At 45.6% G+C, this 288358-nt stretch overlaps 1 protein-coding gene across 1 annotated transcript; it reads right to left on the bottom strand.

The window, feature by feature from the left end:
- Window positions 1-107680: 107680 nt before the first annotated feature.
- Window positions 107681-251945, bottom strand: LOC144767654 (free fatty acid receptor 2-like). The gene is made up of 3 exons (XM_078651051.1): window positions 251826-251945; window positions 250728-251770; window positions 107681-110654 (listed from the first exon to the last, which is right to left on the bottom strand). Exon 3 carries the CDS (start codon window positions 110644-110646, stop codon window positions 109681-109683), a length of 966 nt encoding a protein of 321 aa, XP_078507177.1. The 5' UTR covers window positions 110647-110654; window positions 250728-251770; window positions 251826-251945; the 3' UTR covers window positions 107681-109680.
- Window positions 251946-288358: the final 36413 nt, after the last annotated feature.

Below are 288358 nucleotides of genomic sequence, written 5' to 3'. Positions count from 1 at the left end.
ACAAGCATTGTTAAAATCATATTAGTAGTGCGCAGCTAAGTCTTAGCTAGCATTTTCACCAGCTGGGCACATGTTTACTATTATGGACTCAGGCACGGATGTATGACTTTACAACGCATACTTTTACAACGCCTACCTTTACATCGCAAGTTTTACAACGCATATAATTACAACGCAAAATGCTTTTGGGCGCTGGATAGTGAATAGTTTAATTTACTATTCCAACTCCAGTCCCCGTGGATAGCAGGGAAGGTGTTGGATAGTACATTAAACCTATTCCTTATCCTAGAGCGCCCCCCAGCGCTATGCGTTGTAATGGTTTGCGTTGTAAAAGTTGCGTTGTAATGGTAGTTCGTTGTAAAAGTTTCGTTGTAAAGGCTGTATACCCTCAGGCACAGATGCAAAGAGACCATCAAGAGGCTCAGTGATTGCACCCCCTAAGTGCAATCCCTGTAAGCTGGCAAAGGGGTTGCATTGACCTCCCCAAGACATCAGCCTGCAGTCGGGATCCCCCACTGTACCTGTCTTCAGGTGGCTCCCTGTCCTCTCTTTGATGTAAAGGGTTGTGCCGCCTGCACACGGAAAGATAGAGTTGCTGATTCAAACAGCTGCTCTGTATTCCACTAATGCGGTGCCCTGGGAGAACCACGAGTTTGCAGCTGGCCTGTGGGTAGAGAATTACTTGTAATAGGGCACACTGTCCCTCTTTGCGCCCGCACAGCTGTTTAATGGTGCACCGTGGTGCAAACAGGGACAGTACACCAGTTATGCAATACGAAGCTTGGTTCCTGCCACCTGGATGTCACACTTTCCTACATCCTTATTCAGCTGTTAGCATACTGGTGGAAATTTGACCCCAAAATTCGAGGGGCAATCTAAAAGGCATGCTAAGGGCCGTGGATGGGCATTGTGGGTGTCCACAAGTCATTGTGGGACCTTAGCGTACTCCAGGGTTGCGCGCATTGCAATTATTACCTCGGCCGAGGAGGGTGAGTTTAAACCTCACTGAAAGGTTCAAACAAGTTTTTTTATATTTGTTTAATTAGAAGATTTATATAGCGTCGGGCCATGATAGATATTTAAGCGCTATACATAAATCAAAATGTTTAGAGTTGAAATCTGTTATATCCAATTCTGAATGACCATGACCTGTGTTCGGGCCTGATGAATATATAAATTAGACATTTGTAAAGGTAGTCAAGCGATTATAGGGTATTTATATGGGTTAGTGTGCGGTTCTTGAGGTAGGGGTCTGTTGACAATCTACGTCACTGCTCCTTGAGGACAAATGTCGCACCAGTTGAGGAATGAATAGTTTATTGAAAGCTCTTCTTTGAACACTCTTTTATGTTTGTGGCAGAGATTGCGGATGACAGAATTTGTACTACATAAACTTTTGAGGAAAGACGCTTTAAAAAAAGATATGATCATCTTAGCCTTAACAAGCAATGTATCGTCGAGTCCCCGTCTGATCCTGAAGGGTCAATGCCTGTTATTTGACAGAGCGTTGACAAAACACAGCCCGGCTCTGGCAGCTGGTAGCAGCAGGAAGTAATAACATGTGCAGGCCAGGGAGAGACTTATCTGTCCAAAAACCCGGCCCATGCATTACAGCAGTTTACACAGAGATGGCACCGATACTGTGATTAATACACACAATGGAGTGTTTGTACAACTGAGCTGCAAATGAAATGGAGATGCAAATCACAAATAAAATGGCTGCTGGACACCATTTTGTATATCACTAGAAAAGCAGCAGGCTTTTCATGATGAACCCCAGATCTTTAGAGCAAAGCGATGTTTATCCTAATTTTCAAATGAAAAATGATTCCCATATGTTCATATTAATAGTGTTTTGTGATGCGCCAAAAAAATGGACCTTTTAAAGTTTGAAGGATTTCCCTGTTTTAAGGTCGAGCATTCGAGGCCTCTTGTATATACTTTAGTATATACTTATATGTGTATCTCCTTTGTGGGCTCTGGAGATTAGCCCTAGGACTTGTCTGCTTCCGCTTAGGGACTTTTTTTGTGTTCAACTGCCTGTATTTACCTGTCTTGATAGAAAAAGACCAGCAGAGGTCGGTAAAATACCAGAATTGCTTTTTCCAGAGACTTTCTTTTTTTAATTTTTCTGACAACTGCCTCTATTTAACTTTCCTGATAGAAAACCACCAGCAGAGGTAAGTATAATACCAGAATCGCTTTAGCATTCTCTAGATTCCAGTCCATAGAAACTGTCTCCATGAGCACCCGTAGACAGTAATATTTTTGTCAAATCTTGTATTTTCAGTGACATGACCACTGAAGGCCAAGATTTTATATTAGAAACAGAGTTTTGGACTATACAATTTCCAGCTGAAAGGCAATATTTCTCTCCATGTGTTCCCATATCTGGTGTGTCACTCAATTTGGTGCTTACTTTCCCTCCATGTTAAAGAACAGTAGATGTTCAGCACCCAGGCTAATGTGCTGCATAGCTAAATACATACAAGGTCCTAAAGGCGAGACCGATTGCATTGCAAATTCTTGTTATAGATAAGGTGGGACTTCTGATCCGCTAGTCCTTCTGTGATATCTGGTAGAGCAATGTGCAAGCACAAGACATGGAAAAGGGACGCCTGGTTTCCTCCCATGCTCGAAACATCCTGCTGCACCAACAGGAAGCTGCTTTAGGTGAGGCTGAGCTGTCGTCAGGTCTTCGTGCCTGCCTCCATGACAGCAGTCACCGATCCCATCAGTATTATGAGCTCCACCAGCACACTGCTGATCTTTATACTTTTAGCAGCCAAACTCTCCATGTGAAATTGTGTGGGGGAAATGAGAAACTATGAGGAATTACCAGTGGACTGTACCCAGAATTACCAAATCCCCTAGTAATCCCTAATTTCTTTATGAAGCCTCATGACCCAACTCAGAATTGGCGAGCTTCCTCCCTCCCACACCTATGGATGTACTAGTAACTCTGGTATCAGGGTCTTCGGTGCTGGAAAAATGTTGGCTCATCTTAAGACTGTTCATGATGAGGACCTCAGTAATGAAGAATATGACTGCTGCGAGAAGTAGGCCAGAACCAACGTATTTCTGTGTTTAATTATAACACTTGCGACTTGCGTTAGGGAGCATCTACCGTCTTCTCCCCTTCTGGTTCCCCACACATAAATGCCATACACTATATGTAATAACCTTGAGGCAGTACTGAAGGAAAAGTACTGTACAGTTCTCAAACCTTACCATGCTTCCTGTAGTTCCCTCTGTGGGTGTACCCTCTAGCAGCTGAGGAAGAGTGTTCCCCTGGTCAATGTTTCCTGGATGCTGGCATTTAGAGGATAATCTTTTGTGTCAGCAGCATATCCATTCTGAGGCACTGTTTCTCCTTGGTCCGTCATTGCATGGCTCCACAGTTTGGGCCACCTTCGGCAAGGAGGTGGAAGAGGCAGTTGATCTCTTCTGATACGCCCTCGTCAACAGCTTCCTGGCTGAACAACGGTGCTAGAAGCCTTGGTGCCTGGCCATGTCACTGATGGGTGCAGTAGTAGCTCTTCTGGCCAGTTCTTCTTCAGTTTCCCAGCTCTGTGGGGGCTCTACGTAGCTGTGTCTGCGGAGGGTGGTCCTGGCCCTCCTGTGGAGTGAGCGCCTATTGCTAAGGCTGTCCACGACAGATCTGCACCTGTGGTAGGCGGTCTGTGCCCCAGTACTGTTTTGAGATTGCCGATCGCTAGGTGTGGTCTCAGCAGATGGGAGTCATCTTGCTTGTTCCTGCTGCATCACTGCTGTCTTTTCTCTGTGTATGCACTTTTCTCCTCAGAAATTACCTCACGTCAGAGGTGAGTCTATTGGAGTTGTGGCAATACTAATGCGCTAGCAATTTCCTCGCAGTGAAGGACACACCTTGTAAAACCTACGATGCATCCTGTCTGGGAAGGTGAAGTTACAATTAACTCCTTTGAATCACACACACTTATCTTTCTCATTAACAATATTGAGATTTTCCGCTCTACAGTTGTAGTCATAATTGGGGATTTGTTTTAAAAAAGTTCCTTGGTTTATCTGCTTTCACTCTGACAGTCTCAACTCAATTTTGCTCGTCTGCTAATATTAAGTATCTTGTATTATCATTAGGTCTATTCTTCTCACCCTCTGTGTATTGCCTCTTGTTTCTACCAATTTCTGAAAAGCTTTAGATTCTCTGGGATTAAGGAAGTTAATTTTCTTTCATCTGCCTGTGCATTTGTTTTCCTTTTGCTTTTTTTCTTTGTTTTTGATTAGTACCTCAGTGGACTTTTGCTTAGTGGGGTGTAATAGTACTTCCATTATGGCAGCTGCAAGAATTGCCCTAGCCTATTCCGTTTTTTAATGAGGTAGGGGAACCTAATGTTCCATAGAATGAATTGGATTAATGTCTTTGAATCTTATTTGATTGCAATTGGGGAAGGTAAAATTCAGTCCCATAAGAAAGCAACACATACTACTTCATAACTCAGGCATGCATGGCAGAAAAATTTATGAATCTCTTCCTGAGCCAGATAGGGATGAAGATGAAGAAGGCGATTAACCCGATGTTTATAAAGCCAGTTTTTAAAAATTTGAAAAACAATTTGGAGACTAAATCAATACTGTTCTTGAGCGTCATAGGTTTTTCTGCTGCACTCAAGGTAAACAAGAAAGTATAACGAATTACATAGCTTCTCTCAGGGGTTGAGTAGTTTGTGCAGTTTTGGTTAGTTGAATTATTCCCTCATCTGGGATCAAATTGTACACCGTACCAACAATATCAGAATCCAAGATAAACTTCTACAAAGCAACCTGATTTACAAGAAGCTTTAAAGATAGCTAAGCCTATTGAACATACAGCGATTTGTTTAAAAGAAATCCATTCCACCACTTCTTCTAAAAAAGTGTTGGAGGTTTGTGGGGAAGCTTCTGATAATAAGGTGTACAAAACTAAGCAGTCTGGTAATCCCAGACCCAAGACTGATGGAGAGAATAACAGGTTGAGGTGCTACTGTTGCGGTAGTAGCAATCATTTAGCAAATTCTGCTACCTGCCAGGCCAGGACAGCTACCTGTAGGAAGTGGAATAAGAAAGGTTATTTTGCAAGGGTATACAGGGACATAGAGAGGAATGGATGACAAAAAGTCTGAAGACAGAACACAAGCCGTTAGGAAAATAATTTTACATGTGGAGGAGGGAGAAGTAATTAATTCTGTCAATTATCCTGAATGTGATATTTTCCTTGACGGTAGTCCTGTGAAAGATTTTGCAGATTCATGCTCTCTGTTTACTTTAAAAATTTTACAGAATTTAATAAGCTCATGGATGCTAAAGAGGTGAAGTTACTGGTTCCAGACATTGCCCCTAGTGGTTACAATAAGGACCCCATACCCCATGAGGGGATACCCAAATCCCGCAGAACCTTTATGGACCGATCCACTGTGGGTAAAGTGTATGTGGTTAAGCAAGAACCTAATTTGTTGAGTTGGCAGCACCAGAAAGAGCTTGGAATCGTATTGGATCCTAATAACCCTGAACATATTTTGGCGGTGAACCTTTCTGTCAATGGTGAGTGGGTTGTGAGGAATTTCCAGAAATTTTCAGCGAAAAGTAGGGTTCTTAAAAGATTTCCAATATAAAATAAAATTGAAACCAGGGTCCACACCTTCTGTACATAAAACCAGACCTATATCGCATCGTATGTAGGGACCCTTAGAAAAGGTGCTCAACAGACTGGAAGCTCTGGGTATTATCCAACCAATAGAAAGCTCAGATTGGTTGCTCCCATTGCCATAGCCAAGAAGAGATATTAGTGTGTGCGTGGACTTACGTGACCTTAAAAGGAGCATCTGGGTGAAAACATACCCACTTCCCTGCATTTATGTGATGCTAAGTGCAATGAGAGCGGCTGTATGCTTTTCTGTCTTGCATCTGTCTAATGCTTACCATCAGGTGGAGTGACATCCTGAATCCCGATGGCTGATGGTATTTACTACTCCCATGAGCTCTTACATGTTTTGCAGGATGCCATTAGGTTTTGTGGCAGGTGCTATGGTCTTCCAAAAAATCATAAAGTGCTTTTTAGAGGGAATTCCTGAAACCCTATGCTTTCAGGATGATGTACTTGTGTATGGAGCCACTGTGGGTGAGCATGATAGACATCTAAGGGTTATTCTTAGCAAGCTCAGGGAGACTGGGCTCACGTTACAGAAGGAAAAGTGCCAGAGAGGGGTGGATGCTGTTGAAATCTTGGGACACACTATTTCAAAGGATAGTTTTAAGCCCAAATTGTGTCTGCTGGAGGCTGTTAAGAAAGCGAGTGCTCCAAGTAACAAGGCAAACTATGATCCTTCTTAGGTCCAGCGGGTTTTATTGCAAAGTATGTGAATAATTCTCAGACCCGACTTACAGCCTAAGAGAATTGATGAAGAACCATATTCACTTCAAGTTGTTGAATGACCATTGGTTATGTTTGAGATATTAAAAGAGGCAATTTTGTCAGCTCGATACCACAAATAGGCACTGGAATGACCCAGGTACCCGGAGGGTAAGAGAGGTAGTAACCGGAGTATATCCTCCCAGAAAAGTATAACACGAAAAAATACTCCAGTGGACCACGTGGTGGTCAGTTGAGTAATATTTAAAAAACTGTACCTGTGGTCTAGAGAACAGAGAGGTAGGAGCGACATGGATAGTGATACTATAAGGTTAAGTCTAGCGCAACCATGTATGTGGGAGAAAAACGAGCTTGTTTATATTACCCTCACACACCCTAGTGGTGTCATGCTTCATCATTGGGTCACCCCGACCCCTACAAGTCGGGGTGGGCTCGACCACAGTGTTGGCAAGCTCTTCTGATATATTCAAGGAGGGGGCTTTACATAAGATAAAATCACCCAGATAGATCCCCGTTGTCCCTTTATTTTGGGGTCTATCTGAGAAGTTAAAATACTGTATAGAAATTATTTATACAATTGGGTCATGTCAGGGTATTATGGTCCTATGACCCTAGTGCCAACATGTTTCAGTCCACAGTGGCCATGAAGGTCCGGGACTTTCTTCAGGGCAATGGCGGCCCCCTATGTGAGGAAAGAAAGGATGGGATTCCCTATCCTAACAATGTAGAGAGGGCAGAGTAGCTGCTCCTCAAAGTATAGAATGTGCTGTGTGTGTCAACTGCCAGGCTGCGTCTGGGAAGAGAAACAAGAACAAACAACATAATATACTTATATGCAGAAAACTGTTCTCTGTGATGATATAAGTGGATGTGAACGTGTGCCACTTTTGTGAGCATGCACCATAACTGTAGTGCCTGCCTGTGTAGAGGTATCAGCCCCTACCTGTGCCATTTAAGTACATGCCTCCGTGACATGTCAGGGATTACGTGACGGAATGCGTGTCTCAGAGGCCACAAAATCGCATATTGATATTATGCATCCATTAGCGACTAGTGTATATAAAAATATCAACATAACACATGCACCCAAATGGTTAGTCTCAATCCTATCCACTCAATTAGTAAATGCTCAAATGTTCTGATACCATTCGTTTTATCACCCATTATGTCATGCACATATGCGTGGTTAAATACTGTACCCAATTAGGGAAGTCGGCTTGCTGCACACAGGACCAGGAAACATGTGGGTGGTCCTAGTGATATGGAATGGTGACGGGATTACCTTGTAGCGATCGCAATCAAGAACTGTCAGGATCGCGGGAAGTATCTCGCCAAATGCACTGCGTGCAGTGACACTTACTTCAATTGAAGGTCTCGCCCTGCAATACTCCTATCGGTTCCGGTCCTCGGCTTTTGTTTTGGGCAGCCGAAGTGCTCGGAGCATTTGTTATTAAAGACAGCTAGCGGCATCGGAAGGTGCCGTTGGTCACGCCCCTACGCGTGCGTCAATGTCGTAATGCGTCTTTGCGTATGCGTGTTGTGTGGGGCGGAAACGGTTGGGAATTGTAGTTTTTAGAGTCCGTGTGTAGTTCCTCATTATTTCAATGCAACAAATGCGTGTGTATAGCGTTTAGGGCACAACAGGTTGGGAATTCTAGTTTTTTTATTTTCGTTTGTAATTCTTCATAGAACTGGAAATTAGTGGGTGATGTTTCTTTGTACAGGGGGGATTTAAACCAATCGCTATAATTTTATTAAGACTAGATGGCCAAGACTGTGGAAATTATAAAAAATGATTAGACCTCATTACAGATAAATCAAGATAGATATGCCAAATCCAGACAAATGGTGTTGGTCATCGGGTAGTGATTCAGGAGAACATAAGGAATGCTCTAGTTTACTTGTTGAGTTGGCTCCAGGGTATGCCATCGTTAAGACCATTAATATGGGGTTTTAAACGGTAAACCCAACGTTGTTCCCTTTGTAGATGTCTCTTTTGAAAATTGCCTGCGCCTTTCACCTGTTCAATTATCGTCCATTGTAGGTCTGTGTCTTTGTGTTGTTTTTCCACATAGTGGACGGTTAATATACAAACTTGAAGGTAAAATCTACATTCAGTCCCCCATCATCCCTGATGCCCCCAGAGGTACTCGCCTTTGAGGAGGCAGTAATTAACGAAGTGGAAGAACTCCAACCACGCATAAAGAGTATCAACAATTTGAGCAACAAAGAACGTGGAGCTTTAACCAAACTGAAGAATCGAACTGATGTGGTTATAAAACCAGCGGACAAGGGTGGCGCGACAGTACTCCAGAGCACCAGCGCCTATAGAACAGCATGCCTGACCTTACTATCTGATAACAATTTCTACAGGAAAATCAACCGCGACCCAACACAACGACTCAAAAAAACCATCATGAGTATAACTTCAGATGCACTTGAGAGAGAATGGATCTCAAAAAAGGAGCACAGATTCCTAAATCAAGAGGACCCAAGAACACCAATGTTTTACACAATTCCAAAAATCCACAAAGGGAAAATACCACCCCTAGGCAGACCAATCGTCTCCGGCATCGGATCAATTCTCGAGCCCCTCTCACAATATACAGACTGGTTTCTGAGACCTTTAGTGAGACGTATAATGTCTTATGTACAGGATACCAAACATCTGCTTAACCTATTAACAGACGTGGAGTACAACCCAGAAGAGTGCTACTTGGTCTGCTTAGATGTGGAGGCACTGTATACCAGTATACCCCAAACAGAAAGTATTGGGGTAATTGAAGAACTCCTCAGGAAGGAGTAATGGCCGTGGGGAGCCCCTATTGAGTGGATAACCTCTCTCATGCGACTAGCACTAAGTGAGAATTTCTTCAGATTCGAAGACCAATTATATTTGCAAGTCCATGGAACCTCGATGGGCAGTACCTTTGCTCCAAGCATAGCCTGTCTCTATATGAGTCACTTTGAGGACCAACATATATGGTCTCAAAACCCTTACACTAACAACATATGTAAGTGGTACCGCTACATCGACCATATTCTTGTCATATGGAGAGGCGATGATAATAGCATTGACAATTTCGCAACCTGGATCAATGGATTGAACCCATATCTACACTTCACCCTGAACAGGAACAAAAAAAACATTCCTTTTCTAGATGTTAATATAACAACACACAATGGATCCCTGGAGAGCTCCTTATACACAAAACCGACTGATAAAAACAGTCTACTGAGATTCAACAGCGCACATCCACGGTCCCTGAGAGAAAATCTACCTGTGGGACAGTTTTTAAGAATCCGTAGAAACTGTTCCAAAATTGAAGACTATAAAAAAGAGGCAGAGATACTCACATCTAAATTGAAAGAAAAAGACTACCCTGATAACATCATTGAAAAAGCAAAAAAGAGAGCGCGTAACACCCCATGAGAAGCTCTACTAGAAGACAAGGAGAAAACACAACCCCAACAAATCATCTGTGTCACCACATACAACTCATCATCTAATGACATCAAAAAAATCATAAATAAAAAATGGCCGATCCTAACATCAAATGAATTGACAAATGAGAAACCTATGTTCTCATTCAAAAGAAATCAAAGCCTGAGAGATGTCTTGGTCCACACAGATTCATACAAACCCAAAATTGACAATCAAATAACACTATGGAACACCATACCAGTTACAGGACACTATCCATGTGGCTCATGTGTGGCCTGTGAGTTCACTGAACAAACAAAAACTATAGATCTGGGGCTACGCACTGTCTGGGAACAGAGATCCCACACTAACTGTAACTCGGAATCAGTGGTCTACCTCATTAAGTGCCCTTGTGGCCTTATGTGGAGGAGTGTGGCTCACTGATTAGAGCGGCAGACCCTGATGCAGAGGTCTGGCCCGGGACCAGGGTTCAATTCCCGTTGCGGCAGGGTCTTGAGCTCAAATGTCCGCTGACCCGATAATTCTCGGCACGGTGCCTACTCTAATCATGGGGTCCCACACTGCAACTCTGGGCAATAGCTTGCTTAGTCTCCACACCGGCCCTAATCGCTAAGGATGCCTGGCTTCACCAGGGGGGTGCCCAGGAGTTGGGCGCCTCACAGGACGGGTTCCTCAGCTGTTTATTCAGCGCGGGGACACACTGGTAAGTGTAACCATGCGCTTTATAAGCTTCAGAATTATTATAATTATTATGTATATAGGTAACTGTTAGACCTGACAACCTTGGCGTGGTTTTCCCCCATCTTTTTGCCTCTGTCTCCTGTATTTTTGATGCTGTGCTGGATTTCGTTTTTGTTGGTTTAGATGCTTTGGACACTCTGCCACTGCTGATCAGTGCCAGAGTGTAAGTGCTCCCTATGTAAATTGTCATATTGATTGGGAATACCTGATTGGCATATTTGTATCACCATGAAGTCCCTAGTAAAGTGCTCTGTGTGTGCCAGGGCTGGTGATGACAGATGCTACTAGTGGGTCTGCAGCGCAGATTGCGCCACCCACATGAGTAGCCCTAAAATGGTGTCTCAGGCCTGCCAGCGCAGTGCCTGTGTGCAGTCTGTGACTGCCATGTCCGCCTGGCCAGTGTCCCCAATGGCTGGGCCTAACCCTTCCCTGTCTGTGCACATCAGTCGCCCCTATGGAAGGATCAAGGTACCCCCCCTGGGCAGGGTGCAGTGTATTGGTAAGGTAGAGCATGTACTAGTGCAGGTCACATGCTCTGGTAGTGAGCAGCAGCCATTTTGTGTGCTCACTGCTGTAAGGTTATCTTGCTCCACAGAATAACATGGGGGAGGCTGGTCCCAATGGATACCAGCCTATCTTCTCATAGGAACAAGATGGGACATAAGTGATTGAAATCCCTGAACTCAGAATTTAATAACACATCTTTTAGGAAGGGTTGTTTTTAAATTCTGTGTTTGAGAATAGTACTTTTAGAAAGTGGCTGTTCTCTTGTCTAACCTTTCTGTGTGCCAGGGCCTGTTTGTGGATTGACTGTCTGGCCTGAGTGTGACAGGGGCTGCAGAGCCCCCAGGAGGTTGTCTGAGTCAGCCCGTGGATGGAAGGCAGCATCTGCTGCCAGGGAAGTGGGAGGAGATCGCACCTGATAGTGGTAGGGCTGTGCGTGCCTGACCACAATGCTGGCTCCACCCCCCTGCTGGGCGACTGTCACCTCTGTCCCTGATACTGAGAGGAAGAAGGAAGCCAGGAAACCCCCAGTGCCTCAGCAACACCCAGAACTGGTTTAGACTGGGCTCAGGGCCCACTTGCACAAAGACTTAAAAGACTTTTAGGGGTATAAGAGAAGGACCCCTGACAACAGAAAATTTAGATTCTACAATCAAGAGGAACCTCTGCTGGAAGAAGGACTGCTGGGGAACTGAAGGAAGATTGCCTTGCTGTGTGCTCTAAGGGCTGACCTGTTCTGCTGTTTCAACTGAAAGCTGAGGAGAAGAAAGGGACTTTGCTGTGTGCTGTGACCCTGCCTGCTTGAACTAAAAAGACTTTGCTGTGTGCTGTGTCTCCCAACTGAATCTCCAAGGGCCTGAGAAGAGCTGGCCTCCTGTCTGGGAACCCAGGGTCAAAAGGTTCCCCTGTAACTGAACTGCGCCCAGAAGATCGTGCTTTAACTCTGCTGAAAGCGTGACTGGTAGCTGTGGCCAAGGAGGAAGATCGTCGTGCTCATCGGCACGTTGTGGCAGAGAACCGGAGGTTGGTTGTGCCCCCTCCGTGAGCTATCCCCCCAGTAAGAGTGGGGGCTTCACAAACACTCTGCCCGCTCCTGGCCGCGTAAAGTCTGCTTGCCGCCTGTGTATCGCCGCTGCCCGTGGCCGGAATTATCCCAGCAAAATTCCGCGTCTGGCCCGGGCCGCCGAGGGCGAGAACCGAAGGAGCAGAGCCCTGATTGGCTCGGAGTGTCGAGCCCCCTCACCGATGCCGCGACGGGATTGGCCCGTGCGCCGTAGCGTCCTCGCCGAAGCTGTGCAGGGATTGGTCGCCCAGGATTCGTCATCGTAGGCTTGTCCCGGGAGCCGCACTGCCGTTGGCTGACTCTCGGGTGGTTGCGAGGGCTCGCCTTCAGAGCCGCAACCTGATTGGCCCATCAGAAGAGAGGAGCTGCGTTCGAAGACGCCGGGGGCCGCGTTGCGAAGAAGAGCCTTCTCGGAGAAGACCCGTCCTCGCCGAGGGAACCGCGAGTGCCTATGTGACCCCCGGCCTGCAGTCCCAACTGCCGAGCGCCTGCATACCTCCCCCGCCGCTCGTGGCATTGCCGAGAGCGGGCGGGAGAGCAACCGCGACCGGCCGGGGCAAGGAGCGAGTGTGCTCTGTAGGTGCGGTGCGCCAGAAGCCATCAGAAGTGCGAGAATGTGCCGGTCAGAGGAAAAGAGTCCGAGGAGTACTCGGTGAGGCGCGCTTGCAGCGCTTGGGCATATTTCCTCCCAGGGCTGATTTTAAAGTTATTCCCCTACTGGCATTGCTTAGTTTGCTCGTTTTTAGGGCCAATTGGAGATAAGTCAGGGGCATTAGTTTTAATCCTGACTTAAGAGACTTGAGACAGATTTAATAAGAACTTCCTAATGAGCTGAGTAACCATCAAGATTAAGTGCAACATTTTTCTACAGAAGTGATGATCGTGCAACTGTTTTATTGTTCTTGCTGAAACTAGATAAAGATATATTTTTATAAATATACTTACCGGTGTGGTCTCAGTTTGTGGTGGATTGGGGATTACTGTTGTGTTAAGTGCATTTATTACACACATTGCCTTGGGGATAAGCCTGCCTGCTCGCGCCAAGCTACCTTGAGGGGGAGCAGGGGTTATCTACTGTGTGTATTCCTTCACCCTGACTAGAAGCAAGTGTCCCTACGGTACTTACCTCTGCCAACTAGAGACCACCAGATCTAACATTGTTGGACAGCGGTGCGGATTTTGAAGTAATAATTGCGCTTGACCTGCACTGATTTCTTGTACATCACTAGTCTAGTTTAGCAGCACAGGTTGCGCAAGATTTTTTTCTTTTTGGTGAAACCTTTTTTTTTAAAAGGTTAGGAAGCATCATGTCTCAGAAAGCAGCAAGCGTGAGGGTAGAATTCGAATTTGAAATTCAGGAGTTGTTCAACTATAAAAAGGAGCAGCTGAAGCAATTCTGCAAACAGCTTGGATGCCCAGTGAAGGGCAGCGCAAACAAGGAAGAGCTACAGAAAGCTCTGAGGGCCTGGTGGGAGGCCAAACATGATGATCCAGAAGAGGTTATTGGAGAGGGAGGCACACAGGAGAATGCTTTTGAAGCCGGTGATTTGCCCGTGAGAAGGCCAGCGTCTAGGGTTGGCAGCAACCACTCCAGTAGGATCATTTCTCCAGAGGAGCTGGAGGATAATCAGAGATCTAGGGCCCATGAGATTGAGCTTTTTAAACTCAAAGCCCAAGCAGAAGAAAGGAGACTGCGCCTTGAAACTGAGAAGAAGGCGGAGGAGGGGAGGAATGCTCTCGCTTTTGAGGAGAGGAAACTCCAGTTGGCTCATGAGTTGAGCATGAGGGAGCTGGACATTAAAGCTAAACAGGCGGAGTCCAGTTCTAATGGTGGCAGCGCACAACCAGTACAGGCGGGTAAAGTATACATACCAAAAGATATAGTACAGAATTATTAGAGGGATGAGGATATTTATGCGTGGTTTAGATCGTATGAACTTGCCTTGAAGATAAATGAAGTGCCTGAGAAGAATTGGGGGGCAGGTTTGTGGAAGCATTTTGAGGCCTCTGGGAGGGATGTCTTGGCACCCTTAGAAGCAGCAGGTACTTTATCCTACCCCGCTATGAAGGAGGCTTTGTGCCTCAGGTATGGGCTCACTCCAGAACAGTACCGCCAGAAGTTTAGGAACTTCAAGAAGCTTGATTCTAGTACTTGGGTGGAGTGTGTGAGTATGTACACGCGTGCACTGGAAGGTTGGATAAAGGGCAGCAAAGTTACTGATTATGTGGGGTTGTGCCACTTGATTAGTTGGGAGCACTTGAGTAGTTTATGTGTTCCAGAGCTGCGCCAGCATCTTTTAGACAGCAAGTTAACTGATCCCAGTGAGCTTGCTAAAGAGGCGGACCACTGGACTAGCACCAGGGTCCACAAGGGGGTGGTAAGTACCCCAGCCAAGGGTGGACAGGGTCCCCAGCAGAAGAGTGGGGGGGACACGGGTAATCAAAAGGAGTCTTCTAAAGGGCCCCAAAATAGTTCCCAGGAGAAGGAGTCTCCACCCCCCAAGTCTAAGAAGTCCCGGCCCCCTAAGGGCAAGCAGGACAACAGGTCCCTGCCTACTTGCTATGCATGTAGGGAGGTGGGGCACATTGCCCCCAAATGTCCAAAGAAAACCTCAGCGCCCACTGGTGCTCCAACCCCAGGGTTAGCCAGTGTAGCTTTGGGAGGGGATTTGGTGGAGGAGGAGGGGTTAGCAGTGATGACCCTTGTCTCTTTAGGAGACCAAGAGATGGCCCAGGAAACCTTGCTGCCCCAAAACACTAAGAAATATGGGCAGAAGGTGACCATCAATGGACAGGAAATAGAGGCTCTGAGAGACACAGGGGCCAGCGTGACATCTGTCAGGTGTCAGTGGGTGTCTGAAGAGCAAATCATTCCCAAGGTACTCCGGCCTGTGGTGGCGTCTGACAGTTCAGTGCGCCTCTGCAAGTTGGCAAATGTTTCATTTGAATGGGGAGGAGTCTCCGGTATTTTGGAAGTTGTTGTAAGTGATGCCTTGCCTGTAGATTGTCTATTAGGTAATGACCTGGAGAGCTCTCCATGGAAAGAGGTGGAGCACAGAACTCATTTGGAAATGTTGGGTTTGCCTGCGTGGATCTGTGTGACCACCCGTGCAATGGCAGCCAGTGAGGGTGGACTAGCAGAACTGGAGCCTGGGTCAAGGGCCCAGGGACCTGCCAAGAGAGGAAGGGGTAGAGGGCGCGGAAAACCAGCCCCCACCGTTCCCACGGTCCAGGAGGAAGCAGAACCTGAGGGGGATGCCCTGGAACCTACAGGGGAGCAGGTGGCCGAACTGGGGGAATTGCTTGAGCTGTCCTAGTGGCAGCAAGATGGTGGTCCCTCCAGGGAGGAATTCTGCCAGGCTCAGAAGGAGTGCCCTTCTCTCATTGGTGTGCGGCAGCAGGCTGCAGACCAGGCAGCAGGCCTGCGGTCCAAGGAACATTTGATTTACTGGGAGGATGACTTACTTTATAGTGAGCCTAAGTTCGCTGAGCCCGGTGCAGCCCGTGTGCTGGTGGTACCCGAGTGCTTCAGGAACTTCCTACTGGGTCTGGCTCATGACGTGCCTCTCGCAGGACATCTGGGGCAAGACAAGACCTATCACAGGCTTGTCACCCATTTCTACTGGCCCCAGATGAAGAAGCACGTCTCTGCCTTTTGTAAGTCTTGCCAAACTTGTCAGGCCAGTGGCAAGAGCGGAGGGAAGTGCGTGGCACCCCTCCAACCCTTTCCTGTGGTGAGCACCCCTTTTGAGCGGCTGGGCATTGACATTGTGGGGCCCCTGGACCCCAAGACAGTCTTAGGCAACAGGTTTATCCTGGTCTTGGTGGACCATGCCACCCGGTACCCGGAAGCAATCCCGCTCAGGACAGTCACAGCCCCTGTGGTGGGCCGTGCCTTGATGGGAATATTTTCCTGTGTCGGGTTCCCCAGAGAGGTGGTCTCCGACAGGGGAACAAACTTCATCTCTAGGTACATGAAGTCCCTGTGGGAGGGGTGTGGACATATAAGTTCACCACTCCTAACCATCCTCAAGGAAAAGGGTTGGTTGAAAGATTCAACCGCACCCTCAAGGGCATGATTATGGGCCTGGAAGAGCCCATGAGGTGGAAATGGGACGTCTTGTTACCATGCCTGTTGTTTGCCTACAGGGAGGTGCCTCAGAAATCCTTAGGGTTCAGTCCCTTTGAGTTGCTGTATGGCCACCCTGTCAGAGAACCTCTCACTCTGGTGAAGGAGGGGTGGGAGAAATCCCGTGGGAAAACCCCTCAGGATGTGTTCAGATATGTGCTGGCCATTCGCAACCAGACCAAGCGCTTCAGGAAGCTCGCTCAAGAGAACCTGGAGGCTAGCCAGGAGGAAATGAAGAGATGGTATGACCAGAACACTTCTCTGGTTGAGTTCCACCCTGGTCAGAAAGTGTGGGTGATGGCGCCGGTGGAGCCTTTTGCGCTCCGTGACAAGTGGACCGGGCCATATGAGGTGGTGGAGCGCAAGAGTGAGGTTACCTACTTGGTTAACCTGAGAACTCCCAGGCAGCCCCTGACAGTGTTGCACGTGAACCGCCTCAAACCCCACTTTGAGAGGTCTGAAGTGACTATGCTCATGGCTACAGATGCTGGAGGGTAGGAGGATAGTGATCCTCTCCCTGACCTCCTGGCAGCCAAGGAGCAAGATGGGTCAGTGGATGGTGTGGTCCTCTCACCCACCCTGACCCCAGAGCAGCAGAAGGACTGTCGCCAAGTCTTGGGTCAGTTCTCCCCCCTGTTCTCCCTGACCCCAGGTGTCACCAAATGGTGCGTTCACGATGTGGACACTGGAGATAGTCTGCCTGTGAAACAGAAGTTTTACAGGGTGGCTGACAAGGTCAGAGCTAGCATCAAGAAAGAAGTTTCCAAGATGTTGGCCCTAGGGGTAATTGAGCCCTCCAGCAGCCCCTGGGCTAGCCCAGTGGTCTTAGTGCCTAAGAAAGCTGCTACACCTGGTGGCCCCCCAGAACTCCGGTTCTGCGTGGACTACCGTGGGCTCAATGCGGTTACCAAGACTGACGCACACCCTATCCCCAGAGCTGATGAGCTTGTGGATCGGTTGGGAGCTGCCCAGTACCTGAGCACATTTGATTTGACTTCAGGGTACTGGCAGATTGCCTTAACTGAGGGGGCCAAGGAAAGGTCAGCATTTTCAACGCCAGAGGGGCACTTCCAGTTTCGTGTCATGCCCTTTGGGTTGAAAAATGCCACTGCCACATTCCAGAGACTGGTCAACCAGGTATTAGCAGGGCTGGAGGAATTCAGCGCAGCATACCTGGATGACATTGCGGTGTTCAGCTCCACTTGGGAGGAACACCTGCAACACCTCTGCGCAGTGTTGAAGGCTCTGCAGAAGGCGGGCCTCACTATCAAGGCCAGTAAATGCCAGATAGGGCAGGGATCAGTGGTGTACTTGGGACACCAGGTGGGGAGCGGCCAGGTGGTGCCCCTACAGGCAAAGATTGATACCATTCTGGCTTGGGAGCCCCCCAAGACTCAGACTGATGTGAGAGCCTAGGTCTCACCAGGTATTACAGACGGTTTGTCAAAGGTTATGGCACCATTGTGGCCCCTTTGACAGAGCTGACATCTAGAAATCAGCCTAGGAAAGTGAATTGGACTGAGGCCTGTCAAACTGCTTTTGACACCTGTTGGACCTGGGAGGTTCCAGATCACCTAGGATAGCCTAGCACAGAGTAGGAAGGTCTAACATAGAGGCATCACTGTTAAGCTTGCGTCACACCCTTACCATAACTCAGCGTCCATCCACTCAAAAATGACACTACACCGTAATTTTATAAAAGTAGAAAAGTTTATCTTTTCCTTTTCGAGTGTGCGTTCAATTACGTTTATCTTAGTAGTACTTCAATTCACATTTAATACCCTTCAGTTCACAAATCAGCAATAAATCATGAAATACAAGGAAATGCTACTTAGTCAAAACTTAGTCACAAGTTTCGATATAGTTCAGGCTACATTTCAGTGATAAACTTTCTTTTGACCACATGTACATACTGACTTTAGATTAGCCTTGTGAATATCCAGTACAAATTAGAAAAGCAATAATTAGGCGGTGCTTAAGCTGACAACTAGCTATTGTCTAGATTGCAAAAGGAAGTGGTTTATCTCTTTGAACCAATCACTCTCATTTGTAGATGTAATTAGTCTCCTTCTCAGGTCACTTGAACATATAACGCATGAAGCATAAAGGTCAGGCTTTACTTCATGTACTTTAAACAGAGGAGTTACATTACTGCCCTCATGAATAAACTGATCCTTATTGGTTTCTCACAGTAAACCTGGTTGAGTTTGAAAAGAATAACAGCTGTCTTTTAGTGCTCTCTGGTAGGGGGATTCTATGACTATTCCTTCTCCTTAGAGAAGCAAAATATTTGTATTTCCCAAACCTGGCCTGCTATGTGTGTAGGGAGAGTTCACAGAGAGGTTTCCATACCCTCCGTTTTCCAGCCTGCCTCCCAGCTTACTTCTTTCTAGGATCACCTGGGTAAACAGAGGGGTAGACTGCCAGCAGTCTAGAGGCTCACCAAGCCAATCCAGGGAAGGTAGGGGTTAACTTCGGCCTGTTACACTAAAGCAGCCGCTTCTGTGTGTCAAGACTCTGAGGGACTGGAGCGCTGCAGCGTTTGTGCTTTCATTCCTCCACACACCCCTCAGAGGCTCGGGCTCCTCCCTTCCCGGCTTCCCTCACTCTTGCCTCTCCCTTTCCGGCCTCAACCCTTCAGCGACGGATCATCCCCAAAAGTCGGGACCGCCTACAAGCTCCAAAGCTTCTCCCCGTCGCGGTCGAATCCCGCTTGGATCCCGTCTCCCTGAAAGACGCTGGTTCCACTCTTCTTCCTCACAGCGCTCCCTTCCCGCCTCCTCACAAGAGCCTTCGCAGATCTGACGTTCAACCTCCCACAGGCTCAGGGAAGCGGCGGCCACCGAGAGTTCAAGTCGGCCTCGGAAAGACTTCAGCTATGTAGTGAGTGGGGGGGGGCAACTTCACACAGGGCTCTCAGTCACTATGTGGGATTTCTTTGTCTGACGCTATAAAGCATCAAGTGTATGATGACTCCACGGAGGTGAGGGGTTCTTATTTTCGTAATCCCCGCTATAACTCAGTCCCAGCCACGCTTACTTGTGAGTTCTCCGTGGATCTTTTCTAATGAATCTCACTAGGGGTAAGGTGGTCACTCTCCTCCGTTACCTCTAGAATCTTGTGAGGAGACTGCTCCGCCGGGTCAGATCTGTGGATGAGTGGGGGTAACAGTCAGTGGAGAGGAAGCAGCCCCCCAGAGGCTGTCAGGCCCTCTACTGCGCGTCCTCCTCCTCGCTCCTCAGCCTGGACTCCAGCTCGCCCTTGACCTCCAGACCACTTTCCTCAGCTCACTCTTCGCACAAAATGGCCGCACAACATTCCAGTATTTATAGCCCAGGACTAGTGGGTCTAGAGTGGACCAGAAAGTTCTGGAACCCCTCTGTTTACCCAATCGCCCAAGCCCTGAGGTAGCACTTGGCAGTTGGCGGACACCATCTTGTGACTCTGTTTTTCACCATTTAATGGGGGCAGTTTGACTTAGGAAAGTTAGAGGGGCGGAGAAGCACCCATCCCCAGGACAATGTCAAAAATCCTCAGTGGACATAAAAATAAAAAGAATGACGGGGCAAAAAGGGGACAAAAAAAATAAATAAACAGGAGGGACCACCCAAAGGGCTTTCAGGTCTAACAACACCCTCAAAGCTGCCATGTGCACAGCACCGGTGCTTAAGGCACCTGACTTTTCCAGTGAGTTCATTGTGCAAACTGACGCTTCAGAGCAAGGCGTGGGAGCAGTACTCTCACAAATCAACGATGAGGGCGGAGACCAACCAGTGGCTTTCATTAGCAGGAGGCTGCTCCCCAGGGAACAGAGATGGAGTGTCATTGAAAGAGAAGCTTTCGCTGTGGTCTGGGCAATGAAGAAGCTGAGGCCCTACCTGTTTGGGACTTACTTCCGTGTTCAGACCGACCACAGGCCCCTCAGATGGTTAATGCAGATGAGGGGTGAGAATCAAAACTGTTTAGGTGGTCCATTTCCCTACAGGGGATAGACTTTACGGTGGAGCACCGCCCTGGTACAGAACACGCCAATGCTGATAGTTGTCCAGATTCTTCCGCCTTAGTGATGAGGACTCCCAAGAGGTTGGGTAGTTCTCCCCACTTTCAGCTGGAGGGGACACATGTTAGACCTGACACCCTTGGCGTGGTTTTCCCCCATCTTTTTGCCTCTGCCTCCTGTATTTTTGATGCTGTGCTGGATTTCGTTTTTGCTGGTTTAGATGCTTTGGACACTCTGCCACTGCTGATCAGTGCCAGAGTGTAAGTGCTCCCTATGTAAATTGTCATATTGATTGGGAATACCTGATTGGCATATTTGTATCACCATGAAGTCCCTAGTAAAGTGCGCTGTGTGTGCCTGGGCTGGTGATGACAGATGCTACTAGTGGGCCTGCAGCGCAGATTGCGCCACCCACATGAGTAGCCCTAAAATGGAGTCTCAGGCCAGCCAGCGCAGTGCCTGTGTGCAGTCAGTGACTGCCATGTCCGCCTGGCCAGTGTCCCCACTGGCTGGGCCTAACCCTTCCCTGTCTGTGCACATGAGTCGCCCCTATGGAAGCCTCAAGGTACCCCCCTGGGCAGGGTGCAGTGTATGGGTAAGGTAGAGCATGTACTAGTGCAGGTCACATGCTCTGGTAGTGAGCAGCAGCCATTTTGTGTGCTCACTGCTGTAAGGTTATCTTGCTCCATAGAATAACATGGGGGAGGCTGGTCCCAATGGATACCAGCCTATTTTCTCATAGGAATAAGATGGGACATAAGTGATTGATATCCCTGAACTCAGAATTTAATAACACATCTTTTAGGAAGGGTTGTTTTTAAATTCTGTGTTTGAGAATAGTACTTTTAGAAAGTGGCTGTTCTCTTGTCTAACCTTTCGGTGTGCCTGGGCCTGTTTGTGGATTGACTGTCTGGCCTGAGTGTGACAGGGGCTTCAGAGCCCCCAGGAGGTTGTCTGAGCCAGCCCGTGGATGAAAGGCAGCATCTGCTGCCAGGGAAGTGGGAGGAGATCGCAAATGATAGTGATAGGGCTGTGCCTGCCTGACCACAATGCTGGCTCCACCCCCCTGCTGGGCGACTGTCACCTCTGTCCCTGATACTGAAAGGAAGAAGGAAGCCAGGAAACACCCAGTGCCTCAGCAACACCCAGAACTGGTTTAGACCGGGCTCAGGGCCCACTTGCACAAAGACTTCAAAGGAAATCAAAGACTTTTAGGGGTATAGGAGAAGGACCCCTGACAACAGAAAATTTAGATTCTACAATCAAGAGGAACCTCTGCTGGAAGAAGGACTGCTGGGGAACTGAAGGAAGATTGCCTTGCTGTGTGCTCTAAGGGCTGACCTGTTCTGCTGTTTCAACTAAAAGCTGAGGAGAAGAAAGGGACTTTGCTGTGTGCTGTGACCCTGCCTGCTTGAACTAAAAAGACTTTGCTGTGTGCTGTGTCTCCCAACTGAATCTCCAAGGGCCTGAGAAGAGCTGGCCTCCTGTCTGGGAACCCAGGGTCAAAAGGTTCCCCTGTAACTGAACTGCGCCCAGAAGATCGTGCTTTAACTCTGCTGACAGTGTGACTGGTAGCTGTGGCCAAGGAGGAAGATCATCGTGCTCATCGGCACGTTGTGGCAGAGAACCGGAGGTTGGTTGTGCCCCCTCCGCAAGCTATCCCCCCAGTAAGAGTGGGGGCTTCACAAACACTCTGCCCGCTCCTGGCCGCGTAAAGTCTGCTTGCCCCCTGTGTTTCGCCGCTGCCCGTGGCCGGAATTATCCCAGCAAAATTCCGCGTCTGACCCGGGCCGCCGAGGGCGAGAACCGAAGGAGCAGAGCCCTGATTGGCTCGGAGTGTCGAGCCCCCTCACCGATGCTGCGACGGGATTGGCCCATGCGCCGTAGCGTCATCGCCGAAGCTGTGCAGGGATTGGTCGCCCAGGATTCGTCATCGTAGGCTTGTCCCGGGAGCCGCACTGCCGTTGGCTGACTCCCGGGTGGTTGCGAGGGCTCGCCTTCAGAGCCGCAACCTGATTGGCCCATCAGAAGAGAGGAGCTGCGTTTGAAGACGCCGGGGGCCGCGTTGCGAAGAAGAGCCTTCTCGGAGAAGACCCGTCCTCGCCGAGGGAACCGTGAGTGCCTGCAGTCCCAACTGCCGAGCGCCTGCATACCTCCTCCGCCGCTCGTGGGATTGCCGAGAGCGGGCGGGAGAGCAACCGGGACCAGCCGGGGCAAGGAGCGAGTGTGCTCTGTAGGCGCGGTGCGCCAGAAGCCATCAGAAGTGCGAGGCTGTGCCGGTCAGAGGAAAAGAGTCCGAGGAGTACTCGGTGAGGCGCGCTTGCAGCGCTTGGGCATATTTCCGCCCAGGGCTGATTTTAAAGTTATTCCCCTACTGGCATTGCTTAGTTTGCGCGTTTTTAGGGCCAATTGGAGATAAGTCAGGGGCATTAGTTTTAATCCTGACTTAAGAGACTTGAGACTGATTTAATAAGAACTTCTGAATGAGCTGAGTAACCATCAAGATTAAGTGCAACATTTTTCTACAGAAGTGATGATCGTGCAACTGTTTAATTTTTCTTGCTGAAACTAGATAAAGATATATTTTTGTAAATATACTTACCGGTGTGGTCTCAGTTTGTTGTGGATTGGGGATTACTGTTGTCTTAAGTGCATTTATTACACACATTGCCTTGGGGATAAGCCTGCCTCCTCGCGCCAAGCTACCTTGAGGGGGAGCAGGGGTTATCTACTGTGTGTATTCCTTCACCCTGACTAGAAGCAAGGGTCCCTACTTGGTCTACGGTACTTACCTCTGCCAACTAGAGACCACCAGATCTAACATTGTTGGACAGCGGTGCGGATTTTGAACTAATAATTGCACTTGTCCTGCACTGATTTCTTGTACATCACTAGTCTAGTTTAGCAGCACAGGTTGCGCAAGATTTTTTTCTTTTTGGTGAAACCTTTTTTTTAAAAGGTTAGGAAGCATCATGTCTCAGAAAGCAGCAAGCGTGAGAGTAGAATTGGAATTTGAAATTCAGGAGTTGTTCAACTATAAAAAGGAGCAGCTGAGGCAATTATGCAAACAGCTTGGATGCCCAGTGAAGGGCAGCGCAAACAAGGAAGAGCTACAGAAAGCTCTGAGGGCCTGGTGGGAGGCCAAACATGGTGATCCAGAAGAGGTTATTGGAGAGGGAGGCACAAAGGAGAATGCTTTAAAAGCCGGTGATTTGCCCGTGAGAAGGCCAGCGTCTAGGGTTGGCAGCAACCACTCCAGTAGGATCATTTCTCCAGAGGAGCCGGAGGATAATCAGAGAGCTAGGGCCCATGAGATTGAGCTTTTTAAACTCAAAGCCCAAGCAGAAGAAAGGAGACAGCGCCTTGAAACTGAGAATAAGGCGGAGGAGGGGAGGAATGCTCTCGCTTTTGAGGAGAGGAAACTCCAGTTGGCTCATGAGTTGAGCATGAGGGAGCTGGACATTAAAGCTAAACAGGCGGAATCCAGTTCTAATGGTGGCAGCGCACAACCAGTACAGGCGGGTAAAGTATACATACCAAAAGATCTGGTAGAGAATTATTAGAGGGATGAGGATATTTATGCATGGTTTAGATCGTATGAACTTGCCTTGAAGATGAATGAAGTGCCTGAGAAGAATTGGGGGGCAGGTTTGTGGAAGCATTTTGAGGCCTCTGGGAGGGATGTCTTGGCACCCTTAGAAGCAGCAGGTACTTTATCCTACCCCGCTATGAAGGAGGCTTTGTGCCTCGGGTATGGGCTCACTCCAGAACAGTACCGCCAGAAGTTTAGGAACTTCAAGAAGCTTGATTCTAGTACTTGGGTAGAGTGTGTGAGTATGTACACGCGTGCACTGGAAGGTTGGATAAAGGGCAGCAAAGTTACTGATTATGTGGGGTTGTGTCACTTGATTGGTTGGGAGCACTTGAGTAGTTTATGTGTTCCAGAGCTGCGCCAGCATCTTTTAGTCAGCAAGTTAACTGATCCCAGTGAGCTTGCTAAAGAGGCGGACCACTGGACTAGCACCAGGGTCCACAAGGGGGTGGTAAGTACCCCAGCCAAGGGTGGACAGGGTGCCCAGCAGAAGAGTGGGGGGGACACGGGTAATCAAAAGGAGTCTTCTAAAGGGCCCCAAAATAGTTCCCAGGAGAAGGAGTCTCCACCCCCCAAGTCTAAGAAGTCCCGGCCCCCTAAGGGCAAGCAGGACAACAGGTCCCTGCCTACTTGCTATGCATGTAGGGAGGTGGGGCACATTGCCCCCAAATGTCCAAAGAAAACCTCAGAGCCCACTGGTGCTCCAACCCCAGGGTTAGCCAGTGTAGCTTTGGGAGGGGATTTGGTTTCCAGTGGGGAGGAGGGGTTAGCAGTGATGACCCTTGTCTCTTCAGGAGACCCAGAGATGGCCTAGGAAACCCTGCTGCCCCAAAACACTAAGAAATATGGGCAGAAGGTGACCATCAATGGACAGGAAATAGAGACTCTGAGAGACACAGGGGCCAGCGTGACATCTGTCAGGTGTCAGTGGGTGTCTGAAGAGCAAATCATTCCCAAGGTACTCCGGCCTGTGGTGGCGTCTGACAGTTCAGTGCGCCTCTGCAAGTTGGCAAATGTTTCATTTGAATGGGGAGGAGTCTCCGGTATTTTGGAAGTTGTTGTAAGTGATGCCTTGCCTGTAGATTGTCTATTAGGTAATGACCTGGAGAGCTCTCAATGGAAAGAGGTGGAGCACAGAACTCATTTGGAAATGTTGGGTTTGCCTGCGTGGATCTGTGTGACCACCCGTGTAATGGCAGCCAGTGAGGGTGGACTAGCAGAACTGGAGCCTGGAACAAGGGCCCAGGGACCTGCCAAGAGAGGAATGGGTAGAGGGCGCAGAAAACCAGCCCCCACCGTTCCCACGGTCCAGGAGGAAGCAGAACCTGAGGGGGATGCCCATGAACCTACAGGGGAGCAGGTGGCCGAACTGGGGGAATTGCCTGAGCTGTCCCAGTGGCAGCAAGATGGTGGTCCCTCCAGGGAGGAATTCTGCCAGGCTCCGAAGGAGTGCCCTTCTCTCATTGGTGTGCGGCAGCAGGCTGCAGACCAGGCAGCAGGCCTTAGGTCCAAGGAACATTTGATTTACTGGGAGGATGACTTACTTTATAGTGAGCCTCAGTTCGCTGAGCCCGGTGCAGGCCGTGTGCTGGTGGTACCCGAGTGCTTCAGGAACTTCCTACTGGGTCTGGCTCATGACGTGCCTCTCACAGGACATCTGGGGCAAGACAAGACCTATCACAGGCTTGTCACCCATTTCTACTGGCCCCAGATGAAGAAGCACGTCTCTGCCTTTTGTAAGGCTTGCCAAACTTGTCAGGCCAGTGGCAAGAGCGGAGGGAAGTGCGTGGCACCCCTCCAACCCTTTCCTGTGGTGACCACCCCTTTTGAGCGGGTGGGCATTGACATTGTGGGGCCCCTGGACCCCAAGACAGCCTTAGGCAACAGGTTTATCCTGGTCTTGGTGGACCATGCCACCCGGTACCCGGAAGCAATCCCGCTCAGGACAGTCACAGCCCCCGTGGTGGGCCGTGCCTTGATGGGAATATTTTCCTGTGTCGGGTTCCCCAGAGAGGTGGTCTCCGACAGGGGAACAAACTTCATCTCTAGGTACATGAAGTCCCTGTGGGAGGGGTGTGGAGTGACATATAAGTTCACCACTCCTAACCATCCTCAAGGAAATGGGTTGGTTGAAAGATTCAACCGCACCCTCAAGGGCATGATTATGGGCCTGGAAGAGCCCATGAGGCGGAAATGGGACGTCTTGTTACCATGCCTGTTGTTTGCCTACAGGGAGGTGCCTCAGAAATCCTTAGGGTTCAGTCCCTTTGAGTTGCTGTATGGCCACCCTGTCAGAGAACCTCTCACTCTGATGAAGGAGGGGTGGGAGAAATGCCGTGGGAAAACCCCTCAGGATGTGTTCAGCTATGTGCTGGCCATTCGCAGCCAGACCAAGCGCTTCAGGAAGCTCGCTCAAGAGAACCTGGAGGCTAGCCAGGAGGAAATGAAGAGATGGTATGACCAGAACACTTCTCTGGTTGAGTTCCACCCTGGTCAGAAAGTGTGGGTGATGGCGCCGGTGGAGCCTTGTGCGCTCCGTGACAAGTGGACCGGGCCATATGAGGTGGTGGAGCGCAAGAGTGAGGTTACCTACTTGGTTAACCTGAGAACTCCCAGGCAGCCCCTGAGACAGTTGCACGTGAACCGCCTCAAACCCCACTTTGAGAGGTCTGAAGTGACTATGCTCATGGCTACAGATGCTGGAGGGTAGGAGGATAGTGATCCTCTCCCTGACCTCCTGGCAGCCAAGGAGCAAGATGGGTCAGTGGATGGTGTGGTCCTCTCACCCACCCTGACCCCAGAGCAGCAGAAGGACTGTCGCCAATCTTGGGTCAGTTCTCCCCCCTGTTCTCCCTGACCCCAGGTGTCACCAAATGGTGCGTCCACGATGTGGACACTGGAGATAGTCTGCCTGTGAAACAGAAGTTTTACAGGGTGGCTGATAAGGTCAGAGCTAGCATCAAGGAAGAAGTTTCCAAGATGTTGGCCCTAGGGGTAATTGAGCCCTCCAGCAGCCCCTGGGCTAGCCCAGTGGTCTTAGTGCCTAAGAAAGCTGCTACACCTGGTGGCCCCCCAGAACTCCGGTTCTGCGTGGACTACCGTGGGCTCAATGCGGTTACCAAGACTGACGCACACCCTATCCCCAGAGCTGATGAGCTTGTGGATCGGTTGGGAGCTGCCCAGTACCTGAGCACCTTTGATTTGACTTCAGGGTACTGACAGATTGCCTTAACTGAGGGGGCCAAGAAAAGGTCAGCATTTTCTACGCCAGAGGGGCACTTCCAGTTTCGTGTCATGCCCTTTGGGTTGAAAAATGCCACTGCCACATTCCAGAGACTGGTCAACCAGGTATTAGCAGGGCTGGAGGAATTCAGTGCAGCATACCTGGATGACATTGCGGTGTTCAGCTCCACTTGGGAGGAACACCTGCAACACCTCTGCGCAGTGTTGAAGGCTCTGCAGAAGGCGGGCCTCACTATCAAGGCCAGTAAATGCCAGATAGGGCAGGGATCAGTGGTGTACTTGGGACACCAGGTGGGGAGCGGCCAGGTGGCGCCCCTACAGGCAAAGATTGATACCATTCTGGCTTGGGAGCCCCCCAAGACTCAGACTGAGGTGAGAGCCTTTCTAGGTCTCACCGGGTATTACAGACGGTTTGTCAAAGGTTATGGCACCATTGTGGCCCCTTTGACAGAGCTGACATCTAGAAATCAGCCCAGGAAAGTGAATTGGACTGAGGCCTGTCAAACTGCTTTTGACACCTGTTGGACCTGGGGGGTTCCAGATCACCTAGGATAGCCTGGCACAGAGTAGGAAGGTCTAACTTAGAGGCATCACTGTTAAGCTTGCGTCGCACCCTTACCATAACTCAGCGTCCATCCACTCAAAAATGACACTACACCGTAATTTTATAAAAGTAGAAAAGTTTATCTTTTCCTTTTCGAGTGTGCTTTCAATTACGTTTATATTAGTAGTACTTCAATTCACATTTAATACCCTTCAGTTCACAAATCAGCAATAAATCATGAAATACAAGGAAATGCTACTTAGTCATAACTTAGTCACAAGTTTCGATATAGTTCAGGCTACATTTCAGTGCTAAACTTTCTTTTGACCACATGTACATACTGACTTTAGATTAGCCTTGTGAATATCCAGTACAAATTAGAAAAGCAATAATTAGGCGGTGCTTAAGCTGACAACTAGCTATTGTCTAGATTGCAAAAGGAAGTGGTTTATCTCTTTGAACCAATCACTCTCATTTGTAGATGTAATTAGTCTCCTTCTCAGGTCACTTGAACATATAACGCATAAAGCATAAAGGTCAGGCTTTACTTCATGTACTTTAAACAGAGGAGTTACATTACTGCCCTCATGAATAAACTGCTCCTTATTGGTTTCTCACAGTAAACCTGATTGAGTTTGAAAAGAATAACAGCTGTCTTTTAGTGCTCTCTGGTAGGGGGATTCTATGACTATTCCTTCTCCTTAGACAAGCACAATATTTGTATTTCCCAAACCTGGCCTGCTATGTATGTAGGGAGAGTTCACAGAGAGGTTTCCATACCCTCCGTTTTCCAGCCTGCCTCCCAGCTTACTTCTTTCTAGGATCACCTGGGTAAACAGAGGGGTAGACTGCCAGCAGTCTAGAGGCTCACCAAGCCAATCCAGGGAAGGTAGGGGTTAACTTCGGCCAGTTACACTAAAGCAGCCGCTTCTGTGTGTGAAGACTCTTAGGGACTGGAGCGCTGCAGCGTTTGCGCTTTCCTTCCTCCACACGCCCCTCAGAGGCTCGGGCTCCTCCCTTCCCGGCTTCCCTCACTCTTGCCTCTCCCTTTCCGGCCTCAACCCTTCAGCGCCGGATCAGCCCCCAAAGTCGGGACCGCCTACAAGCTCCAAGGCTTCTCCCCGTCGCGGTCGAATCCCGCTTGGATCCCGTCTCCCTGAAAGACGCTGCTTCCACTCTTCTTCCTCACAGCGTCCCCTTCCCGCCTCCTCACATGAGCCTTCGCAGATCTGACGTTCAACCTCCCACAGGCTCAGGGAAGCGGCAGCCACCGAGAGTTCAAGTCGGCCTCGGAAAGACTTCAGCTATGTAGTGAGTGGGGGGGGGGCAACTTCACACAGGGCTCGCAGTCACTATGTGGGATTTCTTTGTCTGACGCTATAAAGCATCAAGTGTATGATGACTCCACGGAGGTGAGGGGTTCTTATTTTCGTAATCCCCACTATAACTCGGTCCCAGCCACGCTTACTTGTGATTTCTCCGTGGATCTTTTCTAATGAATCTTACTAGGGGTAAGGTGGTCACTCTCCTCCGGTACCTCTAGAGTCTCGTGAGGAGACAGCTCCGCCGGGTCAGATCTGTGGATGAGTGGGGGTAACAGTCAGTGGAGAGGAAGCAGCCCCCCAGAGGCTGTCAGGCCCTCTACTGCGTGCCCTCCTCCTCGCTCCTCAGCCTGGACTCCAGCTCGCCCTTGACCTCCAGACCACGTTCCTCAGCTCACTCTTCGCACAAAATCGCCGCGCAACATTCCAGTATTTATAGCCCAGGACTAGAGGGTCTAGAGTGGACCAGAAAGTTCTGGAACCCCTCTGTTTACCCAATGGCCCAAGCCCTGAGGTAGCACTTGGCAGTTGGCGGACACCATTTTGTGACTCTGTTTTTCACCATTTTAAGGGGGCAGTTTGACTTAGGAAAGTTAGAGGGCGGAGAAGCACCCATCCCCAGGACAATGTCAAAAATCCCCAGTGGACATAAAAATTAAAAGAATGACGGGGCAAAAAGGGGACAAAAAAAATAAATAAACAGGAGGGACCACCCAAAGGGCTTTCAGGTCTAACAACACCCTCAAAGCTGCCATGTGCACAGCACCGGTGCTTAAGGCACCTGACTTTTCCAGTGAGTTCATTGTGCAAACTGACGCTTCAGAGCAAGGCGTGGGAGCAGTACTCTCACAAATCAACGATGAGGGCGGAGACCAACCAGTGGCTTTCATTAGCAGGAGGCTACTCCCCAGGGAACAGAGATGGAGTGTCATTCAAAGAGAAGCTTTCGCTGTGGTCTGGGCTCTGAAGAAGCTGAGGCCCTACCTGTTTGGGAATCACTTCCGTGTTTAGACCGACCACAGGCCCCTCAGATGGTTAATGCAGATGAGGGATGAGAATCAAAACTGTTGAGGTGGTCCATTTCCCTACAGGGGATGGACTTTACGGTGGAGCACCGCCCTGGTACAGAACACGCCAATGCTGATGGTCTGTCCAGATTCTTCCGCCTTAGTGATGAGGACTCCCAAGAGGTTGGGTAGTTCTCCCCACTTTCAGCTGGAGGGGACACATGTTAGACCTGACACCCTTGGCGTGGTTTTCCCCCATCTTTTTGCCTCTGTCTCCTGTATTTTTGATGCTGTGCTGGATTTCGTTTTTGCTGGTTTAGATGCTTTGGACACTCTGCCACTGCTGATCAGTGCCAGAGTGTAAGTGCTCCCTATGTAAATTGTCATATTGATTGGGAATACCTGATTGGCATATTTGTATCACCATGAAGTCCCTAGTAAAGTGCGCTGTGTGTGCCTGGGCTGGTGATGACAGATGCTACTAGTGGGCCTGCAGAGCAGATTGCGCCACCCACATGAGTAGCCCTAAAATGGTGTCTCAGGCCTGCCAGCGCAGTGCCTGTGTGCAGTCAGGGACTGCCATGTCCGCCTGGCCAGTGTCCCCACTGGCTGGGCCTAACCCTTCCCTGTCTGTGCACATGAGTCGCCCCTATGGAAGCCTCAAGGTACCCCCCTGGGCAGGGTGCAGTGTATGGGTAAGGTAGAGCATGTACTAGTGCAGGTCACATGCTCTGGTAGTGAGCAGCAGCCATTTTGTGTGCTCACTGCTGTAAGAATATCTTGCTCCATAGAATAACATGGGGGAGGCTGGTCCCAATGGATACCAGCCTATCTTCTCATAGGAACAAGATGGGACATAAGTGATTGATATCCCTGAACTCAGAATTTAATAACACATCTTTTAGGAAGGGTTGTTTTTAAATTCTGTGTTTGAGAATAGTACTTTTAGAAAGTGGCTGTTATCTTGTCTAACCTTTCTGTGTGCCTGTGCCTGTTTGTGGATTGACTGTCTGGCCTGAGTGTGACAGGGGCTGCAGAGCCCCCAGGAGGTTGTCTGAGTCAGCCCGTGGATGAAAGGCAACATCTGCTGCCAGGGAAGTGGGAGGAGATCGCACCTGATAGTGATAGGGCTGTGCCTGCCTGACCACAATGCTGGCTCCACCCCCCTGCTGGGCGACTGTCACCTCTGTCCCTGATACTGAGAGGAAGAAGGAAGCCAGGAAACCCCCAGTGCCTCAGCAACACCCAGAACTGGTTTAGACCGGGCTCAGGGCCCACTTGCACAAAGACTTCAAAGGACTTCAAAGAATTTTAGGAGTATGTAATGTAATGTAATGTATGTATACTTGTAAAGCGCACTGTTACCTCGTTACGTGGTGTCCTGGCGCTGTATACCGCTGGGGAACCCGTCCTGGCTTTCCCTGTGAGAGGGAACCCCAAGGTGAAGCCAGGCATCCCCGGCGTTGCTGGGGCCGTTGTGGAGATTAAGCAAGCTATTGCCCAGAGTTGCAGAGTGGGACCCATGGTTAGCGTAGGCACCTAAGCGAGAAATTATCGAGTCCGCGGACATTGACCCAAGACCCTGCCGCGTCGGGAATTGAACCCTGGTCCCGGGCCGACCTCTGCTTCAGGGTCTGCCGCTTCTAACCGGTGAGCCACACTTCTCCACTCCACTTCTCTATAAGAGAAGGACCCCTGACAACAGAAAATTTAGATTCTACAATCAAGAGGAACCTCTGCTGGAAGAAGGACTGCTGGGGAACTGAAGGAAGATTGCCTTGCTGTGTGCTCTAAGGGCTGACCTGTTCTGCTGTTTCAACTGAAAGCTGAGGAGAAGAAAGGGACTTTGCTGTGTGCTGTGACCCTGCCTGCTTTAACTAAAAAGACTTTGCTGTGTGCTGTGTCTCCCAACTGAATCTCCAAGGGCCTGAGAAGAGCTGGCCTCCTGTCTGGGAACCCAGGGTCAAAAGGTTCCCCTGTAACTGAACTGCGCCCAGAAGATCGTGCTTTAACTCTGCTGAAAGCGTGACTGGTAGCTGTGGCCAAGGAGGAAGATCGTCGTGCTCATCGGCACGTTGTGGCAGAGAACCAGAGGTTGGTTGTGCCCCCTCCGCGAGCTATCCCCCCAGTAAGAGTGGGGGCTTCACAAACACTCTGCCCGCTCCTGGCCACGTAAAGTCTGCCTGCCGCCTGTGTATCGCCGCTGCCCGTGGCCGGAATTATCCCAGCAAAATTCCGCGTCTGGCCCGGGCCGCCGAGGGCGAGAACCGAAGGAGCAGAGCCCTGATTGGCTCGGAGTGTCGAGCCCCCTCACCGACGCCGCGACGGGATTGGCCCATGCGCCGTAGCGTCATCGCCGAAGCTGTGCAGGGATTGGCCGCCCAGGATTCGTCATCGTAGGCTTGTCCCGGGAGCCGCACTGCCGTTGGCTGACTCCCGGGTGGTTGCGAGGGCTCGCCTTCAGAGCCGCGACCTGATTGGCCCATCAGAAGAGAGGAGCTGCGTTCGAAGACGCCGGGGGCCGCGCCGTGAAGAAGAGCCTTCTCGGATAAGACCCGTCCTCGCCGAGGGAACCGCGAGTGCCTTTGTGACCCCCGGCCTGCCGTCCCAACTGCCGAGCGCCTGCATACCTCCCCCGCCGCTCGTGGGATTGCAGAGAGCGGGCGGGAGAGCAACCGGGACCGGCCGGGGAAAGGAGCGAGTGTGCTCTGTAGGCGCGGTGCGCCTGAAGCCATCAGAAGTGCGAGGCTGTGACGGTCAGAGGAAAAGAGTCCGAGGAGTACTCGGTGAGGCGCGCTTGCAGCACTTGGGCATATTTCCTCCCAGGGCTGATTTTAAAGTTATTCCCCTACTGGCATTGCTTAGTTTGCTCGTTTTTAGGGCCAATTGGAGATAAGTCAGGGGCATTAGTTTTAATCCTGACTTAAGAACTTGAGACTGATGTAATAAGAACTTCCTAATGAGCTGAGTAACCATCAAGATTAAGTGCAACATTTTTCTACAGAAGTGATGATCGTGCAACTGTTTTATTTTTCTTGCTGAAACTAGATAAAGATATATTTTTATAAATATACTTACCGGTGTGGTCTCAGTTTGTGGTGGATTGGGGATTACTGTTGTGTTAAGTGCATTTATTACACACATTGCCTTGGGGATAAGCCTGCCTGCTCGCGCCAAGCTACCTAGAGGGGGAGCAGGGGTTATCTACTGTGTGTATTCCTTCACCCTGACTAGAAGCAAGGGTCCCTACTTGGTCAACGGTACTTACCTCTGCCAACTAGAGACCCCCAGATCTAACAGTATGACTAGCCGAAATATAAAAATACGTGTCAGTGAACATAGGAGCACAATCAGGAGAGCCATTACAGCCACCCGATTAACCGCCCACTATGTTGAAAAACAACACAAAGAAACAGACCTACAATGGACGATAATTGAACAGGTGAAAGGCGCGGGCAATCTTCAAAAGAGACTCCTACAAAGGGAACAACGTTGGGTTTACCCTTTAAAAACCCATATTAATGGTCTTAACGATGGCATACCCTGGAGCCAACTCAACAAGTAAACTAGAGCATTCCTTATGTTCTCATGAATCACTACCCGATGACCAACACCATTTGTCTGGATTGGGCATATCTGCCTTGATTTATCTGTAATGAGGTCTAATAATTTTTTATAATTTCCACAGTCTTGGCCATCTAGTCTTAATAAAGTTATAACCATTGGTTTAAATCCCCCCCTGTACAAAGAAACATCACCCACTAATTTCCAGTTCTATGAAGAATTACAAACAAAAATAAAAAAACGAGAATTCCCAACCTGTTGTGCCCTAAACGCTATACACACGCATTTGTTGCATTGAAATAATGAGGAACTACACACGGACTCTAAAAACTACAATTCCCAACCGTTTCCACCCCACACAACACGCATACGCAAAGACGCATTACAACATTGACTCACGCGTAGGGGCGTGACTGACGGCACCTTCCGATGCCTCTAGCTGTCTTTATTAACAAATGCTCCGAGCACTTCGGCTGCCCAAAACAAAAGCCGAGGACCAGAACCGATAGGAGTATTGCAGGGTGAGACCTTCAATTGAAGTAAGTGTCACTGCACGCAGTGCATTTGGCGAGATACTGCCCGCGATCCTGACAGTTCTTGATTGCGATCGCTACAAGGTAATCCCGTCACAATTCCATATCACTAGGACCACCCACATGTTTCCTGGTCCTGTGTGCAGCAAGCCGACTTCCCTAATTGGGTACAGTATTTAACCACGCATATGTGCATGACATAATGGGTGATGAAACGAATGGTATCAGAACATTTGAGCGTTTACTAATTGAGTGGATACGATTGAGACTAACCATTTGGGTGCATGTGTTATGTTGATATTTTTATATACGTTAGTCGCTAATGGATGCATAATATCAGTATGCGATTTTGTGGCCTCTGAGACACGCATTCTGTCACGTAATCCCTGATATGTCACGGAGGCATGTACTTAAATGGCACAGGTAGGGGCTGATACCTCTACACAAGCAGGCACTACAGTTATGGTGCATGCTCACAAAAGTGGCACACGTTCACATCCACTCATATCATTACAGAGAACAGTTTTCTGCATATAAGTATATTATGTTGTTTGTTCTTGTTTCTCTTCCCAGACGCAGCCTGGCAGTTGACACACACAGCACATTCTATACTTTGAGGAGCAGCTACTCTGCCCTCTCTACATTGTTAGGATACAGAATCCCATACTTTCTTTCCTCACATAGGGGGCTGCCATTGCCCTGAAAAAAGTCCCGGACCTTCATGGCCACTGTGGACAGAAACATGTTGGCACTAGGGTCATAGGACCATAATACCCTGACATGACCCAATTATATAAATAATTTCTATACAGTATTTTAACTTCTCAGATAGACCCTAAAATAAAGGGACACCGGGGATCTATCTGGGTGATTTTATCTTACGTAAAGCCCCCTCCTTGAATATATCAGAAGAGCTTCCCAACACTGTGGTCGAGCCCACCCCGACTTGTAGGGGTCGGGGTGACCCGATGATGAAGCATGACACCACTAGGGTGTGTGAGGGTAATATAAACAAGCTAGTTTTTCCCCCACATACATGGTTGCGCTAGACACAACCTTATAGTATCACTATCCGTGTCGCTCCTACCTCTCTGTTCTCTAGACCACAGGTACAATTTTTTACATATTATTCAACTGACCACCACGTGGTCCACTGGAGTATTTTTTCGTGTTATAATTTTGTCAGCTCCCCATTTATGTAACTATGAACACAATAGAATAACGATACTTACGACTGATACCAGCAACAAAGGCCTTGGTGCTAAACTGTCTTAATTCATTGATGGCAAAGAAAGGATTGTGGCATTTGCTTCCAGGGCCCTGAACAACTCAGAAGCCAACTATTTTGTTGTGCAAAAGAGGCTCTGGCATGTTTTTGGGTATACATGTTCTCATCTAAAGGATCATACAACAGTACTCCCCAGATTGCCAAATGGGTCTTGGGTTTGGAAAGTTTATGCTACAAACTTAAATGCGTTTCGGACAATCAGAATAAGACTGACTTTTTATCCAGAGTCTCATTAGACGCAGTTGAAGAATTTGATATCTCTGAGTATCCTGTTCTGGTAGTCAGTTCTTTTTCTATTCTAATGATGAATAGATGGTAGCCAACTCAGAGGATCAGGCTTTGAACAAAATTGCATGCTTGTCTGGGTTGGCAAAGTAATAAGAGTGAGGTGGAAGTCACCATCAAAGGTTTTTGGGAGTTTTGGTCCGAAATGAATGCGAATAACGGTTTTTGTTCTCAGGAAGGACAAAGTCATACCTCCTATGAATATGAGAGACATGATTATTGACCTGCCCCATGAAGGCCACCCGTGTAGAAGCATTACCAAATCTCATGTGAGGGAGTGTTATTGGTTCTCCAACTTGAATTTGATGGCTGAAGTCAGAGTCAAAGATTGCACCATTTGATCTAACAGTGACAAGTTCAAATTGGTCCACAAAGCTGTGTTATCCCATCAAGTTATTCCAGATAAACCTTGGGAAAAATTAGCTCTTGATATAATTGGTCCCATTATTCTCTGTAGAGTGTTAAAACGTTTTGCATGTGTTCCTGTCGATTACCATTCTTATTGGGTAGTCACCAGAAAGGTTCATCAGGTGACCACTAAATCCCTAATTGCATTTTTTAAGGACACATTTTCAACTGAAGGTATACCCGCTATCCTTGTTACAGATAATGGGGTGCAATTGACTTCACAATCAATGGCAGAGTTCCTCTTGCACCTAAACATTCTGCATCTCAGAACAGCCTTATATTGTCCATGTGCCAATTTCTTGTAGAGAGGGTCAATCATCTGGTTAAGAAGTGCATCCGATTGTCTAGCATTAATCAATTAAAGGTGGACGAGGCCATTCAGGATATGCTTTGTGCGTATCATACCACTCCCAATTCTGTCACTAAAGTCTTACCCTTTTCCTCTTTGAATTGCAGAAAGCCCAGCACTAAACTGTTTCCCTGATGCTTGGGAGGAAATGTCAGAATGGAGCACAACTCTACTCTGGTTGTTGATAAAATTGCTTTACACCAAGCTAAGTATAAGAGTTATTATGATATAAAACATGATACCAAACATCCACCCTGGAAAGCTGGTGACTGGGTACTTGTTAAAAGCGTTGGGTACAGGTTGGAAGGACTCTAAGTATTTTTAACCAATGTGTATTGCTATTGCCAAACAGAAGGTTGCGATAATGGAAAATGACCAGAGCTGGAGCATGGACAGACTGGTGAAACATAATGCTACAGCTATGCCCTCTTGTGTCAGCTCATCAAGTCAATATATGGGTGACACCCCCACAAGAATGACTTCAAAGAGGCAAATCAGAGCACCAGCTTGGCAGAAAGATTATGCAATATGCCAGTCATCTAAATGAAAGCTTATATTTTATTTTCATCAAGTTGTTGTGTCCCCCCCTCTTTCCCTCCAACATTTTTCCAGGTCTCTTTGTTTTTTCCTTCTCTATCTTTTTCTAGGATTATAAAAGAGCTTAGGTTCTGAAAAATATTTCGTGGGTAAGATGTGTTGTGTTAGAGTTGTCTATTTTAGTATGCTCCTCTTACCCTCATCCCCTTAGAACCTTGGACCATTCTATCAATGTGACAGTTGCCTGTGAGCTTACCTTGGAATGTTGACAAGGCTCAACTGAGGCAAGACTGCAGAGATGTTGTTTAGTAGTGGAGACCCTGAATAAAGACTACTTATTGAAGGGATGCTTTTCTGTGCTCAATCACAACAGGTTTAAAAATAAAACTCCTCTTGTACTTGCCAGGACTTGTCAGGCATGGCTTATGGGCACACCTGGACTCCAAAGGAATGTCAGAGAAGAGCTACCCCTTCCCGCTGGTGGTGGCTGGGAGCGGTTAGGAGGTTGTCCATCGATCCCAAAGGTGTCCTGGAGGTTGCTGAGGTGAATCTTGCTTTCAAAATGCCTTGGTATTTATTCCACAAACCCCTCAATGTGACTACCAAGATTTGCACTGCATGTGATCTTGTGAATTCACTAGTTTCTTGTGAACTTGCAAGCTACCATGATGGTCCGGTTGCCATGGCTCTAGTCCTGAAGCTTGTCTATGGGGTGGGGCCAATAATCTTTGTAGCAAGCTTTGGCGCCCAAAGTAGATTTAGGTGTTTTGTTGAAATATAAACATTTTGTCGGGCATACTGTGGTACCGAAGAGAATTTGTCATCAGCATTGGAGGGGGGGTCCTATTGCTGCATGGTGTAGTTCGTTCCCATGTCTCGTGCCACCGCCAAATATTTAAATAAAAGCCTCATGGGAGAAAGACCTGTTTCTGATTCGAGCCACCCATTTGCTTCGCTCAATTCATTTGTATACATGGCTTTTAGTCACAGCACAAACCTCAATCATGCAACATGAAGACCATTTTCACAACCGAACCACAATACCGCCAGAACCACCTCCCCCGGGGCTTAGCTTGGTCAGTAAGATTGGGGAGGGTGAGCTTCAGATGTTCAAAACACATATAATATTTAAATAACTTTTGCGAAAAGTAGGACACATGAGAGGGGCTTAAGGGGCAGTGGAAAGAGAGAGAGAAATGTGGATTGGTTGAGGTCCACCCTGAGAGAAACCACAGTATTTTGTAAAATACATTTTTTGTAGAATTTCAAAACAGAAAGCGGGAGAGAGCGTGTGTGTGTTTTTGTCTGTGTACCCGACCGAAAGCATCAGTACCAACTATTGCTAGAAAATAAATTGATTAGGGTGATGTGACACCCTAAAAGAAGCCACGCCCCTGCACCTCCCAGAAGTGCATTATAGCAACAAGGGGTGGCCGAACTGTTGCTACATAGCCTCCTCCCACAATCCTGTGCGGAGGAAGCACATGCGAGAGGAGGGGATCTTGTTGACAAAGGAGGTCGATTTATTAAGAATGAAATCTTCTGTTTGGGTGAAAAATAATACAGAAGTTAAAGGTTTTTCTACATTTCTTCGCTAACAGAGCTTCAGACAGCTGAGGGTAATCCGGCAGATTCAGGAGAGGCTGAGGGCAGCTGTTTTTCTTTCACCCAGACATTCAGGAGAGCAGCAGCACCTGCAGTGCTGCCTGTTTTGGGTTGGGGGGTTAGGGGGTTGGGGGTTAGGGAGGGCGGGAGTGGAGACGATGTTACAAATCTTTACTTAGTTTTTCTTGCAGGACATTAATGGTTACTCATGGCCTCCCCTTGTCATGCTTTCTCGCCTGTGGCACGGGCCTATAATTCAGGCAAGATAATTTACAGCCGTTATTGCCCGCAGGTGTGGTGGGCAATAATGCCTGATTATGGACCCATTCTATGACTGTAGAATCGGTGTCACCCAAAGCATTATCCATCAGTCTAAAGAAGTAAAGTCTTAGTCACGAGATCAGTGTGACGTTTACTTTTCTTTTCTAAATAGTTTCTCAAGTATATAATTGATAATCTGTTTAGAATGGGAAACGTGAATAGAAGTAAAAAAGAAACGTGAATATATTTTGAAAACCTGAGAACGGCGTGTCGTACTGAATAATTAAATTACTTGAGGTTCCTATAAAAGATTACTTTTTAGCCAATTTATAAAATAAATGTTTTGTTACTTTGTTTTCCTAATTGTCTCGGGGTTAGTGGACCTCCAGTAAGCTAAAGGCTCAGGAGCTACACCTTTAGAACTGCCCTTAAAAAACAAATATGCCTAGCAAATAATCCTTCATTGTCTTTGAATGCTATTTTTATCATTCTCATATCAGGAATTATTAGTTAATATATTCTTGCCATGTTGACCTATGTGGCAGGGAATTTGCAATGAGAGAAATGACTTGAGCCATTTTTCCAGCCCCAGGGCTTATAAAAACATTTTTAAAAGTACTCTGCCTTTATCTACAGAACCCCCACCCCTTGAACACCTAGGGGAGTCTCTGGGCATTCAGAATATGTAAAAATATTGCAGATTCTCCCTCCACAGTGCTCGTAGCACCAACGTCGATTTTGTGCAGCACTTTATCACAATGGGGAGTAAAATGTGCAATTTCACTTAACTCAGGGCATATAAAACTCATTTAATAAGGGTCATCCTTACAAATACCTGATCTCCCACCCCTGGGACACCTAGGGGAGACCTAGGCGGTACCTAATATGCCAAAACATTGCAGGTTATCCATTGTTACGTGCCCCAAACACCAAAGTCGAGTTTGGGCACAATTTACTTTTTAAAAGCAGCCCTGCAACACAGAGGAACTTTTAAACTGACCTCATGCTTCAGCAGTGCACACATTCAAGTGCAGAAAGGGCTGCTGGCCTCTAAACTACCATGCTCTATTATTTACTTGGGACTAAGAGTTAGTTTCAATCCCCCTGCCCTATTATGTACTAGGGCCTATAAGGTAGGTCATGCCAATCAGAAGCGTACCCCAACCAATAGTGTACCCTAGTGTATGTAGTATGTAGTGTATTCTCAGTCTCTTCAGCATAGTACTGGCCCTGGGCCTGGTTAGGCAGAGCCCTGGGTCAGTCAGAGTCAGATACCACCAGTACCAGTCGGCAAAACGTTGGGGGGTGCCCAGGGCACAGGAGGACTTTGCAACAATCAGCAATTTTGCAGGGTTATTATCTCCAAACTTTTTGCTTCTTCCTTCTATTTTTTCCTGAACTGTTGTTGTTGCCTATAGGACTCTAGGCACTTTACCACTGCTAATCAGTGCAAAGGTACATTTTTCTCTGTGTACATTGTTGTTACAATTAGTTCTCCCTGACTGCCATATGTGATTTACTGGTAAGTTCCTAGTAAAGTGCACAAAAGTGTGCCGGGACCGTTCTACAGGTGGGCCTACAGCACTGATTGTGCCCCTCCTCACGAATAGCCCCAAAAGGGTATCTCAGACCTGCTACGGCAGTGTTTGTGGGCAGTTGTTAACTGCCATGCAAACTTGGCAAGTACACACACTTGCCAGGCCCTTACCTTCCCTTTTCTTATATGTAAGCACCCCTATGGCAGGCCCAATGTACCCCCCTAGGCAGGGCGCAGTGTATGTGAAAGGTACGACATGTACTGGTGTGTGTGACATGTCCTGATAGTGAAATACTACCAATTTAATTTTCCACTATTGAAAGGCTATCTTGCCCCATAGGATAGAATGGGAAATGCTTTGTAACATCTTATAAGTATAACTTCCCAATGGGACAAGATGGAAAATTAAAGGTTAGGCTTTCTTAACCTCAGAATTTAATAACACATATTTTAGTAAAGGTGGTTTTTAGATTGTGTGTTTGAAAATGCTACTTTTAGAAAGTAGGTATCACATTTAGGGGGATGATTTCATTAAGGTGGACAGAGGCCAGAATCAAAAGATCAAGACATTTTAACAGCAGTTTTACCTCTGACACCATAAATCATACAAAATGTTTTCAAACACAGATGTCCCTTTTATTAACTCTGTGATTGTGCTTATTGCTTATTCTTCTTTGACAAAACTTAAGTATCCCTACATCTATTACATAATGATCTCAACAAAATTTCATGTCACAATTATGCACAACACATATACACAACATAAACATTACTGGGCAACAAAAGACAAATATTTACAAATTTGTACACATGTTATGTTCAAATTCACTTCTGGCAATTACTGTGCTCATTATCGGGGGAGTCACCTGATTCTATATGAGTTCCCCGAATATCTATAAAGTTCTACTATTTTCTGCCTGAACCAAACTATTTATTTCCAGCCACTTCCTCTGTTTGAGGTCCTATTAGGAGTCAGAGGTTATTTCTAGGCATTGTTGGATTGAGCTAGAAGACTCTAGCTCTACTCGCTGATTTGAACAGTTCCCTTAAAGTTTTTTGCTCAGATCCGCTAAGGGTGATGCCAACGCGTTTCGACCTTGCGAATTCTGGACCGTTACTTTATATGAGGTCTTCTTCAGGGCGCGATGTATTTGAGGTAGGACATTAGTCAATCGACTTATGTGGCAAAGCACTCTTGATGGAAATTTGCTGTCGATAATGATCGTGAAATCTCGCTGTGGATCGTCTGTTTTGTTCTATTGGTGATCTGTCTTCCTGTATTTAGAAATTCGTATTGCTGATTGAAGCAGCTCTTTACGGTATCTTGAAGCAGTGCCCCACTTCTGGAAAGCTCACCTCTCTCTATCTCCCAGCGTTTGTGTCAGTGCTCGTGGATGTGGATGTATTTAATAGCGTAAAAAATATATTGAACTGAGCATGTCCACCCATATTTTAATGACAGTAGTAAGTGGCTATAAGATATTATGGGAATCATCCAACAACGTTTAAACGCTGCATTTGTGTAAATAAATGGGAGGAAATAAAATTTGAGAAAATCAGCAAATGCATACATAAAATGTATATGTGCCCCCATGAACATGCGCGTGACAAAGAAAAATAGAATTGCAACCTGCAATGTTTGGGGCACACAGGATGTGTTGTCAATTACATTACAGTGCGACTTGCTTCATATGAGACCGGTAAACGGCAGTGAGGATGATGGCGCGTGGGCTGCCGGGAGAGAGAGATGTAGCAAATGGAAGTATGGGTGCGAATGATTTTTGCCAGCTCCGTGGAGGGAACTCAAACAAATAATAACGCAACCCTCTATCTAGGATGTAAATGTATGTAAATGTAAATGTAAATGTAAATGTAAATGTATTTCGATTTATATAGCGCACGCTTTTCTGTGCTCAATCACAACAGGTTTAAAAATAAAACTCCTCTTGTACTTGCCAGGACTTGTCAGGCATGGCTTATGGGCACACCTGGACTCCAAAGGAATGTCAGAGAAGAGCTACCCCTTCCCGCTGGTGGTGGCTGGGAGCGGTTAGGAGGTTGTCCATCGATCCCAAAGGTGTCCTGGAGGTTGCTGAGGTGAATCTTGCTTTCAAAATGCCTTGGTATTTATTCCACAAACCCCTCAATGTGACTACCAAGATTTGCACTGCATGTGATCTTGTGAATTCACTAGTTTCTTGTGAACTTGCAAGCTACCATGATGGTCCGGTTGCCATGGCTCTAGTCCTGAAGCTTGTCTATGGGGTGGGGCCAATAATCTTTGTAGCAAGCTAAAGGCTCAGGAGCTACACCTTTAGAACTGCCCTTAAAAAACAAATATGCCTAGCAAATAATCCTTCATTGTCTTTGAATGCTATTTTTATCATTCTCATATCAGGAATTATTAGTTAATATATTCTTGCCATGTTGACCTATGTGGCAGGGAATTTGCAATGAGAGAAATGACTTGAGCCATTTTTCCAGCCCCAGGGCTTATAAAAACATTTTTAAAAGTACTCTGCCTTTATCTACAGAACCCCCACCCCTTGAACACCTAGGGGAGTCTCTGGGCATTCAGAATATGTAAAAATATTGCAGATTCTCCCTCCACAGTGCTCGTAGCACCAACGTCGATTTTGTGCAGCACTTTATCACAATGGGGAGTAAAATGTGCAATTTCACTTAACTCAGGGCATATAAAACTCATTTAATAAGGGTCATCCTTACAAATACCTGATCTCCCACCCCTGGGACACCTAGGGGAGACCTAGGCGGTACCTAATATGCCAAAACATTGCAGGTTATCCATTGTTACGTGCCCCAAACACCAAAGTCGAGTTTGGGCACAATTTACTTTTTAAAAGCAGCCCTGCAACACAGAGGAACTTTTAAACTGACCTCATGCTTCAGCAGTGCACACATTCAAGTGCAGAAAGGGCTGCTGGCCTCTAAACTACCATGCTCTATTATTTACTTGGGACTAAGAGTTAGTTTCAATCCCCCTGCCCTATTATGTACTAGGGCCTATAGGGTAGGTCATGCCAATCAGAAGCGTACCCCAACCAATAGTGTACCCTAGTGTATGTAGTATGTAGTGTATTCTCAGTCTCTTCAGCATAGTACTGGCCCTGGGCCTGGTTAGGCAGAGCCCTGGGTCAGTCAGAGTCAGATACCACCAGTACCAGTCGGCAAAACGTTGGGGGGTGCCCAGGGCACAGGAGGACTTTGCAACAATCAGCAATTTTGCAGGGTTATTATCTCCAAACTTTTTGCTTCTTCCTTCTATTTTTTCCTGAACTGTTGTTGTTGCCTATAGGACTCTAGGCACTTTACCACTGCTAATCAGTGCAAAGGTACATTTTTCTCTGTGTACATTGTTGTTACAATTAGTTCTCCCTGACTGCCATATGTGATTTACTGGTAAGTTCCTAGTAAAGTGCACAAAAGTGTGCCGGGACCGTTCTACAGGTGGGCCTACAGCACTGATTGTGCCCCTCCTCACGAATAGCCCCAAAAAGGTATCTCAGACCTGCTACGGCAGTGTTTGTGGGCAGTTGTTAACTGCCATGCAAACTTGGCAAGTACACACACTTGCCAGGCCCTTACCTTCCCTTTTCTTATATGTAAGCACCCCTATGGCAGGCCCAATGTACCCCCCTAGGCAGGGCGCAGTGTATGTGAAAGGTACGACATGTACTGGTGTGTGTGACATGTCCTGATAGTGAAATACTACCAATTTAATTTTCCACTATTGAAAGGCTATCTTGCCCCATAGGATAGAATGGGAAATGCTTTGTAACATCTTATAAGTATAACTTCCCATTGGGACAAGATGGAAAATTAAAGGTTAGGCTTTCTTAACCTCAGAATTTAATAACACATATTTTAGTAAAGGTGGTTTTTAGATTGTGTGTTTGAAAATGCTACTTTTAGAAAGTAGGTATCACATTTAGGGGGATGATTTCATTAAGGTGGACAGAGGCCAGAATCAAAAGATCAAGACATTTTAACAGCAGTTTTACCTCTGACACCATAAATCATACAAAATGTTTTCAAACACAGATGTCCCTTTTATTAACTCTGTGATTGTGCTTATTGCTTATTCTTCTTTGACAAAACTTAAGTATCCCTACATCTATTACATAATGATCTCAACAAAATTTCATGTCACAATTATGGACAACACATATACACAACATAAACATTACTGGGCAACAAAAGACAAATATTTACAAATTTGTACACATGTTATGTTCAAATTCACTTCTGGCAATTACTGTGCTCATTATCGGGGGAGTCACCTGATTCTATATGAGTTCCCCGAATATCTATAAAGTTCTACTATTTTCTGCCTGAACCAAACTATTTATTTCCAGCCACTTCCTCTGTTTGAGGTCCTATTAGGAGTCAGAGGTTATTTCTAGGCATTGTTGGATTGAGCTAGAAGACTCTAGCTCTACTCGCTGATTTGAACAGTTCCCTTAAAGTTTTTTGCTCAGATCCGCTAAGGGTGATGCCAACGCGTTTCGACCTTGCGAATTCTGGACCGTTACTTTATATGAGGTCTTCTTCAGGGCGCGATGTATTTGAGGTAGGACATTAGTCAATCGACTTATGTGGCAAAGCACTCTTGATGGAAATTTGCTGTCGATAATGATCGTGAAATCTCGCTGTGGATCGTCTGTTTTGTTCTATTGGTGATCTGTCTTCCTGTATTTAGAAATTCGTATTGCTGATTGAAGCAGCTCTTTACGGTATCTTGAAGCAGTGCCCCACTTCTGGAAAGCTCACCTCTCTCTATCTCCCAGCGTTTGTGTCAGTGCTCGTGGATGTGGATGTATTTAATAGCGTAAAAAATATATTGAACTGAGCATGTCCACCCATATTTTAATGACAGTAGTAAGTGGCTATAAGATATTATGGGAATCATCCAACAACGTTTAAACGCTGCATTTGTGTAAATAAATGGGAGGAAATAAAATTTGAGAAAATCAGCAAATGCATACATAAAATGTATATGTGCCCCCATGAACATGCGCGTGACAAAGAAAAATAGAATTGCAACCTGCAATGTTTGGGGCACACAGGATGTGTTGTCAATTACATTACAGTGCGACTTGCTTCATATGAGACCGGTAAACGGCAGTGAGGATGATGGCGCGTGGGCTGCCGGGAGAGAGAGATGTAGCAAATGGAAGTATGGGTGCGAATGATTTTTGCCAGCTCCGTGGAGGGAACTCAAACAAATAATAACGCAACCCTCTATCTAGGATGTAAATGTATGTAAATGTAAATGTAAATGTAAATGTAAATGTATTTCGATTTATATAGCGCACGATTCACCCAGGGGTCTCAAGGCGCTTGCTTAGGGAACCCGTCCTGGTATTCCCCTGTGAGAGATACCCCGGCAGGGTATTCACAAGGTGAAAGCCAGGCATCCCGCCGCGAGGGGCCGTAGTGGAGATTAAGCAAGCTATTGCCCAGAGTCGCAGAGTGTGACCCCGTGAGTCGAGTAGGCACCGGAACGAGAATTGTCGAGTCCGTGGAATTTTTGAGCCCGAGACCCGCCGAGGCGGGGAATCGAACCCTGGTCCACGGCTGATCTCAGCTTCCGGGTCTGCCGCCTCTAACCACCGAGCCACACTTCTCCAGGATGCAATCAGAAGGCAGGCAGCAGCAAGGGGATGCCCCTCTAGACCCAGCAACATATTTGAATGCTCCAGGGTGATACATTTACATGCACGGTAGCCCACCTGGTGAGCGGGTCTTCATTTTCTGCACACTCTTTGTACTATATACCAAAGCAAGGCGAGTGCTGCCTTTATAACAGTGAATGCGTGGTATGGCACGAGAAACACCCACAATAATAAGGCACCACCTCCCATCTAGGAGGGCAGGCAGCAGTTCAGGAACGCCCCTTTATACCCAGTAAGCAGCCTATTAGAATACTCCAGGGGCGGGAACAATAGGAAGACTACACAACCATTATTGTTCTACATTCTGTCCATCAACTGTGTTTTTTGCAATTTTCAACCCGAGTGGGCTGGGTATGCTGAGACGTGAGTCCCAGGCTCTCCACACCACTGGAGTCAAGCTATCCAGACTGATGAAGGCTGATAGCCAGAAACCGGTCCTTGGATGCTTGATTCCGGTCTGGTAAAGACATGGCTTGGTAGTTCGGGCTGGACTGTTCCCATGAGGCACAGGGTCAGAGCTGATTTGCATATAGCCAGTGTCTAACCCAGGGTGGTGTGGAGTGCAAAAAAACGATGGATTTAGGCCCAGATCTTTGTACTGGGGTGAATGTATGACATTGTTCTACATTCTGTCCATCAACTGTGTTTTTTGCAATTTTCACCCCGAGTGGGCTGGGTATGCTCAGACGTGAGTCCCAGGCTCTCCACACCACTGGAGTCAAGCTATCCAGGCTGATGAAGGCTGATAGCCAGAAACCGGTCCTTGGATGCTTGATTCCGGTCTGGTAAAGACATGGCTTGGTAGTTCGGACTGGACTGTTCCCATGAGGCACAGGGTCAGAGCTGATTTGCATATAGCCAGTGTCTAACCCAGGGTGGTGTGGAGTGCAAAAAACGATGGATTTAGGCCCAGATCTTTGTACTGGGGTGAATGTATGACATTGTTCTACATTCTGTCCATCAACTGTGTTTTTTGCAATTTTCACCCCGAGTGGGCTGGGTATGCTCAGACGTGAGTCCCAGGCTCTCCACACCACTGGAGTCAAGCTATCCAGGCTGATGAAGGCTGATAGCCAGAAACCGGTCCTTGGATGCTTGATTCCGGTCTGGGAAAGATATGGCTTGGTAGTTCGGACTGGACTGTTCCCATGAGGCACTGGGTCAGAGCTGATTTGCATATAGCCAGTGTCTAACCCAGGGTGGTGTGGAGTGCAAAAAAACGATGGATTAAGGCCCAGATCTCTGTACTGGGGTGAATGTATGACATTGTTCTACATTCTGTCCATCAACTGTGTTTTTTGCAATTTTCACCCCGAGTGTGCTGGGTATGCTCAGACGTGAGTCCCGGGCTCTCCACACCACTGGAGTCAAGCTATCCAGGCTGATGAAGGCTGATAGCCAGAAACCGGTCCTTGGATGCTTGATTCCGGTCTGGGAAAGACATGGCTTGGTAGTTCGGACTGGACTGTTCCCATGAGGCACAGGGTCAGAGCTGATTTGCATATAGCCAGTGTCTAACCCAGGGTGGTGTGGAGTGCAAAAAAGCGATGGATTTAGGCCCAGATCTTTGTACTGGGGTGAATGTATGACATTGTTCTACATTCTGTCCATCAACTGTGTTTTTTGCAATTTATAAATGTTGAAGCGCGGCATGGCAATTAAAGGATATTGGATGAGTTTTGAAAAGCGTTGGGGGTGGGGGTGGACACGGCAGGGTCCCCTGCAGCGTTGCTGTCAGACACTGCAAAAAAAGGAAGTTATAGACAACCTGCATCTTCTGGCGGCGCTATGTTTGGAAGCTTCTGCTTTCTCGATGTAGTCCCTGAAGGAACAATTAAAGTGCTACTGCGCAAGAGAACAGTAAGTGGCCGGTGCTCCCTAGTACAAAACGGAAGTGATGAATCGGGAGTCACAACAGTGAGGAGTCACCAAAGAAGATTGACACAGTAGTCTACCAATGATAAGCAGCAGGTAGAATTTCCCTCAGTATAGTAATGACAGCAGGTCTTGCAGAAAGTGCATGCACGCTGCCAAGGCTAGACCTAAAAATGCTTGCAAAGGCTGGGAGCAGACTTGTGTTCTGTCTGATGCAGGCAGAGAAACAGAGCATAAATAGCTGCTTCCTCTGGGCAGGAGCAATGCTACCTCCTGCACCATGTGAGAAGCCAGCTGGGGTTGGGGGCCCTATGTCTAGCCCAGCAGTCCCCAACCTGAACTTAGTGGGTGCAGTGGGTAATCATGGGGCGCCAAACCTATTTATAATTGAGGCACCAGTGGATGGGGGTCCCCTGGGACTATTAAGGCTTGGGTAGGGGGCCATGCGCCTCCTCTGCTTTTTTTATATTTAACCCCAGTGGGATAGCGCCCTGGCCTTTTAAGGCCAATGCTACGCTGCTCATGCCAAAGGCTGTGCACAGAGTGGGATTGGCAGTCTGCAGGGGGTTTGGCAACAGTTCCTGGTGGCATGCCAAGCTGTGTAGCCAATCCGACGATCCCCAGCTTCCTGTGGGAAGTTAAAGGCAGTCAACTTCACGCCATGCATGACCAAACGCTGTGTGTGGCATGGGTTGGCTGGCTGCGGGGGAGATTAGGCTGCCTCTGGGTTGATTGGCGATAGGGCCTGGCCCTGTTTCCAACTAGCTGCTTTATCCCGCTAAAGGCTATGTGCAGCATGATGTTGGCTGCCTGTGGGGTTGGCTTTAAATTTGGTAATAAAATATTACTTTATGTTAAAAGCACCTTCAAAATTTACAGAAGAAAACCAAAGGTTAAAGTAACGTTAGAGTTAGGTAAATACATAGACCTAACTAAAAAAGCATTAAAAACGGCCGGCCCCGGGAGATGGGGCCCCAGGGCCTAAAAAGGAGGCTGGGTACATTAGGCATGGCTGATGCCCACTGTAGGACAGGTGATACATCTATAGGTTAGGCAACAAGTGTGCCCCCTGATATCCCCCTTGATTATTTAATTGGATATCAGTTGTTCATGGGCCTTCTTCATAGCCATGGCATCCATCCAGCGTTTGTGTCTGTGGGGGATATAGTTTCTGCTGTAGAAGATGGCAGATTTTCACTGTCACCAGAGCTCAGTTGAGCCATCTTTTCCTATTGTTATTTAAGCCAGAAATTGTGCTTGTGTCATGAAGAATCAGCAGCACCTGTAATAGGTGGGAGTAAAGTCACTCCTATCTTTGAGGGTTTGGCAGATATGGGACAAGTATGTCTGGATATATGGGAAAGACCATAGGACATGCATAATGTCTTTGCCAGGTGCTCGGCAATGCCAGCACTCGTCTGTGGTGCACATTTGGGCTCTATTGAGCTTGTAAAGAGTCAAATGCAGGTTGTGCAAAATTATAAAGAAATTAAACCTGATACGTGCTTCGGTATAGAGTCAAAATATCGAGTTTTTAATATCGACTAGACATAATATCGAGTAAAAAATATAGAATGGACATAATATCGACTAGACATAATATAGACTACCAAAATATTGACTAGAAAATTTTAATATCGAATAAAATGGACATAATATCGAATCAAAAATATAGAATGGACATAATATCGACTAGACATGATATAGACAACAAAACTATCGAAATTTAGGTAAGTTAATATTAATTTTTCTTTTTGTGTAATGTAAATCTGTAGCGGGTTGTGGGTTTATAGGGGAATAGGGTGGGAAGTAATTTAATTATAATTAATTAAATATGTTAATTTATTTTTTGTTATTTATTTAGAATTAATTGTTAATTAATTATTAATTGGTAATTAATTAAAATATAATTGGTAATTAATTTTAATTGATTAATTGATAATTATTTTAATTTTAGTAATTTATTTTCTGTAGCGGGTTGTGGGTTTATAGGGGAATAGGGTGGGAAGTAATTTAATTATAATTAATTAAATATGTTAATTAATTAATTGGTTTTTATTTTGAATTAATTGTTAATTAATTTTTAATTGATAAATAATTAATTCTTAATTGATAATTCATTTTAATTAATTTTTTCATTAATAATTATGTGAATAATATTATTTTATTTGTAGTAGCGGGTTGTGGGTTTATAGGGGAATAGGGTGGGAAGTAATTTAATATAATTAATTAAACATGATAATTAATTAATTGGTATTTATTTTAAATAAATTGTTAATTAATGTTTAATTGGTAATTAATTAATTCTTAATTGGTAATTAAAATGTATTAATTGATTAATTTATAATTATGTGACTTAGATTAATTTATTTTCACTAGAGTGGGGATATTAAAATTTACCCCTATGCTATCCAACGCTTTCCTTACTGTTGCACTCTCTGGAGTGGGAATAGTAATTTTTACCCCTACGCTATCCAACGTCTTCCCTACTGTTGCACTCTCTGGAGTGGGAATAGTAATTTTTATCCCTACGCTATCCAACGCTTTCCCTACTGTTGCACTCTCCGGAGTGGGAATAGTAATTTTTACCCCTACGCTATCCAACGCTTTCCCTACTGTTGCACTCGCTGGAGTTGGAATAGTTATTTTTACCCCTACACCATCCAACGCTTTCTCTACTGTTGTACTCTCTGGAGTGGGGATAGTAATTTTTACCCCTATGCTATCCAACGCTTTCCTTACTGTTGCACACGCTGGCGTGTGAATAGTAATTTTTACCCCTTCGCTATCCAACGCTTTCCCTACTGTTGCACTCTCTGGAGTTGGAATAGTAATTTTTACCCCTACGCTATCCAACGATTTCCCTACTGTTGCACTCTATGGAGTGGCAATTGTAATTTTTAACCCTACTCTATCCAACGCTTTCCCTACTGTTGCACTCGCTGGAGTTGGAATAGTAATTTGTATCCCTACGCTATCCAACGCTTTCCCTACTGTTGCACTCTTTGGAGAGGGAATAGTAATTTTTACTCCTACGCTATCCAACGCTTTCCCTACTGTTGCACTTGCTGGAGTTGGAATAGTAATTTTTTCCCGTACGCCATCCAACGCTTTCCCTACTGTTGCACTCTCTGGAGTGGGAATAGTAATTTTTACCCCTACGCTATCCAACACTTTCCCTACTGTTGCACTCTCTGGAGTGGGAATAGTAATATTTACCCCTACACTATCCAACGCTTTCTCTACTGTTGCACTCTCTGGAGTGGGAATAGTAATTTTTACCCCTACGCTATCCAACGCTTTCCCTACTGTTGCACTCTCTGGAGTGGGAATAGTAATTTTTACCCCTACGCTATCCTACGCTTTCCCTACTGTTGCACTTGCTGGAGTTGGAATAGTTATTTTTACCCCTACGCCATCCAATGCTTTCCTTACTGTTGCGCTCTCTGGAGTGGGAATAGTAAGTTTTGCCCCTACGCTATCCAACGCTTTCCCTACTGTTGCACTCGCTGGAGTGGGAATAGTAATTTTTACCCCTACGCTATCCAACGCTTTCTCTACTGTTGCACTCGCTGGAGTTGGAATAGTAATTTTTACCCCTACGCTATCCAACGCTTTCCCTACTGTTGCACTCTTTGGAGTGGGAATAGTAATTTTCACCCCTCCGCTATCCAACGCTTTCCCTACTGTTGCACTCTTTGGAGTGGGAATAGTAATTTTTACCCCTACACTATCCAACGCTTTCCCTACTGTTGCACTCACTGGAGTTTAAATAGTAAATTTAAAACTCTCGCTATCTTACGGAAAAAATATTGTATATGTTTTGTTAATAATATATATATATATATATATATATATATATATATATATATATATATATATATATATATATATATATGTTTTAAAAAAAAAAAATTTTAAGTTATAATAATTATTTATTAATTTTAAGTTTATTTAAGTATTTTAAGTATGTTTAAAATAGTTATATTTATTATTATAGTATTTTAAAATTACTTTTAAGATATTTTAAAAAATCGATATTTTGACTGTATTTTTTCCTATCGATATTTTGGAGTCGATATTTTTGTACTTACCTGTTTGTAGATAGGAGGTCGATATTCTGGCATTCTATATTTTTACCTCGATATTTTGACTGTCGATATTTTGACAGTCGATATTCTGTCAGTGATCCATGTGCTTCACAAAGTACTTAATCTGGAAACAGCTTGAACAACGTAGGCAGAGCCACATGTGCCATTCCACCGCAAGCACAACCATGCTTGCCTTTCCAATGCAAGTGCAACTACCCTTGTCTTAACCATGCATATGAGTGGTTAAGGCAAAACACGGTCTAGATGCTGAGATGGGCGTGCCCAGGAACAGGAAGGATCGGGAGAGGACATGGTGAGGTAAGTGAAGCTAGGGCCGGGTTTTAGGGATTCACTTTTAAAGGTTGGGGTACTTTTTAGGGCTCAGGTTTAGGGCTGGGTGTGGGGTTGTATTTAGGGCTGGGGGTTGGGGTTCCAGGGTTGGGGTTGATAGGATATTGGGTAGGTTTTAGGGCTCATGGAGGGTTGTGGTAGTTTTTAGGGATTGGGACGCTCAAGGTAGGTTTTAGGGATCGGGTAGTTTGTAGGGCTCGGCAGGGGGTTTTGGTAGTTTTTAGGGCTCATGCAGGGGCCGGGGTAGTTTTTAGGATTCAAGGATGGTGGGGTAGTTGTTAGGGCTTAGGGTCTTTTTTAGGGCTCAAGGGGGGTCGGGGAAGTTTTTAGAGGCATGGGGGTTCGTTTTAAGGGGCCAGGGTGAGGTCAGGGTACTTTTTTAGGGCTGCGGGGTAGGGGTAATTGTTTGGGCTTCGAGCAGGTGGCATAGGGTGTAATCCTTTCCACACATCCCTATACCAGTCATGCCTTTACCATGAAATTACTTAGTAAAGGCATGCATGGTAAAGGCATATGTGGTAAAAGAATATGTTGTTCAAACACATTTGTGGTATAGTAGAGACATGCTTGGTTTAGCCATGCATGCTTCTTTCATACAACCTACTTTATCATGTGTTAGGGTAAGCTGGAATCATTGCTCATCAGAATATGTGATTTGCAGCAGTCTTGCCTTCTGAGTTGTAGTGATCTTTCTGTATGGGCAGAGAAGCGTCTCGTAATGAAGAGGTTGTCCAAGCCAGAGATTCGATTTTATAGTTTCACCATTTTACTAGGTAGTCATGGCTTGAAGAGGTGATTTGCGTCCAGGATTGGGTTCTCATCTGGGCATGTAGACTGTGTCTCAGTTGAAGATATTTCCAAAACGGGTGACGTGGCAAGTGGATTTCATACATTAGATCATTGAACGGTTTGAGAGTACCATCATTCAGTAGTAGGCCTATATCGCTCAGGGCTTTGGGCTCCCAATGATGCTGTTTAAAGGAGGAGTTTTCATTGGTAAACGTCATCTTATACCATAAGGGTGGTTTGAAGTGTAGAAAGCCATGTTCCTCTAGGAGCTTGTGCTTTGATAGACAGATATGGTGCATTTCACTATTAGGTAAGAGGACATTTTGTGGCCATTGTAGATCATTGTTAATAATGAAGGACAGGCATTATAAGCTCGACAATTTCAACACGACTACACGTTCCGAGATTGAAGGGAAAGTGATGGAAGGCTATGAGACCTCCATTATTAGTGTAAGGAACTCAGTCTTCATGGGGATACTGCTAATTGCAGCTTGTCTACAAGTAAGATTTTGTCCCTTAACTTAGTGATATCTGCTAGTGTGGCCAAGTGGAGATCTACTGGGCAAAGGACCCATAAGCTACAGCGCTACTGCTATGGACCAGTTATGGGCCTGTTACGGAATATCCCTGAGAGCTTGAGTATTAGACTCCACATCAAGGAGATGTTTAATTACTATCTGGAACCAGTGAGGGAGATAGTACCATTATTTAATTAGAGCTGGTGGTTGCATTTGGGGTCCATCAGCACTTGTTTTTGGGGGACCAGGACTTGGTTTTCATTTTCAGACCCAGAGGATAAGCAAGAGAATGGTGGAAAACAGAGAAAAAAGAAGGAAGAAAAGTATTGAAACACAGTGATAAAGGGAGAAATTGGGGATTTGTGTCTGATAGCCCTGACATATGGTAGCCCTAGCGGTAGCTTCTTAAAAAACTATTGGGTTCAAACATTTATTCTTTTACAAACTAAGCACTATATATTGCTCAGGTGACAACAATGGGACTATATTTTTTCAAAAATATAAAAATGTAATAACAGATGTAAAGAGCCTTCTGCATGTTTTATCTCTTGTATTGATTAATGTAGCCATTTTCTAACACGAGATAACGGAACATCATGGAAAATCCATGCCTTTTGTGAGATATAATTTGCCATGGCTTACGTCATCATTTGGAGAACTGCACATCTCTATTACCTTGAAACCTGTCCTTGGTGACACCCCCCACATTCATTGATGAAGCTTCTCTGCCATTGTTCTCCATTGACGGTAGTCTCGGAAATTTAGCAGGGGAAATTACTCCATAATGGTGTGCCCCCTGAATATCAAAACCACAACATCAATGAAGCACAATAGCTAGGACAGAATATTTCAAATAAAATATCAAACAGGTAAATCAGTCTAGCTTTCCCATACCTAACTCTATATTTATACCTAGGCAGTACATGTATCTTAAATGCACATAAATGTGGAGTTCAGAATGGTAAATCTATACTTGTCTTCATGCACTGAGCTTTCAATATTTGTCTTTCTAAATTCTTTCCTTATTATTCTTGTATCACCATTTTGTTGGTACCAATATTCAGTAATTTAATCTCCCTTGAAGCCCCTTTTGAGTTTTCCTTTGGTATCCTATTGAATTAGATTACACATTTTTCCTTGCGTTCAATGTATGTTGGATCTATATAAGTTTCTCTTATTGATTCCACTGATCCCTCATCTTTAGGCATTCGCAGACGAAAATTAAGTTGAATCCCTGTAAGTAATCCTCCTTTCCTCCGTCATCAAGAGTAAAATTTCATTATGTTTTATAGTTAAAGTAATGTATTGTACTAATGAATTAATCTATCCTAAGAAGTCATAAATACATTTGTATAAATCAATTTTATTTCTTATTGTGGAGCAGTAGATTATGTGGAAACGAAGAAATAAAAGACAGTTTAGTTCACATTGTTGTCATGGTCACTAGGATACCAGTGACAGGACAATCAAATTGCATCTCCATTGACTCATGTTGTGCTTCTCTGAAGAGTAATAAAACTAAAGGTAATACACACGATCAATAGGATTTTGCCTGAAAACAAAGCAGCAGCAAATGAGATGATTATCCAGCATTTGCACCCGCAGGTGAGTCAGTGTACCTATGCCAAAATAAAAGGCTCTGAATCTTTGCGCCCAGTATCTAACTGGTACCAATTCACCTCCATCTGAAGTGGGTGCTCTCATGTTTACTCATATATGCATCAGTGCTATAAATGTAACATTAGTTCTCTGCAAGCACAGATCAATGATGCCCTTAACACTGAGCATCTGTGAGTCAATAGCAAGGATAGTCATGTCAATGTTACTACTATTCAGTGTAAAGGTCATTGTTTCGTTGCAGTAGAGAGAGATTCATAATATAAGAGAGTATGGCTTATTTTGTATGAAGGAGGTCTTAAAGCACACAGATGATCCAAAAATTGATTTGTCAAATGCCTGTTTGAAATACTGCCCCTTCACAAAAGCAGCCCTTTGACCTGAGTCTACAATGGTTAGAAAGTTGATGTAACATTAGTGCAGGCCCATCTACCGAGCTGCCCAGTGATTTTAAGTTCTATCGATGAAGGATCCCCAGTTAGAATTGCCCTGTGACTAATGTAACCAACATAGGAGGCTGAGGATGAAATTGCTATGATGGTGGTTGCCAAATGCAGTGACTACCAGGCTTGTATGAGGACTTTAGAACATCTTAGAGAACCTCTCTATGGAGTGGGCACAACCAATGAAAGTGACAGTCCTTGTAATTCTTTCTTACCCAAGCTGCCCTTCTCAGCTGTGATGGCTGGCGGTTTTTGAAAGCATTGCAGTGTAATACTTGCCCCTAATTACAGCACGTGTGCAAATCTTTCCTTCCTGTTTTAAAAATCGTGTCAAAGCACAATTTTCACATACCTTTTCTCAAAGCCTTTAGTATGTTGTGGTGTTCCAAGCCAATGAAGCTTTATGTTCTCCAGGAGTTGACCCATTTTTTTTTTAAATGCACAAGTGTTGCCCACTTTTTATTTATTCATTTATTCATTTATTTATAGAGTTTTGTATAGCGCGGACAAGACCCGTGGGTATCAGAGCGCTTAACAGGTAAAGAATGACATATAACATTATCATAACAGTAAAAACAAACAATATATATGAGGTAGAGGCAGTATAGTGTATGGACGTAATTAGCTATATAAATTCCTAATGTCAAAACATATATCCATTATAATAGCATTAATAACAACAAAAAATCGATATGAGGTAGAAGGCAATAAAATGTGTGGGCGTGATTAGATATATAAATTCCTGATGTATGTGCAATTGGCCTTAGATGGTTAGTAAGGCTTGGCTAGTGTCCTGGTATCAAACCAAGCTCGGTGAGGTAGGGTTATATGGCATTCCAGTGCATATAAAGAATAATGAGGATGAATACATAGAGTGAGGTAGAGGTTATATAGTTTTGTCAGAGAGATATAGTAATAAGTTTACAGGTATATGAGGTAGCAGTAATGTGTCAAGCCTCTGCTTGAGCATGGCAACAGTCAATTGTCAGGTATTGATCTTCCAGTTTTCATAAAGAGGACAATCCTCTGTTAGCGTAAATGGTCATCTCAGTAGTCCGTAGGTTTCTCTAAGTCGGGTATTTACTCATCAAGTGGTTCTTAAGTTCTCGTTTGAATGTTAATGTATTTTGGATCTTCCTGATGTTTGGCGGGATTGAGTTCCAGACTCTGGGGGCAGCTCCAGAGAATGCTCGGTTGTAGGTCTTTTTCTTGTGGAAAAAGGCTGGTCGCAATAGCAGCTCTCTTGCGCTTCTAGTTGTTCTGTTACCTCCTGATAACTTCAGTTTCTTGGCTAGGTATCTAGGGGTGTTGTAGTGAACCGCTTTATGTGTAATACAGGCCATCTTCATTTGAATTCTGGCCTCGTAAGGTAGCCAGTTTAGTGCTTTCAGGTGAGGAGATATATGATCGAATTTCTTCGTTCCCGTAATGAGTCTTGCCGCTGCGTTGAGGCAGGCTTTTAATGGTGCTGTGGATGTTTTCGGTAGGCCAGCTAGTGTGGTGCAGCCGTATTCGATCCTCGAGATAACTAGTGATTGGGTAGCCAGTTTTAGATCCGTCTCTGAGATAAAGGGTTTCAGTTTTCTTAAGTAATTCAAGTGGAAGCGGGCGCTCTTGGCCATTGAATTAATATGGTCTTTCATGTCAAGGTTTTCATCTAGCGTAATTCCTAGTGATTTGGCTGAGTTCACTAGGGTCGGGGCGCAATTTAGCGCCGTCACCATTTTAGTCCATTCCTTAACTTCAGCTTGGCTCCTTGTCGGTGAAATTAGCAGGAATTCTGTTTTCTGGGCGTTTAATTTCAGATGGTTCATTGTTAACCATCGCAAAGCTTCCTTTAGTGTCTTGTTCATTAGGTCAATGTCCTCAAGGGAGGCGATCTTTATGTATAATTGCGTGTCGTCTGCATACATATGATAGGATATCTGTGATTTTTGAAGAATCTCCGTGAGAGGTTCTACATACAAGTTGAATAGATCTGGGGATAACGTTGAGCCTTGTGGGACCCCGATTGCATTGGGGCTCGGGGAAGAGATTGCTTGATTAACCAGGAATCGCTGAGTCCTATTCTGTAGGAAGGAGTTGAACCATTTCAGTACGTTTCCGGACAGACCCATCCTGTCTTGTAGCCTGGTCATTAGTACTTCGTGCTTTACCGTGTCAAATGCTGATGACAAGTCTAGGAGGATCAGTAGGCATGTTTGGTTACGGTCTAGGGCTTGTAAGGCGTCATCGACAATGTGCAGGATCGCAGTTTCAGTACTGTGTCCTGTTCTGAATCCTGATTGGCAATCGTCAAGTAGCGAGAATTTCGCTATATGTTGGCTTAGTTGGCCCTGCACGCATTTCTCAATGAGTTTGGCCAGTAGAGGGATGTTGGTCACTGGACGATAGTTGTTCGGGTCTGTTGCATCAGCTGTCGGTTTTTTGATGATGGGCACTACCTGCCCTGTTTTTAGGCAGTCAGGGAGAGTCCCTTGTGCAAGTGAGGCATTTATTATCTCGGTCCAGATTGGAACTAGAGTATGGCTGATTTCTCTTATACACTTTCCCGGTGGAGGGTCTTGATAGTGGTTGTTTGGTCTGAGTTCCGCCAGCGTTTTGGCGATCTTTCCCTGGTCGTATAGTTCGAATGTATCCCATATTGCCTTGTTTTTTGTTTGGAGACCCTCTGTTAAGACATTGGCCTCAGTTTTAGGTGGAGGAAGGGTCATCAGGTTAGTTGCTGCATTTGTGAGTTCAACTTCTAGCAGCTTGGATTTTTCCGAGAAAAATGAGGAGAATTCCTCGCAGCTTATGGGAGTTTTAGTATTCTCTTGAACCGTTTTGGCGAGTTTGTTTGACTGTTGTTTTAAAATCTCGAAGAGTTTTCGTGGTCTGTTTATGGCACTGTCCAATTCAGCTCTGATAAATTCTTTTTTGGAGTTGATTATCTTTTTGTTATATTCGTTTCTTGTTTTCCTGAGGGCTATCAGCTCCGGGGAGGAGGGATGTTGTCTCCATTTCCTTTCGGCCATTCTCAGTTGCGCCTGTCCTCGTTCAATGACTCATTAAACCAGGGATTTTTTGGTTTCTCTGCGACTTTTTTCAGTTTTTGGGGCATGGTGTCATTGACGATATTACCGATCGAGGTTACGTAGTGATCCGTCAGCTCATTGACATTTTGCTTATTGTTGGGTGGCTTCAGATCTTTTTCGCACCTTTCAACCAGTAGTTCAATATTGGCCTCTTTTGTGTCTTGGATCAGTTTCTTGAGCTTGCGAGGTTGCACGGTCCTGCCCTTTTTCATTGTAGGTATCGCGAATGTTATGGCGTTATGGTCAGACCAATCACATGGGTCTATAGCGAGGATTGATGCCTCATCATTTCTTGAGATAATCCAGTCTAAGGTCGCTCCTTGTGAGTGAGTGGGTTGGTTGCATGCTTGTATAAGTTTTAGCTCACTGAGGAAGTCCTTAAGCGAGTTGATCAGTTTGTCATTGCCGTCCTCCCAATGTAGGTTAAAGTCGCCTAGGTATATGTTATTGGCATCCGAGTTGGAGTTGGTCGTTATGATCTCCATCAGTTGCTCTGTGAACTTAGCATTCTCTCCTGGTGGGTGGTAGAATGCATGCAAGTTGCAGCTTTGATTATTTGGTGTTCTTACATTAATACCAAGGTATTCACATGATTCTAGGGGGTCAGATTGGAATTGGCAGACCTTGATCTCTGAGCGATGAATGCAAGCTATGCCTCCTCCCACATTCCTTGGTCTGTCTAACCTGACGATGTTATAATGTGGTGGTATTAAGAGATCCATGGTGGGGGAAGATGATTCGTTGAGCCATGTTTCCGTGAGGATGGCCAGGTCAATTTCCTTATTCATGATGAGGGCAGCTATGTCTGATGCATGTTTAGTTGCTGAACGACAGTTAAGTAGTAGACAATTTAGGGGTTTCTGTGACTTAATGCGTTTTCCATTATCAGATTCAGATGCGATTAGCTGAATATGTTGTAAATTTTGGTGCATTGCTTTCCTGTCATTCTTTCTGGACGTTCTATTAGAGTCAGTGGGTACTACTTTGATATTCTCCTCCCTATTCCAGTCAGGTTGTTCATAGGATCGGAGTAATGCCAGAGCTTCTTCATTTGCCAAGGGCTTAGTCCTGTTAGGTCTGTTGTGTCTGAGTATCAGATTCTGGATGTGTGAGACCTTGGAATGCGTACTTATCGCCATCTCCCAGATTTTTCCAATTGTCTGTGAGACGTTCATCGAATTTTGTGCCAGGTTACCTACGAGTTTCTGGAGCTCCTTGACTTCTTTCTGTGTTCGGGATGATTTTTTATGTGAGATAGACCTGGCTAGATGGGTGTTGCATTTTGCTCTTCTCCGTGAATAATCCGTTCTCATTGCCATAAATCTTTTCTCAGAATCCTTAGTTTGGTTGTGATTTCTGGCTCTATAAGAGGTGTCCCCGTTACTTCTTATGTTATGGGATGTAAGGGGTGTTTTTGTGGATAGTGAACTAAGAGACTCAGGCTTCATCTCCGAGGGAGGATGGAGAGGGTCGATATCATCTACCTTGTTCATTTCGTTAATTTCATAGAGGGACTTGCTTGGAGCTGGGGTACACTCTTGAAGTGCGGTGGAGTTATGCGTTAGCTGCAACGGCTCTTTCCTTGGGGCCTGGTTCTTCTCTTTGATTCCGGGGTTAGTGGACAACGCTGTCCTTTCTATCTCATTCTCTGTTATTACCAACACGTTTTTGGTTGAATCTTCGGTGTTAGCGATATGGTTGTTCTGGTCGTCCTTTTGATTAGTGTCTCTAGTATTGGAGTCTTTGTTTTCAAGTGTGTCATCTGGAAGTGTCCAGTTTTGTTGGTAGCTTAGTCCATCTATGTATTCCTTTAGGTTTTGGAAAGTTATCTCAAATTTCTCGAGTTCTCTGTTGGTTGCTTGTATCAGCACTATTCCCGTTTTATATATAGTAATGCATAATTCTGTCTTACTTCTTTTAGTTAATGCGGTCGTTATTTTTGTGCCATATGGTATGTTTTTTATAGTTTTAGTGAACAGCATTTCAGTCAGGGCGTTACGCCATTTGGCTGTTTTGTTTGTATAGAATATAAGGTCGTTCATCTTGATGCCTTTGACTATATCAAAATATGGGTCAGAGAACAGCGTGTCCGGGTATTTTCTCAATGTGTTGTGTTTGAATTTTTTGGCAGCGTTTTTGGATAGCATTGAGGGGTAGACTATGCTCTTTGCATTAAAGCCAGTCGATCCTTGGTTTCTTCCCTCCATTTTCGCTTCACGTTGAGGGTCTGCGGAGGCCTATTGACTGTTTTGAACTGAGTAGTTCCCAGCTAGTGTAGCCAGGAGGATCTAGAGATCTAGAAATCCCCCTGGGGGTGGTGGTAACTCAGTACCTAGAAATCCCCTGGGGGTGGTGGTCACTCGGTACCCTGGTTTTGAGGTGTAAGGTATAGTTTCTTTGTTCTATAGTTTGCTCATTGTTATAATACCTTTGTAGGTGTGGAAGATATAGGAGGTGGCAGTGACTTCCAAGCTACTGTTTTGTATTAGATCTTCTAGTTGATTGGTCCTTATTAGTTCTGTTGCTTATTCACATCAAATCCGTTCTTTGTAGATATTATGATGCCATCAATAGTAATTGATTAAATTAATTTAACAATTAATTAACTATCCCTAATTGTGAGAGCTGGTTGTCTGTGACTGCACTTTATATCAATAAATATATTCAATGTACCAGGGCCAACATTTATCATGGCTGCCGCTCATACATATGCTATGGGTGTCCCCTTATAGCAAGTGTTACATACAATATGCCAATACCAGCATTTTAACATTAGTGCTATCCATATATCTGGTTGTCCCTTATGTCAACAATTACCTTTGGGTGCCTTCCTCCGAACCCATATATGCCATATTTGCCTTCTCCAATTCCAAGAGATACCGTCTGTGATACAGAACCTGCATTATGTCATAGGTGTCTCTTTTGCCAAGAATTACGTCTATTAAGCCAGTGCCAGCATTTTGGCATAGGTACTCCTTAAGATAAGAATTACCTCCAGTGCCTGAGTTGTGCCATGGGTGATTTACATGCCAAGAATTGCTCCAAAATGCCAGTGCCAACATTTTACCGTGAGTGCCCCTTATCCCAAAAATTACCTCTTTTGTGACAGCGCCATCATGTTGCCGTGGGTGACCCTTATGACAATAATTACCTACAGTATGCCAACATTTTGTCATTGGTGCTCCATGCGCCAAGAATGATCGCTAGTGGGCCAAAACAGCATTTTGCTACTGCTGCAGTGCCCTATATGCCAAGAATTACCATTGGACCAAGAATTACATCAAGTGTATAAGTGTTAGCATTTTGACGCGGGGAACCTCCTATGCTAACACATATGTCCAATATGTCAATATTTTACCATGGGTGTCAACTATGTGAAGAATTAACTATAGTGTGCCAGCACCAGCACTTTACCAAAGATCTCCCATTATGCCATTAATTATATCCAGTGTTCCTGAGGAGCATTTTGCCATGAGCAACTCTTATGCCAAGAATTACCCCCAATCCATTGCCAGCAACAATCTTGCAGGCATAAGGCACTCGTGGACTTTCACTCACTCACATTCTCACACATAGTATTTCCCATTCCCTTTCACTGTCACTCCTTTGAAATCACTCATTCTCATAGTCTTAATCTCTCATTCTCTTTCATTTACACGTCTTGTCACTCACTGTCGCTTATTCTCAATGATTTCCCCGGTCACTCAGTCTCCCTTGCTCACATTCACTGACTCATACATGTTTGCACCTCTCTTCATCTGTATCAGTCATCAGGCATATTCACTGCCTGAGGCTGCAGCTTCTTGCTAGGATAGGCATTTTTTATCACAATAATATTGAATAATACTCTATAATGAGCTATTTGTATCATTAAATAAAGAGCAGAAGACAAGGAGGGCGAAGCACCAACGCCCAGAAGGATGAGCCACTACTGCAAGTTTGTTGACTCATGCATGCAACAGTTCAAAAGAGTATCTGTAGCACCACTAGGGTGTTTTTGGTCAGGGCAAATTGAACAGTAGGTGTCTAGAGAGTCACCCATTCACTACTCTTTACATTGAACATCAGCTCTGTTGTACTGGTTACTTGGTTACATTGGATTTAGAGGGTGCCGGCAGAGGGGTAAATTCAACGATAAAAGGACATAGTTCACCTTTTCCTATAAATATGATAAAGGCCACCATGCCAGGTCCACATTCTAGAAGGGAGCCTCCTGGTGAATGGTGACGGGCCCGATTACAGGAGAAAATTTCAAAATAGTTGTTGTAAATTTTACACCTGTTTCCGATTTTGCAATGTGACCTATCTACTAATAGGATGCATTTCAAATTCTCCAGTCATAGCGATTCAGGGAAAGACATACCTAATAAATATTAATTAGATAAGTGTCTGTTTCCGATTGGCTCCAAACATGGGGATTGTGACTGGCAACGAACAGAAGACCACCATCACTGTGACTGCATTCTCAAATGGAGAACCGGTGCTGTTTTGAAAAAACAAATGTTTCCCATTTGGGAACCCTCACTGGAGAGCAGGCAGCTGTCCGACGGACCACTGCCTCCTTCCCCGTGGTCTCCCGAAAGAATTTCCAAAAAGGTTGGTGTCCAAAAAGGAGAGATTTACCTTGGTGAACGGGTTACCACCAACTTAGAAGAGTCTGTAACTTATCAATGGTTTTCCAGTGCAGTTTAGATGATCTACCATTCAATCATCTCTTATCCACTGAAATTAGGAGGGAATGCCAATTTTAGGTCCCTACCTGATTGCAATTTGGAATGCATAGGTAACCTCATTTTGCAATTTTAAAAGGTTTCACTGAATCTCAAATTGGATTTAGTAGGTAGCAAACAGCTGTTCTGATGGATACTTCTAACAGCAGGTTTTAACCTTTGAAATGAAATGAAACAAACATTTACATAGCGCGGTAGCTATCCTGAGGCATCCCAGCGCTGTAGACGGACACAGACAGAGATAAGGAATCAGCAGTTAGAGGTATTTGTTAAAAAGTAAGATTTTTAAAAGTTTGCGGAAGGATAGGAGGTTGGGCTCCGTCCACATGCGAAAGGGGAGAGCATTCCAAAGCTTGGCGGAATTGAAGGAAAAAGAGCGTCCAACACATCTAGCTCTCTTTATTCTGGGCAGAAAAGAGAGGGAGGAGGATGCTGAGCGGAGATGCCTGCTGGGCTGGTAGGGGGTTATCAAGGGCTGGCTGATTAAAGAGACCGTGCACATGGCTTTGATTGGATTCTCTTCCTAACCGGCAACCAGTGGAGACTCCTTAGCACAGGGGCTGCGGACTGTCGGTGAGGGTCTGGAGGAAGCGTGCGGGCTGCACAGTTTTGGATTATTTAAAGCTTGCATATGGTAGATTGCGTGGCCCCAGGGTACAGGGCATTCCCATAATCCAGAATGGGAGAGGATAAGACCTTGTACCATGAATTCTTTTGCTTGAAACTGGAGAAGGGAGGGTATCTTATGTAGCATCCTCAGCAGGCCGTAGCATGCAGCCTAACGCTTCGCCACTTGGTGATTAAAGCTGAGGGAGCAGTCCAGCCATATGCCAAGACTTTTGGTCTGGTCTTTGGCTGCTGGAGCGGGGCTAAGTCATTTCAGCCAAAGTTGCTCCGAACTCAGAGAGGGGGAATTCCCGAGAAGCATAAGCTCGGTTTTGTCCCCATTGAGCTTTGGGCAAGAGAGCTCCATCCATTTGGCCACCTCTTCAAGACAGATTTCAAAATAACTTGGTGATTTTTTGGTGTGATTTAACACCACCACAAGCTGAGTGTCATTGGCGTAGGTGATGATTTTTATGCCAAATGGACGGACAATCTCTGCCAAAGCCACTGCTAAAGAAACCATCTGCCGACCCAAATGAGTTGCAGAACTTTAGACCCATCTCGCTCCTTCCCTGCTGCTCAAAGATCCTGGAAACCTTAGTGAACCAACAACTATCCCTCTACCTGGAACAGAACAATCTCCTGGATCCCTCGCAGTCCGGCTTCCGTGCCTCACATAGCACAGACACCGCACTGCTGGAGGTGACGGATACTATTAGAATGACTCTGGATAGAGGGACTCCAGTGATCCTAGTCCTCCTTGATCTGTCAGCAGCTTTTGATACCATCTCGCATAAGCAGCTGCTGGACAGATTAGGGGGGATTGGGGTGAGGGGCAAGGCCCTAGAGTGGATAGAAAGCTTCCTGTCGGGCCGCACTCAGAGCATCCAGCTAGACACTTTCATATCGCAAACCACTAAGTTGGACAGGGGAGTCCTGCAGGGGTCTGTCTTGAGTCCTACCCTGTTCAACGTTTATATGACCCCTCTGGCTGACATCATCAAAGGCTATGGTTTTGCGACTATCTCGTATGCAGACGACACACAACTTATCGTCCCCATTGAGGAGGACATCATGGCAACTCAATTAAAATGTAAGAGTTGCATGTCTAGCATAGCCACCTGGATGAGGAAAAATTTCCTACAACTTAACTCCTCTAAGACAGAGATTCTATTGTTTGGGAAGGCCAAATCCATCTGGTTTCAAGAATGGTGGCCCTCGGAGCTGGGCGAGGCTCCTCTCCCCAGGAGCTGGGCCAAGAACCTGGGCGTAAAAATAGACAATAAACTGTCGATGGAGGAGCAGCTCAAGACTGTGGCCGGGACCTGTTTTGGCACCATGAGGATGCTCAGGAAGGTTTTCCCTTGGGTTCCCATGTCGGCGAGAAAAATCCTTATCCAGTCACTCCTGGTGAGTCGGCTGGACTATGGGAATTCGTTGCTGGTGGGGGCGAGGGAGGATCTTCTATCAAGGCTCCAGGTGGTGCAGAACACGGCAGCTCGTCTTGCCCTTAATAAGCCGGCACGGATGCCTTCTGCCCCCCTGCTGAATCAATTACACTGGCTCCCGGTTAAGAAGCGTGCCATCTTCAAGATGCTCTGTGTAGCCTTCAGATCAGTGCAAGATAGTGGCCCTGCATACTTCAAAAATAAAATCAGTCGGTACCAGCCTGGGCGACAACTACGATCTGGTAATGCAAATCTCCTGTGTTCCCACAGAATACACAAGGCTAGGATGGGTGGTAGAGCCTTTTCCCATCTGGCAGCCAGTCATTGGAATAAACTACCACAGAACATCAGAGCCTGCAATAATATCACTGTGTTTAAAAAGCTTCTAAAGACGTGGATTTATTAGTCATATTTGCCTAGTATGACCTTCTCTTCGAAGCGCCGAGAGATCCCTCTGGGGATGATTCGCTGTGCTATATAAGTCCACAAGTAAAGTAAAATAAAGCAAGGGACTCGTAAATATTGAATAGTGTGGGGCTCAGGGAAGAAGGGAAGAATCCTGAGGCACACCACAGCTGAGGGGAATCCGTTTAGAGACAACATCGCCTTCAAAGACCTGGAAGGATCGTTCACCTATGAAGGATTGTAACCAGACAATGGCATTGCCTGACACACCCAGATCCCCAAGTCTCAGAATCAGCATGTCGTGGTTTACAGTGTCAAATGCAGTACTGAGATCGAGATGAATGACTGCCGCATAACCTCCATGATCCAAGATTCTCCTTGCCTCCTATTTTACAGCAAGGAGGGCAGTTTCGGTCCCGTGTTGGGGATGGAAGCCAGTCTGTAAATGATGGAGTAGGTTGTTGGTTTCTAGAAACTTTACTCAGCCAAGGAAGTAGGGAGATCGGGCGATAGTTTTCAGGTTGTTCTGGTCAAGAATGGGCTTTTTAAGAGGGCCTTTACCATGGCACATTTCCATGCCGGGGGGACCACCCCAGCAGAGATGGAGGCATTCAGCAGGTCAAGAACAGTTGGTAGGATGTTTGCTATGACTGGCAACAGGGCACGGGGGCGCTAGGTCAAAGGGGGAGCCCAACTCTACCCAGTGCATGATGGAGTCTAAGGATGCAAGGTTCAGGGGGGAAGTAGCTTCAATGTGGCTTGGGTTCCACGTCCTGTACAATTAGTGGGTTCAGACTGGATAGGCGTAAAGATGGAATATATATTTTGTACTTTCTGGTGGAAGAACTCCACCAGGTTGTTACACCAGGTTAGAGCATCGTCAGAGGTTGGTTGCTTCTGGGGCAGTTTTGAAAGGGCTTTGGCAATCCAAAAGATTTCCTTGAGAGAGTTGGAAGCTGCCTTGATTTTTTCCTCGTAGAAGGTGACTTGAGCGAGTTTAATTTCGTATTTATAAGTTTTTATTGCCTCCCTTTATTCGGATTTGATAGAGACTGCATAGGTCTGTCTCCATTTCCTCTCTAACCTTTTGCAGTGTTGTTTGAGCTCCCGTAATTTAGGGGCGTATCAGGGGGACGTCTTTGCTCTGCATTTTATGATGGTGTACCTCATGGGGAGCACATCGGTTAAGGAGCTTTGGATCCAGCAATTACATTTCTTGTTGGCTAAGATAGGGTTGGGGTCCCTGTTAGGTCTGGAGGTTTTGAGGGCTGAGATTCAAAGTTCTCTGGGAAGCTTGGTCCAGTTGCGTTCCTGGCATGAGGTTGAATTGGAAGAAAGGGTATAGTCCGGGATTTCCCAGGTCAAGGGGATCAGGAAGTGGTCAGACCAGGGAAGCGGAGATGGCACTCCTGATGTAAGGTCGGAGAAGTTGCTTAAAACGGGGTCAAGTAAGTGGACTTTAATGTGGGTAGGTTTGAATACTAACTGCTTTAGCTGAAGTGCGGTGAGGCTCATGGTCAGTTCATTAGTGGTGTAATCAGAGGTGTTGTCTAGGTGAATATTAAGATCCCCCAATACTGTGAAGTTGGATGGTGAGCAGGCTAAATTAGCAATGGTTATCGGAAAAGTATTTGGAATAAAACCAGGAGCCAAAAACATTTTCAATTTGACAAACTATCTTTTGGTTGCACCAAATACCCCTTGGGTTTTAACAAAAGTGATGGCAGTGGTTGAGTCATACATTCGGAGGTGGGGGATTCCAGATTCCCCCTACCTTAATGACTAGCTATTAAAGGGGGGGGTTCTCTGCAATTAGACGTAGACTACATGCAGCGATGGTGAGCCTCCTGACTTCATTGGGGTTCACAATCATTGTAAAAATCTCACCTTATTCCTTTACAAATACTTTCATTAGAACCAATATAAATAGATTCCCATGGACTTTTTATTAAACCACGATCTTTTGCTATGTGGATGCTTAGTTTTTAACTTAAGAAAAACAAATGTAGCTACAATATCAGAACCAACCAATAATGTTCCAACCACACATTTTTAAATCTCACAAATCAGTAAAAGCACAGCTACTACAGTATACCCAATGTGTAATTTTGGAGAAGATTAGAGGTAAGAATAATGCTAGAATAAGCTAAAATAAAAAAGGGCGGAAATCAAGGATGTTTCCTTATGTAATATGTGCCACATGTGGAAATGTATTGGCTGAGTATAGCTCAATTTTGAGTAGGATAATATTGTATCAACTTTTAAATGAAATCATGATATATAATGAATGAATATCAACAAATAAATGTGTCACATGAGGACAAGTAAAGGATAGAGGATTCCTTGATCTCTCTATTTTATCTATTGTATAATCATGTTGATAATATATGCTGAGTGCATTAATTAAATATGCAGGAAAAAGGGCATAGCAAGAAACAACATAATAAATAAGAGTTGCTGATGTACGACATGCACAATATAAGAATACCCAAGGGAAAATGTGTGTAATAATTGGATGTATATCTTGGTTAACTCTAAAGATGATTGGTATTGACAATGGGATATCTCATTGTCACTATGTTGGTGATCATGTTTATTGTTTTAATATGTGGTATTCACATAATTATCATAATAAGAACAAGGAAGCATGTCCAACCATATTTGTTTAGATATTTAACCATGAGCCATATGGAGATATATTTTCTGTTTTCTCCTGGTTTTAACTTGTTATTGGTCGTGAAGAAGGTTGGGTAAAGTTCAACAAGCCATCGAAATGCTGCGCCGACACAATTACCTTTTTGTAGTATTGTGATTGCATATAGTTTTTCATGTTTTTCTGATTAAATGTTTTCATTGATGTATTTAGCTCAATTAGTGACAAATAATTTGAGTAAATGTTACCAGTTTTTTATGTGCATTCAATTATATATTTATTTGTGATTTTTTACAGTTTGTGGTTGGAGCATAATTGGTTCTGATATTGAAGCTGCATTTGTTGTTCTTAAGTTGATAATTAAGCATCCACATAGTGAAAGATCGGGTTTCAGTAATAAGTGCAGGGGAAACTATGTGTATTGATTTTTTTGAACCCTATCCTCTGAGCCTTTGGGAAAGGGGTAACTCTCCACATTTATTACGTCCCTTTTATTGGAGCCATTTTGGGTATTGTACTGCTTTGGACCTTCCCTCTTTCTGGGGCTACGATCCTGATGTTTCAGTCTCGGTCCTCGTTCTCAATGACAGTGGCACTTATGCTTCTTGGCCCTTTGGCCTCCTCCATCCTGTTTGTTGACTATGCCATATGCCACTTGCAGGCTCTTCAGTGGAACCTGACACCTCAGTGAACCCAGCACCAATGCAACCTGTCAGATTTCATCAGAGTTACAGAGGAGACTGCAAAAGATCTTCAGTGGTGGCTGTTTGACCTCAATTGGACCAGCTATAGACCTCTCTCCCTTCCCCACCCAGAGCTGATGGTAGTGACAGATACGTTTCTGCTGGGTTCGGGAGGTCATGTCAGAGAGGATGAGATCAGAGGACTCTGGTATCTGGCGTAAAACCAACTCCACATCAACCTGTTAGAGATGCAGGTCATTCACTGTGTGCTACAGGCCTTCCTCCCATACATCAAATGTGGCTGGTAGAGGTCCTCACGGACAACACCAACTCAGTGTGTAGGATTTTGGTCCTGCGCAGAGTGGGCCTTTGCCTCTGGAGGTGGCTGGAAAGTCAGGGTTTTTTCTTCTGCTTGAACCACTTGGTGGGATTACCGAATGCCTGAGCAGATGACCCGCTTGTGACTGACAGACCCTGAATGGTGACTACACCCTGATGTGGTACAGGACATCTCTCAACATTGGGTAGGATCCTGTCTGGATCTTTTTGCCACTATTGAAAATGCATAGTGTCCAAATTCTGTGTGCTGGAGTTCGGAAAAACCCTCTAGCTAGGAGACAATTTTTGAAGAAGATCAGGAATGAACCGGCTGAAGTCATCATAGTGGCTCCAGATTGGACGAGGAGAGAGTGATTATTGAAAAGTCTGGGCATGAGCATCTGTCTTCCGATATGGCTTCTGCTTCCAGAGATTCGGGGAGCTTGGTCAAGAGGCAGGAGCAAAATTATATAGGCAGTCCAATTTAGACAACAACTCCAGGATGACCCCTTCAAGGGATCTAATCCTGGCCATGAGAGGTGCAATAGCAGAGGTTACTAAAGATTTGACTTGAGCCAATGCAGGAAAAAATGTGCCCCCTTCACCCATATCATGTTCATGATTAGGTGTCAAGCCCACGTGGAATGGGCTGGGGCCATGTGGTTTCCTTACGCTGGACCTTGTGCTGGTGGAAGGGAGGGCATGTAGACCCATTATGTTTGTATTGGCAAGGAGTGGTCCGGATTTGGTTTTCCTTTTTTCCTGGCAGAGGGTTCACAGGGACTAATCCTTCTATCCATTCTTATCGAACATCCTGGCGGAGGCAAGGGTAAGGGTCTCAGGGATGGTTGGGGAGAGCAATTGGCAGGGACTGTCACATAGGAACCAGGCTGAGGCTAAGGAGTAGCCATTCTAGATGAAATAAAACTAGGGCTTTCCCCTATGTCTAAAGACAAGCGCCTCTCTGCCAGTTCAATCTATTTGCTCATGATACTGCTTGGACCAAGAAAGAGTCCAAAGTAGTGCCGTCTAGAGAACCGGCAATAGCACAGTCCTTGCCTTTTGTCAGTTTGTGCTTGCTCACATCTAGAAAATGAAAATAGGACTCTTCGTGAGAAATTATTAACAGCAAACCAAAAGGCTGAGGGGGTGGCCTAGCCTCTTCCAGTCAATAATGGGACAGCAGAATGAGCTTTATGGGCCTCCAACAAGCGATGTAACAGTTATGCTTCCTGGCGCTGGTAGAGATGGAGCTTTGAGTCACCTCCAGGCTTGGGAGACTATGGAAGCCTGGAAGCCCCTTATGCACAGTGTCTAGCTTTCTAGCACCCAAGCAGCAGCACAGCAGAATGTGCTTTGGAGTGTGATGCAACAGATCAACCTCCCCACTCTAACTTCTAGGCCTCAAGCCTATCATGAAGGCCACTCAGTAGACCAGACCACCAGGAGCTCACTACAGGCCTCTTCTTTAGCTATCAGTCACAGGTCACAAGTCACTGGACGAGGAATAAAATGACAATGAATGTAATGCAGTGCTTAAATGGTGCTCTGACAGACAGCCACTTACCTTTTCCTTTGGTATTTGTTGATGGCTGCTGCCTCCACCCACAGCAGGAACAAGCAGAAACAAGTACAGAACCAGTGCGGTTTGTTCCAATACAAACTGGGGAGGTCTTAGCCGACAGAAGCCGGACCCACCAATTAGCCTCCAAAATCACAAGGCTCAGGCTCTGGGTGCTCAAGGAAGAATGCACTTTTTCCAGGGGCAGTCTTACATGGGATATTTCCTTGCTCAGCGTCTGCTGCCAACATCCAACTCCTATCCCACAGGTCCTCACTACATTACACTAAGTTACCCTGAGCCACAAAGCCACCTTCGCCCTTTTGCGTGCCTGTACTTACCAATTTCACCATATGAGTAGGACACAATGGCAGCGATAACAGTGGCTGAAGGCTGGAGTCTGTCAATTTGGAAATGGCTTGTGAGCAACTAGGCCAGAAAAGGATAGAAAGCAAGAAGCCCCCATCTGCGACATCAAGAGCAGGAAGAAGTATAGTGTAACACTCCCTTACAACTCCTCAGTGGCTCCCATGGTCTCCCGCTACAGCTCAAAACGTGCTCAAGTTCACTCAACGGTAAGCGCTCTATTTTCCCTGTAGTTAGTATGGAGCGAGGGCAATGGAGGCACAAAACATGTGCCCTTCAAAGGGAAACCTCTAGAAGCTTCTCCCACTTCAAAGAAGGCACCCGGTATAAATATTGGACTTCAGACACCAAATCTTCAGAATACACTTTTGGACCTGTGATTACTCTGCCAGGAAGGACTGCTGTGCTACTGAAAGGATTGCCACTCTGCTGGGCTGCTGCTCCGAAGGACTGCTGCCCTGCTGTTCTGACCTGCTGCTCGCTGCAGGCCTGCCTTGGTGAACATTACTGGACCTACGTCTGAGGAACGCAGGACCCCTAAAGTCAATACAAGGGCTAGTTGGGTGGCCTCCTGAGTAAATCCTCAGTGAAAGAAGGCTTCAACAATCTTGAACCCAGCATATGGACTCGGTCAGCTGTCCTACACTGGAAAGTGGTGCCCCAAGTCCTGGACCCATGGAAATAAGGCTGAAGGTGCTCTGACAGCCCATTATGGATCCAGCAGAAACAATGCATCACCTTGGCTTCACGGTGAAATCTACAACAGAACCGACAAATGACCTCTGTTGCATGAGATCTCCCAGTGCAAGAGCTCTGCATCATCCTCACAGCCCGCATCGGAACCGGTGCTGTGCAAATCTTCACCTAATCTGGCCCTCCCATCGCCAATCTCTCATCTACGGCAGCCTCAACAAAGACATTGGTTATCACATTGCAGCCTCTCAGCACTTCCAAACCAGCGCATTGCCTCGATTGCACAATGCATCCTCAACATCACACTTTTCCTTGAAGGACCTCGTTGATGGAATCCTTGGCAGCAATGCAGGTCCTCGCACAAGTCTGCCCATAACAGCTTTGCAGCTCCTCAGAACAGACACATCACCTTGGCTGCTCTATGTATAGTCAACGTGGGACCCCCGCAACTCTCCAGACAAAGATTTAAGGTACTCTTGTTTTGTGGGCCCAACAGGGTCCACACTCCATCATGGTCAGTCAGAACATATGACTTTGTCCTGGTCCAGCACGACCAGATTTTCAATGATGGTGCTTGCTGCTTTTTGGTGCTATGGTCCCATTTGGTCTATGGGAAAAGGTGTTCATTCATCTGGCCCTATATGTCCTAAAATCTTTAAAATTGCATATCTCTTGTTCTGTTGATTGGATTTTTGTCATTTTTGCGTGATTTATTTTTAAAGGTTTACTTTATTTTTCTAAATTGGTGTGGCATTTTTCTTGTGTTGTGTTTTCACCTTATTATTGTCTGAAGCACTGCATGATAACTTTACACATTGCCTCTAAATTAAGCCTTAGTTTTCTGTGTCAAGCTACTAGAGGGTTGAGCACATGTTAATTTGGGGTCTGCTTATGCCTCACCCCGACAAGGATTCAGGCAGTGGCAGATGGTGGAATTTGAAAATGGAGTGGCGCCCCTCATATGCTTTTAACATGCACGAGTGTTGCACTTTAGTACATCGGTTGATATTGCTATAATAAGAGATAGTTGTTAACAGTTTTAATGAGTGCCTCTCACTATAGTGATCTAAGCTGATGTACTAGATTAAAACGCTCCTGTATGTTGAAAGCATACAAGTGTCTTTTTAATATATGAGTTGAGGATGAACACATCGAGAGGTGGCATATTTAAAAGTGCCCTTGTGTATGATTGAAACATGAGGGTGTGTTTCACTTTAATATCACTATACTGAGAGGAATTTATTAAACCTATTAATGTCTCTCAGTGTAAGGATATGAACTGATGTAATGAAGTGAAACACTCCTGCATGTTAAAAGCACTCACAGGGAGGGCTTTAAAATACTTCAATTACATGCTATAAACAGATACACTGTGCATACTAAAGCATACACAGTGTATCTGTTTACAGCATGTATGTGGCTTGAGGTCACAGTGTCTCATGACTCTGCGACCTTAAGTCACATGCCCTCAATCTTTCACAGACTGCAAGCAACACCCTTCTCCAACGAGTCACGGGTGACAAGTTGGGAAAGGGTGTTGTTTTCTGTCTGTGAAATATTTGGCAGGCATTCCTGGAAATACAGGGCTTATGCCCAAGATGCCCGGGAATGCTTGCAAATATAAGGCTGCTACATGTCATGAATGGGAGATCTCAACAGACACCCAAAACTTGCAGGGCCGGGCTGGCACGAGCTCAGCCCTTATCCTGTTTAGGGATTGTATTAAAAAAAGCTGTGTGGCATATGCTTACTAGAGCATGTGTTGCTCACTGTACTGTCTGGCTGTCTGACTCTCATCTCAGCAAGGGTGAGAGGCAGCCAGACACTGAAGGCAGCACATGGCATGGGATTAAAGCTCTGTTTTTAATTAAAAAACAACTTAAGTAGATGGTAACTGCTCTTGACAATTACTATCCACATAACTAGGAAACTGATGTGGGTGGTGCTCTATGGTTCCTTAGTGGCAATCACAGTTGGTTTGTGGTTTCTGCTTGAGTAGGGTTTCACCCCCCCCCCCCCAACCAGTAATGACATTTCTCACACCTTTTTGTGACTCGCATGTTGTGCAACTGTAAAATGACTTTGCATCAGCCTTAAGTTCCCAGTCAAGTCAAGGGGGATGATTGACTAATCAAGGACTAAACTCTGCAGGCTATACATTTGGCAGACACCAAGCTATGGAGCTGATTTAGAGTTCAGTGGACAGGCACCCCATCACAAACGTGACAGACATCTGCCTTTTTAAACGTGTTCCAGGATGTAATGCCTTTGTAATAAGGAGGACAGGACACCTGTCACATTTGCTGGAGCCCAAAGGGACTTTCCATGATGGTTCAGATCTTTACATACACCCACTTACATATATCACCATAGGGGATTCCTTAAGGCTCCGGAGATGTCGATGGACCTTTTCCACCGTAAGGAGAATTAGAGCTCTGGAAGGAAAACAGTCATCAAAATATCATAGACATTTATAATTTACGATTAGTCAATGACGTGAGGTTTGGAAAGTTTTAAAAGCTTTCTTTTTTATCATTAGGTTAGAATCTCAATTATCTTTATTCATTCTGGTAATTTACAGAAATATAAGAAAGATTGGAAATCAGCAATAAAGACGTGTTCCCTAAAGGAACCCAATAAACTAGCTTAGGGACCCATTCTAAAAAAGAACCCATAAAGAGTTCAATTGGAAAGAGATGTAAATAGGGAACAAACTTCTCATGAAGAGTTGTTCTGGAAGGCTTTGCCGAGCTTCTTACAATTGCATTAGCAACTGTATTTAGAATAGCGATCTGTGCAGTAGCATCGATCACAAATTAGTAAAGGAAAATCACTTCTAGAATATCTAAAAGGAATCAACTCTCCATAAATAAGTGTCTCGGGCGGACAGATCCAGCAGCAGGACCACCGGACGGGCAAAGTGAATGAAGAGGTGTGGTAACTAACCAGCTTTTAACACTCGTTATTATAGCTTTTCTATCAGTTTCAGAAGACGTACTCACTATATGTCCAATCAGAAAAGTTTACAGTTTGTAAGATGGTGTTGTCAGCCATACAGTGTATCTTCTTCCGATTCCCACAGTCTGCACTCTCGTCATCCGGATTGATACAGTTTTCCAGTATAATTGTTAATGGGGTGAGAGAAACTAAATGAATATGATATTAGAGCCAGCACATTTTCAACACAGCATGGATGCTAAGCTGTTGCACAGAATACTTTACTATGAGCAAAGGTCAAAAGGAAAGCTTTGAGCCTAGTAACTGTGCAAGCTAAAGTATAGTTGCTTGGTACAAATGTTTATAAAAAACATACAACTATAATGTAGCCTTTTAATAACATCTTTTCACTTCCACATTTGTCATGATGCAATATTTTGGTTGTATTTTTTTCTACCAAGGTCTATCCACACATTTGTTTGTGAGTCATTTCTAAAGTGGCCTTTTTTTGCATTTAAACGTGTTTTATATTGCAATTCTAACAATGTATAATACGTCGATTTTCAAAATATGTGGTTATTTCTCCCACCTTTGTGATGGAGTAAACTGTCTGCTAAAGTCTAAATTAGGCCCTAAGGGCCAGATGTAGGAGAGCAAATACCGGTCGGTAACGGCCGAATTCGGCCGTTACCGACCGGTATTTGGGTTTTCAGATGTAGGGTCCATTATATTACAGAATCTGTAAATTTACCGATTCGGTAAATTTACCGATTCTGTAAAATATCGAATCGGTAATTTTACCGATTCGGTAAATCCAAATGTAGGTGACACTCCTGAGAGTGTCACAGGCCCTTAAGAGTCAGTATTTTACCACACAATCCTATTGTGTGGTAAAATACCAAATCCAGGTGTGCATGCACATCTGTGCATGCACACTGTGCAATGTGACACACAGACATGCCCTTAGGGCATGTATGTGTGCTACATGTCACACATGCCTTTACTTCGGGTGCTAGAGGGTGTCAAAGTGACACCCCCTGCAGCCTTGCAACATTCGGTATTTACCGATTCGGTAAATACCGATTCGGTGTTTCCCATTGATTCCTATGGGCTTCACAGCCCATAGGAATCAATAGGAAATGCCGATTCGGTATTTACCGAATCGGTAAATACCGAATGTTACCGATTCGGTATTTCTGATTTAAAAATTAGCTACATGTCCCTCCTTCATATTCACCGATTCATAAATAGCGAACTGGTAAAATTCGGTATTTATGAGTCGGTAAATGTCCCTCACCTACATCTGGCCCTTAGTGTGCACACTAGTAAAGGCCTTGTCTCCATTTTGTTTGAATGCTACATGTTTAAATATAAGTTGGGGGCAGTGGCATAGCCAGTGTCTTATGGCCCTAGTGCAAGGAAGTCGATATGCTCCCTTGGCTGTCGCTGTATAAACTCTGAAATAAAATAATAACCATCATTCAGTGGGGCCTTCAGGTCTGTATGCCATGGTGCCCCTGCACCTGCTGAACCAATCGAAGCTACTCCCCTGCTGGAGTCACTTTTAAAGCCAAGCCATCCATGAAACATAGTAGTTAAGTCTCCAAGATATCTCTGTGTGCGTTGGTGTGTGCTTCTAAGTTCTGCTCCCAGCACAAGGCGCAGAGAAATCAGCCAAAGCGCTGACCTTTGGGCCCGCGGTTCGATTCCTGGTGCCGATAGCAGCACAGCTCAGCATCATGTGACACTGGGCAGTAGCTCACGTAATCTCCCCGACAGCACGTTCATACCCTCAGGGGTGACTAATTTGTGCTTTTAAAATTGCAGATTTATTTATTTTATATTTCCATATTGTAAATAGCAATGACCTCTGATTCACAAACTTAAGACTTTTAGGCTAGCCTCTTCCTCTGGAAGGGCAGTCCACAAAAGCATAAAATAAAATAAAAACAGAAGGCAGCCTGAGTGGTTTCATGAGAATCCTGGTGAAAAAGTGTTGTCATTTCTCAATACAACCTGGTCTGCCACAGGGTACCTGTGGGATTTCATATGGACATTGTCTCACGTCAAGCAACTTTATGACAGGCAGGTGGTTACACCACAGCGGCAAACATTTCTCTCTTTCTACCAGTGGCATAGATAGTGAGTTAAAGTCTTGCTGCTTAGATTTGTATGCAACCTGCAGGCCTTTTTGAATCACAACACTTCATATTTGATAATAGAAACACCTGATACATACAAATAGCTGTAAACATGTTTCATGTCACAGGTGTGACTTTCCAGTCGTGTATTTTCAGCCTAGACCACTAAGCATACTGGAACCTGCAGTTTTCTTTTCCCATCATCTGTAGGAGCCTGCCAGTCCAAACATACTTATAAGGCTGCAAAGCCAGTGGTGGGTGAAAACCACCCAAGTGATATTAGAAATCAGATACAGTGCTTCAGGAGAACCCACTTGTGACAGCCAGCAGTTTATCCAACACATCATTATTGTAACTATTTCGTGGGCGGAGTCACCGGTGGCCTGAGCTGGAGTCGGATTTCCCACCTTGCTGTTGTTTCGGGTCATGACTCACCTGCAAGGCTTCCGCCTGACGCCTTGATCTTTCAGAGGAGCCGCTCTGTCGAAACACCCCCTGACTTCAGTGTTTGGCCACCGAGCCTCTGTGTACAGTGGCAAATAAAATTAATTAATTTTATGAAAAAGCATCCGGGATCTGAAGCCTCACTTGATCCGCGCTTTGCATTAGTCACGCACACAGAGTTAATGATTAAAATTGGCAACGCTTTAATGATATTTGGCAGTCAAATCAGGCTATGCAATGTGTTTTTAAGGAAATTGAAAAGCATGGTAGGGTTCTGGGAAGTTTTAATGCTGGGCAATGCTGCCAAGAGTCCCAGGTTCATGTGTGACTAACCAGGACATTTTATTTGCTTTCTTGGTCTGGTAGTTCCGGGGTTAAAAGGCAGTAAACACGACTTCAAGTTCCATAATGCAACGGGCAAACCTGGAGTAGAGCAGCTAGTAATGCATGGATCTGGGAAACATGATGGGCTGTGCCAGGGTAGAGAAGTGCCCGAGGGAGAGGTACAGACACAGATCGGTGGTGGTAAATCTGCCTGTGCAAAAGCTGCCAGAAAACACTTTAACCGTGATCCTTATTGAGAATGGAAATGTTAGAGTAAGAAAGTATACTTCCGAAGCTCAGTGTTTAATGGTCCAAGGCTACTTTATAGGGATCAGACTCCTTTTGCAGAACCACGTGCCAGGTTGTCCCCCTCTTGGACATTTCCTGTGTTTTTTCAGCAGTGGATTTAACAGTCTGTAAGTGCAGTTCATGTACTGCATATCTTTAACTGTGCACATCATCCAGAGGGTACTGCCATGCCTCAGTCCAGTGGGCTGCCATAGAATATCTAAGGTAGATATTCTAAAATATTATTTCATAGATTATGCTGTCCCATGTCAGTAGACACTCTGTAGCTCTGTGCAAGTTTGCAAAGCTAAACCTTAAACTACATTCTTCAAAGCTTCCCAAAAAGCAAAGGTGGTGACCTTTTTTTTTTAAGTGGTCCAAATTGACATCTGGAACATTTCTTTTCAGGGCACCTAGTTACTAGAGGAGTTACTGGTGTTATGACTGTGATGCTGCTATCCAGTTGCACAGCTTGTGTGTTCTTTCCTTGATAGCACTGTAAAAAATGTTTTCACCCAATCTGTCTATTTAGCTTTCTCTTAATGCCATGGTAGATGGCACGGAAATGCACCTACTGCATGGAAGTTCAATGTTTTATGTTGGATGCAGTGTGTATGTCCATCACCTAAATATATGCCAAAAATATATGGCTGCCACAAGCATAACTGTAAAGTGCCTTTACGATGTAGGAACACCTATGCAGTACCTTTAATATATCACCCCTAATTTGTGACTTGTAGGGCATTGGCTTAATATATAAAAAAAAAATGACATACTTCATAATTGAAAGTGTGTGGCCTCACAGTGCATAAATACACAAAAGCTGTTCTCACTGTTTAGATTTTTCATGAGCAGGCCTAGGTGTAAATAACAGTTTAATTTTATTTCTCTGCCTGGGAGAATCCTTAACAAAAGATTCAAAGTAATGCTTTAGTTATTTCCAAAATCAGATTTAATGGAGAAAGTAGGTTTATGATAACTTTAGTGGAAATGTAAGTGCAAAATTGTTTTAGAACCAGTGTGTCACCCAGTGTCATTCCAGAGGCTCAGTAAACATTCCGACCTGGGAGTTAACGACTCTGTATGAAGAAGAGAATGCCTTGGCCTCTGAGCCCAACATGGCCTGTGCCTAAAAAATAATTTAGAAATGTCTAACTAGCCTGGTCTGGGTTAGAAACCAGGTTTGAAGATAAAATACCAAGTTAACGAGGATAGGCCACCTTAGAGGGGAAGACGAACAATTGGCAGCCTTCTAACTTCTTATTCATTACCAGGGACCTCCTAAACATTTGGGGGAAGATTTACAAGCCCCTTGCACCACTTTTGCGTCACCTTTTCCATATTAAAAGTGACGCAAAAGTGGCGAAAAGGGCTTGTAAATCTGCCCTCTGGTGCCTCCAACCTCAGAAGGAGGGTCTCCCTATTTTTGACGCAGACAGAGGGAAGGATACCCTATCAAAATAAAGAAATGAATGAAGGAAGATGAATTTATTAATTGCAGATGTACACCCAAGGACCTGATGGTGCTGAAAAATAATCTATTAATCCCGAAGTTTAACAAAAGAGGTTAGTCTTTAATAATTCATAGAACATTGCATGGGATTTAATTTAATTTAGAGATTGTAAAAGACTGTTCCAGAGGTAGGTTGTAATCACAATAAAAATCGCCACAACTGCAGGAGTTTCTGAAGTGTTGGAGCAACAACAAAGACAATGAACAGGAATATAAAACATGATCGGAGACATATGTAGGGATGGGGGTCTGAATGGGTGACTCCCCAGCGTCATTATGGGCTCTGTGTGACAAAAAAAGAGGGATTTTAATCTAATTCTGCTGGGGAGAACCAACCAATAGACACTTCAACAGGTTCTTTGAAATTCATAAAGCTGGACACTGGCTGGAGGGATTTGAATTTAATTCATCTAGAGACAACCAATAAGTGGAAATTTCAACAGGCGCACTGAACATCATAAAGCTCGATATCAGCTGAACTACGATATTCTGAACTATTTACAGTCGATGGATAGATGATGGTGGCAGACTTGATTACCAAGCATTATCATAGTCAAGTCCTAGATATCCTCAAGGCATTCATCATGCAAATTCTATTGTGGGCTGGGATAAAAATACGACTCTTTTTCAAAAGTCTCATGTGAGAGTAGGAAGCAGATGCTACTTTCTTAACCTGATGAGTTATACTGAGTTACTCATCCATCCAAAATCTCAAACTCCTAACTTTTTTAAATAATGTTTCCAAAATATGTTTTAGGTTGTGTGTTGGATAATGACCCTCTCCGAAGGTCACCCCAACCTCTTTGCCTTCCTCAACCCTTTTTTCAGACCTAGTTGTTGGTTGCTTTAGGACTCTGGGCACTTTACAACTGCTTACCAGTGCTAAAGAGCATGTGCTCTCTGTTTTAAACATGGTAACATTGGCTTCTCCACGATTGGCATATTTAATTTACTAATAAGTCCCTAGTAAAGTGCACAACATGTGCTCAGGGCCTGCTACTAGTTGACGTTGTGCATTCTCTCTAGACAGCTACACATAAAGGGAGCTTAGGTGTGACTGATGGGCCATCTACATCCTGATTAGCAATCTTGGGCAGAATGGGAGGGGGGAGCTGACACACCTAAATAGGCTGTGTCCTTCCCCAAACAGATGGCTACATACCCCTCAGTAGTGAGTCTGAAACCAGGGCCGGGAAGGGTGGATCTCTATGCACTTCGAAGCACCTCCTTAAAGTCTCCTCCACTTTAAAGGCACCACCGCTTATACGTACCTGGTCTCTGATCTTACCACTTCTGTACACTACTGAACCTGTGAAGAACTCTGCCAGGAGGAAGAACAGCTGTGCTTCTACAAAGGCTGCCACGCTTCTGGACTGCTGCTCTGGAAGAACAGCTTTTCTGCTGTACTGTCCTGCCTTGCGGCCTGCTATCCTCTACACTGTTGAGGCAGGACTGGACCCTAGAAGAGTGTGGGCTGTGATTTAGCAGCAGTCAAACGGTCTCATCATTCCTGCATGAATTTTGTAGGTTGATTTTCTAAGGAACTGGATGGATGGGTAAAGGGTAGTATGGTGAACAATTTTTAGGGGCTGTAAAATTTGATTGCTGCAGAGAACCTGTTCACTGTTTTCCAGTGTTACATCGCCACCTGGTTGATTGCAAGTTGACTAACCCCAGGAAGCTTCCAAATGAGGCATACCTCTGGGTGAGCACCAGAGTGTCTGATAAGGCATTTGGGAGTGGTCCTAAGTAGGACGGCTCAGGTTCCTCCAATTAGAGTGAGGGGGTATGCAGTGACCGAGAGTGGTCCCAGTATAATGTGTGTGGGGGATCCCATGTCTTTTGTAAGAATAGGAGGAGAGGTCACTGTGGGCGGAGAACCTATTTCCAACCTAAGTGCTTGGATTGCTCTCAGTTGGGGAAGAATCAGGGTATCTGGTTATAGCAAGGGACCATCACCTGCTGAGTTTTCCACAGTGTCAGGAGTGGTGTGTTGGGCAACTGCCACAGGCACACTACCAGCTCTGTTCTCTGGGAGTACCACGCTATAGCAGAGGGCACCCAGTCCCAGATGGAGGGGCAGTAGGTGGAAATAGTCCATAGTAGGAGGACCAATGGGTCAAGGGTTGCCAGCTCTGAGAACAGAGCACTAAAAGTCTGACCTTGGCGAGGCCACTTCTGTCCAGGGGGACTCCATGCGCTGTCACATTGTAGGAGAGTAGGATCTGCTCTCATGGTTACCCCCACATTTTGTTTGGTGTCAGTGTATTTTTTACCTAGTCTGCTGGGAACCTGATAATCAGGACCACAGCAACTGTGCTTTCTCCCCTAAATTGACATGGTAAGTACTTTGGTACCCCACACTTGGCTACTTGAGTACCCTTGTAAGTCCCTAGTATATGGTACTAAGGTACCCAGGGCATAGGTATGCATGGGGTTTCCCAGAGGCTGCAGCATGTAGTGTGCCACCCATGGGAGGCCGGCCATTGCTGCGTGTGTGAGTTGCTGCTTGCACCTCTCACAACAGATATGTTTCCTTATATCTTAGGTCACTGTACTGTAAACCTATAAGTCACCCCTATGGCAGGCTCTTCAGTCCTGAGGGCAGGGTGCTTGGTTGAGCAAGACTCCCCATAAACCATGAAAGTCTATTCTCCAGGCTTTGTAAGTACAGTCAGCCACTTTTAGACATATAGTGGACATCAGTCTTTACAAGATATGTAACTATAAATCGGCTGCACCAAACCTGGTCATGTTTGGGATCAAACATGTTGGAATCATACCCCAAAACTGATTCCAGTGTTGGAATTGTGATTTCATTACTAGGGTGTCTCTCAGGGGACCCCTCTGTACTCCCTGTAACAACCTTTCACGGTCATCAAGCAAGCTAGTGCAGCTGCTGACCACAGACATGATTCTGCCCTCCTGCTGCTGAGCCAGGCTCAAGCAAGGGAAGGTAGGATGTTAGACCTGGCACATTGGCGTGGGTCTCCCTTACATTTTTTGCTGTTGCCTCAGGTGTTTTTGCTGGCTATGGATGCTTTGGGCACTGTGCCTCTGCTGTCCAGTGCCACAGTGCAAATGCTTCCTATGGTACATTTATGCCTGGATAAGTGATTCCATGATTGGTTGGTTTGGTTTACTTGTCAGACCCTAGAACAGTGCACTGAGTGTGCCCAGGGCTTGTAAACCAAAGGCTGCTGGTGGGCTTGCAGCACTGGTAGTGCCATCCACAGAAGCAGCCCGTAAAAGTGTGTCTCAGGTCTGCCATTGCAGAGCCTGTGTGCAGTCTGGTACTGCCATGCTGACTGGGCAAGTGCACCCACCTACCAGTCCCTAAACCTTCCCTTTTCTGCATATTAGTCATCCCTATGGTAGGCCCAAGGGCAGAGCGCATTCTAGGTAAAAGGTAGGACATGCCCAGGTGTGTGTGACATGTCGTAATAGTGAATTACAGCAATTTTCGTTTTTCACTTTTGCAAGGCTACCTGTTTGATTATTACATCATATAATCCTAACTGACTCAGGGAACTAGGTAGAAATTCGAGTTTAGTATGCCTGAACTCAGAATGATAAAATACATTTTTTAGTGAAGTTGGTTTTAACGTTCTGTGTTTTAAAATACCACTTTTAGCAAGTAGGTATTTTCTTGTCTAACCATCCAAGCCTGCCTCTGCTAGGTTGTATATTCCTTGTCTGGAGTTTGAGTGACAGGGGCTGGGGGATTCCAGGAGACAGGGTGAGTCAGCACAGGGCTGAATAGAGAGATCTGCATGCAGATGGGTGGGAGGAGTTGCACCTGGGACCTGAATTGTGCTGTCCCTTCCCTTCACAATGCTGGCTCCACCTCCTGTGGTGCATCTGATGTCCTTGCCTTGCACTGTGAAAGGAAAGAAGGGGTCATGTAAACGAAGTGCTCCAAGACTGACAAGAATTCGTTTGGACTAGGAAAAGGCCTCTTTGCCTTCAGAGAACAAAGTGAAACTGTGTATAAAAAGGGGGACCCAGACCCCAGAACGTTAGATCACTTTTGGGAAACAAGAAGAAACCTTTGCTGAGGTGAGGAACGAGAGAGCTTGAGGAGAAACTATCCCTGAGCGTCAGGGATTTGCCTGCAGTGGTTGCCTGACTGCCAAAGAGAGGAGAAAGGACTTTGTGCTACTTTCATTCAACTTTTGAAATATCTCAAAGGGCTTGAGATAGAGCTTGCCTCCTGCTGAAGTCTCAGGGACAACAGACCACCCACCAGCTCCCCAAGAGTTCTTTGGAAGGGCCTGCAGTTGAGTTGGGCTTCCTGAGGGACTGCGTTTTGCAAGGAGCTGGAAGCGCAACTCGGGTAGAAGAAGCGTGTTGCCGGCGCTGTCGCTTCACAATGCGAAAGCGCCTCATTTCTCCAGATAAGAGGATCGACGTAGCACCAGACGCAGCCTCATCATCGGAGAAGCGTGTCACCACCGCAGCTGCCGTCGTCGCATCGCTGCGAAAGCGTTTTGCCGCTGCAGCTATCGCATCATTGCCGAAGCGCCTCCCATCTTGGGAGAAGAGGATCGACGTCGCATCAGATTCCGTCGCATCACCGGGAAGCGTGTCGCAGGGCCTGTCGTGGCTCAGAAGAATCGTTGAGTCGCTGCACGGCCGTCGGGTGTGCACGCATCTTGTTGCATCAAGGAGAAGACGCCATTTTTGTTTCATTGGGCATTGGGGCGCACGCACGTTGGACACAGCAGTGTTCTTGGGCTGATTAGACGCCGCAAGCTCTGCTGACACGCAGCTGTTTTTTAACTACTTTGTTGTTTGTATTTTAATAATTGTCAGATACAATTGTATGAAACTTAGCCTACTTACCTCACGCTGTGCTTAGCCCCGGTCCGACACGGCTTGTGCCGTTTGATCGGAGGGCTGCAGGCACTTACTTCCGCTTTCCGCTCCTATGAGCAGGTTAGCGCTACAGACCTCACAGTTTCATTCAGTACTTAAACAGACATTGGGGCGCACGCGCGTTGGACACAGCAGTCTTCTTGGGCTGATTAGACGCCGCAAGCTCTGCTGACACGCAGCTGTTTTTTAACTCCTTTGTTGTTTGTATTTTAATAATTGTCAGATACAATTGTATGAAACTTAGCCTACTTACCTCACGCTGTACTTAGCCCCGGTCCGACACGGCTTGTGCCGTTTGATCGGAGGGCTGCAGGCACTCACTTCCGCTTTCCGCTACTATGAGCAGGTTAGCGCTACAGACCTCACAGTCTCATTCAGTATTTAAACAGCACTGTCAGCGCAAGGGCAGCGGACGTGCGCAGGGGGCGTGCCGGCGGCGCGCCAAAGGCAAGCCCGTCTGCGCCAGTCCACGCCAAGACAGGGCCCAGGGCCACTTCCCCTGGTCGATCTACGGTCAAATCATGTATTGCTTATTCAGCAGACGAGCTAATCTAGCTTTGTCCAGGTCGAGATAACAACTGCAATATTTTAAAACTTGAGAACATAGATAGACACAAGGAAACAACATGTACTCGCTGTGATTTCAGTTTACGACCCACTAGAAGGACCACCAATATACCTTATCTAAACAACAGTAAAAGCCTGAATATAAGCACAGCTCTTTTAAATGCTCGTTCTTTGGGCAAACATAGGCAGGAGATTGCAGATTTTATTACAGATAGAAAGATTGATATTCTGTTTGTAACAGAAACATGGGCTGATAAGGCGTCTGAACCGGATTTGGTGGTGGCAATTCCGGAAGGCTACACTGTGAAAAGGCAGGATAGGGTAAATAAAAAAGGGGGTGGTTTGGCCATAATTGCACGTAACCATTTCCCTATAAGGATATCTCACGTTCCCTCCTCCTCATGTGAAGCCGTCCAGTTTTCAATTATGATAACCCACTCATATAACTTTAAAGGAGCACTCCTTTACAGACCCCCAGGATCTTGGACAGAGTTCCTGGCTACTTTAAACACCCTGATGGAATCTCTAGTGATAGAAGATTCTTTCACTATCCTAGGGGATTTTAATTTCCATATGGAAAATACGAACAATAATGAAACTATGGCACTTCTGTCTGAAATGGAGATGCTGGATTTTACCCAGCTGGTTACTTCAGCCTCGCACGAGGCAGGCCATATACTGGATGGCATATTCTCCAACTCAAAGCATGTTTATGTAAAAGATATCCTTCCATTAATATGGTCAGACCATCATGCGATCATATTTAACATACTAGCAAATAACGTAATAGCGAAAAAGGTGGTGGAAAACAGATCGGGGACATTTGAGGTCTGAAAAGACATAAATAAGGACCATCTGATAGCACACTTAACTGCCACCAGACCACTTATCCCGCCTGATCCTAATGTCGCTATTGACAGGTACTCCAACTGGTTAAACAACGCCATGAATTTGCTGGTGCCCAACAAGAGAATCTCTATGAACCGGTTGTCTCCCTCTGCACCTTGGTTTACCGGTGTTATTAGAGAACAAAGACAAAAGTGTAGGAACTGCGAACGACACTGGCACAAGTCATACAGCCCAGAGAAAAAAACACGCTATAAGGAAGAGTTAACCAAATATAAGATGATGATTACTCAGGAAAAAAGAAAGTTTTATATCTCCCAGATTGAAGCTGCAAAAAACTCCAACAAACAATTGTTTCAAGTAGTTAAGAAGCTATCAGGACACCCCTCAGAGACTACCCCTATTCCACCACAATCTCTGTGTGATTCCCTAGCTGACTATTTCTTTGAAAAAGTCAATACTATTTATTCAGAATTCTCGCCTAATGCTAAAACTAAAACACAGCCAACCTCTCCTAGATGCCTAGACCACTGCCTAACGCAATTTAAGGAGGTCAATGAGCAACATATCACCGAAATAATGGAAACTATAAAATCAGGCTCTACCTCTGATCCCTGTCCCCCCACAGTCCTTGGTTCGGTTATCGACTTAACTGCCCCAGTCATCACTCAGATTTGCAATGCCATGTTTCTAGCAGGGACCTATCCGGACAAGCTAAAAAACACCTTTCTCAAACCTCTGTTAAAAAAACCCCACTTAAATGCTGAAGACCTTAAAAATTACAGGCCAATAGCTAGTTTACCATTTCTAGCCAAAGTGACAGAGAAGGTGCTGAACCGGCAGCTCTCTGAATTTATAGAGGAGCATCATCTGCTGGATGATACGCAGTTCGGGTTCCATAAGCTACACGGCACCAAAACTGCGCTTATTAAAGCTACTAAAGATATAAGGATCATCAGAGACCAAGGAGGCACTGCCCTGCTTGTACTGTTGGACCTTTCAGCGGCATTTGACACGGTCGATCATTCCACCCTGATCGACCGTGTCTCGGCTCTAGGCATTCACAATAGAGCATTAGAACTGCTCTCTTCCTTTCTCACGAATAGGACTCAGGCGGTGACACTAGGTCCCTTTCTATCTACACAACTGACGCTACCGTGTGGAGTGCCTCAATGCTCATCCCTCAGTCCGACACTTTTTAATATCTATGTGTCGGACTTAGCAAGAGTTATCAAAGCTTATGGGATGAGCCTTACATCCTACGCGGACGACACTCAGTTGGTGTTGGCAGTATTTGATGACGGAGAGAAGGTGGCAGAATGCTTTCAAGAAGGAATGTTGGCCATCAGTAATTGGATGGCCAGCAACTGCTTGAAATTGAACTCCGGATAAACGGAGGTTATCATCTTCGGCTACTCCGCTCAATGACTGCTAATCAGTTACAGGTCCCAAGAGTAAAGACAGTATCTTGGGGAGATCGGCGCTTTGTAGTCACAGCGGCCAGACTGTGGAATGCTTTGCCCCCACAGATCCGCTCATGCCAGACATTACTGCATTTCTGCAAGTTTATAAAAACATGGCTGTTCAACTAATAAGCGGTTGCTCTCCTGTAAGCTGAAATGTGTTTTGGCCATCTATCCTTCAGCTATCTCTTGATCCTGCTCAGTTCACAGCGCCGAGACGCCCAAGGGCATTTGTTGTGCTTTACAAGTTTCAAAAATAAATAAATTAATAAATTGCACCGGATCTTCATCGCATCACAGGGTTACAGGCTGCATCGCCACAGAAGCACAGTAAGATACAAATGCACCACCTTCCAATGCTGAGAAGAACGACACATCCCCTACGGATCAGTAGGGACCCGACACATCACCGTTCGTGCATGTAAGGAACCGGTGCAGCACGTTCCCTGCAACAGTTTCGTTGTATAGCGCTATGCAGCCAAAGGTACATTGAACTTAAAGTGCCGCATTTTGCATCTAAAGAGAACTAAGCTATTTCTACTATTTTTAAAGTATAGTATTGTGGTTTTTGTTGTTTGTGGTCTTATGTTAAGTCTGTATAAAAATACTTATTTGTATGCTACAACTTGTGTGGTGTCCATGTGTAGTGTTATCACTGAGTTACTGTATGTGTTCACAAATGCTTTACACACTGCCACTGAGATAAGCCTGTCTGCTTGTGCCAAGCTACCAAGGGGGTGAGCAGGGGTAATTTTAGGAATGTACCCCCTTACCCTGCCGAGACACAAGGGTCCCTATTTGGTCAAAGGTACCTACCTCTGCCAACTAGAGACCCCCAAATCTAACACAGGACAATATGTTTCATGTCAAAGCAACAAAGCTGACTGGTCTGCTGCTCCTCTCCTCCTACGGAGTTCCTGAAACACAGCAACACAGTTGGTGGTTCTGCCACTCCCTTGAGGCCTGACATGTCATCTCTGCAATTTTGAGATCAGTATCCCTCATCTGAACCGCTGAGACCAAACCCCTGTCCACCCACATCGACTTGGTGTTTCCAAGGCCTGTTGGTTCTGCACTCCAGAGATCTTTGGGCTACAAGAAGCTCCAGCCTTCAGCCTCTCTTTCCTCCAAGATCAGCATCCTCCCCACATCCTCTGCACCTTGGGTCTTCTTCCTTGGTGAGCTGCTCGAGGTCCTGTTTCGACTCCTGTGCCTTCAGCCTGTGGGTCCTCCTGAAGGTCTTCTCTTGCTTTAGTGGGCTCACTGGCTTGCGCGGGATTGTTATGACTCTCCTGCTGTTGGTGAGTCCCTTGGACCTTGCTGGTCCCAGCATTTGTCCTTTTTCTCCTTCCAAGCTAGTTGTGGCTACCAAAGCTTGTTGGTGCTTCCACCGGACATCGACCACCTAGTCTCGACATCCAACGTGAGACAGCTCGTGCACAGTTCCTGGTCTTCCTCATCTTCACCTGGTCCTCACAGCTGCAGCGACTTGGTCACAGTCGACTCTTAAGAACCTCCTAACATCGATGGGAATTGTGTCTCCGTGCCTCCTGGTCACTTCTGAGTGGCATAGATTCTGTCCCCTCTGCTTGCAGGTTCTTCTCTTCCAGAACCCACCCTTGGATTCCACTGGACTCCTTCACAGTCTTCTCCAGAGGCATCTTCTTTGAAGTCATCCATTGCTGCCTACAGCATGTTCTTATGGCAAAAAAAACTGCGGGCATCTGCTTTGGGCTTCTCAGGTCAGTCAGGAAAATCCTCCCCCTGCTCCCTCTCATTTCCCGGAAATTGTTTATCCAAGGCCTCATTCTATCTAGGCTGGATTACAGCAATGCCATCTATCTGGGAGCCCCCGAAGCCACCTTCAATAATTTGCAGAGAATCCAGAATGCCGCTGCCCGGCTTCTCACTAACACCCCGGCCAGATCATCGGCAAAACCAGCCTTAAAGCAACTTCACTGGCTGCCAGTTAGAGAAAGAGTTATGTTCAAGGCTCTCTGCCTGGCCCATAAACTCCTACATAACAAAGGCCCCCCCCATCCTCAAAAACTTAATCACCTCTTACAAAGCCACCAGATCACTCCGCTCGGACCACGAACACCTTATCACAGTTCACAGAGTGAAAAAGGCCCGCACTGGGGGACGGCGTTTTTCCGTGAACACGGCGAACCTCTGGAATACCCTCCCCCGTAAACTTAGGATGGAATCTAATCACCTCCTATTCAGAAAATCACTGAAAACGCACCTCTTCCCCTGATCCCTCTGATCTCCTCTGCTATCCTCCCTCTCGACTGTCTAGGTCCAGCGCTGGGATGCTTACGGGTTACTACGCGCTCTACAAAACCCTAATAATAATAATAATAATAATGTCACTTCAACCCTAATGCACCCGGCATCCCTGGTGTAGGTAACCTGGTTCCCGGGCTCCCACGGATGGGGTGGCTCTCCAACATTCTCTCTTCCAAAGTGTTTCTTCAAGTTCCTCTGGGAAGGGTCCTTCTTCTTCAAAACTGCAGCTGCAACATCTCCATTGACTTCCATTGGGCACGCAGCTGTGTTCCCACTCTGCAAACAGCCTCGTGGGGTTCCTGGGTACTTATCTTGGGTGGCTCCTTGCGTCCCCAGCTCTTATGGGTCTTAAGGTCAAAGTCCTGTTCTCCTCTGCAGTTCACATTCCACTTTCTTAGGATATGGTTTGATCTCACACTGGAGAACACAGTATTTTGTGCTACTTACCTGATTGTTTTTGGGGCAGGATCTTTGATCTCCCGACCAGAGTCCCGTTCTCCACCCAAGTAGCTCCGCTGTTGGGTCCCTGCCCCGACACCTCTCCTTTGTAGGTGTTCGAGGCCCTCCTCCACCCGCAGGCTCCTGCCTGTGCCTCATACCTGGTGGTCCAGTGGGAGAGCCTTGCTCTTCTGCTGTTCCACTATTGTCTGTTTGCGTTGTTGTGCCCGTTGTTGTGTTTTTTGTCTGTCTCTTTATGTAATTTAATTGTAATTTTTGTTCCTGTTTGTCTGTGACTCGGTGTTGCCCTTTTTACTCGTTTTTTGTGCCTCTGCCCTTGTTTTTGTTTTCTCTGCCCTTTTCTTGCTGCTGCTACCCCTCAGCTCCCCCTGCTGTTACTAGCTTCATGTCGAGCAGCAACGATTGACCATCCCCAGGTAACCTCGAACCCTTGGTTTAGTTCTTTGAGAGGTCTACACTGGCAACTAGGGCTGGAGGCTTATTGCTCAAATCCTGAAATCACATCCTTAATATCAAAGGGTAGGGCCAAAGTATCTATTGGGAAACAATTGTGGAGAAGGAAACACTGAATCTTGCTGGTACCTTGACTAGGGATTTTTTTAATTTTAAGCCCACCGCAAGCTATGAAGAAACAATTGATGAAATCATTCCTCCTCTGGCTCGCAAAATATTTATACAGTTTTGCTATAAAACTCTGACAACCAAATTGTTTTGCAGTAAATTGAGCCATAATGTTTCCTCAGACAACCTCTGCTAAACTTGTAAAGTCAGTACAGAATCTATAGCCAACTTCCTTTTTAATGCCCCTACAACAAAAACCTGAGGGGCAAGTGGATCATCCCATTGTGCAGATTGGTTGGTCCCGGATACTATCTGGAGGTGCTGAGAATCTTGTCTACTGCTACAAGTAGGACAGTTGTGTTTTGCCTGGCCAAATACTGGCATGCTCATTGGATTAAGTGTACCAGGGGAATCCCTTCCTAATAGCGAGTCAACATGCTAATGTACTCATGTTTTGCGACTGCATTTGTGGCCGCAAAACACTCGCAGTTTATCCCCTAGTGCAAGTAGGTGGTAAACCACTAGTAAAGGAGAAGTGGTCCCCAGGGGACCCCTTCCCCTTCGTGAGTAAGTGGGAAAATATTTTTTAAGAGCAGGCAGTGGTCTCAGAGACCACTGCCTTCCCTTAAAAAAATTAAACTGAAAAGTTGCATGTTTCTTTTTTAAATTCATCCCATTTTCCTTAAAGTTAAACGGGCTGCATTGAAAAGTAAAACTGCTTTATCAAAAAAGCAGTTACAGACATGGTGGTCTGCTGAGCCCAGCAGGCCACCATCCCTGAGAGTGCTAGCCATTCCTAGTGGGGTCGCAAATTGCTTAATATTAATATTAATGAGGCATGCAATTTGCGACCCCATTAGGAATCGCGAACAGTGTCTGAGACACTGTTGTGCATTCCAATTAGCGAGTCACAAATGCGACGCAATTTGCGACTCGCTAATTGGCGGGTCGTACATCTGGCCCCAAATGTCCTGTATGAATTGCTTTTACACTTTTATTGTGTACATGGTATTTTATGACTGATATGTCTTTTATTGTATTATTTTTGTGAGGTGCTATGTACTTTTTAAGAGCTATATGATCGAAATAAAGTTTTAATGATGATGATGAAACCACTAGTCACCGCCCCCACCCACAAGGCAGGACACACCCTCAACCCCACCTTCACTGGAGGTAAAAACATCCAATTTAGCCACACCTCGCAGCCCCTCTAGAGAGACCACCACTGCGTACACTTCCACGACGACAAACCCACCACCTCCAAACCTGGAACCCGCCCACTGCGAAGGAACTGGAGCAAGGTCACTGAGGAGCACCTCAACTCCACCCTCAACCGCGATGCCCCCTCCACCTCGACCAATGTCAACCTCGCCGCCAAAGAACTACACAGATGGATCACCAACTGCGCAGACAAACTCGCACCCCTTCGCTACCCCGACAGATAGTGCCCCAGAAAGGACACCTGGTTCACCGCTAACGTCCAAAAATCAAGACTCACCTGCAGACACCTCTAGAAGAATTGGCAAAACAGCAAAGCTTTGGCAGACCACACCAACTCATCAGATCAACCAAAAGGACCTTCATCCAGACCAAGATCACCGCCAACTCCATCAACTCGAAGGAACTCTTTAACATCATCCTAGAATTCACAATACCCCCAAGCGAGGCCACAGACTTCACCCCCTCCCAGGACGTCTGCAAGAAGCTCTGTGCCTACTTCCATCTGAAAATCAAGTCCCTCTACGACAATTTCAAAGAGCTGACACCAGACGGCAAAACCACTAATTCCCCCAGCAACGCCAGCCAACCCACCATCTCCGCCTGGACCCCAGCCACCACCGAAGACACCGAATAGACCATGAAGGGCATCCACTCTGGATCAGTCACTGACCCCTGCCCTCCTCACATCATCCACAGAGCCGCCACCGCAATCGCACGGGAACTACGATGCACCAACAACACCACCTTCAAAACTGGCATTTTTCCAGATGACTGGAAATGAGCAGAAGTCAAACCACTACTCAAGAAGCCCTCGGCAGATCCCTCGGCCCTTAAGAACTACTCACCCAGCTCTCTTCTCCCCTTCACTGCCAAAGTCACTGAGAATACCGTCAATGCCCAACTAACTAAATTCATCGAAGAGAACTCCATCCTCGACCCCTCCCAATCCAGATTCCGCAGCAACCACAGCACCAAGACCGCCATACTCACTGCCACACGCGACATCTGCCCCTCCTCAACCAAGGCCACTCCATGGCCCTGATCCTACTCAAACTCTGCGCAGCCTTTGACACCGTCTGCCACCGCACACTCACCACCAGACTCCACGACGCAGGCATACAGGGAACCGTCCTCGAATGGGTCCTCTCCTTCCTCACCGGTAGAATCCAAAGAATCAGAAAACCCGCCCTCCCTCTCCGAACCCACAGAGATCACCTGCGGAGTACCCCAAGGATCATCACTCAGCCCTATGCTCAACATCTACATGGCCCCACTCTCCGCTATCGCCAGACAGCATGGTCTCAGTATAGTACCCAGCTCCTTCTCTCCCTCACCAAGGACCCCGTCAACACCAGACTCAGCTTCCAGGAAGGAATGAAGGACGTTGCATCCTGGATGATCAGTAGCTGCCTGAAGCTCAACTTGGAAAAGACAGAGGTCCTCATCCTCGGACCCTCTCCCATCACATGGTACAACACATGTTGGCCCACCACTCTCGGCAGCCCGCCGATCCCCATGGACCACGCCCGGTACCTTTGCATCATACTCGACTCCTCCCTCTCCATGACCCGACAGGTCAATTCCGTTGCCTCCGCCTGCTTCATCACCAGCTGTATCCTTCGCAAGACCTTCAAATGGATCACCCCGAATCAAGTAAGACTGTCACCCACGCACTCATAACCAGCAGACTGGACTACAGAAATGTTCTCTACACCGGAATCACCTAGTCTCTGCTCTGCAAACTCCAGACCATACAGAACAACGCAGCCAGACTTGTCCTCGGCATCCCTTGACAAGAACACATTTCTCAACACCGGCGAGACTTCCACTGGCTCCCCTTCGAGAAGAGAATAACCTTCAAGATACTCACCCATGGCTACAAATGCCTCCACAACACAGGACCCCATGCCTCAACAAAAGAATCTCCTTCCACGTACCCAAGCTAAACCTCCGATCCGCCGACCTCGCCGAAAACACGTGCATCCCCGCAGAGCCAGAACAGGTGGAAGAGCCTCCGCCTAAGTCGCGGCCAAGACCTGGAATGAGCTCTTGATCGACATCAGACACACCCCCTCTCTGCACATCTTCATAAAGACCCTCAAAACCTGGCTCTTCGACTGACAGGAGCTACTAACCCTCCCCCCCAGTGCCTTGAGACCCTCTTGGATGAGTAGCACACTTTACGATTCCCTGATTGATTTGAAGTATTCTTGTATATTGTGTTGATATCTTCAGGTAGGAGAAATACAAACGTGATAGTGATATTGTGTTTTAATAAACAGCCTTATTTTTGCTAAACTCTGTGTGTTTCCTTTCCTCTAATCTACACTACAGATTAAACTGGTAAAGCAAGCTGCTTAACCATAAGGGTTGCCTGGATTAGTGCAAGGTGCAACACTTGAATACGTGTGCACAATATACTAAGGCAGCCTCCTACATTGGTGTGCAGTGGTTGGGATTTAAGCCCTGCACTGTTTTACTATTTAATCTACTTGAAGGTTACATGAAAGAACCATCACTAGCTAGGCATATAAAACACTTTTGTTGTCAGTAAGTGCTACTGAACATTTTGAATTGGTAGTTGAAGGGCTAGCACAACCCTTTCTGTAATCTTTGGAAGATTAGTTTTCACTAGGGTAGGCAGATGCAACACCACACTACACCTAGCAACCATCGAGCTTATTTAAAAGGCCTTTGCATCACCAGTGTATCCCTTTTAAAATGGGAAAAAGTGAAGTATCGGCAGCGCAAGGGGCTTGTTAATAAGCCCCCAGGTCTTTAGTTGGTGAGGCCAGTGATGCCCCACCCTCTAGATACAGTGGTCTTACGTTCCATGAACTTAGGACTCAATCTGCATCCAGAAAACTTAAGACAGGTAGCAACCCTGACACAAAGCAGGTAATAGAATTGCTCTAGCAGGATGACCTCCTGATTCCTGATATGTCAGAAGGGCAGATCAATTTGGGTATGGGTGATGGGCTCCAGGAGAAGAGTCAGCAGTGTCTCAGCCCAGTGACACCAATTCTGAGCCTGACCAGTAGTAGTCTGAAGTCTCCTCACTGGTGAACTCTAATCCCCCAGGGAATAGTTCCAGTGACACAGAGGGTGGTCCTAGATGTAGGTCACCTTTTATGCTTCCTGGGAGGGTTTAAATAGTCCAGGGGAGGCCTAGGTCCTCCTCTGTAAACTCAACCTCCTCTAAACATTCCATAGGGACCTCCATCTCTAGCCAGAGGAAGGGCATCTTAGAAAGGGAATACCATCTGCTCAAGCTTGAGAAAGCCAAGAACTGGATCAAGAAGGAACAGTTGGACCTGGATAAGGAGACCCTGTAAGTTCAGAGGGCTAGGAACAATTTTGGATTAGGATCACATGGTAGCAGCACTAGTGAACCTAGGGTTAGAGAACACTTCTTTGATACTTGGATCTTGATCACGATAGTCACCCCTTGCGAGGAGGGGGTGATTATCCATAAATGGATCACTGCTTTACAGAGGGTCTGTAAAGTACAGAAAGTCCCTCAGGGGCAGCTAACCTGTGGCTTTCCTTTGCTAACAAAGGTAGAGACAAACTTCACACTGTTAGGCAGTAACATGAAGATAATTACACAGTCTTGAAGAGTGCCCTCATAGATGGGTTTGGTTTAATCACTGAGCAATACAGGGGTAGGTTTAGGGACATATTCAAGACGAGGTAGATTTTTTAGACAGTTCTGTTAAGGACCTGGAAGATTGGCTTCATAGAAGTAATGTACAGGACTATGAGGGACTGTACAATTTATTGATGAGGCAGCACATCCTTAATAACTGTCAAAATCAGCAACTGCACCAGTATCTGGTGGACTCAGGTCTAACCTTTCCCCAAGAATTTGGAAATAAGGCAGACAAGTGGGCCTGCACCAGGGTGGAGCAGACATCTCATGGTGGTGGTGACCAGAAGTAGCAAGATTCTTCTAACGCCCAAGGGAAAGCTGGGGAGAAATGTTAAGACAAGAAAGAACCTTCACAAGGACTCCAAAAGAGTTCCCCTGGGGGTAGGTCCCAAACTTCTTCTCTTCAAACAAGATACCTTGGTGCTATCTCTGTATGGAAAAAGGCCATAGGGCGAAAGATTCCACTTGCTCTAAGTCTTGCATCAAGGATACTACTGCTACTGCTCCTAAAGCACCTAGCACCCCTAGCACTAGCACAAGTAGCAGAACTGCCTCCAATGGATTAGTAGGGTTAACCTTGGGTACTGAAGTAGGTTCTGGCTTAGTCAGGAAAACCACTCAGGCTGTTTTGGTTTGCGATGGTGGCATGGAACTTGCCACCTTACTTGTAAGTCTGACTAACTTGGGCATGTACAAACAACAGCCTTTCATAAATGGTCAGGAAACTGTAGCTTACAAGGACACAGGGGCCAGTGTTACAGAAAAAAGTGTGTACCAAGTGACCAATGCTAGCAATTTCAGGGCAGATGATTCCTTGGCAGTTGTTTATCTCATCTGGAGAGGGTTAACTGGCCCAAAGAGAGTTGTGGTTTCCCCAGACCTACCTGTGGACTGTCTGTAAGGCAATGACCGGTCTGTAGTGGAGTTCAGGACACATGCAGAGATGATGGGCATTTCAGTCAATGCCTTTGCAGTCACTAGGTCACATGTCAAGATACTAGACACAACAGGAGCCCTGGATCCTGTACACATTGATCAACCAGCTCCCAAGAGAAGGAACAGGAAGGGTACAAATGTATCCTCCTCCCAGATTCCCATGTTCATGGCCACTGATGAGGGAAATAAGTATGAGAGTGACCCTCTCCCTGATCTTCTCTTTCAGGACCCTGTTGATGGGTCAGTTGATGGAGTAGCCTTAGCAGAAGCCTCACTGATCAATAGCAGACTGATTGTAGACAGGGTCTCGATCAGTTTCCCAATCTCTTTTCTCTGACTCCTGGTCAATCTACCTGGTGTACCCATGAAGTGGACACAGGTGACAGTCTACCCATGAAGAGTAAAATCTACAGACAGCCTGACCATATCAGGGATTGCATTAGGACAGACGTCCAAAAAATTGTGGATTTGGGGGTCATTGAGCCTTCAGATATCCCTTGGGCTTGTCCTATAGTCCTTGTGCCAAATCTTCACACCGAGGATGTTAAGAGAGAAGTGAGGTTTTGGCGCTCAGACTGATGCCCATCCGATTCCCAGGGCAGATGAGCTGATTTATACTCTGGACTCTTGCAAGTATCACAGTAAATGTAACCTGACTGCTGGTTACTGGCAAATCATACTCTCTGAGGATGCCAAACAAAACACAACATTTTCATCCCGCAGTCGGCATTATCAATTTTTTGTGATGCCTTTTGGTTTGAAGAATTCACCTGCCACATTCTAGAGCCTGGTGAACAAAGTCTGTACAGGTCTGGAAGCCTATAGTACAGCATATCTAGATGATATTGCTGTCTTTAGCTCCATCTGGGAAGATCACCAGGTCCACCTCAGAAGTGCACTTGAGGCCCTGCAGAAGGCTGGCCTCACTCAAAGCCACAAAGTGCCAGATAGGGCAGAGCAAGGTTGGGCACTTGGAGGCCAAGCTCAACCATTGGAGAGCAAAATTTTGACCATCATGGACTGGATTGCTCCCCCTACTAAGACGCAGGTCAGAGCTTTCTTGGGCCTTACTGGATACTACAGGAGGTTTGTTAAGGGCAATGGATCCATAGTGACACCCCTTAAAGATCTCACTTCCAAAAGAATGCCTAAGAAAGTTCCATGGACGGTTAGCTGTCAGAAGGCATTTGATGATCTGAAGCAAGCCATTTGCTCTGCTCCAATTCTGCAAAGTCCTGATTACTCCAAAACATTCATTGTCCAGACAGATGCTTCTGAGATAGGAGTAGGTGCAGTATTGTCACAACTTAATGCGATGGCCAGGATCGACCAGTAGCTTTTATAAGAAGAAGGTTGACTCCCAGGGAAAAGCGTTGATCAGCTATTGAGAGGGAGTCCTTTGCTGTGGTCTGGGCCTTGAAAACGTTGAAGCCATACCTATTTGGCACTTACTTCACTGTTCAGACAGACCATAAGCCCCTCTTATGGCTTAAACAAATAAAGGGTGAAAATTCACAACATTTGAGGTGGTCCATTTGCCTACAAGAGACGGACTATTCTGTCGAACATGGACCTGGGAGAGACCATGTCAATGCTGACGGACTCTCCAGATATTTCCACTTAGAAAATTAAGACTCAACTGGGCAAGGTTAGTCATATCTCCTTACATTGAGAGGGTGGGGTTGTGTAGGAAAGTAGGATCTGTTTTCATGGTTACCCCGACTTTTTGCTTGGTGTCAGTGTGTTTTTGATCTAGTCTGCTGGGATCCTGCTAATGAGGACCTGGGCAACTATCCGTTCTCCCCTAAATTGACATGGTTTATACTTAAGACCCTCCACAATTGGCTACTGGTGTACCTTGTAAGTGCCTAGTATATGCCATTACGGTACCCAGGGCATAGGTACACCAGGGGTTTCAATGGGCTGCAGCATGTATTGTGCCACCCATTGGAGTCCACTTAAACAATGACTAAAGGCCTGCCATTGCAGCCGGTGTGAGTTGGTGCTTCCATCTCTCACATCAGATATAAGTTTCCTTATATCTGAGGTCATGGTGGAGAAGTGTGGCTCAATGGTTAGAGCGGCAGACCCTGATGCAGAGGTCTAGCCCGGGACCAGGGTTCAATTCTCCGCCTCGGCGGGTCTTGAGCTCAAAAATTCCACGGACCTGATAATTTTCGCCTCGGTGCCTATTCCAATCATGGAGTCCCACTCTGCAACTCTGGGCAATAGCTTGCTTAATCTCCACAGCGGCCCCCTCGACGCTAAGGATGCCTGGCCTTCACCTTGGGGGTGCCAAGGAGTGGACACCTCACAGGGAAAGCCAGGATGGGTTCCACAGCGGTATTCGTACAAGCGCCTTGAGACCCTTGCGGGTGAGTAGTGCGCTATACAAGTCTCAAATTACATTACATTACATGGTACCTAAAATCTATAAGTCACCACTATAGCTGGCTCTTCAGTCCTGAGGGCAGGGTGCTTGGTTATAAGTCTAAGGGTGTCCCTGCATGAGCAGGAAACCCCTACAAACCCCATAGTCAATTATCCAAGCGTAAGTGTTATCAGGCATTTTTTTTACATTTGGGACATTTTGCGGCCGCAACAGGAGACGTTCCCATTTGCGGCCGCAAAAAAGGGCAATAGCATTTGCGATTCTCGCTATTAGGCAGGGGCGTCCCTACCTAATAGCGAGTCAAAATGCTATGTACTAGTGCTTGCGACAGCACTTGCGGATGCAAAACACTCGCAGTTTACCACCTATTTTAAATAGGTGGTAAACCACTCGCAAAAGGGAAGGGGTCCCCAAGGGACCCCTTCCTCTTTGTGAGTATGTTGGCAAATATTTTTAAGAGCAGGCAGTGGTCCCAGAGACCATTGTGTGCCCTTAGAAAAATAAAATTGAAAAGTTTTGTTTTTCTTTTCTTGATGCATCCCATTTTCCTTTAAGGAAACGGTTGCATTTAAAAAAAAGAAAAAGCAAATTGCGAGAGGCTCATTAATAATAATGAGACCCGCTATTTGCGACCCCATTGGGAATTGCAAACAGTGTGAAATACGCTGTTGTACATCGGAAATTGCGCCTCGCAAATTGTGATTCGCAAAAGAGTCGCAATTTGTGATGCATAATTTTCTTGGTCGTACATCTGGCCCATAGTGGACATCAGTCACTACGAGATGTCTAACTATATAGTGGCTGCACTGAACCCGGTCATGTTTGGTATCAAACATGTTGGAATCGAACCCCAACACTGATTCCAGGGTTGGAAGTGTGCTCCCATGTACTGGGGGGCCACTTAGGAGGCCTCCCGGTACTCCTGGTAACTGCTTTTCAGGGTCTGCAAGCAAGCTAGTGCTGCTGTCGACCACAGACATGATTCTGCCCTCCTGCTGCTGAGGCAGGCTCAAGCAGGGAAAGGTAGAACAATAGGTTTCCTGCCACAGGTAGATGTGACCACCTCCCAGACAGGACTTAGTGTATTGGGCTGGGCTGGAGGCGCTTGCCAGCATCACCAGACTCCTTGAAGGGCACATTTGATGCCCTCCTTGCATATTCCATTTTGAACCAATTCTGGGAGCTCTCGCTGTGGCCCAAAACTGGACAAAAGACATGGCAGTATCCTCCCCTCTGTCCAACCCCTCCTTTGGGAGGGACCCCGGAGTTGTTCCAACCCTTTCCTTAGGGTACTTAAGGGCTTACCTGTGGGTGCGTCCTTAGATTTGTCGTGGGACAAGACTCAAACCTGAAACTACATAGCTCTTCAATCGTCTGGACACTTGAACTTTGACTGGAACCGAGACTGCACCAAGGAAGACTGCTGGTGCTCCTGGTCTTGCTGTTCTTCAAGTCTTCATCAGCTCTGTCTGTGCTTCTTCCAGGTTCTTCAACAGACCTGTGGGCATCAAGGACACCCAAAGAAATCTCCCTTGGAGTGAAGGAGTCACGCCCCTGCATATGAAGGTGCCGCCTCAAAGCTGATCAGTTTGCTGCTCCTGGTCTGCTGTGGATATCCCGAGGCTCAGTAACACAGGTGGTGGTTCTGCAACTCCCTTAAGGCCTGACCTGTCCTCTCTGCAGTTTTTAGGCTAGTATCTCTTGTCGGTACCGCTAGAACCAAAACCCCTGTGCACCACCGTTGCCAGAGGTTGTTGGCTCTGCACTCCAGAGATCTTCAGACTACAAGAAGCTCCACCCTCCGGCACATCTTCTCTCCAAGATCGGCATCCTCACTGCATCTTCTGCTCCGTGGGCCTTCATCCTTGGTGAGCTGCTCAAGGTCCACTTGTCACGCCTTTGCCTTCAGCCTGTGGGTCATACTAAGGATCTTCTCTTGCTTCAGTGGTCTCCGCTGCTTGCTAAGGGACCGTCTCAAACTCTCCTGCTGTTGGTGAGCACCTTGGACCTTGCTGGTCCCAACTTTGCTCCTTTTTCAGCTTTCACACCAGTTGCGGCTACCAAAACTTGTAGATGCTCCCGCCAAACACCGACCACCTAGTCACTGACATCCGATATGGGAAAGCTCATGCATGGCTCCTGGTATTCCTCAGAATCGCCTGGTTCTGACAACTGCAGGGTCACTGTTGACTCTTCAGAATCTCCTGACATCGGTGGGCATTCTGTTTCTGTGCGACCCACTCACCTGCAAGTGGCATAGACTATGTATCCTCTGCTTGCAGATTCTTCACTTCCAGAATCCACCCTTAGATTCCACTGGACTCCTTCACAGTCTTCTCCAGAGGCACCTTCTTCAAAGTAGTCCATTGTTGTCTATGGCAGGTTCAGATATCACTTTACCCTCTATGCATCCGATTTCCCTGGTGTAGGTAATCTGGTTCCTGGGGCATCTGCAGGTCTGGTGGCTCTCCAACCTTCTTGCTTCCAAAGGGTTTCTTCAGGGTCCTCTAGGAAGGGTCCTTCTTCTTCAAAACTGAAACAGCGACTTCTACATTGACTTCCATTGGGCACATGGCTGTGTTCTCACTCTGCATACAGCCTCTGTGGGGTTCCTGGCTACTTGCCTTGGGTGGTTCCTTATGTCCACTGCTCCTCTTGGTCTTCTGGTCCAAGTCCTATTCTCCTCTGCAGTTCGAATTCCACTGTTTTAATATATGGTTTGGTCCCCCCCCCCGGAGACCACTGTATTTTGGCTACTTATCTGATTACTATTGCAGTATTCTTGTGTATTGTGTTGATGTCTCCGGGTAGGAGATATACCAATGTGATAGTTTTATAGTGTTGTAATAAATAGACTTATTTTTGATAAACACTGTTTGGTTTTCTTTCATCTAATCTATTCTTTTGATTAAACTGGTAAAACAAGCTGCTTAACTCTCTTTCATAATAAGACTGGCGGCTGCTCTCCACAGCTACCATTTTGAGAGCTTTCTATGGTTATCAAAGACAACTAAAATGAAAATCACCATAAGGGTTGCCTGGATTAGGGCAAGGTGCACCACTTGAATAAGTGTGCACCATATAATAAGCCCACCTTCTACACAGATGACAAGAGTGCTTGGGACCGGCACCAATCAGACTCTTGTTTGACACATTCAGAGTGTGTCTCCCCTGAGGGGGTTAGTGGTACTCCTCTAAAAGTCCTTGTTTGCCAGTCACATATTGAGATTAAGGGTACAGACCCTGGGTTGAAGGAACAGTTACAGAATACCCCATTAAACTGGTGGGAGGTAGATTGGAGAAACGGTGCAGGACACCTGGGGCTACTGTCCCCTACTCTCAGAAACCACAGAGGCCAGTGACAGCTGTAGTGGGCCATTTTCCATTTTCTAACATCCTAAGCAGGGAAGTCCATCAAGGTATTGGTTAGTCTACCCTGGCTTTAGGCTGGAGTGGGGTTGTGTTGGGAAATAGCCCACTCTGAAGGGTCACCCCATACGTATTGCTTTCCTCCTCACTTTTCCTGACCTCATTTTCGGTGGCTTTTGGACTCTGGGTACTTTTCTACCACTGCTAACCAGTGCTAAAGTGCATGTGCACTCTATTTTAAACATGGTAACATTGGATACACAATTGGCGTATTTATATTACTTAGGACTCTAGTAAAGTGCACTACATGTGACCAGGGCCTGTAAATTAAATACTAATAGTGGACCTACAACACTGATTGTGTCACCCACTCAAGTAACCCTTTAAACATGTCTCAGTTCTGGAACTGCAGACCTCTGAATGCAATTTTCACTGCCATGTTGACTTTGCATTTATAAATCCTTGGCAGCCCTAAACTCCCCTTTTATTACATATGTCACAAATAAGATAGGCCCTAGGTAGCCAATAGGGTAGGGTGCTGTGTAATCAAAAGGTAGGAAATGTTCTTTTAAGTTTTGTATCTCCTGGTAGAAAAAAACACCCAAACTAGTTTTTCTCTACTGTGAGGCCTACCACTCTCACAAGTTAACATTGGGAACTATGTATTACACTTAATAAGTTGTAATTCCTGATTGAGAAGGAGTAGGTCTGACATGTTTGGTACCATTGAACTTGTAATATTAAATATTCTTTGATGACAAAGTTGAATTAATTATTTCAAAGGTACAAAATGCCACTTTTATTAAAATGTTATTTTTCTGCTCTTAGCCCTGTGTGCCTGCAGCCTGTCTCTAATGCACGTATGGGGTAGGTGACAGTTTGACTTTGTGATTTCTCTGTAGAAAGCCACACACAAAGGGGACTTAGGTATGATTGATGGGCCATCCACATCCTCATGGGCAATCCTTGGCAGGATGGGAGGGGGGAGCTGACACTTACACCTGAATAGGCTGTGTGCTGTCCCCAAACAAAAGGCTGCATATGCCCCTGTAAAGACTTGGAAGGGTAGACCTCTGAGCACTTCAAAGGCCCAATTTGAAGTCTCCCCCACATCAAAGGCACCACTGCTTTTAAGCACTGGGTCTCTGATCCTACCACTTCAGTACACTACAGGACCTGTGCAGAGTTCTTCCAGGGGGAAGGACTGCTATGATGCTACAAGGATTGCCACTCTGCTGGATTGATGCTCTGGAAGAACTGCTTTTCTGCTGTGCTGCCCTGATACCTAGTACCCTCTTCCCGCTGAGTAAGGACTGGACCCCTCTCACTTGAACCTAGAGTGACTCCAAGGGAATGCCGGCTTTCCCCCTGTTCTAAGTCTCAGGGACATCAAAGACTTCTTCATCATCCTAAAACAGCACCTGGCTGTTGCTTGCTGCCCGTCTTGCCCTGCCAAGTGATGCCAACCCAGTCCTGGGCCCTTGGAAGTGGGTATAAAGTGCCTATTAGGACCGGCACATCTCCTTCAATGCATCTGCCAGGAGTCCATACATCGCTTGCTGACCGCGCAGTGCATCACCTGCTTTTCTGACGCCTCTTCAATGATCCAGTACATTGCTAGCCAACAGCTGGAAGTTTGACAACGACGCACCACTCGTTTGCTGCTCGCATTACAGTACTTTGCGACGTACCAAGGTTGATCCTTGTATCCGACCTGCGCCATCTCCAACTCCATCGCGGTCGACCTGAACTTTTGGATTTACCCCAGTCAAGCGCAACCAGATATCCCCGTTTGGCTTTTAAAGCTTTTAAGCACTATATTCTCATATAGTCTTTAAAAACTCATAATGGCGGTTATACTTATTGTATTTTTGTTACTGTTTTGGTCTTGATTTGCTTATAAAAATATAATCTATTCTTCTAACTTGGTATGGAGTCTGTTTGTGGTGTTTTCACTGTTTTACTGTTTGAAGTGTTGCACAAATACTTTACACATTTCCTCTTAAGTTTAACCTGACTGCTCTGTGCCAAGCTACCAGAGGGGAGCACAGGCTAATTAAAGGTGTATCGTGACTTACACTGACTAGGATTGTGTTCCAGCTTGGACAGGGTGCATACCTCTGCCAACCAGAAACCCAATTTCTAACATTGTGTATCTAACGTATTAATGTAGGGATACTGAATACTGAATTGAGAGATACCATCCACGTAAAGTAAACTAGACAAATCCCGAATTTCCAGATTCTTCTTAACTCCATTGCAATTAAACATATGCCCAGACATATTGTTAAAGTTGGACTCCCTGGAGTACTGCCCCAGTTCTTTGCTGCTCCTAATTTTGCTATTATGGAGAGCTGGTATATTTTCCTAATCAGGGAATGTTGAGCCACAGGTTTGGATAGGATGCAGCTATAGTCTCTGGTAGGTAAAGAGGTACTAACCTACTACCATTAAGCACTGCCCTCCTGAACAGGGCATTAATCGACTGGGAGTTGGCGTCAGCTGATCACAGTTTATGGATGCAGGCTTTTTTTTATGGCACTCAAAGGTGTTTAAAATCTGTACAGATAGTTCTCACATGGAGGATCTGCACAGTCCCTAATAGGTGAGATCCCAACTCTCCTGAAATGTGTTTTGATTCCTTGTGCGTGATGTGCATACATCAGGGGATGGAGTACCAATTCCTGTGAGCCCTGGAGTTCAAAGCTTCAGGATGGCGGGTTTCATTGAGAATAGTTAATGACCTTGCTGGCTGTTGTTCTGTCCCTCTCCTCTCCTCAGCTGATCTCCCCTCCATCCCCTACCAACACAGTGAATGCCAGAGGAGTTCAACGTTGTGAGTTGTGAGACCTGCATGCACAGTTGAGCAGAGAACAGACATTAGTGTTTTAATCAAACTTTTATGTGCAAGTTCCAGGATGTCAGAATGTGTCCTGCTGGGGTTTTCACTTTGCAAAATGAATGCCACACTGTAGTATATGAGTGAATCTGTGATAGGCTAGTTTGAGCCCCATCAGCAGCCCACAGAGCTACCTCTCTTCCTCTAGGCCAGTGTAAATGGTGTGACTTTCTGGTCCCATAGTTATGCGTGGTACATATTTGAGTGCTAACACTTTAATCATGCTCCAAGAGTAAGCCTTGACTGCTCATACTTGATATGCACTGTGAGATATGGAACAAATAAGCATTACTGAGTGTTTCATTGAGCTCCCCGGTAGTACTCAGGCACTGGGGGGATGTATGTCACTACAACGCGGGATATTACCACGCGTGCCATTACAACGCTGTTTTTACAACGCAAGTCATTACAACGACTTGCGCTGTAAGGGCTGGATAGTGGAATAGTTTAATTTTCGATTCCATTTCCAGCCCACGTTGACAGTAGGGAAGGTGTTGGAATAGAGAATTAAACTATTCCTTTGCCAACAGCGCCCTCCAGCGCAAGTCGTTGAAACGACTTGCGTTGTAAAAGCAGCGTAGTAATGGCAGCTTGTAGTAATGCCCGCGTTGTAAAGGTTGTGTCCCATTGGGGTCCTTATATAGCAACTAATACTTGCCACAAGGAAGCGAGGAAGCTAGGAGATCTAGCCTGACACCAGGTCTCCCCTGCTGGTGAGTAGGTTAATACATTTCATATATATATATAATTTTTCACGGAGGCCTACGTTTACTGTGAGCACTTGCAGGAACAAATTGAAAACATTTAACTGCATGATTTACTTTGCCACTTCAACAATGCAGGTACTTTGAAAGAATCGTTTTTGCACATGCTAAGTAACAGATCTACTGAGATTCTATGTGGAACATTTTAAATTCAGTACAATGCATTGTGGAACATGTATTTGTTACGAACTGGTCATGTGACATTACGTATTTAAGCATGCATGACGCACTTTGCTCTTTTAACCATTCCCAACCTGTGATCAAGGCGTCTGCCGAAACGCGTAAGGAAAGGGAAATATGTGCTGCTGCCTTCAAAATAAATGGCTTGCTTTCAGAAATGGGCCTCATTTGTTTTGCCTTGTCGTGATGACTACAGGTGAGCTGCTCCATGCTCACTGTTCCATGAGGCCGACCTGAAGGGTTGGGGCTCCTTGTGCTTATATATATATATTGCCTGGAAGTTTGGAAGCTGATGGTTGGTCATGCTGGCAGAATAGGTTGTCTTTATACGACAGCTTAGGATCTGCCGAAGGAAGGCTCAGATTTTCTAACTGAATACATTTGTTACTAGAGTAACTTGTATAAAATATTTGGAAAAAAACACATGTACTGGATTTATAGGTTTTATTACAAAATTTGATATATTTTAAACAATATAAAAATATAATAAAATACTTTGTGAAGAAATAAATTATTACAGTATTAGAGAATCTTACAATGGTTTTCAGTACCCTTCTGGAAATAGAGGAAACGCCAGGGCTGTGTTTTTGAGGTTTCATTCCAGCTGCTAAAATTTCCATACGTATGCCATGAAACATTAAACAAAACAGGTGCAAGGCCCACAAACCAGAGTGTGATGGAATCTCTACCAGAGTGGATCTCTTTGATCTAGACATGGATATCAGTTCTTAAAGTGGTATTATCTTCCACCCACCCGTTACCGTTGTTTGGAACCAATCACTGCCCCCCTTTGATGTGGCCTCCAGGAGTTTGGAAGAAATTAATGCAGAATCTCCTCCATAGAGATGTTAGCAATCAAGGACAAGCAAAGGTGTCTTCCATTGCAGATTCCACTGTAGCCTAGGAGGAGTAATGTCTACTCTAATGGCAAGAAATCTTATAGCATTGGTGAAGGCACCACTGTTCCTAAGGTAGACTATCTCGCATCCAGTAAACGCAATGGCTGAGGTCAGTGGCCAGCCAATAATTATGAAGTACCAACTACAGGATCAATGAAAGGATGAGAGAATTCCGCATTGCAGAAATGTGATGTGCACACCAACTTCACTGCCTCAAGTGCATGATCTCTCACAGAAGAGGGAAGCTACAGCTAAATGGTAAAGCTTTCATGACCAGGTTACTCAGTACTTGACACCTATAGAAAACCTTGCCACAGCCAAGGACAAGCATTGGCTTCATCCCATGCTAGACCTTTCCATAGTCTTGAAGAGCCAAAGTCAATCAGAACCTAGAGATACAATGTCTACTTCTATCATATTCCTAGCTTAAGAGAAGCAAAAGCTACTCTAATTATTTGATTCCCCACAGCCTAGGAATAAACTGACTACTCTAAGTGGTAAAGCTTCACAGTGCTTTTCCAAAGGAATGGATGTTCTAAATGCAACACTCCTTAGGATAGGGCCTTCCAGAACCTGGGGATGCAGCAGTTGTGCCAAAAGCCTTTCAAAAACTCAGAAAAACAAAGCTATTTCCAATGAAAGTACCAGTCACATCCAAGAGAAATATACTTGAACCCAATAATAGGGCATTCCACAGCCTAGGGGAAGCCATGTATTTTCCTAATAATACGGCCTCCCACAGCTTGGCAAAGCAGTGGTTGCTTCTATTGACAAAGCCTTCAGTAGCGTGGGGAAAGGTATTGCTGTTCTTAGTAACATGGCCTCTCACTGCCTCAGACCAAAGGATATTCCTGCTTGCAGATCTTCCACAGCCTTGGGAATGCAACGTAACGTTTACTGGTGGGCTTATCACAATGTAGCACCTTCACAAGGGGAAGAAAAGCAATAGCTGCTCTCGGTGCTCAAGATGACATCAGTTTAGAAGGACCAGTGTAAAGAATTCAGGCAAAACTTGGAGAGATAAAAATGGAGAAGGAGTGGGATTTTCTGAAGGGGACTCAAAACTGGAGGATTCAGACTGAATGAAAATGTGCAGAAGTAGGAGATGGCTGAAGGCGAGGAGTCAAACCAGCAAAATGTGGTGACACATGCGCGAGGCAAGTGTCAGACTATACAGGTGACATGATGTGGACACAGGAGTAGAATGTGTTGGAGAGGAACTGATGAGGGGGTAGGGAGAAATGTTACATAAAACAGACAGGTAAGGCGGGAATTGTGATGTTGGGGCTCAATCTGGAAATGTGGTATTATATGGACGTAGGCCCTGGAATGAGTGCGCATCAAGAAGCTATCCTAGTTCATGAAAAAGAGGGTCTACACCTGAGTACAGAGCTTGCCTGAGTCTTTAAAACAGCACACACTAATATTGATCTGCCAGAAGTGTCCTCGTGTGTCTGGGCATTCCCCGGTCAATTTAGTGAATAGATGTCCTAGATCTGATTGAGCAAACCTTCTTCAGCCTAGGAAAAGCCAATGACTCTTCCTTGCCATTTGCCAAACAGCTGCTGAAGAATTAGCACTTGCCCTTACTTAACTTCAGAAGAACATCTTCCGCCTCTCGGTAAATATTCCTTCATTTTAATTCCTGCCTTTGCCTCGGAGAAACAGAAAAATGCTGCAAAGTTGTAATAAATAGTGCAATTTCTTTTAAATTGAAGTGGCGGCATTTCATACAGCCCCGGGTTCGCTAGCACTGCTAGCCTGTTCTAGGACAGATAGTTCATAAATAAAAGGGCTGATGCACATATTGTATCTGAGGTATAGAAAAGGTTGAAGACGATTCTGGAATGGAGCTCATAGCATTTGCCATCAAGTACACACAGGAAATGGAAATGAAAAACATTGTAACTTTGTTAACCTTTAACCTTTCCCTTGTTGCAGTTTGGAGCCATCCCGGCCTAGTCCAGTGTTCCCTGTCTCTCCAAGAAGTCATCCATTTACTCCTTTTTGCTTTATCAGCAGGCTGTAAAGGTCAGTATGCAAGTGCAAGCCACAATGGTCAATTTACAAACACAAGTTTTTGCTTTTTAGGAGAGTGGAGCAGCAGTGTTTTTGGTCCACTTCTCGAAGCTTACCACCATTTTGGAGTGATTCCTGTACCCCAAAAGCATTGCCTCAGAAGCAGAGAGACTTGTTAAATAAGCATCTTCAACTTTCAAATGAAGCGATGTAGGGTCAATGTTTTAGTGCTACAGGGACAGACAATCCTTAGGACGCCTAAAGCATGGAGCTGCCTTCTTCTTCATAGGCTGAAAACATGTGACCTAGAGCAGGCTCACAGTCTTGACAAACAGAGCTCTTTGCCCAATGCCATGTACAGACAGGTCCACCAATCAAATGGAAGATCGGTCTTCCTTGCTTCTCTCCACTGCTGCCTGACATGAAGGTATCATGGTCCTCCGAACTGGTTTGAGACAGCGAAGCCTTCTAAGTATCAATGTGAAGCAATCGATGAAAGTCCTTTGCACAGCAGTGGAAGAGAAGTAGAATATAACCGGGTCCAGGGTGGCATTGAAGGTACTCGGAAGCAAGGCACCCACCCTCCAGTCAGGGCTTTTGTTTGTTATGAAACCAACAATATGGGAAATGTTATAGGGAGCAAAACAGAGGATGAAGTTGACGAGGGTCGCCACTGCGAGACCGATGGCCCTTTGCTTCCTCTTGGATGAGATGTTGGGCAGTGACATCAGAATCCTTACAAAATTAATGTAGCAGAAGAGAGTTATGATAAAAGGGATGATGAAGAGCACTATGCACATTTCTAGCCGGACAGGCAGAAGAATTCTTTTCTGTTCCTCTGAGAAATTATCATAGCAGTGATTTGTGTTGATGCCAGTCTCATTGTTGGGAACTCCATACTGTACAATATAGACAACACTACAGTGCGAACTTGCTAGCACCCAGAATATGAGGCTGGCCACTATGGCATACTGGGGTTTACGGTTGATTTTGTACTTGATAGGGAAGGCCACACCCAAGTATCGCTCTACGCTGACAGCTGTCAGGAAGAGGGTGCTGGTGTAGATGCTGCTGTAGTAGAAAAAGCCAGTCAGTGGGCAGAGAAAAGGGGGCATGTTCCACTGCATCCCGGAGGCCGCCTCGTTCATCTTGAAGGGAAGGAAGAGAAGGAGTAGCAGGTCAGAGATGGTGAGGTTCAGCAGGAGGATGTCTATGGGTACCAGCCTCTGGCGGACTCTTATGAAGAAGGTGTAGAAGGCCAGCAGATTGGAAGGAAAGCCGGTCAGGAAGGTAAGAATGTAGATCGACAGCACCACGTACTGAGTGGTTTCTACATCCATTCTTGTGTCTGAAAGAAAACAGTAAAGTGTTTCTAGTTAGTGACCAGGTCTCACAACAGAAACCACAAAAAAACAAACAGTGTAGTACATGCACAACTGAAATTTGTTTTTAACTTTGATTCTTGCTAGAGCCTGCATGACACCCATGCCTTGGTGTTTTGTTATGTCACTATAACCTTACAGCCTGCTCTAGACATCCGCTCTACCACTTAGGCCCGTGCTTTTGGCTCAACTCTGTAACAAGTGAACAAGAGTTAAATGACTCACATATCCTGCTGCACCAGGCTAGAAGTCTATCAGGACATTATGCCCAGGGTCAGACTGGCTTATAGGGCAATCAGGAAGTGCCTGGTGGGCAGGTGTGTGGGCCGGTTTTGTGGCTGTTTGTGGGCCTGTTTACTGGTCTGGTTGGCTGAGTTTTACTGTTGATTTCCCTGATATTACCACAAACAATGCCTGCAGCAAACACAGGAGCATGCAGTCTCCTATCTCTTGCAAAATAAGTTCCAAGCTGGCCTGATTTGCAAATATTTACAGAGAGTCTCTTCTGTTTAAGTGCCCAGGTTTATTCTGTGCCCCAGCCCAACCCTGAATCTGCCCCAATAGGGTTGGAATGTCCCAATTAAATAAATTGCCTCCCGCAAGACACAATGGGTTTGAAAACCCTGCAGCTCCTAATCATCTGAGGTCAGATAGAGACAGGTGCAGTAGTGAAAGTGGGGTGCGGTCAGTCCCTATCCCCCTCTGCTCTGACAAACTGCTTTTCCTTGTTTGGCATATCCCAGATTAGCGCTGTGGTGATTTTCACAATCACTTCTTTGCAATCCAATGACACTGAGAGATCCAGGAGCTTCCACCCAATCAGAAACAAGACTATGGGACTGATTTAGATCTTGGCGGACGGGTTACTCCTTCACAATAGTGACAGATATTGCACCCGCCAAAATATAAATTCAATTATATCCTATGGGATTAATATTTCGGTGGATGGGATATCAGTCACCGTTGTGACGGATGATCCATCCACCAAGATCTAAATCAGGCCCTATATCAGTGGTACGTTCCACACAGGCTTCACTGAACGGCACAGAACTGGGAGATCTGAAGGGTTAGTAGGGCTAAGGCTGAGTCAGTCATCATAACTACATCAGTCGTAGCTGATTTTACCAAGCTGCACTGCCATGTTAGAGGCTATTGAGAGGCCTTTTTAGATGCCAGGAAGCCAAGGTGGAGAGGAATGCACAGCTAGTGGGTACCAGTTAGCTCTTCACAGCTCACTCGTCCCTCTTTTAGGGCCTTCTGATGAAGTTTTTTTTTCTTTTATTTATTTTAGTTCACTAATAGACAATACACATATAAAAACTTCTAGTCAATACATTAAGGTATTTTCTATATAGAAAAACATAATTTCACATTTCTAGGTAAAAAAAATCCAGATCAGACTTTCAAAGGCAAAGTGCAATAATAAAGTGCATTAACTAAATTGCCTCATATCTCTACATGGAACCTCAAACTTAAAGTAACTTCACAGTAGAATTATGTTAACATATCAGTTGAATTTTGGCTTCCAAAAACATTTAAAAGTGTAAAAAACAACATGTACCGAGTGCCACCGAGAGGAAAGAAACATTCATAAAGTGCATAGTTCCATATTTAAAACTAGATTAGTCAGAAGAATGTTCCTGTTCTTTAGCTATCTTATTGTGGTTTACTCCCGCTAGTGCAATATCACATATTTTAATTGAAAATTAATTAGCTAAGACTTCCGCCCATGTAAAAGAATAACATTTATTCAAAAATAGGCCACACCACTTTTTCCCTTTCTACTAAAAAGAGACCACATTCGAGAAGAAAGTCAATAATATTGTCATTAAGATTAAGATCAGACACACAGCTGTCATTATTTGAATCTAATTTTACCTAAAAGCCTTTACTTCTCCGTTAAGGGTCTATCCCCATTCTAATTCTTAAAATAGGTTCCCTTATACATTTATTAGAAATCATGGCTAGATATGGGGAAATGTCATCCACACTCATGCAATTATAAAGGTAGCTTTAGGTGACAAATATCTCCTATGTTTGATCTTACTGACTTTGGAAACATTTGCATTCAACAGTCTTTTTACTTTAGGAAACAAATGGCATGACATTTTTCAAATCCACAATACTGAATTTTCGAATCTCAAATCCCAAACTCAGAATTAGACACAGCTTTCTTTACCTGATGGTATTATCTGATCCATCTACTGTAGCATTCCAGGTGATACCAAAGAGTTTATCAAAATTCATTGAACAGTTTAAGGAATGTATCAAGTGCAGAGATCAGGATTTATACACCAGGTTCCAAAATGTCAAACCTAATTCTAACCTTGAAGTTTATTTCAAGTTCAGATTTTTGGTTAAAACAAATTGTTCCTGAAATAATTTCAGGAACTCAGCAATAAATAGCCTAGCATGTGCTAAAAAAACCCTCTCTCTATCCTTTCTCAAGGACAACACTCCATTACCATTGATGTCAATCTGGACCCAGTTTTGAGTAGATCAAAGGCCAACTTGCACAATTTGCCCACAGTTTGAACCATTTACTTGATAATGCCCAAAACCCTAATCAAGTGATCAATAGTCAATTAGTTTGCTCAGAAACCACCTTGTTCACTTGGAATGATGCCAATATTGCAAGCCCATTGTGGGGTGTGCACTTTTGCTTTTCAACACTTCATTATGAGCTCCAAGCATGCAAAGCATTGTTGGCTAAAATGCTGAAATTGGTTGAAAGTGTTATACATGACATGGAGCCACTTGTCTGCTGTGTAACCTTCTGTAAAACAATGAACAGGTCTCAGTAGAGGAAAGAACATCATACACAATTCTGTCATAGATATAGAATATTATAACAAAGTTAACTAACACACTAAAGAGGGAGAGAGAAGCATTAACGGGCTGTTGTATGCTTTCCATAAACAGATATAAACATAAGAGAAGTACAAAACTCCTGGAAGAAACAGCCAAAATAGGCTCCCTAGTTTGTTTGAGGTTATGTCCCTTAAGCATACATTCTCCTGTGATTAAACTGGCAGACTAATATTAAAATGTATGTGGGTGAATGTTGGAAATTGGGCTACTGGCTGAGGGGACTGAAACCCTACACAAGCAGGAACCACAAAATCTGTCAAAGTGAAACACAAGCAAACACCAAATTAACCTGTGCATAACCCTCTGGTAGCTTTGCACAGAAGCAGTCAGGCTACTTATGCAGTAATACGAACAATTATAAATTGAAAACACAACATAAGAAAAATCCCACACCAATTTAGAAAAATAGATTACAATTTAATAATTTATTTGACACCAAGAAGACAAGAACCAAGAACCAAGCGCTGCGAGGCCCTAGGGCAGTTATGCGCTATACAAATGCAATTTTTCATTTCATTTCATTTCATTTCATATGTAATTTTAAAGATTTCAGTGAAAATAGTGCTCATTGCACCAAGTGTCGTTATTTGGTTGTGTCGGCGAGGGCATACGCATTCCTTTGTCGTAGCTACAGGAGCTGCATGGTGCTGGACCAGTGGTAGGCGTCAAAACGTGTTGCACTGGATCAGGCTTGTGCAGCAGTCAAAGCTATGCGTGGTCCTGCTTCAATGATGTGTGGGTCAGAGGAGCCTGTTTCGTCCCTGTGGCTTTAAGAACAGAAGGTCAGTCGACTGACCCTTGGAGAACTCAGAGCCTTGGGACACACATGCAGGCTGGTTTCAGCAGGGCAAATCACAGCAGAAGAGCTCTGGTGCAGCAACATCAGTACTTGGGCAGCAAAGCAGTCCTTTGGCTGCGAAGCAGGTCAGCAGGGTAGATTTTATAGTTGGGCAGTCCTCTTCCTGGTAAAATCCACAGGTTCAGAAGTGATCTGAATATTTATACCTGCAAGTACTCACCACATCATAGCGCTTTTTTTTCTTTAAACGATGTTGCACAGCAACTCACGCTGCTGTGCAACGGCTAAAACATCAACAAAGGTAAGAGATCTCATACAGGTGAAATCTATTGGCTTTGCCAAAGCTTGTTACCAAATCGCTCAGTCCAACTGCTTATCCCTGGAAAAGGCATGGCAGTCTGTCATTTGTCGCAGTTGGAGCTATTGGCATTGTAAATAGCAATTTTATTTATTTAGCAAGAGGTTTTGTATTTGTTGGAGCTATTGACATTGTAAATGAAAAAGTGCACACTCTAAATGTATGCCTGTTAGAAAACCCCAAAACACAGTAAGGTTTTTAGTAGAGTCACTAAGTTTTGTTCTGAAATTGTGCAAGGTGAAAAACAGACAAGCGAAAGAGCAGGAAACATACCTAGTTGCGGCCAGTGCTGCGGGGACACTCTGTGACACTGCAGACTGAAAGACAGGAGTCCCTGTAGTGACTGAGTAAGATGGGCTGCTCTACTGTTGGTACCCTGAGCAACTTTCGGTTCTTTATCCTAAAAAGAACCGCAGTGCAATAAGGAAGTAATCCGTAGAGGGCAAGCTGTTCAACTGTAAAAGTGAATGTGGATGGTAAGCAGATTCCCTTGAACTTGCTTCCTTAAACTTATTAGTAGTGATACCTACTTCCATGCTACGGTCACTATTTATGTAATTTACTTTGTTCTATTGCAAAGCGCTTTGACACCTCTGGGTAAAGTTTGCGCTATATAAAATGTTTAAATAAATAAATACATAAATGTGACATTTGGCTTCTTCTGTCAAGTATTTATTAACCCACAGGGGGAAGTTTGCCTCCATCAAAGCAGATTTACTTAGCAGCCCCCTCCCCGAGCAACACTGTGAGAGAGGGGGCTGTGATTTGAGATTGCTGTACATTCGGATTTTTTTAGGAACATGGAAGGGCGAGATTTTGATCGATACCTTATCACTATTGATCTAAACCCCGATCTGGTCGACTGAACCTTTGTTGCCTGTCATTGAAGGAAGAAAGTGCCTCTCTCCCAAGTTAGTTCACCCAATAAAGGACCCCGCTCCAAAAGATCACAAACAACTTCTAGCTTTCAAAAGTTTATTGTAAGGATAGGATAAGCTGCAAATACAGACATCTCAGAATGAGATTCACGAGATACACAGGTCCAACTACATACATGTGCTCTCTGAAAGCCCTCAGACGAGCAACGGAAATTACCAACACAAGTTCTAAGAATAATAAAGCTATCAGCATTGACGCATATCTCTCCTTCATTTAAGTTGGAGGAAAACACACAGGTTAGGCTGTCCCTACCCTGCTCTAGATGGTATCCCTACTTAACCAAATCCCAACCTAACAAAGGTGTCAGCAGTGAATGACCCCCAAGGGAAGTCACTCACTCTTAGTCTCTTGGTGAAAACCTATAGTTCTCCAGTCATGACCCCTCTCTGCCTACCCATCCGCTCTCTAAAGGGTCCTCAGGTATCTGCTCTAACTCCACCCAGGGGTGCTGTCCCTAATACAAAACAGTCAACAACATTTGAGACGCCCCTCGTGAGACGCCCCTCACGTGGTGTAGCTTCTGGCTTTTTCCATGCTGCTTTGTATTGGGCCTCATACGTTGGAGTTGACCTTGCTTCTCAGACTCTTCTCCGGCCCGCTGATACCCCTTAAACATTCCAGAACCCTCCTCCATGTCTGGGCCGTCTACTGAACAGACCTCTATTCATATTATTTATAATCGGATCCTCCCTTTCTCTTGCAGACAGACATCTGCAGCCAAGAACCCAACTCTCATAGACTTCCAAAAAGGTTTGCAACATTTCTCGGCCCAGACATGTACGTGTAAATCAATGTTAAAACATTTCAGGCCTACAGCATTTCTCATAATGATTATAGCATTCAACTTCTTCATTAATTAAAGCATGTTAATACTCTTATTCTATTATTCAGTAAACACATCTATAAATCATGGCCCATTAATGCAATGACCAAAACATTAGTTCATCTATGTCGTGAAAAGAAACACCTTCCCCTTCCCTTCTAGCTCTGGCCCTGAGGCCTACCACATTCTGCGTTTAACCACATGCCATCTTACATTTTAACAGCTACACGACATGGATTCAGGAATAATCACATCTAATAAAATCATATAGTGTCACACATTTCTGTATTAGTTCCACTTCTACTTAAATCTCTACATTAGCTATACATTCAGAATATAATTGCAGATACTATTAGCACTCATGGCATTTCTCCTCATGATTTGTGCTTACTACAGGTAAGTGTGATGCACTCATACATTTAGGTCAGTTTGCGCTCTCTCAGTTCCCCCCTTTGATGACCTCTCGGGGTCATCACTAACATTTAAACTGCAGTTATTGCTAGCATAACTTGTCTCTGCGCTTCCAGAGCCCTCAGACTCCTGTACTGATTATCTTGTATGGCAGCCAATCTCTGCAGCTGCTCTCTTTGGGCCCTTTCTGACCTTCTTGCTCTGTACCATTTGAATACCCTCACCAATCCCCACAATATGATCCCACAGATCAATATTATGATGATAGGTTTTAGTATATACCACACAAAGCTTTTGCCTAGGGTGGAAATCCACCCTCCAACTGCACTCATTCCGTGGCCCACCTTTTCCCAGACATTTTCTCTACTCAAGTCTTCGATCTCCTTGTGAATATCAGTTATGTTCCTAATAACTTTCTCAAGGGGCTTTGAATTGTCTGGAATGTAAGTACAACATTCCTGGACCTTCAAAGCCTTACAGACTCCGCCCTCTTTTGCTAGTAGGACGTCTAACGCAAGACGGTTCTGAAGAACCATAGCCCTTATCGATTGCATCTCTCCTTCTACCAGCATTAAGGACTGAGCAGTGCTGGCAGACAACCTGTCGACGACTGTTGCCAGTCGTCTAATCTTAACATCATTAAGGATTAGTCCCAAAAGAGGGAACATAGCTCCAAAGACATCTCCAACCATTTCTGCATCTCCTACATCTCTCCTTTCCCTAGATGATGTCTTGCCCTCAATGATCTCTAAGTCTTGTGCATGATATATTTTGGGGAAGACAATTGCTAGGTAACATGATCCATACCAGTTGTCAGGTAGTCTCACGTAGGCATTTCTTCCACATACAAAATACACATTTGGAATCACTTGCATTCCCTTCAGGAAATCTTTAGTATAGTACTCTATATTGAAAGCATGTTCACAGCTGACTTCTCCCACGTATACATTTTCATAATACGTTTTGGCTCGGTGAAGACATAGCTTTCCTCTCTGCGTCTTATCTAAAGCTATTGGACCACTACTACCCTTTCTCTTGTGTGCCTTCTCTTCCTCGGTCCAATCTGTTTTCCATTGTCCTGATTTTTTCAAAATCTTTTGTCTCCTGTAACGATCATCCACCTGCCCTATGAACTTCTTCTCGACTTCTGACACCTTGCATGTCAGGTTATTTCTACGGGCATGTGAAGTATCTAAGGTAATCCAAGGAATGAAGAACTTGGCCAATCTGTCTTCACTCTTCCAGTAGTCCCATTTGTTCATCTGCTTATAATTTGGGACTTCTGGCAACACTGAATCATAGTTGGAGAAATAGTATTCAAAACTATCTCTCTCATAAAATATACTAAGCAATAAGCTACATGTAATGCCATATGTCAGCGGGAGGTGATGATATCTAATGCCTTCATCTACAGACGCCGGCAACTGCATGCAGACGTAACAGTCCTTAACCTCCATGGCATCCACGTATTCATATAAGAGTTTAGCATAAGCATTTGACCTAAAGTCTCCTTGGGACTCATCTACGTGTAACCTGCGGGCTTCTGCAGCTAATAACGCTTTCTCTTGAGTGTTTTCCCTTTTCTCACCAGCAACAGTGGGTGTAAGCGTTTCTACAGATTTCACATCAGTTACCTTCGCCTCTTCCTCATGTCCCTTTACATAAGAAATTGTTACCACTAAAGCTATCAATATTATCACTCCTACTATTAGTGTACCTATTATACATTTAGCTCTGCGGTTCTGGGTGCCGGCTTCCATTTCGTCAGACAATATGGCTCTCTCTTATCTTGGCACAAAGTTCTTTTCTTCTCGTTCCTTTACAGTCTCTTTTTAATCCTTTTGTCTTTAGAATCCACACAACTGGAAGCTGACAACCTTCTTCGCAAAAGTCCTTTAACAGTTCAATAAAGACAACCCTAGCCCTTCTCCATCCACTCAAGGGAAGTTCCCTAATATTCTCTGCTTCCTGGGCGCTAGGTAATCTTCTTTTTCTGCTCGCTTTATTTACAAAGTCCTTTAAGCATCTACTATCAGGTTTGTGCCTGCAGCTTCGATAGCAAAGTTCAGTATTTCCAAACGAAGATTGTGCTCTTCATGGGCTGTTATCGTTGTACCAAAGTCGGGGAATTGCAATTCTGAGAGAAACATATGTTTTAACTTGCTGAGGCGGGGAGGTCTGGGGAGCATGAATGTTAGTGACCCTTCTTGTTCGACTCCGGGTACCAACAGTCGTATTTCCACGGTGACGATGGGCTCAGAACTGGACACCACCACCGCTCGGATCCTCCCTGTCTCCTGTTTCACAGACATTTGTCGCCAGATATGTCCACTCAGGGGTGGAGTATCTTCTGCTAGGCACACGCACTCTTCTTGACCTTCTTCGGTCCGGTGCTTCAGCGCCCTGAGCACCTTCTTCCGGGTCTGAGTCTTCTGATATCGGAGGAAGGGTTATCTCTGGAGTTGACCTCAAGCTAGAGCTCCTTCTTTGCGGCCAATTAGCTTCTCCACGTGCCCTTCTACTCCTTCTCCTTCTTGTCTGTTCTCGCTCTCTGTCAGACCTGTCAGTGTCTGACTCGTACTCCCAGCTACTTTCTCCTTCTGTAGCGTCGTCTGTTTCGCTGTTGTACTGACCGTCCTCAGCTTGGTCAGACTCGTTCCCTGCTTCCGCTGGCACCTCTACAGCTTGGCTAGCCCCCTCTATGGCTTCTCGGTCCTCTGTTGGACGTCTATCCGAGAGGGGAGCTGTTTCTTCCAGAGGTGCTGGAACCCTTCGCGTATGTGACGCGTGGATCCAATTGGGCAGGCCTCCCACCTTCACAGCCGTGTTCGTGATCAGGATGATCTGGAAGGGCCCACGCCAACGAACATCCAGGCAGCTTCTTCTCACATGTTTTTTCACCAGGACCCAGTCCCCAGGGTACAGGTCATGGCACGGGCCCTGGCACGATGGAACCTCGGCAGCCTGCACCTGAAGGGACACAGAACGAATGGCGTCAGACAGCCCCTTACAATAGTCCAGGATCATATCATCTGTGATATTTAACAGTGCAGTAGTTGGGACAGATGGCAGCCTCATTGCTCTCCCCATTAACACCTCATGTGGTGACAACCCCGTTCTTCTGTCTGGGGTACTACGAAGGCTCATGAGGACCAATGGCAGGGCGTCAGGCCAACTCAGGGTCGTTGAGGAACACACTTTTGCAATTCTGGCCTTGATCGTGCCATTGATCTGCTCCACAATTCCTGAGGCTTCTGGTCGGTAACTGCAATGCAATTTCTGATCTATGTTCAGAGCCGCACAAATCATCTTCACAAGCTCGCTGTTGAAATGCGTTCCCCTATCTGATTCCAAAAAGGCCGGCACCCCGAAGCGCGGAATGAGTTCCCTAAGCAGTAACTTAGCCACTGTGAGGGTGTCGCACCTACGTGTAGGGTATGCCTCAACCCATCTGGAGAATACACAAACAACCACCAGGACATAGCGGAGGCGGTTGCACCTCGGCATTTCAATGAAATCTATCTGCATTCGATTGAATGGACCTCCAGACCTTCCTATGTGACTCAGTGCAACTGGTGTTCTTTTTCCTACGTTCAGCTGCTGACAGGTCACACAACGCTGGCACACTGCTTCTGCTGCTATTCTAAACTTAGGATTGTACCAGGTCTGTCTAAACACTCTCAGCATAGCATCTCTCCCTAAGTGTACGGGACCATGTATGAGTCTGGCCATTGGACTCACCATCTCATTGGGCAACACTGCTCTGCCGTCTGCTGAGACCCAAAAATGGGACTCACCCATTACACATCCTGCCTTTTCCCATGTTTCTTTTTCAAAATCAGGAGCATTTTCTTGCATGTTTGACAGTTCATCCCAAGTATCAACAGTTTCCAATATCATGGCTAATTCAGTCCTTACATTTATTCCACCCACTTCCACCTCTGTGAAAGAGTACCCTTGCTCCGCGCAATACCGCGCAACTTCATCAGCATATCTATTGCCTTTCGAAACGAAGTCCTCATTTCTGGTATGTGCGGTGCACTTTACAACTGCGATACCTGCTGGGCATTGCAACGCCTCTAACAACAGGCGCACAAACTCTCCATTGCGAATGGGAGAGCCTGAAGAGGTCATGAACCCTCTTTGAGACCATAACTGCCCGTAATCATGAACCACCCCATAACCATATTGGCTGTCGGTGTATATGGTGACTCGAATTTGATTGCTTGCCAAGCAAGCACGTGTCAAGGCAATAATCTCGGCTACCTGAGCGGAGTGTACTCCTTCCAGGCACCCAGCTTCCACAACTCCAGTAATTGTACAAACAGCATAAGCTGCTCTCAACTGCCCAACTTCGTCTCTTACACATGAGCCATCGACAAAGAAAATTTCGTCTGGGTCGGTCAGTGGCTCATCTACGATGTCGGGTCTGGGTTTGGTGCATAGTTCAGTCACATCGAGGCAGTCATGGTCTGTACATTCATCATCATCCTCGATATCATTTGGGAGTGGCATCAAGGTGGCAGGGTTCAAAACAGAGCATCTCCTGAGGGTCACATTCTCTGCAGCAAGAATAACTTGCTCATAGCGCGTGAGCCTGCTGTTGGTCAGATGCTGTGTTTTGGTCCTGGTCATCAACAGTTCAACAGAATGGGGCACGCACACCTCTAACGGGTGCCCCATGACGATATTTTCACATCTTTCAATGCTGACACCCGTTGCAGCAACGGATTTGAGACATCCGGGCAACGCTGCGGCTACTGGGTCTAAAGTAGCCGAGAAATAAGCAACTGGTCTGCGGGCATTCCCATGGATTTGGACTAACACAGACAACGCGCAACCTTCTCTCTCACAACAGTAAAGCAAAAATGGTTTATTGTAATCAGGCATTCCCAATGCCGGAGCACGACACAGGTCCTCTCGCAGCTGTAGGAATGCCATCAAACAGTCTTTGTCCCATGGTACCGGATCGCTCACCTCCTTGTGCGTCAGTTTTTGCAAGGGCTTTGCTTTCAGTGAAAAGTTCGCGATCCACTGTCGGCAATAACCCACCATCCCTAGGAACATCCTGACCTCTCTCTGTGTCTTAGGCGCATTCATTTTCATGATCGCCTCTATCCTGTCTGGTGACACCTTTTGTTTGCCTTTCTCTATTCTGTGTCCCAAGTACTGCACTTCTGTCAGGCAGTACTGCAATTTTCCCGGGGACACCTTGTGCCCATTGGCAGCTAGGTGATTTAACAAAGCAATGGAGTCCTCCCTGCAAGCTTCTTCTGTTTCTGACGCCACGAGGAGGTCGTCTATGTACTGGACCAGAACTGACTTCTGGGGCAGCACTAGACTTTCAAGATTTTTCTTCAAAAGCTGGTTAAAGATCGATGGGCTCTCTGTATACCCCTGAGGAATGCGACACCATGTTAGGACGCGACCTTCCAGCTTAAATGCGAAAAGAAAATGGCTTTCTTCGTCCAGAGGGATCGAAAAGAAAGCCTGACAAAGATCGATCACAGTGAACCACTCAGCTTGGAATGGAATCTGAAACAGTATCACTGATGGATTCGGCACCACTGGACAACACGAAACGACTATGTTATTAATCTTTCGGAGGTCCTGCACTATCCGAAATTTCCCATTTGGTTTCTGCAGACCCATAATCGGGGAGTTGCATGGACTACCCACGATTTCTTTCAGTATTCCCTGTTTAATCATGGACTCGATCACGGGTTTTATGCCTGCAATCGTTTCTGGAGTCAATTTATATTGGGGTGTTCTTGGGAACTCAGCATGCGGTTTCACTACAATTTTCACTGGGTCCACCCCTTTGACCAATCCTATCTCTTCCCCAGTGAAATCCCATACTTCTGGTGCCACTGTCTCTCTCAAGTCCCAGGGGAGCTCATCTACTGTCAAAGTAGGGTACAGCTCCACGCATATTCTTGAGTTTGCAACTTTGAAGTCTGCGTCATCATCATTGGTCAATACCTCCACTCCCTGAGGTGTACAGTATATAGTACAATTCAATTTACACAACAGGTCTCTCCCTAGCAGACACACAGGACTTGAATCGCAAACCACAAACTGGTGCTCATCGCTGTACTTCCCTATTTTCACCTGTACCGGTTCTGTCAATTGGCTGGTTATTCTCCTGTTTGCGACCCCCACCACTTGTATGGTCTCTCCAGACATGGGCAGGTCTGGAACTGCAGCTGATCTGATCGTGGACCTAGTGGCTCCTGTGTCCACCAGAAATGTCGTGGGGCACCCTGCTACTTCTGCTTCGACATAGGGTCCCCTCTGGTCCACCTCCAAGGCTGCCCCGAGGGTGCAGTCTTCTCTTTCCACTCTCTGTCCGGTTAATGGGTCCACATAATAGCACTCTTCTCCTTCTACAAACAGGGGCATCTGTCTATAGGTCTTACCCATAGTCCCTACTCGAGGAGGTTGCGGGAACTGGGCTCGGGGAGGAGCCCCCCCCCCTTTGAGCACCTTTCCCTGGTATGGCGTCACCCCTCTTGTAGGCGCGCTCTGGACCTCTTCCTCCTCTATCTCTTGTTCTCCTATCTCTACATTGTAGGGACACTCGCGTTTCCAATGCCCCACCTCGTTACACTGGTGGCACCTAGTCGTTTTCTTCAAGGCAGCTATGTCTATTCTGGGTCTAAAGGTGGAACTCTCCTCATTGCCCTTGTTCTGACTGTACTGCTTCTTTCCTCCTGTACCTATTCCTTGCTGCTGTTGCTGCTGTCCCCCCTTTCCTGCTGCCTGCATCTGTACCACCATCAACTTTTCTTTTAGTTTCTTAGCCTTGGAGTCTATCTCATCACAGCAGTACCTGGCATACCTCAGTATTTCGTCTAGGGGTTTACTTTGCCAACAAATCGAGTGTTGCTGAATCATTAAACTAATATCCGGTCTCAGTCCCAGGACGAACTTGGACACGAATTGCCCTATGTCTTTTGGATCCATTACATCCAGGCCGCTATACTGTTTAAACGCCTTCAGCAATCTCTCGTAATATTCGTGGACGGTCTCTTTGGGTTCCTGTCTGGTTCGGTCTATTCTGACCCAATCTATGTCTTGCATTGGCACTTTCTCTTTCAGCCAAGTCATCACTCTCTCGAATTTTGCCATCACAATCTCGGACGGCCCATTAGTCTTAGCATCTCTCTCCGGCTCCGTTGTGGGCCACTCAGCGCTAACCTTGCATGCTGTCCACAGATCTCCTGGTACTACAATGTCGAACAGCGTGTTCAGATCTATCCATAGGACCTTTGAGATTTTTACAAATCTCTCGACTTGCTTGTACCACTCCACTGGGTTTTCCCGCAATTTGGGGAAGGAGGTGGTAAAAGCAGCTAAATCTCCCCTACTCCAAGGGACATGCACATAGTTCCCATTGGCGACTTCACGCAAAGGGTATGCTTCTATTCCCTGCAGCCTTCCTGGTGTCATACCAAGCGTGCTTCTCCTGACGGTCCCTTTCTTGGACCACCTCTCTTCCCACTTATCTAGTGCCCTCCATGTCCTTATTCCAGTGATCAGTTCCCTTATGTGCGTTTTCAGCCCAATCGTTCTCCTCTCATCTAGGTCTCGATCTGTGTAATGTAGCCTGTGGTTACCCTGTAATGCTTTGGTTCTTGACAGGTCCACCATATATTTGCCTGCTAGTTCGACTAACTTCTCATGGATTGCTCTCGCTTTTCGAGTGATGTCCTTTGCCATATACAGTATTTCATCCTGCTCATACATTTCTATTCTTTCTAAAGGCAGGGTACCATCTATCATGTCATCCAGGTCTGACCTTAAGCTGGCGACATCGAGTCTCTTAGCTTTTATCTCAGCTCGCAATATGTCTTTCGAAGGGGGCTCACTGGTCTCCCTACCATCCCAACTCCGAGCTCTACGTTTGGGCTCGGGAGAGTTAATGAGTGCTCTCCCTTGCTCCCATCTCTCCAGGTCCCATGCTCGGCCATCCGATCTTGGAAGGTGATGGAACACGGGCCTGTTACCCCCACTCTTGCTCTGCCCACTCTCTTCTTCTTCTCTCCTTTCACCGTACGCCTCTCTGTTATTTTCCCTCTGGTCGCTACTCTCCCTTTGCCTAGTATCGCTCAGTATCCGATACGATCCTTCCTGGTTCCCCATATTCCCTGGGCTGCGCTCATTTCCGTCATCACAGGGACTATGATGCGACCTCTCACAACTCCCATTCAGTTCTCTGGTGCCGGGCACACAGTGTGGACACTTAAAGCTGTTTCTGTACTCTTGCGCTCTCCTCTCCCCTTCACTGAGTATTGGGCGCGCCACCCCTCCACTCCCGGGGCCCCCGTTTTCCAGGTCTGTTCTATCCCCACTCCGGGCCCAATGGGTGACTCCCCTACTATCTCTCTCTCTCCCGTCCCACTCCGGGTTGCTCTCCCCAGCCCCGCAGTGAGTCCGAGCTCTGCTGTCCTGACTTTCCCTTTCAGCTTCTGCAGCTATGATGCTCTTGTGAGCCTCCACTGCCTCATCCCACTTCTTCATGTACTCATTTAGCTCTTGAAAGGATTTTCGTCCAGATCCCCTCAGATCCACTGGCCATCTAGGGCCCCCAGGGTCCCCTCCTGGATCCCCTGCTGTGTGCATCGGGGTGCTCCACTCTCTTGGTATCGGCATCTGACTTGGGGAATTAATCGTATCGTTCCTCCTTGCCGTCCCTGCTCTTTCTCTGTCCTTCCGTACCCGTTCTTCCCCTCTTGCTCTTTCTTGGTCATATATCGATATTATAGGACCTATGGTAACAGGTACCTGTAGTGCATCTGGTAATGCGTAGGATGTGGCGCTCTCCGTTTCCGGCGCTCTTTGTACCACAAACCTCCCGACTACCTGTTGCACCTGACTAGGCTGGGACAGCTCTTTCTTTGCCTCAGGATCCCACTCTGAACTGGGAAGCGGTCCATGCTCCCCTGCATTGCCCCCCTTTTCTCTTTCACTATGCTCGACCTCCCCCCCTGCTCTATTATACGGGGGTGGCCTGTCTGTCAATAATCTGTTTATCAGGCTGTCCTCTGTTTCGCTCTCATCATCTTCTTCTAGGGGGCTTTTATTTCCGGGCACCTCTAACACCGGGTACAGTTTATTTACTTCCATGTTATGCACTCTCCATCTTTTAGCATCCGCATCCCACCTGGCATCCTGCACTGCCCTTACCGATCGTTTCACCCTTTCTTGTCGTCTGTTCATATTCTTTTCATGTGCTGCCCTAATCCATGCATCAAGAGCTTCAAACTGGGTCGGTCTAGGCAAGGGTCTCATTGAGGTCATGACTGATTTTAATCGATGTAACACCTCTAATCTGAACGTCCCGTACTTCGGGAACGTCAGTTCCTCATTTCCTTCCGTAATCTTACTCCACTCTGATATCCAAAGGATCGTATGCAACCCAACATTCACTGCCATGTAACGAGCCGGCGTACCCTCCGGCGGGGCTTCTTCCCCTTCATACGATCCCCGCTTCTCTTTTTTAAACGCCGCTCTCAGCCATTTAAAACACTTCATAATTATGCGCACAATATCCAGCCTCGCTACTCTGTTTACTTCCTGATGACAATCCACCAATCCTGTCGCGGCTTTGCTAACTTGGCCTATCGCAGCGCGGTCTTTCTCCGGTCGGCCAATCACAGAGCGACACTTTCTGACGTCTTTGCTAGCTGGCCTATCACAGCGCGGTCTTTCTCCTGTCGGCCAATCACGTCGCGACACTTTCTGACGTCTTTGCTAGCTGGCCTATCACAGCGCGGTCTTTCTCCTGTCGGCCAATCACGTCGCGACACTTCCTGACGTCACTTTTCTCCGCTTCGCAGCAGCACCCCTCCTTTCTCAACTCGTCTCCCGGTCATGCATGCGTCCCATTCATACACCGAAAAATGACTACTTCCGACCAAGCGGTCACTTCCCTCGACTGTACGTCCACAGTCTATATGTAATTGTCAACACAACTGACGAAATGTCTATCGTCTCTCTGATAGGTTGCTTACACACACAGTAACCTCCGACCAGCGTCCGTTACTCACGCACTCACTCTTACGTTCCCCCTATCTCGGTCTTTCGGGTGATCAATGGTACCTCATGACCCCCTTCACACTATTTGACAATTACTCTGGGTGTCCGATACACCCGAACCACTTAAGCTCTCCTTGAACTTAAGATTTCCACCGGTTGCGCGCGCTCACAACCTGTTCCACAGTCACTCTACAGACATTCAACTCCGCCAGACATTACAACATAGATACAATACAAAAACACCGCAATCTAACACGCATGACCCTTTATACTCACTCTCGACCGATACTGCTGCTTTTTCTGTCTCACGTCATCCGGATCTTCTTCAGCGGGCGGTTCTTCCGATCTTCGATTTCTAGGGGCCTTGGGGTAAGCTAACCTGGCCTAGGTCACCGTCCTCAAGAAGGCAACCATCCTCTATAGCTACCAACTGGAAGGGCGAGATTTTGATCGATACCTTATCACTATTGATCTAAACCCCGATCTGGTCGACTGAACCTTTGTTGCCTGTCATTGAAGGAAGAAAGTGCCTCTCTCCCAAGTTAGTTCACCCAATAAAGGACCCCGCTCCAAAAGATCACAAACAACTTCTAGCTTTCAAAAGTTTATTGTAAGGATAGGATAAGCTGCAAATACAGACATCTCAGAATGAGATTCACGAGATACACAGGTCCAACTACATACATGTGCTCTCTGAAAGCCCTCAGACGAGCAACGGAAATTACCAACACAAGTTCTAAGAATAATAAAGCTATCAGCATTGACGCATATCTCTCCTTCATTTAAGTTGGAGGAAAACACACAGGTTAGGCTGTCCCTACCCTGCTCTAGATGGTATCCCTACTTAACCAAATCCCAACCTAACAAAGGTGTCAGCAGTGAATGACCCCCAAGGGAAGTCACTCACTCTTAGTCTCTTGGTGAAAACCTATAGTTCTCCAGTCATGACCCCTCTCTGCCTACCCATCCGCTCTCTAAAGGGTCCTCAGGTATCTGCTCTAACTCCACCCAGGGGTGCTGTCCCTAATACAAAACAGTCAACAACATTTGAGACGCCCCTCGTGAGACGCCCCTCACGTGGTGTAGCTTCTGGCTTTTTCCATGCTGCTTTGTATTGGGCCTCATACGTTGGAGTTGACCTTGCTTCTCAGACTCTTCTCCGGCCCGCTGATACCCCTTAAACATTCCAGAACCCTCCTCCATGTCTGGGCCGTCTACTGAACAGACCTCTATTCATATTATTTATAATCGGATCCTCCCTTTCTCTTGCAGACAGACATCTGCAGCCAAGAACCCAACTCTCATAGACTTCCAAAAAGGTTTGCAACATTTCTCGGCCCAGACATGTACGTGTAAATCAATGTTAAAACATTTCAGGCCTACAGCATTTCTCATAATGATTATAGCATTCAACTTCTTCATTAATTAAAGCATGTTAATACTCTTATTCTATTATTCAGTAAACACATCTATAAATCATGGCCCATTAATGCAATGACCAAAACATTAGTTCATCTATGTCGTGAAAAGAAACACCTTCCCCTTCCCTTCTAGCTCTGGCCCTGAGGCCTACCACATTCTGCGTTTAACCACATGCCATCTTACATTTTAACAGCTACACGACATGGATTCAGGAATAATCACATCTAATAAAATCATATAGTGTCACACATTTCTGTATTAGTTCCACTTCTACTTAAATCTCTACATTAGCTATACATTCAGAATATAATTGCAGATACTATTAGCACTCATGGCATTTCTCCTCATGATTTGTGCTTACTACAGGTAAGTGTGATGCACTCATACATTTAGGTCAGTTTGCGCTCTCTCAAACATCTCCAAATTTGCAGGTGTCTGCCTTGCTGTAACCAAGTACTAAAGCTAACAAAAGGCTCTTAAGGAGGGAACACTCACCCGAACGTCCCACCACTCTCGACATCTCTGCGCTGTGCCAGAGTGGAGATGGAGTCCCTGCTGAAAATGACTCCTCTTTAGATCCAAAGTACAAATATGCAGAACATTAATAAATCCACAGCATTACCTCCTCAAACATTCTTGACTGTAGCTTTATTCTGTTTTATTACCACGTACTAGTTAAGCAGAAGACGTTTGAGTTCAAATGAAAACATTGACACTTTCCTGCGCAGTTTGAAGGTAGCGACCATCTTGAACAAGTCGCATTACTATTAGGCTTTTTAAAAAAGCAATTACCCCAGAATGGGAGTGGGCAATTTATTTACATACGGAAAAGTCATCCCCATTCTAGAATAAGACTATACTCACGCAAGAAAGTTAGAGGATGCCTGGTAATGTTGTATTTAATAAACCTGCAGCAACTTTTCCCAATCTAACACTGGTGTCTGTGTGTTATTTGCGGAATGTTGGGTATGTTATGGGGCGGGGGGTGTTGTTGACCTGATGTGACTATGCGGCTGCCCGAGACCACCCTGTGGCCATCAGGAAGGCGGGCCCGTAGTCCCAGAGGGCTGCCCCCGCCCCCCCCTTTACTCTGGTCTTCCACTCCTCCCCGGGCAGGAGGCGCCCGGCTGGAGGGTGGGCAGGCCAGTGACGCGCGCCCGGGGCGGCAGGCAAGGCGAGGGGTATATAACCTCCCCTCGCCATTTTACTAGCCTCTTTGCCGCTCCGGACGTCGCGCGCCGGGTCACGGGACACTCTTTTCCCTCCCTACCTCTTACCCTGAGTGTCTGCTAAGGGGGGAGTACCTGGGGGAACTTTAATGTGTTCTTTTCGTTTTAGGCGGAGTTAAAGGGCGATCCGGAAGCAAAGAGGTGCAGCACTGTACTTCAGCGGGCACATAGGGGTGCCAGAGCCTAACCTGGAACCTCATGGGAGGTCCGGGAACCCGTGTCGGCGCCCCAGTAGTCCTTCGGGCAGTTGTGTGCCTGTGCAACCGGGGGTTTGCCTAGATACGCCCCACAAGGGGCGTGAGTAGAGTTATTACCATAATGGTGCAGCAGATGGGTGGTTCGCCACCATGCCGATTGGCTCATCAGGTGGGCAGGTGGCGAGAATGCGGCCTGCCCTTGGATCACCCGTAAGATAACCCACCGTGATTACATAATGTTGTATGTAATAAACCTGCAGCAACTTTTCCCAATCTAACACTGGTGTCTGTGTGTTATTTGCGGAATGTTGGGTATGTTATGGGGCGGGGGGTGTTGTTGACCTGATGTGACTAAGCACACAGCATTTCAGTCGGCGGCTGTCTGTTTATGGGGAAATGCTACGTTTGTGTCACAGGGTAGTGGGAGGGAAGAAGAGTTTCTTTCTTTAGATGCAGGGCCCCATTCCGCGCTTTCTATTTAATGGTGGCCCGCTACTTTCTTTAGACAGGGCTCTTCAAAACAAAGGTGCTTTTAAAGTGAAAGCGTGGAATGGGGCGCTTTTACAAATAAAAGCATTTGTTTCTCAAGTCGACAAACAAATGCTTTTTTTCATAAAAGCGCCCTATTCGTCTCTTTCACTTTAATACCGGCCACACCTTTGTTTAGACGAGCTCAGTCTAAAGAAATAGCGTGCCACCTTTAAAGAGAAAGAGCGCAAAGGGGCGTTTGTTAAAAAAAGTTGTTGATAAATAGGTGCATAAAGGCCTACAGTGAAGTGATACTGTAGTTGGCCGGTGCTCCTGGCTTCCAAATAGAAATGATATATCTGGAACACGGACCAACAAGGAGACAGGAAACAAAAGCAAAGGAGCAATGTACCAATGGGAGGCAGCAGCTGAAATAAAAGTGATTATAGGAGGTCTTGCAGACAGCGCACGCTCGATCTAAAAAGCACACACCCTACAGATGGATTAACAACTGCATGTAATAGCTAATGCAGCACTTGGGTCAGTAGAGGCTTGGGGAGGCTGGAGGGGGTGACATTGATTCTGTGAGATGGAGTTTATTTTTGAACAAATGAGACCTTTGATAGGCTGCCCTGGGCCCACGCAGGGAGCCCTCCTAAGAGGGCGGCCACCCTTAGTGCCACAAGATGGCACATTCGCCAGCGCTGAAGTGTTTTGGGGTACACGAGTAGGTCCCCTGTGATGTCACTTCCGGGAGGAGGAGTACTTATATCTCTCCCGCCCTCCGAGCGCCCTCTTTTCCTGTTTCGGGTCAGCAGTGCCCCTACTGCCTGGCTGCCCGGGCACTGTTTTTCCTCCCCACCGCATACCCGGCGCACGGGCAGAGGGGGGTTCAACTAAACCTTTTTACTTTGTGTTGCAGGCGGAGTTACAGGGTGATCCAAAGGCTGTAAGGTACAGAAGGGTACCCTCTACAGGAGCACAGTAAAGGTGCTAAAGCCAATTATCCCCAGGGAGGTCCTCGCGTGGGATCCTGGAGGAGCGACGGCGCCCCGTTAGTCCTAGGGGCGATTGTGGACCTGAGCAACTGGGGGTTGCCTGAAACTCTCCGCCTCCCGTAGCGGGGAGGGGCATGAGTTAGATGTGGACTGGCGGTCCGCTGGAGGGAGGGGCTATCTCCTCCCCCAAAATGACAATACCGGTTGGTTAGGGCCACTGGGTTTTATGGCTCATCAGGTTGGCAGGCTGCGAGGCGCGGCCTGCCCTGGGGTCGCCCGTAAGTTAACCCACCATGTTGGCATATTGTTATGCAAATAAACCTGCATCAATTTTCTCCACCAAAATTGTGCTGTGTCTATTTATTACATTTATTGCTGTGGGAGGGATGGGGAGTGTGCCGATATTGGCACTAATAAAGATAACTTGTATTTGTGTGTTCGCGCAGAAGGGTATCTTGGCGCCAAATAACCGATGTTTATTGTTACCCAACTTAATGGTGCTAATTTTATCGACCTCAGACCGACCCCTTAACTTTAGTGTGATGTATCAATCCGTTGTGAGACGGCTCCTGATATGTCTCTCGGGGGACAGGTCTATTCGGAGAGAGGCAGTGGCTTTCCTTTGATTTCAGAGTGCACAAGCCTGTGAGCAGTGAAGATGCACCAAAACAAAATGCCTGCCATCCACTTCTGTAGACGCATCACCGCCAGCTCTTTCTTCAAGGCCGGACATGTGGCATACAATTCCAGAGAAGCAAGTAAAGAAAGAAAAGCGACCGCATCGTAGCGCTTTTTTTATTTAATCAATTCTACAAAGGGGGAAGTGATTCAGTTTAGGTATGATAGAGGATGGAATCAAAATTAACATCAGTATGCACAACAAAATACCTCTAACACCATCAATGTTCATGACAGCGGTGTATTGTTTCTTCAGTATTGGCCTCTCAGAGAGGTTCAGATCTAACTAATTCAAAGACACCGTTCGATATCAGGCACACTTGAGCTTAACAGTCGATGCTCTTTATTAGAATTTGCTAATAAGTCCCTGACAGCTCTAGGACCTGAATAAGGAAACAATTGAGACCTGAATAAAATAAAAACCCAATTACACGATAAGGAAGCAGGACTGACCACTGTTGTCAATAAGAAATGTGTATTAGCACTGTTCTAACCTGGAACAAGTATTAGGTCACATTAATGTTTGCAATTTAAATAGCGTCTATGTGTTTTGTACCTGTGTTTAAAGTATTGTTTGCTTTTAAATAGAAAGGGTCATATGTCTTAACATTATGCGATGGTAACCTCTTTTTTTCATTTGAAAAACATTGAATGAATCCATAAATAAATGGTAGCCCAGAGTTAATTTAGATAACCATTGTGGCATAATGAATACTTGATTGATGGTGTTAGAGGTATTTTGTTTTTTATTTATTCAGGTGTGGTAAATAAATAATTAATTACCGGTTCTATTTTTCAGGATACTCTATAAACAGATAGCTCAATAAATAAGAGTCAAGATTCGAGGTAGCTGGAGTTTACAGGCTTTAATCAGGCATAACAGGACAGGAACAGGACAGCCTGCATGGGAATAGGATGGCAGCTGCCGGGGGCAGGATCTGGGAACGATGCGCTAACTTTTAATAACAGTGCACAGTATATATAGTTAAACAAAACACATTACATTCAATACAGTAGGCGTAGCAGTAGGTGTGGTTTCGTAGCAGTCGCGAAAGATAAGGACAAAATGATGTAACAAGAAGGCGTGTACAGGGCGTATACATAGACATGTGATGCAAACGTAACAGAATATGTCATAAATGGGGCGGAAACATGGAGGGGGCTACCTGAGCAGCTGGGACCTCTAACCTAGTGGTGCGCGCAAACTGACAATGACGTGTTACCAGGGAGAACTGGGGGCTATGACTTCTGTGCTAGAAGAGGAGACTAAAGTCTGGAGTGTCAGAGCGACATGTACCCAGGCATATCTAGTATCTGATGTTTGGAGAACATATTGATAGAATCCAAAAGTTATCAGGGTAAAGGCTAATAGACATTAAGACTGGTGCATGCATTATTCTACATGTAGTTCGTGTGCGAGGAATATTCTATGAATATTAATACAGTATTTCCCTTACATGGAGACATAAAGGCTAGACCATGACGGAAACTATTGATGCGATTCAGTAGCTTAGGAATGCAGAGAAGGAGGGCTGGACTGATAACTGGAAGCATAACATACTCTTGGCAGACTGGGAGGCAGAGCCAGGCCGGGCCGGGCACTGTGAGGCAGGAAGTAAGTGAAGGGTCAGGGATACAGGTGGGGGCTCCTCGGAGAGGGTTCAGGAGACAGGAGCTGAATCTGAGTCCGGGCCCTTTTGAGGCCTAGTAACGGGGACAATCCAACGAGTTAACGTGCACACTGTAAAATGTGGCAACGTAGGTTTACATAGGCCTAATATTCGTTGCTTTCACGAAGACTGGAAACTAGCATACTAGAGATGGACACAACTGTAATTGCATCTTTAATCGATCAGAGGGGAATACATGCATATCGATCATGCACATATAACATAGGATGGGGAACACGTAGGCACATACAACATGGCAAAATTTACTTTTCCACATTCCCTCCTTGTGCCCTACGTTTCCATCAGGAAACATCAATATTCATGATACCATCTATCATTTCATATAGCATCATTTGCTCGTCTCGAATTGTCTTGGAACGGGACTTAGGACTAGGAATACAGGATGTAGCACAAATTCCGCAAATCGCAGGGCCACATTGTATACAGAGGCAGCAACTGAATATGATCATTACTGCAATACCTAGGAATGACAATACTTTCCATCCCCAGGCAGATATAATACTCCAGAGCCAACCGGACCATGTCCAGGTGCCTGGATTCTGGTGTAACTGATGGGCAATTTTGTGAAGTCTGGTTATAGCTGAATAAACAGACGGTGCGTTATTAGGAATGAAAATGCAGCAACTAGATCCGATGACTCTACATGCTCCTCCTCTATCGGCCAGTATGACGTCAAGAACGAGACGATTTTGGAGCACGACAAATCTCATAGCAGATTGCTCTTCAGTTAGGTTACCTAGAGCAGAAGTAGTCTCATTCACTACTGCTTCAAGGGTTCTGGTAAGTCTGCGTATTAACTTACTATTATGGATAGGTCCTATAAAGAAGAAGAAACCTTTATTGAAGTCTTGATATTGTTCTAGAGTAGTTTCAGTTTGATCGACAATTGGGGACTCGATCTCCCTTTTATGTCTGACGTGTACTAGATGTGTGTTTCTGTGATAATCAGATGGGGCTAGAAAAACTGGTGGCAGTAGGAAAGCAATGTAACATGTTCCATCCCAATCGAGGGGCAGACGAACATATGCGGTCTGACCACAAACAAAATAAGAATGACGTGAGGCTTTGAAAATAGATTTCCCACTGTCACTATACTTGACAGTAGTAGTACAATCACTATGTCCTACATGTGCGGAACCATTCCTTCTGACACATAATTCGCCTTTGACTGGTAGTACTGAAATAGCAGGCAAATCTGGAGTAGTATCGGACTGAACATTCAGGACCATGAAATTCGAAGAATAATTACCTAAATCATATACTTCATTTTCTAGATCTAACCCTGTTCTATGGGAAAGACCTTCCTTGTCTGGAAAACATGTTCTGTTCAGAAGGGACATATCATTGGAGGATGACGTTAAAGTGGATCATGCTCCACACAAACCATTATGTGAGAACGGATAAGGAAAGAGTGGCAGAACTCCCTTCGGTGTCTGGAAAGGGGGGAGTCGACCACACACCCAACAATTAGTGGCATTGCTGGTCTGGTGTGAATAGTGTAACATTCTAATGAATGTATTATTTCGCATAGCAAGACGATAGGATAGCTCGTGAGGAGGCAGATCACTAAATGTGTGCTCTACTGTAGCATTAGAAAACTTATTTACATGTGAAATTGGAAAACATAAATATAAAGCATAACTTGTGCAGGTAACCATTAGACTCAAAAATAACAAAAAGGATAAAACAATAATACATTTTATAGAGTTTTGACTAACTCTCTCACTGTGGGGGTCTATCTCATACATGTCAGGAACCTGTCTAACCGTTTCACCCGAGAGGGACTTAGACAATTAAACTGGCTGACTTATTTTACTAGACCTTAATTTCTTTTTATACTCCTGTTGCGGAGTTTCCTCTAACAGGGGAGTCTTGAGTTCAGAGTCTGTATTAAAGCGGCCTTTAGAAATAGAACAGTCCTTTGCAAAAGATTTTTCACGAAGTCCATGGAATTTTTTGACGTGGGACAGGTGAACCCATCCCTTCCTGCCCTCCAACTTCACGGCGGTCCTTGTAGTCAATAAAACAAGTCGAGGCTCCTTCCAACGGGGTTCCAGCGGACTTGAACGATCAAAATTCCGCACCAACACGAGGCTTCCTGGAATGACTTCATGCGGTTTCACCTCGGTGTTGTCTGGAAATGCGGCGGCAACCTGTGAACGACAAGAGTGTAGGGCAGACATCAAGGAAGCTAGGTAATCTGTCAGCATATTACTGGAAACATCTGTAATACTGCGGGGTCTAGGTGTACCCCACATGTTTGGGGGGCGGCCGAATACGACCTCATACGGGGACAGACCTGATCTGGAATGTGCAACCATCCTCATAAAAAACAAAGCAACTGGCAGGGCTACTAGCCAGTCCACACCTTTCTCTTTACATATTTTTGCAAGGCGGATTTTCAATGTCTGATTATGTCTCTCTACGAGACCGGCTGCTTCAGGATGGCGTACACAATGGAACTTCCACTGGTACCCTAACAGAAGGGAAACATGTTTCATAAGCTCAGATGAGAATGGCTGGCCGTTATCTGAATACACGACCCTAGGGAGTCCATAGCGGGGAAAGAATTCACGAACCAACTGCCTGGCAGTGGTCGCGGCTGTGTAATCTGGAACTGGATATGCTTCTGTCCACCTGGACAAAGCGCATACAACTACGAGGACATACTTGAAACCTCGACATCGCTCCATTTGAATATAATCCATCTGGAGGACTTCAAAAGGGTGGTCAGGAGGCTGGAATCCACCTTGTTCCACCGGGACACTTTTACCTGGATTGAACTGACAACATATCATACAGGTACGGACTTTCTGCTTGGCTGCAGCTCGTAAATGCTTGTTGAACCAAAGGTTCTGAATACTGTCTAACATAGCTTTTTCTCCTAGATGTGCTGGACTATGTGCGGTATTGATAATGACTTGAACCATAGAGTCGGGGAGAAACCATGTGGCTTTTCCCTTCGTCACCCATCCTTGATCTGTTTGGACCCCTCCTTGTTCGGACCATTTCTTGATTTCTTCGGGAGTAGCATGTAACTGTATGTTTATGACATCTTGTGTAGGGTCCTTAACTGTCATACAAGTAGTCGGATCTGGAGTGAGTGTCTGTGTGGTGTTAACTGGAACGTCTGGGGTCTCAGCTGTAAGCTTGGCTGTTCGATCTGCTAGATCGTTACCTTGGGAAATAATGTCAGTAACTTTCGTATGTGCCTTGCACTTCATGATAGCGATAGCTGTCGGTAAATGTATTGCATCTAACAGAGCTTGAATGAGGAGACCATGCTGAATCTTGGTTCCATGAGAAGTCATGAAACCTCTCTCCTTCCAGAGCACTCCAAAGTCGTGTACGACTCCGAATGCGTAACGTGAATCTGTATATATGTTTACTTTCAGGTTCTTAGCACGTATGCAGGCTTGGGTCAGAGCGACTAGCTCTGCTGCTTGAGCAGACAGGGTGTCAATACGATGTGTTTCTATAACTTCAGTTTCAGTAGTCACTGCATACGCGGCTACTAGTTCTCCTGTACTTGTTCTCATACATGAACCATCCACATAAAGTGTCAGGTCGGGATTAGGTAATGCAATGTCTGTCAGGTCTTGTCTTGGCTTGGTCATAGTGTTAACTACTTCCACACAGTCATGTGTGGCAGGATTTGAAGTAACTGACGGCAACAGTGTAGCAGGATTTAAAATGTTGCAGCGTCTAATTTCTATGTGTGGCTGGAACAGTGTCAGTTCATAACCTGTTAAACGTGCAATTGTCAAGTGCTGAGTCTGTGTTCGGTTTAAAAGAACTTCCACGGAGTGTGGAACTTGTACTGTCAGGGAGTGTCCTAACACTATGGAATCACTTTGTCTGATCGCTAGAGTTGTGGCTGCGACTGACTTGAGGCACGCAGGCAAAGCCTGGGCTACTGGATCTAATGTGCTCGAAAAATAAGCACAGGGCTTGTACTGTCCTGCTTGATCTTGTGTGAGAACAGATAATGCAGTACCATCACGTTCTGTGACAAAAAGTGTAAAAGGCTTACTGTAGTTCGGTGTTGCTAGAACAGGTGCTTGACATAAGGCTTTCTTTAATTCATTGAATACAAGTGTATGTTCCTGGGTCCAAGGGAGGACAGTCGATACGGCTGCCTCCTGTGTCGTTAACTGTATCAGTGGCTTGGCTAGAAATGCATACTGAGGAATCCATTGTCTGCAGTAAGAAGTAAGGCCGATAAAAGCTCGTACCTCCTTCTGTGTCTTGGGCTGTGGAAGACTCGCTATTAACTGGATACGGTCTGGTGTCAACTGCCTACCCCACTTGGACAGTAAGTGTCCTAAGTATACCACTTGCTGGACACAGAATTGTAATTTGGAAGGGGACACTTTGTGCCCCTGCTCGGCCAGAAAATACAGGACTGTAAGTGACGCTCGCTCGCAGTCACGTTCAGAACGGGCGGTGATCAGTAGATCATCGACATACTGGAGCAGGGCAGTGTCAGTTGGCATGTGAATATTATCTAGTTGTCTCTTAAGTGCTTGACTGTAAATACTAGGACTTTCTGTGAAACCTTGAGGAGCTCGTGTGAATTTATAGCTTCTTCCATTTAAACAAAAACCAAAAAGGTACTGGCTGTCTGGATGAATGGGAACACTGAAAAACGCATTCTTGAGGTCGATAACAGTGAAAAATGTAGCTTCAGAATCAATGGCTGTCAATAGGGATGAAATATCTGGGACTACTGGGTACTGAGGTATGATACATTTATTAAGTTCTCGAAGGTCAATCACTAATCGATATACTGGAGGTGCATTTGGATCAGTACGTTTCATGACTGGAATGATAGGAGAATTACATACATTGGAGTCAGTTTCTACAACCACTCCTTGAGCAATAAGCTCGTCAATAATTTTGGATAAGGCTGCTACAGCCTCAGGTGGCAATCTGTACTGTCTGATTCGTGGCAAAACTATACCTTGCTTGAGAGTCACACGATGGGGTGTGATGTGCATACATCCTACATCAGTTGGACCTTGCGCCCATAGATGCTGTGGTACATTCAATAATCTTGGATCAAAATCACGTAATACATAATGACCTTTAAAGTCACGCAAAAACAATCGGACTCCTTCTGGGGAGCAGCAAATTACTGCACCTAATTCCTTTAACGTTTTAATGCCTAACAAATTTTCTGGACATGATTTCGTAAGTAACAAATCAGTAGTTCGGGACAATGGACCAACTTCTAGGGAAACTGGTTTTGAAATTTCATTAACAATCGGTTTTCCTGAAAATCCAAGGGAAACATTTTTAGAGCCTGAGAGCGGAGCCCCTGGAACCTCGTCATGACTGATAGTAGTCCTACTTGCCCCTGTATCGATCAAAAACTTTCTGTCTTTCCCTAATACTTGACTGTGTACATAGGGACCCTCTTGATCTACAGGTATCTCAATGAGAGGCAAGCCTACCTCCCTCTCTAGGCTGTTTCATGAATACTGTTGATACTCTGGATACTCTGGCTGAGCATACTGGTACATTTGCTGTGTAACATGATGTGTTGCAGCGATAGGCTGCGGTGCTGGAACTGTCTGTTGTGCATTCTGTGGTGACTGAGAAGTCTGTGAAACTTGTTCTTGTCTAGGCGGACGTGGTCTTTCTTTAGTTTTACCAGTAGCTATGTTGTGTTTCAGAACTGCACACTCGTTTATAAAATGACCTGGCTGTTTACAATAATTGCAAGTCCCTTTAACGGGAGCTGCAGGATGACTGGCTTGATTCGGACCCCTCTTCTGACTGTCTTGTGGAACAGATTGTGCAACTAATACTTTCATTTTCGTGTCTTTCATACGTCTCCTTTCGTGTTCTTGCTCTTCCCTGATTCTATTCTGGTGATACTGGAGCATCTGGAGCATTTGGGACGGAGTATTAGCTTGCCAACTACTTTCGACTTTCAAAACTCGATTTTTAACTTGTGGACTTGAATTCTCGACTAGTTTGGTAACAAAAAGATGAGGGTACGATTCACTATTCGTCTTCAAACCACTGTTGATAATAAAACATTTCTCAAATCTAGAATAAAAATCACTAGTGTCTTCATCCTGTTTCTGTTTACAAGCTGAAATTGCATCCCAATCTTCCTTTTTCGTGGCTAGTAATCTTGGCAAAACCTGTATCAATAACTCGGGCAATTCTTTAACTTTAGCCCCAAGACCGGTACCTGGTACTCGTGAATTATCTTCAGCTTCTAGAGCTGTCCAATCTATCTTTTTCTCTCCCACCTCCCATTCCTTTTCCTTGAGTTTCTCATATACCCCTGCGGGCAACAGGACCTTTAACATTTTAATGATATCAGGATACGTGTATTCTCCCATACGGAGCATGTCTTTTAATTCTCGATGGAACCCTGCTGGATCTTTGTCGTGACAGGGAATTAACTTCTTCATCTCTAAGAGTTCCATCTTGGTGATAGGGGTGTAAACAAATACTCGTTCTAGATCACCACCCGCTGTCCTAACTGGATGTACTTCTCGTAACGGATGCTGTCTATCTATGTAAAATGATTTACTTTCTGGGGGTGAGACATGAGCAAAATGCGGATTCAGAAACGTTCGGTATTTGTGGCGTTGTTCTAGAATGATACTAATTAAATCGGTACCTAGACCTCTCCATCTATACTGGAGTAACTCGTTCAGAACATCATGTAACGGACCTGGATCAGAATGCTGTCCCTCATACAGTGTAATGAGGTGCTGGATCATATACATTCCCACCAGTCGTTGCTCGGCTGGGGGCAGTTTCAGAAACATTTGTGCCACTATTTCGTCTGGAAAAGTGGTAGAATCAGTAGTCCATCGGACTGCTGATCGGGCTAATTCTTGTTCATGCATGGTACTAAGTTCACTATAACCGATTCGTGATTTCAGAATGTGATCGGTAGCTTGAAATACTTGCTCAAGAGAACCTTGTTCTGGTGCTGGAGGAGGGAAAACTTTCTTGTGTTCTAGGCGTGAATGTCGGTCGGGAAGTCTAGTTCTACCTACATACGCTATCCTGGTGGGATTCTCGTCGTCTACCTCTTCAGTAGAAGAGTTGTCTTCTTTCTCACTTACTTGTGCTGCTTTTCGTTTCTCGTGTAACTTTATTATTTCTCTACGGATTTTCTTATACATACTGTCTATACAGTTCTGTGTCTTGTGTCTTCCCTCGGCTATATGGTCACTCCACCTAGTCAGGACTTTCATTTCTTCCGGATCTTTATCCGGATAATCTTGTTCTCTTATTAAACAATTAATTAGAAACTTTAGAAGCATGAGCTGGATCTCGACTTTTCTTTGAGCCATGGCTTCGCCAATACTTCCTGGATCTACTCCTGTACGGATAAAACGATATATTCTGTCTAGATATTCTTTCATATTCGGTAGGGTGTCCAAATATTCGGTCACCCGTCTTACACGTAATGAATACAGGACCATACCATCATCGCCTGGGACTGGATCATAACGGCATTCGGTAAGGGCTCGCTTGATATCGGCAACTGACTGATGCTTGGGCGAACGCTGTAACGCTCGGGCATGTAGCTCGATTAATGTCACACGTCTGTGCTGAGGCGGGGTTCCAGGAGGACTTCCCCCCGAGGCCCCTTGACTAGAATCGTCGACGGGTATCGCACGTGCTGGGAGAGTGACTGATGTAGCGGGCATATGTACTGTAGGCTGGACCGGGGGTACCGTAACAGGTGCTGTAACGGGTGCCCCGGTGGCTGGAGGAACAGGAATTACATTATTTACAGGAGCAGGCGGAACAGGATTTACATATTCTGGGACTGTGTCGTCCAAATAGGACGAGAGGAAAATATCAGCTGCGGTCGGTTTGTGACGTAGCTTAATCGGAACTAATGGTGGCGGGAAATTACATGGTGCTTCCGGGGTTGCTTTTGGCAAGCCCTCGGCAAGAAGAGGATACATACCCTTAATAAGGGCATTTCTCTGTCTGTCTGACTGTTCGGCTTTAACTTGTTCACCTACTTCGATTAATTCCCTTTCTTGGGCTCTTTCTGAGGATTCCCTACTTAACTCTGTTTTTCTGATTTCTTTTTCGGTTCTTTTATGAGATTCTTTGCGCCATAACTCGATGGCATCTTTCTGGGACTGTCTGGCTTTCTTTTTCCATAATGCTTCTTCTACTCGCATGATGCACTCGGCATCCCATGTACCTGATACGGGCCATCTATATTTCTCTTCTAGATCTTTAGTATACTCGACCCATAAGTCTAAGTACAATATGGCACTTAAGCCATGCTTATGATACATAAAATGACCTGGACTGTCCCTAGGCGGGACAGGAACTGCTTCCTCGAGCAGACCTTTTCTGGTTTTTAACTGACGTAACCTCGAGAATAGAGGCATGACTTAGACTGGAATCTAGACACAATACAATACACAATAACACAATAATAACTTGAAAAATAAATCACTCATACCACGACATTGAAAACACATGAAATAACATTTAAAATAACAGTTCGAACAGAATATTACCTGGAATACTGAGAACAGAACACATGAATTTCTCGAGAACAGAACTTACTGGAATTACTAGATGCACTGCTGAAACAGCACGAAACTTACCCGTCCCATAAAGAGACACGTCAGGACCCGCATCCACCTAGGTGGACACTTCGTGTTGGATTTGCGTACCCAAACCCACGGACCAGAGACAAATTAATTGACCCTGTCTAGATACTACCCCAGCAACGGTACTCACCGGGCAGCAAGAACGGAAGGCCTCGGACTGGACTGGACTGCTACGACGACGGACTACGGACTTCGGACTTCAGTTACAGGTGGGCCTCCGGATACCTCGGACCTTGGACTCTCGGCTTGGGCTCTGGTCGGGACTCGCCGCGTTCCTCCACCGCCTCGTCTGGATGCTGGACCGCAACCTCCGTCTCCTCCGTGGGCCTGAGGGATACTTGAAGCAGAAATATCTGCACGTGGCCGGTATGGTTCCGTCACGGCTGCAGAGGATCAGGGGGCCTGCGTGGCTTCTCCGGCGCGTGGGGAAAGGGCAAGTTCCTGTTCGGGCGCCATTATGTGGTAAATAAATAATTAATTACCGGTTCTATTTTTCAGGATACTCTATAAACAGATAGCTCAATAAATAAGAGTCAAGATTCGAGGTAGCTGGAGTTTACAGGCTTTAATCAGGCATAACAGGACAGGAACAGGACAGCCTGCATGGGAATAGGATGGCAGCTGCCGGGGGCAGGATCTGGGAACGATGCGCTAACTTTTAATAACAGTGCACAGTATATATAGTTAAACAAAACACATTACATTCAATACAGTAGGCGTAGCAGTAGGTGTGGTTTCGTAGCAGTCGCGAAAGATAAGGACAAAATGATGTAACAAGAAGGGGTGTACAGGGCGTATACATAGACATGTGATGCAAACGTAACAGAATATGTCATAAATGGGGCGGAAACATGGAGGGGGCTACCTGAGCAGCTGGGACCTCTATCCTAGTGGTGCGCGCAAACTGACAATGACGTGTTACCAGGGAGAACTGGGGGCTATGACTTCTGTGCTAGAAGAGGAGACTAAAGTCTGGAGTGTCAGAGCGACATGTACCCAGGCATATCTAGTATCTGATGTTTGGAGAACATATTGATAGAATCCAAAAGTTATCAGGGTAAAGGCTAATAGACATTAAGACTGGTGCATGCATTATTCTACATGTAGTTCGTGTGCGAGGAATATTCTATGAATATTAATACAGTATTTCCCTTACATGGAGACATAAAGGCTAGACCATGACGGAAACTATTGATGCGATTCAGTAGCTTAGGAATGCAGAGAAGGAGGGCTGGACTGATAACTGGAAGCATAACATACTCTTGGCAGACTGGGAGGCAGAGCCAGGCCGGGCCGGGCACTGTGAGGCAGGAAGTAAGTGAAGGGTCAGGGATACAGGTGGGGGCTCCTCGGAGAGGGTTCAGGAGACAGGAGCTGAATCTGAGTCCGGGCCCTTTTGAGGCCTAGTAACGGGGACAATCCAACGAGTTAACGTGCACACTGTAAAATGTGGCAACGTAGGTTTACATAGGCCTAATATTCGTTGCTTTCACGAAGACTGGAAACTAGCATACTAGAGATGGACACAACTGTAATTGCATCTTTAATCGATCAGAGGGGAATACATGCATATCGATCATGCACATATAACATAGGATGGGGAACACGTAGGCACATACAACATGGCAAAATTTACTTTTCCACACAGGCAGCACTTGCCTCAGCGTAAATTGCAGAGAGGCAGGAGCAAAGCATAATTTCCTCTCTCACAGAATGGAGTAAATGCAATCTTTCCTTGCCAGCAGAACAGATGCAGCAGGGCAGACCAGCACAAACTTCCACCGCCAGCAAAACAGGTACAGTCAAGCATGAGTGACATGCAGGTGAGGTTACAGGCAGATCCGTGGAGCTGGTGCCTGGAGGCAGATTAGTTTGGGAAACTACGCGGGAAGTTATCAATGGTGCAGAAGGTGCACTTGCTAATCTATGACACTTGTGTTTTACTACCCATTTGGTGAGGGAGGGGCCATTTTCCATGCTTCTATTATGACATATGGCAACTCTGTGATTCCATTTGGGTGAAACTGCTTCCTTCCTGGTACAGAACTCTAGACACGGCAGCTTGTCTTTGCTACTTTAGGAGAGAAAGTAAATATGCCTTAATTGTGGTCAGGAAAACTCTAATTAAAGCCCTCAGCCCTGATGCAAACAGGATCAAAGAGAAACTCTGAAGCCGAGTATTTACATTCAAGAGACATTTTATCAAGGCATAGCAGGTCTGCTTGTAATACATCTTAAAACAAGACTACGAAGTGTCTGCGTTTAGGGTGGCATCAAACTTGATACCTATTTATATACATTCAGAAGTTTGACTTTGTTGTCAGTGTCTAATGGTGCTGCTTATATTTGCAGGATTGAAGCTGGAGCCAATGATTGAGTGACCTCTGGTGCTATAGTTACAAGAGGCAGTGACGCTGCATGGAGTTAATGAGACATGTATTGCACAACAGCATAAAAAAGCAATAATGACCCCCACACCCAGTGAGTTTTCGCCCAGGATGTGGTAGTCATTAGTGGTTTTTTTCAAAAACAAACTCCAGATTTGAAAATGTGTTTTTTAAAATTTTTATTAAAAAAAAAGTTAAAAGTTCGGTGGACGCCCGTCAAACCTGACGGCGGCCATCCACCTACTTATTGCACATTGAAAGGAAACGTGACATCGGTTCCCTTCAATGATGGTCGGACCAGCAGTTATCTCTAAATTTGGCTGCCGGTAGACTGTCAGGTAGAAGTAATATTCTCCCTACTCTGATTGGCTATACTCCACCTAGCAAACTATAAACTAGCCCTAAATCATCACAGTGTTTGCGGACAAGAGAACTGAATACAAGGCAGATTAGGGGCTTTTTTGCCAAAATCATACAATGTTTGAGTAATTGGTGATGCTGAAATTAAAATCTAGTCCTCTTGGTTCCAAAGTCTTTTTTGATATTATGTATTTTCTATGTTAACCATCCCAATCTGACTATTTAGCATGAACTTCACTCGAAAGTAGCAAAGCACGCAACAAATTCATAGACCATAACCTTAGGTGCAAAGAGACAAAAGGAAAAAAACAAAAATCACAAGAATAAATCATACTAAATATAACCTTTTTCCACTACTACGACAATCTAAAAAAAATGCACCTGAAAGCCACATAGAGGATGAACAATCAGAACACTGTCACTTATTTATGATATTTACTATGTCCGGAATTCTTTTGTCCTCTTTGAATTGGAGGGGGTTGTTGCCAATAAGACAGTAGTTATGTGCCAAATTATCTCAGTGAAATTAATACCTTTTAGGCAATGTTTTGCCTAGTTCTCTCAAAGGATCTGTTGCTAGTTTCAAACTTATCTAATTATAGGCCAATCTCGTTGTTGCCTATCTTTTCGAAAATCTTGGAAAGGCATTTAGACTCTCAACTATCCCATCTGGTAGAGAGTTTGGGCTTTCTGCATCCATCACAATCTGGATTCAGAGCCCACCACTCCACTGAAACCACTCTTTTGGGGTCATTAAGAATTTATGGCATGGTATCGATCGCGGGGAGACATCGGTGCTTATCCTGCTGGATTTAAGTGCAGCGTTCGATACCGTGTCTCATTCAATTCTTCTCACATCCCTCCAATCTTTGGGAGTTGGGGGTTCAGCCCTGACTTGGATTGCCTCCTTTCTTAGTGAGCGTACTTTCCAGGTCTTCTCGGCCAAAGCATCCTCCAAAATGTGTGCATCGGCGTACGGCGTTCCTCAGGGGTCTATTCTCAGCCCATTACTTTTTAACATCTATGTTAGACCCCTGGCCACTATTGTGTAGGAAGCTGGCTTAACCTTGTTTTCGTACGCCGATGATACACAAATTATTTTCTCCCTGTCCAACAGGGAAGGCAATAATACTTCGGCTCTTAAACAGGGTCTGTCTCAAGTGGCAAAATGGATGCAGGAAAATTTCCTAAAGTTAAATGGTGATAAGACCGAGATTGTGATCGTGGGCAAAGATAAAGACCTCTGGGGCCCCCAACATTGGCCCGAGAGCATGGGTTCCATTCCGAAGCCCGTGACCCAGGGTCGCAATCTCGTATTCTTAATTGATGTAAAGCTTACAATGCGACAACAGGCTGTTAAGGTGGCTTCCATTTGCTTTGCCACATTAAAATGGCTCCAAAGAAATTTGTGGATGCTTCCTGTTTCCACACAAAGGACGTTGGTCCAGGCCCTGATTACATCACGCCTGGACTACGGAAACGTCCTATATCTTGGTGCCGATTTGACAACTTTGAATAAACTCCAGGTTGTTCAAAATGCGGCCGCCCGGCTGCTACGCAATGTTCCTCGGAGAACATCTGTCTCCATAGCACTCCGCGATTTGCATTGGCTAACAATTAAGAACAGAATTAAATTCAAGGCCTTATGTTACATCTTTAAGATAAAACAGGGCTCTGCCCCTAGGTATCTTCACAATCTCATTCATGCTTACATACCTAGGCGCAGCCTGAGATCTGCAGGAAAAGGAGATTTTGTTGTTCCAAGATTTAGGCTGGTGAAGATGAGCGGACGCTCTTTTTCCCATTTGGGCACCAAATCTTGGAATGCTTTGCCTGTGAGGCTGAAGTTGGAAACCTGGCTTTTCCAGCAATAATTTTCTAACAGTTTTTTTGGTAGCTCCGCTTATTGATGTCTTGTAGTTCTTTTCTTCTTCAGTCTATCCCTTGGCGCCGGGAAACCTACTGCGGGTAGCTGTGTGCCTTATAAGTTTAAATAAATAAATAAATAAATAGTATGAGGACAATCTGTCCACTAGAAAGATCCCTTTTGTCTGCCTTGTTGAAAGACTGGAATGTATTAGAGATGTGCTGAGCAGCCTGAAGCTGGGTTAAGTGGTGTAGATTCATTGGAACCATTCCAGTAGAGGTGTCAGATACTAGCAAGGTAGCATTGCTGCAGTTTCATCACTTACCATTGACCCATGGAGGTTCCAGGAACCTCACATAAGAAGAGCATCAACTGATGGTAGGGAAGACTGGAATTACCTGTGACAGCCTCAGGTCAATCCTTTAGCATCACTAGTCCCTCTTTTTTGGCCTGATGTTCGTGGCTAGGCTAGGAGCTTAGCCAGCCTTGCCAAAGGTATTCAGGCCAACCACACATTACACTATGCAAGTGAATGTAGCAAGCAAGCTTGTCCTTCTACAGTAGTTTGGGACAAGACCCCATCCACATAAAATTCGAGATAAAAAGGTCCAAATGGTAAATATAACAGCTGAATTTATCAAATACACTGGCTTAAAACATTGGATTTTCATGTTGTTATGAAGGGTAAGTGATTTAATATTCCAATGATTTAGGGTCTACAAAAGCATTGGAGAGCAATATTATTTAACGTCATGTTTGTCCCTGTAAATCAAATGTGTGACAGATGAAAAAAAGTGTATGTGCAACAAGCACATGTTTGTGCAAAGGAAGATGCAGTGTGTTCATATAGGCTCCTATGCCATCAATTTCAAAGTAAATGATATGCCAGGGAGATATGCCAGTTAAAAATAAAAATCCATTTTAAATTCCATGTAAAGCTAGTTCAAGGCGGCCTCCTAATTCCCCAGCTTGCAACACACTTAAAAATGCCAGAAGATCTGTATGCATTCTGGCTGTGACTACAAAAACTACAAAAAAAGATAATTCAGAGGTGTTTAGGTTTTTCCTCATGAATATATAACAATCCTAGTTCTCTATGGCCCTGGGAAACAGCATAGATTTACATTCCCATTGTGCCTTGGCGAGGAACTGGAAAGAGGAGAACAATGGTTCCCAATTATTTATATAGAACAACTCTTTGCACGCAGATCATAGTAACATCCGGTGGAAGCACTGATGGTGTTTATGGGGACAATACAACCATGCAATTAATTATTTGTTCCATACAAAGATTAAGTCCAAGTACAGACTGGCTCAGAGTCGATGTACTTGCATATAAGTCATGTTAGGTACAGCGAGTAAAAACATTCATACGCAGGGCAACGAAAAAGTGCAAGAGGAAGGATGGTCATAAAAAGAAACAGGGCTCTGGAGAAACTATTTTAAATGTCTATTCCGGCAAGTAATGTTAACGTTGCAACCTTAACGTGGTAAGAAACACAATGGTCCCATTAGGACTCCATATGTTTGTTAGAGCCTTCAAAAATGATAACTAGCCCACAGTTGGCCCTGATTACAAGTCTGGCGGTCCACGGACTGCCAGAATTGTGGAGGTGCGGCTGTGGCAGTCTTCCTCCCACCATATTTCATATTACGATTTGAGCGGTCGGCCTACCACAGCCCTGCCGCAGCTGCCAGGAACAGCCATTCCCTGGTGGTATTGCGGCAGTCAAGAGACCGCAATAGGCTTGGCAGGGGTGTCATGGAGGTTTCTCCTCCATAAACACTGTGGCGGAGAGGAAACAAAGGGGGCACTGAGGACCCCTGTGCCTCCTCTGAATTGGGATGAACACAAGGGGGCACCTGTTTGCATGCACCCCAGTTCCTGCATTGCATTGACTTTACAGTTCATGTTGTGCAAGAATTGTTTTTGGTATTCCCATTGTGGTGCCCATTTTCTGGGACACCGCTGTGGGAATGCCAAAAACCAGCCTGCCAGACAGGAGGAAACTCCTAATCTGGCAGTCTGACCACGTCTTTGGCGGTACAGCGGTGGGGCAGACCAAGTGCCGCACTGCCAAAGTCATAATCAAGCCCTTAGTATGCTTTACAATGTAGTTGCAATAGTTGTAGAGCAGGGTCTTCGCAAAAGAGTCAGGAGCCATTCTTGTATGAATTAAGTTCTTTAGTTCATGTTAGGCTCCTAGATTACAGCCACGGTCTGTTAGGTTCCTTTAGGGCGCCTTTGTCTCTCCATCTCAAATCAACTCTCAGGCTTCATCCAGCACACAGACGCCAACATTTCATGCATCATCTTATTCTCACAGCTTCACACCCAAAAATCTACAGCATGCCCACTTTGCCCATGCATACACAGACACATCACAGCACTATATCATCCACATTCTTTACAAACATGGCACACCTGACACGCCCCATCACTACTCATCACCTTTCCAATCACAGGGCAAATGTTAACCCAATGCAACAATGACCCACACGACAAACTCACAAACTCTCACACCTTCTCCATCTTCCAGCAGCAACACACACATGCCCACAAGGACAATACACTCCATCACTCTCTCATGTTCGGATAATAGTGCAGCCCACCCCTTCACCAAGCCCAATACCAACTCAAGCTAGCCAGCCAAACCATTGTGGCCACAAACCAGACAGATGGAAGTAGACACCTAAATCTGCATCTAGCACCATGCCATCTGGAAACTGCAGAAACATCAGGCAAAACATCTTACGCACACAATGATGGCAGCCTTCAGTGTGCGCAGAGTGAAACCTCTGAAAACACAACATTTAAACACCTGTGAGGTCCAATACTGATATCAGTTTGTGTCAGTACATTGGACCAACACTTTATGGTCCCAGGATAAGGAAGCACCCACAAACCGCACCCTACACTTAGATCCACCGAAGCCAAGTCAGAGATTCATATCAGTATGGAATGATGACTGACTCCATTAGTCGCAGTCGCATTTAGAAAAAACTCACTCACCAATGTATCCTGTCTCTAGTGTCATGCATCTATCAAAATATAAAAACACAACAGATAACATAGACACCTGACATCTCACACTGGCATACTGTGCCTGCAGTAACATGCACCTATTGAAACTTCCCATTCATACACAGCGACAACTGGTCCGAGAGCACGCTCAAGTGTGACGTGTGGCTTCCTTTCACAACACATGCAGTATTACACTCCCCACATTTCCTCACACAGGAGGGTCCTACTCGCCCCCAATCCCACACACCATGGGGCACCTTCCTTCAGCTACAATGCTGCTTGTGCAGTTTCAAAGCTTGTTTTCTGGCTGGAGGCTGCCTGATGATGAAGACAGTGTACAGTAAGGGATAGAGAACTTCCTTTGCTCCTGGTCCTTAACTCCTGCTCGCTGCCCATTAGCCAATGCAGCGTGTTTCCTCTGTTCAGCTCACATCATGTCCATGCCCACCCTCCTCACTGGGCTCCTCCTCCTCCTGCCCAGCAGAAATGCTTACACCACTTGCCTGTGGATTTGAGGGTGGGTGACCCAGACTACTCCTCCATCTTCATGGATGGCCCATGTACCATCCATGTAATCTCCCTGCATGAAATTGTGCATACTTTGGGTTACTTTAGCACTAATTCCCAGATTAAAACAAGTTTTTTGCTTGAAGGCACAACCTGACTCTACACTCTGCGCTGGTTTGCGTCACTTTTGTGATGCAGACCTGGCACAAGATGTTAGCACATTTTAGCCATAGTGACCTGTCCAACCTAAGAAGGTGCTCAGGGAGCAGGGTAATGGATAGTCCTTACCAAGGTGTGTGTGAGGAAATGCCCTTTTGTGCATGGTCATCGCCATTTGTTTCTGAAAATGATTGCTTGTATTTAGCATATGCACACTGGGACACTGCTGCCCAGTTTATGTGCTGCAACCTCTAAAACCTGGTTATATTACCTTATCTCTAATTGACTTGCCTATAAGACCCTAGTGTATGGTTTAGAAAATGTGCACAGGGCCTGGAAGTTAAATGCCATCTGTGGACTACAACACCTATTGTGACATCTACCGAGTGGACCTGGGAAACATGGCTTCAGGCCTACAATGGGTAAATTGACAGCAGCAGCTTGCACTTTGCTGCACAGACCTGTCAAAATTACCCTATTGGCAGGTACGAAAAAAGCCTATCTGCCCACTAGGTAGGGTGCATAATACTCAAGAGTGGAACATGTGTAACATTGAAATTGCATGCTTCCCCGGAGACCATGCCCAAATCGGCATTGTCACTGGTTAGGATGTAACTGGCACACAAGAAAAGTCAAATAATAAATGATACAGTTTATAACTTGTGACCGGTAGTAGCAGCAGACTCCATTCAAAGACTAATTTTTATATTTAAACAAAAGTCAATCTAATGGTGAAGTCGGATGTTCATTAACTATATGAGAAATGTAACATTTAGAAAGTTACAATAACCCTTACTGAAGTTCTGTAGGCTACATTTCATTAGCACTCCCGCCAAAGACCAGCCTGTACTTGGCCTCAAACAGGTGTGAAAACTCAAGCATGTAAAATGGCCTGAGATGGGATTGTTTTCTTTCCCTGGCAGGAAGACCAGCTGGGGTTGTCCCAGAAACTTAATATACTTAAAAGGGGCCTGGAAAGGCCCCATAGTGATCATGACACCAAACCCAAGTTCAAGGAAAGCCACTCCAAATCGGTTTAATGTGACTAAAGAGAAGGGGACTGCTAATTAACTTGGCTGCACCTTTGAGTGGGTCACAGGCTCTGCACATGAGGAGAAGAGTTTTTCTATCTTGGATTTTGGCAATGAGGGGGTTTGCAGTAAGGCACACAGGAACTGCTGCAAAGTTGGTAGTGTTCCCCCCAAAGAAATGTTACCCCATTGGTTAGGGAGTGCCTTGGAGTCACCCTACCCATTTCCAGGCACCAGGAGTAAATATGGGACCCCAAGGCACCATCCTTGGACATTCACTTGATCTACAGGAGATCTGAAGAGGACTGGATCTGCTTGTTATCTTTGACAGGAGCCCTGAAGGAGCAGACCTGCTCTTTCTTGTAACCAGGATAAAGAAGAAGGCTCAGGGGTCAGATGGTTGACGTCCTGGATGGCTACAGGTACACAACAAGATGCTAGAGGCTTTTTTCCTGAAGTGCCACGCTGACCAGTAGCTACTGGGCATGGGTTGGACCTTGCTGTTGTCCTCTGCCTGACACCCTAAGAGTCTCCAAGTGCCTCCCCTGTGGTCCTGGAGCTGTCGTAGTATATCCCTGTGGTTGTTTGGGAAACAGAATAAAGTTTGGAAACTTTAAAAGTTTTCCTTCAAAGCTCCAGTTGGACCCATGGAAAAAGGTTTCCAACAGGCAGTACCATAGCATCAGAATGAATTTTAGCTTCACCAGGCTCAAGGCTCTCAGCACCACCGAAAAAACGCAGAAGTCCATTCCGTACTGGGCTTAGAACATTTTCAGTGAGAAATCTTCAAAGGTTCAGAGTTCCAGTGGGACAAACCTGCTTCAGGTATCCAGAGCATGGTTCCAGGGCAGTGGCTACAGTTTCAGTGACAGCATGGTGGGGGAGTTGTTTTCTTCTCAAAAAGCAACAAATAACTTTTCTGCTTTAGGACAAACTACCTTTTGGCCTTGGGTCTTACAAACTTGTTCAAACTTTCACCAGGACTAATCCACTTGTTATATCCAATGAGGGCTCCATCACGGTTAGCCACAAATCGCAACTATGACTTGGTATATCGCTTCCATATACTATCATTGTGCTTATTGGCACTATTTTCAAAATGTAAATATTTAAAAATTAATTTCTACTGTTCTGCTACTAGATTTAGAGGTTGTTTTCATTTTGCAACTTAATTTTTTCTCTATTTCTATAAATTGGAGTAGGATTTTATTTTTGTTATGTCTTTGAGTTTTTAATTGTTTTGTGACTTCTAAACGTTTTGCAAAAGATAACTAAGTAACTCCTGCCTGCTTTGTGTCATAGCAACCAGGGGTTTAGCTCAGGTTTAAATGATTGAATCCTTTGACTGGACCTAACAGTTCAATGGCTTTATTATTTGTGGCGGACAATCACGCACCCCAACTAATAATTCACTTTCCTACATTGTGGAAGTGGGCTAGAGACTGAGACTCCTGATTCCTAACCTGGCACTTTATTCTGGCAGCCACGCCTCTCCTGTATCTCTTTGCAATTTCCTGTGGCTGAAGCCGCTCGCGCCCAAGATAAGAGGCCTCAGTTTGGGGAATGGTGGCCCCTTCGCAAACACAGACAAAGGACTAGAGAACTAGGTCCCCAAGGGATCAATAACCGGTTCCCTCGCAGAGAGCGCCAGAACTGACAAATCTGCAGCAATTATCTGCTTTGTATCCAATCTGTTTGCAGAAGGATAAAGGTCTCAGTAATATGGCTTCTGGAGATAGATGCACTATGTTCCACCAAGGGAAGGCAAACATCCTTTGTTTACTTGTATTTCGTTCTTGTTATTCAGAGCACGAATTGAAGAGATGCCGAGGTCACCCAATGCCATTTTCAGAAGCCATAGTATGCGCTGAAGGAGGCAGAACAAATGTCACACAATTATTTGTAGCATCTACAGCAAGGTTTCTCAGCTTTCCCATGGAAGAAAAAACAGGAAAGAGCGCCAGGAAAAGTTTGAAAATCCTTGCTCAAAAATGAAGAACCATATGCTGAGATAAAAGGGGTCAGGAGCCGCTGTGATGAAGCAGGATGTTTTAGTCGGGAAACAACCCTATGGTGTCCTCCAGTAGTCAGCCAGCATATCTGACTCTAGGCTGGAACATTCCCAAGAGAAAACACACCCAGCTTGGAACGTTGTAGCATTTCAAGCTGCCTTAAAGCTACAAAAGCATTCCCACAAAAGTGCAAAAACATGGTGTTTTTATCTTTTTCAAATGACTCGATTTTTGGAAAGTAAACGTTTTTGAAATATTTTGAGATGCTTCACCTATATCTCTCTTCCCTCTCATGTGTCCTGAAATCAGAAGCATCCCTCATATACATACTTCTTTCCAGCTCTCCTCACCCCTCTTGGTGCTTTTTAGTTCTCGCACCTGGCGACGCAGCGCGAAGTGCTGTCGCCAGCGAGACTTATTGTTGCCGACTTGCCTCGGAAGTGGGACAGGAGATGGGCACGTGCAGGGGCGATTGGAGCTGGTGCACACGCATGTACCCCCACGCGGTGTGCACATCTCCTGTCCCCCTTCCGTCCTCACGGCGTTAGATTAACTAGCAGGCTAAAAAACAAACAGACTCACATTTTTTTTAATAAAAGCGTGCATGTCAATTGCAAGCAAATCTACCCCACCTTGCACGGTGTAGCTCGCTAGAAGCATTCCGTCTAGCCGCTTTTAAAAACCCTGTCCTCATCTCATCCCGCACGCTCCTGGTTGGGCCCTTACCTCAGTTGTTGCTCCTTTGGCAGTCAGCAGCTCCACAATCTCTACAGCCGCCTCTGCCTCTCCCTTGTGTATAGTGTTTTTTTGGCATGGTGGTGCAGCAGTCATCCCCTGCCAAGTCTCAGTTCGTGGCTATCGCGTTGCATCACCATTCCCCAGCGTGCCCGGACAGCCAATGTGCAAGCTCACGGTGTGTCTTCTCTGGCCATCTCAGCGAGCCCGGACAGGCAATGTGCTCGTACGGCTTGTGACGTTTGAACCCAGCGCACGCATGGCACGCGTACACTTCCCTCCCTCGGGCACAGCAGATGGAGCGGCCCAAAGAGCAATGTCGGACGCGCTGAGATGGCCGGAGAAGACAGCGCTCCCTTTTCAACAGAGCTTCCTTTCACAGCACCACATGTCACGCATTACATCCCCGTCACACAAGGCCTGAGCTGTCTGAAGCACTATTACAGTTAATGCACCGTGCAAGATACCAATGAACAGACTTGAGCGTGCTGATAGTCAAGAATTCCCAAGTATTCATGAGCTCCTCCCATCATCGATGCAGGCTGGAGGTGAGCTGTAGTGACCCGTGCGCCACCATCCAAATCGATCAGTAACATTATCAGGTATCACTTGTGCACCGGAGGGCAATTAGCGCGTGCGCTCCATCGATCGAGCAGGCCTCACACCGGATCCTGCTTGACGACTCCTGGGCACGAGGTAGATTTACTGCTTTGATGGGGACAGAGTACCGCTGCTGTTCTGCTACCAGTGGACCCAGGTGAGCGCTATGACATTCAATGCCGCAGCCCTACCGGTCTCACCAAAGAGACCAGTCCGGAAAGAGATGCGTGTTCGTCCCTTGTGGTAGGCCAGTGCACCCCTGGTCTGCATTCACAGGCCTGCAGCCATTAAAATATACAAGACATAAGCCTCAAGGCGCTATTTAAGTAAGGTAGCGCTGGAATTTATCGTATGCGTAAAATTGCAATTACTATGCCAATAACTCTAACTCTAACTGATGCAATAGGGCTCGCATTTATGAGAGTTTGAGCTATTAGCATTGTAAATGACAATGCCTTTTATTGTTTTTTTTTAAAAACAGATAAATAAAGGGCATTCTCATTTACAATGCCAGCAGTTCTAACTTTAACAAATGCGAGAGCTATTGCATTGCAAATTCTTGTTAATGTGGGGGTGTCTGAGATTTCTCTCAGATTCTAGGCTCTAAATTGTTTGACAATCAGTTGTTAGTGCTTCTGTTCCAGTCATTATCCACAATGAGCACTTTGGTGCAGAGGGGGCTTCTCCATAATGGCAGAGGAGCGCCACCCCCCTGCTAAAGTATGAAAAATAAAATGATAATACAAGCATTGTATTATCATGTTTTTTTTTTTGCTTGCGAGTCTTTAGTAGGATGGAGTCAGGCAATCCTGTGTGACAGGCATGGCAGGCCGAGGAGTGGTGAGCAATTTCAAGTGTGCATGTCAGATTGGCCGGCCATTTAAGGCCGGTCAAACAGACATGCACAATTAGGTTTCTCCAAAATGCCACAGGCTCCCAGGCACTGTCTAAGTGGCAAACCAGGTGGTCAGACCAATCTCAGCACTTCTCTCATGCTGGGAATAGTATTCCCAGCATGAAAGAAGCACCTGGACTGACATTTGGGAGCATGCGCAGTGTGCAGCCGGAGTCAAGGATCGTAAGAGAGAAACAAGGCGGCAGCTGTTGGGGTGGCAGGTAAGTGTAATTTTATTAATTTTAATTGTCTTCCTTCCCTCCCCACCACTAATCAATGCGAGCAGCCACCACCACCTCGGTGTAATCCATGCAAAGCTGGAGCACGTTTTGAGTTATCCAGTCTGCCCCTGCCGACACAGCTTTCTGAAAGTTACCGCAAGTGTGGTCAACATCTCCTCCCATCCTGACCAACAAATTAGTTTCTCAGCTTAGCGGCAAAAGGTGAACACAGCGCTCTCACGCAAATGTTAAATAAGGTAGTGATGACGGAAGAACCATCACATTATTTGCACACGCAAACATACATATTTTTTTTATTTATAGTTATTTAGTTTTCTATAGCCTGGACAAAGTTGAGAATCAGAAAGTAAAAAAATAGGTAGATATACATGCTTTGGATAACACAGAAACAAGTGGGAAATAAGACAAACAGTCCAATTAATGTTTCAGAACACTCAGTTTATTCAGTCCAGGGGAGTGGTCAGAAGATTCTTTAAAGTGAAAGGTCATAATCAACCATGAATGTTTTTTGCTTTTTCTTGAACAACTTGAAGGAGGAAACTGTTCTTATCCCAGGGGAAATGGAATTCCAAAGCCTGGGGATTTTTTCCGAGAAGAGCTGTTTTGTAGTCAAGAAGGAGGGCATTTAGGGCTCCTCAGATATCTTTGACCTTTTGAGATGTGAAGTTTCCGTGCAAGAAAAGTAGGGGATCCTTCATGCACTGCTCCATGTGTGACGTAGTCCATGTGTGATGTAGTCCAGTTTGAAATTAAATCTTGCGTAGTTTGGTAGCAAGTTCAGCGATAGTGGGGTGGGGGAAATATGATCATATTTTCTGGTGCTCAAGAACAGTTTGGTAGAAGCTTGCAGCACTGGATTGATGCCTGCCAAGTGTATTTTAGGAATACCTCCTGACATGAAATTACCATCGTCCAGCTGTAAGAAGAGGAGAGCCTGTGTGATTTGATTGAAGTTTTGCTTTGTTTTCTATTGATTCATTCATTTTAAAAGTTTGAGTTGGAGTTGAGCACATTTTGCAAAATTAGCAATATGATCTTGCCGGTTAAGAGGTTTGCCAAGGTAAAATCCCCCCCAATTTCACCAAGTTCACATGTTCTGAAATGGTGTTCACAAGCACAACATCTTAGAGCCATGCCAATATCATGAGGTTACAAATGGGGACGAGATGAGGAAAAATTCTATTTTCGTTAGGTAGAGTTTCTGGTGATAGCAGTTGGACCAAGCATGAATCTAATTCAAGATTTCTGATAGAATTCCTTTATCTTCAGGAGAGAAGATCCTTAGGGAGGTACTGTCTTGTTTAGGATTTAGAGGATGTCATCTGTAATCTTCAGAATGGTTGTTTTCCTCTCAGAAGCCTGAGAGAAGTCTATTTAGAAGATCATTTTCCTTCAAGAATCCACAGAGAGTACTAATACCTCCACTAAGAACAGAATGTTTTTTTACTCGACTGAAGGTATGTAGATCTTCTGGGACAGTTCCTTTTTATGGTCTGGCTTGGTAGCACAGAATCACAGAGAGGGGCTTTGGCTTCACCCACTCATTGGGAGGAAGGAGTACATGTTTTGATGGGGCAGACATTGTGTGCTTCAGCAAAAAAAAGTGTTTGCCCTCCACACAGCTGTGATCAGTTTGTGGATTTATCCAAATGCCAGAGCTCAAACTTTTATGAGTGCTCACATATAGCATTGTAAAGCTATTAAAGTGTCTTAGATAACTAGCGTTTCTCTCTAGCAGCAGCACAGATGGGAGTAGGGCAGTGATTATCCTAAGAGACAACAGTGCACCGATCACCGGACCTTTTAACCTGCACAAATATTATTCTACAGAACTATACCATGTTATCTACTTGTAATACTTCACATTAAAATACAACATTCCCTTAAAACCTAACCTATTGGCACTGCTAATGCTTGTTTAATAGAAAAGTAACTTGAGCAACTTCCATTGGTTCTGACATGATTACTTTTGGACAGAGAAAAGTTGATGATATTCAGCCAGGTTAGAGCTATTGAGGTTTTGATGTCTTTCAGATGGATGTAAGAAAGTGTTTCTAAGGGTGGGGTCATGGTCCAGTTTTGTTGATGATATCTATAAAGTTATGGATGTCCATTGCTTGGTCAGGTGAGGCCGTTTGGGGTGTCAGATGTGTTATTCAGGAAGTATTCTGTCTTCTCAATTATTTCACAATAAAATGTGGAATTCTTAACTTTTTTCTAAGGACATACATACTTTTTGCTGATTTTAGGGTGTTCAGGGACGAAGATGATAGGCTTTTCCATCACCTTCTCTCAGCTTTCCTTTCTTCATTCAATTCATGCAAGAACCATGCAACCGACATTTTGGGTTTTTGTCTTTTCAGTATTTTGGGTGCTAATGCAGCTGCTATTGTGGTCTTTGACTCAGCGGATCGAGTGATCTTGTCATTTGTATATAATTTGCGAGGGGAAGTCTTGAAAATCACATCCAATTACTGAGCTCAGTGGAACCTTATCTAAGTGTCTGACGTCTCTCAAAAACATTTTCGTCCTGTGTGTTAGCCATTGGTTGCTGATAAAAATGAGCCGATTCAGAGGATTATGAGAGAGTGGTTGAAGTTCAGTTTCACTTTGTATTTGTTTGCTAGTATTGTGGGTTATAAGTGAGCAGAGTTAGCTGAGACTGATGTTCAAGGTTGGCTGAAAGAATCCATAAAGCAGAATGTGATTTAACATTATAGTGAAGATTGAAATCTCTGAGAGTGTTGTCTGAATTGATTTTATTGATGGCAATTCCATGATCTGCTCTGCAAAGTCTGAATTCCTTCTTCTGGGTTGGTAGATTAGATTCAATCCGATCTGGTTGAGTTCTATTGATGCTGTCTCTATAAGGGTAGTTGTTCTGCTGTGAGATTTCTGCATTGTATAAAGTCTTTCAAGATGCATAATGGAGGATCCCTTTGGGACCAATAGCTCTATGGCAGGTTTTGCATAATCTGTAAATCAAGTTTCTGCTAGGAGACTTATGTCAATGTTTTGTTCTAACAATATCTCAGCAAGTTCAAGGTGGAGTTTTAGTGCCAATCTACAATTGTGAAGGAGGCCGTTCAAACACTTGGAAATTTCAGTTTGGCGCAATTTGTTGTGCTTTACCTCCATCATGGGCTGACTGGTATTTTTTCCAGCTGTTGATGGTAGGGATGTGACCACTAACAAGGAGCTCACCATGACTTTTGAGAACTTGAAGGTATTTCTCCATTCTTTGTCTTGATTTGTCATGGTCTTTTTTTTTAATCTAAATTATAGTATAGTGCACATTTGGAGAGGCCAGGTAGGGCGAACTTGATTTTCATTTGATAATTTTGCTATTGCAGTTGTGAGGGTGAATATCTTAGAGTTAATAGCGATTACAGGGTGAACACCTACAAATAGTGCTCCAGAGGAAGGCATTATGCGGAATGGGAGGGAATGGATGAGGGGGAGTGAGTGAGAGAGAAGTGACATTGCCAGGGGGAGTGAGATGAGGGTTGAGTCTGGATATGTAAGTTTTTTGCATGAGAGAGTGGATGTGATGGGCCACTTGTATCGCCCACGAATGGGCAGGAAGCTGTGAAGGGGATCTTGTGGTAGTTTGTATGTGCTCAATGATTTTGTGGGATGGAGGTTGGCAAAAGAGCTTCGGGACACATGTGAAAGTAAAGGAAGGGTCTTAGACAGCCGCTGCCGGTCGGTTGGGGCTGAAGGGGCATGCCCCTTCACCAGTTGCCCCTCACAAACTGTCTGTCAGGCTGAGCAAAGGTCAGCCTGACAGACTCTGTTCATTTTCAGGTCAGGCAGCCAGGAGCTAGACTTACGCTAAATGTGCAGGCCGTGGGTGCCTGAGCTGAACTTTGCTAGGCTGAGAATGTCACAGCTCCTGTGGTCGTGACCTCCGCAGCTCAGCAAAGGTCCTTGAGACCCTCCCCCTCAGTGACCAGGGTTAGCGTCACTCATTGCCTCGCATCTGGGCGCTTCATTTTGAGTTTTTTTGTCACGCGATCACTAGAACTCTCAAGGTAACACATGGCAGCACTATTAATTAGGAGATGGTGGCAAATTCCGTTCCGCTCGCAGGACTTGCGAAATATGTCGAAACTTCCGCGATCCGCGGTGGAATGGAATTCGGGGGCATGAGGTTTAATTAAACCTCACCAGGAAGCACTTACAGATATAATAAAAGCAGGAGCCCGAGTTGAAGCTCAAATTCTGTACCGCATTAATCAGCGCAAACACCTGCTGTTGCAGTGCGCTTGAATCTACTCCACCCTTTGCGTACAATTACTGGCAACTAACTCACACTGTGCCACACTGACACCCTTCCTGAAACACACGCAGGAACGTAAAACAGAATAATGGATTAAATAACGCTGTTACTTTACTTAATCACCCTAAAAACAAGCATGGACCTATTTACCAAGACAGATTTTTTACTAACATGAAAAACGGTTGAATCCCTAATATAATATAGACTGTCTGTCATCATGGTAGATGGCATTTAAATATTGCATTATGACTGCCAAGTGGTGTGAGAAATAGAAATACCTGCATTCCGGAACACCTTATTTATGCAAAACATTAAGAAATGCTTAGATCAGAAAGAAGGAAAAACGCACATAATGGCATTGATAAACACATAGAGGGGCCGTGGAAGCTGAAATGAATGGAAAAGAAGCAAAACAACACTCCATGGGTGTTCTGTTTTGTGAAAAACCACCAGAAAACGAGAGATTGCAGGGGTACGGGGCTGCAATACATTTATCCAATATTCACTGGAAAACTTAATTTTCCCAAGAGCGGCTTTCCTGGTACCCTTTTCACCGGAAAAAAAATAACGGGAATGATACCTGCTGCGAGCATTTAGATGTCAAACTATTCTATACATAAACGAGCGGTTTCTTTTTGCGCCCGATCTGCCTGAAGACCTCTGAATCCCACCAGTACCCAGGGGATACAGGGAAATACCACAGTAAATCAAAGAAGAAAGGGACATACTCGAGGCATTTCTGTCCAAGCAAAACCGACCCTAATTGTCACCTGGGAGCACTTGCACGAGACTGCCGGAACACAGGTAGTGATCCATCACATAGATTTCAAAAGAGCAATTGTGTGTTCCTATTACCAGCTTTAGGAATACGAACCTCAACAATGTAGTCAGAGGTTAGAATAAAAATTGTTAAATAAAAAAAGACTATGGCAGCCTTATATCACCTTTGCCCTCTGATTGACAGGAGCTGTCGTTCTGTGACCGCATCTCCTATCTGCTCAATTTAGAAATTGATTACATTTATTAACCAAAGACTGGTTTAATTGAATTATTGTACGATGCGCTAGGGCTAATTATTTGCAACTAGCAGTGCTGCTTTTGTATTCTCTGCGTGCTGCAGCTGTGTTAAAATATTTCATTAAACTGAAAATAGTTTTACCCTATCATCGGCGAGTTTGCCTCTGTGGAGAAATAATTAATGTCCGCTAAGTGAATCCTACATCATTCTTACATTATTTCTTCCCACTGGCTTACATTAACCCCCAGATTCATCAAAGTCCCGTTTTGCGAGTCCTTAATAGCGATTATTAAGGAATCACTATTAAGGACTCGCAAAACGGGATTCATGTAGGAATCGCACAAATTATAGCGATTTCTACTGCCTCCTTATTTGCGATTCGCAAATTGCTAATCACAAATAAGGAATGGCTTCCCTTTCATTCCTATGGGCCTAAAGGCCCATAGGAATGAATGGGGAACCATTCCTTATTTGCGATTAGCAATTAGCGAATCGCAAATAAGGATGCGATTTCAAGGGTGCCAGGGTGTCCAAAGGACACCCTGTAGCACTCCTGAAATGCAAATGTACACAGGTGTTGCGCACACACATGTCCAAAGGACATGTGTGTGTTTAACATACAACTTAGAAAAATGCACTTAAGTGCATTTTTCTAAGTTTTCGCTATTTACCACGATGTTACACTTCGCGGTAAATAGCGGCCCCATATTGCGAATTCGCAATTTTAAAAAGGTTCATGAATAGCATTTAAGGAATCTCTAATTGAGATTCCTTAAATGCGATTCTTCACAATTGAGCGATTTCTATAATTGCGATTTTTGCATTTGGGATGATGAATCCCAAATGCAAAAATAGCGCTCGCAAAGGGCCGGATTCTCAATCTACCTGTAAGTCCGGGCTAGTCACCCAAGCCAGCACAAACTGTTCCTGCTGCAAATGGCTACCCTGCTCTTTCACTTTGCCCATAATTGCTTCAAGCTATATTGTTCTTTTGTACACTTAACTAGTGTCTTGGGTCTCCGGGAAGTGTTATAGTTAGTAATTAATTGCTTATGTATATAAATGACATTGAGGCCGGGCGCAACAAGAAATCTCGTCGAAATCGCAAAATTCTGCGTGCCCGGGGAGATTTTGCGCAGTTTCGCAGAATTTTGCGGCAGGCAACTCCGCAAATTCTGCCCACCCCTACAATAATGTTACTGCTTAGTAGAACCTTTCAAATTATCTACCTCACTCCAAAATTGCCTATGATGCTCCATAAGGAAAAAACATCTGCTGATTCGGTTGCCAACCACATTTTCAAATATGGGTATTTGGGATAGTTATGATACAGAGAAGCAAAACAATCTTAAAATATGTCTTTGGTAGCATTTTGGTGCCAGAAAAACGTGTGATGATGACTAGAGGGGAAACGTTAATATTGTTTGTTCCCCAAATATGTCCAGTCATGAACTAAATACTACACAAAATGCTGTCGGTAATTTTGCTACAGTTCCAGTCATTTCTGTCATTTACTGTTACAAGTGCTAAATAGCGGCTTTTATTGTTCGTTCAGATAACCCTGGAATACTTTGCAGTAGCTATGTTTGTATAAGCCTGCTTTAAATTACTGTTTGTAAAAGACACTTTACTTTTCTTTAAACTTGGCAATTTCCTTTTTTTTTTTAAACTTAAGTGGAGTTTTTATTTTTAAATTTGCACTCTGAAGCTTTTCAAAGGTTGCACAGTCCTTAAAATCCGTGAAAAAACTAGCAAGACAATAAGGTAGCTTGTGGAAAATGCAGGTAAACACCCATGGGTTTTGCTAGCGAAGTTAGATGATATTGGGAAACTTAGCAAACATCTCAATCTTTCCAAATGTATCTGGAGGATGCAGTTAAGACCAATCTTGATGTTGGTTATGAAGTTGGCAAGATGAAAAGTCACGGAGTGTTCTTAGAATGCTTTGATAGGCATTTGGCACGGACCAACAAAGCAATCTTCTGACAGATAAGAATCGTGGCTGGAAACTTACTCCTGGGAAATTTATATAATGAATTGTAACCAATTTAATTTGTCATGATTCAAAATTAAATACATTCTTCCTTCTTTAGAGATCTAAAATTATATATTGTACATGGTAAGTCGAGAATAGAGATGCTTAGAATTCTCTTCTCAAAACATCAGTACTGTACCAAGAAATCTCCCAGTGATGGTTAGAGGGGCAGTTGAGGGTATGGCTGCCTCAGATTTCCAATTAGGTGCTTGACGTTGAGACAGTATATTAGAAAGTTACAATAAGATACATTCTGCTAGATATTCCCATTAGGTTGATTCCAAATTTTACTGAGCATGTATTGAACTTCAGAAAGGATGCATACATTTGGTGAAATGGATAACTACGACTGCTGACATTGTGAAATATGTCAGGTATATAAAGGCATTGATTGTGCCATTGTCTGCTAGTTCAAGACCAGTGGATCTAAAAGAGAAGTCAGAAACAACCTAGTTAGCAGTCTTTCAATTCAGCTTACCACCAGGTGGGATACTTCCTTTCAAATACCTAGATTACCAATAACTCTTTAGTTGAAAAAAGGCGATATCAGTAGCTAAAATTGTTATATATGTCCCTGGAAAATAAAAAAAACTGGAATCAGTAATTTGATAGATGAACCCTCTTTGGGGAGTATGATAAATGAAAGGTGGACCGATGAAACACCTTTTTCTACAATGTGGAAAAATGCATTAAAACACTGTAATTGCTTGGTAGTTTTTGTCGTATTTCTTTGGTTTATATTATTTCAAGGTCTTGTGTGTCTTTTTCACCTCAAGTGGTTCAATTTTTGGCTGTAGAACTTCACCTCTGGCAAGACTCTACACCAAACACGTTGTGGGTGGCATATTACTATTATGTTATGTTATGTTATGTTAATTGAATTTATTTCGCGCTCGGCTACTCGTGAGTGTCCCGGCGCGGAACCATAGGAAATGGCAGAGGACTTCACATAAACAGATGAGTCATCAGTTTTTTCATGAATACACTTGGGTCCTGGATGGTGCGCAGGACCAAAGGAAGGGCATTCCAAGCAGCTGCAGCTTTGAATGAGAAGGAACTACCCCCTACCCTTTGATGCTTAAAACGAGGGTCAACTCTAATAGGAGCTCAGAGGGAAAATTGGACTGGGTCGCCCTTCACTCAAACATAAACCAACAACAAAAGACCCTGTCCACAGGACGTAAACGTGTGTCAGTTACTGGAATAATAGAACAGTCTGTATGTACTGATAACTATTATAGTCCACTACAGTTTTTTTGGGGGGGACAGTACACTGCACCTCACCCAAAAGTTTCCAAATTCAAGCTAAAACAGGCCAATCTTCCTTGACAGATACACAGAACACCAAGTCAATACTGTCTGACACAACTATATCAGTATCAGGCATCCACACCGTCAGTGTTGGACCAAGTTCTACTTAGAAAAAATGTGCGAGAAACGAATGACACCTCACGGAAACACCACCAACGGTGTAACTCGTATGTAATTTCCAGACAAGCCCCTGTCTCATCATCCGTAGTCACTCTATTCTCAAAAAAAGAAGAAGGAAAGTGTCCAAAACAAACAACCAAAAACGTGTAGTGGAAGCAGAGAGCATCTGCTAGTGACAAACACACAACATAAATAAGTGCATAAAACACAGCATCCAATTCCCTCAATAACTTTATTCGTAGAGAAATGAAAGGCAGCTGTTGGAATAAAAAGGCTGGTAGCTATTCATGCATACCATTACCTATTGCCAATGCCGACATGTTTCACTGCCACAACAATTTTGGCAGATTCATCAGGGCTGCACTATATGCTGCCACTCCACTCTTGGACACTTGTTCTGTGTTTAACCAGAGACAGTCTGGTTGCTCATACCGGCCGCCTGGGGGTAGAGAGAGATGCAGAAGTACTCCAGCCACGAGTCTCTGCCTTTACTTAGCTTGTAGCATTCGTAAAATCGAGTAACGAGCGCTTCGTCTCCTTCTCCGAGTCGAAGAGTGGAGTGGCAGCATATAGTGCCGATGATGAGACAGGGGCTTGTCTGGAAATTACATACCAGTTACCCCGTTGGTGGTGTTTCCGTGAGGTGTCATTTGTTTCTCGCACATTTTTTCTAAGTAGAACTTGGTCCAACACCGACGGTGTGGATGCCTGATACTGATATAGATGTGTCAGACAGTATTGACTTGGTGTTCTGTGTATCTGTCAAGGAAGATTGGCATGTTTTAGCTTGAATTTGGAAACTTTTGGACGAGGTGCAGTGAACTGTCCCCCCAAAAAAACTGTAGGGGACTATAATAGTTAACGCTTAAAACGAGGGACCTGGGCTAAAAATAGGGATGAGGAGCACAGAGATTGCGTAGGAACATAAAAAGAAACGTGCTTCTGCAGATAGAGAGGGCCATGCCCGTGGAGCGCACGGTGTGCCATGACCAATGTCTTAAATTTCAGCCTAGCAACCAGGGGCAGCCAATGGTACAGTCGCAGCTGGAGATGAACACTGTCCCTGGATGACAGACCCAATAATAGTCTGGTTGCGGTATTCTGTGCCACCTGAAGCCTCTTCAGCCGGTAGCCAGGAATACCAGCGAAAAGGGCATTCGAGTAATCCAGCCGAGACAAGATCAGCGCGCAAATAGTTGTTTGCCTTGCCGCCGGAGGCAGGAGGGGAAAAAAACATCAAAAAGATTTCAATAAAGCGAAACAGCCAAGGGCCAGCTTCTTGATGTGGTCTGCTAAAGAAAGGTCTTCGTCGAACCAAACCCCAAGATTTTTTGCTGGCTGCCCAGTGGAGGTAGGACATGGGAACTCAGGGGGCCAGAGCTGTTCTCTGAAGTTTTCAGGGAATGAACCAACAAGTAAAGTTTCTGGTTTCCCCTCATTGCATTTAAGCTGTGCCTCTGCCATCCACTTAAAAATAGATGACAGGCAATGTTGGGCCCGGAGCACCGAAACTTTCCCCTTTGCCCAGGTGAAAAGCAGCTGGGTGTCCTCCGCATAGGCCAGTACCTTAGCCCCCATCGCCTCTGATAAATATAACAGGGGAGTCATATAGATGTTAAATAAAAGGGGACTAAGGGAAGAGCCCTGCGGGACACCCGTTGTAACTGACTGTGAAGCGGAGGAGCAAGGAGGAATCCATACCTGCTCTGACTGCCCCTTCAAAAAAGAGCGGAGCCATTATAAATGTATTTGGTTCTTTAACTTAAGCTCCCTTTTTTATTTTGTTTACTAAACTCAGTCATTGGCTACTAATCACTTAGAATATTGCTTTTCTTCCTTGATTCTATTAGGTTAGAAAACTATTGACCTATCATCTTGCTGCTGTGTCTGGGAAAACTTTCGGAGCATGTTGTGGGCAAACAACTCTCCATCTATTTAGAAGTTAACAACCTTTTGATCCCTGGCAACAGTTTTTTGTCCTGCCCGAAGCACCCAAACTGCTCTGGTCTTGGCTATTGATTAAATTGAGCATATGCCTAACTAGGATGATGCTGCCTCTCTTGTTTTGCTTGACTTGTCTGTGGCCTTTGATATGGCCCACCATGATGTTCTCCTACAACGTCATCGGTATCAAAGGCTCAGTGGACAATTGTTTTTCATCATTTCTCAGGCATCACACTCAATCTGGTGCCCTGTCTTTTTTTAGATCTCATCCTATGCCATTACTTTTAGGGTCCCCACCATACTTTTCTCTGTCACCTATGCTTTTCAATGTTTACATAAGTCCTTTGATTTCTCTAATTAAATCCTTCCACAGTGCTGCTACCTCATATGAGGATGATACTCAGACTTGACAAATTGACTTTTCCATCCCTGCAAAGTGTCACGCATCTCGTGGTAAACTAACACATTATTGGTTAAATTACTGCTTCCCTGCTAAACATAAATACTGTCACGCAAATTTGTGGTCATTTCAGGGCTTAAAACAGCTGAGTGAAAAAAATGGCTTCATGTAACATCATTATGAAGGCTCCCTTTGCCTACCGTTGTCATGTTGATTTGGTTAGTTGCCCTCCCCTTCCTTGTGCATATGAATTGGAGCGATTCGGGTCCCATCCAGTCCCATCCGCAGGATGAGCACATGGGACCTGACCTGACTGGAACATCTGGATTGTTGGATGTACGACATTACAACGCATGCTTTTACATCGCATGCTTTTACAACGCGAGTTTTACAATGCATACGATTACAACGCATAGCGCTTTGGGGTGCTGGATAGTGAATAGTTTAATTTACTATTCCAACTCCAGTCTCCGTGGACACTAGGGAAGGTGTTGGACAGTAAATTAAACTTATTCCCTATCCTAGAGCGCCCCCCAGCGCAATGCGTTGTAAGGGTTTGCGTTGTAAAAGCTGCGATGTAAAAGCATTGTGTGGTAAAAGTTGTATTGTAAGTGATGTTTCCCGGATTGTTAAACAAGACTGAATTGTATCTTTCTAAATGTGTACCTTACAACCAAATAGGCAAATGCAAACATTTACAAATGGTGTGTATTAAGACTAATTAATTTCCATCCAAGCATATGATGCAAAGTCCTTGTCGGGAAAATAGCTCACAGTATTCGAAACACTTTTCTGTGTCCCCCACACTCACTTTATGTGGCAATATGTCAGCATCTGCATATTTTTAAAGAGGTTTCCTCAAAAACCATTCTTTGTGCCTTATCTTTCAACTATATGAACAACCGCATGATTCCAGAGGCTGAATTTCTGACACTCGTCGTTAAATATTCCTTGTCAGCTAACATTACCTGAGTACTGTGACAGAAAACCCTAGGGCTTATTATTGAAAACTGTTGCATCACTGCGTGATTACAGCAATGCAACACTTTTCACTGCGACCTCCTTGCGACACGATGGATGAGCCATAATTACTGTACGGCGCTCCGTGTCATAAGGAGTGACAGATCCATCTGGAATCCTAATGTATCTGGCAGCACAAAAGTCACTTATTGCTGGATTTGTGTCGCAAGCATGACGCAACTCCAGCATGAGGCAGGACCATAAACATAGCACTGCATCACCCTTATGCCTGCTATGAGGCAGGCGTAAAGCTTTGACGCAGTGGCGTCCTAGAAGTAGCGCCGTGAAATCTGATAGATTTCACTGCACCACTCCTACAAGGCTATGTTGCGTGGAAACTCCCACCCTACATACATTATACCTGACCCAGGTATAATGGCTAAGGGCTTTACAAGGTGACGTGTCTGCCTAGATAGTCACCTTGTAATATGATGCAACGTGGTGCATTGTTTGCGCTGCTGCTGCGTCACAAAAAGTGACACAACGGCGGCTCAAAGGTGACGCAAGGGACTCATTAATAAGACCCTACATGTCCCAGAATGTAGAGTGCTGAAGGCAGAATGGTCAAGACTTAGTTGTGCCACTCCAGATGTGGGGTAAAATGGGAGCTGTGCTTTGACACCAAGCAAAACAAAGTCAATTGACTTAGCCCTATTTTGTGTTCTGACAAGTTTTATTGTTGTTTCCATCCATAGGGAGCTTGATTGCTATGTACCTCGCAGCACAAATTAGTACCCCTGGTCAATCCTTGTTCTCAGTAGCTGAGTGTCTCTTTCAAGGACAGTGGGTATAAATATCCTTGTGTGAGTGGTATCAGGTGTGGATAACTAGGTAGCTCACTTGGTTTGATCCCTCAGTGCCCGGAGCAGACCATTGTCAAAAGGCCACAGGTTAAAAACCATCGATGCACCCAGAAAGCTGTTACAGGAGAGATGCGTAGCGGCTGCACGCGTCGTCCAAAGATCAATTTCAAAGGACAATCATGGCCAGGACACATTCAGTTCCTGCCCACACAAGCAATGTCTCTGCTCCTTCGCCTATACTGTGAAGACTATCTTCAGTGAACTACTTCCTGTAGCACCATCGGCTATCACATCTGTTCTGCTGAATCCGTTAGCGCCAGCCCCCACCTCGCCCTCCCGCTTTCCTCACACTGAGTACCCGACTGGGTCCAGTGTGAGTACCTTTTTCCTTTCTCTCACTTGACCGGTGTTCTCACCTAATCCACATGGCTGTGAGCATATATTGTTTTTGCTCCAGATGTCCCTATATCATTAGGTCCTGAAGAGACCCTATATTGTTTTAAAGGGTCGAAACGCCGTTGACATTGAAGAGAATGAATCATTATACCAGCACTAATTATTGTTTACAGTGCTGAAAGAAACTGTTAAAAAAAATATTAATGATCGTTTGTTAAGAATAATGGAAACCACGCTGTAACTGTCACAAATGTCACTACATTTATTTTTTTGGTTCCAATTTTGCACTGGGGACACTATACACCAATCTTTTTGTACTTAAGAAATTGTTTCTCTCAAATAATTGCTATAAACTTCCAAAAAATGCAAGGACAGTGTACTCGGCTACCTCTTTGTCTGAAATCCACTTGACCCAAATACATTGCCATTGTGCATTTTTTAATCATCCATGTAACCAACCAATGTTTCCGCAAGAACCATTGTTTCTTGATATACAATACGTACCCTGGTTCTCTGTGAGTAGGGTTTCCCTTGTGCTTGTTGAACAGGTTAAAAACCCAGCAGGGTCTACAGTTTTCATCCATCTTAGTTGAAGAGAAAGACTGCTATTCATTATGAGTTCGCAGATCATACCTTTGCAAAATGCATGGACAAGTGTGCTGTAGTCACTAAAGACATAGCGCATTCTGCGAATTGAAATTTTGATTGTCTTCTTTTGAACTATTATCCTACTAGATTACAATGATTTTTCTGATACTAAATGGATATTTACAGCCTGACATGTTTTGTATGCACGTGTGCGCGCGCTTGTGTGTGAGGGCACGCACACATCAGACGTGCATATCCAGGGGTGGGGGGGTTATGGAGAAATGGAAAACCTATCTCATAGCTGCAAGTTGTCCCATACCTTAGGTCACTGATTCCTTTAGCCTGTCCAGACATTTGTTCAGTATCCCTTTGCATCGTAGGATGTTTTGAAGACCACTTTGAATGCATTTGATTGCGCAAACTGGCTGATATTCAGTTTATTTCATGGATATACCCTCTTTGTTCCATTTTTGATGAGGTGTCACTCGGAATGTCACACACAGGCATTAAAATTTCACATATTAGCACAGAGAAAACATGGAAATGTCTCACATAGCTAATGCTGCTGCTGGTTTAACCACTTGCCTTCAAACAATTCAGAATTGGAAGTTAAGTAATTTTCTCAAGCCTAATTCAAATAAATCTGAGCTACTGCTTTGCATCAACCACTTGGCATCCATCCCTCTGGCAACAGCCTTTAGGTCGTACTCCTTCCAGCACTTGCAAAGATAAATCTTAAGGAGCTGAAACTGAGAAGGGTTTCACTCTCTCATTCCACATGAATCCTGTCTCTTCCACCTGCATCTGCCACTTCAAATCCTCCCTTTCTTCCTTTATCAATTCCAGACTGAAGTGGTGATTGCTTCTATTCTTTCCATATTAGACTATTGCAACTTGGTGTATTTAGGTTTGCCTAACTCTTCACTGGTGACACATGGAAGATTTTAAAATCTGGCAATACGTCCAGTCTGTAGGCTTCGCACACCCTCCAGGATCAAGCTTCATTGGCTCCAAGCCAACCTGCATTTGACCTTGAAAACTCTTTGCACTGTGCACAGGATTTTCTAACAGTCTAAAAGCCTAATTGCGAGGTGGTGGAGGTTCAGTGGAGTCAGGGATCGCCGCACTGGCAGTCTGACCGATGTTTTACAACTACGGGAGCCGGACTGCCATAGAACAGCAGCAACTGCCAGGGATCTGCAATCTTTGACAATAGCACGGCGGTCAAAGGCTCCACTATGCTTGGCGGCGCACTGAGGCAACGCCAAGCATATTTGGAATTTCCTCACCACCACAGTTTTCATGGCGTTGAGGCAATTCCTGCTGTACATTAGCTCTAGATGATTGTGTTTCAGTTTGGAGGCTTTTATTAGCTGACTCTTGTTAGGAATAGAAATAAACGTCAGGAAAGAAATACAGTTTGACAATGGCCCACCCCCAAGTCATTTTTGTTTTAGAGTGGGTCAGTATTCTATTACAGTATGACGTATGCCCGGAAGATGAACACACCTGTTCTTGATAAAAAGGGCCATAGACAGACAGCAAGATAAAGGTGTGGAGTGTTCACTGAAGGCTGCAGTACAATAGCAGAAGAGATTAATTGAATTTGATATTAGTTTGCAACATTCAGTAGCATGTTATCAGCTAGTGCGAATAAAATAATTTTACATTTGTTTTAAATTGTCAATCAATCAGTGAATTTGTAAAGCGCACTACTTACCCGTGAGGGTCCCAAGGCGCCGAGGGGGGGGTCCTGGGAGGTCTGGGGGGAGGGGGGGGGGGGGGGGGGGGGTGATGCTGCTACTGTTCGAAGAGCCAGGTGTTGAGGAGCTTCCTGAAGGTGAGCAGGTCCTGGGTCTGCCGCAGATGGGTGGGGAGGGTGTTCCAAGTCTTGGCGGCTAAGAAGGAGAAGGATCTGCCGCCGGAGGTTGTTCGTTGGATGCGCGGGATGGCGGCGAGAGCGAGGCTGGCGGAGCGGAGTTGGCGGGCGGGGGTGTAGAAGTTGAGTCTGTTGTTCAGGTAGGCTGGTCCGTTGTTGTGGAGTGCCTTGTGTGCGTGGGTGAGGAGCTTGATGGTCATCCTTTTGTTGACTGGGAGCCAGTGCAGGTCTCTTAGATGGGTGGTGATGCGGCTGCGTCGAGGGATGTTGAGGATCAGGCGGGCGGAGGCGTTCTGAATGCGCTGCAGTCGTTGTAGGTGTTTGGTCCGGATTCCTGCATAGAGTACGTTGCCGTAGTCCATTCTGCTGCTGACGAGGGCCTGGGTCACCGTTCTTCTGGTTACGGTCGGGATCCATTGTAGATCCTGCGGAGCATGAGGAGGGTGTTGTAGCAGGAGGAGGAGACAGAGTTGACCTGGTTTGACATGGAGAGGGAGGAGTCGAGAATGAATCCTAGGTTGCGTTCGTGGTCCGTGGGTGTCAGTTCTGTTCCTAGTGTGGTCGGCCACCAGGAGTTGTCCCAGGCAGAGGGGGTGAGGCCGAGGATGAGGACTTCCGTCTTGTCCGAGTTCAGTTTCAGGCGGCTGCTTCTCATGCACTCAGCGATGGCCTTCATCCCCTCATGGAGGTTGGTTTGGGCGTTGTGCGGGTCCTTGGTGAGGGAGAGGATGAGCTGGGTGTCGTCAGCGTAGGAGATAATGTTCAGGTCATGCTGGCAGGCCACTTGTGCGAGGGGGGCCATGTAGACGTTGAACAGGGTCGGGCTGAGGGACGAGCCCTGGGGTACGCCGCAGATGATGTCAGTGGCTTCGGATCGGAAGGGTGGGAGGCGGACTCTCTGAGTTCTGCCGGAGAGGAAGGACGTGGTCCAGTCCAGGGCCATTTTCTGGATTGCGGCTTCTTGGAGGCGTATTCTTAGTGTGCGGTGGCAGACCGTGTCGAAAGCGGCTGACAGGTCCAGGAGGATGAGGGCTGAAGTTTCGCTGTTGTCAAGTTGGCGCCTGATGTCGTCTGTAGCGGCGATGAGGGCTGTCTCGGTGCTGTGGTTTTGTATGAATCCGGATTGGGATGGGTCTAAGATGTTGTTGTCTTCGACTTGGCGGGTCAGCTGTATGTTGGCGATTTTCTCGATGACCTCCGCCGGGAAGGCGAGCAGGGAGATGGGCCGGAAGTTCTTGAGGTCTTTGGGGTCTGCCTTGGGCTTCTTGAGGAGGGCGTTGATTTTGGCGCGCTTCCAGCTTTCCGGGAATGTTGCTGAGTCGAAGGAGATGTTGATGACCTTCCGTAGTTGGGGGGCGATGGTTGCATCTGCTTTGTTGAAGATATGGTGTGGGCAGGGGTCAGACGGAGAACCTGAGTGGATGGAGTTCATGACCTTGCGTGTCTTGTCGTCGTTGACGTGGGCCCAGGAGGTCAGCTGGTTAGTGCAGGTGGCGTTCGGGGTGGGGGCTGTCGTGGTCGGAGCGAACGGGGTGTTGAAACTGTTGTGGATGTCGGCGATCTTGCGATGGAAGAAGGTGGCCAGTGAGTTGCACAGGTCTTGCGAGGGCGGGATGTCGTTGGTGTTGGCACTGGGGTTGGAGAGTTCCTTCACTATGTTGAAGAGCTCTTTGCTGTCGTGTGCGTTGTTATCCAGGCGGGTTTTGAAGGAGGATCTCTTGGCTTTTCTGATGAGGTGGTGATGTCTGCGGCTGGCGTCCTTGTGGCTGCGTGGCTGTCTGGTGTGCGGTCGTGAAGCCATTTCTTCTACAGCTTCCGGCATGTCCGTTTGGAGGTCTGGAGTTCTTCGGTGAACCAGGCGGCCTTCCTGCTGAGGTGGTTGATGGAGGGTTTCTTGAGCGGGGCGAGGGTGTTGGCGCAGTCATCGATACACTGTCTGAGGTTAGGGGCGGCGGCGTCTGGGTCAGAGGGGTCGGTGGGTGGGTTCTGGGCAAGGGTGGAGGTCAGTTGGTCTTCGGTGACTTTGCTCCAGCAGCGGCGGGGCAGCTGTTGGATGCGGTGGTGCGTGGCTGTTTTCTTGAAGGTGAAATGGATGCAGCGGTGGTCGGTCCAGTGGAGTTCGGTGGTGTTGTTGAAGGCGACGTGGGTGCTTGTGGAGAAGATGGGGTCGAGTGTGGGCCGGCAGCGTGGGTGGGTTCGGTAACGAGCTGTCTGAGGCCGAGGTTGGCGAGGTTGTCTATCAGGGTGCCGGAGTTGGCATCATTGTTGTTCTCGACATGGAAGTTCAGGTCCCTGAGGAGGATGTAGTGCATGAAGGCGAGTGCTTGGGTGCTGGCGAGGTCGGTGATGGAGTCGCTGAAGAGGGCCCGGGGTCCAGGAGGTCTGTAGATGAGTGTTCTTCTGAGGGTGGTGTTGGGGTCGGTGTGGATCCAGAAGTGAAGGTGTTCGGCGGAGTTGAGGGAGTCGTCTGCGAGGGTTTGGACTTGGAGTGTGGACTTGTGGACGATGGCTATTCCTCCTCCGATTCCGTTGGTGTGGTCTCTGCGGGAGATCTTGTAGCCGTCTGGGATGGCTATGGTGATGTCAGGTGCCGAGGAATCGTTCCACCAGGTCTCGGTCAGGAAGGCGACGTCTGGGGCGGAGGTGTCCAGCAAGTCCCAGAGCTCGATGGCATGTTTGCATGCGGAGCGGGTATTTAGGAGTATGCATCGAAGGTGGTTGGGTACGGTCCTCGGAGGCTTGGTTGTTCTGTTGCAGGTGAAGTTGCAGGAGTGACAGGAGAAGGGGCCGTGGGTGCCTTTCGGGGCGGCCAGGAAGCAGTGGTGGTCTCTGCCGGTGTTGAGACCTTGGAGGGTGTTAGCATCGTATCGGGGTCTAGTGTTGCGGGTTGCGCGGGGTCCAGAGGTCCTGGCGCTGGGCGCGGTCCAGGAGCAGACGGGCTTGCCTTTGGCGCGCCTGCTGCGCGCGTCCTCTGCGCGTCCGGGCGGTGGTTCCCATATGAGGCGAGGAGGGAGGAAGGATCAGCTGGGAGGCGGGAGCGGGGCGGCGAGGGGGCTTGGCCGCAGGGGAAGCGGCGGGAACAGTGGGCACAGAAGGCAAGAGAGGGGGGGCGGGGAGTAGGGGTGCAACGAGGGAGAAAAACAGAGGTCAAAGGGAATACAAATACTAAAAATACAGAGTGCAGCAGTCACAACAACAGTTAAGAGAAAACAAACAGCCGGCTGATCTGGGCACCGGAGGTTTGAACCCCAGTCACGGCGGCAGCAGCGGGGGAGAGTGCGCACAGGTGGTGCTGGGGCGGCAGAGAAGTGACCCGGCCCTTGAGCAGGACCACTTTTGATTGGCTATATAGACCACAGTGGGTGGTAGCACATTTTCTCCCTACACCTGTTCTCTTCCTTTGCATTCAGGTTCTGTCCTTAATGCTGTTTGCACTTAACAGTTGTGCTTGTCATCCTGTGTTAGCTCAGTAAAAAACAGTTATCTTTCGACTCATCTTTAATGCGAATCGAGCAATCCTGTCTTTTGGAAGTGCTTGGTAAACAACTTTCATTTTTTCAAACTGTTTACCCATCCAGGCACCTAAGTGCATCCTCAGGGCTGTGTGCACATGTGTTTCATAAATTACACCCCCCTCTCCTTCCTTTCTTCTAAAATGAATGGTTTTATTCTTACACCTTACCACCCGTAACCCCTTGCGTGTTCAGTAATTCTAATACATGCACTGGTTAATTGTGAATTTTTATTGACTTTGCAAGGATGAAAGACCAAGTTAGCCCTATTTGTCTCCTCTAACCTCAATATTAGTAGATTAGTCTTGTGGAGATGGTGATGTGTTGGTGACCAATCTTGAAAGAATGAAAGACCAAGTCAGTCCTGTCTGTCGTCTTTTTCTCCTTCACATGTTGTTGTTGCTCCCCTCTCCCTCTGCTTAATTTGAGCCGCTGGTTGCAGCACCCAGGAAAATGTGCTAGATGTATAAATACTTATAAGGTACCAAAGGTGAGACCGCATGCATTGCAAATGCTTGTTTCTAAACCCCTCCCTTCGCGCACTCCACCATCGTTCCCTACCAGCCGCCACTGGTGCCTCGAGTGGAACTTTCCCTTCTGGGTGCTCGTTCTCTTTGTATTTTTGCCCTAAATAGTGAAACAACCTCAGCTCATATAAGAAGAACTTCTCATCTGTTCTTTAGGCGGGTGCTTAAACTCTTTCTTTTTGTTAGCCGTCTCCATTTTCGCTGTCTGTGATACAGCTGTTCTATAGCGCCAAGACGCCCACTTATGTGAATTTGCGCTCTATAAATATCACACTCGATCAATCAATCATACAAAACGTGCCGGGAAAGGAGCGAAGAGCAGATGAAAGCAGTGAAAACAAACTGAAGAAGATTCTGCTTTGGAGCGTGGCCGAGTGGGAGGCACTAAGCTCAAGGATGGGACGGACTTCCGCTGGGGATTGGAACAGGCTCCAGCTCTGAACGGGACGGGCTCCAGCTCTGAACGGGACGGACTCCAGCTCGAGGACGGATGGGAAGCAGGGCCGTGCTGGCCTCTTCACAGCGGAAAGGACACAGGCCTCCCCCTCGGCCACTTAGACACCTTAATCAGTGTTAACCATTAAAGTGTTTATTCAGACTATGTTGAGACGCAAGGCAAATGCACTGAATGTCCTATGCACAGCCTCATAAAACAGCCTGGCTGTTAATCATTGTCGTGGGAGATCAGAGGAGTGCCAAGAAGCTCAGAAACATGATAGAACCGCACCGGTTCCTCTGCAGGGCAGAAAGCAGACACTCTGGAACCCTGTCCGTGCTAAAGTATTACTAGCGTCAGGAAATGTTTGCGTCCCTTCCGCTACCAGAGAGGAGCTAAAGCTGTCAGAACCGAAACTTGGGGCAGATTCACAAACACATCGTGGAAGCGCGAGAATTGGCTTGTAATGTCACTGCAAGGTGTACGTGTGCAAGGGTGTTATGGGTGGTAGTTGTGGTTGGCACTGCTGGGAGTGTTCCTGCTTGGATGGTGTTATTTTGATTTGATTTGATGTGGATTTGTAGAGTGCGAATTGCTGCCCTGAGGCGTCCAAGCGCTTGCAATAACACAAACCTACTGGGGAAACAGATAGGGAAGAGGGTAGATCTTAAAAAGGTGAGTTAAAAAGGAAGGTTTTAAGTTGTTTGCGAAACGTGGTGAGATTGGAATTGGCTCTGAGGTGCAGTGGAAGGGCATTCCAAGTTCTGGAGGCGTTGTGGGCAAAGGTCCTGCCGCCGGATCTGGATCTTTTTATTCTAGGAGCCACTGCTAGAAAGGTCTGGCTGGAACGAAGGCTTCTGTTGGGCGTGTAGTGAGTGACTAGGTCGCGGGTGATAATTGGACCATTGTCCCAGAAGGCTTGATGGGCAATACACATTGCCTTAAATTCTTTGTCGGACCGGTAGCCAGTTATCTTGATATCTTATAAACTCTGGTACTTTGGAAGATCTCTTTACTATTAAACTGGGCAGCAGGGTGCAGGCCTCGTGAGGCGCGTGCAGCTTCTTGACCTGCAGCCCCAGGCACATGTTGCAAGGCTGTGATTTATCAGGTGCATCGTGAGTTGTATAACCTTTGTCAGGTTTGACGTTAGCCAAGACCTTTTGATTTTGCAATCATAATACACATATAAATATGTTTACTTTCAGCTGCCCCCCTTCCTCCATTGGGCTGTTATTGTGTCATTCACAGTTTTCCTTCCACCCACTACAACATCAGCCTGGGGCAATACATGCCAGGACACTCCAACCACTAGCTGGCTCCACGGGAAGTGACGGGTTCTGCTCTTTCACAAGGCGCACATTCTCACACAAAATGGGTCCCTTCTGTGCCTCGGACTATTATGACAATATGCGCTTTACAAGATCAAAAACATATTACAGCTTTTAGGTATGTTTTTTGATTGACGAGGGACAGTAGCTTCACAAACAAAAACGTTTTACAAAAGTAAACAAACAAGGTACGAGTCATCTTGTCATGTTTGGTTCTAACAGCCCTAGCACACCTACTCCAGGCCCCCTGGCTGACACTCTGTCAGCTATCAGACTTAGGCTCTATCTAACAGCCCTTGCACATCTACTCCAGCCCCCCTGGCTGGCACTCTGTCTGCTATCAGACTTAGGTTCTATCTAACTGCCTAACATACCTACTCCAGCCCCCCTGGCTGGCACTCTGTCTGCTATCAGACTTAGGTTCTATCTAACTGCCTAACATACCTACTCCAGGCCCCCTGGCCGACACTCTGTCTGCTATCAGACTTAGGTTCTATCTAACTGCCTAACATACCTACTCCAGGCCCCCTGGCCGACACTCTGTCTGCTATCAGACTTAAGTTCTATCTAACTGCCTAACATACCTACTCCAGGCCCCCTGGCCGACACTCTGTCTGCTATCAGACTTAAGTTCTAACTGCCTAACATACCTACTCCAGGCCCCCTGGCCGACACTCTGTCTGTTTCCCGACTTATTAAGGCCAACACCTGTGGCCAGTGCCAACTGAGCAAGGGGCATGTCTAGAGCATGTTCATGAGGGTGACTCTCATAGCTTTGGTTATTGGGCAAGTGTTGGGCACTGGGGTGCATCTTGTGCAATCAAGTTTGAGTCTGGTGGGTGCCCGGCAGCATGCTGTATTGTACCAACTTGAATATTGCGTTTCTGGAGATCAGTTTCAGCATCCCAATGCTGATAATCATTCTTTGTCAGTTAGATAACTGCCAATGTGTACCACTCACCTGCTCCACAGAATTTGAGATCAGATTAGGACATTTGTAATATTGCTTTATACAGGGAGGTCAAAACGTCTCTTCCCTGACCCAATGTTACAAGTGTTTTTAGTACAACGCGTGTCTGTGGGATGCCAGTTGCGAAAGTTCATGCCTTTTTACACATACATTGCACTGTTTAAATGCCAATAACTGTCCAGCAGGGATAGGATGGATCTGTTAGACAACAAAAGTGCAGGGTTTACCTGCCTGTGACCATACTGCTGTGCCTGCTCTCTCCATCAATGTATGAAAGGCGGCCAAAGCAACAAATTCAAATCTGAGGCATAAGGCATGCTTGTCTTTATCCTCTTCATCGTCCGGTGCTGCCATATTTATCCCAGAGACGTTCACAAGTCCTTTACGCGGTGTGAAGCTGCACGTCAGAATAGCTGTATTATCTAGAATATCCTGAACAAAGTGTTGCTGAATGGAATTATTCCAGCACAGCCATTTTTTCATCCACTGCAATTGTGCAGATAGGTAGCATAAATCCATATCCAGAGGGAAAGGCCCTCCTTCTGCCGCAGAGAGCTCCAGCTACCGCCCCTAAGATGTCTGATAACCTTCCATGCATCTCATCAAAGGAGCTCATGGGCAGACCCAGGTTAAGAATTGTGAAGAACATACAAAAGATGTGGTAGCACAACCATTTTTTCAAGTCTATTCTGTCCAAAACTACAAGTGGCAGGCGCTTCCAGAGAACCGACAACGCACAAACATTTGACTGTTTTAGCCAAAATACCTCCTATGAGATCATCATCTGAGTGGTAGACCTGGAGCCCTAGAAAATGAAACGCTCCTAGTTCGGATATATCTCTGGGACGGTCTCCTCTCTGCATTCAGTTGCTTCTCTCAGAGGGTATAGGGAAATCAACTCTTTAATACTCTCAGGCCGGGTACAACTTTTAGTCAGTTCCATACTTATCCGCATAAATTGATATTATGGGCTTATATCATCGGACGGAATTGACCTAAGATTTCGTCCTCCTACGGCATAGTGCAGAAAATGGCTCCATGAATGCAGTCAACAGTAGAGGGAAAAAGGGGACAGCACTGATGTGTATCCCGTTTGCAAGTCAGGAGTCTGACACTATCTCCCCTCCTTGCTGGATGTGTGCATAGTAACCTACTTCCCTTCATTAGCCCCTCTCTGAATCCCATTTCTTTCAGTACTCTGTTCCCCAATGCTTTCAGTACTGCAAATAATCATTCCCCGCTCCCCATGTCCTTCAGTACTGTGCATTGGCATTCCCAATTTAATCTATCGAATGATCTTTCAATACCCACTGATGCCACCACTAATTTATCAGCATCTTCTAGACATTCCTCCAGGAAAAGCAAAAGTAACTGAATATTCCTTGCTGCATTCCTTTCGGTATGAAGGTGGATTGATCCCTGAACCATTCCTGCCAACAGTGGTGCAATCTTATTAGCTAGCATGTTGCCTATAATCTTGCAGTGCAGATCAAGCATTGTAAGGGGGGTGGTAGGATGATATGCCCAGATGTTGGTTGGAATAGGCTCACAGAAATTTCACGCAAGAGTAGCAACTCTCTCAGGTACTATATGGTCATTGAGTCTGTGAGGGAAGAGTTCTTGAATAAGTTCTTCGTGGGTCTTGTACTAAATTTCTGTTAGATCCAATAAGTCCTTAAATGGGCAGCTAGGAATCATTAGTGTCCTGCACTCTGTTGCCCTTAAGGTCTGGGTTATCAGGAAAGGAGCATGAACTTCAAACATGGGGAGGTGGGTGGTTCCAGTTCTAGCTTGAGAGTCTCTATTGAACTCAGTGGGTCTCTCTGATGGTGTCCCTGATGGGAAGGGAGCTTGCTAGAGGCTAACGCTGTGGTTCTTCTATGGTGCTGGAGTGGTGTTTGCTGGCATCGACAGTGCTCGAATGTCAGGATGGGTGAGGAAAATGCAAATATCAACCAGTATGACAAGAATCTTTGTGAAGAATACTGTTACTAGCTAGTAAAGTTTACAAGTGGTGGAATTTAAATACCCACTCCAATTTGCACCGAGCGAGTGAAAAGACTTTATGTTGGTCATTTTGTTTTTGGAGGTGGTTTTCTCCCTTGCAACATTTCTGAATGAATGGTGCATTTTAAAGTACAATAATCACATCTTTTAGTTAAAAAAGAAGGTTATGAAGAGAAACTCGTGGAATATTTCAATACTTTCATGCTATGTCAAGCATGGCCCTCTCCAAGTATGCTGAATGTGCTGCCTTCCCAAGAAATCTATGAAAATATATATTTCCAGCCAAACGCCTCTAGAAGTTGGCTAAGAAGGGGAAACATCCTTTACAACGCAACTTTTACAACGCACTACCATTATGACGCAACTTTTACAATGCAAGTTATTACAACGAATTGCGCTGGGGGGTGCTCTAGGATAGGGAATAGTTTAACTACTATCCAACACCTTCCCTACTATCCACGGGGACTGGAGTTGGAATAGTAAATTAAACTATTCACTATCCAGCGCCCCCCAACGCAAGTCGTTGTAACGACTTGCGTTCTAAAACCTGCGTCGTAATGGCATGCGTTGTAAAAGCATGCGTTGTAGTGACATACATCCCTAAGAAGCCATAGTTATTAAAGGCAGTTACAAAGTTTCTATGCCTTTTTCCGCGGCCTGTCATTTTTCAAAAATACATCTTGCATATGTCTTCATTACTGTATTCCACTTTTCACCTTTTTTGGTCCGTCCATGTGTTATTGCTGTGGTAAGTTATGACTAAGAATCTACTGAGAAGGGACACGGTGAGGATATTGAAAGTGAATCCAACAGAGGAAGGAAGCCAGAGGATGAGGCTACCCCTTCCATCCCGAGTCCGGATCGGGTGCAGTGCAGACACATAGTGAAAGTTACACTGGCCACACAATATTCAGCAGAGCCAGACAGACCTTGCAGGTTCAGAGGTCAGAGCCATCAGGAAGGTCAGAGAGGTCAGAGAGCATGCAGGTAATACCAGTGTTACAGGCTCAGATCTCAGGCTGAAATGGCATTAATGTCATATAAAAGGTATTAACGATATTACCGATGAAATAACTTTAAAATGCAAATTCAATCAAAAAACCACACCAGGAGGTCCACACTGGCGCAAAGGAACCCACGCTGGAAATATTACTTCTGAACCCAGAATGAATATGAGGCTTAAATATATTTTGTAGCCGCAATAATTTTGCAAGCAAATATCAACCTTATATTTACAGTTAATACTCGTTTTGTAGTCAAACATGATCTTGTCATTTCGTCACGTACTCCTACAATGCACAGATTGCACTATACATGCCCGTATGGCAAGCATCCCTTGAGCACTCAAACCCTGTCTTTTAAAAATTATGTTATCCACCACTCGGATGATGGTTTCTCTTATAGTTTTAATATTTGACTTGCTTTTCACATGGCCTATTCAAGCCTGGCAACTAGCGACAGTTCATTTTCTGGGAAACATCGATTAAATATATGCAATAAATGAAAACAAAATGAATCAAAATGTACCAAGACTGCCTAAATATATCAGGATTGTCCACCAGTACGCCTGTAATGGGCAAACCTATGCTACACATCACACGATTTGACATTTTAACAGGGATGCCATTTCCCCAGGGATTCACTCTATAATGTAAAATATGCCCTCAATACATAAGCATCAAAAACAATATATGATTTGGGACCACCATCAGGTTGAAGATGCCTAAAATATTAAGGTCATGTTAAGTTTTTATTAAGCAAAGTGTTGGCCTTCGTGTAGTTGACAGGTTCTTGTCTGCCCCGGGCCTCTGCTAGTGCTTGTCTTGAGAGTTCCTCGTCAGCATTGTGTATGCGAATGCAAGCATTCTTTAGAAGTGCACACCGTACTTAGCGTTTCCTGGTGAACGACTAAAAACTCACGAGAGAAAATACATTAAATTACACTAGCGTAAAAAAGGACTGCTGAGATTCATTGAAAAGTCAATATTTTTTAGAACCTCACAAACTTCAAATACTTTTTAAAGTTTCTGTGTGAAATATGCAGAGGTCTGGAGAGAAGATATTTGAGAATGTTTACACACACACACACATGCACGCGCGCTCATGTCTACAGTCTTTGTTTTGAATGCAAGTAAACCGTAGGGATGACCTTTCAGGGAGGAATTGTGGGGGGGCCAGATCGTCGGTAAACAATGCTGGCCTGTGGCGGTAAGGTCATGATCGGTGAGCAGCAATTTAAGGTCCCAAGGGGGGGCGTCACCATACACGGAGGGGACGGCCCAGGGGGAGGGGCCACTGGTCCCTCCTAGAACTTCAGGGGCAGGTATATCCGCTAGCTGCTAAAAATGCGGGGGAGGGAGTCACGCTTTCCTTTGACCACTAGCCACCCCGCACATACACCATGACGTCAACATATGACGCAGAGTGTAAGGGCCCTCCTTGTTGGTTAAATGGAGTTCAGGATGCCGACGGGGTAGGCGGTCCCCTGTCGCGCATGCGCACTTGTAGGTAAGGGCGTGGTTGTAGGACTTGACACTGGTTAGCGACCTTGCCGTCAGGGCCCGAAATGTTAGAATGCAAAATTCAGGTAGGATGTTAGATTTGGATAGGAAACACGCTGTATTAGACTTTTTGTTAAGGTTAGCCTTCAAGACTTGTCTTCAATACTGTAAATCTAATGTCTGGAATTTTGTTATTCTAACATATTGATGTCATGTTGATATTCATATTTTTATTGTTTTGTATAATAAATACGGCCTGGGGGTCCTTGACCCCCCGCCTTCCAAAGACAATTTGCTTATGTCAATTCTTCAAGGTGAGGTGTGGTAAGCTGGGAGGGGCGGGTAGCCAGTCACGGACCATGTCGTCAGCATTGTGTATGCGAATGCAAGCATTCTTTAGAAGTGCACACCGTACTTAGCGTTTCCTGGTGAACGACTAAAAACTCACGAGAGAAAATACATTAAATTACACTAGCATAAAAAAGGACTGCTGAGATTCATTGAAAAGTCAATATTTTTTAGAACCTCACAAACTTCAAATACTTTTTAAAGTTTCTGTGTGAAATATGCAGAGGTCTGGAGAGAAGATATTTGAGAATGTTTACAAATACACACACACACACACACACACACTCACGCGCGCTCATATCTACAGTCTTTGTTTTGAATGCAAGCAAACCCTTTAGGGATAATTTGATCAAGTTTACTAACACATTTATGTAATGAGATTTATTCCCATTACATTGACGTAATCCAATCTGCTTTTTTTAAAATGTCCTTAATAACCAGGCAGCAGCAGTGTATGTGGCACTTGGATGAAATAACATGGGTACCTTAACTTAGTTCTACTCATTATGTAGCCCTGCACAAAAGTATTACGTCTTGTACAGCTAGGTTATGTTTTGCGCGAATTATAATTGTGCATTTGAGTTACCACATAACCTATCATATTTTGTTTGTTTTTTAAAGTTAATTGAACACAATGCCATGCACTATATTTTATAGCCATAGTAATTGCATCCCATTTTTTCATTCCTAATGAAAACCACCTGCTTTTTACAGATCGACTACTTAACTCTTTGTACCATTATAAGCCTTCAGATTTTTGCCAATATTTACACGAGTGATATTGTCCTATAATTACCACAGTCAGCAACGGCCCTTGCAGGCTTGGCCATAACTGGTATATTCTTGTTTACTTTATTTCCTGTTTGAAACAGTGCTTACTCTGTGGAAAGATTTATTTGCTTCCCCGTTTTATTTAATTTAACCCAGATATGTGTTTAATCGAAAGGCAAAAGCTACGTTATCGATTTTTAGATTCCCTGGGTGAGGTGTACATTGCAAACATCTTACTCCCTTGATTGTCAGTCTGAAGCCTGGGATGGATAACCAGCAACTTATGGACATGATTGTAGCATTGCGCTTATTATCGGGTCGAAGAGTCTTTTAGGGAGTCCCTTAGGTTCATGTAAAAGGTCCATACCCTTCTATTCTCCTAATACCTCTCCAATTGAACCCAGCCAGATATTTGATCTCGACTGGGAAATATTGTACATGTGAACTTTGATGTGATAGGTAATAGCTTTGTATGTGTATGTGTGCTTGTAATTTGGCAGCTTTCAAACGCGGTTTACGCCCTCCCCAGATAAACATCTTAACATCGAGGTCTACCTGATTTAAAGCGCTACTGTGTACTAATAATGTAAGCATGCCAAATAAATAGTCTATATTCATTTTCACAATATGTATTCTGCCCCATGGTTACAGATTTAGGGCTTGATTACGAGTTTGGTGGGTTTGGAACCGGCCGTCCCACCGCTGCCCCACTCCAGGGCCGCCAGCTGCACGCAAGATTCTGAGAATTTTTGTAGTTTGGTGGCCTGTCCTTTGACTTTCCTATGGTGATGCCTTACAAAAAGGCACTGCAGTGGGAATGTCAAAGCCTGCTCCTGCACGGCATGGACTGTTAAATTCCTGCCGTGCAGGAGAGGGTGTGCATGCACACAGGGGGCACACAATGTGCCCCCTTGCATGCATCCCTTGGGCCTAAGGGAAAAGGCAGTTTCCTCACTGCCAGCATTTTCATGGTGTGCTAGCAGTCAATAAACTCATATTGTGGCCTCAACACTGCCGGGGTTCTCGGTTCCCTGGCGGTTGTATTGGTCTCACAATGGTCTGACTGCTGTAGTCGTAATATGGCGAACAGACCACTGGTGAGGCAGTTTCCATACTGCCACTGCGCAGGCACCACAGGTTCGGCGGTCCCATGAACCACCGAACTTGTAATCAGGCCCTTAGATTTTCCCCATTGGCCACCATTTTATTTTCATAATATGAGAAAGGCCAAATTGTCGGGTATCATTTTCTTGAGGCCAGAATTAGGTAGAACACCAAACAATTTTTACCACATGGACGTCCATTTCATGGTGAGGCGACCTAGGCAGGCCTTGGTAGTTTTTCTAGAGACTGGTAATTTCTAACATTTGGACCACTTTATCTTATTTCCTGAGAAGTATGAAAAGGTCTGTATTAATGACAACAAAGCCAGTAGCGAGTTATTGCTAGGTGTGAGGGCCCAAGTCTAGCATCAGCATATACAAATGATTTAGGGGCCGATTAGGATGGCGGACGGACTTGCGTCCGTCCGCCACCCTTGAGGAGGAGGGAACGTCCGCAGGGGCTGCGGCGTTCCCTCCGTGCTGATCTATATTTAACATTGCGGCGGGTGCAGCTTCAAGCTGCACCCGCCGCAATGTTAAAAAAGCATGTTTTACATTTACATGCACAAAGCGGCCGGCACCGCACGGTGCCTGCTGCTTTGTGCACGCAAATGCAGGGGGGTACCATAGGTACCCCCCATGTGCACCCCCCACCCCCCATTCACCCAGGGGGCCCGCAACGGGCCCCCAAAGTGAATGTCCGTATGCTTTTCCATGGCGGAAAAGCCGCCGTGGAAAAGCATGTATTTACGAACATCCTAATATGGCGGACGGTGTCTCATAGACACCGCCTGCCATGTTATAGCTTTTCCGCCGCGGTCGGAAGCCGACCGCGGCGGAAAAGCGGCGGACGGAATTCCAGACCCACCAGCCATCCTAATTTGGCGGTGGGTCTTTGGAGGCTCCGCAGCGGTTTTTCCGCATCCTCCAGGCCGGCGGACACTTCCGCCGGCCCGGAGGATGCGGAAAAACCGCCATCCTAATCGGCCCCTTAATTTGCTCAACCCCTGTAGTGGTGCCTTTGTACAGTGGCTGAGTCACATATCATTATTGGTTGTTGTTGCACCTGGCCCTCTCTGCAGAGCCATCCCCCCACTTTTTTGCCTTCACCCATTCTGTTTTCTGAACCTGTTTTTGTTGGCTTTTAGGACTCTGTGCCCTTTACAACTGCTAAAGTGTCTGTCCTCTCTCCTTTAAGTGTGGTAAAATTGTCTGACACCAAATTGGCACATTTAAATTATTTGTAAGTCCCAAGTAAAATGGCTCTACATGTACACAGGGCCTGTAAATGTAATAGTACTAGTGGGTGTGCAGCACATATTGTGCCACTCACTTAAGTACCTTTAAAACATGTCTCAGACCTGCCATTGTAGCCTGTGTGTGCTGTTTTAAACTGTCTATTCAACTTGGCTAAATAAACCTTTTGCCAAGTACAAAACTCACTTTTGAATACAAATAGGTCACCACTAGGGTAGACCCTAAACAGCTCACAGTGCAGGGTGCATTATATTTAAAACGTTGTCCATGTATTGTTAACTTATAGATGTCCTGATAGTGAAAAACCCACAAACTTGTTTCCCATTACTGTGAAGCCTACCTCTCCCATAGGATAGCATTGGGTTACCTTGTTAAATGTAATAATGTTCCAGACACAGAACTCCCGTGCCGCTGCAACGCTTTGCTTCATCCCTGTTTTCTCATCCCTGTTTTCTAAGTGCTTTCTCCTGCTTTTGACTCATATTTTTACTGCTTTCTCCTTCCTTGACCACATGTTTTCTGAGTGTTTTCTCCTGCTTTAGTCTAATTTTTTAGGTCTCGCCTAGGCAGCACTTTCGCTGTCTCTTCGGGACATGCTGTATTCAGGATACAGTCATAAAGTCCTGCCAACTTTTCGCCCATCTTTTTAATTGGCTCCTGTGCTTTGTAAATGGTGGCTTTTCATTGGTCAATAGACTTAGAATAGTCCCTCCTTAGTACCGCCCTGTTTCTTCTTGCAACCTCCCATGAGGGCATCCCCTGTTACATGTGGTGTTACTCCATAGGCTTTAATTACAGCCTCAAGGCACTATTTTCTTAAAATGCTTCAGGCAAGACACACACTTGGTCCTGAGCTAGGCTGGCAGTGGTTACTTCGCTCACTAGAACATCTTACATTTATATGAGACTGTCTATAAATTTCCCTTCATCCGCTCCGCACAGAGTACAATTTAATCCAAAATTAACATAATACTTATTTTGTCACATTTCAAAGCTACTAATTGTATATATGGGCATATCTATTTGAATGTACTTGTAGTACTGTCTTGCATGCAATTCATTATGGGTAGGGTGGATTTACCATATCTTCTTCAGGGTGCAGTACCATATGTGACCAAAAGAGGTCTGCAGTGCTGGTGCCTTGCTCACTTGGGACCCCTAGGAGCAGTTTGCGGTACTGCACCAAGACATGCAGTGCTGGCGCCTTGCTCACTAGGGACCTCTAGAAACAGCTTGCGGTACTGCACCTAGACATGGAGTGCTGGTGCCTTGTTCACTAGGAACCTCTAGGAACAGCTTGCAGTACTGCACCAATACATGCAATGCTGGTGCCTTGCTCATTAGGGACCTCTAGGACCAGTTTGCGGTACTGCACTGAGACATACAATGCTGGTTCCTGGCTCCCTACGCAAGCAATGCACTAGGTTACGCATTACTGAAAGTATGAGCTATTGACGTTGCATTATCATTTGCATCGCCAATACCTCAAACTATCAGTAATGGGAGACCTATTGCATTATAAATGCTTGCTTTTATTGTTTTCTCATTCTTTTCCACATCTTTCTAAGTACTTTCTCCTTCTTTCCCCTCATTTTTCACAGGTTCACCTTGTTTTTCCTCATTTGCTGCTCCCGCCTTCCTCCCATTTTTCCACCTTGCCACTTAGCCCCACCACCACCTCTGAGTAAGCATCCCTCCCTCTTCCCAGGACCTACTTACTCGAGGCGCATGTGTGTCTGCCCAGTCAGCAAGCAGACGGTCCACCAAAGTCAAGTGTGTATGCGCCAGGAACCCTGGTTCTTCCACCCAGCACAGTTACTCTGCATCAGACCTCCGAGCCCTGGGCGCATCAATAACAACTGCTGAGGCACATCTCCATTCCCCACCAGAGGACAGTTCTCCTACCAGCACTGCCATTTCACCTGCAACACATAAGCAGCTGCGCTCACCATGCCGACTGAGACTGCCATGGCACAACTCTAGTGCATTCTACTCAACGCACAATCACTCTGCAAACATGCCACATAGATCTGGGATGTGATCTCATCCCTCACCCAGGACATCATCTTCCTCAAAGAGACCAGGCTGAACACCGCCTCCACACATGACATTGCCATCGCCACACCCTGGCTGAATCAACAAACATGGAGGTGGAATTGCAATCATCTACAAGGACACCTTCTGCTGCACAACCTCCTCAGACGGTCCAACCCCAATAAAGGAGTATCTTAATTTCCAGCTTCACGCAGATGAAAAAGCACCATTAGAGGCATCGTCAAATACAGACCACTGGGACAACACCCCAGCTTCTGCATTGCCATCCCTGAACTCATCGTCCCAATCGCCATTGACTCTGAGCACTATATCTTCCTAGGAAACCTTAACTTCCACCTTAACAACCTCAATGATACCAACACAATAGACCTCCTGTAAAGCAAGAGCAACATCGGCCTCCAAGAACTTGTCAACAACACCACCCACATCGCAGGACACACCCTCAACCCTATTTTTACGTCCTGCAACAGAGTCAAGTAAAACCATGTATCACAGCTCACATGGACCGACCACTACAGAGTCCACTCAACCACATAAGGATCTACCAACACTGGCACCATGCCTCCCAGCTACACCCAAAGAAACTGCAAAAAGATATCAGAAGATTAGTGGAACAACGATTTAAACTCCCACTTCCAAGACACATCAACCGACCCAGAACAGGCTGCTAGGACCTTCTCCCACACCAATCATGGAATGCGCCAACACAATCACCCCCTCCAAGCCATCCAAACCCAAAGTACCAGCCAGAAGAGCCAGCTGGTTCTTTGCACAGCTGAAATCCTCCAAACACAACTGTTGGTGGCTCGAAAGGAAGTGGCAGACTAGCGGGAAGGCAGAAGACCATACCACCTTCAGAATGGCACTCAACCAGTACACCTGAGGGAAACATAGAAGAACACTGTAGCAGATTGCTTAGAAGCCAGCACAACCCATATCAAGGAGCTCTTCACCAATGTGACGGAATCCTCTTCCAAGAACTGTATGACACACCCTGGTGGACTACTTCCACAACAAGATCTCAGCCATCTATGAGAACATCAAACCCCCAACTCCCTGCCAGTGACATTATTAGCCTACTCACACACATGAACACAAACCCCGAACACCATTGGAACCCTCTCACAACTCAAGCCACAATCTCCATCATGAACTCTATACACTCGGTTGCACCCATGAACCCATGTCCACACCACATCTTCAACCTTGGTAGTAAGACAATTAAAGACAAGCTCAAGAAAGTCCTGAACATCTCCATTACCACGGCCTCCTTCTCTGAGGACTGGAAACACGCCAAAGTGAGGTCCCTCTTTAAAAACCCATCTGCTGCCCTGGCAGATCCGAACAACTACTGGCCCATCTCACTGTTTCCCTTCCCAGCAAAGGTTCTTGAAAAAAACAATGAACCAGCAACTCACCAAACACTTGGAACACCACAGCCTCCTTGACCCTTCTCAAAAGGGATTCCAAACTAACCACAGCACTAAGGCAGCCTCGATAGCAGCCACAGATTATATCTGGGTCCTACTAGACTGTGGCGAAAAAGCAGCACTCGTCCTCCTAGACCTGTCAGCGGCCTCTGACACCGTCTCCCACCACATCTTGATCAACAGACTCCACCAGATCCAAATCCAAGGAGATGACCTCAAATGTATCACCTCATACCTCACCTGGAGAAACTCCATCTCCCACCTATTCACCTCAGAACCCCAGGAAACCATCTGCGGCACCCCACAAGGATCGTGCCTCAGCCTCACCCTTTTCAACACATACATGACCCCCCTTGCCATTACCGTCAGATCACACAGACTCAACATCCTCCCCTATGCCGATAACACCCAGCTCATCCTCTCACTGTCACAGCCTCCTCTACCACCAGAACCAACTTCCACAGATGTATGATCAAAGCCGCCAATTTAATGAAGGGCAACTGCCTCAAGCTCAACTCAGACAAGACAGAGGCCCATATCTTTGGGAATAACACCTCACCATGGAATGACACTTGGTAGCCTGCTGAACTTGGCCCTTTCCCCGCCCGACAGACCACGTCATAACCTCAGCATCATCTTGGACAGAAAATGATCTATTTAGAAACAAGTAAACGCAGTCTCGTCTACCTGCTTCCACACCCTATGGTTGCCCTGTAAGATCTTCAGGTTGCTCCCAGTTGACACCAGAAGGAATGTCACTCATGCCCTCATCACCAGCAGGTTGGACAGCGGTAAAACTCTTGATGTGGAAATCACTGCATGCCTTTTGAAGAGACTACAGACAATACAAAGAACAGTGGCAAGACTAATCCTTGACCACCCATGATGGACTCACATCAACCGCACCTCAAAAAGCTAAACTGGGTCCCGATCCAGAAGAGATGCCAGTTCAAAATGCTAACCCACTCATACAGAATCCTGCATGGCAAAGGACCAGCATACATCACCAAACAAATGACCTTCCATCAACCTACCAGAACCTGCGATACCCATCCCTTTTCCTCACGGACACCCCTTGTTGCAAATGTAGCGTTTTGCAGGGTTATCCCCAAACTTTTCGCTTCTTCCTCCTATTATTTTCTGACCTGTTTTTGTTTTTAGGACTCTGGGCACTGTACCACTGCTAATCAGTGCTAAACTGCATATGCTCTTTGTGTAAATTGTGTTATGGATTGGTGTTTCCATGATTGGGTATTTGATGTACTTTTTAGTCCCTATTAAAATGCACTGAATGTGCCAGGGCCTGTAAATCAACTGCTACTAGTGGGCCTGCAACACTGATTGTGCCACCCATGTGAGTAGCCCTAAATAGGTAACTCAGACATGCCATTGCAGAGTCTGCGCGCAGTTTGTAACTACCATGCGACTTGGCGAGTGCATCCACTTGCCAAGCCTTAAACCTTCCCTTTTCTTCATGTCATTCACCCCTAAGGTAGGCCCAAGGTACCTCTGTGGGCAGGGTGCAGTGTATGTGAAAGGTAGGACATGCTCTGGTGTGTGTGGCATGTCCTGATTGTGAATTACAGCCCATTTCGTTTTCACTATTGCAAGGCTACCTGTTCCCTAAAGGACAGAATGGGAGGTTTGTTTGTAACATCTTATAAACATAACTGGCCCTGGAAACTACGTGGGAAAATAACATTTAGTATGCCTGTACGCAGAATCTAAAAATGCGTCTTTTAGTGAAGGTGATTTTTACATTCTGTGTTTGAAAATACCACTTTTAGAAAGTAGGTATTTTCTTGCTCAGTGTAAGACCTGGCATTTTTTCGCTTCCTATCTTTTATGTTGGCTGGATTTAGATGCTCTGGGCGCTGTGCCACTGCTAATCAGTGCCACAGCGTGAATGCTCCCTGTGTAAAGATGACTGTATGAATTGGCATAACCATAGCCTAGGTCTGTGTAGCATGTTCTAACAGTGAATTACCCTCCATTTCACTGTTTACTATTGTGAAGTTATTCGTTCTTATAGGCCGGAATGGGCAGGCTGAGGATTACCTTTCATAATCCTATCTGACCCCAGGAGCCTAATAGGCAATTCGAATGTGATATGTTTAAGCTCAGGACAGTAAGATACAACTATTGGTAAGGACCATTTATATATCCCATGTTCGAAAATGCCTCTTCTAGAAAAGAGGTATTTACTTGCCTAAGCTTTCCTGTAGGCTTTGCTAGTATGTGGATTGGCCTTCTGGTTTTTGAGCAGCAGGGCCAGCTGGGTCAGACCTGGCTTGAGAGAGAGATGGGCATGCAGAGCATGGGGATGGGTGACTCTTTGATCTGAGCAGGGCCGTGCCTGGCAAGGTGAATGATTGCTCCACCTCCCACCGGGTGTTCGATAGCAGGCCCCCTCATTCTGAAAGAGCAGGATGTCGCCTCGTAAACCAAGTGCTCCCCGACCCCACCGAACTGGTTCTGGCTGGATTCAGTGATTTGTGACTTTAGAGAACAAAGTCTTTTTAGGTATAACTTTTAGGTCAGACTTTCTGACTATAGCGCGCTGCTACACCTAGCGCTGCGTTGCTGCTGCCGTTTTTAAGGATTTTAAAAAGTAAAATAATTGCCATCTATTGTATAGTGCGTGCGCGCTGTTTGCCTGGCGCTATTTACATCTAAGCGCTCTACTTGTCACTCTCCCCCTCTTACTTGCACCTAAATTGTTCCCCTCATCCCGCACTTAGTGGGAACTTACCCCTTTAGGGATTAAGGGCTCCTGGAGACATTGTGCTGGGCTGTTTGGTAGGCGCCATCTTGGGTGAGTGAGGGAAGCCAGGGAGCACCGATTTGCGGGCGCCATCTTGGGCTGGGGGGTCTAGTGCTCGCACTACAGGACTGCAGAGACTACGGCTAATTAATATGGCCCCCGTACAGGCGTGCAGCGTGGGCGCGCAGCAGGAGCGCCGGCGGATCGCCGGAGGTGCGCCAGAGGTAAGCCCGTTTGCGCCCGTTCGCGCACGGGACGCGCCGGGGGCCGGACGGGCTGCCTCTGGACACACTGGTGCTCCCCCTCACTCGTACACCCGTGAGGAGATTCTGAGTCTTAAATCAGGCTTTGCCAGCATTCCGAGGGACAACGCCTCTACCAAGCATCCTGCAGTGGTTTCCTGCGGCTTGCTTAACGTGCGCTCGCTCGTTAAACATTGTGACGAAGTTGCGCTACTTATAGAAGCCCAAAGCTTGGACATACTGTTCATGACAGAGACCTGGACAACTCCATCCAGCTCTGTGGAACTGGGGTCTGCATGCCCCCCGGGCTTTAAAATAGTGCATACTCCGAGAGCCGGAGGTAGAGGAGGTGGAATTGGCATCATATTTAGACAGACTTTACATCTTGTGCAGCACAACGTGAAAGTCATTGCTGGGTGCGAAACACTGGCTTTTTCCATCAAGGATCTAAGTGGAGTGATATTTACAGGCATTCTATGTTATAGACCTCCGGCTGGCCCACTAGCAGCCGTCCCTGAGCTCATTGATTTGATATACGACCTCGCCCATTCCCACACTAAAATGATGGTGTTGGGGGACTTCAATCTGTACTCAGAGGGGTCAACTAAGTCGGCCCATGAAGATCTGGTAGAAGCCTGTATTAATATTGAGTTACATCAACTAGTACTATCCAAAACCCATGCAAAGGGTCATATACTTGACCTTCTTTTTGCGGAGCCCGGGACGACCTCTATTCGGGATATTCTACCGCAGTGCTGGACGGACCACGCTCTGGTTCAGTTCTCCCATGCGTGCACTAACATCAGTCTGGAAAGAGTGAGTGCGACTGGTACGAAAACGGGGAGACTGTGGTCCAGGCTCCTTAGACAAGCCGCCCCGCCCTCTCTGCTGCCAGATGGCTTTGTGTTGGGAGCGAGTGTGGATGAGAGTTATGAGACTCTCTGTCAGAAAATCTCCACATCACTGGACTCCGTGGCCCCGAAAAAGTAAATCAAAGATAGACCCAATCTTGCTATGCCATGGTACTCGGAAGATCTCCAGCAGCTCAAGCTACAATGTAAACGGGCTGAGCGTACCTGGAGAAAACAGTACCTGGAATTGCATAGGGTCCTCTTTAGGCAAGTTTTGGCACGCTACAAGACTAAGATCAAGCAGGCTAAAGCCAGCTCCTAGAATGCTCCCTGCTGGCAGCGGCCAATAAATCTCAGGCCTTATTCAAGATCGTAAAGGACCTGGCCCACCCCGGATGTACCAAAAACACCATTCCGGCCTCACAAGAGCTTTGCGATCAGCTTGCACTAGCCTTTGAGGAGAAGATTACCGGCATTTTAAACAATCTCCCTTCTTCAACCGGGAGTACTTCACATGATCCCATCTCGCCCGAGAGTGAGAAGGAGCGCACTACCTCGGCAGAGCTAAGCACGTTCCCGATACCATCGTTTGAGGACTTTTGTTCGTTGGCCGACGGGGTGACCTCCGGTTCTCCTTTGGACCCTCTACCACCCCGATTCTGGAAACTCTGTCGTGATGAGCTTTTTCCACCACTGTTTCTTACATGCTGTCAGTCGCTCACCACGGCACGGGTACCAGACTGTTGGAAATTGGCGGTGGTTTCTCCACTGCTAAAAAAGGAGAACCTGGATCCCACATGTCCAGCCAATTTCAGGCCCATCTCCCTCTTGCCATTTCCCATTAAGATCCTAGAGAAACTGGCCACAAAACATCTATCCAACTTTCTAGAGCAGAATGATTGCTTGGATGTGGCTCAGTTCGGGTTTCGACCGGCACACGGGACAGAGTCAGCTTTGGTATCCGTTCTTGACGATCTTCGGACGCGGGTCGACATGGGTCAGGCAACCTTTCTAGTGTTGCTTGACATGTCGGCCGCGTTCGATACGGTCAACCATGTGACTTTGATCAGGAGACTGTCCGAGGCGGGGGTGTCAGGGTCGGCTCTTGAATGGGTGATATCTTACCTCGAGCAAAGACATCAGGTAGTTGCACTACCACCCTACCAATCTAACATCAAGAGGGTAGGTCAGGGAGTTCCCCAGGGCTCGGCCATCAGCCCCATTCTCTTCAACCTGTACCTCCGGCCGTTAATCACACTGATCAAGTCCTTCAGCATCATGGTCACCAACTACGCTGATGACACCCAGCTTATCTTCTCGCTGGAGGGTAAGGGGGGGGGTGTCACAGGAGGTGTTCCATCGTTGCATGAGGGCCACGGCTGTTTGGTTAGGGAATAACTCCCTTCAATTCAATTGCTCGAAAACAGAAGTCCTACACTGCTCCCTGGATCGGGCTCCTAGACCCCTTCCCCACGGTTTTTGGCCGCCTGACTTTGGGGGTGCAAATCTGCCGGCTGATTCCGTTCGGAATCTGGGGGTAATGTTCAGCTCCGATCTACAACTGGGCTCCGCAGTAAATAAGACTGTGGTTACGTGCATGGGCCTACTGGGGTCCTTGAGAAAGATCTTACCGCTACTCCCAGCACCGGTAAGACCAGAAGTAGTGCGGAGCATTATCCTCAGTCGTTTGGACTATTGCAACGCACTGCTTCTGGGGGCTCCAACTACCGTGCTTGGGAAACTTCAGCGGATTCAGAATTGTGCCGCGAAGTTGGCGCTTTCAAGGCGCCGCTCGGACTCCTCTACTAAGGCACTCAGGGACCTTCATTGGCTCCCAATTTTCCAACGGGTGAACTTCAAGGCTCTGTGTATTGTCTTTAAAGCTTTGCATCATCAAGGCCCGGTCCCTTTACAAGATCTGTTCTCCTGGTATACCCCCGTAAGATCCCTTCGGTCGGCGTTGGCCTTCTTGGTGGTGGTACCCAAGTTTCGGAGGACCAGGATGGGAGGCCGTTCCTTTAGGACAGCCGCGGCGCGACTGTGGAACTCCTTACCATTGAGCCTTAGGAGCGTGGAAGCCCTTCCTATCTTTAAAAAGGAGCTAAAAACTTACCTGTTCCCTAGGACAATGTAGTATGTGTAGAAACTGGTAAAATCTCGCTCTGTGTCAGAAACAGTCGTAGCGCCAGGATGCCCGGTGGGTGACAGTGATAGCGCTTTATAAGAACGCCTATAATAATAATAATAACGCTGCACTGAAACTTTTTTCAAGTGTTTCCAATCTGGATGTCAAGACAAAACTCTGTCCGAGTGAACAGAGGAAAGGACTTTGAAACTTTCAGCAAGCTTGCTGAAGAAACTACCCGTGGGCCTGAATCGGGAACGCCTCCTTCTGAAGTCTTGTGGAAAAGTAAATTTTGCCATGTTCTGTGTCCCTACGTGTCCTCCATCATATGTTATGTGTGCATGATTAATATGCATATGTATTCCCCATGATCGATTAAAGACGCAATTATAGTTGTGTCCATCTCTAGTATGCCAGTTTCCAGTTCTCGTGAATACTACGAATATCAGGCCTATGTAAAGTTACGTTGCCACGTTTCCCAGTGTGCACGTTATTTCATTGTAAAGTCCCCGTTTCTAGGCCTCAAAAGGGCCTGGACACCAGATTCAGCTCCTGTCTCCTGAATCCTCGCTGAGGAGCGATACAGCCCCCACCTGTATTCCTGACCCTTCACTTACTTCCTGCCTCACAGTGCCCGGTTCGGCCTGGCTCTGCCTACGAGTCTGCCAAGAGTATGTTATGATTCTAGTTATCAGTCCAGCCCTCCTTCTCTGCATTCCTAAGTTACTGAATCGCATCAATAGTTTCCGTCATCGTCTAGCCTTTACGTCTCCATGCAAGAGAAATACTGTATTTATGGTCATTTAATATTCTTCATCACGCACTACATGTAGAATAATGCATGCACCAGTCTTAGAGTCCGTTAGCCTTTACCCCGATAACTTTTGGATTCTATCAACATGTTCTCTAAACATCAGATACTAGATAGTGGTAGGTACATGTTGCCCTGACTCTCCAGACTTCAGTCTCTGCTCCTAGCACAGAGTTCATAGCCCCCAGCTTCTCCTAGTAACACGTCATTGTCAGTTTGCGCGCACCATTAGGTTAGAGGTCCCGGCTCCTTAGGTAGCCCCCTCCATGTTTCCGCCCCATTTATGACATATTCTGTTACGTTTACATCACATGTCTATGTATACGCCTCTTGTTACACCTACTTTCACCCTTATCTTTCGCGACTGCTATTGACCACACCCACTGCTCCGCCTACTGTATTCATTTTAATGCAACTGTTTTAGTATATATGCTTGTGTACTGTTATTAAATGTTAGCGCGCTCATCCCAGATCCAGCCCCGGCAGCTGCCGGGCTACGCCAGTCCAATCCGGCCCCCCTGCCGGGCTCTGTCATCCTATTCCCATGCAGGTTGTCCTGTTCCTGTCCTTTATGCTGTATTAAACCTGCAAACTCCTACTACCTCGAATCTTGACTCTTATTTATTGAGCTATCTGTTATTGCTATGTCCAGTAAAACCTAGATCCGGTATTATTTATTTATATACCACATAATGGCGCCCGAAGAGGGACTTGCCCTTTCCCCACGCGCCGGTGAAGCCACGCCAGCCCCCTGATCCTCTGCAGCCGTGACGGAACCATACCGTGCACGTGCAGATATTTCTGCTTCAAGTATCCCTCAGGCCCACGGAGGAGACGGAGGTTGCGGTCCAGCATCCAGACGAGGCGGTGGAGGAACGCGGCGAGTCCCGACCAGAGCCCAAGCCGAGAGTCCAAGGTCCGAGGTATCCGGAGGCCCACCCGTAACAGAAGTCCGAAGTTCGTCCGTCCGGCGTCGAAGCAGTTCCGTCCAGTCCGAGGCCTTCCGTTCTTGCTGCCCGGTGAGTACCGTTGCTGGGGTAGTATCTAGACAGGGTCAATCTAATTGTCTCTGGTCCGTGGGGTTTGGTGGTACACATATCCCAAAACGAAGTGTCCACTTCGGTGGATGCGGGTCCTGACGTGTCTCTTTATGAGACCGGTGAGTTTCGTACTGTTTTAGCAGTGCATCTAGTTTCTGTTCTAGTCAGTTCTGTTCTCGAGAGAATTCATGTATTCTGTTTTCCGTATTCCAGGTAGTATTCTGTTCGAACTGTTATTCTAAATGTTCTTCATGTATTTTAATGTCGTGGTATGAATGTGGAGTAATTATCGTGTTCATTGTGTATTGTAATTACGTATTGTGTCTAGGTTACAGTTCAGTCATGCCCTTATTTTCTAAACTACGTCAGTTAAAAACCAGAAAAGGTCTGCTAGAAGCAGCAGTTCCTGTCCCGCCTAGGGACAGTCCAGGTCATTTTATGTATCAGAAGCATGGCATAAGCGCCATATTGTATCTAGATTTATGGGTAGAGTATACCAAACAGTTAGAAGAAAAGTATAGATGTCCCGTATCAGGTACGTGGGATGCCGAGTGCATCATGCGAGTAGAAGAAGCATTATGGAAAAAGAAAGCCAGACAGTCACAGAAAGATGCCATCGAGTTATGGCGCAAAGAATCTCATAAAAGAACCGAAAAAGAAATCAGAAAGTCAGAATTAAGTAGAGAATCCTTAGAACGAGCCCAAGAAAGGGAATTAATCGAGATAGGTGAACGAGTCAAAACCGAACAGTCAGACAGACAGAGGCATGCCCTCATTAATGGTATGTATCCTCTCCTTGCCGAGGGCTTGCCAAAAGCGACCCCGGAGGCATCCAGTAATTTTCCGCCACCCTTAGTTCCGACCAAGCTACGTCACAAACCGACCGCAGCTGATATTTTCATCTCGTCCTACTTGGACGACACAGTCCCGGAATATGCAAATCCTGTTCCGCCAGTCCCTGTAAATCAGGCAATTCCTGCTCCTCCAGACACCGGAGTACCTGTTACGGTACCCCCGGTCCAGCCTGCATTTCAATTTCCCACTCTGCCAGTACGAAGAGTATCAATCGACGATTCCAGTTTAGGGGCCGCAGGAGGAGGTCCTCCTGGTACCCCGCCACCACACCAACGTTTAACGTTAGTCGAGTTACATGAATGTGCGTTACAGCGTACGCCCAAATATAAGTCCGTTGCAGATATCCGACGAGCTCTTACTGAATGCCGCTATGATCCAGTCGCAGGTGTCGCAGATGTCTCACCCCCAGAAAGTAAACCGTTTTACATAGATAGACAGAACCCGTTACGAGAAGTACACCCAGTCAGGACAACAGATGGTGAAATGCAAAGAGTGTTTGTTTACACCCCGATTACAAAGATGGAACTCTTAGAGATGAAGAAACTAATTCCTTGTCACGACAAAGATCCAGCAGGGTTCCACCGAGAATTAAAAGACATGCTCCGTATGGGAGAATACACATATCCAGATATTATTAAAATGCTAAAAGTCCTATTGCCCGCAGGGGTATATGAGAAACTCAAGGAAAAAGATTGGGAGGTGGGAGAGAAAAAGATCGATTGGGCAGTTCTAGAAGCTGAAGATAAGATACGAGTACCAGGTACCGGTCTTGGAGAGAAATGTAAAGAATTACCTGAATTGTTAATACAAGTTTTGCCCAGATTATTAACCACTAAAAAGGAAGACTGGGATGCAATCTCAGCCTGTAAACAGAAACAAGACGAAGATACTAGTGATTTTTATTCTAGATTTGAAAAATGTTTTATTATAAACAGTGGCTTGAAGACGAGTAGCGAGTCATACCCTCATCTCTTTGTTACTAAACTAGTCGAGAATTCAAGTCCACAAGTTAAGAATCGAGTTTTGAAAGTCGAAAGTACGTGGCAAGCTAGTACCCCGTCCCAGATGTTACAGATGCTCCAGTACCACCAGAATAGAATCAGAGAAGAGCAAGAACACGAGAGAAAACGTATGAAAGACACGAAAATGAAAGTACTAGTTGCACAATCTGTTCTTCAAGACAGTCAGAAGAGGGGTCCGAATCAAGCCAGTCATCCTGCAGCTCCCGTTAAAGGGACATGCAATTATTGTAAACAGCCAGGTCATTTCATAAATGAGTGTGCAGTTCTGAAACATAATATAGCTACTGGTAAGACTAAAGAAAGACCACGTCCGCCTAGACAAGAACAAGTTTCACAGACTTCTCAGCCACAGAATGCACAACAGACAGTTACAGCACCGCAGCCTATTGCTGCAACACAGCATGTTACACAGCAGATGTACCAGTATGCACAGTCCGAGTATCCAGAGTATCAGCCATATTCATGAAACAGCCTAGAGAGGGAGGTAGGCTTGCCTCTCATCGAGATTCCTGTAGATCAAGAAGGTCCCTATGTTCATAGTCAAGTACTAGGGAAAGACAGAAAGTTTCTGATTGATACAGGGGCAAGTAGGACCACCATCAGTCACGCCGAAGTTCCAGGGGCTCCGCTCTCTGGCTCTAGAAATGTTTCCCTTGGATTTTCAGGAAAGCCTATTGTAAACGAGATATCTAAACCAGTTACTCTAGAAGTAGGTCCATTGTCCCGCACTACTGATCTGTTACTTACAAAGTCATGCCCAGAAAATTTGTTAGGTATTAAGACACTGAAAGAATTAGGTGCAGTTATTTGCTGCTCCCCAGAGGGAATACGATTGTTCCTACGTGACTTCAAGGGTCACTATGTATTACGAGATTTTGATCCGAGATTGTCTAATGTTCCGCAGCATCTATGGGCACAAGGTCCGACTGATGTTGGTTATATGCAAATCACACCCCATCGTGTGACTCTCAAGCCAGGTGTAGTCCTGCCACGAATCAGACAGTACAGACTGCCACCTGAGGCTGTAGCAGCCTTATCCAGAATTATTGATGAGCTCATGGCTCAAGGAGTAGTTGTAGAAACTGACTCCAATGTATGTAATTCTCCGATCATTCCCGTCATGAAACGTACTGATCCAAATGCACCCCCAGTATATCGATTAGTGATTGACCTTCGAGAACTCAATAAATGTATTATTCCCCAGTACCCAGTTGTCCCAGATATTTCTTCCCTATTGACGGCCATTGATTCCGAAGCGTCATTTTTCACAGTCATAGACCTCAAGAACGCATTTTTTAGTGTCCCCATTCATCCAGACAGCCAGTTTCTTTTCGGATTTTGTTTAAATGGAAGAAGCTATATGTTCACACGAGCTCCTCAAGGTTTCACAGAAAGTCCTAGTATTTACAGTCAAGCACTTAAGAGACAACTAGACAACATTCACATGCCAACTGACACTGCCCTGCTCCAGTATGTCGATGATCTACTGATCACAGCCCGTTCTGAACGTGCTTGCGAGCGAGCATCACTTACAGTCTTGTATTTCCTTGCCGAGATGGGACACAAGGTGTCCCCTTCGAAGCTTCAATTCTGTGTACAGCAAGTGATCTACCTAGGCCACTTACTGTCCAAGTGGGGTAGGCAGTTGACACCAGACCGTATCCAGTTAATAGCGAGTCTTCCTCAGCCCAAGACACAGAAGGAGGTACGTGCTTTTATCGGCCTTACTTCTTATTGTAGACAATGGATTCCTCAGTATGCGTTTCTAGCTAAACCACTGATACAGTTAACGACACAGGAGGCAGCCGTATCGACTGTCCTCCCTTGGACATCTGAACATACACTTAGTTTCAATGAGTTAAAGAAAGCTTTATGTCAAGCTCCAGTTCTAGCTACACCGAACTACAGTAAGCCTTTTACACTTTTTGTCACAGAACGTGAAGGTACAGCATTATCTGTTCTCACACAAGACCAAGCAGGACAGTACAAGCCTTGTGCTTATTTTTCGAGCACATTAGATCCTGTAGCCCAGGCTTTGCCTGCGTGCCTCAAGTCAGTTGCAGCCACAGCACTAGCTATCAGACAAAGTGATTCCATAGTATTAGGACATTCCTTGACAGTACAAGTTCCACACTCCGTGGAAGTACTTTTGAACCGAACACAAACTCAGCACTTGACAATTGCACGTTTAACAGGTTATGAATTGACACTGTTCCAGCCACACATAGAAATCAGACGCTGCAACGTTCTAAATCCTGCTACACTGTTACCGTCAGTTAATTCGAATCCTGCCACACACGACTGTGTGGAAGTAGTTAACATTATGACTAAGCCAAGACAAGATCTGACAGATATTCCATTACCAGATCCCGACCTGACACTTTATGTGGATGGTTCATGTATGAGAACAAGTACAGGAGAACTAGTAGCCGCGTATGCAGTGACTACTGACACTGAAGTTATTGAAACACACCGTATTGACACCCTGTCTGCTCAAGCAGCAGAGCTAGTTGCTCTGACACAAGCCTGCATACACGCCAAGATCCTGAAAGTTAATGTTTACACAGATTCACGCTACGCATTTGGAGTTGTACACGACTTCGGAGTGCTCTGGCAGGAGAGAGGTTTCATGACTTCTCATGGAACCGAGATTCAGCATGGTCTCCTTATTCAGGCTCTGTTAGATGCCATCCATTTACCGACATCTATTGCTATCATGAAGTGCAAAGCACATACGAAAGTTACTGACATTATTTCCCAAGGTAATGATCTAGCAGATCGCACAGCCAAGCTTACAGCACAGACTCCAGACATGCCAGTTAATCCGACACAGACACATACTCCAGATCCGACTACATGTATGACAGTTAAAGACCCTACTCAAGATGTCATAGATGTCCAGTTACATGCTACTCCCGATGAAATCAAGAAATGGTCCGAACAGGGAGGGGTCCAGACAGACCAGGGATGGGTAACGAAGGGTAGAGCCACATGGTTTCTCCCCGACTCTATGGTCCAAGTCATTATCAATACCGCACATAGTCCAGAACATCTAGGAGAAAAAGCTATGTTAGACAGTATCCAGAACATTTGGTTTAACAAGCATTTACAAGCTGCAGCCAAGCAGAAAGTCCGTACCTGTATGATATGTTGCCAGTTTAATCCAGGTAAAAGTGTCCCGGTGGAACAAGGTGGATTCCAGCCCCCTGACCACCCTTTTGAGGTCCTCCAGATGGATTATATTCAGATGGAGCGATGTCGAGGTTTCAAGTATGTCCTCGTAGTTGTATGCGCTTTGTCCAGGTGGACAGAAGCATATCCAGTTCCAGATTACACAGCCGCGACCACTGCCAAACAGTTGGTTCGTGAGTTCTTCCCCCGTTATGGACTCCCTAGAGTCGTATATTCTGATAACGGCCAGCCATTCTCATCTGAGTTGATGAAACACGTTTCCCTGTTGTTAGGGTACCAGTGGAAGTTCCATTGTGTACGCCACCCTGAAGCAGCTGGCCTCGTAGAGAGACATAATCAGACCCTGAAAATCCGTATCGCCAAAGTATGTAAAGAGAAAGGTGTGGACTGGCTAGTAGCTCTGCCAGTCGCTTTATTCTATATGCGCATGGTCGCGCATTCCAGATCAGGTCTGTCCCCGTACGAGGTCGTATTCGGCCGCCCCCCTAACATGTGGGGTACACCTAGACCTCGAAGTATTACAGATGTTTCAAGTAATATGCTGACAGATTACCTAGCTTCCTTGATGTCTGCCCTCAACTCTTGTCGTTCACAGGTTGCTGCCGCATTTCCAGACAATACCGAGGTGGCACCGCATGAAATCGTTCCCGGATGCATGGTTCTCGTGAGGAACTTTGATCGTTCAAGTCCGCTGGAGCCTCGCTGGAAAGAACCCAGACAGGTCCTCCTGGCCACCCGTACTGCCGTCAAGCTGGAAGGCAGGAAGGGCTGGGTCCATTTGTCTCATGTGAAGAAATTTTACGGACTGAAGCCTGTTTCTAAGAACATTTCCGAGGATCTTAAAGACTGCCAAAGTACTATTCTTAAGGACTGTCCCGCAAAAGACAATGATACTGAACCCTCCCTGTTAGAGAAAACTCCGCAACAGGAGTATAAGCTCAAATTAAGGTCTAGTAAAATAAGTCAGCCAGTTTGATTGTCTAAGTCCTCCCCTAGGTGAAACGGTTAGACCGGTTTCTGACATGTATAAAATAGACCCCCATAGTGAGAGAGTTAGTCAAAACTCAATCCGATGTATCGTTTTTCTAAGTTTCAGATTGTTTTTCAGCCTTATGACTACCTGCACTAGTTATGCTTTTTATTTGTATTTTCCAGTTTCTCATGTAAATAAGTCTTCTATTGTTACAGTAGAGCACACGTTTAGTGATCTGCCTCCTCATGAACTCTCATATCGTCTTGCTATGCGCAATAATTCCTTTATCCGCATGTTACATTATTCACACCAGACCAGCAATGCCACTAATTGTTGGGTGTGTGGTCGACTCCCCCCCTTTCCAGACACCGAAGGGAGTTCTGCCACTCTTTCCTTATCCATTTTCACATAATGGTTCGTGTGGAGCATGGTCCACGTTAACGTCATCATCAACAGATATGTCTTTTCTTAACAGTACATGTTTCCCAGACAAGCAAGGTGTTCCCCACAGAACAGGGTTAGATCTAGAGAATGAAGTTTATAACTTAGGTAATTATTCTTCGAATTTCATGGTCCTGAATGTTCAGTCTGATACTACTCCAGACTTACCTGCTATTTCAGTACTACCAGTTAAAGGCGAATTATGTGTCCGAAATAATGGTTCCATACACGTAGGACATAGTGATTGTACTACTATTGTCAAGTATAGTGACAGTGGGAAATATATTTTCAAAGCTTCACGTCATTCTTATTTTGTTTGTGGTCAGACCGCATATGTTCGTCTGCCCCTCGATTGGGAGGGAACCTGTTACATTGCCTTCCTACTGCCACCAGTTTTCCTAGCCCCATCTGATTACCACAGAAACACACATCTAGTACACATTAGACATAAGAGGGAGATCGAGTCCCCAATTGTCGATTATACTGAAACTGCTCTAGAACAGTATACAGATTTCAATAAAGGTTTCTTCTTCTTTATAGGACCTGTCCAGAATAGTAAGTTAATCCGTAGGTTAACAAGAACCCTCGAAGCCGTAGTGAATGAGACTGCCTCGGCTCTAGGTAACTTAACCGAAGAACAATCTGCTATGAGATTTGTCGTACTCCAGAATCGTCTCGTCCTTGACGTCATACTGGCCGATAGGGGCGGGGCTTGTAGAGTCATCGGATCTAGTTGCTGCATTTTCATTCCAAATAACGCGCCGTCTGTTTATTCAGCTATAACCAGACTTCATAAAATTGCCCATATGTTACATCAAGATCCAGGCACCTGGACATGGTCCGGTTGGTTCTGGAATATAATTTCCGCCTGGGGATGGAAAGTATTGTCCTTTCTAGGTATTGCAGTAGCGATCATATTCAGTTGCTGCCTCTGTATACAATGTGGCCCTGCGATTTGTGGCATTTGTGCTACCTCTTGTATTCCTAGTCCCAAGTCCCGTTCTAGATCCCGTTCCAAGAAAATTCGAGACGAGCAAATGATACTGTATGAAATGATAGATGGTATCATGAATATTGATGTTTCCTGATGGAAACGTAGTGACAAGGAGGGAATGTGGAAAAGTAAATTTTGCCATGTTCTGTGTCCCTACGTGTCCTCCATCATATGTTATGTGTGCATGAATAATATGCATATGTATTCCCCATGATCGATTAAAGACGCAATTATAGTTGTGTCCATCTCTAGTATGCCAGTTTCCAGTTCTCGTGAATACTACGAATATCAGGCCTATGTAAAGTTACGTTGCCACGTTTCCCAGTGTGCACGTTATTTCATTGTAAAGTCCCCGTTTCTAGGCCTCAAAAGGGCCTGGACACCAGATTCAGCTCCTGTCTCCTGAATCCTCGCTGAGGAGCGATACAGCCCCCACCTGTATTCCTGACCCTTCACTTACTTCCTGCCTCACAGTGCCCGGTTCGGCCTGGCTCTGCCTACGAGTCTGCCAAGAGTATGTTATGATTCTAGTTATCAGTCCAGCCCTCCTTCTCTGCATTCCTAAGTTACTGAATCGCATCAATAGTTTCCGTCATCGTCTAGCCTTTACGTCTCCATGCAAGAGAAATACTGTATTTATGGTCATTTAATATTCTTCATCACGCACTACATGTAGAATAATGCATGCACCAGTCTTAGAGTCCGTTAGCCTTTACCCCGATAACTTTTGGATTCTATCAACATGTTCTCTAAACATCAGATACTAGATAGTGGTAGGTACATGTTGCCCTGACTCTCCAGACTTCAGTCTCTGCTCCTAGCACAGAGTTCATAGCCCCCAGCTTCTCCTAGTAACACGTCATTGTCAGTTTGCGCGCACCATTAGGTTAGAGGTCCCGGCTCCTTAGGTAGCCCCCTCCATGTTTCCGCCCCATTTATGACATATTCTGTTACGTTTCCATCACATGTCTATGTATACGCCTCTTGTTACACCTACTTTCACCCTTATCTTTCGCGACTGCTATTGACCACACCCACTGCTCCGCCTACTGTATTCATTGTAATGCAACTGTTTTAGTATATATGCTTGTGTACTGTTATTAAATGTTAGCGCGCTCATCCCAGATCCAGCCCCGGCAGCTGCCGGGCTACGCCAGTCCAATCCGGCCCCCCTGCCGGGCTCTGTCATCCTATTCCCATGCAGGTTGTCCTGTTCCTGTCCTTTATGCTGTATTAAACCTGCAAACTCCTACTACCTCGAATCTTGACTCTTATTTATTGAGCTATCTGTTATTGCTATGTCCAGTAAAACCTAGATCCGGTATTATTTATTTATATACCACAGTCTCAGGGACATTAGACTTCACCCCGTCAGCTGGCGGAGTTCCTGTGCGAGGAATTCTACTTGCAGGTGGGGCCTCCGTCGAGTAATCCGGAGCCTTTAGTTCTACTGTGAGGAACGTGGACTGGTGACCTTCGCTGAATCTGTGTGGCCGCTGCAGCTAAGAGAGATCTGCAGCCGCTGAGAGTCCGTCTTAATTTGTACCCTGAGAACCTTCGCTGAATCTGTGTGGGCCGCTGCAGCTAAGAGAGAGCTGCTGCCGCTAAGTGCCTGCACTTTGCCAAAGTCGCATCATCATGATTTGTCATGCGGGCCGCTGCAGTTAAGAGAGAGCTGCTGCCGCTAAGTGCCCGCACCCTTGCCAAAGTTGCATCATCGTGATTTGTCCTGTGGGCCGCCGCAGCTAAGAGAGTGCTGCTACCGCTGAGTGTCCGCACCTTTGCCAACTTTGCATCACCGTGATTTGTCCCGTGGGGCGCCGCAGCTAAGAGAGAGCCGCTGGCGCTAAGTGCCCGCACCTTTGCCAACTTTGCATCCTTTGCCAACTTTGCCTCATCGTGATTTGTCCTGTGGGCAGTCGCAGCTAAGGGAGTGCTGCGCTGCTGTGTGCTGGAATCGTATTCACCATTGTCAGAGATTGTCGCTATTGTCTCCTGGGCCACCGCAGCTAAGAGAGAGCTGCTGCCGCTGTGAGCCCACCACGGAGCTGCACGACGAGAGTCATCACCACCACCACCACCAGCCCCCGCCACCGTAGCCGCGTGCTGCTGCCGCTGAGAGCCCGCCTGTCCCCGAGTGCCCGAATCATTGTGGATGCATGCTGCGGACCACCGCAGCTAAGACTTGTGGTCACTGGGAGTTCGCCTGTCACCCTTTCCACTTCTTTGAGAAGCCGCGTGCTGTGTCCCCTTCCAACGGCCGATATAAGGTGCACAACGGATCGTGTAGGACCCGGCCTTGAACTCAGTTAGTGCCATGTTCTGGTGAATAAGTTAGTGCATTCTTAAGTCCCTACAGATTTACGTGAATTGTGGCTTCTTTAAACGATTTGAGAGTCTTGAGTTAATCCTTAGATAAAGATACTATTTTTCTATACCTACTTGAGTTGTGTCCTTTTGTGGTGTCGTTACTGCCTTACATGCATGGTCATAAATGCTTCACATACTGCCTCTGAGATAGGACTAACTGCTTGTGCTACATTACCACAGGGTTGAGCAGGGGTTATCAAAGGGGGTAGCCCTCTTGCCCTGACTTACGAAGAAGGGTCCCTATTTGGACATTGAGGCCAGCCATTGCCAACCAGAGACCCCCATTTCTAACAGTTAGTCATCCCGTGTGCCTCTGCTGGAATGTGGATTGCGGGTCAGTGTTTTGGATGACAGAAGGCTGGGGAGCAGTAGTTGCTCCAGATAGTCTAGGTAAGGGGTGAATAGACCTGGTCTGCAATGGGGGAAGGGGAGGAGATTTCCCTGCACCTCAAAGGGCCTGGTCTGCCTCTGACAATGCCGCCTCCACCTCCTGCCCGGAAATCACACCAGAGAAGGCAGAACTGGTTCTGGCTGGGCACAGACACTCTCTGCCTAAGAGATCAAAGGATTTTGGGATATAAATATTGGGGCCCAGACCCCTGAACTCTTTTGGATCAAGAAGACTGCCAAGAAGAAGAGCTGGAGGAGCTGTGAGGAGGGACTACCACTTTGCTGTGTGCTTTGCTGTATTGGCCTGCAACGGCTGCTTCTGACTTGGGCAGTGAAAGGACTTAACTGAACTTTCTGCAATCTTTTTGTGGGTTTCTCCAAGGGCTTGAGGTAGAGCTTGCCCACTGTTCAAGAAGTCTCAGGAACAGCAAACACTTCAAGCTCTTCTGCCCTGAGGCCTGGGGATTGTGTGTTTTGTGCTGAAACAGAAGAAAAGCAACTCTACGACCTCTACAACGCTGCTCCTGACTCCGTGTCCTGAAGGCACCGCAGAGGGCACCCCTGAAACACCGCATTGCGACCGTGGTCTCACCGACAACGCCTGCTGACGACGCCTCCGAGCCGCTGCTCTCACCGTGACCTGTGGGCACCGTACTCTGCACCACTGCGCTTCACAACGACGCCTTGGCACCACAGAGGGCACTGCCGCAATACCGCGCTGCAACCCTGGTCTCACCGACGACGCCTGTTGACACCGGCACCAAGCTGTTGCTCACACTGCGACCTGTGGCCACCGCACTCTGCACCACCTCTCTTCACGACGACGCCCTGGTATCCCCGCCGCTGCCACATCACACCGAAATTGATGCCGCTGCTTGCACCGTGGTTAGAGGGCACCGCTCTTAAAGTTACACGAGGTAGCTTTGGCCTACCAATCCTGGCGCCATCAACTCCAGTTCGTCAGCCGACGACAATGCTTCAGCAACGACACCACCGCTGCTTGCACCGTGACCTGCCAGCAGAGTGACAAGCACCGCCTTCATCTCACACCGCGACCCTGGTCTCACCGACAACGCCATGTGATGCCGCCATCGAGCCGCTGCTCGCACCGCAACCTGTGGGCACAGCACGCCGCACCGCTGCACACGATGCCTGCTGACACCAGCACTCCTGACTCCATCAGAGAGGAGATCCACCTGCAACGTGTGTGAATAGAGTGGTGGTTTCTGCCTTGCTTTGGCACATGCCCTAGCCTGCCAAAAATCCCATTTCTGACACCATTCCGCCGATTCATCAGGGGAGGTTAATCCTTCTCTCACCTGGTGGCCAAAGCCTGTACCTCAGGAATGCCATATCACTCCAGGAATAGAGAAAAGGACTCAAGACATGGTTGTTTGAATGATGAATGCACCGCAAAGCAGCTAGCAACTCCAGACCCTTGAGACTTGCACAGGTGATTTGCCACACTAAATAAATCCTGATTGATTGAAAGTGATTGTTTTTGTTTGGGAGTACATATGAATGTCATGTTTAGGAATTGTAATTTGTATACCCCTCTTTAATGGTAAAGTTAGATTTTAAGTCACAATTCTGAAAATGCTACATTTGCAAATTTTAATGTCTGGTAAAGGTGCCTACAAGGGATTTCTTTTGCATACAGTTATATTAAAGTTTGTAACAAATCAATTCTGAGTGCTCGAAGCGGTGGCCTCAATCAATTAAATTATTAAACTTAATTTAGAAAATTATAAAGGTCTAAATCAAAACAGAGTAAACAAACACAACAGAACAAACCCATACCAAATAAAACAAGCAGGTGTATTCTTTTTCTATACAAATTTATGTAAAAAATAGCATTAAATGAGGGTACAAAAAACAATTCACATAAACAAAAATGACTGAGAAAAAATTAGCCTTTACTATGATCTTATATCATAATCATTTTTGTTGCAACCCATTTCATGTATTTGAAGAAATTATCATAAAACATGTGATGATCAACTCCTCTATAGCAATGATAGTGAAAATGGGCTATAGTTGTTGATGTTTCGGTCTTGCCTTTTAAAATATCAGGAAGACCATATTCAGGACCAAGAATATATATTTAGAATGCAGACCATTAATGTATAAACATTTGTGAGCTCATAGAAAGTTGGCTCAGATTGAAGGACTCAATTTGATGTGGATGAGATAAATCAGTTATCTTCCAGTATTGTTATCAATGATGTACATTTCATTGTATTGGTTGATTATATGTGAGACAATGCCAGAGAGTTAAGCAGTCCGTGCGGCTGGCACAATCAGTGTTCTGAATAATGCAGGACTCCGATCCGTCTTCATGATATTTCACAAGACAAGACCGAAACGTCATTAAACCAATTGGAGCCTCACCTACATGCAACTGCATCCATATCAAAGACCAACAAAATAGGGATTACTTATCATTAATTTTCCCTGGACTGTGTCCAATAACATAAGTCCATAGGTCAGGGTGCGTACTTCTTCAATATAAAATATCGAACCACACAGGACCACATACAATTCACCCAGGAAAAGGTGTGAAAGATAGAGAGAGTACCTCACGGTAGAACAACCCGAGGGGGTGCCCGGTTAGCAATTGCCGGTATACCCGCTTCTCATCATTGGCCACTCTATATGAAAAGACAAACGTGCACTAGAAAGAATAATAGTGCGGACGTGAGAATAGTGGCGAAAAACACAAATAGTGACAAACGTATCAACACTGACACCCACTTGTAGTGTACAGAAACATATAAATAGACCCCTAACCAAACACAAAAAAAGTAGTGTGTAGCAGGGCTTTGCTTGCTTTGCCGTTTTATTCTGATGCAGAAAACCCCACTTATTTAAAAATGGTTACTTGTATACCATGGTGAATTAAGTCCTCAAGCCGACATGTTTCATCGCTCCACGTTTCAGTGATTTCATCAGGGCATATGAGGGGTTAACTATTCTCAGTCTTTTCAGACAAATGTGGACCTTGAGGGCGCTACGTCAGCGCGTACCAGCACCACTCATTAGAACACCGTGCCAAATATTCACGTGTCCCAGATGTGACCGGATAAAGTCGCAGCCACTGTTGCCGAGTCCCTCCGGCGCTTCCGACGGTTTAAGACCGAAACGTCGACAAATATAGCCCCTTTTCACTATCATTGTATATGGGCGGTTGAGTCATATGTGGTTAGTTGAGTCATATGTTTAGAAGTATTTGTAGAAACTTTAGAGGAAACCAGACATATTGCATGTGTCACCTTCCTCTTTTTCAGCAACATTTCAAAGTCTGGTGTTATTTAGCTGTGTTTTATCTTCAATATATTCTTCTCTGCTTCAGACATCCAGTACCTCAAATACTGCCTACACTTCATCCAGAACTGGGTGTTCAGCCCCTATTAGAAGCTGAACTCATACAAAACAGATTTTCTGTTATTTTCCAAGAACCACACACAAGAAACTGTACGTACCTGACTAAATGAAGTGAACCTTGACAGTTGTGAACCCCAACTTTTTAGTGAATACCAGGTCACTTAGATTGACATTGGACACCAACCACACACTCAAAGAACACATTGTCAAAAAACAAAGACAAACTAGTACCAGATCTTGCTAAAGAAAGTGAAACAGTTTTTTCCAGAAGGCAACTTAAAAATTGCTGTTTAAGGCCTCATACTCTTGATCTTGTTGGTGCTAATGTGCTGCTCCATGACCTACCTGACTCTAGTGGCGTAAAACAGGTCCCTGCAGCCCCCGTGGTGCAGGCAGACCGCAAGCTCTAGGGGGCCCTACCAGCACAGTGCACTGGCCGGAGAGCTCCTGTTTGATTCCTGGGGCCCCTCCACGGAACTTGCAAGAGGGCCCTCTCATGTTTCATTTCGCAACTGCCTTACTCCATACTAGCACCCCGTATGAGCATCTCAAAGGCCTCAGCATGTCTCATATAGGGCCTGAAGAAATATGTACACATCACCCCACATGCTGATACAATTCCATTGGCTCCCCTTGCTGGCCTGTACCATTTTCAAAACCAGCTACAGCATTTACAAAGCCATTACAATCAGTAGACTCGCTAACTTTGCACACAAGCTCACCATCTCTGGTGTGGCTAAGCACATTAAGAAGTATACACAATTAAACACAAGGAGGCAGGCCTTTTACAACTATGCACCAAAGATCTGGAACAACATCCCTGTATTCATCAGGACCTCCTCAATGCTGCTCCAATTTAAGAAAGAGTTGAAGATCCATCTTTTTAAAAAACATAACATAAGAGTGCATTAATAGTCCACAGAGCAAATACCTTTTCTATCACTCAGTGACTTTATGTTGGACCATGTGCAGTGCTATGCTTCTATTTAGATAAGTTTGCTTTATTGAAATACCACTAACATACATGTATACATACATACATACATACATATATACACACATACTTACATACATACATACATATCTTCAAGTTTCCAGTTCAAATTCCAGACTTCCGAATCCCACTAAAGTTTATTTTACACCTTAGGACAGATGTACAACACTATTTTACATGCACAAACGAGATTGCAACCCGTTTGCTCATGCAAAATCTAATAGGGCCGTGTGCAATCCCTATTTAGCGACTCACAATTCTTTTGCAACTCACTAAATAGGAATTGCGAGTCGCAATTAGGAAGGGGCGTTCCAAGGGCGTCCCTTCCTAATAGCGAGTCAGAGGCCTATGTAAGAATGTTTTGCGACCGCAAATCACTCACAAATTACCGTCCTCTTGAAGAAGGTGGTAAAGCACTCGCAAATGGGAAGGGGTCCCCTTCACCTTTGTGAATGCAGGGGAAAATCTTTTTTAGGGGCAGGCAGTGGCCTCAGGGACTACTACCTGCCCTTAAAAAATGAAACGAAAACGTTTAATTTTTCTTTTTTTAAATGCATCCCCTTTTCTGCTAAGGAAAACGGGCTGTATTTTGAAAAAAAAACCTTCTTTATTTAAAAGCAATCCCAGCCATGGAAGTCTTCTCAGCCAAGCACACCACCATACCTGGGAGGGCCAGCCATTCCCAATGGGGTCGCAAATTGCAAGTGCCTCATGAATATTGATGAGGCATGCAATTTGCCTCTCATGAGCAGAATTGACACAGAATTGGCATCCAACAATTAAGAATCGAGTCTATCAGCAGGGCACCATACCGCTAAAATAGCCAGACCATCCAAAAGTGTCCTGACTCCAAAGAAATGTGTAAGGTCCGGTCCCCACCGGCTACGTCAGGTGCGTATAGTCTGCTGTTAGACTCGATTCTTAATTGTTGAATGCCGATTCCGTGTCAATTCTTCTCATGAGATCGTGTATTTGGCAGTTCTTTACGCTCAAAAATTGACTTTGAGGACTTTGTGACAAGAATCTTTCCCACCTTGCAACCATATCGACTTCAAAATACGAAAAAAACTATGTGTGGACGGGATTCACAAATACCAGGCCATAATTCCCTTCTTGTTCTGGACCATCATATCCGGACTTTTGGCGCTTTGATCCATCCAATTAGAATTGATATCTGAACTCTGACTACACTTCATTAGAAGCCTTGAAAAATTCACGAATGGCGACGAAACACGTGTTGGCTGTGGATGTATCAATATTGTAACTACAGAAACAACTGTCATGAGGATTGCTGCCTGAACACAAATTATTCTATGAATTTTGCATTAAATTAATTTTGCTTGTTGGGATCAATCAGCTGTTTTTATACTTGGTGCTGTGCTCTGTCTATGTTTCCTAAGTTGATTAATGCATTCGGAGAGGTCCGTTATATATTAGGGGATACTGTGGATATCACGGTATGATGACATAGAGCACGCTGTAAAAAAGAAAATAAGTACAAACGGACTTTATCGCAAACTTAGCGGAGATGCTGGCTTTTCTGAATATTCCACTGTCACCATTCCTTTCCCGACTTTTGTGGTTCACCCTGGTATGGGTGGTGGTTGTTGCTTGAGAAAGGTTTTCACCCCACTCAATAATAACCCCAATTATCGCCACTCTGTAACTCTGGTCCATCCCTGCTTTGTTATGTCCTTCGGCATGTTTTACCTTTACTTTTGGTTTGTGTGCCCTGGTGGATCACTCCTTAAAACACTGCAACAGTTGTTAAGGAGAATCAGCGCTATAGACCTTGCCCTTTTCAGCAGCCTTTGGATGATGTCCTTGTCCCTTGGGGTGCCGTATTGTTGCCAGTTTCAGAGCTGGTCTAGTGCTTCTTCATCAGTAGGCTGTTGCATAGCTCCATCCTGGCTGTGGCATAAATGCACCACTTTTTAGATTTTTTTAATAAATGGTGTATATTATTTGTACTCAGAATATTTAATATGTGATCTTAATATTAGAAAGCCATGACATCTGAAGCACAATTTGGGCAAAGTGGAGATCCGGAGGATTAGAATTCTGGTCTCATTTACTTATGCATCAGCCTTTATCTCCAAGGTCAATAAATGGCAATCAACCACTACGGTGCCTTACTGTGCATAACACTACAAACTAAACTATCCCTTTCTGTGCCTAAACTGCACAGTTCAGTGGGTCCCTTGCAGAGAAGATATTTTCTTTCTCAAATATAATGCATCGCCTGTAGGGTGGCATTCTATGTCCATTGTCTGCACACTGTCAAGAACATTTATTGAAGCATTTATGAGCATGAGATGTAGTCCCACAGGAGTACTCTTTTACATACTCTTACCTGCCTTTGTAAATCGGCCCCAACTAGTGAAAATCCCTGTTAGTAAAAGTGCAAAGAGTTTACCTTTCTTTCTATTTGTACTAACTGTTTGTGAATAGTTTCCAAATATTCCCAATTTATTCTCATGTTTTGGGGCTTGTTCCTTAAATGTGTAAAAATAGCAAAAGAGTAGAAAAGCAGTACAACTTTCTGTACTCCAAAATACTTTTTCATCAACAAACCCAAAAGCTGTCCTGTGGATGCTTTTTGGAGAGCGTAATTTATACGTACTTCTTTCCTAATCACTACACTGAGCTGTCTTCTACAAACCCTAATGCTCACACAGATGTTGAAGTATCCTCCACATGTGGACTAAACATCAGCTGCGAGTGGGGGCTGGGAATGTACTACATTCTGAGCCAGCCTTGTGAGAGTCAATTCAGGCCCACCCACTGCCAAGCGGATCTGTGTGGTGAACAGTAATGAATAGGGTGATAGTTCCAGTAATAAAAGTCAACATAATTGCTCTTTGAAACCGTTATCTGTAACATACGCAAGCATACATGGATGAAACATTAGCTGAATCAACAACCGGACCTAGATATGGAACTTCATGTTTATGGAACAATCAGGTTACACGTGGGAGCTCGTGGGCACCTCCCGGCTACAGCTCATTTTATCTGAGCACTCCTGGCCACCATAGAGCAGACTGATGATCGACTGAACTTCAGATAATAGACAGTGCAGGCTTTCTGTATGGTGGACACACTGAAATATATACAGTAGTCTTCAGTCCAGTGGCTGAATTGACTTCTGGACGGTAGACACAGAATGATCTAGGTACGTGGCTACACTACATTTTGAAAGATAAACGCCAGATTGTTGCCCTCATAATTGTCGCTGTATAGTAGACCATTTAAATTTTGGGCAAGAGACACAAAGCGTCTCTTGTATAGTAGATGCTCAGACTTCTGCAGGACAGGCTCAGAATGGCTTCCTTATGGTGAAAACATTACATAGTTGAATAATATATACAGAATAGTTTCCATTTAGCTGGATGGATTGAACTCTCGACGTTGACTTCCATACCAAAGGTAGATTGGATAGATTTAAATGTTGGTGATGGAAACAGCTTGGCTTCCATAAAGTGGAAACACTGAGTTTTGGCTACCTAACACAGAATGGGGGTCATACAAAGGATACATTTCAATTGGATGACAGGCACAAAATGGCTCCCATACAGAGGATACATGGACTGCCGGAGAATCAACATACATAAATGTTCTTGACAGTGTGCAGACAATGGACATAGAATGCCACCCTACAGGCGATGCATTATATTTGAGCAAGAAAATACGAAGCCCTTGGGTAGGCCAAATCCCGGGGGCAATATTTGTATTGGGTTGGGGGTCCAAAGGGGCACCCCAGTCCTGGGGCCCGCCACCCCAGGGGCTTTTCTAACATAATTGTGAGGGGGCTCACAGCCCCCCCAGCCCGGGGACCGCCACCCATGGGACTTTTGAATGTTATGTGTGGGGGGCTCAAAGGCACCCCCAAGTACCGGGGACAGCCACCCCCGGGGGCTTATCTACAATATTTGCGGGGCTCACGGCCCCGCGAAGCCCCGGAGACCGCTTCTTTTTTAAAATAAAATTTTAAAAACCTGGGGTTTGAACCCCCCCCCCCCGACAGGCCCCGGGGACTGCCACCTCCCCGAGGCTCTAAATATTAAAATGTGGGGGTCAGTGATGGACCCCCAAGCCCGGGGACCACCACCCCCCCCCCGGGGCTTTGTAGATGTTGGGAGGGGGGGCGTGCGGCCCCCCCCTCCTGGAGCCCTGTCATGGCCCTGGGGACTGCCACCCCCCAGGGCCGGCTCCTGCAGTGTCCCAGGGTGCCCAACCCCGGGACACTGTAATTTGCTATGGCAGGGTGGGAGCCTCGGGCTCCCGTGCTGCCATAGCAAACCCTGCTTTGGTATTTGGAATGTATTTTATTTGTGCAATTTGTATAGCGCACAAATACCCGAAGGTGTCTTGGCGCTGTAAATACAGTAGAGAAAACTGTTGGAATGATTGATTACTGGTTGAAAAGCCACGTTTTCACCAACTTCCTAAAAATAGGAACAGAGGGACCAGCCCTAATGTGAAGAGGTAAGGTATTCCATAATTTTGCAACCACAACTGAGAAGCGTCTGTCACCCCATGATTATTTCTTTGTACGAGGAACAGTTAGGAGGCGAGTTGAGGAGGAGCACAAGGATCTGTTAGGGATGTAAAGGCATAATAATCTTCTCAAAAACTCAGGAACGGAGTTGTTGGTTGCCCTGTATGCAATGCAGAGAGCCTTAAATTTGATTCGGTTCCTGACCGACAACCAATGAAGTTGGCGTATAATCAGAGAGACGGATTTAAACTTGGGCGTGCCTGAGAGTATTCTAGCTGCTGAGTTTTGAACCAATTGCAGCTTGTGCAAAACTTTCTCCTGAGCATTTAGGAGGAGGCCATTGCAATAATCGATCTTAGATAAGACCAGTGTGCACATAAGGATTTTTCCTGAACTAAGAGGGAGGAAAGGGAGGAGTTTCCTAATCATTCTTAGGGTGAAGAAAGAAGAAGACACAACCGCATTTGCATGGTGTATGAACGAGAGCTTATCATCAAACATCACTCCCAAATTCCTAACCTTAGTGACTGGTTGCGGAGGGGGACCCATCTCAGTTGGCCACCAGGTTGGGGACCAGCTGGGGGATAAACTGCCGAAAGTCATTACCTCCGTTTTATCAGAGTTAAACTTCAGGCAGTTCCGTGACATCCAGGAACTGATGTCTTGCATCCCCTCTTGAAAATTTGCTGCCACTTCAGGTCCATCATTGTGGACTGCCAACACGATCTGGGTGTCATCGTTGTAGGAAGTTAACCTCATCCCATGGGTCTTAATGATCCTGGCCAGGTCCGACACGCAGATATTAAATAAGGTCGGACTTAGGGAGGATCCCTGAGGCACCCCGCATGGAAGAGAAAAAATAGGAGAATAGAATTCACCCAACTTAACAGACTGCGTGCGATTAGCACGGAATGAGGTTAATAAAGCTCTAACCTTTTTCTCAATGCCAATAGCAGAGACACGGTCGATCAGGATGGCATGATCGACAGTGCCAAAAGCCACGGACAGATCCAACAGGATCAAGACTGCCGCTCCACCCTTATCCAAGATCATCCTGATCTTGTCAGAAGCCTTAATAAGGGCTGTCTCCGTCCCATGCCCTTTCCTAAATCCAAATTGAGAATCATCGAGCAGATTGTTGTTCTCGATGAATTGGGCTAGTTGTGAGTTCATTATCTTTTCAATCATTTTTGATGGAAAAGGGAGACAGGCTATCGGTCTATAATTTTTGGGTTCCAACGGATCAAGATTATGTTTCTTGAGTAAGGGTTTGATAATAGCCTTTTTCCAAGCTAATGGATAGACACCAGTGTGGAACATTAGATTACAGATATCGCCAAGGATTCATGGTCCGGAATTAGTTTGAGAATGGAAGGGGGAGAGGGGTCCAGGGGGGAACCAGATTTGATAGCGAGAACAAGCTCTCGTACCTGCTCAAATGAAACCTGAGCAAATTCTGAGAATACGGTGGTGAAGGGGATGTTAAATTATTTGTTAGACATAGGCGATTGTAAATTGGCCTGAGTGGCAAAGTTTGAATAAATGTGACTGACCTTCTCTTTAAAAAAATTGGCAAGAGAATTTCATAAGTCTTGAGAGACTTCTGCAGAGGTACCTGTTGGAGGTGTGGAGAGTTTGGTTATTACCTGAAATAATTCCTTGGTGGAGTTTTGGGCCAGTTTTATTTGTGTAAGATAGTGTTTACTTTTTTCTATGACAATAAGATGTTTATATTTTGTCATTGCCTCTTTATATAGTGTTTTGGCATTAGTGTTGTAGTCTTTACGCCAATGTCTTTCTAAGCATCTGCAGCGTTGTCTCTCCAGTCTTAATTCCTCTGAGAACCATGGTGCGGTGTGGACCCTTCGATTAGTGAAAACCTTTTTAGGTGGTGCTAAAGAAGAAAAAGTGTCATGTAACCAGATGGAGTAGTTGTTAGATGCTATTTCGGGGTATTCTGAGGGTCTAAATTGGGAGGAGGAAAGAGATTCTTGCAAGAGTTGAGCATCAATGTTATTCCATGCCCGAATGTGTTTACAGATGTGGCATCCCTTACCCCCAGGGTTAGGTTTCATAATCCAAATGGAACAGATTATTGCAGATTGATCTGTCCAAGCCAAGGGTATGACTGAGGAATGAGAGATGTTGCTGTTGTTGGTAAAAAGACCATCCAGTGTATGGCCTTCTCTGTGGGTGGGGGGAGTGACTAGCTGATGTAGACCTACTGATAGGAGGTCTGTGATAAGAAAAGAGGATTCCTTGTCGTTATGGCACTCTAAATGAAAATTGAAATCTCCCAGGATAGTATAGTCTGGGATTCCTGCTGTTAATTCTAGTAAAGTGTGAAGTTCCACAAGGAAATCAGTTCGCGAGCCTGGTGGGAAATATAATGAGGTCCCTCTGAAGATTGATTATTTGAAAGCGGGACTAAGAAAGTTAATGCTTCACAAGCTGAGAGGTTGAGGGTGTCGGTTTTAATTATGTATTCATCCCGATAAATAATTGCTAAGGACCCACCCTTTTTTTGCGTTCTGTCCAGTCTAAATAGGCAGTAGCCTTCAGGGTTGGCTGAGCATAAGTCTGGACCAGAGGATGAATCACCCCAGATCTCATTCAGAAATAGAAAATCCAAGTTCAGACTAAAAAGAAGTTCATGTATTTCAAGCTTGTGCTTAGGAAGGGAACGAGCATTTAAGAGTGCGAAGTGAATAATATCTGGTTTAGATAGGGAGATATGTGTACTAAAAAAGAAAGATGCCCTGGTTGGTTCTATATTAAGCAAACATTTTGGGCATGTGGAAAGTGACTTATTGAATAATGCATCCTCATTGAATGGGGAACAATGATGATTGTTATCGATATTATTTAAATCTATTAGCTGAGTGCTAGTATAAGATAGTGATTTTTCATTTGGAATTATTTTTTGACGGCCAGGGGAACAGGCCCTGGGCCCGATCGAGATGCGGACGGGTGCAGACGGGCTTGCTTTTGGCGCACCTTCGCGCCAGAGGCGCGTATTCGCTGCGCGTTTGTGGCATTTGCTGCCTTTGTAGTGTCCGGGCTGGCTAATAGCGGAGAACTAGACCGCTAACCTGCCCAAGATGGCGGCTGTAGATGGCCATGGCAGGAAGTGAGGTACTATGAAAGAACGGCTGTCCCCTGGAGGGTCCCTCCACATCAAAAAGTTCACTAATGACTGGCGGTGGAACGGGGAGAATGCAGGGCGCCGAGTGCTCTCAACGGTGGTCTGGTAAGTAGTGAGCAAGGTTGTTTGATGGACAAGAGGAAAAACGAGTAAAAACAGTAAAAGATTGGCGCAAATGAAATAAGATACTAAATTATATATATAAAAATTACCAGTAAAGTATTCACATAAAGCCCAGTGCAACCTGTGCTCTTTATCAGTCTTTGCACACTCGAGGCATTTGCTGCCTTTGTAGTGCTCGGGCTGGCTAATAGCGGAGAACTAGACCGCTAACCTGCCCAAGATGGCGGCTGTAGATGGCCCTGGCAGGAAGTGAGGCACTCCGAAAGAACGGCTGTCCCCTGGAGTCTCCCTCCACATCAAACAGTCCGCTAATGACTGGCGGTGGTACAAGGAGACTACAGGGTGCCGAGTGGCTCTCAACGGTGGTCTGGTAAGTAGTGAGCAAGTTTGTTTGATGGACAAGAGGAAAAATGAGTAAAAACGGTAAAAGATCGGCGCGAATGAAATAAGATACTAAATTATATATCTAAAAATTACCAGTAAAGTATTCACGAAAAGCCCAGTGCAACCTGTGCTCTGTATCAGTCTCTCTCTCTGCTCTCTCTTCCAAATACCAAAGCAGATTGCTTTTCCACACAGGGAGCTGCATTTTAGCAGCTCCCCGTGTGGAAAAGCAATGCCGGCTCCTGCATTAGGCGGGGAGCCGGCGGGACCGTGGGGGAATTGGGGACCCCCCCACAGTCCCTAACAGAGAGGGGATGGGGTCCCTGGGGCATTAAGTGGCCCGGGAGGGGGCCACGTGGCCCCCTCCACCATTTAAAATAAATAAATAAATAAAATAAAGGAAAGCCCTCTTACACAGAGGTGACGGGAGGGGACGGGGCCTGAGGTGACATGCGCAAACACGCACTGTGGCACATTTTAAGTTGGGGAAATAATTCCCCTTCAATTCTGAGGTACCCTGGGGGCCAACTAGCCCACCAGGTGCTTCCAGTAAGCGCCACTGCGCTGTGTTGCAGAGAGGTGGTGCAGGCCGTGTCCCTTTTTACACCTCTCTGGAATGGCGCTTACCGGAGGTATCTAGTGGGCTAATTTGACCCTAGGGCCCCCTAGTATTTAAGAGGACTTAGGGCCCGATGTAGGTAATTTAATGTTACCACTTCTTAAATACCGAATCATACCGATTCGGTATTTAAGAAGTGGTAAAATGGAGGGGGGGGGATGTAGGTATCTCAGAATCAGTAAATACCGAATCGTTGAGATTCGGTATTTACCGATTCTGTAAATACCGATTCGGTAATGCCCATTGATTCCTATGGGCATTGAAGCCCATAGGAATCAATGGGCATTACTGAATAGGTATTTACCGATTCGGTAAATACCGATTGCAGCAAGGGTGCAGGGGGTGTCACTTTGACACCCTCTAGCACCCCAAATACAGGCATGTGTGCCATGTGGCACACAGACATGCCCTAAGGGCATGCCTGTGTGTAACATGGCACAGGTGTACATGCACAGATGTGCATGTACACCTGTATTCGGTATTTTATCACCCAATAGGATTGGGTGGTAAAATACCGAATTCTGAAGGCCTGTGGCACTGTAAACAGTGCTACCTACATCTGGAATTTACCGAATCGGTAAAATTACCGATTCGGTATTTTACAGAATCGGTAAATTTACCGATTCGGTAAATTTACTGATTGTGCAAAATATTGCCTCCTACATCTCAATCACCAAATACCAGTCAGTAACGGCCGAATTTGGCCGCTACCGACCGGTATTTGGTGACCTACATCGGGCCCTTAATCTCTTAACTTAAAACGGCCACAGGGGGTGTATACACAGTGGGGAAGGAGGGGACGGGGCCTGAGGTGATGTGTGCAAACACACCCAATATCACGTTTTAAGTTGGGCAAATAATTCCCCTTCAATCCTGATAACTAGCCCACCAGGTGCTTCCAGTAAGCACCACTGTGCTGTGTTGCAGAGAGGTGGTCCAGGCCATGCCACTTTTTACACCTCTCTGCAAAGCAGGTCTGTAGTGCTTACTGGAGGTACTTAGTGGGCTAGTTGGACCCCAGGAACTCTCAGGATTCAAATGGACTTAATCTCCCAACTTAAAACGGCCACAGGGCGCGTTTACACAGTGGTGAAGGGAGGGGACAGGGCCTGAGGTGACGTGTGCAAACACACCCTGTGGCGCGTTTTAAGTTAGGGAAATAATTTTCCTTCATTCCTGAGGGCTCCTGAGGGCCAACTAGCTCACCAGGTCCTTCTAGTAAGCACCACTGCGCTGCGTTGCAGAGAGGTGGTCTAGGCAGTGCCCCTTTTTACACCTCTCTGCTCTGCAGCTCTGTGGCGCTTACGGGAGGTACCTAGTGAGCTGTTTGGACCCTAGGAGCCCTCAGAATTCAAGGGCACTTAATCTCCCAACTTAAAACAGCCACAGGGCGCGTTTACACAGTGGTGAAGGGAGGGGACAGGGCCTGAGGTGACGTGTGCAAACACACCCTGTGGCGCGTTTTAAGTTGGGGAAATAATTCCCCTTCAATCCCGAGGGACCCTGGGGGCCAACAATCCCATCAGGTGCTTCCAGTAGGCGCCACTCCGCTGCGTTGCAGAGAGGTGGCCCAGGCCATGCCACTTTTTACACGTCTCTACAACCCAGCTCTGTGGCGCTAACTGGAGATACCTGGTGGGTTAGTTGGACCCAAGAGACACTCAGGATTCAAGGGGACTTTATGCCCCAAATTAAAACGACCACGGGGAGTGTTTGCACACCTCAGCTCAGCCCTCCCCTCTCTTCACGAGTGTGCGAACGCGCCCTGTTGCGCGTTTTAAGAGGTAGTTTAAATCCTCCTGCCCTATTATGTACTAGGGGCTTACAGAGGAGGTCATTCTAATCACAGGGGTACCCCAACGTATAATGTTCCCTTGTGTATGTAGGTGTTTTAACTGTATTCTAAGTGTCTTTTAGCATAGCACAGGCTCTAGGATTAGTTAGTCAAAGTCAGTTACCACCAGTACCCATCTGAAAAAGTTGAGGGTACTGGATGATTATGCAACAATGCCTCTTTCTGCTCCTCTGTTACTTCTTTCTGCAAGTCTTCCTTCCTCCTGCACTTTTCTTTGTCTTTGAGGACTTCTGTTGCTTCTTTCTACATTTCTTTTTCTTCTTTCTGTGTGTATTTTCTTCTTTCTTCACATGTCCTACCTCTGTAGGCCTATTTAGGAACTAGCATTTAAATAACTGTTGAAATTAAGTGAAAAAAACATATGTTTCAAACATGTAATAGTTACAAATTAGCATTTAGAAAACCTTTGAAATTCACTGAAAAAACCATAGGTTTCAGGTACGTTATAGTTAGGAATTAGCATTTAAAAAACCTTAGAAATTCAGTGAAAAAACCATAGGTTTTAGGGGCGTTATAGTTAGTTGGACATTTCACTCGTACAAAACCATTGAAATTCCCCTGTTATAGTTAGTTCAGCTAACTATAACTTGCGCGCCCGCAATGCACTGCTGATGACATCACATATTACATCTCAAATGATATCACTGATGACATCACTGATGACATCATCCTTGTGATAGAGTGGCAGACCTCCTCTCACCCTAATATAACCTTTGAAACACACACTCAAAAATAGAAACTAACAATTTCAAAACAATGGAGATACCAATACCAGTTACAACACACCTATTCAGTAATTCCAAGATCTACACCCAAATCCACTCATTCACCAATAGTTCTATATAGTCACTCATACATGTACCCACTCATCATATGTACACATACATCTACACATCCTGTTACACACTGACACTCACCATAGAGTTGCTCACACACATAGTCACACATGCAAAGTATCAAACATCCATTTAGTCAAATATACAGTTTTACACACACCACCACACTTACTTCTACAGAAACTTACACATACTTACTCTCTTAAACAATTACTTATAGAAACACATACTTATTTACACAGGGACTCTTCCAATCTCTCACTCTCACATATACTAGTTTAAACATATGTAGTTACTCATAAAGACACTATTGAGACAGTCATTCACTCACTAACACACCCATACACACACTCATCCACCCATATAGTCCTGCATACATGCTGTGTTCAACTCATACAAACAGTGAGTCACACATTCATGCATCTATGCACTAAGTAATACCTCCAACCTAACCACACAGACATTCATACTGATACTCAAAGAACCAATTAATAACCCATATAGAATCTCATGTAGCTACTCACCAACCCATGCAGCCACGTATACACAAAGTAAGAGACTGATACAGATATTTACATATTTAAACATTACTCGCTAACCCATGTATTCACTAAGATACACTTAATTAGTCAGTTAAACAATCAATTTTTCAACAAAAAAATCATACATTTAGACACTTATATACCCATTTATTCTTCCATCGACCTCGAGAAATACATATATAAAACATATTTAATTTTCAGAAAAACACACATTCACTGGATGATGTCATCAGTGATGTCATTTGAGATGTCATCACTGATGTCATGAGTGATGTAATATGTGACGTCATCAGCAGTGCATTGCGGGCGCGCGAGTTATAACGGGGGAATTTCAATGGTTTTGTACGAGTGAAATGTCCAACTAACTATAACGCCTCTGAAACCTATGGTTTTTTCAGTGAAATTCTAAGGTTTTTTAAATGCTAATTCCTAACTATAACGTGCCTGAAACCTATGGTTTTTCAGTGAATATCTATATAGATATATGCAAATATATATGTGTGTGTGTGTGTATATATATATATATTCACTGAAAAAACCATAGGTTATAGACCATATATAGTTAGGAATTAGCATTTACAAAACCTTGAAAATTCACTGCAAAAACCATAGGTTAGAGACCATATATAGTTAGCTGGACATTTTATTGACATAAAACCAATGAAATTCCATATATAGTTAGTTGCACTAACTATATATCGCGCACCCGCAATCCACTGCTGATGATGTCACATATTACATCATTCATGACATGGTCAGTGACATCACTGATGACATCACTGATGACATCTCAAATGACATCACTGATGACATCACTGATAACAACATCCAGTGATTTTTTGTTTCTATAAAGTTTAAATATGTCTTACATATTGAAGAATGAGTGGATGTGTAAGTGTCTGGACGAAGGATTTAGTAGGTGCATGACTGACTGTATGAGTGAGTGATTAAATGTGTCTCACTGAGTGCATGGGTTAGTGACTAAACTGTCTTAATTTGTGCATCATTATGTCTGTTGTTCTGTAAACTGCTGCATGTGTTGATCAGTAGCTATATGAGTAACTATATGGGTTATTGATTGATTGCCCAAGTATTTGTATGGGAGACTGAGTGTGTGTGTGACTAGCTGGGAGGTGTGTGACTCTGTGCAGATCAATCTGTACTTGTATCAATGATTGTATAAGAAGGTAAGTATGTGTTAGTATATGTTTGAAAATGTAAGGTGCTCTATGTTTAACTGTATAGACAAGAAAATGGAAGTGTCATTGATTCTTTACAGGACTGACTAGGTGTGTGAGTAACTCCATGGATGAGTGGCAGACTGTGAGTGTCTGTATAGGTGTATGAGTGCATATGATAGTGTTGTAAAGATGAGTGATTGTATGTATGAATGATTGTATGGGTGAATGAGTGAAGGTGTGTGTAGACGTAACAATCAGTGAGTGCGTATGTAGTAACTAGTATTGGTGTGTCAATGGTTTCAAAAATTATACTCTTTTTAACACTGGGTGAAACAGAGGTTATATTAAAATGTGAGGAGATGCATTGTATTGTCACATGAATGATATCATCAGTGATGTGGTCATTGATGTCAAATGAGATGTCATCAGTGATGTCATCAGTGATGTCATTTGAGATGTCATCAGTGATGTCATCAGTGATGTCACTGACCATGTCATGAATGATGTAATATGTGACATCATCAGCAGTGGATTGCGGGTGCGCGATATATAGTTAGTGCAACTAACTATATATGGAATTTCATTGGTTTTATGTCAATAAAATGTCCAGCTAACTATATATGGTCTCTAACCTATGGTTTTTGCAGTGAATTTTCAAGGTTTTGTAAATGCTAATTCCTAACTATATATGGTCTATAACCTATGGTTTTTTCAGTGAATTTTCAAGGTTTTGTAAATGCTAATTCCTAACTATATATGGTCTATAACCTATGGTTTTTTCAGTGAATTTCAATGGTTTTTTAATAGCAAATATCATAAGCTGTCGAATGTCAAGTACGTGGTAAGTAAAAACATTTTCGTGTTTATGCACACTGATCTGCTTTGAATGCTGCCCCCCACCCCTCATTTCTATTAGGAGTACTCTCTCTTTGCAGATAGTGAAGGGTAGTTAACGCAGCCCTTTGCCCCCTTTGTAATCCGTCGTGCCTGCTTCTCTCTCCATTTGATTGATTGTTCTCTTTGGTTCATTCTCTATTTACAAACAAGCACAGAGTCGCAATACTCTGTTTAGTCTTTGCAGATAGCGAAAAATCGTGTAAAAAAACAAAAGGAATCGAACAAAATCAGTAGGCCACTAATGGGATCTCTTTTTGACCTCGCTAAAATAGAAACATTAGGAACAACCTGTTGAAAATAGCAATGCGTATGTACATTAGCGGCGTTCATTTGTGTTCACAGTACCCCTTGTTGATTGTTTCAATCGAGCATTGAATTGTTCGAAGTTGGTTCTCTTAAGGATCTTCTCTGCCTGCAAACGAGGAAGAATAGGAATATTCTCTCTCCCTTTGCAGATAGTGAAGGGTAGGTAACGCAAGCCTTTAACACGTCGTACCTATTTCATTCCTCATTGATTGATTGATTGTCCGAACATTGACTGTTTGGGAATTAGTTCTTTTTGGAGGTATTCCCTGTTTGCAAATAAACGTAGGAAAATCTTTGCAAGTAGTGAAAGGGTACGTAATGCGGACCTTTCTCCCCCGTTGTAATCTGTCATGCCTATCTACTCCCCACTGATTGATGCACCTGTTTCACCCGGACCATTTACTAGAGATACGTCATCTGGCCCGACCAGAGAGCACCCCTAGTGAAAAGGACATATGCAATAATAACGAAGTGATCACTGTATCCTGTTAACAGAAACTTTAGCATGAAACAACCTGGAAAGAAAAGAATAGGAAAACGAAAATCAGTAGGCCACTGATGAACATGAACTTTTATTAAACAACGAACAAAGAAACGATAACATAACGTAATGATAAAACCTATTAATGTCCTAGAAACAAGAAAACGTTAAAATATGCCAGTGGTGAGAGACCAGAAAAACAGTAAGAGAAACCAAATCACCCCTCGCTGTCCCACCGCCTGCCACGCCAAAAAAATCGATAGACTAGGGAAAATGCAAGTCAGTAGAACATCCGCCCCCACACTGGAAACTTCCAAGGTGGGGCTGGGTTGCGGCTACGCCCAGCCGGGAGCAGCCCATATAAGGCAGGTCCTGCTGCCACGCCTCGGCCAGGAGATCCTAACGTAGGGTGTAGCCGGAGGAGAGGCCCAGGCCAGCGGGACCCGGCCAGGGGATTGCCTTTACAACGCTGAACAGTTGCAGGGGGGGGGAATGTCTCCTCGACCCTCCCCTCTCTCTCCCAGTCCGGCCGCGGTGGCCCTTGAGAGTTGCAGGTACTCCCGCCACATGCTCTTCCGGTCCGGCCACCAACGGTCGGGGGGCCGAGGACGACGGGATCCGGCTGCAGCCGATAAACCAAGAAACCCGTTCATGGGGCCAGAGCCAGGGGCGTCCGGCCGACATCTACCGGAAGCCCGGCCCGAAGACGGACGGGACACTTCTTCTTTCATGAATAATGGCTGCGACAACACTGGGGGGGGATGTCTTGCACATGCCTCCGACCCCCCCCCCCTCATCCTCATCGCCTGGTCCGGCCATAACAAATCTCAAGCGAGACGCCGTGGGGTGCACTGGGAGGGAGAGACGGTGCGAACAGGCCTCTCCCGCCTCCCCAGGTGGAGGCTTCCCAGCTGCACCCTCAGCGCTCCAGGCGCCCGGAAAAGGGTTCTTCCACTGTGGCCATGCTGCAACGTCTCGCCCGGCAGGGTGGAGCCCGTCCGCTCATTTGACCCCGCGATCGCCAGTAGCTACCGAACTCTCAAAATGGCGGTCGACCTGGCAAGAGCGGGCCCAGCATAAAGAAATGGCCTGGTCACTGCTTGACTCCACCACCGTAGTCCTCCACGACCTTGAAGATTCTACAGGAGCCGCGGGAGTCTCCGACCCCCGATGGGGAATGACTGCCATGATCGCCCGTGGAGTGACGAAACTGTATCCGCGGGACGTCGGCGCTCCCATGCTGGCGCCAGCCTCACTTTGAATTACTAGAATCCTGCAGACCTCAGTTCCGGTGAAAGCACAGTGTGACCCGGTAGGAAAAATTGTTGCACCCCCTCCCCTTTTTCACTGATAGTTCAAACCACCGATCCTTTCCTTTGCCCTTTTAACGGAACTTTGGACTGCCTCCCCCTCTTTTACATTTTCTAGAGAAAACAAAACATTAACCACTACATTAGCATAGCAGTTGACCGTTTTCAAATTTAAAACCAACAACATCTTCAACAAAATCCTTTTTGTTTCTGCTGTGACCCTGCTACAGCACAGGCATTGTCCCCAGCAGTAATTCTGCGATGCCGGTAAGAATAGCTGTGGTGCCTACTGGACTCACTCACCCCCGCGGCGCCCCACGCCGTTATTTGCTGGGCGGCAACTTACTAGACATCACTTTCGTGCCATCTAGATTTCAGCGCGTTCTGCTGCCTTGGAACTATTCGCACAACAGACCGCTACTGACAAGAATATTTCATTATTGGTGCTGTCAATTTCAATAAATCTATTGGATAATTCAAAAGAAATTGCCACGGTCTCTTCGTTGTTTAAATGTTTTTACTGTTTTTGTTTTGTTGTATATATTTATATGTTATTAAAGTTTTATATTCCTACTACTTTGTTGGAGTGCTACATATTTTTAATGTGACACATAATTGTAAAAACTTTGATGTACCAAGAGTCATTCCTGGAATCTTCCGCTTCAGGCTCGGTCCCCTCCCCAATCACAATACAGGATGGTTTTCAGATAGTAGGAACACGTGTGGTGTGACGGATCTCATCGTGTGTGGGCCTTGATCTACTATAACTCCTTTGAAGAGGGGTGATTCTTTACAGCTGGGGCCATAAACTACATCTGCAGGGCTAGCTGATAGCCTGGACAATCGGACACAGAGGAAGAGGAGTGTCAGAGGGTGCGGTAGTGAATAGGGCGAAAGGGAGGTGTCGGGCGGGCACAGAGTGTGATTCTCAGGGAAGAGCAGCGCAGATGGGGGGAGGTTTATTGCCCATGCATAAGACAGAGAGCGGGGGTGACCAGTGCCTGGGGAAGATGCTTGCGAGGGTGAGGAGCCATGCTACGAATCGACAGCGTGCAGAGAGTGGGTCTGGTCAAGACATCTAAAATGGCTGCCGTGCACCACAAAAGTGTGGCATTTCAAAAAAGGCAAGATGGCGCAAACAATGTTTTTCAACACTTCCTCATTTCCTTCGAATCGAACGTTAACAGACGTTGGGGCATATTACCAAAGTTAAGCGATATTTATCGCTAACGATGCTTACCAACGAATTTTTTACCGCTAAGCATCGTCAGAAATTATCGAAGATAAACCTTGCTATTATCAAGGTTTATCGCAAATGCGATAATAAACGGCCGCAATGCATGAATATCGCTAAAAACTCAGCGATATTCATGCATTACCGAGCTAATGCTCTTAGCCATGTTATCCACCTCCCATTGGATAACATGGCTAAGAACTGCTCAGGGCAGGTGTTACTTTTTGGAGATATTCGCGCTTAGCGCGAATATCTCCAAAAGGAGATAGATATCTTGCATGTTGTAATGCAAGTTATTGTGGTATATGGAACTCATACCATAATCTCTCAGGAAAGCAGAAACTGATCCTTTTGGGACCGCCTAAAAAGGCCTAGGGGGTGAGGAGTACTCTACTTTGCCCCCTTTTCACGTTCCGAACTATTTTATTTTACTCTCTTCTGTAATTACACAAAATAGCAGCGATAAGATGCATCGGAGACACACAGGGGCATATTACCAACAACTAGCGAAAAATTTTGTCTCTAACTTGTTTAGAGACAAAAATAATCGCCGCACATCGGCGATTTTTATCGCAGATAAACCTTGCTATTAGCAAGGTTTATCGCAAATGCGATAAAAAACGGCCGCAATGCATGAATATCGCTGAAAAGTCAGCGATATTCATGCATTATCGAGCAAATGCTCTTAGCCATGTTATCCACCTCCCATTGGATAACATGGTGAAGAACTGCTCAGGGCAGGTGTTAGCTTTTGGAGATATTCGCGCTTAGCGCGAATATCTCCAAAAGTTGGTAATAGGAGATAGCGATGTTAGCGACTGTTTCCAGTCGCTAACATCTTGGCACGCCCACTTTGCATGTCATTAGTGATAAATATCACTGACATGCAAAGCGGGGCCCAAGATGGTCGCTATCTCCTATTAGCTGTCACTAACTGGTGTTAGCGACAGCTTGGTAATAGGGAGATAATTTTATCTCCGCTTTCTTGGCTTTTAAAGCCAAAAAAGCGGAGATAAACCCCCGTGATAATATGCCCAGCAGTGAGAGAAAGGAGGCCGGAGATGAAGAAGAGATGTCAAATACACATTGGAGATAATATAGTGGCAGAAGGGAAGTAAATATGAGAAAACTTACCATGTAACATAAAAATGTTGCACTCTATACTATAAGTCTCATTTTATACTACAATCACTTCGCTACAACCTCATAAATTAAAAATAAAAATGAATAATGTCTCAAACAATTTTTGATTTCTAAATATAAATTTATTCTTCAGAATTTTCTAAATTTGAAAGAACTAGTAACATGTCCTCATCAGCAATGTCCTCATGAAAAGTCTGCAATGATGATTCTTGTAACTCTATGGTCTCCAAACATTCGATAAATTCGCCATCAAGAGATTGATCAAAAAAATCATTCAAGTCATCTCCTCCTTGTGACAATATTTCATTATTGGTGCTGTCAATTTCAATCAATGTAGTGGAATCATTCAAGTCATCTCCTCGTGACAATATTTCATTATTGGTGCTCTCAATTTCAATCAATGTAGTGGAATCATTCAAGTCATCTCCTCCTTGTGACAATATTTCATTATTGGTGCTGTCCATTTCAATCAATCTAATGGAATCATACAAGTCATCTCCTCCTTGTGACAATATTTCATTATTGGTGCTCTCAATTTCAATCAATGTAGTGGAATCATTCAAGTCATCTCCTTGTGCCAATATTTCATTATTGGTGCTGTCCATTTCAATCAATCTAATGGAATCATACAAGTCATCTCCTCCTTGTGACAATATTTCATTATTGGTGCTCTCAATTTCAATCAATGTAGTGGACAATTCAAAAGAAATTGCCACGGTCTCTTCATTGTGAGCCATTTTATTTTGAAATTGCTTGCTGTAAATTGCAGAAAAAAATAATCACTTTCATCTATCGTTTTTAGTAATACATAATATAAAACTAACTTTATCAAGTATTTAGTATAACAGAAGGACTGCAAATAAATAACAGAAAACATTTTTCAAATTATCTTCAAGTGTACAACATAGTTCCCCTTACAAATTAACAACTCACCTTTTTAAAAGTAGGAGAAGTGTTAGTACTGTGTAAATCAAACACCAGAAATTCACCACCAAAAATTCCTCACAAATGTACCTCAGACAGTAGTATCACAAAATGGCTGTGGTTTCCTCTCATTTGAAATATATACATAACCAATTAACTTTCATCACACACAAATACAAAACCAAACTAACATTTTAATTGGTTCTAAATTTCAACACTTTCAAATGTGTTTTCCCCATGCAATTTTCCATAGGACATTTACATACGTCTACAGCCTGAATGGCTGAACGGAATTACACCAAACTTGGCAAAATGGTACATCAAACCTAAGAGGTCAGGAAGGACCTACTATGCCCCCTTATGGTCATTTCCCCCTTCGCTTTGGCCTCCTCTTGTCTCTCAATCCTACAGAGAGACAAGATGGCGGCCGCTACGGACTGTTTGGAATGTTGACAGACGCCGGAGAACCAATCAGCTTCGCAAAGCTCCGTAACGCAAAAAGTACGCGAAGCGGAGCGCTGTTACAGATATATATCTTTTTTTGAACGTTAATTTCTCAAAATCCACTGGAGCACATACATTGAGACCTAGCAAAGGCACATCGGGCTACCAGTCCCTAATATTTTGCCAAGTTTCGTGCAAATCCATTCAGCCGTTCGATTATTATTATTTTTATTTTTTTTTGCCCCGCGGGGCCCTTTTAAAACCTCCACATCAAACGTAGGGGGTCAGCGAGGATCTACTATTCCCCCTTATGGTCATTTGCCCCTTCGCTTTGGCCTCCTCTTGTCTCTCGATCCTACCGAGAGACAAGATGGCGGCCGCTACGGACTGTTTGGAATGTTGACAGACGCCGGAGAACCAATCAGCTTTGCTTCACAAAGCTCCGTTGCGCGAAAAGTACGCGTCCTGGAGCGCTGCCCGGTCCGCTGTTACAGATATATATCTTTTTTTAAACGTTAATTTCTCAAAATCCACTGTAGCACATATATTGAGACCTACAAAAGGCACATCGGGCTACCAGTCCCTACAATTTTGCCAAGTTTCGTGCAAATCCATTCAGCCGTTCGGGCTAAAAGTGAGGCCAACCGCCCTATGGAAAACTCAATGTTAAAAACACTTGGGACCCCCCTTTTTTCTCAGCCCCCCCTTGACGAACCCCCCCCAAATTTTCAAGGGCTGCTCAGAAACAAAATGTGCCATTTTCCTGAAAATTTCAGCCAATTCCGTCCACAAACGCAAAAGTTATTAGACATAGAATTTTCAAAACTCCCATAGAGAAAAAATCCTAACTATATATACCTACTGGCGACCGCCAGTAGGTAATATATATATATATATATTTTTTTTTTGCGCAAAAGGAGCGGCACAACCAGGATACTTTTTCAAAGCTTTTTAATTAGAGCTTCACCCCACCAACGCGTTTCAGCCTCAACAGGCTTTGCTCACGGTCAGTTAGTCCTTCCACTCTTTTTCTATTTATACTGGCCCATCTTAGCCTTAGGTGGCATTATGGGATACGTAGTCTTCACACAGTTACACAAAATTATTTTTAAAAGAAAGACTGGTGTATATCACATTTTTTACGTTTTGGTAAACAAGCGCTACATATTTAAATCATATGGGCGAGTATAATTCTCAAAGTTCATTAGTGGAATAGTTGTATATATCATCGAATGCAAATGTGGCAGTAAATATATAGGCAGTACGACCTGTATGTTGAAAAAAAGAATCTTGGAGCACATCAGAGCGGTTAAGAACAAAAATATGCTCTATGCAACGTCAAAACATATAAATGCATGCCAAAATGGCGATTGGAGATCTATGAGGTTTTATGGATTGAAAATGCTTACGAAAACGGAAAGAGGCGGTGACACAGTTCGTAAACTGAGACAAATGGAATCCCGCCTAATCATCCGTTTACGTACAAAAATGCCGAGAGGAATGAACTTTGGGGAGGACCTGCATGTACATTTAGAGTGACTTTTACCAATACCAGTTTAGACTTTTCAAATACAACAGGGTACTACACCCGATAAACTTTGAAAATCAATTGGGAACTATTCCACTAATGAACTTTGAGAATTATACTCCCCCATATGATTTAAATATGTAGCGCTTGTTTACCAAAACGTAAAAAATGTGATATACACCAGTCTTTCTTTTAAAAATAATTTTGTGTAACTGTGTGAAGACTACGTATCCCATAATGCCACCTAAGGCTAAGATGGGCCAGTATAAATAGAAAAAGAGTGGAAGGACTAACTGACCGTGAGCAAAGCCTGTTGAGGCTGAAACGCGTTGGTGGGGTGAAACTCTAATTAAAAAGCTTTGAAAAAGTATCCTGGTTGTGCCGCTCCTTTTGCGCAAAAAAATGATTTAAGGGTCTGGATCTGACCCCTGAGCGCAGCACACGCGGTTGTGCGCTCTCACTACTTGCTGGATCACTTTGTGTCTGGAATATATATATATATATATATATATATATATATATATATATATATATATATATATATATATTTATGTGTGTGTGTATATAACTGTTTTCTTACAAAAGTGAACTTCTTGACACAACTTAAAGAGGAAAAAAATAATTGAGCTATCAGAGCAGTCTGGCTCACAGTATGATTATCTCCTTAAACAGCTTAAAGCAGACCTCAGGGCAAAGGGCAAAGGAGGTTGAGAGAACAACCCGACTCAGTCAATCCCTCCTAATTCCCCGCCTCTCTCGATTAGTGAGGAAGAGTATGACACCATGAAAACACTATTGGAATTGCCCAACCCAATTTCCTTCTTCCTCCCAATTTAGTCCGGAGGGGGCCCCTCCACGTACCCTTGCAGGGGGGCCCCCATCAAGTTTTGTTACGCCAGTGCTTCCTCCTACAAGAATCCTCCTGATGCCCTTTATTAGAAGGTCTATTTCCTGGTCTCCAGCTGACCTAGTGAAACTAACACCTAACTAACACATAATTACGGGTGTGTAGAATTAGTGCACTTGTCTCTTGCAAAATTCAGCAAAACAGCAAGAAATCTCTGCGAGCACACAAAATTTTGCGTGCTTGCGGAGATTTTGCTGCGCCCGTCGAAACTCAAAAGTATTGCCTGTAAAGTGGCGCTACTGTGCTTGCGTGAGAATAAAACCAACCTGGTCATCGTGTCTTGCTTTATTTATTTTATTTATTTGCCGCTTTGAGGCCAACGTGCTGTGCTTTATTTATTTATTTCGTTTTTTACGTTTTCTTAAACTTTTTTTTTTCTCCTTCTCCATCCAGAGACGCTGCACTTTGAAAGAGAAAATGAAAGAAACAGACTGCTTTTCCAGCAACAGTTTCATTCGATTCCACTGGGGAACAAATGGAGGAAGTTAGCCAACAAGTCAGTAGGATCGAGATCGAGGTAGAGACGAATGGAAAGAAAGAGAGAGAGAGAGGGAGGGAAGGAGGGAGGGAGGGAGGCATAGAAGTGGACACTCGGGCTCCTGCAAGTTTCTCCATCTAGATGCTGCCTATATTCCGAGAATAAGTTCACAAGGGGATAACTATCAGTCACGATTCTTTGGAATAAGGTTAGGAAACATGACATTGTGAACAATAGAACTCAATCTCCCAGCAGTCACTGGGCCATGTAAGGATATGGACATAGATCACTGAGGCTTTGAATCTATAATACCAAACTCATAACTGCTTGTCACGCCTTGGTGATGATAGAAAAGCAAGGATATCCCACCCTTTGTGCATGTTACTGATAAAGAGACCTTAAAATGCACACCTTTCAGATAAGGCACAACTATAACAAGGCTCTTTATTTCTCAAAGTCACACATATTACGGAAATAGGTTCATAACTGTCAGCCAAGGTTCTTCTGTACATGGCTAGTAAACATGACCGTGAAAAATAGAACTCCATCTCTCACCAGTCACTGAGTCATGTGAAGGTACTGGCATAGGTGATCCCCATGAGAGATAAGTGGACTGATATGAAAGGTAATGAAATGCATTACGGGCACATACACAGAACATGGGTGTTTATACTTTATATATCCCTTCAACAGGGATACATGGGGCGTGCAGATGCATACTGTCCCAAAAATTGGAAGTCCGTCAAAAAGAGCGGAAATGGCGAACTGGTTATTTGGCACAAGATAAAGCCAACTATTGTAAGGCTCGAAAAGACTATCAGAAACTTGTCCTAAAACATAAAACCGACTATTTTTTCAGAGAAAATTTTGAATTCTCATAATAAATCAAAAGATCTGTTCAATATTGTAGACGGCCTCAGTGGCAGTGCCAGAACCACTCCATTGGTCACTCCTACTCAGGACCTCTGCAATTCTTTGAACTCTTTTTTCTTTAATAAAATTTGCACCATAAAACAGAGCATCTCTACTGCTCTATCCCCCCCCTTTCTGGATGATGCGTACTATAACCCTTTTACGTTGGAATCTTTTCCACTTATCGATGGTGACATTTTGTCTAAGCTCTTTACAAGGGTTAAATCAGGCTCACCTGATGATATTTGCCCCCCGCATATCCTGAGAGAGGTGGGAACAGCTATCCCTGAGGGCGTGCTTCCTTTGTTAAACGGATCACTTCTACAGGGTAAAGTTCCCAACAACCCTAAAAAGGCCCTACTTATCCCTCTGATTAAGAAAGCTGGAGCAGATCCGCTTGACTTGTTAAATTATAGGCCTATATCATTGCTGCCTTATAGTTCTAAGTTACTGGAGGCTCACATTTGCGCAAACGTGTCTAAATTCATAGAAGAAACAGAATACCTTGAATCCAACCAGGCTGGCTTCCGTTCGTGCCATTCAACGGAAGCAGTCATTTTGGCGGTACAAAATACCTTGAGGCGGAATGCGGACAATGGAATTCACCAGGCCTTGGTTTTACTCGATCTCTCGGCAGCTTTCGACACGGTTGACTACACCATCTTGGTCAACCGTGTCGAACAAGCTGGCCTTAGGGAGCCCGCGTTGAGTTTGATCCGTTCATTTATTACTGACCGCACCCAATCAGTAAGACTGGGCCCTTTTACAGCTCCCATTATTTCTACCACATGTGGAGTACCTCAGGGCTCATCCCTGTCACCTTTACTTTTTAATTTGTACCTGCGCCCGCTATTGTACTCCCTAAGAAATGCGAAAGTTACCTTCTTTAACTATGCAGACGATCTGCAACTCATCTTCCCTTTGAACACCAAGGACGCGGTGGAGGAATTTCAAAACACCATGTCACACATTCAGGGTTGGATGAGTTGTAACCATCTGAAACTCAACCCAGGCAAGACGGAATTGGTCTTGCCTGGGCAGAGTGTTCTTAGCTGGAGCCCATGCTTTTGGCCATCTAGCATGGGGGCACCACCTTCCAGATCATCCTCAGTTAAAAGCTTGGGAATATTAATTAGTGAGGATCTCTCTCTGAAAAGACAGGTAGGCGCGATAGTGTCCTCCAGCTTCTTTCAATTAAAAAATTATTTTTTTCACAGGCCGCCCTCATCCAGGTCATAATTGCCCTGGTTCTTTCTCGATTGGATTTCTCCAATAGTCTTTACTTGGGGCTCCAATTGGGAGAGTTAAAACGTCTTCAGCTGGTCCAGAATCAGGCCGCCAGACTGATTCTGGGACTTCCAAAAAGGCAATCTATCAGACCTGGCTTGAAACATCTACATTGGTTGCCTGTTGCGCAGCGAATCACATTTAAAACAGGGTGCATCCTGTTTAAATCTTTACAAGACTCAGGCCCAAAATTCATAAAAGATCTGTTTCTCAGATATAATCCATCTCTAAATCTCCGCTCTGCTCAAAAATCTTTATTGATTGTTCCATCTTACAAAAGGAAGCGCCTTGGTGGCAGCTGCTTTGACCATCTTGCAGCCACCTTTTGGAATTCGCTTCCTTTACAATTGAAACTGAGCGGTAACCTTCTTAATTTTAGACATTCCCTCAAAACCTGGCTCTTCTTACAGGCCTACTGCTGAGGTTTATTACTGTCACCTTTTAACTGTTGTGTTGTGTTCTCTTCTATAGCGCCATGAAGCCCCCGGGCGTACGAGCGCTTAATAAATACATATTAACATAACATAACATACTCACAGGAACCCTTTTTTTGGAATAACATAAATCATCCTGAGTCGATGAGGGTGGTACTATATATCCAATGAAGCATGGGGCCGCGTGATGACGTATAGACGTGTGTGCCTGGATGAAATAGCTCAATAACCCCGGCACACACTGCAGTCTTTCAACATGCAGGGCTTGGAGGCCAAGATTATGTATGCCGGCAGGTGTCAACCTTTGGTTAAGTAAGTCTTAAGGGCATATTTTCTCAGGGTGCTTACTTTACTTACTTTCCTTACCAAAGTGGCAAATTTAAAGCGAAAATGAAAGAAACAGACTGCTTTTCCAGCAACAGAGTTTCATTTGATTTTGGATCCATTTTACTAGGGAACAAATGGAGGAAGATGGCCAGCAAGTCAGTAGGATCGCGATCGAGGTAGAGACGGATGGAAAGAAAGAGTCGCGAGGACCCAACACAGCTTTATGAGGAGGAACAGCCCATGTCATGCGCCCCGAATTCCGTTTCGCCGCGGATCGCGGAAGTTTCCACATTTTTGCGTTCTGGGCGGAACGCAGAAATGCCCAAATTTTTCAAGTTTTGCTAGCGGAAAGGAATTTGCCGCCCACCCCTACAGATAATCCCTTATATATAGGACAAAACATGTTTTATTAAGAATTACAAATGGTATTTCAATGGTAAAAATCTAGCTTGTCAATGTTATTCACCGGTTACGTTTGGAATGACAAGTAAATCAAGAGATTGTTTTTTAAAAAAAAGACTAATTGGCCAATACTTAGAGATTTTTTACCAAGATTCGGTAAACCCCTTCAGATAGGGAGAGACAATGTCTGTAGTTTAGGATCTATGTAAAGTTCTAAAACTCAAGCAACACTTCTGCTGCAAGTTATTACTCTGAGTCCTCATGAAATATTGATGGGGTGAGCAATGGTCCTCACCTCTAAAGCTGTGTTGTCTCCAATTTGGTCTGAATTTCTATACTACAATTAACTAATTTGTTGTCTCAACAGCTTCCATCCTCAGGAAAAAGTGGCACTGCCCATGAAAGGTTTGTCTTTCCTTACAACCTGGTAACTGGATTCAAATCCATATTCATCACCAGTCTGGGAATTGCAGCCTTTCCTGGCAACAAGCCATGCCCCAACCCCAATACAGCCCCAACAGTCTTTCTGCTCTCTCAAAGGGTGGGAGAGTGGGCGAGGGAGGAAAGAATAAACCATGAATGATTTACACAACTGAATCTTTGCTGAATTGAGTCTTTGGACCACATTTCAAAATGTATAGCTTTCCAGGTTCACAATGGGTTCCACCACAAACTTCAAGTAGGTAGAAATCACAAAAAAGGTGCAATATCTCTTTAAAAAATGCAAAAACTGTGGTTAAAAAAAAATCTTCTTTGTAACTCTGCTTGTTCCAGAAAGCTGGGAAGATGGTGGCCTTAACACAGCAACCTCTTTATTGGTGTGTTTTTTTTAATGAAAAAAAAAGTTTTTATGGACAGTACTTTTTTCTATTTTTCCAAAAGCATCTAACATTTTGCTATTTGTGGTTTCCTTGATTCCATCTAGGGGAATCCACCAGTCCTCCATACCTTTATAATGCCCAACATGTGGGCGAAAAACCGGACACAAACTTGGCCTGGATATCTTTTTTGGAAAAGAGTTATAAAGGCTTAAGCACAAAGTGTCCCCAATATCATAAAAAAGTATTAGCACTGGGGTGCAGTGGCAGCTAAGGGGTTAATAAGGTCATTGAAAGCTGTTTGTAAAACTACATATATTTATGTTTTGTCTTCGTTTCAAGAGCTCCTTGCTTTTCTGCTTCGGGGAACCATCTGACTGCGTGCATCAGTGGCTCACAGATATATTTTCTTTTTGTTAGTAAACATTTTAAGACTTTGATTGGCATGTGTGCAGACTTTCGTTTACATAAAAGGGGGACGAATGGATGCAACTAGACAGTGTGTGTGAGCAGGAGGTCTGGAGAGCTGTGAGTGGAGACTTTTGGCATAAGTGGCGAGGCTGCTTATTTCACTCCCTTTTTTCAGCCCTCCTGCCTCTTGTTGCCGCCTCACCTGACCATTCTAGTTTTTTTTATAGTAGTATTCACCTTATGGATGCTGCTTCCTTCTGGTTGGTTCTTTGTGTGACTTGGACTAGATAGTGAAGTACTATCAAGTACCACCCACCTGGACTGCAATAGCACCTGGTAGGACAATTTCTTGAGCTTGCTTCATGGGGATGTGTTTGCTAGCTTAGACTCTCTGACTCCACCATGAGGCTTTTACAATTAGGAGCTTACAGGTGGTCCTGTCCAAAGTCAGCCCCAGTTCCAGGCCCAACGTGATTAGTGTTCCTTTTCTAAGTGTAACTCAGGGTCAAATGCAAACACGTGTTTGAGCCTCCTCCACCAAAGCCCTTGGAGGGATGCTGTTATTGTACAGCTATTTAAAAGGGTTGCAAGGTAGATCCTGTCAGTGCTCAATTTCCTTGCTTGATGCCCAGGCAAAGGTCCTTGGAATGGTCCCAATGAGGCTGATTCAGCTGCAACACAGGGTGTTGGATTGGAGAGTGCAATTAAATGCCCAGCCCTGATTTAAGGAAGGGATAGGAGCTAAGGAGCGCCTTACGTTCTGTTTGATCCCAGCCTTTAAATAAACATGCAGATCAATGCTGGTGGCTGTCATCCACTTGACTGTTGATTTGGTTCTTTTCAAGGTGATGCCTCTCCGGGTGGTTGTAGACCAAGTTCTAACAGGATCTCCGCGGAAGTAATACCCATCACATGTTTCAAAGGGCACTTATGAGGTCAGCGTACAATTCCCACTACAATCCCCTGTGCTAAAAAGGGTTAAGAAGGCTGTGCAACAACTGCACACTGTTTGCTCTGTTGATAATTGGACTTGCAGTGTGTTTGTAGAGGTAGAAGCAGACATCCCCTATTATGCTAGCAGAACATTCTCCTCTACGCAAACAATGCTAAGCTTTTAGTGCAGAAACTACACCGTGCAATGCTATGAAGAGATTCTTGACACCTTCTACATGCAGAAGGAGCTTGTGATTAGCATCTCCAAATGTGAATTCATACATTCAGTGAAGTGGGTGAGGAAGGTAGTTTCTTTTACTTTAGAATGATCTGAGCTCTTGATCCCTGGCGGGAACACCATTGAACGTGCAGCCAAAGAGTAATTGACCTCTATTTGCACTTTGGTAGAGTGTTGTACGTGTACCAAGAATGAGTTGTGCAGAGCTTGGGGGACTTTGCAACACCAAGCCCCTGCCACTAGTGGAAGATGCCTTCCTTTGCCAGTTTGTTGCAGTGCAGCGTGCTACTCCTACTTTGGTGATGAGGAGCTACTCCGTTTAGAAGTAAGTAGAGATGATAACACTTATGTTCTGCGTCTTTGAGGTGTCCCTCATTGTAGCGTGCCAACTGGTAGGGATTATTTCACCATGAGAGTGTTAATGGACGTGTTATTTGCCACCCGGAGATGGGTCGTGAAATATGCTGTGGCTGTAACAGGGAGGCCGGAATGAATGTGCTCATTTGTTTTTATTGTTTCATTGTTTTATGACTGATTGTAGACTAGTGTCTTTTATTGTTGCTTTAATTTATTTATCTAAATGATTTTATGAGTGTTGTTTTTAAACAGCCTTACAATAAACGTTTCAATTGAATGATAGCATATACTTAAAGTCAAATTAATAATTGTATTTCCTGTGGAGGACTTGGAACTCTCTTTTCTTGACATCTCGTTGGCTCCCATCCAGCTTTCTTCTCCATGAACTCACCAGGCGTATCTCTGCGAATCACACCTTCTTTTTGAAGCATCTCAACCACTACTTTCATGTGTTTGCACCCCCTCGCCCCCTTAATGGCCCTCAGAACAAGAATCCCAGCGGTTCGGAATTGAATTGAGTACTTATAAAGGACACTGCCCCTCCCAGTGGCCCATCCTGGCTCTACGCAGAAGATAACCTACGCACACATGCTAAACCAGACCTAAGACGTTACTAAATCAAAGGACAAGAGAGAAACAGAGTGTGTCGGCGACTGCAAAAAGGCAGGTCTTCAATCATTTTCTAAAAGTTGCTTCAGTATCGATGAATCTTTAAGGCCTGGGAAGTTGATTCCAAGTCTATTAGGGGCCTATTAGGATTGTAGGCAGATCGCCACCAAATGTCCCTGTTTCACCCCTCGCCATATCAGTATGGCAAGGGGCACCACGGTGGACGGAAAGACGGTCTGCCGCTTTTCCGCCGGTCGGAATGCTGGCCGGGCGGAAAGGGCACACAATATGGTGGCGGTGCCTTGCAGGCACCCTCATCCATATTGGGATGCCTGCGGTGGGTATGCCTTTCCATGGGGGAGATTCTGCCATGGAAAGGCATGCAGTGAATGACTTTGGGGGCCTGTTGCGTGCTCCCGGGGGTTGGGGTGTTGGTGGCTGCTCTTGTGGGGTACCTATGGTACCCCCCTTCATTGGCACGCACATGGTGGCAATGCACAACAGGCATCTATTACATTGCGTTGGGTGCTGCTTACAGCACTACCCGCTGCAATGTAATAGATGCGGGATGCGACCGCCAGGGTGGCGGTCGCATCATAATGGGCCTGGTGGAACCGCCGCACCCCTGGCGGTTAGTCCCATTTACCGCTACGGAGGCAGGCGGACATAGTCTGCCTGCTATCGTAATGAGGCCCTCAGTGTCCAGAGCTGAGATGGATTTGCCTCCTCGGATTCTGAGTCTAAAAGAGACATGCTTGAGAAGATTGGCATGGGAAGATCTCAGGTTCCTTTTAGTAGTGTAGTGAGTAAATCTGGCCAACAAGTACCTCGAACGTGTGGATTTGTAGGCTCTGAAGGTCAGCAGAAGAATTTTAAAAAGCACCTTCTGATGTACTGGCAGCCAATGTAAAGCCTTTTGAGCTGGTGAGGCAGACGATCGTCTGGGAAGTTTTAGCACTTGTTTGGCAGCCATGTGCTGCACAATGGGGAGTTTTTGAGTAGCCTGCTTAGAGAATCCAGCAAACAGACTGTTACAGTAATCCAATTTGGAAGCTATCAATGTCCAAGCCACTGTCTTTCTCTGGCATCAAAATTCATTCCCATATTTTATTTTTTTAACGACCTCAACAGATGCATGTCGGGGGTGGGGGGCACCATTTGGCTGGGGCACAACTGTTTGACTTTCCAAGCAGCAGAATCATGGTTTTACCTGTGTTATATTTTAAATTCTTGGCTTGCATACACCAGATAACTGCAGTGAGACTGTTTTTTAAATTAAACTCTGACTCAAAGGATGCTTTGTCCAACGATAAGATCAGCTGTGTATCATCTGCATATTAGATGATTTCTATTCCAAATAGATGAATGAGAATTCAGGAGTTTGCACCACACTGGAGAGTGCAATGATGTACACAGTTTGCAAATACCAAGCACATTTGCGAATGAACTGTAGCATTCTGCGTTTCCGACTAAGAATTTGGGAACATGCTTAGCACTGCAGTGTTATCCCCGTGGAGTCTTGGCCAAATTCTGCCAATTGCCGTATGGGGAAATTTTTTCCCACAAGGCTTCAGAAATGCAAGCAAGATACGGCACCCCCTAGCGCCATTTTCTAATGCGAGTGGCCACGAGCGGTCGCAGTGAGAGGGCTGCTTCTTTTTTTTTTGTCCTCATTCGCCTTCAACCACCTTGATAGAGCCAACCGCCTGTTCGTAATCTCACTGATTGACCTTAAGAGTCATTAGCTTCTTATATAAAATCGGTACCTCAGCCAGTAAGGGTATATTTTTTTTAGGTCGGAAGGATGCTTCCCCTGCCATTCAAGAGGGGGATTGGGTTTACTCCAACTTCGTCTTAAACAAACCTGATGGACTTTATTGATAGCCTGGGAGCTTACAGCCTTATTCATCAACGGGCCGTTTTGCGAGCCCCTAATAGCGATTCATAGCGAATCGCTATTAAGTACTCGCAAAACGGTATTCATGTAGGAATTGCTAAATAAATAGCGATTCCTACACATTCCTTATTTGCGAGTAGCAAATTGCTAATCGCAAATAAGGAATAACTCCCCATTCATTCCTATGGGCCAAAAGGCCCATAGGAATGAATGGGGAGTATTCCTTATTTGCGATTAGCAATTAGCTAATCGCAAATAAGATAGCGATTTAAAGGGTGCCAGGGGTGTCCAAAGGACACCCTGTAGCACCCCTTAAATGCAAATTGAAACAGGTGTTGCGCACACACATGTCCAAAGGACATGTGTGTGTGCAACATGCAACTTAGAAAAATGCATTTAAATGCATTTTTCTAAGTTTTTGCTATTTACCGAGAGGTCTGACCTCTCGGTAAATAGCGGCCCAAAATTGCATTTTCGCAATTTTAAAATGCTTCATGAATTGCATTTAAGGAATCTCAAATAGAGATTCCTTAAATTCAATTCTTTGCAAATGTGCAAATTCTTAAATAGCGATTTTTGCATTTGGGATGATGAATCCCAAATGCAAAAATTGCACTCGTAAAAGGCAAGATTCTGAGAATCTTGCCCTTTGCGAGTGCAATTTAGCTTGATGAATCAGGCGGTTAGAATAGTCCAAGGAGTATCCAAAAGGCATAATCATAGTACCCCAAAAAAAATTATTCTACTTCCATTGAATCAACAGGTCCCAATATGCGATTTTTTTTCTTACTACATGTTCTAGACATGTCCATCTTGGATACTTCATTAGTGAGGTCAACCAATCTGAGTCGTGAGGTGGAACTGGATCTATCCAATGTTTGAAAATGTGCCTCCTTGCCATTAAAATTGCGTAGAATAACAGAGATCTGGCAGGGCCTACGATGTTGCTATTGAGGCCGAAGATTATATGGGGCAGGTCTGTATGGATTGGTAATTTCAAGATGCTCTCAAGAGTCTTCCACACGTTTTCCCAGAAGGAAGAGATGGAAGGGCAGTCCTTAAACATATGTATGTCCGATGCTTCTGCCATCCCACACTTATTACAAACTTTTCCTATCAAAAATGTTGATAGTCTGAGAGGGGATAGATACGCTCTATGAGCAGTGAACAGATGGTTCCGTTTCAGCCAGGCAGGTTTAACTAATCTAAAATGAGTTTTAAGTAAGTCCTGCCATACATGATCACACAGTGTGCCCATGTGCTCCCCCATCACTCAACTGCAAGCTTAAATACCCCATCCGCTGCCTCTTCAATTCCGCTGCCTCTTCAATTGCCCAATACCACACTGAGATCTCTCTTTTCCCCACTGACCTGACAACTAGCTGTTTTTCCAGGCTATTGCCCCTACCAAATGATATGTTCCGACTACGCTGGACTTGTACCCAGCTTTTTAGCTGGATATACTTAAATCTAGAGAGACCTGTCCCTCCTCTCTCTCTTAGATCTTCCCAAGAGACAAAAGTATCTTCACTAATCTGATCGCCCCACACTGTAATCCCAGCATCTCTTAGTGGTGTCGTCAAACTATCCTGGAGGCATTCTATCGAGCCTGGGGAATCGCAGAGTGGCGCTAGATTTGAGAAGTAATTGAGCCCCACCTTTTTTCTTAATCTAGCCCAGTTTTTTGCTATCGACTGGAGGACCTTAACTTTGACCTTTTTGAAAAAATGTTGGTCCCCAAATTTGAACATAAATCCTTCTTCTGGTATACCAGCGCCCCTTAACATAGCCCGAAACATGTCGCCTCCCACTGTACTCACAGGCATTTTCAGCAACACTCGCGAATGTGAAAGCTGGAAGGCCCAGGCATAATATTGCAAATCAGGCAGCACCAGTCCCCCTTTCTCTCTCTTTCCTCTGAGAGGGCTGCTTCTTGAGCAGATTTGCTGCCTCACAAGTAGATTTTCTAATTAAGTGTCAGCAAAATCAATTCGAATGGCTGCAAGATTCTGCGCATAACATGGTACTGGTCCAGTGACATCTTAAGGATTTTGGGGACCCTGGGCCAATGTATTTGGGTGGCCCCTGTTTGGATGAGCTTTACATTTATGGCCCAATTTCATGCTGTGATACTAGGGCCAGTGACAGCTACTTTGGATTTCCTTCCAGATGTGCTTGAGCTGCTTCTGTAGGTCTACTGCACCTTACCAGGCTCCATCCTTGTAATCGCAGACAATCAAAAGAGATCTCAAAGGGTGACCAGCCTAATTAATATTCATTAGGCAGGTCATTTTGCAACTGACTGAGAATGGACTATTTCCGATAAGACCTAGTGCTACATAGATGACATCGCATGTTGCCTTCCCATTAACAAACCAATTGGTTTGCAAAATGCACATCACTGGTTTGAGAATGAAACAGGTTCCTCTGACTCTTGGATTTCTTTGCAGTTTTAACAGAATACATAACTCTTAATGATACCTTAATGTTACTTATTTTATTGTCTTTGAATAGGCCCAATGTAATAAGCACTTATAGTGGGTGGTTCATGCCAACGGTGGCGGCTACTTTGAATTTAAGAGTAGGGTTAGGCGAAGGATAATGCATCTTCCATATTGGCACAGGACACAGTCCCACTGCCAGCGCTTACCCAGGACATGCTAAGCATTTCAAAGGTTATGTGGCAAAATCTTTTGATGCCCTCAGAGCGACACCATGTGTCCAATGGCAGCAGGTGCACATGCCCGGCTTTAGCACTGGTGGTGCCCAGTGCAACAGTGTTTGTTAGCACCCCACCAACGACCACCTCAGCCATGGATTCCCTCACTACAACCCGTTAATAGTGCCACTCAAGAAGTCTTCATAACCACTCTCTCCCAGATGCATTTAATTCGTTTTATAGTGCCACTCATACCAGTGTAGGTTGTCAGAGCACTTTACATCACATACATACATTACACAGAAACAATCAATCATAGGTATGTAAATAAATGTATAGAAAATATTACGTAAGGCAGTGGACTGCAAGGTGCAGGAGTCATGTGTTATCCTTACTGGTAGGCAGTATAGTTTAAGAGTTTTTGGTCTGGAGACACGCAAACTAAGAATTTAAGGAGTTCTACCCTTTTTGCATCATTATGATAATGAAAGATGGGAAAAAATCATAACGCTGTATGTAATCTATACCTTGCAGTTTGCATGCAGCTCTATGATGACAGTTAATAGCTAACTGTTCTATGTTAGGATTTTAACTTCTAAACTGCAAGTGACAAAGGGTTCTCTCTGACAAAGGCAGTAACCCAGTGACCTATTTACATTATATGCACTTTGTGATATGAATGGTACACATTTTTGCAGCAGGCAAATTAACCCTCTGCGCTACCTTATGATGAGTCGAAACTCATATCTATCACCAGGAAGAAGATTAATCACCGGAGTTATCTTGACATTTTTATTGTTGCCCGAAAATTGCTGGAGTCAAAGAACATGGCAGCAGGTGCTTTTGAAACAATGATATACGTGCCAATAGGGCGCCCTCACCTGAAGTCAGCAGAGGCTGTGGCACTGGTCCCACCGCTCTACAGCCAGCCCTGCAGGTGCATTTCTTGAAAACATGACTCAACTCCAATTAAACTAAGAATGGGGCAGTTACTTTTTATACACAGTGCTTTCTATCACAGAGAAGCAACTTTGTAGCACTGTACATACCAGGTGCAACCATTGATTAAAAAGTGGAATTAAGAGACCATGTAGATTTCGGTTGCGATTTCCAAAAAGCTATTTTTTCTGACTGTACCTGATAATCACTATTCATAATGTATGAAACTTGTATTTTTATATTAGCTATTCCTAGTAGGTCATAAATGAACCTACCGTATGAATATTTAGTGTGATCCTTTAGGAATGACATTCATCACAGGCATGGTGACCTACTGAGGTCAGCAGACCATTATAGCAGTGATTGCTTTAAATAAAGCAATTTCATTTTTTAATACATTTTCCTTAAAGGAAAACAGGATGCATAAAAAAAAGTGAAAAGTGTCAGTTTCATTTTGTAAGAGTAAGCAGTGGTCGATGGGACCAATGCTTTCTCTTAAAAAATGTTTTCGTCAACATTCACAAATGGGGAAGGGATCCCTTAGGAATGGCTTAGCACCTGATTTAAGGAGATAGTAAAAGAGTAATGCTATTACTATGAATCACTATTATTTGGTATTTGGAAGGACGCCCTCAACACGCCCATTCCAAAAAATCGAATCGGTATTAAGTCGCAAACTAAAAATTGCAATACGGAACATCTGAAAAGGCATTTTTACAAACATAAAGCAGTAGCTTCATTCTTCCGGGTCTACATGAGGAGTATGTTGGAGGAACAGTGTTTCTGTCTGATTTCCACAAGTGACGTGAAATTAGCATCACTGCTTTCCCATGAAGGGCAATTTTGTAACCACATTTTAGAAAAAAAAACTTAAAATAAGGGCCTGAGCATTTTATTGAGTGCAGATGTCAACGGGTTTATGTGGGTCTATACAGAATTACAGATAAGCTTATCCCTTTTCACTCTTCAAACAATTGATTTCCACACTCTGTGCCAAGATTGCAGCGTGCCAGATAAAACAACAAAACAGAGGCTGCCAAATATTTGAATTAAAGAAATGGTTTGTGTGTGCAACAAGTAATCACCAAATAGTCAATAAGTAATTACTGAGTGGTTAGCAAGGAATTACCAAGTAGTCAACAAGAAATCTCTGGTTCTCAGGAACCTGGAAGGGGCTTGAAACACAAAATGAATACATTTCGTGCCGTATATATGAACTGACATCTCTCTGCTGTGCTGTGACCCATTGCTTGTTTGTAGGTAATTCTGCAATAGATAAACACACACACACCCACACCCACACCACCATTCACCCATCGCCAAGTCTTTTATATGGATATTCACTTCCGATCATGGTCGCGTTTGACTTCCAGTTTCTGGTAGAAAACATGATTTTTGTGTTATATGTAACCAAACTTACTACATAAACCCCAAGAAAACTTTGTTAGACCCCCCAAACAGACCCACCCCAGATGTTGCCCAGCAATGGCCCCCACATAGCCCTCAGCAGACCAACATACCCTCTAACGGCCCCATATGTGCACATTCCAGACTCCCCAGATAGACCATGACAGAACCTCATGTACATCCAGCAGACTTAACATGATTCCAAACAGAGCCTCATAAAGCATCAATAGACCATGGTACAGACACCACAGCCGGTAGTCAAGACCACTGGAATTATTCGACATGGGAGCACCAAATTATGAGCCAGGGTTGACTAAATTATGAGGCAAGAAAAGGCAAATTGTGCAGCACAGCGTGGCACATTTTTATATTCCATTGCTTCATTATTTTGTCATTTTTACTCTTAGTAATACTGTCTGGGCAAAGATTTCACCTCATTATTACCAATTTAACAACCAAATACAGAAAAAACGGATAGATGAACAGTTAAGCTTTGCAAAAGTTCTTCCATTCAGCGCAAACCTATGTCTCCATGTTTTTAGTTACTTTTGATCCGTTTGAGGTAGAAACAGTTAGTTTTTTTCGTTAAAATCTGCAGATTATGCAGCAGATGACGAATTATGTGGCAGATGCGTCAAAATTATAATGATGCAAAAAAAGCCACAGAATCACAAAATTCCAGTATAGGCCCTAAAGATACCCCTACGTAACTCACAACAGACCCTGATGAGGCTCCACCTGTCCTTCACTTTGCTCTAACTAACCCTGGGCGTAGTTTGCGAAATAGCGCTACGCGTAGCTACGCGAAGTGCACTTTGCACTATGCGAGCTATGCGTAGCACTACGACAACTGCGTAGTAGCCTGTTCGCACTGTGCAGGATGCTGTTTTCAATGATTGCACAGTGCGGACAAGAATCCGGCACTGTGCAATCATTGAAAACGGCATCTTGCACAGTGCAAGCTGTAGTTTTCTGCCAACCACCTTCTTCCAATTATGCAAGGGTAGCGTAATGGGGGGGAGGGGTGGATTTCACATAGCGAGTGTTGACGAAAACTTCGCTCAGGCCTATTAAGCACTGCTCTTTGTATCGACGTTGGCATGCCATAGCCTAGTTTAGCATTACATAGAGTAGCATTGCACAATAGAACACAACTGAAGATAGTACATCAGAACATAGTGTAAAGTAGTGTAATAATAGCAACGCATAGTATCTAATAATATAATATTGTAATATAGCCCAACCGAATGAAATGAAGAATAATAGAACATAGTATAACAGAGCCGAATACATGTCAACAAGTGATGACATTAAATACTATAACATAACGTATAGCATATCTTAAAAGAGTCGAACGAAAATAACACAGTGCAAAAATAAGATAACTCAAAATAACGTAACAGTTCAACATGAAATAAGTCAAAGAAAAGCCGGGCACGTCGCACCACAACTTAAAACATACCATAAATTAATCTTCCATAACAAAACAAAAAAAATAGAACATGGTTGAGCAAAACATAGCCTGGCTTATGGTATCAAAGTCTAACGCTGTTTAGATAACACACCATGACATGGACATGGCCTAACAAATGAACCACTATGCGAAATATTAATGATGTTATCAAGGTGTTGAAGTGCACTGAGAAGGGACATAGACAGATACCACAATAGCTCATAACGCAGCACGAGCCATCAGAAGCAGCTCGAGGACAGTACCTGGGCGTGATGCTGCCTCCAGTAAGTGAGGCTCTCCTCTCCAAACTGCGCATCAAGCTCCTGGAGTTTTCTAGGCGCCTTGGGCTCGTGGCAGGCTCAGTCCCGTGGCATGCTCAGCGAGACAGGGCTCTTGTAAGCAGGGCTCGGTTCCTGTCAGCTGTGAGATGCGCTGTCCCACAGTACGCTTTGGCCGGGCCGGGCCCCTGTCAGCAGCGCTGTGTTCCTGTCAGCTGTGAGTAGTTGCTCCACAGCACTCTCTGTCAGATTGGATGTCTTTCAGCTGTGAGATGCGCTGCCCCCCAGCAGGATCTGGCACAAGCGGGGTACTGTCTCTTGAAAGCAGCACTGGCCGACAGCCGCTCTGACAGGGCTAGCTTGAGCTTGTCTCTTGTGAGTAGGTTTCCCGCAGCACACGCCCTGACAGGGTTAGCCTCTGTCTCTTGTGATTAGCTCTTTCTGACAGGGCTAGCTTCCGTCTTTTGTGAGCAGTTGTTTCCCGCAGGACGCTCTGGCAATACTAGCGCCTATCAGCTGTGAGATGTTCTGCCATGCAGCGCTCTCCGGCAGGACTGCATTCCTTTCAGCTGTGAGATGTTCTGCCCTGTAGCCCTTTCTGGCAGGACTGGACTCTCGTCTGCTGTGAAGTACTCTGCCCTGTAGCGCTCTATGGCTGGACTGGGCTCCGCCTTAGCTGTGAGATGTAATGTAATGTTATGCCCTGCAGCCGTCTGCTGTGAGATGCGCTGTCACTCACGCAGCGCTCTCTAGCCGGGCTGGGCTCCGCCTTAGCTGTGAGATGCTATGCCCTGCAGCGCTCTCTAGCCGGGCTGGGCTCCGCCTTAGCTGTGAGATGCTATGCCCTGCAGCGCTCTCTGGCCGGACTGGGCTCCGCCTTAGCTGTGAGATGCTATGCCCTGCAGCGCTGTCTGGCCGGACTGGGCTCCTCCTTAGCTTTGAGATGCTATGCCCTGCAGCGCTCTCTGGCCGGACTGGGCTCCGCCTTAGCTGTGAGATGCTATGCCCTGCAGCGCTCTCTGGCCGGACTGGGCTCCGCCTTAGCTGTGAGATGCTATGCCCTGCAGCGCTCTCTGGCCGGACTGGGCTCTGCCTTAGCTGTGAGATGCTATGCCCTGCAGCGCTCTTTGGCAGGGCTGGGATCCTGTCAGCCCCGAGGTGCTCTCAAGCGCTCTCTGGAAGGACTGGGCTCCTGACAGCTGTGGGGAGCTCAGTCCTGGATCTTCTCTGCTTCATCCAAGTGACCGCCCTCAGCCTTCGGGTGACGACAAGACTGGTGGGAAAGAACCGACTCATGGATCATGTTCGCCCTCCAGAGATTAGGTGCACGTCGGACTCTGCCCATCTCGTAAAATATCTGAACTCTACGAGACATCGCGGGAGGGACTTGGCACTTGTTCCACCTTCAATGGATGGATTTAGGGAAGCTTTACTCACTTTATGATCAAACACAACCGGGAATCAATTAGGAGAGTCAATGCACATGTGTGTCTGTTTAATAAATAAACAGCCATGATACGGTTACTACTTATATTATTTATAATAATTACAATCAAACCAATACAAATTGTGAGGGCAAACGCTAAATTCGGATTTAGATTTAGATTCCCCTGAATGTAATGTTCCTGCTCCGCGAACGGCCAAATGGCAGACGCTGGCGATGTTGGTAGGACCCCAGAATCAACGTGGACAGGTGTTCTTTCCTGTGCTTCCACGGGGCAATGCAGTGGCGACGAGAATGTGCGATTCACCATTTCAGTCCACTAGTATACAACAACCAGTTTTAAGGCGGCATCTGCAACAAATATTTAAGCGTTAAAAAGCTGAAGAGATTTTTTTTACAAAGATATGGACAAGACTGGGGCCCAAATAACCGGGTGTAGAGCTTACAAAAGTGTTACAGACAGATTCTACAAAGCAGACTTTGCCACTTCTGAGCATTCTTGACACTACACATAGACAAACTAACTGTGGCCAAAAGATGAGAATGATGCATTGAAGCATCAGGTACATGTACTGAAAGGTCTATTGCCCTGTTGGCCTGTCTGCAGGAAGTCCCTCTGTCCCACCCAGAGGAAATCCCCCCATGGAGCCTGTGTGTTGATTAAATACCAGCAATGTATGTGTGTGAAAATCGCAAGACATACAACACCATGTGACTCAGAACATCTAGTATATATGATAAAATGCCCATGTGAACTTTTATATGTGGGCAAGACGGAGCAAACTGAAAATCAGGCTATCGGAACACAAGAGCAGGATTAGAAACAAAAACATAACATCACCGCTAGCCGCACACTGGATGGAACATCGACATACGATAGCACAAATTAAATTCCAAATAATCGAACAAGTACCACAGAAGCCCGGCTTGGATAATTCTAAAATCTATTACAGCGAGAAGTGTTCTGGATCAAAAAACTGCAAACTCTAGTACCATTTGGTCTTAATGATAAATTAGAGATGGCATGCTTTCTTTGAGTAAATTTCACGGCACACACAAATACCTTAACACACTATTACACTCAGACACCATGTGAAACGTTTGTTGTCAATACTGTCTTGAACATCCCAAATTTCAACTACTGATTCAGATAAAACATGTGTTAGATAAATGCAATACGATGATGTTCATACGCTATGATTGTATTTTGGCAACAATAATGTGACATGCTTTTTACCTGCCTAATCCACGACACAGTATTTATAACACCAGATTTACATTTTCTCTCTCTATCTAATTAAGCATGTGAAAACATTCACGCAACATGTGACATTTCTATGAATCCCATCGAGAAACAACACCTAAATACCTATGTCCCTTTTCAGTTTCTATTTTTCGAGTTCACATACATCTTTTGTTACGTTCGGATGTACTTAAATTCGACAACGCAGAATCCTTTCAAAACACGAGCAGATAAACAACATTGTCGTTCTCACGTTTATTATCTGAGCCTTTGTTTATAAAGTGTTCAGCAGCAACTTATTTTTTTGGTACACAAACTTAATTTTGCTGTACGCATTCTTAACTGAATTAAATGCGAATAATAGAATCGCATCTTTTGAGTCTATACGATAGACACTCTCACTAGTTAACCTTGTATACGGGTGATAGGCTTTCTATGAACAGTCCTCTTTCTTTGTTCTTTGACAAGCGTGAGGGTAAAATTAACTCCGAAGACGGACTCTGTATTCGTGTTACCACACGGAAATGAGAACGCCGTTTACCGGAGCTCGCCGTTTGTGCGGGTAAGTTGTTGTCTATGCCGACTTCTGGATTTTGATAATGCACCAAGTGATATAACGTACGCATTATTAAATACGCCCACTTTTTCATTGTTGACAGTTCATTACATCGAAGAGACCCGGTCTTATAATACAAAAACGCGGTCAGATTGAACTTCCCGCCAATCTATTTTTTCAGAACATCGATGCAGTTTACCTGGAATGTACATGTTACTTAGAATCCCCCTCTTTTTCTTTCGCAGTAACCGCCCGCACTGGCCTCACAATAGTTGAATCTCTCAAACGACTCCAGTTACACGCAGGTTAGTTGCATTTCGCATAAGGTGTTGCCACGGTGTATTTCAACCCCATATCTCTCGTATGATAGACTAAACAGTTCCCATTCATACTTTCAGGTTGCCATTGTATTTATCTAACCACCTGTGGACACAGGTAAGCCCAAAATCTTGGGTATATAATTCAGTTCCCATATATTACGCAACTGCTACCCAATATTCAAAAACCACATCTCTGTTTCTTGTATAAAGATCACAACATTATTGAACAATGGCATTTCGCGTACCCTAGTATTCTCAATACTTTTCAATTTGGTAAGAACATATCATTGTTCTCTTTTCAAAATGACTAAAAACCACATTAAATGCTCGAATGTTGATTTCAATAATTATAATCATTTACTAAGAAATGAGTTGAGTTCCTGTTTGTAAGGAAAGGCATCAAAAGTAATATGTTTTCTTTATTAATTTCCTTTGTTTTTCAATAGAACCCCCGACGAAAGAACACTTAGTTTCGAAATGCATTGGGTTATATATTGAAGTGTATTGCAGCTATAAATGTTATTTGTATTTTCTATATTACAGACACGAAGTGATATGAACTGTTAGATATAAATAGATATTGAATTTGCTAAATTGAAATTGCATACCACATGATTAAAATGTTTTAATGGAATACCTCTTTTTGTTGATGCATGTCAGAATCCTAGCAGCTATCAGGGGCAAGGCCACTTTCATACGATTAAATACCAGCCCCAGGTTGTCCATGCTCTGGGTGTGTGTCCATGTCCTGGACGTCCATCAAAGGGTGTCTTCTAAGGATAACTGACCTGTTCAGTTCTGTACCTGGCTCTTAAGGCCAGGAGGAGACCTGCCTCACTCGGTCTAACCTGCTTACCTCCTCCCTGTCCTCAAATGCATCTTGCAGGTTCACAATTAAAGTGCAGAGTTACTGAAAGTGACAACTAGTCACACAGCCGTTATCTGCCTCTTTTTATTCATATGAGTTGCCACAGATTATTTTCCCCCTCATATGAGGCAATCCATTTAATTTTGCTCTATGTGATTTGCTTCATCTTAATTGCCCCAGTGTTTTATTTTCACGTGATTTGCTTTTTGTGAAGTGCTCCATATCATTTCGCACCAATGAGATTGCTCAATGAGGATTTCTCCATGTGTTTTGCTTCAGATGATGTGCTTTATGTGATCTACTCCCTGTAATGTTCTCCACTGTAATGTTCTCTACGTGACTTTCTCCATGTGATTTGCTTTACATAACATGCTCCCTATCATTTTGTTCCCTGTGATTTGCTCTGTATGCTTTTTTCTTCGTCATTTGCTCCATGTTGTTTTCTCTATGTGAATTGCTCCACGTGATTTGCTGCACATTATGTACTTCATTTCATTTACTCCATGTGGTTGGGTTTCCATTCCATGTGCTTGTGACAGTTTTGTAATTTATGCACCCCTCAAATAATTCACTCATAGCAAATCATTAAAAAAAAAAAGATTGCTCTTTCTGACCAGACCACAGGATTAAAAAACAATATCTCAGAGATCCATTTCCTTCTGTGTCTGTCACAAAACTCTATGAAATAACCCTACCACCAGGCCCTGTTTGCAAATCCAGAAGCTGTAATCAGTGATAAAAAAAAAATCAAAGTCTCACGCTGGGGAGTATAAAAACAAATTCACTCGACTCCCCAAATAACACACCTTCTTGGGTGGATACTCACCACTCTTTCTCCTGGGTCTCAATGAATATTGAAATTCCATATAGGAACAAACTGACCATCACCAGTTATTACAATGTGGAATATTTCATGCGCATAAACTTCTAAAATAATAGGAAGATCACGATCCTGTCCTCTAACTTACATCAGAATGTCTGCACTATTCCGCTTGACAGTTGTAATTTAAGGCTCCTAAAGATTCTGCCAAACAACAACAAGAGCAGTACAACCGCTTCCACCACCCTTAACCGGTAAACATCACTTACAACAAAACTTTTACAACGCACTACCATTACAACGCGGTCATTACAACGCAAACTATTACAACGCATTGCGCTGGGGGGCGCTCTAGGATAGGGAATAGGTTAATTTACTATCCAATAACCTTCCCTAGTGTCCACGGGGACTGGAGTTGGAATAGTAAATTAAACTATTCACTATCCAACACCCAAAAGCGCTATGCGTTGTAATGGTATGCGATGTAAAAACCGCGTTGTAAAGGCAGGCATTGTAATAGCCTGCGTTGTAACGTCATACATCCCCCTTAACCCACCACCTTCACTTAATCAGCCCCTAGCATCAGGGGCGGCCTTAGGCATGTGCTAGCTGTGCACCTGCACAGGGCCGCTAAACCCCAGGGGCCGCCACGCCAATATATATCCTTAATATAATAATCCTCTGAGGATGGATACATATTTGTGTGGCAGCCCCTGGCAGGGATTTGGCGGCCTCCAGCTCTGTTCCACTTCCAAACACCCTGACCCCCCCTCTTCACTGGCCTCCGCGCCTGCATTCCTCCGGTGGCTCCCTGCCCAGGGCCGCCTTGAGCCTAGAGCTGCCCCTGCTAGCATCAGTAACCAGGCAGCTTGGCTCACATCTGAACCCCATTAAACTGAGACAAAACTGTAAACTCTCACCTACGCCTGAGGGAAGGCAGAATATGGTTGTTGGTCTGGCATGTCCCCCTAACATTTCTGTTATCTCAAAATACATGGAAATACCTGCTTTCCATAACCCTACTGCCCAAATCCACAACCCTCCTGGTAGCCTCTACAGCTAAATTTACATCCCTCTTCAGAAACCTATTCTTCAGCTCATCCATGTTTGACCAAGACAATACTATTCTGAAGGTCTTCACAACCCCAGTCAATGGTGTGATGAGAAATATGCCATCACTACACTACAAACAGCTTATTTTATGCTTAGCACAAGTCAACACTCCTTTATGTAAAGTGAACTTTAAGTTATCAAACTGAAACTGCTCCACCCAGTATACCAAATTCAAGGCCCCAGAACACACTCGCCATCTGTCTCCACCACCTAACTTCCACGAAGTCCCCGCCCCTCTGAGGTTTACAGACACACCTACCTGTAAGCCAAATTGCACTCACACCACTCCCAGTTCCTCCAAACATACCGCCAATCAGGTAAATACACTCACCACTTCAAAACATTCTCAAAAGCTGGACCCTTACCTCCTCCCTTCTAGATATACTCAACTGGATGTAAAACCTGAAACTAAAGGTAAACCCTGAAGAGACTGATTCCCTTATTTCTGTTCTAGTGTATTTACCCATAGGCATAGAATGATTAAAATCCCTTTCATACATCAGGCCCTTAATTTCTTCTTTTCTTTCTAGGCAAGTAACCAGATTTGCAACTGAATGATCAACTATATAAAGACCCGGGTTATCAGACCAAAGGCTATCACCTGAGCTAAGACACTTGATATCTAGCTCAGCAAACTACTCCAACTTGATCAACACATCAACAAGATAACTAGAAGCACCAGAATACAGCGAGTGCTTCTCCATATCCTCAATATTTCCACACAAAACTAGACTTCAACCAGGCTTTCTAAGCCCTATTCATCTCAAGTATGACCTATGGAAACTAACTGCTGGCTGGTCGTCTCGGCCAAACCAAGCAAACACAAGGAGATGATGGACAGAGTGCTGAAACCTTTCAGACACTCACTCCCAGTTACAGATCTGGGTTGACTCCATCATCATTCTATAGCTCACTTTCGCCACCATAGTTCAGACCCAGTTATATGCAAATCAGTCTTGACCCTGTGCCTCATGGGAACAGTCCGGCCCCAACTGCAAAGCCAGGTCTTCCCTGAACTGGAAATAAGCATCCTGGGACCGGTTTCTGAGTAACACCCTTCATCAGCCAGGCTAGCTTGAATCCAGTGGCAAAGTGTGTCAGGATCTAGACAGGTTTGCGCCTGCCTAAACTACAACTCCCATGGGCAGAGGGCTTAGAACTACGGTTCCCATGATCCTTTGCACATCGGGATATAGCAGGGCAAGAACCAGGAAATAGTGCTCGTGATTTTGGATGTGTTTGGAAGGAGCCTGCCGGTTCCTCTTTCTCCATTGTACTAGTGGCGCTCACCTTACGATGCAACTCTGAGAAGTTCTGTATTACAGCGCTGTGGTGAACAGAAGGGTATCGTTTTGAGCGCTTGCGCTCTTGTTTGTTTGTTCACTGGCCTTTTGACTGGAAGCTTAATTTAAATGCGCCCCCGTTGAAGAGCCTCGCGGCTGCGAGGCAATTACTCTGTGTTAATTTCGAACTTCGACGGGAGTTTATATATGCCTTTTCTCAATCTCCGGCTGGGGATTGTATTTCACTATTCAAGTGACGGATAGCAGGGGGGGGAGTTTCTCTGCTATGCCGGCATGAAAGGATAATTCATCTGGATACTGGCTCACTATTGTTTGTGGATTACAAATGCTAAAGCGGATGCTGGTAGTGTTGTTTAACTACAGCATGCCGTGTTTGGATGCTTACTGGATCTATAGAGGATATCTGGAACCTGGTTTTGAATTCTCTAACAGAGGAGGAGTCTGCTGCAGTGCAATTGAGATACTTTATGATTGCTATACATGTGCAAAGAACTGCTCAATATAGTTTACGTTTTTCTTTGGAGTGTTCCCAATTTAAGAGTTAGCTTCTTTTCTCACAGGGTATGTGTATAGTCGCCCCATTACATAGGAAGATCTTTGTTTGTGGTGCATTATTCATTTACGTGCTTCTTGTGTTGTACAGGGGGACAGGAGTGATATATGACGATACTACATATGAAGAGGCACATGCTGTATTTGTACAAGGTGAATCAGATTGTGCATTATTAGCGAGAATGTAATGAGAGTAGCGTTTATACCATTATTAATTCTTTGTGCATTTCTGTTGCAGCTTCTTTTCCCCTGCTGTCCCTCCCTTCTCTTCTTTACTTTTGGTTTTTTCCCCTTTTGGGGTTTTTCCCTCACCGTATCCCCTAAACACCCTGTGTATTACGTTCAGGGTGTTTGGGAGGTCCGGAGGTGGAGCATTTCTGCTGCATACGGATCCTGCGGAGTGCGACCGTGACAGAATCACGAGCCCAAGAATTTCACTCTGCCTGATCCGTGTGTAGGAGGAATGGCGTCCATGGAGGATGTGTTGCATGCTCTGGTGTTGGTGCAGCAGGAGTTGGCTGCTTCTAAGGCCGAGACTGCTGCTCTCAGGGAGAAGGTGGAAAGGTGGGGGAGTAACCCTTTTAATGCTTCTGCCCCGGCCTCTTCAGTACAGGTTACAGTCCCTCCTCCCATCCCTTTGGCCAACCCAGAAAGGTTCTCAGGAGATCCTCGGAAGGTGCAGGTGTTCCAGACCCATATCCTTATGCACTTTTCATGTAAGCCTTCTTCCTTCCCTACGAACCATTCTAGGGTGGCGTTCACTATTTCCTATTTAGTGGGGGATACCGCTAACTGGGCCGTGCCTTTAGTGAAACGCGATGACCCTATCTTGTCCGATTGGTCAGCATTCAGAACTGAATTCGAGAGGGTTTTTGATCGGAGGGCTACGTCTTGTAGTGCAGACCGAGAACTACTTGAATTACGCCAAGGCAAGGGAGAATTGGTTCCATATTTGACCATATTTAACAGGTTGGTGGCCGAAGCTGAGTGGCCAGAGGAAAAAAGGATGTCCCTTTTTTATTTGGTACTAAAAGAGGAGTTGAAAGACGTGGTGGCACAGGTGGATCCACAGCCCACCACTAATGTGGATATGGTGAATTTGGCCTTGAGGTTGGATAGCCGCTTAACAGAGAGAGGGGGTAGTAGAAGACGTTGGGACAAAGGTATTCACTGTTACGAACGAAACCCTCGTAGGAGTCCAGGAGGAGCAGAATCTGCTCCTGAGTCGATGGAGATAGGAGCTCTTAGGGCACCGTTGTCAAGAGAGGAAAGGGAGAGTAGGAGAGTACAGGGCCTGTGCATGTACTGTGGGAAGAAGGGGCACTACGTTAGAGAGTGCCCCTCCAAACCCAAGACTTCGGGTGGCTTCAACAGGTTTAAGAAGGTGGCTGTATCTTCCAGCTTGTTAGAGGCCCCATCAGGGGGAAGAAAGCAAACCTCGGGCTGAGGGGGGACATGACTGGAAACTCACCTCATTGTCCTCCGCCGGTCCGGAAGAAACTGAAGCACATCTTGTATTAAGTATGACTCTTGAAAGTGATGATGTGCCACATCAAGTCATGGTGATGTTGGACTCTGGAGCCACTGGCAACTTTATTGATGACGGTTTAGTGACACGTTTAGCGTTGCCTCGTATTCCCAGAGAGAATCCTGAAGATGTTTTGGCGGTTGATGGGCAGCCACTAACATCAGGTCAGATAACAGAAAGGACTAGTGAATTAGGATTGTCAATGGAGTTGCAGGGGTATGTGCATACAGAGAAACTGACGTTAAACATCATAGCAGCTCCTCAATATGAGGTCATCCTAGGCATGCCTTGGTTACACAGACACAATCCTGTGGTGGATTGGAAAACGAAGACCTTTCATTTCACACCCGAAAGTTATCAGGATCATTTAGTTCCATGTGTTCCAGCTCATGTGGCGGTGTTAGCAACCCCGTTTATGGCTGCTACCGTGGCAGAAACAAATGTTCAATTACCTTTTGAGTACAGGGCTTACAGCGATGTGTTCAGTGAACGTAAAGCAGAGTCTTTACCCCCTCACCGGGAATATGACTGTCGTATAGATCTGGTGGAGGGGGCTACAATACCCACATGTAGGGTGCCCGAAACCACCCACCTGAGAGACTATCTAGATCACTATGTGAGGTTGGGGTTCATTAGACCTTCCCGCTCTCCAGCAGCGTCTCCCCTGTTTTTCATCGCAAAGGCTAATGGGGAATTGAGAGCGTGTGTTGATTATCGCGTTTTAAATAAGAACACTATACGCAATCGTTACCCTCTTCCTCTCATTTCAGTCTTGCTTGACCAGGTGAGAGAGGCCAATATTTACACCCGTTTGGACTTACGTGGGGCTTATCACCTGGTCAGAGTAAGAGAGGGGGGATGAGTGGAAAACTGCGTTCAAAACGAGATTCGGTCTTTATGAATATTTGGTGAAGCCTTTTGGGCTTTGTAATGCCCCGGCGGCGTTCCAATTTTTCATAAATGACTTCCTGAAAGAATATGTGGATAGGTTTGTAGTAATGTACATTGACGACATCCTGATCTATTCACATGATGTTACATGCCACAAAGCTCAAGTATGCCAAGTTCTGGACAAACTGAGAGAACACAGTTTGTATGTGAAAGTGAGCAAATGTGAATTTGGGGTGCAGGAACTGGAGTTCCTGGGTGTAAATCTTAGTCCTCATGGCCTCCAGATGTTGGAGCGTAAGGTACGGGCTGTCCAGGAATGGCCAGTCCCAAGAAATGTGAAAGAAGTGCAGAGTTTTTTAGGCTTCGCGAATTATTATCGCCGGTTCATTCTGCACTTCTCACAGACGGCGGTTCCCATCACAAGGCTGTTACGAAAGGGAACACTGTTTGTATGGACTCCTGAAGCCGACAAAGCATTCCAGGCCTTGAAAAGAGCTTTTACCACTGACCCGTTGTTGGCACACCCTGTGCTGGAAAAACCGTTCATAGTAGAAGCCGATACTTCTGATGTAGCCATAGGGGCAATCCTATCCCAGCGGGACTCTGATAACGGTCAGCTACATCCTGTTGTTTATCTGTCTAAGAAATTGACCCCGGCGGAGGCTAACTACACCATAGGTGAGAAAGAGTTACTGGCTATCAAACGAGCATTCCAAGAATGGAGACCTTACCTTTGGGGGTCTAGTCAAGCGGTGACAGTATACTCTGACCATCGGAACCTTCAGTATATGTCCTCAGCAAGACACCTAACGCAGAGACAGATGAGGTGGATGCTGTTCTTTTCTGAATACAATTTCGTGGTAACGTTTCGTCCTGGTGTAGAGAACAGGAAAGCTGATGCTCTGTCCCGGCAGGAGACAGGTACAGAACCAGCTGAGGGAGTACGGCACTCCATAATCTCCCCTACCAAGGTAGTGTGTGCGGTTCGCGCTGAGAAGTTCTTGGGAGACATTAGGAGTTCAAGAACTTTGGGTTCATGGGAGAGATGGGCTGCTATGAAACCAGGCAGAAGGGTGAGACAGGGGTTGCCTTTTCAGAGTGACTGTCTGTTTTTACCAACTGAGGAATTGAGGAAAAAAGCCTTCGTTTGGTGTCATGTAATTCCATCAGCAGGACATCCAGGGGTTACCAAAACTGAGCGACTGCTTAGAAGACATTTCTGGTGGGAGTCTTTGGTTTTGGATGTCGCCAAATGGGTAGGGAAGTGCGAAACCTGCGCCAGAGCAAAGGGCGAGAACACCAAACGGAAGGGTCTTTTGATGCCTATGCCCACCCCTGATCGCCCCTGGCAGAACATAAGTCTGGATTTTATAACAGGCCTACCTTTGGATCAGGGCAAATCAGCCGTGTTGGTGGTGGTGGATAATCTGACAAAGATGGGACACTTTATACCTTGTGTAAACCTCCCTACAGCAGGTCAGACAGCTCAATTGTTGGCCTCGCAGGTCATACGGTTACACGGCATTCCACGGGTGATCGTGTCAGACAGGGGACCACAGTTTATTGCTCGTTTTGGCGAATGTGGTGTAAGGCATTGGGCATAGAATCGGAGCGCTCTACTAGCTTCCATCCGCAAACAAATGGTCAAACGGAACGTCTGAACCAGACTCTGAAGAAGTACCTACGCTGCTATTCTGAGGCAGCTCATGAATCCTGGGTGGACTTCTCGTGGATGGCTGAGTTGTCACATAACACATGGCACAGTTCGACCGGTATGTAACCTTTCAAGGCTAACTTTGGTTATGACGCTGACACCTTGCCTATTACCATCCCTGCTGAGTTGGCCGATCAACCCACTGTGAGAGAACGTATCATGGCCTTACGAAAGGTGCATAGGGGGGTTCAACAGCATCTTATGAAATCAAAGGAGGTGTATAAGAAATGGGAGGACAAACACCGGGCACAAGGTCCTCTGTTCCAGGAGGGTGACAGGGTATGGCTCTCAACTAGATACATCCGGTTTAAACTGAGGAGTGTCTTTCATCCTCGGTTCATTGGTCCTTATCCCATAGTGCGTCAAGTAAATCCTGTGGCGTACAAGTTGAAGTTACCTTCATATTTAAGGATACATCCGGTGTTTCATGTACAGTTGTTGAAAAAGGCCTATTCTACACGCAAGGAAGGCGCCGCCTCCGGTTGTATCCGATGGTGGATTGGAATACGAGGTGAAAGCTATTCGTGACTCTGAACTCCGCAGAGGGGTGCTGTGGTATTTGGTCTCCTGGAAAGGATATGCTGCTGAGGACGACTCTTGGGAGCCTTGGCACCACGTGCATGCCCCCGGTGCGGTTAGGTCTTTCCATGCTCGGTTTCCAGCTAAGCCTGGTCCTAGGAGGCGCATGGGAGGAGGGCGTACTGTCAGGATCTAGACAGGTTTGCGCCTGCCTGAACTACAACTCCCATGGGCAGAGGGCTTAGAACTACGGTTCCCATGATCCTTTGCACATCAGGATATAGCAGGGCAAGAACCAGGAAATAGTGCTCGTGATTTTGGATGTGTTTGGAAGGAGCCTGCCGGTTCCTCTTTCTCCGTTGTACCAGTGGCGCTCACCTTTCGATGCAACTCTGAGAAGTTCTGTATTACAGCGCTGGGGTGAACAGAAGGGTATCGTTTTGAGCGCTTGCGCTCTTGTTTGTTTGTTCACTGGCCTTTTGACTGGAAGCTTAATTTAAATGCGCCCCCTTTGAAGAGCCTCGCGGCTGCGAGGCAATTACTCTGTGTTAATTTCGAACTTCGACGGGAGTTTATATATGCCTTTTCTCAATCTCCGGCTGGGGATTGTATTTCACTATTCAAGTGACGGATAGCAGGGGGGGAGGTTCTCCACTATGCCGGCATGAAAGGATAATTCATCTGGATACTGGCTCACTATTGTTTGTGGATTACAAATGCTAAAGCGGATGCTGGTAGTGTTGTTTAACTACAGCATGCCGTGTTTAGATGCTTACTGGATCTAGAGAGGATATCTGGAACCTGGTTTTGAATTCTCTAACAGAGGAGGAGTCTGCTGCAGTGCAATTGAGATACTTTATGATTGCTATACATGTGCAAAGAACTGCTCAATATAGTTTACGTTTTTCTTTGGAGTGTTCCCAATTTAAGAGTTAGCTTCTTTTCTCACAGGGTATGTGTATAGTCGCCCCATTACATAGGAAGATCTTTGTTTGTGGTGGCATTATTCATTTACGTGCTTCTTGTGTTGTACAGGGGGGACAGGAGTGATATATGAAGATACTTCATATGAAGAGGCACATGCTGTATTTGTACAAGGTGAATCAGATTGTGCATTATTAGTGAGAATGTAATGAGAGTAGCGTTTATACCATTATTAATTCTTTGTGCATTTCTGTTGCAGCTTCTTTTCCCCTGCTGTCCCTCCCTTCTCTTCTTTACTTTTGGGGCTTTTTCCCCTTTTGGGGTTTTTCCCTCACCGTATCCCCTAAACACCCTGTGTATTACGTTCAGGGTGTTTGGGAGGTCCGGAGGTGGAGCATTTCTGCTGCATACGGATCCTGCGGAGTGCGACCGTGACAAAGTGAGCAAGGGACCCACGTCTGGGCATACCCTGCCAACTTAGGCCGAACAAAGCAAACACAAGGAGATGATGGAAGGAGCGCTGAAACCTTTCAGACACTCACTCCCAGTCACAGATCTGGGTTGAATCCATCATCATTCTTTAGCTCACTTCGCTACCTCAGTTCAGACCCAGCTATATGCAAATCAGTCTTGACCCTGTGCCTCATGGGAACAGTTCAGCCCAAACTGCCAAGCCAGGTCTTCCCTGAACCAGAAACAAGCATCCAGGGACCGGTTTCTGGGTAACAACCTTCAACAGCCAGGCTAGTTTGAATCCAGTGGCAAAGTGAGCAAGGGACCCACGTCTGGGCATACTCTGCCAACTTAGGGCGAACAAAGCAAACACAAGGAGATGATGGACGGAGCGCTGAAACCTTTTAGACACTCACTCCCAGTCACAGATCTGGGTTGAATCCATCATCATTCTTTATCTCGCTTCACCACCTCAGTTCAGACCCAGCTATATTCAAATCAGTCTTCACCCTGTGCCTCATGGGAACAGTCCAGCCCAAACTGCCAAGCCAGATTTTACCTGAACCACAAACAAGCATCCTGGACCGGTTTCTGGGTAACACCCTTCATCTTCTGGGCATATCCTGACAACTTAGGGTGAGCAAAGCAAACACAAGGGTGAATGTATGACATTGTTTGGCATTCTGTCCATCAATTGTTCTTTTTGCATTTGTCACCCCGAGTGGGACGGGTATGCCCAGATGGGGGTCCTCTGCTCTCCATGCCACTGGAGTCAAGCTATCCTGGCTGATGAGGGCTGAAGGCCAGAAGCCGGTCCTAGAATGCTTGTTTCTAGTCTAGGGAGGACATGGCCTGGCAGTTCTGGCTGGACTGTTCCCATTGGGCGCAGGGTCAAGACTAATCTGCATATGGCTGGGTCCAAACTGGAATGGCATGGTGACCAAAAGAACAATGGATTTAGGCCCCGATCTCTGTACTGGGGAGAATGTATGACATTGTTCTGCATTCGGTCCATCAATTGTTCTTCTTGCATTGGTCGTCTAGGCCACGACCCAGTGTGGAACAGTCCTCCGCACATTAGTCAGTATAGCTACGCTCACTCACCTGGTCGCTATTTGAAGTTTTGTGCCAGAGATTATGTAATAACAGAAACACTCCTCATATTACTATAGATGTGTCCTCTGCCGAGTTGATGTGTGGATGCAAAACATTCACACTCAATCCACATCACAGGGAAACTGAAAGTCCCTCTAATTGGCAGGGATGCGACACTGAGATGCTGTGGTTAAGAGGTATGTGAAGCAATATGCACAGGATGAGCAGCCCAGGTCTCCCACATACAGCAAGGTGTTTTAGTGCCTGCTAAGTCAAGAAGTCAATGTACAGAAGATGTGAACTTTGACTCTGAGACTTGGGTGATTATTGGCAAGAATGGCTCAATGGACACCACCTGGAGGAATGGACACACTGCCCCTGGAAACTCCTCATCCTTCAAAATTCTGCAGAGTGAGGAGTGGGAAGAAATTATGACTGATGACGATCAAGAGAAAGGCAGGGACTCAGTCTGAGGGGGCGGATGATTAATGTGAAAGCTCTGATAATGACTCGATACAACATTTGCCAGGGACAGAGACATCAGATGGCACAGAGCGATTGGTAAAGGCAGATCTACCAGGTCGCCCAGGCATTCAAAGGATACTGAGTCCTTTGAGATGGGCTTCTGATGCCCGAGGCCTTTTGTACGTTATTAAATACGTTTGACTGAATACCGGTGTGATATCAAGGATTGGCAAGGAGATGATTGTGAATAAAGGAATAATACAAACTTGAAATAACCATTGCCTGCCTGTGCTACTGGTCAATAGGGTGTTTCCAGGTCATCACACCTATGTTCGTCATACTCTTTACTTGAATAGGTGAGCACCTTAAATCCTAGGAAACTCCTTTTTAGTGTCAAGGCTGTAAGAGTATGCGCTACGGCATGCGTCTCGCTTGCGAGACTCTTGTATACAGACAAAGGTTGGATCCTCCCCTTTGCTTACCATTTGTTGGCCTGCATGGCACTCTTCTTTACAGCCTTGTAATTCATTAAGGAAGGCCGAAAATAATTTACGTTCCTCTCTGTGGAGCAAGGAGCAGGTACTGATTAATTCAACCTAATCCGTGCTTGTCTGCTGCTCCCGCCGTGACCGAGGTACTGTTTTGTTCTTTATAACTTTTAGTACCCTGAAAAGGAAGGAGTGTGACTTTTTATTGGAAAGCCACATTGTTTCTACTTCTGTTTAATATCTGAAATGATGCTTTAACACATAATTGTGCAGTGCACCCCAATCCACCTCATTCCAATTGGCTCCACTCCAATCTACCCCATCCCAATTCATGCCACTCAACCAAGTCCACCCTAGACCAATCCAATGCACTCCAGCACCAATACAAACCACTCACCCCAATCCAATTCACCACACTTCAATCCTCCCATCACACCCCATTCAACTCCAATCTGCCCCACTCCACTCTACACCACTCTGAACCAAAACATTCTTCCCCACTCAAATCCAAAACAATCTGCCTCACTCCCACTTCAATCCAAAACAATCTACCCCAGCCTCGGCCGGTAGTGGGAGTACCTGCCAGGCGGTGACATGGGGAGGGGCAGGGTGGGGGGAGTAAGCTTTGGATTATGGAGGTTTACAGGTAAGTAAACATATAAATAAATAAAATTAATTTCGTTGCATACACTGCATCCCCAAATGCGATGCAGTGCGCGCAACGAAATTCATTTTATTTATTTATATATTTACTTACCTGTAAACCTCAGTAATCCATAGTTTACTCCCCCCACCCTGCCCCTCCCCCTCACCAAGCCACCGCTCGGCCGGTACTCCCACTACTGACCGCGGCTGATCTACCTCACTCCAATCAAAAACAATCTGCCCGACTCTAATTCAAAGCAATCAGCCCCACTGCACTCAAAGCAGTCTGCCCACTCCAATCCACCCACCTCCAAACTGCCCCACTCCAATCCAAACCAATGTGCCCCACTACAATCCAAAACAGTCTGACCCACTGACTACCCAAATCTAATCCTCCCCACTCCAATCCAAAACAGCCTGCCCCCACTCCAATACAAAACAATCTGCTCTACTCCAATACAAAACAATGTGCCCCACTATAATCAGCCCCACTCTTCTCCAAAACAATCCGCCTACTCCAATCCAAAACAATTTGCCCCATTCCAATCCAAAAAATCTGCCCCACTCCAAACCACCCCATCCAATCCACCCCTCTTCAATCCAATTCAGTTTACCCCAATCCACCTCAACCCACCCCAATCCAGTCCACTCCAATCCAATCCAGCTCATTGCAACTCAATCCACCCCACTCCAATCCAACCCACCCCATTCCAGCCCAATTCTTTCTACCCCACTCCAATCCACCCCACCCCACTCCAATCCGCCCACCCCAATCCAGTCCACCACAATCTAATCTGCTCTCCCTACTGCACTCTAGGACACTCCATGACTCTAACTGTTAGCCATGCTGAACAGCAGCCACACTGGTGTACAACATGACAAAAACACATTGCCAAAGCCAATAATAGACCTAGTGACTTTGCCAGAAATTGTTCCTCTTAGTAGCATCTGCCTTCAAAGGCTTTAGCCAAAAGATAGGAGTAACCAAATCTGAACCACTCCGTAATAAATGACTATCCCTCATAACTGTCAATGACAGTGACCACACAGTGGCCAGAAGACTTCAGCTGGCCCAAAACGCTGCAGCAAGGCTGCTATTTGCCCTTCCCAAGTTTTGCTCAGTCTCCAGATTTATCCATAGGCTGCATTGGCTCCCTGTGGATAAGAGAGCTCAGCTAATCTCAATTTGGCATGTGTCCCTTGTATCAGAAGAGGTAGAGCCGGAGGCCGCTCATTTAGCGCAAAAGCACATGCTCTCTGGAACGCACTTCCTCTGTCCATCAGGAGCATTCAGAAACATTGGGCTTTCAGGAAGGCCCTGTAGACCTGATTGTTCTCTGTTTAATCCCACCTGTGATTCTTCTGTTTATCTCTTACAGCAGTCTTTTCCTTAGACTAGCTCTGGGACACCCCGTTGCAGGGGCAGCGTGGAGTGTACAAATATCCTAACACAACATAACAATGAGCTCACCATCCAGCGAACTCCAAATCATACAGCCCTCATTCCTCTCTTGAGTGAATAAGCAGTAGTATATCCTAGCAGCCACTTATCTTCCAACTATTCTCCTGCATGCATAACTGATTGAAGGCATCTCCTTTAAGCGCCAGACACCTTCTAGTGCAGATTAAAGGTGTTCTTGATCTTTTTATGGGCATGCAAGACATTGTGGACTGCCTGATATGATTAGATTGCTTATACATCCCAGTACCACATCTACCAGTAAAAGATCCAGTAACATTAAAATACAATTGGCATTTCCTTACAAGGCACATGCTATCTGGAGCAGCTACCATGGTCTCAGCAAAGAAAGATGCTGTGTTTTGTCCTGTTGACCTTGCACTTTTGCAGTGTCTGTCCCTGTGCAAACACAGGGTCTCCTCTTATTACTGTGCCCTTGGGTAGGTAAGTGATGTGTTGGTGTCTATATGCAGGAACTTCTTTTCTGTGTCCTGTTGAGCAGGTGGAGAATCTGCTCTTCTGCACTGTGTAATCTTACGCGTGGTCTGCTCTTGTTTATGTTCAAAGGTGACTATTGTCATTCTGATCAATGATGTTGCAACACTTTGCCAGTGTGGCAAGAGAAAAGACAGGTTCTATGATGCCCGTGTTCATTTGCCAAATAATAAATGGGGCAGGTCGATAATCTATGAATCTTACAATTCCAAAAACATTATTAATAGGGCCCATATTTGTGGCTTAAGCAATTGTGAGCCTTTACTCCTCTTTAGGTTCCCTTTGCAGGCCCTGTATTTAAATTGAGGCTGTCCTCTAAAAAAAAAATTTTGCTTAACAGATGCAATGTAGTCTTTGAGGGTATCACACATTCTTAGGAATATTAAAATCTATGAAGCTAATAAATATAATTTTGTACCATTCCTGCCTTCCACTTTCTCATCTGCACAGACTTATTGTGACTCAGCCCTGGGTTGGTGTTCATGATGTATGGCATCTGCGTTGCTGTGTGGCAATCACTCTGAATACTAGAACAATTATTGGCTCAACACCAGAGGGTCTAAGGGAGGATTTAGAGACCGCACAGGATTAATTCCCCCAAAACAGACTAAGAAACAACAGAAAATCCTGAGGTCTAAAAAGAAAGGTGTATAAAGTTTAGCAATGTCACTACTAACTCTCTTGCATATGTAGTATATGAAATGCCAAACAAAAACCAGTGACTAGGCCGAATAAAAGTATCTTGGGCATTTTCCTTTTAAGGACGAAATCCCTATGCTGAAGCATTGTCACCTTTGGTGAGTGAGGGATTTCGTCCTGAAAAGGGAAATGTCCAAGATGCTTTCATTGGGCCTAGTCACTGGTTTTTGTTTGGCATTTCATATACTACATATGCAAGAGAGATACTAGTGGCATTGCTACACTTTATACACCATTCTTGTTAGACATCACTCTGAATACTCTGCAGTTCACTACTAGGGCTGATGTTTTGGTCATTTTTAGGACAAGCCTGTAGCAGCGCACATGCACTACTCTGGCAAGACTTTATGTAAGGGGCTTCAGAAAGCTCACCACACGCTCGTGCGTGTGCTCAGCTTTCCTTACAGGCTATTGGGCTTTGCGTGTTTCTTTCTAAGAAAGACAGCACACAATTGGGTAAAGGCGGGTGCATGTCCCGCCTTTGCTCCGCCCACGGCCTATTCCTTGCGGTTACCCGCACGGGCGACATCTGTTCGCATATCGTGCACAGGTGCGTGTGCGATAATAGAAAACAGACGTTTTGCTGTGGCACTCGCACCACTCGCGTGCTTGTTCAGCATTGCGGCTGTGCGTCTTTCTTTTCTCATCACGGCGCCCTTCTGCAGCCTCCCTCAACAAGATTGAAAGCATCACTCTATACAAAGTCTCCCATGCAGTGTCTCTTGCCGCACGTATGCTCTCTGCAGCATGCACAACCCGAGCTTCACCTGTGATGCGCGTCCATGCTCCCGGGAAGCCAGAGGTGGGGGGAGCTTTGACACTAGCCACAGACCCCTTTCATCCCAGACAGGTGCCTGGAAACCACCGAGCTGTAGTAATTGCTTTTCTTAGATGGCGGACACTGACTGTAGGCTTGACAGGAGGAACTGGTAGATATGGAATTGGCACACTATAGACCTTGTGCGACCTCATTGGCGGTCCCCAGGCCAATTAAAATGTAAAAACCCACGCATGTTACTGGAATGTATACACTTTCTAGCCTTTCGATTTTGAAATGAACTTTAGGGATGTCAGAAACTGGGCGAAATGTCCTCACACCAGTGTCCACAGTACAAGATAGAAATACCCCCAATACCCGTGGCAGAGAAACACGTCAACACCACTCTCTCCAGCTTTATCGAGGCGACAGGGGGCCTGGACCAATCACAATCTGGGTTCAGGCCCAACCACAGCACTGAATCAGCCCTTCTTTCTGTGACAGATCAGATCAAAATGTCACAGGATAGAGGTGGCTCCATGATTCTAGTGCTGTTGGACCTGTCTGCAGCCTTTGATACCGTGTCCCACAACATCCTTCTCAGCCGTTTGCAGGGAGTAGGAATTGGAGGCCTAGCTTTATCATGGTTGGAGAGTTTCCTTTCCGGGAGATCACAATCTATCAGCCTGGGCCCCTTCCGTTCCATCTCTAGGGGGCTCACAAAGGGGGTGCCACAGGGCTCATGCCTTAGCCCTACATTGTTCAATGTATATGTGGCCCCCCTTGCTGAGATTGTGCGGAAGTATGGGTTCATACCGGTTTCCTACGCCGATGACACCCAGCTCCTCTACCCTTTCAGCTCCCTTGGCCCCAAAGTCAAGGAGAATTTTGCTGAGGGTATGAGGGCGGTGTCACATTGGATGGCGGTAAACTGCCTCCAATGCAATGTGACAAAAACAGAGGTCATGCTCTTTGGTAAGGCAAGCATCCTTTGGTCCCCTGACTGGTGGCCAATAGATCTCGGCCCAGTACCTACATCTAAACCTCATGTAAAGAACCTTGGGGTGAAGTTGGACCAAAAGCTGACCCTGAAGGAACACACCAACTACATCGCAGGGTTGTGTTTCCACACCATTGGCCTACTTAGACGTGTCTTCCCTTATCTTCCTGCCACCTACAGAAAGACACTTGTACAGGCCTTGGTGACCAGTCGCCTGGACTACTGCAACGGCCTGCTGACATTAGCAAATGCTGATGCAGTAGGTCGTTTGCAGGTAGTCCAGAACACAGCAGCAAGACTGGTCATGGGTGCACCAGCCAGGACTCCTTCCAAGCCCTTGCTGAAAGAACTGCATTGGCTCCCTATACGGCAGCGTATCAACTTCAAAATCTGCTGCACGGTCCACAAATGCCTTTATGGAACAAGTCCTAAATATCTATCTCAATCCCTGGAGCTGTATCAGCCCAGTAGGTCCCTCCGCTCAAGCAACCAAGCCCTTCTAAAACCCCCGGCCACAAAGAAGTCTAGACAAGGAGACAGGGCCTTTTCCTCAGTTGGACCTGCCCTGTGGAATAAACTTCCCATTGATGTAAGAACAACCATCAATCACCTATCCTTCAGAAAGACATTAAAAACTCTCATTTATCAAGAAGCATTTTTGTCCACGTAACTTTCTAGGATGTACTACCTGATAACCCTATAGCTGGCAAAGCGCGGAGATACCCTTACGGGATTGATTCCTGCGCTATAAAAGAAATTAAAAATAAATAAAATAAATAAAATAAAGGAGCCGGGGCACTGTTGAGCATTAACAATAAAACTGCAAATCTTTTATTTAATATTTTCCAGAAGGGTGAAATAATTTGGTACAATCCAAAATGTGAGGTCTGTAGGAAATCCATAATGAACGAAAATATTAGTTACCTATATTGTTAAAGCCCCGCACCAACATACACACATCACCATCGATATCTGGACGAAAGTTGCTATTCTGAATTATTCCCAGAACAAAATACTGTACTTGTTTTGAACCACAGACGGGGACTATAGCATATTTCGTTTGTGTGCTGTTTAGTATCACATTTATTGCAAATTTTATAAAATGAATAACGAAAACTTCCGATAACAAACAACTGTCAAAGCATAAGGTGAAAAACTGTTCGAAGACGAATACATTCTCACAGAAAGTCACATACCAGAAAATGTACTAATATGGAATGTGTTAGATTTGGGGGTCTCTAGTTTGCACAGGTAGGTACTTGTGACAAATAGGGACCCTTGCCTCTAGTCACGGTAAGGGGGTGCACTCCTAAAATAACCCTTGCTCACCCCCTTGGTAGTTTGGCACGAGGAGACAGGCGTATCTCAGAGGCAGTGTGTAAAGCATTTGTGACCACATACAGTAACCCAGTGACAACACTATAGATGGACACCACACAAGGTTCTTTATCAAAAATAAGTATACTTTATATAGATTTAACACACAACCATAAACAACAAAAATGCACAATACTGATACTTTAAGATGGTAGTTTTAGCTTAGTTCAGTTCAGTTCTTAAGATGCAACACTTTGCGTCAATGTACCTTACGATGCGTTGTGCTTCCACAACAAGTAATGTTGCAGCGATGGAAATGCGGCAAAGTTCCGGTGCAAAGAAATAAAGACGTGAAGATATTCAAGATGCGGCACGCTTCTCTGGGGATGCGAGAAGTTCTCGGTTCGATGTGTGGACTCCAGCGGTGAAACCCTTGTTCAGCGATGCGACGGCAACAGCTTCAGCTGTGACACTCTTCTCCCACGTTTGTGTGAAGCTTCCGCACGATGCGACAACTACAGCGGTGACATCCTTGTTCAAAAATGCGACGGCAGCAGCTCCGACGGTGGCGCGCTTTTCCGGGGGATGCGAGGTGCTTTCCTCGATGCGGTGCAATGCGACAGTTCCAGCGGTGACACCCCTGATCAGAAGTGCGACGGCAGAAACAGGGACAGCGACACACTTCTTCCTCGTTGCGAGACTCTTCTCTCGATGCGGTGCAATACGACAGCTCCAGCGGCAACACCATTGTTCAGAAGTGCGACGGCAGGCAGCAGCGATGGCGACGCGCTTCCTCTTCGTTGCGAGACGCTTCTCTCGATCCGGTGCATTGCGACAACTCCAGGGGCGACACCCTTGTTCAGAAGTAAGACGGCAGCATCAGAGACGGCGACATGCTTCTTCTTTGTTGAGTCGCGCTTCCAGCTCCTTGCGACACACAGTCCCTCAGAAGGCCCAAAACAGCAGCAGGCACTTCCAAAAGAACTCTGGGGAGCTGGGGGTTGAAGTCTGTTGTTCCTGAGACTTCAGTAGGAGGCAAGCTCTTTTCCAAGCCTTTGGAGATCCTTCACAAGTTGAAAGTAAAGCACACCAAGTTCTTTCTCCTCTCATTGGCAGTCAGGCAACCACTGCAGGCCAATCCCCTAAGCAGCACTTCAGCTTAGGAATAGTCTCTCCTCAGTTTCGTCAGGTTCCTCTCCTCAGCAGAGGTTTCTTCTTGTAGTCCAAAAGTGATCTAATTTCATGGGATCAGGGCCCCAATATATATACCTCAAAATCCTTTGTTTTCTGAGGGGAGAGGGGCCTTTGCCTTGTCCAAACCAGTTCTGAAGCACTCTGTTTACAAGACTCTTTCTTTCCTTTCACTGTACAGGGCAGAAACATCAGACGCCCCACAGGAGGTGGAGCCAGCATTGTGGAGGGAAAGCGCAGCCCTGGAGCACATTGTTGACATCATTCGTTCTCTTCTTTCACAGTGCCAGGCAGAGACATCAGCCGCACCGAGGAGGTGGAGCCAGCATTGTGGAAGGCAGGTACAGCCCTATTCAAGGTTCAGGTGCAACTCCTCCCACCCATCTAGATGCAGATCTCTCTATTCACCACTGGGCTGACTCATTCTGTCTCTTGGAATCCCCCAGCCCAGTCACTCAAAAACACCAGACAAGGAATACACAACCTAGAAGAGGCAGGCTTTGGATAGTTAGACAAGAAAATACCTACTTTCTAAAAGTGGTATTTTCAAACACAGAATGTTAAAACGAACTTCACTAAAAGATGTATTTTATTATTCTGAGTCCAGGCATACTAAACTCCAATTTCCACCATGTTCTCTGAGTCAGTTAGGATTATAAGAATGTAATAATTTAACTGCCCATTCTGGCCTATGGAGAACAAGTGGCCTTGCAATTGTGAAAAACGAAAATGGCTGTAATTCACTATTAGGACGTGCCACACACACCAGGGCATGTCCTACCTTATACTTACAATGCACCCTGCCCTTGGGCCTAACATAAGGGTGTCTGATATGAAGAAAAGGGAAGGTTTAGGAATTGGCAAGTGGGTGCACTTGCCCAGTCAGCATGACAGTACCAGACTGTACGCAGGCTCTGCAATGGCAGACCTTAGACACATTTTAAAAGGCTGCTTCTGTGGGTGGCACAACCAGTGCTGCAGGCCCACCAGCAGCATTTGGGTTTACACGCCTTGGGCACACTCAGTGCACTGTACGAGTGTCTGACAAGTAAACCAAACAGGCCAATAATGGAATCACCAATTATTATATTCATTTACAATAGAGAGCACTTGCACGGTGGAACCGAACAGCAGTGGCACAGTGCCCAAAGCATCTAACACCAGCAAAAACACATGAGGCAAAAAATGAAAGGGAGACCCACGCCAATGGTGCCAGGTCTAACAGAATGTGTATTAACAGGCATTACTATCTGTTAGAGCCTTAACATTTTGTTATTGTGAATCCATATACGTGTATGTATATGGTCAGTTAATAATGATTCATTTTAATCTTATATGCATTGTGGGTTGCAACAAGTACTGTTCATTATATATTTGCAAATTTTGGATAGCCCCACTCCTTATCTTGGTCTCTTAAGAACGCCATCATTAATATGAGCAGTAGTTATTAATAGGTGAATATTGTTAACATTACAATTTTGCGAATATTACACATTTTAAAGTACGGAAAATTGTGTTGCTTTTCAGTGACGGTTTTAGTTAATCAAGCAGAGGTTTTTTTTTCTTGTGAGAACATGATCTGCTTCTGTCCGCTCGTTGTGCATGTGTGTCGTTTCTTTATGTGTGTGACAGTGTGTGTGTGGAAGGTCCTGTTTCTTCTGTCTTGGATGCACATCCCCACGTGTTGCTGAGATGCAGGGCCCGGCGCCTGTTCCCCGGAGCTCGAACCCCTGCAGGTGGAAGCCCAAGTACGGAGCACCCCAATGTTGAATGTGTGGTGAGTGGCAGGAGCAGCGGATGTTGAAGGTGTTGTGCGTGGGCGCGCTACCACCCCCACCGTTCATGCACGGGGTGGAAGCAGGTTCTCTCGAGCGCTTCATTCTGCGCAGCTCATGGGGGGTCAGAGCTGCCTACCAGGTTCGAGTCTCTGCACCTGCTCAACACCCTGTGATTCTAGGCAAATCACTTAATCTCTCTGTGTCTACCAAAAATGAATGTGTCCTTAAATAATGTAACTGGTGCTCATGTATAGTGCTTCAATACCTTCGAGTCGATTTCGCACTCTATAAAAAACTGCAAAAAAAAAGAAAACACAGACTTCTCTACCACCTGCTGTGCTTCCCCTTCCTCTGAACCTTGGAGAGATCAAATGGTCCCACTCCCAGACCTTTTACTGACCTCCGGGGTTTCCTGGCCCCGGGAATCATTGCCCCCACTCCTATAGGATTGCAGGACATCCCCACTGAAGATTTTGCCTTCTCCTCAAGCTAGGAGGCCCCTGATCTTCACTGCCATTTGGAGTCACCAGAATCCCGCCAGCCACACACTAATTGCTCCGGTTTCTTATTACACCCTCAGCTTCACTACCCACATACAAGATCGCTTGGAATCACGTCCTGGGATCTCCAGTGACCCCCCCACGGGGTCCGCTGACATCTCCGCTGAGCCCCCCCACACACCAATTAATCCTGACCTCCCTTCCCCCAGGATAACCGCCATACCACGACTAGGGTCACACTATCTATCATCCACCGTTCCCTCTAGGGCGCGCGTGCACCTCCCCTGACGACAGCGCGCAACGCCTCGCGCGGAGCGCGCACACAGGACATCGCGCGAGAGAGTCGCGCCGCCAGCCGCTTTAAAGAAGTTAGCGGCGCGAACATGAGGCACTGTTCCTTGTGGTGGCGGCGGAGCGGTCGTGAGGAGTGCAGGTAAGGAGGCGGGGGGCTGGTGGGGCTTGTGGCTATGTGGGAGCGCAGGGCAGACTGTGGCCTTTTGTTTAAGTATTGCTGTTAATCAGAGCCCCTTCACGGGCTCCGATTAACAACAATACCTAAACAAAAGGCCATAGTCTGCCCTGCGCTTTACTAACAAAAGCGTAGTCAGTTTCCAAACACAGCGCGTACTTTAGCACACACTGTGTTTGGAAACTGTCTCTACCCTTTTGTTAGTAAAGCGCGGGGCAGACTGTGGCCTTTTGTTAAAGTATTGTTGTTAATCAGAGCCCGTGAAGGGGCTCTGATTAACAGCAATACTTAAACAAAAGACCACATTGGGCACTCAAGGGGGCAGGGCCACAGGGGGCACAGCGGCTGGGGAGACGAGCGGAACAGAAGGCAAAAGGGGCACAAAAACAAGGCAAAAACAAGTGGCACAGAGGGCAGAAAGGAACAAAAAACAAGTGGAACAGAGGGCAGAAAGGCACAAAAAACGAGTGGAACACAGGACAGAAAGGCACAAAAAAAGAGTGGAACACAGGACAGAAAGGCACAAAAAACGAGTGGAACGGAGGGCAGAAGGACACAAAATTACTAGGGGAAAATGAGTGGGACAGAGGGCTAATAGGCACAAAAAACGAGTGGAACAGAGGGCAGAAGGGCACAAAAAACGAGTGGAACAGGGCAGAAGGGCACAAAAAACGAGTGGCACAGAGGGCAGAAAGGAACAAAAAATGAGTGGAACAGAGGGCAGAAAGGAACAAAAAACGAGTGGAAGAGGGCAGAAAGGCACAAAAAACGAGTGGAACAGAGGGCAGAAGGCCACAAAAAATGAGGGGAAAATGAGTGGAACAGAGGGCAGAAAGGCACAAAAAGGAGTGGAACAGAGGGCAGAAAGGCAAAAAAAACGAGTGGAACAGAGGGCAGAAGGGCACAAAAAACGAAGGGAAAAGGAGTGGAAAAGAAGGCAGAAAGGCACAAAAAACGAGTAGAACAGAGGGCAGAAAGGCAAAAAAAACGAGTGGAACAGAGGGCAGAAGGGCACAAAAAACTAGGGGAAAACTAGTGGAACAGAGGGCTAAAAGGCACCAAAAATGAGTGGAACTGAGGGCAGAAGGGCACGAAAAACGAGTGGAACTGAGGGAAGAAAGGAACACAAAACGAGTGGAACAGAGGGCAGAAAGGCACAAAAAACTAGTGGAACAGAGGGCAGAAGGGCACAAAAAACGAGGGAAAACAAGTGGAACAGAAGGCAAAAGGGGCACAAAAATGAGTGGCACAGAGGGCAGACAGACACAAAAAACTAATGACACAGAGGCCCTTAAGACCCTTATTGTGGTGCTGTATGTGTGAAAACACACCATCCTTCACTTTTTAAAGTAAACGTTTTGAGTGCCAATTGGCGCGCAGACACACGCGGTTTGTTTCCTGGCGCACATAGCCATGCTTGCAGTGCACAGAGACCTTCCACTGCCACACACAGAGGAAAAAAATTAGAGAGAACATTGCTATCATCACCTCTGAAGTGGCTGTTTCCCCAAGTGTGACCAACCGTCCATAAATGTCATGCACTGCTCGTAATTTTGGCTTCTTGTCCGGTGTCCATGAGGATTTCTTCCAAGGACGACTTTTGTCTGTAATGGCAGACACTGGAGCGAGCTTCCCCTGAAGCAGCCTGAGAGTCTTGTAACTCTGACTGCAGTGTGTTGTTCTCTGTGGGCACTAGTGCTTGCGCCCCTGCGGCACACCCGAGTTTTGTGTTACATAATTTCTTTTTAGAGGAAGCACGCGATCAGCAGCTGACACTTATACGGTCCCAAAGGTGAGACCTATTGGCTATGCCAATGTTTGTTGTAATTCCTCCACATTAGGTGGGCTTTGTTCTGTGAGACAATTCAGGTTGTTGTTTGCAATCAGCTTTCTGGATGGAAAGCATTCCCAAAAATCAGATCATTAAGTGTCAACATTAAACTGTGGCTGTTTGTTTAAACTGTAAGTATTTAGTTAAACTCGATTGATTCTCATATGATTACCTGTGTGTGTGTTTTCTATTTGTGCAACCATATCTATTTTACCACAACATGCCATCTTTGCAACAAAAGACCTATGGGCTTTGCCAAATGTTTCTTTATTTATATGACAAACAATATCTCTAAATTGAGGAATTATTAGGATAAATTGAAAATAGATGAACAAGAAAAAAGGGGACTAGGGAAATGTGTGAGAAGAAACAAGTTAAAGAAAGAACATTAATAAAGGAGAAGCTGGGGGCGTGGCTTTGGAGCCAAGCATGGCGGACGCGTCTCTGTAGAGCTCCACTAGTCCGTACCTGCTGAGAGCCATCATCCTGCTGATATCCTGACCCCTGACGCCGCTGCAGCAGGCCACTACATTCGGAGCACACCGAGACACCCTGTGTGAAGTTTGGCGACAGTGGTATGCTGGGAAGGTCCAGATCTGGCATCGATGCGGCTGCAGCCATAATGTGGGGCTGCGTGATGACGTACTGTGTGTGCCGTGCCGCGGCCGGCGTTCACTGCGGGCTGATTGCAGAGGCCTCGCTGCGGCGGCCGCCTTCACCCTGTTGGGCCCCAGGTTGGTGCTAGAAGAAGGCCTGGGGCTGGGTAGGTGCCTGCCTTCTTGTGGATTCGACCGGCTGCCTGGGCCAAGGCTTCGGCGCCACTGTGGCAGACCCCGGTGACTTGTGGAGTTCCTGGCGGGGCCCAGGGCTTTGTGGATGCCTCCACTGCCTCCGACTGACTTGCTGTACCACGTGGGGCGGGCCGCCCTGCCCCGTTGCAAGCACGTCCACTGCTGGGAGTCGGGCCATAGAGGGGCACACTGGGTGGCAGTGAATGGCAGATCGCCGGAGAGACCTCGCCTATCTTTAGGGCCCACCAGGCTCTGACTAAGAAGCCTCCTCCCGGAGAGCGTCCGAGGCCAGTGATTGCCCAGCTTCTCAACTACACCGACTGTGATGCGATCCTCTGCTATGCCCGACTTCACAAGGACAAAATGACTTTTGACTCTCATCCCATCGTGGTCTTCCCTGACTATACCCGGCTGGTGCAGCAGCAGCGTCAGTCCTTTGTTGCGGCCAAGCAGCAACTTTGTAAGTTGAACTTATCCTATGCGCTGGTCTTCCCCGCCCAGATGAAGGTTATATGTAATACCAAGACTCTTTTCTTTGACTCCCCAGAGGAGGGCTTCACTTGGTCTCATGAGAGACATAATCTTAAGCCGCACTCGCCATCACAGCTTGATTTGGACTCTTTGCAAGGATCCCATCGGAGTGGCCGGCAATTCAGAGATGATACAGCAAGGCGCCACAGATCCCGTTCTAACTGGCGTGCCCAGGGTCCCTCAGAGAATGCTGACTAAGATCGCCCTGGCTATAGGGAATATTCTATCCTACTTTGTCCACAAAGAACTGTCTTGAAGCTGGGGTTCCATGGTGGGATGCATCAGATCCTGGCGTGCTGGGGTGTTCTTCACCTGCTCTGAAGGGTATCAGACATTGCCCACCCGGACGTTTTGGGTAAGGTTGGGTGATGTTGGGTGGGGGATCCATTGGGGGAACTGCTTGGGTCATCATGTTGGGGGCCTGAGTCAGGATCACACCGCGACAGATACTCCTCGTTATTGGAAGTATGGGGGTGGGTCATGCTGGGTTTCAGGTTGTTTGTCGTTGTTTTTTGTTTTACGCTGCTGACACACAACTCCATGCTAAGTCACTAATGCAACTTCGGTTATTGCACACTATAAAGATTAGGGGTGACCCATGACACAGGTAAATCTCCATCGGTAGAATTCAATATTCTGGCTTGGAATGTACGGGGACTGCTAAACAAAATCAAATGGGGGAAGTGCTTCACTTAGCAAAGTGTTATTCGGCTGACATCTTACTATTGCAGGAGACTCACCTTCTGGGCACTAAAGCCCTCTGTCTGTCCTGATATGGGTTTGCCACAGTGTACCACTCTGGCTTTGCGAGGGGTGCCCGTGGTATGGTGATATGTATTCACAGGTGGGTGCCGTTTCCTGTAACACAACAGTAGATAGATCCAGGCGGGCGCTTCACAATCATCTCCGGCACTATAGCCGGTGAACATCACCCTTGGGAGTATATGTGCCCCTCCACCGTTAGGTCAGACGTTCGTAGATAAACTTACACAGTTTTGGGGATACCTTCCAAGTGGCTTGACAATTCTAGGCGGAGATTGGAATGATGCCATGACCCCTCTTGACAGATGGCTTGCACAACCACTCTGACCATTCACCGATCCAACTCAAGTTGCTCCTTTATCGGTGGCGCATGTCCCCATAGCGTCTCCGTGACGTTGACTATCGAGAGATGCTCCACCTCACGATCACGGACTACCTCAGCTTCAACGTGGGTACTTCTCCATCCCAGGTCACCCTCTGGGAGGCCCTTAAGCCCACGATTAGCGGGGCAGACATCAGTTATCGATCCGGGGAAAAATGAGGTGGTTGGCGCAGGTGAGGGAACTGTAGGATCATCAGGTCCATCTGCAGGCCCAACTGATAGAGGGCTCCGACTCCGGTACCCGCAGAAATCTCCTACACGTCCAACAGCAGGTCCATCAGTTGCATACTGACAGTCCCAAAGAGGTGTGGTTGGCGACCCAATACAGGATTTATCAATGGGGCCACAAGTCCAGTCAGATGCTCCATAGGTTATGTCAGGTCGGGATGTCCCCGATGCAAGTTACCCTCTTGAAGTCCCCAGACGGCAGTATGTGTACCTCCCCCGAGGCACTGGTCCAAGCGTTTATCAGTTTCTACGCAGCTCTATATGAGGAGTGAGGGGGTAAAGCCGAGTCCCTAATAGACGACTATTTCATGGTTATTCCCCCTCGCCATTTGCCTGATGATGTGCGCGACGAACTGGATAAACCAATGACCCTAGATGAAGTGCAGGCGGCATTGTCTAATATACATCCGGGCCATGCTCCGGGCCCAAACAGGTTCCCCTGTGAGTTTCTGTGCCCACATGTGGTGACCCTGGGACCCCACATACTTGGGGTGCTACATGAAGCCCTAGAGCAGCGCATTTTGCTTCCTGACTGGCGGCACGCCTCATTTGTGGTTTATCTTAAACCTGGTCGCCCCCCAGACAATCAGGGCTCATATCGCCCCATCTCCCTGTTGAATATTGAGCCCATACTTTTGGGTAAGGTCCTGGCAGATCGCCTCCACACCTGCATTCAAGATCTGGTGCATCCCGATCAGTCAGGCTTCATGCCACAGCACTCCACCAGACACAATATTAGGCAGGTTCACAATGCTGTCACGGAGTCCCCTCGCTCCGCGGTGAATTTGTTGGCAGACATTGACAAGGCGTTTGACTCCCTGAGCTTGACCTACCTTTTTAAACTTCTAGAAGCCATTAACCTGGGGCCCAGGTTCCTGGCATAGGTGAAGCTACTGTATACGGACCTCACCACCTCGGTTTGTGCAGCCGGATGCTGCTTGGCCCCCTTTCCGATCCGCAGGGGCACAAGTCAGGGGTGCCCCCTATCCCCTCTCCTATTTGCCTTAGCGATCGAGCCCTTAGCTGTGTGGGTACGCATAGAGTCTGTCCTCAGGGGATTGGACTGGACGCTGGAGTACTAAGACAGGATCGCGCTTTATGCCGACAACGTCCTGTTCTTCATGTCCAACCTTTGGTCCTCCGGGCCTCGTGCCCTCCAAATTCTTTGCGTCTTCAGGGAGACCTCCGGCCTATGTGCCAGTCTGCCCTAATCTACACTGTTCCCTATTCATAACGAACAGAAAAACCAGGCTTGGGCTTCGCAACTGCTCATTGCAGAAGTGGGTCTTAAGTACCTAGGGGTCTTCATAACACTGTGTCCCAGCAATGCTTGGGCGCACAACATAGCTCTGTTGCTCCCTGCTGTCCTAGACGGGAAAATGATCTGGTCTCAACTGCCTCTGTCGTTATATAGCAGGTCCGCAATTTTTAAAATGGTGTCTCTGCCGCGCTTACTCTACCGGCTACAGTACCATCTGCACCCTATCCTCCAAATCAAACCTCTCCTGAATAGATTCCTCTGGAAAGGGGGCGGAATTCGTGTGGCCCTCACAACCTGCATATAGTCAACATACTGTCGGGGCATTGCGGTGGCAGATGTCCGTGCCTACTCTTGGGCTTTGCATCTCCTGGTGATCAACGAGTGGTGGTATGGTTCTCAGACAGACCCGGCCTATGCCATGGAGTGGTCGGCCATGGACGGTACCCCACTGCTCCATTTTCTATAAGTAGTTCTTCCCTGGAAGCGCTTCCCGCAGCCTGCCGTGTAGTTATTCAGATATGGAGACGGGTAGTTAGGTCCATGGATTGGTGGGGTATGTTGACCAGCACCACACCCTTCTGGCAGGGAATGTGTCTTCAGCCTGTCACGTTGTTGGTGGGGTTTCAAAGATGGGATGATATTGGTATATCTACACTTGGAGACATAATGCAGGGGACCACCCTTAAATCCTTTCAAAAACTGCAGGCAGATTTTGACCTTCATAAATCACAGTTCCATCGCTATTTGCAGCTCCATCACGCACTGACCCCTCTCATTCGGCAGCTAGAGTCGTTACCTGAGTTAACCTGCTGGAAGGTCGCTTACTGATGGGAGATCTAGGGGCCCACAAAATCCGGCAAATTTACCAAACTCTCACTACACACTCCAAGACCACTATTCACCGAACACGGGAGGCTTGGGAGGCGGACCTGCCAACTCTGACAGACTATGATTGGGCCGAGGTGCTGGCTAGCCCTCGGTACACCACCGTCTCTACCATATACAGGCTAATCCAATATAAATACCTCCACAGGGTATATTACACATGTCTCCGCCTTTGGAAAATGGGGGCAAATCAGTCTCCTGTCTGTCTCCGATGTGGCGTAGACAAGGGGTTATTCCTGCACACAGTGTGGAGCTGCGGAGCATTGCAGCTCTTCTGATCGGGTGTGTTATCTTGCATGGGGCAGGTGTTGGCATGGGATGTCCCGACGGACCCTAGATTAGCACTCTAACCTAGTTATTAAAATATGTGTGGTGCGCACTTGGGTAGTGGGGGTATGGGTGTTTCCGTCGGTCTGATGTTCTGCAGAACTTTGGGGTGAGTGTTATACAGTACCTAAGGACCTTTCATTCTGCCTTTCAATTGTACTTTGCTTGATGGGCTTTGCCCTTCTGGTACGGTGAAAATTCAATAAAATCTGTTGTTAAAAAAAATAAAGGAGAAGCTATGGAGCTGCGACAGTGGCCAGCAATTGCGTGGTTTTCTCGGAAAAGCCTCAGCAGAGTGGTGTAAACGGCAGGATATGTTTTGAGTAATGTACTGCAGTAAACTTGTTTATTAACGTTTGCTCAAAATTAGCTTTGGATCAAGAATGTTTCTCATGTTGAAGGTATAGTGAGTTACTCCTAAATGTTAAAGATAGGAGGCACTCATGTAATGTGAGGCATAGTTACAAGCATTGAAACCCCGGACAGCCATGAAAGGTGTGGTCGTTTATTGCTATCTTTCCAGCAGCATAGGGCAGTTTTTTAAAGCCAAGGGTAATTTGCAGATAGAGTAATAGTAAATCAATACTTTTTACAGTAATTTTTATACAATAATTGTTAAGATGTGATATTTACAAATCAAACATTTCTAAAGTAAGGGCATATGTGGATAGACCGCGGGGTAAGCATATATGAAGACTTGACAACATTATTCCACTATAAGCATTGCACTAATGTTGCACACAATTGTTCCAAATGACTACAATAAATGTATAATTACTACCATTATACCAGTAAAAGTATTGCACAGTTGTGGGCACTAATGTGCCAGGAACATCCACAAGAATGACTATTTCCAAAGTTGTGCATGTTTAAACTTACCCCATCACATGGAAATCCTTTTTGCCAAAACATTTTTAATGCTTTGATGTGAAAAGTAAAGTACATTGAAATCAGAGTAGAGATGAGCCATGTAAGCAAACACAAATTTGGAGTATATATGCAAGTATAAAACAATAAAGGCATAATCCCCTGCAGAGATTGCCGTATGACCGGTTCCGTCCCAGGCAAAAGTACTTTGCACCGTCCCTAAGGAGGCAGCTATGAACAACAAGACTCAGAAGTATATTAGAGTTGGGATGAGCATTTCGATAAACTGCAAATCCTGTTGTGTTTGATGGACATCTTCTGTCCTGATAAACAGCTTTCATGAATGCACAACAGTGGTCCATCCCCAACTTCCACTCTTGTAGGGTGGGAGAATTCTCCATCGCTGAGCTATGTCATGCTTCGCTATTAAGTAACCAAGACCATTAAATGCACGGCTTACATGGCTGCCCCATATTATGGCCATTTTCGGTGAGAGGACGACTGGGTGTCCGTCATGGCCATTGTTTTTAAATTGTCTTCCAGTATGGTTATATGTCCAAGTTGGTTGTATTCCCAGATTAAATGGAGCACAAAGAATTGCTCAGTGCATGTTCAGATTTGCACCATCACCTATTCATCTTGAATGCTTGTTCATATTTATGAACGGTGGTGGTCCAACTGGCTGACAGCCCTTCATTCTGATCACTGGATTGTGATACCGGCGGGTGGACCATTTGCTGTCAGGGGGGAGGGCACCACCTCTGACAGAATCTAGGATGCCGTCGGGCGGTGGTCAGACTCGTATCTCTAAAATGGCGGCTGTGTTGAAGCAGGCACTGCCATTGGGATTACAATGTCCATTTCCCACCGCCTTTTCATGGTGGTCTCACCGCCATGAAAAGGCTGTTGGAAAGTGACTTTAGCAGCCCATACAGGTTCCCCCACCCCTTGTGGGACACCGCACAGTGGCCTGGGGAGCACATGTAGTGCCTCCATGCACATCATGCTCTGTGTGCCATGCACTACAAGGTGCATGGCATACAGCGCATGGATGTGCACAAAGGGCGCTATAATACCGTGGCTAGTGCCGAAGCCCTTTTCCTGGCAAAGGCACAAGCCGCAGTGTTAGAGAGCACTTTTCTGACCATCACCACGACGGTCAAATCGTAATTGGCCAGTCATACAACTGTCTGCCTGCCGGGCTGTCCCCAGACCGCTGTGATTGCAGGCGTCAGTTGGTACATCTGGCAACAAAATAATGCACTAAGCGTCAGGAAAGATTTGCAGTATTCCTTAGAAAATGTGGGTGCATGTTTGGACTTGTACTATCAGCCACTAATGATTCATGCATATTGAGATTTTCATCACCATTCGTAAAACCTCAGAACATATTCATGTTTGCACCATTATTCAGAAATAATGCCCTTTTTCATTTCCACATATTACAACAAAAACTACAGTTTTGTTAATAGTTCAATAAACCCCCCAGTTCCACAGGTTTTTAAAGAGGACTTGCTGATGTTTGGTGAAAGGCTCATTACTAGGCCAGAAAGTGTAGGGAGAAAGGCAGAAATTTCTAGTTCTATAATTGGTTACCAAACTCCTTGTGGACTCAGAACCCTCCCAAGCTCCACATCAAGAAAATAACAATATGCTTCCCCCCCCCCATATGTTCTAAAATTTTAAAGGAAGCCACTCATGACAAGCTTTGACTTTGGCTTCACTCCGCAGGGCAGTCAGAAACTTCTGGATGTTCTGCACACCCGGACCAGAGATTACTTCTCCTCCTGCATAGTCTCTTCTCATGCAGAGCAAGTCCTTCTCCTTTCCTCTTTGTGCAGGCAGGCAGGCAGGTTTTAGGCCTCGAGATAGACTTTTGGCATCTTCACCAAACTGTGCATATTTCAGGTGTTGTTCCTGGAAGGGCGAGATTTTGATCGATACCTTATCACTATTGATCTAAACCCCGATCTGGTCGACTGAACCTTTGTTGCCTGTCATTGAAGGAAGAAAGTGCCTCTGCTACCAAGTTAGTACACCCAATAAAGGACCCCGCTCCAAAAGATCACAAACAACTTCTAGCTTTCAAAAGTTTATTGTAAAGATATGATAAGCTGCAAATACAGACATCTCAGAATGAGATTCACGAGATACACAGGTCCAACTACATACATGTGCTCTCTGAAAGCCCTCAGACGAGCAACGGAAATTACCAACACAAGTTCTAAGAATAATAAAGCTATCAGCATTGACGCATATCTCTCCTTCATTTAAGTTGGAGGAAAACACACAGGTTAGGCTGTCCCTACCCTGCTCTAGATGGTATCCCTACTTAACCAAGTCTCAACCTAACAAAGGTGTCAGCAGTGAATGACCCCCAAGGGAAGTCACTCACTCTAAGTCTCTTGGTGAAAACCTATAGTTCTCCAGTCATGACCCCTCTCTGCCTACCCATCCGCTCTCTAAAGGGTCCTCAGGCATCTGCTCTAACTCCACCCAGGGGTGCTGTCCCTAATACAAAACAGTCAACAACATTTGAGACGCCCCTCGTGAGACGCCCCTCACGTGGTGTAGCTTCTGGCTTTTTCCATGCTGCTTTGTATTGGGCCTCATACGTTGGAGTTGACCTTGCTTCTCAGACTCTTCTCCGGCCCGCTGATACCCCTTAAACATTCCAGAACCCTCCTCCATGTCTGGGCCGTCTACTGAACAGACCTCTATTCATATTATTTATAATCGGATCCTCCCTTTCTCTTGCAGACAGACATCTGCAGCCAAGAACCCAACTCTCATAGACTTCCAAAAAGGTTCGCAACATTTCTCGGCCCAGACATGTACGTGTAAATCAATGTTAAAACATTTCAGGCCTACAGCATTTCTCATAATAATTATAGCATTCAACTTCTTCATTAATTAAAGCATGTTAATACTCTTATTCTATTATTCAGTAAACACATCTATAAATCATGGCCCATTAATGCAATGGCCAAAACATTATTTCAATCTATGTCGTGAAAAGAAACACCTTCCCCTTCCCTTCTAGCTCTGGCCCTGAGGCCTACCACATTCTGCGTTTAACCACATGCCATCTTACATTTTAGCAGCTATACGACATGGATTCAGGAATAATCATATCTAATAAAA

Source organism: Lissotriton helveticus, chromosome 7 (genome assembly GCF_964261635.1).
Source record: "Lissotriton helveticus chromosome 7, aLisHel1.1, whole genome shotgun sequence".
NCBI classification, from domain to species: domain Eukaryota; kingdom Metazoa; phylum Chordata; class Amphibia; order Caudata; family Salamandridae; genus Lissotriton; species Lissotriton helveticus.
Note: the sequence above shows the minus strand (reverse complement) of the source record. Positions and strands in the feature narration are given on the sequence as shown.

Excerpts from the sequence above, each read along its gene's own strand:
- LOC144767654 (XM_078651051.1), bottom strand. The coding sequence starts at position 110,646 with ATGGATGTAGAAACCACTCAGTACGTGGTGCTGTCGATCTACATTCTT.